The sequence below is a fragment of the Furipterus horrens genome, unplaced genomic scaffold (genome assembly GCF_987537825.1).
Source record: "Furipterus horrens unplaced genomic scaffold, mFurHor1.1.pri manual_scaffold_11, whole genome shotgun sequence".
In the NCBI taxonomy this organism is placed as follows: Eukaryota; Metazoa; Chordata; class Mammalia; order Chiroptera; family Furipteridae; genus Furipterus; species Furipterus horrens.
Window position 1 is genome coordinate 57227768 of NW_028327181.1, and position 243335 is coordinate 57471102.

The 243335-nt window shown below is 40.9% G+C and overlaps 2 protein-coding genes, 1 long non-coding RNA gene and 2 pseudogenes across 4 annotated transcripts; 3 read left to right on the top strand and 2 right to left on the bottom strand.

Annotated features, from left to right (window-relative positions):
• Positions 1-16357: 16357 nt before the first annotated feature.
• Positions 16358-17596, top strand: LOC149997812 (uncharacterized). The gene is made up of 2 exons (XR_016507254.1): positions 16358-16532; positions 17377-17596. It is a non-coding gene; the product is annotated as an uncharacterized LOC149997812 (long non-coding RNA).
• Positions 17597-42070: 24474 nt separating this feature from the next.
• On the bottom strand, positions 42071-42328 carry LOC149997813 (cytochrome c oxidase subunit 6B1 pseudogene; annotated as a pseudogene).
• A 10831-nt stretch (positions 42329-53159) lies between these two features.
• Positions 53160-157149, top strand: UBE2G1 (ubiquitin conjugating enzyme E2 G1). Its single transcript, XM_090291526.1, has 6 exons — positions 53160-53569; positions 125790-125892; positions 137273-137370; positions 144205-144383; positions 148688-148810; positions 154120-157149. The coding sequence occupies exons 1-5, from the start codon at positions 53524-53526 to the stop codon at positions 148772-148774; spliced, it is 513 nt and encodes a 170-aa protein (XP_090147652.1). The 5' UTR covers positions 53160-53523; the 3' UTR covers positions 148775-148810; positions 154120-157149.
• On the bottom strand, positions 149569-150119 carry LOC149997815 (COMM domain-containing protein 2 pseudogene; annotated as a pseudogene).
• Positions 157150-161781: 4632 nt separating the features above from the next.
• On the top strand, positions 161782-236517 carry ANKFY1 (ankyrin repeat and FYVE domain containing 1). 2 transcript variants are annotated; one of them, XM_090291021.1, is made up of 25 exons: positions 161782-161815; positions 177155-177347; positions 183118-183236; positions 195853-195988; positions 199331-199454; positions 200699-200848; positions 202115-202280; positions 207921-208125; positions 209522-209590; positions 209804-210003; positions 218250-218347; positions 219289-219517; positions 220603-220701; positions 220962-221115; positions 221871-222039; positions 223016-223134; positions 223799-223955; positions 224983-225183; positions 226928-227104; positions 230051-230198; positions 230628-230718; positions 231019-231143; positions 232983-233129; positions 234487-234577; positions 235437-236517. In XM_090291021.1, the coding sequence occupies exons 1-25, from the start codon at positions 161806-161808 to the stop codon at positions 235567-235569; spliced, it is 3510 nt and encodes a 1169-aa protein (XP_090147147.1). In that variant the 5' UTR covers positions 161782-161805; the 3' UTR covers positions 235570-236517. The 2 variants fall into 2 exon arrangements, with proteins under 2 accessions (XP_090147147.1, XP_090147148.1); XM_090291022.1 differs by lacking the exons at positions 161782-161815; positions 177155-177347; positions 183118-183236; positions 195853-195988 and adding an exon at positions 196014-196080.
• Positions 236518-243335: the final 6818 nt, after the last annotated feature.

Genomic DNA, 243335 nt, shown 5'->3' on the forward strand with positions numbered 1-243335 from the left:
TCTGATAGGGACAGAGGCGGAAACTTCACTGCCTTCCGTGACCTAGCCTTCCAGGTCTGCATTCTATTGTATTCTCTTTGTCCTGGGCCACCCAAAGGCACAAACACCAGGCAGTGAAGCTCACGGGAGATCACCCTGCAGGCTGGCTACCACGGCCTTCAGTCTGAGGCTTGTCATCTCACACATGAGAAGGAAGGAGATTTCTCCTGAAATGTGTTCATGTGTACTTATCAGGAAGGAAAATCCTTCCTAGGAATTCCCCAGCTGACTTTCCCTCAGGACCTACTGGCCAGGTTTGAGGCTCATGTCTGTGCCCCAGCTGCCATAGAAGCTGGGAAGGTGGGCACCGTGGGAGGCTGCCCCTGTCAGTGAGGAAGAAGGGGAAGGAAAGCGGCCCCTTGGTGAGCCTGCATCTTCCATAGATTGCTAACCACGTCAGCCCGTAAGATGTCTGAGACCATGGCCCGCCCTACAAAGGTGAGTGAACAGCCACATTCCCAGAATAGAGGGTATAATTTGACCCTTTATGTTTGGGGGTTTAAGCAAGTTCCTGGTGTGGGTTACTAAGGAAGAAAGGAAAAATTGAGGTTCTGGATGGATCTAGAAGGCCTCAGATGCCAGAAACTGTCCTAACCCAGGACTCTGAAGGTGGGGGCACCCTAGCTAGTGAGAAAAGTGCAGGAAAGAGAAATGCCCAACACTGAGAGCTGCAGGCTTGGGCTCTCCAGGCGGGGACGGGGGGCAGGGGTGGAAGGTAGCTGAGCTGAGCACGTTTTCAAAAAGACCTAACATCGTTCCCTGAAATAATTTACCAGCGCGTCCTGGGGACCGGTTGGGACTCGGCTTCAATAGCGCCACCATGTGTCCACATGAAGTAACAGCTCAGTCATGAACTGTTCCAGGCATGGTGTAGCCCTCCAAGTTCCTGGATAATTCAGGGTGGTCTCAAGATCCTGGATTCGTTGCTAATGAGACAAGTGCAAGCATAAGTGATTAACTGGGAAAATAAGAGTTGTGACCTGTATACCACGCTGTGAAACCAACCATACAGGGTGGGGCAAAAGTAGGTTTACAGGTGTTTGTATAGAAAATACAATAATTAATAAACAATAATACAAGAATAAACTCTGTGTTTTGTTTACTCACAACTGTAAACCTACTTTTGCCCCACCCTGTATTTATAGAGTATAAACACAGGACAGAAATGTGAAAGGATATATCCCTAAGGGTTTACAGTAGTAATTATCTGAGGATCACAGAATTATAGGTAATTTTTTCTGTTCTTTTACTTTTTCTTTAATTGCCAATAATAATAATAGCAAATACTAACATAGCACTTATCATGTGCTAAAGAAATTGAGGCACAAAAAAGGCTAAATAGCCCTGGCTGGTGTGGCTCAACGGATTGAGTGCCCGCCTGCAAACCAAAGAGTCACCTGTTCAATTCCCAGTCAGGGCACATGCCTGGGTTGTGGGCTAGGTCCCTGGTTGGGGATGTGCTAGAGACAACCAGATGATGCTTTGCCGCCCACACATCGATGTTTCTCTTCCTCTCTTTCTCCCTCCCTTCCCCTCTCTCTGAAAATAAATAAAATATTTTTTAAAGAAAGAGAAAGCAGGCAGAGGTGGATGTAAAATTTTGGAGGAAAAGAATGTTCTAACTCCCCCGCTGCCTGGCTCTCCCAGCTCCCTGAGCTTTCAACGCCCATCCCCTCATCTTCATGAAGCTGCCTTCTGCTGGTATCTCCCAACTCTATTCAGAGTTCACCTCCCCCAGGAAGCCTGCGTGCCTGCTGAGTGCTCCTTATCATGATGTTTACTGCTCATAATTCACATTTTCGGTCTTCCTCATTGGTCAGCGAGCCCCGTAAGGGAAAAGTGGTGTGTGAGCCCTTCCTGCCTCCCCCAGCACCCAGCCCCGCCTTGACCAGACCGAGAAGACAGAATGGACCTTGCTTCTCAGGCCACCAGCCATGCCAACCTGGGAGTAATAGTGGCTCTCGACTTCAGCAAAGGTTTTTCTGTCACTCTAGCCTTTATCAGAAGAATAGTGAGAACTCTATCCATGGGAAAATATGGCCCCACATGCTGCTTTTGGCACCATGCAGAGGGAGTCTTACGTGTACACGGAATGCTCTCCCAATTATATGGCACCTAGGTGCTCTCTGCCCACAGGGGCAGGTCTTTCTGGGGTTTCTGGTGTCTCCCAGGGACCCAGGGAAACCATCCTGGGGCCCTGCATGCAGCACCCCACACCCCACCCTTTGGCATGGATGGAGTCTGAGGAGCAGGGCACCACCTGAAGGAGACCCGAGCTGCACAGAGCCTCGCTTTGCCCTCAGCGTGGGCAGGTTTGCTCCAACCCAGCCTGAGGCCCTCTCACTCTTTAGGGCAAATTATTTTCCAAGGGACAAGCTAGATCCTTATACAAGTAGGCAAAGATGTCTTCCTCGTGTTCCTAGCGTAACTGAAAGCCACAGGTGGGCACAGCTTGTGTCATCACTCCCAGTGAACGGATTTGGAAACCCAGGAGACACGAGACTCAGGTTCTAGTCCCAGCTCTGTCTCCAGGGTCCCATGCTATAGCTGTAACCCCAGGCCACCAGAGAGAAGAGGGAGTCCCACCAAGCTGCTGGAGAGATGAGGCCCTCGCAGCTGCCCAAGAGAGCAGACCGTGGAGAAGGGGAAGGAGTCGTCTTTCCAACAAATGAGGCTGGAATAACTGGACAGCCACATGCAGAATCGTGAAGAGGGACCCTTACCTCACAGCACATACCAAAATTAAAGGTTTACATTTAAGAACTAAGAGGATAAAATTCTTAAAATAAGCCTAGTGGAGGGTCCACTCCCACAGCTGGTGACATGGTGCTGGCTGTTGGCGGGAGCTAGCGAGGGGCCTCCACCCCTCTACACGTGGCCTTTCTGCAGAGCTGATGGAGGGCCCTCATGGCACAGCAACTCGCTCCCTGTGGAGTGAGCAATCCTAGAGACCACGACAAAAGCTGCAAAGCCTTTTATGACCTCGCCTTGTAGATCACTCGCCAACACCGCCAGCAGGTGCTATTGGTCACACAGCCTAGCCTGGGTTCACTGCTGGAGGGGACTGCGCGCAGGCATGCCTACTGGGAGGCAAGCCCCTCGGGGGGCCATCCTGGAGACTTCAATGGTGACTAATTTCCAGATTGTCCCCAAGGGGACCACCAGGACCCATCCCGTCCTTCATCACACCCTCCCATCCCCCCACCACCCTAGAACTCATCCTCTTACCCTACTCTCTACTCCCCTAATCTGACCCAATTTCCTGTCCCCATCCCCCTACCAGGCCCACCGGCTACCAGCACCAAATTCCCCTCCACTCTTAAATTCTCCTTTTTACAATCCCTTTACACCTTTTAGCCCCAGATGAACCTGACCATCACTTGATGACATGGTTTCCCCTGCAAGCTTTCAGCAGGATGTTGCTTGCTTTGTTTCCCCTTTCCCCTCATTTCTCAGAACCCTGGAGTTGATGGATATCCTTTTGTGCTCCTCATTGCCACTTCAAAACCATTTCCTCCCTGTCCTTCCAAACCCCAGTTCCTAGGGAGCTCTAGGCACCAGCCCCAGCCATGCGTGGACCCTCTTTGCCTGTCTTCAGTGGGCCCCACGGGTGTCCCTTTATTCACCCAAGACCCTGACGCAGGACTCGGTCTCTTTCCAACCTGGTTCCTCCACTTCTCCCAGAAGAGTCTCTTTCTCAATCTCAGCCATCAGTCCTGTGTAGTCAGCACCAGCATCAGCACCGCCTTTGAAATCGTGACTAAAAGCATCCCCACAACTCCTCACTCTGCTCCCCTGTCTGGAACTCCCTCAAGAAACTTGCTCTTCAATCCTGGGGACCCTGGTCCCCTGAGCCGACCTGGCCATCCCTGGCCATCACTCCCCATGCTGCCACTTCCCTCCTCAGCAGCTCCCACCTCCAGAGCTTCACCACCATCACCCTTAATGCCTCCAATCCTTCTTCCTCCATGGACTGGCCTGCCAAAGCCCCAGCCCTGGCCTCACCCTGCATTTCACGCCTGCACCCTCACAGCTAGATGTCACTGGAAAAAAACAACAGAACATGTACCATGCCAAAGAACTTGTTTTATTTATTTATTTTATAGCAGAAAAAGATAGAGCAGATTTATTAAGTGATAGTACACTCCACAGAACATGGGCACGGGCCAACTTCAAGCAGAGATTGACTGGTACTTGTTTTAAATTCACCCCACAGACCTCCAATGGCCTCCAATGGCAGCACCCAGAAAGCCTCCATTACCCCTAGGATGTTCCCTTTCCCGCCCTCCAAAATAACTACATCACATCACTTCCTCAAGTTCCCCACACTCTGTGCCCTTCACTCTCCATGAATTCCCTCGATCCTTATAATGGGGTGTGGGGACAGGGAGAAGCAGCCAATGAAACAGGAATCCCTCATCTTCCCACTGCCCAGTCAGGACCCTTCTTCCTGGAGCTTCCCTGGAGGAAGAGGCCTGGCGAACCCACCTCCCGTCTGGGTGTCCCCAGCGTTCCTCTTCTGGGTGACTCTGTTTCCTGTAGTTATCTGCTCCCGCAATCTGCCCCTTCTACGAGATTCTCCCTGAAGCAGAAAATCATCGCCTACCTTTTTGTAAAAGTTCTCCTAATCGCCGCTCTGATCACCAGGCTTTTCTCTGCTCCCCTTCCCAGCATTACTTCAAAAGCACTGCCTCCTCACTCGCCTGGAATTCTCCCCCTGCCCCACCCCCACTGTCCCTCAGGTTCATCCTTGCCTCTCAGTGGACACTGCTCAGGGTCAGCAGATCAAAGTCCCCAAATGGTCTCCTTAGACCCAGAACAAATGGTCGCTTCTGTCTTTCTGCTCTTGGCCTCTCAGCAGTGGGGGACCCAGCGGACCCCACTCTCTTTGATCAATTTTCCTTACAGCCTCTGTGACCTGTGTGCTTTTCTGGTTGCCCTCCTGCTTCATCAGCTCCCCTTGGCTTTTATGGCTGGATTTTCCTCCTCTGCTGCCTACTCTAAGCAGATTCTAGAGCTCAGCCCTCATCCACTATCCCCCCCATCCCCCGTGTGTGTGTGTGTGTGTGTGTGTGTGTGTGTGTCTGTCTCAGCCAGTGCCATGGGGCTAAGGGTCATGTCTATGACTCCCAAATATGAATATCTGTATCCTCAGCCTTATCTCTCCCGTGAGCCTCAGATGCACATTTCCAATTATCTGCTGGACATCTCCACCTGAATGTCCAAAAGGTATGGTGCACTCACCATGTACAAAACAATTCTTGGCTCCTCCTCCCGAACCCCCTCCCTCAGTCTCCTCACACCTGTTAAAGCACCATCACCCACCCAGACTCCCAAGTAAAAACCAAATGAGTCTTTTCCTTCTTTTACCCCCACATTCAGTCCTTCAGTAAATCCTGCCAACTCTGCCTCTATAACGCATTTTTGAATCCATACTTTTCTCCCCATCTCCATCACCACTGGCCCAGTCCAAGCCGCCGTCATCACTCACCTGGACGGCTTGCAGTGGGATGGTGACTGGCCCCACCACCGTCTCCATCAGCCCACAAGCCACACAGCAGCCAAGTGATCTTTGTAAAATGCACGGCAAATAAAGTCACTCCCTTATGAAAGCACTCGAGGGCAGGGAAGTGGGGGGAAGGCAGAAACTCTCCAAAGGATTAAACTCGTCATCGGCAGCCGTCCGTCTCAAGAGACGATGGTGTAGCTTCTTAAGAGTTTATCTGCACCGCCAAGAATGGCTGTGCAGTCCGACTCGGGAGTGACACGGTATCTGTCTCCTCCCGTGTTGAATCGACATCTTGCGATGACGCTGGAGTGTCCTCTCCAGTGAAGCTGAAGCTACAGAGCCTGGGCAGGGTGATATGGAGGGTCTGCTGTTGCCCATGCAGCAGACCCCCCCTCTCTTCGCAGCTGAAGGGTCCAAGGGAAAGACGGAGTCGATACAGCTTGGGTTCAGGTGCGCCGCAGGAGTTGCCGGTGTTGACTACAACATCAAACCGCCTTAGGGACTCCGGCTCCGGATTTTCTGTCGGGGTTTACTCCCTTAGCCTTTCCCCTGAAGAGGTATGCCGCAAGGCAGAGGAGGTTTTTTGGAGTCAGAGTTTTCCTTCTCTGATGTACCCTGACTGGAAGATCGAACCAGCGACACTTAGCTCGCAGGCCGACGTTCAATCCACTGAGCTAAACCAGCCAGGGCAAAAAAGGATTAAACTACACACAGAGTAAAAGCAAAGCCCTTCAGGCCAGATCTTACCCTGCTATCTTGGCCCCACATCTCTTATTACCCTCCCCCTTGCTCACCCTGTCTCAGTTCCTCAAACACAGGGCTCATCCCCATTTCAGGGACACAAACAGTCCTCTGCCTGGAATGCTGTTCCTTGAGATTTTTACACAATGGGTTTATTCTTATTCATATTGCAGCTTAAATGTCACCTCCTCCAAGAAGCCCTCCCTGACCACTCAGTTTAAAGAAGTCACCCAATCACTCTCTGTCTCAGCTCTACAGTTTAGTGTTCTGCATAGCTCTTATCAGCTGTCTGATAGTTTACTTGTTTTATTTATTTGTTGTTTTTCTATTACAGTTGTCCCACTTTTTTCCCCATTGCTTCCCCCCACCCTGCCCACCTCTTCTCCCACAGTCAATCCCCACCCCATTGTCCATGTCCATGGGTCATTTATACATGTTTCTTGACTAGACCCCTCCCCTTCTTAACCCCTTTTTCTCCCTCCCTCCCCCTCCCCCTTGTCACTGTTAGTCTGCTCCTTGTTTGCTAGTTTTCTTGTTTGTTTTTCTTCTTCTCCCCAACTGTATATCTCAGTAGTTGCTGTATCACCAGTGCCATGGTCCCTGGCCTTCAGGCTGTGTTCATCCACATTTTAATAAAGAAAAGAATGAATTTCTGTGTGACTCTGGACAAGTCAATGCTATTCCAAACCTTCTTTAGGAAATGAAGTTCTGTGACTGGATAAACTCTGATTCTTAGCATCAGTTAGCCTTTAAGATGAGTCAGTTATGATGACTAGTGACCACAAGGTGGCACTAAAGACTAAGACAAGAATCTTCCCTAGGCCGTCGTTCCAGGGCAGGGCCCAAGCGTCTACATCAGCGGTTCTCAACCTGTGGGTCGCGACCCCTTTGGGGGGTCCGACGACACTTTCACAAGGGTCTCCTAAGACCATCGGAAAACACATATATAATTATATATTGTTTTTGTAATTAATCACTATGCTTTAATTATGTTCAATTTGCAACAATGAAAATATATCCTGCATATCAGATATTTACATTACGATTCATAACAGGAGCAAAATTACAGTTATGAAGTAGCAACGAAAATAATTTTGTGGTTGGGGGTCACCACAACATGAGGAACTGTATTAAAGGGTCGCGGCATTAGGAAGTTTTGAGAACCACTGGTCTAAATGGTGAGCTCACCGCTAACAGGATCTCCAAGGACACTTGGAGTCAGCACATGCCTAAGAGCGACCCTGAAATTGGGGTGTTTCCAGTGACTCCACCTGTCAGGCAGAGGACCCAGGGCTAGACTCTGGGTTGTCTCTGGGCCTCAGCCTTCCCATCTGTCCTTCAGGTATAGACAGATTCATTGTCCAGGTTCTGCTAGTTCAGACCCTTCCTCTGTGGCAGAATCGTGGTAGGACAAAGATGAGAAAGAAGAAACAGGTCCTCCTTTCTTTTCTCTTCTGCTTTCAGGGCCCCTTTCTTTGGGGTAAGGACATGTCCCTCTCTATGCTCCTAGGGTCCAAGCATTCAACAAGAAGTTGCCTCTGACAGGGTGTAGCATAATTGTTATACCTGTGATGAGGCAGAAACCATCACATTTCACAAAATCCCTGTTGTGAGGGTTGAGGAGGTCCTGGGGGAACAGGAGACATTTATTTTTCTGAACAAGCAAATGTTAAAGCCATTATTAGCTCAGGGTTCAACAAAAATAGGCCACCAGCCGTTACCAGCATGGCTCAGTTGGTTGGATGCCATCCCACAAGGCAAAAGGTCACTGGTTCGATTCCTGGTCAGGGTGCATGCCTGGGTCGTGGGCCCAGTCCCTGGTTGGGGCATGCAAGAGGCAACCATTCAATGTTTCTCATGTTTCTCTCCCTCTCTTTCTCCTTCCCTTCCCCCTTCTCTAAAAAAATAGACTGCCAGCCAAGCTTGCCAGGAAGCCGGAATTTGCAGACCCCATTGTAGAGGAAACTCTGACAAGCCCAGTGGGGTCCCAGGCACCTATTTCATAGATGAGCCACAGGGAGAAGCACTGATCTGTTCAATGTCTTCACTTTCTTCGTTCAGATACAACACACACACAGTATGCTCAACAACTGCTGTGTGTGAGTTAAGGGAGAGATTAGTTTGCGTTCTGAGGAGGGAGAGAGAGAGAGTAGGAGACATGGGGAAATTCCCTGGGGCTTCGGGGTTGCCCAAATCTTCAGTAAGAATGAGTTTTACTGCACACACACCAAAGTGGTCAAAAAGGTGAAAGTGAGCAGGCTATACCTCTTACCAGAACCCTCATGCTCTTTCTGATTTCACCCAGCCCCCAGAGAGAAGGGGGCCCCTTCTTTGTCAAATACCCAAGGGCAAGCAGGGGAGGGGTTCCCTTCCCACATAGGAGCCACAGCCCAGGCTGGCAGGCCTCTTCTGGGGAGCAGACCCCAAATCAAAAGGCAGAACAAAATAAAGATGAATTTATATACATACAGATATATGTGTGTGTGTGTATATATATATATATATATATCGTCGTCGTCGTCGGCAGCCGTCCGTCTCGAGAGACGATGGCGTAGCTTCTTGAGAGTCTATCTGCACCGCCGAGAATGGCTGTGCAGTCCGACTCGGGAGTGACAATCCCTGCCACACTTGTTACAGGTGAAGGCAGATGGCCGTTGTTGCTGCTGTTGACGCTGCTTCCGCCTCGATCTTTTCTGGGCCGCCTCCTCGTTGCGCGCAGCCTCCGCACGTGACGTACCTTGCCTGACCGCGAGCCTCCAGGCTAGGCGGTCGTCTGCTTGAACTTCCCATGTGTTGAGATTGATGGAGCATTGTGTCATGTCCTTTTTGCAGATGTCTTTGAACCGCAGTTTTGGGCGCCCTGTCATCCTCTTGCCTTCTGCTAGCTCGCCGTAGAGGAGGTCTTTGGGGATACGGCCTGCATCCATTCTTTTGACATGGCCGAGCCACCTGAGGCGTCTCTCGCTAAGAACTGCATGCAAACTGCTCATATTGGCTCGCTTCAGCACCTCGGTGTTGGGAACCTTATCCTGCCAGGCGACATGCAGGACGCGTCGCAGGCACCTCATGTGGAAGCTGTTGAGTTTCCTTTCGTGCCTTGCGTAGGTGGTCCACGTCTCGCTGCCATAGAGGAGAGTGCTGAGTACGCAGGCTTGGTAGATGCGCAGTCTGGTTTTCTCAGTGAGGCTGGAATTGTTCCACGCTCGCCGGTTCAGTCTGGCCATAACTGTGGCTGCCCTGGCGATTCTCCGGTTGACCTCCAAGTCGACTGACAGAGAGCTCGAGATGGTGGACCCGAGGTAAGTGAAGTCGTTGACAACCTCCAGGGTGTACCCGTCGATGGTGATGCATGGGGGAGTCCCCGTGCCTTGAGCCATAACATTCGTCTTCGTCAGGCTGATGGCTAGTCCGAACTCCTTGCATGCGTGGGAAAGGCAAGTGACTAGCTGCTGGAGTCCCTCTTCGGAGTGTGATGTCAAAGCTGCGTCGTCGGCGAAGAGCATCTTATGGATGAGCACCTCTTTGACTTTGTTCTTGGCTCGCAGACGGGCCAGGTTGTAGAGCTTGCCATCGGATCTGGTGTGAATGAAGACACCCTCGCTGCAGTCCTTAAAGGCGTATTGGAGGAGCATGAAGAAGAAGATTCCGAACAGCGTAGGCGCGAGGACGCAGCCCTGCTTTACTCCGCTGCTGACTGGGAAGGCCTCAGAGGTTGTGCCGTTGTAGGACACCGTGCTGTGCATGTTGTCGTGAAAGGACATGACCACAGCAAGCAGATGTGGTGGACAGCCAATCTTCCGTAGCAAGCTGAAGAGACCGCTTCGACTGACCAGATCAAACGCCTTCGTAAGGTCGATAAAGGCGAGGTAGAGTGGTTTATGCTGCTCGTGACACTCTGTAGCTTCTGTAGCTATATATATATATACACACAAGCATATATATATATATCAGCTTTATTGAGATATAATTTATATACCATACAATTCACCCACTCAAATTGTACAAGTCAGTGGTTTTCAGTATATTCAGAGTTGTGCAGCTCTTACTACAATCAACTTGAAAGCATTTCATCTCCACAGAAAGAATTCCTATACCCATTAGCAGTCACTCTCTACTGTCCCCAAACTTCTCCTTTCTTCCTCCTATCCCCCACCACACCCTGGCTCTGGCAACCATCAATCTGTTTTCTGTCTCTATGGATTTGCCTCTTCTGGACATTTCATATACATGGAATCATTTTGTGCCTGGCTTCTTTCACTTAGCACGTTTTCAGGGGACATCCATATTGCAGCATGTGTCAGTACTTCATCCCTTTTTATGGCTGAAAAATATTTCATTGCATGAATACATTACAATTTCTTTATCCATTCATCAGTTGATGGACATTTGGGTTGTTGTCCCCTTTTGGCTATGATGAATAATGCTGCTATGACATTCATGTATGAGTTTTTGTGTGAACCTGTGTCCTCAATTTTTGGGTATATTCCTAGAAGTAGAATTGCTGGGTCACATGGTAATTGCATATTTAACCATTTGAGGAACTGCCAGACTGTTCTTCAAAGCGGCTGCACCATTTTGCTTTCCCACCTACAATGTGTGAGGGCTCCCATTTCTCCACACCCTTGCAAACATCTGTTATCTGTCTTTGATTCTAGCAACTCTAGAGGGTGTGAAGTGGTATCTCTTTGAGGTTTTGATTGGCATTTTCTTCATGACTAATGATGTTGAACACCTTTATATGTGGTAATTGGCCTTTTGTCTATCTTCTTCAGAGTACTGTCTCTTCAAATCTTTTTGTCATTTTAAAATTAGGTTATTATCTTTTTTATTGCTGAGTTGTAAGAGTGCTTTATATATTATAGATACAAATTCCCTATCAGCAACATGATTTGCAAAAATTTCCTCCCTTTCTCCCATGGGTTGTCTTTTCATTTTCTTGATATTTGCTTTATATATTTTAAGGATATTATTAGATGTTTGAGAATTGTTTTATCTTAGCAGGTTGTTCCTATAATCATGATGTAGACACTTGTTTTTTCCTTATAAATAGCTTTGGTTTTAAATCCTATTTTGTTTGATATCTGTATAGATACACCCGCTTTCTTTTGGTTGGTATTTTCTATCCATTTACTTTCAACCTTCCATATCCTTGTTTTAGGTGTTTCTTTTGTAAACAGCATGACTCTGGACTCTTTTTCAAATTCAGTCTGACAGCCAATCTGGCCAAATTGGTGCATTTACAGATATCTCAGCTCAGGCTAATCAGCGGTGCCTGCAATCTGCCAGAAGGGAGGGAAAGGAACTGGCATTTACCAATCATGGGTTTTGTGCCAGCCCCGTGCTGTGTGTGTCCCACAAGTGGCCTTGCTCAGTGCTCACACTGTGAAGTAAATACCACTACTCCCATTTTGCAGAGAAAGGGACCAAGGCTCTGCACAGTTAAGTCACTCGAAACCATACAGCTAATTAAGTGGCGGAAGCAGGGCCCTAGCTGGCTCCAGACAACATCCTCATTGCCTATAGAGGCATCCTGGAACCCTCCCGGAGTGACAGAAAACCCACTAGTCCTTGAAGGTCTTGTGATAGGAAGAAAAAGGGTTTCCAGGCAAAGGGAACAGTCTGTCACAACTGGGTCCCAAGGTGCATTAAGGTCCAGGGGGTGGCCTTTGGTGTCTAGTTTCTTTCACTCAGCATGTTTTCAAGGGTCATTCCTTTGTAGCATGTGTCAGTACTGTTCCACTTAACCCAGCTCACACACAGGCGTGGAAATGCCTGTTCCCCACACTCATTCCCATCCTCCAACATCCCCACTGCATTCCTCCTGCCCATGACATGCCCAGTGGGGTCAGGCTGAGAGCCCACCCCCACAGGATTCTGGGGAACAAGGTGCTTCTGCTCTGGCAGTGCGTGGGGAAATGTTTGAGAACTTCTGGTGGTGGTGGTGGTGGTGACGATAAGGGGAGGTGTCGTAGCATTTGCCAATTGCCGTGGTATAAACACCCCCACCATGGCCAAACTATCGACATCACTAAACACACAGAGCTAGGAAGACATGCATCCAATCAGCTCTCACAAGCCTAGAGGAGCCAACTCCAGCCCTCTACCCTGCCTCCTCCCTCCTGGAGAAGTCTGCCACGTGGAGGGCAGGTACCGCTACAGGAGGCCATGCCTTCCCAATGGGGTACGAACACTTTGTGCCTCTCCCACCCCGCCTCTTCCAGTAAGGTTTGGCAGTCTCCACCCTTCAGGTAGGGGTCCAGAGATACAGCCTGTCAGAGCTGGAGAAGCTGAGGCCAAAAGAGAGAGCTTGCCCAGTGAGTTGCTGGAGACAACAGATGCACCTGTGAGCGTCCATGTGCACCTCTAGTGCACGCAGAACGCTGTGTTCCTGACCATGCCTGTGTGCACCTGTGGGTGCTGTGTGTGCATGAGCACACCTGTGTGTTTTGAGGCTGTTCCTGAGGTTGCACCAGAACATGGACCTGCAAATGGTAACTTTTTAAAAATTCGATGCTTTTAAAAAGTACCTATGTACCAATTTTGCCCACATTGGTGACAGGTTATTCACTATGAATGGTTTCTCTCTGCCTTAGTTCTTCTGAACCCCTTCCCAGCCTCTGTCCCCACAGGCATGGGAACTTCATCCAGCCTAGGTGCCACATATGGCTCAACACAAACCCAAAAACCAGCACCTGCAGGCTGGGCTGGGCCAGGTGAAGGTCCATGGAATACAGTCAAATCCTTAGATGAGTGGGAATTGTGGTCAAGGAGGGTAGTGGATGGGAGGAAGCCAGGGGCTGGGGAGAGGCTGTCAGCAGGAGGCGGGAAGGTGGGGGAAGAGCAGAAGTGGCAGAGCCAAGGGCTCAGGAACCAGATGCTCAAAACCAAGAGCCGTTCACCTCTCGGCCTGCATGTGCCCTTGGCCCCACTGCACAGAGGCATGTAGGAGGCATTGGATGGACACGTGTCTAAATGAACCCAGGGACCAATGCCCTCCAGCTACCAGCTGACTCCATCACTCAAATCAAATGGCATTTTGTTGGCTCCAAATATCTTTGCTGGTAGGCAGAGCTCTGGGGAGAAGCTTGATTCCAGCTGGCCAGGGAGAGACTGAGTTCCCAGAAAAGGAACTGGGGCCACTATGCCTTCTGAGGCCCTAAATGCAGCCCAACCTCTCCACTCACCTGTCCCCAGGACTCCCTGCCTGCTCTCCCTTCTCTACTCCTCTCTCCCCCCATCTCCCTGCCCAGCTCACTAATCTATCACGGGGCTGAGCAAAGTCCTCCCAGAGAATTTTTTGCAGCTAGGTATCCGTGTGTGCCTGGGTGTCCGTGTGCACCTACATTGCTTGCATAACCCTGTGTGTGCCTGTCCATGCCTATGCACACTCATGTGTGTCTGTATGTGTACGAACACATCTGTGGTACTTAGACAGGCAGCTACATACATATCATGTGTGTCTAGACTTTAAACCCTCTTTTCTTGGGGTTATTTTGCCAGTAGTCCATATATCACCTACAGTGAATGTTAAAATGACAGTCACTTACAACTGAAAAGTCCCTTAGACGTCATCCATTTCAACCCTTCCCAGTGCTTCTCCATGGGCCACTCCTAGTATTCAGGCAAGGATAGCTCTTCTCTGCTGGGACCAACTCCCGACCCACTGCATGACTTTAGTATCCCTGGCCCCCAAACACTAGTCAGCACAAAACACTGGTGGTGCCCCATGTCACTGTGACAACTAGATGTGCCCTCACTCGTTTCCAGCCTCTCATGGAGGTGGGACGGGTAGTAGGGTCCCAGGTGCAGATACTGCAGGTGTCCCGCCAGTGGCTGCGTTTTCTCCACAGGATCTCTGGAAAGGGTCAGGCCCCTATTCTTGAACTCCCAGGGACTGTTTGCTGCCCACCTCCTGCAGCCACTTAACCATCCACAGGAGTGTGACCTGAGAGAAAGCTCCGCCTCACGAGTCCTAGTCCCCTCCTTGGGGGCCAGCCAGGTGTGGCCCCTCTCACCAGGCTGGGCCTCACGGTGCTGCTTGGGGGCCAGGCGGGAGGCAGGATCTGCTTTGTGATGGGCGGGTGTGTCTGGTGGGCTAGTGGGGCTCCTGGAGATTCAAGGGGCTCACCTCAGAAGAAAAGGAGCCCTTTTGACCAGCAAGAAAGCCACAGAAGCAAAGTAGAATGCTGAGCCCGACCAGGTGGCCATGCTCAGGCTGAAGCTTCTGGCACACACGTGTGCAGAGACCGAAAGGACTCCCTGCTGCAGGAGGGCCGGGGGGGGGGGCGGGGGGGGGAGGGGGGGTAGCTGAGAACGGAAACGAAAGGAAAATTGCTCCCCACTTAGGCCGAGGGGGCCCTGCAGCAGCTGCTGTGCTGTGTAGCATGGCTGATGAGGGCAGGTGAGGCTGGGGTGCCCAAGAATTGGTGATGCGTGCTGCCCCTGGTTTTAACGGACCCATGGGCTCCGTTCCCCTGGGCATGTTGCTGGGTGATAGGGCACACTATCTGTAGCTTGGTAGAAACTGCCCAAATGCTTCCCCAGGTGGTTTTCCCAGCATCCACTTCTCACTGCGCTGCATCAGGGATCCGGTCGCTCCCATCCTCCAGGTGCCTTTTACAGACGAGACCCGGAGGGCTGAGCCTGCCTGGACTGGGACCTCACTGTGCCAACTGTCCCATGCCTCACCTGGGGCAGAACTTTCTTGCCTGATGTAATTCACTGACCCTTCAGTAATTAGCATTTCTAATTTTTTAAAAAACAAACAACCTTGAATAGTTTTTAGTAAACCTTACTGAGATGAAGACCTGCTCTGGAAGTCAGACCTATGCACACAACCAGCCTTCCATCTGGCAAACAGGCTAATGATGCTTACCCAGATTTTTAAAATCAAGTTTGCCAGTAATTATTTCATATTTTTCATTTTAAATGTTTCTACCCAGAGGGGATCTTTTCATTATATTTTTCTAAAGTAGCTCCCTTTGCAACAGATTGAAAATAACAAAATTTCAAGTTGTGGTCAGGTGAGCACGTCCTCCCATGATGTCTCTGCTCACCAGCTTTAACACCACCAGCCTTTTCCACAGAGAAACTAAGAAAAGAAACTCCTGTTATCAAAGCAGAAATGCTGTGGGAGAGACTATCTGTTTTCACATCACTTCGTTTGTTTTTAACTTTTCAGAAAGGTTCCCTAAGGTTCCTTTAAGAGCCTTCTCAAAGCCTTGGCTGCCCAAAGCCACCCCCACCCGCCCCTGGCGGCTCCGGCTCTCGGAAAAAGGAGGAGAAAACAACTCAAGTGTTGAGCAGCCTCTGCCAACTGCAGGTGAGAACTTGAGGTAAAGGATCCGAAAGGATCCTGTGAGTCAAGAGGAAAATAAAGTTTGATTTACATAAGTCTCGTTTTGACCAGGTTTTCCCCAACGTCTTCCCACCACCCCCGCCCCCCTCCCCTCCCCTCCCCTCCCCTCCCGGTCCTAACGCACGTTGGCGCCTGCTCCCAGTCCCCTCCGCACCAAGTCCGACCCGCCACCCATCAGACACCCGCTGAGAGCACAGACGAGTCACCGGGATTGGACCACGACCTAGCAGGGAGTGTCAGGAACTATACACCGCGCACGCGTCCACGCCCACTGGGGTCTTCCAAGCCCGGCGGGAACCCCAATTCCGGCCCGAGCTCTGGGCCCGCCGCCCGGGTCCGCGGTCCCAGCCTGCACGTCCAGGTCTCTAGCCCGGGATCGCCTGGAAGTCTGCCCAGAGGGTCCACCGTCCGCACCCCCCCGCCTCCGCGGCCACCCAGAGCACCAGAAGGGTCCCAGGGCCTGCGGAAGGGCCCCACGAGCCTTCTCTCTCCCACCTGCTTTTTTAGTTACTCTAATCGGCTGCTGGGACAGAGAGCTATGCAAATGGCCGGGGCTGGTCTTGTTATTTCTAACAGGCGCTTGGTTTCAAAATTACTTGAAGTATTGTAGCTCCAACTCCTGTCTGCTCGGCGCGGGGAAGCGAAGGGGGGGTCGGGGGGGGGGGGTCCCCGCTCCGAGGCGGGGTGAGCTGCCAGCTGCGCGCGGCGTGCGAAGAGCTTGCACGTTGGAGTCCGCCAGGCAGGGGCTGGCGTTCCTCCTCTGCCCTAGAGTCTTCCTTAGGCAAGACGCTGCACTCCTCTGAGCCTCAGTTTTCTCACCCGTGAAACGGGAGTGGTGACCCCCCTCAGGGTGTTGTCAGGCAACCATCTGCCCTGAAAGTGGAGGTAAAGCCCCTGGAGCTCCCTTGAGAGTGGCGATTGTGCGTGAGAGTGGGGGTGTGTGGGGGGTGCTGTCTCCACCGCTGTGGGAGGACGGGCAGGATCGCCAGATTTAGCAAATTAAGAATACCCACTTAAATTTGAATTTCAGATATGCAACTACTGTTTTTTTTAGAATGTATGTCCCGTGCAATACTTGAGATAAACTTATACAGTGCTAAAAACATCATTTATTATTTGAAATTGAAATTGATATGACAGCCCTACCAGAGACTAAGGTGCTTATTATGGGTTCTTTTGCCACCTGAGAGACGCCTTCACTGGGGACTGGGGACTCTGGAGGAGACAGGGTGACAGTTGGAGGAAGAAACATGGGTCAAAGGAGGAGGATCTTGAACACAGAGGCCTGGAGTGGGCACCAGCTTGACCACCTCTGCTCTCAGGCCACACTCTAGAAACTGGGATGGGGGCTGGGCTCCGTGGGCCTAGCGTCCTCTGCTCCACCACCTCCAGATAACCTGCTCTCCCGCCAGCTCTGCTGCTCTGGCCACCAGGCCAACACTCCCCACCCCACTCTTCCCTGAGCCATGGGGACAGGAGGAGGCTTCATGGAAGGAGCTAGACCAAGGTGGTAAATCAGGAGTAGAGTTAGCTCTGTGCTAATTACATCCCAGGGAACCAGCTGTGTCATTGCAGAAAGCCAGGAGGAGGACACGCCCAGGGGTGGTTTAACCTGCTGTGGCCACACTGGCTGGATTAGCTGTCTCAGTTGGACACGGACCACTCCATTCCTATTGCCACTGGGAGGACATTCACCCAACAAGCATTTCCTCCTTTGTCTACCCCACAGGTGACCTCCAGTTCACTCGTCTTACACCGAACGTCCCCTATCATCTGTCTGCCACTCTCCTTCCTCCTCTTCTCTGAGTCAGTCCTGCACCGAGTCTCAGGGTCCACACCCCACTGCTGGCTCGGACTCCTCCATGCCCACCAAACTGCTGCAGCCTCCTCCCCACTCCCTGTCTAGCCCAGCTCTGGTTCCAATAAAAGCAGGTCTCATCTTGCCATTCCCCTGCTGCGCATCGGTCTGTTTTGTATCAGAGGCCAAGTCCCAGCCCTCAGGGACCGAAAAGCAGGACAAACCAGGGTGCCTGAATAAAACATGCCTCTTCCAGTAACACAGGAGAAACTGTTACTCATCTTAGGTAAGGGGGCGGGGACACAGATCTTGGGAGGACTGAGGGCCCAGGCCTCCCTGCCTCCTCTCACCTACTGGAGTGGGGAGTAGGGGAGCACCAAGGCCCAGCCTGGGGCAGTGGCAAGTTACAGACTGCCCTCTGGGTTTCTATCTTAGATGCTCAGCCTCATTTATAATATAAGAAAGGTAAATTAAAACTACGAGATAGCATTTTTCACCTATCAGGTTGGCAAAACAAAGAAAAAAACAAAAGTGAACTTACACAGTTAAAGGTGCCTGAAAACAGGCACCAGCACACACTGTTGGTGGGCAAGTTAACTGGTAAAACCCCTTTGGAGGGCAAACTGGTAAAATCTATCAAAAACATTAAATATATGAACTCTTTGTCCCAGTAATTTCACTCTGAGAAATTTACCCTGTGGGTATACAGTTGCCCCAAGACATGTATAATATTCACCAGAATATTCACTGAACTTTTGTTTTCATAGTTAAAGTTTGGAACCTAAATTGGAGACTAGTTAAATTACGCTCCAGCCATACAATGAACTATTATGCACTATCAGAAAGAAGGAGGCAGCTAGGTACTAAAATTAAGTGATCTTAACTAAGATTTATTATATGCAAAAGCAAAATGCAGAACAGCGAGTACAGCATATGAAGTTTATGATTTTAAAAAGTGTAAAAGTTTCATACAGGTAGAATATCTCTGTAAGGGAAAATAAGAAAAGTCAACAACAGCATCTTGGAGGGGCTGTGGGAGACCAAGAAAAGCAGTGGGAGGGGTACAGACTTTTTGTGCCTTTTGAATTTTGTAAAATATTAAAAAATCAAAATATTATGAAATATATTTCATATATATAATGTATGAATGTGTATAAAATAATTTAAAAAGTAGGTAACTTTTTACCACAGTGCTCCATGAGAAAAGGTGATGAGCATATTAAAAAGTGCAGGGCCCTGACCCAGGCCCTGCCCCCAACCCAGACCTTGGTTTTCCACCTATACAATGGTGATTTGCAACCAGACGACTATTCCTGTACTATTCCTAAATTGTACAGCTAACCAGCCAAATAAGCATTGGTGTAGCGAGTGGCCATAAGATGACATTTGGTAGCCTGGGGAAGGGGGCAGTATAAAATGACATCGATGAAACCAGGAGGCAGTGCCCCTCACGTGAAGGGGAAGGGTCTCACTCCACCTGAGCAGATGACCGGGGCAAGGCTGCAATTGCCTGGACTGGTGGAGTCTTCCGGGCCTTTGCCAGCTCCTGCAGATGTCTGTTCCCTGGGGCTTGGCAGCTTCTCCCCTCCCATCACCTGTCTGCCCACCTGCCTCTGCCCACTGAGGCCCTTGGCTGGCCCAGGGGAGGAACTAAAGATAGCAGTGGAACAGTTTCTGTGGGGCAGAGGGAAGAGCATCTCTCCTCTTTGAGGGCCTGGCCTCCCTCTGACTCCCCTCCTACTGGAGCGGGCTCTGACCAGTTTACCTATCTGCTGAACCCTCCTGCCCACCTCTCTGGGCCCATGCAAAGGATGAAGCTTTCACACCAATGTAGAGCTTGACCCACCCAGCTCCCTTCCCAACCAGGCCTCCTCCCCTGACAGAGGATGTCTGTGCGGGAGGCAGGGAGACCTGAGAAGCCTGCTACACTGAGCCTCCGTGGGAGGTGAGAGGCAGCAACCCGAGCCCTCAGAGCACACTCAGTGGAAGCCACCTGCCTCCACAGGCTCCTGCCAGGGTCAGTACTGGGCTGCTCTCTTACGATGGGAACCAAAGGGAATATACATGGGAATTGCAGGACTTGAAGCTGGACATGTTTCCTGCCCCTCATTCTCTCTCCTTTTCCCTCTGAATTTTGGAACCAGAGGACCAGCATTTCTGTCCTAGATCAGCCCTGGCTCCCTGACAAAGTCCCTCTTCTTCTTGGGGCCTTGTTGCAGGAAGACAGATCTCTGGGTAGGGGCATTCTCATGCCCCACCACCCAGGTGACATCCCATGACTCAGGAGACGATGAGCAACTCTCATCTCCGCCTTCAGCTTTAGGCTGTCGAGGCCACTGAGTCGTGGAATCCTGGGTAAAACAGGTTCTGTTGTGTACTCCGTCTGCTTCCTTGTTAATGAAGTCTTGATATGGAGCTGGCTTTGAAGATTAGAGTGTCTGCCTTGCTTCCCTGATAGGTGCTAGACATATCAATGATACCATCACTTGTAAAATTCTCCTATTGTTGGCTGTAAAGCTCATACCCCTGTTCTATTTTTAGTAACTTTTGAAACCCTAATAAAAGGAGGATGAGGCTTCTCGCTCTCCGCTGATGGTCTGAGCGAGCCACAGCCCTCCGTTCGTTACTGGCCAATCATCCTGCCTGCCGGATTTATTTCAGCGTCCGAAACCACAACCAACGCAACATCTGGCGCTCGAGCACGGACCAGAAGGTAAAAACCGGGACGGGTAGGACCGAAAAGGAAATCGCACGGGTCTAAGCAAACTTTTCGGAAAAACGCTTCGGAGTAATGGGGAACAATCCTTCAGTTAAGGAAGAATATATTAGGCTTTTAAAGTCTTTACTTAGAAGTTCAGGTGTACAAATAAAAGAGAGTGCCTTAACAGATTTATTCTTGCAGGTCAAGAAACACTGTTATTGGTTTACTCCAGAGAGAAGAAATCAGTTAAGTTTAAGGGTGTGGAAACTAGTTGGTAAAGCTCTTAGAAGAGCTCATCAAGCTGGTCCGAAACACAGGCCGCTTTTAACCAGGTGTCGAAGGCCTTACAGCCATTTCAATCAGACTTTGAGCCACTTGGCAAGGAGGAGCAATTGCCTTCTCGAATTTATAATCAGCCCGAAATGGCTCAAAAGAAAAGTAAGGAGGCGGTGGCGGGAGGAGGTTCCCACTGCGGGCGGGGGCTCGAATACCCGAGGGGCCGGCGGCGGCAGCGGCAACGACTCTGGACACAAGTCGGGCCCTTCCTGTGGAGCAGGGGGTTCCCCCTCCGCGCCCCTCACAGCGCCGGCAGTTCCACCCCCTGGGCCGCGGTTCTGCGCAACGCCTCCTCTCGGCCTGCGCCTAGCAGCAGACTTAAAACTGGTGCGGACCAGGGTTATCTAACAAACAAAAGATTTATTTTCGGTTGTTACAGCAACTGGTAAAAGGAACTAGATGCCAGATTAAAGAAAGGCATCTTGCTAATTTAATATATTACTCAAATACTTAATATCCAAAAATTCATGTTTCTCAATTCTAAAAACTGAATTTTTGTCAGTCTATATTAATATTATATACTTTTTATTATCACTTTAAAGTCAAATATTGTTTCATAATATATATTCCTTAGTTGACAAGGTTTCCAAAATTTAAAAGTTAAAAAACTTCCTTGCAACCTTGAGGTATTTCAAAGGGCCCTTGAAATATCTCAGGAATTTATTATTTTCTTCTTACCCAAAAGAAGAAAACTAAACCAATCAGGCTTAATACATTTTAAAATACTTGGAAAGCTTTGTCAAATAAGAAAATCTTACAAAAGAACTAAAAAACAATTGGCTTTTAAAAATGCTAATAAGAATTGTAAAAGGGCGTTGGCTCCTGTGAAACAAAAGGGTGGAACGGTTGAAGATTATATCAGAGCATGTAGAGAAATTGGATCTCAGACTTATGGTATTAATTTGTTAGCCTCGGTTATGAAAGAAAACTCTCAGAATTCTAAAATTAGGTGTTTTAATTGTGGTAAAATTGGGCATACTAGAAAAGATTGCAGGAAAGGAAAAGGAGAAAAGGGGGTAGAAAAATCCTCCCAGCCTCCGAGACTGTGCCGAAGGTGTTACAAAGGAAGGCACTGGACCAATGAATGCCATTCCAAAAAGAATAAACAGGGCAATCCTTTGCCGCCCCTCCCTTCAGCAGGGTCGGGAAACTGGCAGCAGGGCCCAGCTCGGGGCCCATCAAACAGTACGAGCCTAACTACTCAGTTTCCTGTCAGCTCGGGGCAAACCCATCAGCTGATGAATTAAAACCTAAATCTAAATTATTTATCTAAATCGTATTCAGCAACTAAGTAATCTTAAGTTAATCATTATCCACAGTGCTCATTCTCCTACTGGGGTGTTATGTCAAGACGAAAACATTATTGAATGGCTATTCTTACCGCACAAATCAACCAAAAGACTAGAGACTTATCTCAGTAAAATTGTTCAAATTATAATTCGTGGCAGATTACGTTTTAGACAACTTTGTGGTCAAGATCCTGATGAAATCATTGTTCCTTTTACCAATAAAGAAATTGCTAATCATTGGATATTATGTGAAGAATGGCAAAATGCCTTTTCTGACTTTCTAGGTAAAATTCATAATTCATATCCTTCCTCCAAAAGGTTTCAGTTTTTAAAGCGGACTCAGTGGATACTTCCCAAATGTGTTGTCTCACAACCTTTATCTGAGGCAGAGACATATTTTACTGATGCTAATAAATTTGGTGTTGCTGGTTATAGTAACCTGAAAAATAACAAAACTATTCAAAGCCCTTATACTTCTGTACAAAAGGCAGAGTTATTCGCTATTGTTATGCTTCTAACTGATGTCCTTTCAGTTCCTTTAAACATCATTACAGATTCACAGTATGCTGCCCATACTGTTCAAGCCCTGGAAACTGTAACCATACCTCAGAATGGTTCTGAACTTAATACTCTTTTCTTACAGTTGCAGTTCCTCCTTCGAACTCGCCATATTTAATTTACATAACCCATATTCGCTCCCATACAGGTTTGCCAGGACCCTTAACTGAAGGCAACAATTATATAGACACTCTAGTTGGTTCTGTTATCAAAGCTCAAGCTGAACATCAGCTCCATCATGATAATGCTCGGTCACTTAGACACCGGCATAACATTACCTGGCGTCAAGCACGTCAAATTATTAGGGACTGTTCTACATGTCAACTTAATAACCAACCTTCCTTACCAATAGGTGTTAATCCTAAAGGCTTGCTACCTAATCAAATCTGGCAAATGGATGTTACTATTGTACCTAGTTTTGGAAAGCTTAAATTTGTTCATCATTCTATTGATACTTGCTCTAAATTTTCATGGGCTACAGCAATGTCTTCTGAACGTGCAGGATGTGTTATTACACACCTCCTCGAAGCTTTTGCTGTTCTTGGAAAGCCAGAAACTATTAAAACAGATAATGCTCCAGCTTATCTCTCTAAAAAAATGTCAGGAATTTTTTTCTCAACATGATGTTAAACATGTTACTGGTATTCCATATAACAGCACTGGACAAGCTCTCATTGAACGTCATAATCGAACATTAAAAGAGCTTCTTGAAAAACAAAAAGGGGGATATAGTATGGACTCCCCTAAGAAAAGATTAATGAATGCAGTATTTACTCTAAATTTTTTGCAAATTGGTGATGATTCTCTCGTTCCAGCTCAAAGGCATTGGGCAATGAAAACTGTTTCACCAATAAATCAACCTGTTTATTATTATGATGTTTTAACCTCCAATTGGCTCCCAGCAACTGTTATTCGATGGGGCCGAGGTTATGCTTATATTTCCACAGGCACTCAGAATATTTGGATTCCTGACAAACGCCTTAAGCTGCATCATGTCCTCCCAGAAGAGGGGACGAGAGGACAGCGGCGAGGAGGATTGAAGGAACCTGCCAACTTAAAATCGAATTAAACATTTAGTAAATGAAGGAAAAGCCTTAGTCCGAGCTAATCATAGCCCACTTACAGCTGAGGCCTTGTTTTTGGCAATGCTTGCCATTTTATCTATTCAGGCCCCTGGAGCTAATGCTGAAAATTATACTTACTGGGCTTATATTGCTAATCCACCTTTAATGAGAGGGGTCTCGTGGTGGGACCCTACTGTTCCTATATATCATAATGAAACAGGTTGGCTTCCCGGTCCTTTTGATATATGTGGTCCTTTAAAGCCTGATGAGGAAGGAACAATGGTTCCATATTATGTTACAGGAGTTTCTGGTCCACCTATTTGTTTTGGTGCCGGTTATCACTGCTTTAATATTGGTCTCCAAAAGTGGCTCACAGTAGAAGGAAATACCACCGGGTTATATAATAAGCTGTTAATAATGCTCTCTGCTTATACTCCTACTGGTTATATTCCAAATCATTGTGAATTTTGTTCTCCATCGAATGAGCCACTCTGTAAAATGCCAACGTTTCTCTCAGTAACTGATTGGGTCCATTGGACTCAGTGCAGGGGAGAACAAGTACGAGTTATTGTTAATACTTCCTATGGAAGCGTCATTACTTGGAGTCCGTATGGCTCCGCTCGTACGGCAGATCCTAAGCAAAATATACAATGGACCAATAACATTACTTGGATGATCGGTACTGCCAGAGATTCCATTGTTTGGCAAGAAAGTGGTTTTTCACCACCATTACCCTATATGAAAGGCTTTTATTCTCAACCTCATTTGTGGAAATTAAGTGCAGCTTTTGAACCTCTTAATGTCTGGACGGGACGGCTATATCAGGCCAATGGTTTTCATAACCTTACTTTTGTGCAAAATGTTACCAGATATTTTCAGGCTTGTGTTAAACTTCCCTATTTACTACTCAAAGGGAAAGTTACCTGGGTTCCTGAGACCGGCGAAATCTCTTGTTTTAATTGTACTCTGCATACCTGTATTAATCATACTATGAGTTTGTCTCCCAAGGAAAGTCTCTACCTCCTGAGAGCCCGAACTGGAGTCTGGATGCCTGTTCAGCTTGGCCGTGCATGGCAAGACAGCCCTGCCTCTGGACTCCTTCATAAGGTGGCTGAACGACTGCTTCGCCGGAGCAAGCGCTTTATTGGCCTCCTTATTGCAGTCATCATGGGACTAATTGCTGTCACCGCTACCGCTGCGACTGCTGGTGTTGCTCTTCATCAGTCTGTGCAGACTGCGGATTTTGTAAGGACTTGGCATCAGAATTCTGAACAATTATGGACTGCTCAACGCCAAATTGATGCTGAAATGCAGTCTGAGTTAGCTGATTTAAACCAAGCAGTTGTTTTAGTAGGTGATCAACTACAAAGTGTTAAAAGACAGTTATTGTTAAAATGTGATTGGAACCAATCTTCTTATTGTATTACTCCTGTTCCTTATAATGAAACTGAATTCCCTTGGGAACGGGTTCGTAAGCATTTGCTAAATCATGATAATCTAACCCAGCATATTACTACCTTACAAACTAAAATTCATACTACTTTTGAGAAACATTTAGAACAATTATCTGGTCAAAGTATTTTTGAAGATGTTATGAGTGGAATTGATAAAATGGATCCTGTTCCCTATATTAATGGGTTCATTGGAACTCATGTTGGAACAATTTCTTTATTCCTTATTTTCATTTTAGTTATTGTTATTGTGTTTTTGCGCTATAAGAAAAGACAGAAAGTTAAGTCTGCTATCTCCTCAGTCATGCTCCATAAGACGTCTGTAAAACAAAAAGGGGGAGATGTTGCAGGAAGACAGATCTCTGGGTAGGGGCATTCTCATGCCCCACCACCCAGGTGACATCCCATGACTCAGGAGACGATGAGCAACTCTCATCTCCGCCTTCAGCTTTAGGCTGTCGAGGCCACTGAGTCGTGGAATCCTGGGTAAAACAGGTTCTGTTGTGTACTCCGTCTGCTTCCTTGTTAATGAAGTCTTGATATGGAGCTGGCTTTGAAGATTAGAGTGTCTGCCTTGCTTCCCTGATAGGTGCTAGACATATCAATGATACCATCACTTGTAAAATTCTCCTATTGTTGGCTGTAAAGCTCATACCCCTGTTCTATTTTTAGTAACTTTTGAAACCCTAATAAAAGGAGGATGAGGCTTCTCGCTCTCCGCTGATGGTCTGAGCGAGCCACAGCCCTCCGTTCGTTACTGGCCAATCATCCTGCCTGCCGGATTTATTTCAGCGTCCGAAACCACAACCAACGCAACAGGGCCTCATAGTCCACCTGCAAGAAAATGGGCTTCGGCCCAGAAAGCTGCAGGTTGCCAGGTGCCCCCAGGTGGTTCCCATGCAGGTGGTCGGTGGACGGGCTTAAAGAAGCTGCCCTCCTGTACATTGCAGAGAGGGTTTGTCTTCCACTCCTCCTGTGTGTTCCCTCAGAAGCCAAGGGTCGTGACTGGGCAAGCGGGAGGCTAGCACTACTGGAAACGAGGCAGACGATCCTCTCTGTGGGCCTTGACTCTGAAAGCTGCTGCTATCATTTAGCTTCTACCTGAAGCCTGAGAAAGAAGCCAATGAAAGAAGGAGAGCAGAGCTGAGCAGAGAGAGATGGAGACCTGCCAAGGGCTGGGACATCATCTGAACCCTGATTTAGTTACAGAAGCTAGCCCAACTCTTAGAGTCAGGGCACTCAATACATCCTTATGCAGTAGGGTTAAGTATTGGGTGATTCTGGTTATTTGCAATCAAAGAATCCTAATGAATACACAATTCTATTTGCATTTCTCATAAAAGGAAGATGATGGAGATTAAGACAGTAAGGAGAATTGCATGCCTTCAACAAAGTACTTAACCTTTCTTCATCTGTAAAATGGGCATGATAATCCCTACTGCAAAGAATTGTTGTCAGGAATAAATGAGATGACCCAAGAAATAAAGAGTGCACAATAAATACTTGCTATGATGAATAAACATTGTCCAATACCTCACACCATATACCAAAGTTAATTCCAAAAGGATCACAGGCAAAAAATGGAAAGAGCTAAAACTACATAACTTCTAAAGTAAAACATAGAAAAATATCAATGACTTTTGGTTTGGCCAAGATTTCTTAAGTATGATATTAAAAATACTAACTATAAAAGAAAAATAGATAAATTGGACTTTTTGTCAAAATAAAAACTTTGCTCTTCCAAAGACACTGTTACAAAAGTGAAAAGGTGAGAAAGTATTCGCAAAACATATGTTCAACAGAGGAGTCATAACCAGAACATATGAAGAACTTCTATAATTCAATAAGAAGACAAACAAAAGACCTATGGATAGCAAGTAAACCTTTGAAAAATATATTCAACATTATTAGTCATTAGGAAAATGCAAAGGAAAATTCCACTGATATACAACTAGAATGGCTACAAATTTTAAAAACTGACCACACTCCCGTGTCTGGGTGGCTCGGTTGGTTTGAGCATCATCCTGTGCACCAAGGGGTGCGGGTTCAATCCCCAGTCAGGGCACCTACCTCGGTTGTGGGTTTGATTCCTGGCTAGGGCATGTATAGGAGGCAACCAATCAATGCCACCACCACCCTGCCTGGCAGTCTTCCTTCCTCTCTAAAATCAGTAAACATATCCTCGGATGAATATTTAAAAAGAAAAAGACTGACCATACCAAGTGTTGATAAGGCTGTGGAACAACTGGAACTTTCATACACTGCTGGTGGGAATGTGAAATGGCAAACACTTTGAAAAGCAGTCTGGCAATTTCTTTAAAAAGTTAAACACCTACTGCTGTACAACCCAGCCATTCTCTCCTTGGGTACTTACCCCAGGAAAATGAAAAAAAGACTTTACACAAATGTTCATAGAGCTTTACTGGTAATAACTCAAAACTGGAAACAACCCAAATTTTCATCAACAGATGACCAAATAAACAAACTGCGGTATATCCATACAGTGGAATGTTACTTAGCAATTAAAAAGAACAAACTATTCATTCACACAAACATGGATGAATCTCAAAATAAATATGCTGGTTGAAAGAAGACCAATCAGAGTACACTCTGTTTATTTCACTTATGTAAAATTCTAGAAAGTAACAGAAAGGGAATCAGTGGTTGTCTGGGGCCAGAGTGGAGGGAAAGAGTATGAAAGGGCTCAAAGAAACTTTTAGGTGTGATGCACATGTTCATTATCTTCACTGAGGTGATGGTTTCATGGGTGTTTACATACGTCAAAAAATAAAATTATACACTTAAAATATGTACAGTTTATTGCATGTCAATTATACTGTAAATTTGTGAAGGTGAAAATAAACACGTGTTCGTTACATCTAGGTGCAACGAGGCACTACAGGTACACACAGAAATCAACGGGCAGTATTTTGGATGGGAAGTAACTCCGGTCACAGCCTAGGTTCAGGCTGGCCTGGCAGAGGGTGGCAGGGTTATTCTTTGGGTGTTCCAGAGGGGACAGTCTCTGAGGCAGAAGCCTGCCATTTTCCAAAATTGTGTAGTTTTTGTATCTTATATTATTTTAGTTTGTAAACTAACCCTATAGAAATAAGATAACTGAAACTAACAGTGGGAATGATAGGAGAACTTAGGTGTTCAAGTTTAACTTTAATTATAGGTTTAGGTGATTAAAGCTGTAACTTGATAGGCTTAAAGTGGCTGCTTTTGAATAAAGACTCCTTTCCTTTATCAGCAAACCTTTGCCTCTGGAATTTTGTCTAGAGGGTGGCGGTGGGCATTGGGACCCCAATTGCTGTTTGGTAACAGCTTCATCCCAGAAAGAAAGCACCATAGCTGTCAGGCAAGGCTGGTTCGCACTGCAGAAGAGCCTGGGAAGTCAGCCATGTAAGCTGCAAAGGTAAGTCAAACTCTTTGTCCTGTGACAGTGTAAACATCACAGCTCTTGCATCAGGATAGAAACTGGGAAATAAAAAAAAAAACCAGAGTGATATAACTCTTGATGGAAGTCCCTAATACCACATATGAAGGGGTCTTGGAACAAACTCAAACCTAAATCTGATCAAATCTCAAGATCAGCTACCACTTCACAGAAAATAGAGGAGGAAACAGGAGAAGATGTGAAATAGACTGTGATGATGCAATCAGTAAAATCCAGGTCTCAGGAAACTACAGGGTGGGGCAAACGTAGGTTTCCAGTCGTGAGTACGTGAAACACCGAGTCTATTCTTGTATTATTATTTATTAATTATTGTGTGATTTTCTAAAATGAACAACTGTAAACCTACTTCTGCCTCACCCTGTATATAGGAACAAATGACCAGGTTTCTTCAGCAAATAAATTGCAAGGAAAGACAAAAAGGGATGGAAGGGAACCTATTGATGAAAAAAAAAGACAAGAAACACATAACCAATCAAAAGGTATGGACCTGCCCTGGTAGGGTAGTTCAGTTGGTTAGAGCCTTGTCCTGACACGCCAAGATTGCAGGTTTCATCTCCAGTCAGAGCACATACAAGAATGAACCAGTGAATGCATAGGTAAGTGGAACAACAAATTGATCTTTCTCTCTCTCTCGCCCTTCCTCTCTCTCTAAAATAAATAAATAACAAAACAAAAAGAGAAAAAAAAGAAAAAGAAAAGAAAGGAAAAGAAACATGGACCTTGTTTAGATCATAATTCAAACAAACTGTAAATTAGTAAGTAGTTTACAGTTTTAAGTGGTAATAATAATAAACCAAATAGTAATAATAACGATGATGAGACAGTTGGGGATATTTGAAGACTGACTGAATATTTGGTGATTAAATAATTGTTCACTTTTTAGATGGCATTATGATATTAGGCTATGCTTATAAGAAGAATTTCTGCCCTGGCCACTGTGGCTCAGTTGGGTGGAGTGTTGTCCCTTACACCAAAAGGATGGGGGTTCGATTCCTGGTCAGGGCACATACCTATAAGCAGGTTGAACCCCTAGTTGGGGCGCATATGGGAGGCAACTATCAATGTTTCTCTCCCAAATTCATGTTTCTCTCTTTTATCCCTCCTCTCTCTCTCAAATCAATAACATTTAAAACAATTTTTAAAATATTTCTTATTCTAAGTGCTTCAGGAGCTGTGGACTTCAGCACAGATATGTCCAAGTCCAAGAACATACCATGTCCACCCAGTCCCAAAAATGGCACAAAAACCACCTCAAGAAAGCCTGGTTACAAAGATACAAATCTTGTGAACTTGGCTTTGTCAAGGTGCACAACAAAAAGGCCTGAAGAACACACAGACCAACAATTCCAAGGCCATGAGCGTGTGTGCTGAGGCTATAAAGGCCCTTGTATAACCCGAGGAGGTCAAGCCCAAGATCCCAAAGGGCAGCAGCCACAAGCTCAATTAACTTGCCTACATCACTCACCCCAAGCTTGGGAAACATGCTCGTGCCCACATCTTCAAGGGTCTCAAGCTCTGCCAGCCAAAGTCCAGCTTCAAGCTCCCAAATGTGCCCAGGCCCCGCCAAAGTCTCCAGGGTAGAGGCCTCTGCTGACATGAGGACAGAAGGACTGGTGTGACCCCTGTGCTGCTGTCTGCATGGGGCTGGTGTCTTCCTGTGTTACTTGTACAAATAAAACTGAGTCAAGATCTGTCTATAAAAAAAAAAGAGAGAGAGAGTGAGCCCTGACTGGTGTGGCTCAGTGGATTGGGTATTTTTCTGCAAATCAAAATGTCGCTGCTTTGATTCCCAGTCAGGGCATACAGCCAGGTCCTTGATTGGGGGTGCATGAGAGGTAACCCATTGATGCTGCACATCAATGTTTCTCCTCCTTTCTTTCTCCCTCCCTCCCCCTCCCTCTGTAAATAAATAAATAAATAAACTTAAAACATAGTCCTTATGCTTTCAAAGTATTGAATACTATGAGTGAAATAATATATCTGGGTTTCACTTTAAAATAATTTGGGGTAGAGTCGGGAGAGGTACTAGCTGTATGTATAGATGAAATAATTAATATTGGCCATGAGTTGATGATCATTGTCAGACTGGTGATGGGTACAGAGGAGTCCATTATTCTATTTTTTCTATTTTTGTATATATTTGAGATTTTCCATAGTAAGAGGCAATAAACCAACACACAATGAACTTCATGCCAGGTTGTAACCAATCCTCCCCTCGACTCTGTTTCTGCCTAAAAGAATCAAAACTAAGTGAAAGAAATAATAAAACGTGCACTAAGTTTGCCCCACAGTCCCCTTTCCCTCCCACAAGGTACATAATGAGTGAATAAAAACTCTTCTGAGTTTACCACCAGGCTAAATTATTTTATGGGGCAAGAGAGAGGCAGCTTCTGCTAATGAATACCAGTTGGATTTCCAAGGGCCTTTGTTAATACTTGGCAGTGTGCCCCTGTCTCAGTTTGGATTCTCCCAGAAGAGACCTTGAGACAAAGATTCGAATGCAGAGGTTTATTTGGCAGGTGACCCCAGGAACACCTGTAGACAAGTGGGGATGGGAAGCAAGGAAGTGAGGAAAACCAGTGAAAAGCATTGTCAGGCAGGTTTACCTCTGTGGGCAGCGGACTCAATTTTTCAGGGACCTCTGGGGGCCAGCAGAGAACATGTCCCTCAGAATTTTGATAACCTACGGTAAATACCAACTCCCATCAGCCACCAAATGAGAACCGCGGGGGCCTCACGGGCACGTTAGTTCTCCTGCACCCATGGTCTGCCCTACTGGCGGCACCGACTCCAGCCAGAGACAGCTCCCCTGACTGAGGTGCAGGGGTTGCTGCTGGCAGTGCCCCACCTTGGTAAGCCCAGCGGTCCCTTAGGAAGAATTACTGTGTTTTGATTATATCATGATATCAACATACATATTGCCAACTAATAAGGTAACCAGGGGCAGTTACGCTTTTTTCTTTGGGGGAGGACGATGTGGTGTTTTAATACGCTGAGTGTCTGTGGGACTTTGTCAGAGATAAATGGGCGTGAACTCACTCTTGTGTGATTCAACATGCTCTGTCCAGAGTAACACCCTGTGCTGGGGACACCACCACTCCAGGAGAGCCCTGCGGAAGAACTGAAGCACAAGTTCCATCTCAGTCCGAGTCTTTAAGGCCTTGGCTCAAATGCCTTTGGTTTCCTTTGGGAATGATCATCTCCTAAGTGCAAGGTTTCTGTCTGCAGGGAAGGTAGGAATTAGATCCTGAATGCCCCAAGATTGCCTTCCGCCTCCAACCTTTTCTCATTTGCACACACCTGCTGAATAAATGTGGGAGAAATAAGTGAAGGAATGAATAAACAATGATTGTCTGAAAGAGTGAATAAGTGAGTTTTTAACTATGCCAGGAATATTACAAGCTTCTCATCTATCAGCCTCTTCTGGTCCCCTTGTGGTAAACAATTAAAAAAAAAAATAGACCCTGTTGTTTAGAAGTGTTAAGTTCAGCAGCTACAACCCTCTTAATGGATTCGAACCATTAAGAAACCAACTCGGAGGCTCTTCCTAATCATCAAATTTATGTGTTTCCTTTATTTGTGGGTGTGTGTGTGCACATGTAACACTGTAAAGAATGGGCAAAGTCCTTGGGATTCCAGAGAAGGTGGGGGTGGGGTATTAGAGACAGTCAGCGTAGAAAGTAAGATGCAAGAAGTAAAAGCAAGAAGGGAAGTTCTCAGCGTCTGCGGAGTGCCAAGTGTTGTGCTGAGCCTTTACCTGTGTTTTCTCCTTTAATCTTCATAGTGATCCTGTGAGGTGGTACCCCCTTTTATTACACGAGAAAGCTGAGCTGGCAGGTAGGGCGTCTAGGGCGTTAACATTGCGGAGCCAGCCTTTGGTGTCAGCACTGCCACTGGGGACAGGGAGACAAGCAAACAGGTGACTTGAGCACAAGCACTGCTGCTCACCAGCCAGCGCTCCACAATCATTACAAACCCAGAAACCTGATCACCCCAAGGGGACTGCCTCTGCCAGGGGGACAAAGAGGCTTTGGTCACCACCACAGCAGCCAGGAAGAGTAGCGGCACTTCCTAGGCGTCTGCAGCCTCCCAGGGTCTGGGATGATTTTCTTAGTTCAAACAACTGTGAACTTACCTGCTCACTCCAGTGTCTACAGCCCATCTATGGACCTGGAAAAGTGGGACCAGGGAGTCCCAGGCTGGGGTGTGCCATTTCCACCGTATGGTCACTTTAGTCACCCTCAGCCCGGTCAGGGTGGGCACCCAAGCCCCTTATGAGCCATTGGCTCAATCATCTGCTTACAGAGGCTGTCTCTTACGGAGAGGCTGTGTTTTCCTGCCCTTGTCGCCCACAGCATACCGGGACTGTGGGCACCAAGACCAGCTTACAAGCCACATGTGCTGCCTGGAGTGGGTTCTGATCATGAAAAAGCGGTAGAGAGGGAGCAAGTACCAGGCAATTTGTCAAAGAAAGCGTTGGTCAAGAATTCATATTGGGAGATTTACTGAGGGAAGAACATTTTTCTCATTCACTCATTCATTCACTTCATTCTTTCATTTATTCATATAAGTAATATCTAAATAGTGAGAACCATGCAATGTTTCAGGCTTTGGGGATACATGAAAAAGGTGATATGATGTCCCTGGGCTCATAGAGCTTTTGTTCTTGATAGTGGTTAACTTCCAAAATGATCTTTAGTTACAAACAACAGCACTTCTAATGCATTTAGGCAGGAGAGGACGTTATTGAACATTATTGGGAATCTAAAGAAGGCCTGGGGTGGCCAAGAAGTCAGGCCAGGAGGCTCTAGAGATCCGCACTAGACAGACTATCCACCAGCCACATGAGCACTTGACACATGGCTAGTCTGAATTGAGATGTTCTTTAAGTGTTAAATACAGATTGAATTCCAAAGGCTTAATATAAATTAAGAAAATAAATGATCTCATGAATACTTTTTTGTATTGATTACATGTTAAAATGGCGGGAGCGGGGGTGCCTCCATGACACCTGGTGGATCTCTTTGCACTTGAAGAATGTGTTTGTCACGCACAGGCCGTGGTGACACGAAAGCTCAAGCAGTCGCTGACCATTCTCATTGATCTTTCCTCTCCCAAAGTTTCCAAGGCAGGTGGGCCAGGCCATGTGGTCGGCTCCTACTCTTGCGTTGAAGTCTCCAAGGAGATAGAGAGCGTTACTTCTGGGGATCTTGGATAACGCTTCGTCCAGTGCATGGTAGAACTGTTCTTTCTCTTCGGTGGTGGCGCAGAGGGTTGGGGCATACGCGCTAAGAATGCTGACTGGGCCGAAAGTTGTTGACAATCGGAGGGTAAGTAATCTCTCTGTGCCTCCTGTGGGTGGCTCTATGGAGTTAACAAGCGTGTTCTTCACAGCGAACCCAACACCGTGCTGTCTTGGTTGGTCCGGAGACTTCCCTTGCCAGTAGAAGGTGTAGTTGGTTTCTCTGATAGTTCCGTTGTCGGCCAACCGGGTCTCCTGTAGAGCCGCAATGTCGATGTTTAGTCGTGCCAGTTCCCTATCGATGACAGTGGTTTTCCTGGCACCATTGATCCACGGAAGGTCTGCAGTAAGTCCGGGGCACATGGTCCTGATGTTCCAGCTAGCGAGGCGAAGAGCCGGAGGCTTCTTTCTTGTTGTTTGCTTGGAATTAACTGGTGCGTGTGTTTTGTGGCCCACTTTTCGAGAGGCGCCTCTCTGATCCCCACGCACCCAGTGGGGCAGGCGAGCCATGGCGAGACGGTAGCTGTCCAGTGAGGTGCGATGACCTCTCCCACCGTCAGAGGAGACCCCTGGCGCTCGTTTCCTTCGCCAATCGGATGAGCTTATAACCGGCATCACCAGAAGAACGGATATTGGCAGCACCCTCCTCACTCGCAGCTACCACAGTGCAGACTGCGACACGGATCATGCCCTCGTGGTAAGCAAGGTGCGCATAATGCCGAAGAGGTTGCACCACTCCAAGATGAAGGGTCGCCCACGCATCAACACCAGTTGTGCCAGCAACCCAGTTAAGACCCAGCAATTCATCAACAAGATGGAAGATGCACTCGGCGAGGGAGTGGCGGCAGATGACTTTATCGAATCCAATTGGCCACGTCTCCGCGACGCCATATACAACTCCGCCATTATTGCTTACGGGAAGAAAGAGCGGAAGAACGCTGACTGGTACGAGGCTCACTGGGAAGAAATGGAACCCGTGATCGAGGCTAAGAGGAAGGCCCTACTGGCTTACAAGGTCACGCCCACTCCCAGTACACTTCAAGCTCTACGGGCTGCCAGGAACAAAGTCCAGAAGACCGCCCGCCACTGTGCCAACACCTATTGGCTAAACCTGTGCAGAAGCATTCAGGAAGCCGCCGATATAGGCAATGCACGAGGAATGTATGAGGGTATCAAGAAGGCAACAGGCCCAATCCCCTCCAAGATCGCCCCCCTTAAGTCCAAGACAGGTGAGGTCATCACTGACCAGGAACAGCAAATGCGGCGGTGGACCGAGCACTACCTCAAGCTGTACGCAACGAAGAACACCGTAACAGACACTGCTCTTAACGCCATCCCAGACCTACCAGTCATGGAGGAGCTAGACACCCCACCTACTGCGGCAGAGCTCGGCAAAGCCATTGACCGCCTTGCTTGCGGGAAAGCACCAGGAAGCGACGGAATCCCTCCAGAAATCCTAAAGAGCGGGAAACCAGTCCTGCTACAGCCGCTCCACCATCTACTCTGTCTCTGCTGGAAGGAGGGTTACATCCCCCAGGATATGAGAGACGCCAACATTATCACCATGTACAAGAACAAAGGAGACCGCAGCGACTGCAACAACTACCGGGGCATCTCTCTCCTCAGCGTCGTCGGCAAAGTATTCGCCCGGGTCGCTCTTGCCCGCCTGCAGACCCTTGCTTCCCGCGTCTACCCAGAGTCCCAGTGTGGCTTCAGAGCTGGCCGATCAACAGTGGACATGATCTTCTCCCTACGCCAACTGCAGGAGAAGTGTCACAAGCAGCATAAACCACTCTACCTCGCCTTTATCGACCTCACGAAGGCGTTTGATCTGGTCAGTCGAAGCAGACTCTTCAGCTTGCTACGGAAGGTTGGCTGTCCACCACATCTGCTTGCTGTGGTCATGTCCTTTCACGACAACATGCACAGCACGGTGTCCTACAACGGCGCAACCTCTGAGGCCTTCCCAGTCAGCAGCGGAGTAAAGCAGGGCTGCGTCCTCGCGCCTACGCTGTTCGGAATCTTCTTCTCCATGCTCCTCCAATACGCCTTTAAGGACTGCAGCGAGGGGGTCTCCATTCACACCAGATCCGATGGCAAGCTCTACAACCTGGCCCGTCTACGAGCCAAGACCAAAGTCAAAGAGGTGCTCATCCGTGAGATGCTCTTCGCCGACGACGCAGCTTTGACATCACACTCCGAAGAGGGACTCCAGCAGCTAGTCACTTGCCTTTCCCACGCATGCAAGGAGTTCGGACTAGCCATCAGCCTGACGAAGACGAATGTTATGGCTCAAGGCACGGGGACTCCCCCATGCATCACCATCGACGGATACACCCTGGAGGTTGTCAACGACTTCACTTACCTCGGGTCCACCATCTCGAGCTCTCTGTCAGTCGACTTGGAGGTCAACCGGAGAATCGCCAGGGCAGCCACAGTTATGGCCAGACTGAACCGGCGAGCGTGGAACAATTCCAGCCTCACTGAGAAAACCAGACTGCGCATCTACCAAGCCTGCGTACTCAGCACTCTCCTCTATGGCAGCGAGACGTGGACCACCTACGCAAGGCACGAAAGGAAACTCAACAACTTCCACATGAGGTGCCTGCGACGCGTCCTGCATGTCACCTGGCAGGATAAGGTTCCCAACACCGAGGTGCTGAAGCGAGCCAATATGAGCAGTTTGCATGCAGTTCTTAGCGAGAGACGCCTCAGGTGGCTCGGCCATGTCAAAAGAATGGATGCAGGCCGTATCCCCAAAGACCTCCTCTACGGCGAGCTAGCAGAAGGCAAGAGGATGACAGGGCGCCCAAAACTGCGGTTCAAAGACATCTGCAAAAAGGACATGACACAATGCTCCATCAATCTCAACACATGGGAAGTTCAAGCAGACGACCGCCTAGCCTGGAGGCTCGCGGTCAGGCAAGGTACGTCACGTGCGGAGGCTGCGCGCAACGAGGAGGCTGTCCAGAAAAGATCGAGGCGGAAGCAGCGTCAACAGCAGCAACAACGGCCATCTGCCTTCACCTGTAACAAGTGTGGCAGGGATTGTCACTCCCGAGTTGGACTGCACAGCCATTCTCGGCGGTGCAGATAGACTCTCAAGAAGCTACGCCATCGTCTCTCGAGACGGACGGCTGCCGACGACGACATGTTAAAATAATATTTGGGCTATATTAGGAGTTAAAGAAATTATATTATTAAAATGATCTCACCTTTTAAATTTTTTAAAAATTACTTATATGGCTTACTTTAGATTTCTACTAGGGAGCACTGCTCTTGAACTTGAAATGATAGGTCAATTACATAGGGGATGGGGAGAAAGAGAGATCAATAAGCAGAGCATGGACAATTTTTAGGGCAGTGAAACTACCCTGTATGATACTATAGTGGTTGATACATGTCATTATACATTTGTCCAAACCCATAGAATGCACAACACCAAGAGTAAACCCTAATGTAAACTATGAAAAAAATTAAAATAAAATATATGCCAATTACACAGCTAGGATGCTCGCAGGAGGAGGCGGGACTCCACCTCCACTAGATGCCTGCACGGAGCTCATCAGCAGTTTCTGAGCCTCCTCACTGCTGCTAGGACCTCTGCCCCTGGTGCGTCTGAGAGCCCTGCACCCTTGTCATGGCGCTGTACCCTGGACACAGGTTCGACAGGGTGCATCTGAGTGGCAGCCAGGTCACAGTTTTGGGTCCTGACTGCAAAGGAGGTTGGTCAGGCAAGTCCTGGGATATACTTTTGGTAGGTGGAAAATAACCAAAATAAAAGAAATGGGATCAAAAGATGCTGATGTCTACACATATAACCAACCTTACTGCGTTCCCCAGTCGCCATTCTGGAACATCTGCATGCAGCATGTGGATGACCGGGGTGTGAAGGGTCTAAGCATGGGGTATGCACACACATTTAAAGAACCTTGTCTGAGCTTCCACAGCAGCCTGGAAGAATGGTGCTGATGAAACAGATTTGCCTGATTTAGAGTACAGTGGCTTTTTTATTTTTGTTTTTATTTACTGATTTGAGACAGAGAGAGAGAGAGAGAGAGAGAGAGAGAGAGAGAGAGAAAGGGGAAGACAGAAACATCAATTTGTCGTTCAACACTTATTTATGCATCATTGGCTGCTGCCTTTTTTTTTTTTTTTTTTGTCCTCACCCAAGGATATTTTTTTCATTGCTTTTTAGAGAAATGAAGGGGTTGGGGGGGGAAGAGAGGAAAACATCGATGTGGGAGGGAAACACTGATTGGTTGCCTTCTTGTATGCACCCTGACAAGGGATTACACCCGCAACCTGGATATGTGCCCTGCTCAGGAATTGACCCTGTGACCTTTTGTTCTATGGGAAGACACTCCAACTGAACCATACTGGCCAGGGATCATTGGTTGCTTCTTGTATGTGCCCTGACTGGGGATCGAACCTGCAACCTTGGTGTATCAGGACAACTGAGCTACCGGCTGGGGCTGTAGTTGTTCTTTTAATAACAGGAGTTTCTGATCATCATTTCAACTCTCTCACTAGTATCCTCAGCTGTCTTGCCCAGTTGTGCTTGTGTTATACAGTACCAGTCCTTAATCATGCCAAGTCCCCATCTTCTCAGTGTCTATATCTGGGCACGTGAACACTGCTGGAAAAGCAAATCACACATCTGAACAGATTGATAGCATTATGAATTTGTTCCAACACGAACTGGAATGAATGGTTGCATGGCCACCTGTCCTTGTTTCCCTCATCAACTCTCTGCTGTTCTCTACAGTGGCTATTTCTTAACCCTGCCCACCACCTTATTTCCATGGTCAGCAAATAGCCTTGCTTTCCATTTCAGGGAGCACACAGAAGAGAACTCTCTCAGCCTCCTGCCCTCACACATGCAAACTCACCTGCATCCACATGAGTTCTTTCCTGCTTCCCTCTAGTTACAAAGGAAGACGTATTTCCCCTCCTGCTTAAAGCCTACTTCTCCACCTGTGCTCTGGGGCACACCTCTTACCCTTCTTGGGGACCCTGCTCAATTCATCACCCCCTTGTTCTCCTGAACCTTTACCATCTTTCTTTCCACTAACTCCTTATTGTCAGCATTCCAGATTATTTTCAACTCCTTCATCTTAAAAGACATAACACACCCCAAATCAACAAAAACTCCTCTTTGTCCCCACCTTTTAGCCACTGCCGTCTACCTTTCATCTTCTTGATAGTCATACATCTTGAAAAAGCCACGTACATCAGTCATTCCACACTCTAGTCTGCCTTCTACCTCTGCACTCCTATTATCAGCATTTTCCCTACAGTCAACAACTTCCTTGTTGCTCAGGCTGGCAGGTGAAGGGAGCGGGGCTCAGAGATGGGACAGATAAGGACTTCCTGGAGTCCTAAGCACCCGGGACAGGTGAGGAGGGGTCAGGTTTTCAGGGAACTAGATCTTAGCAGGCTCTGAATCTCGTATTCACTGTTTCTGGCCCCACTGTGCTTTGTGAAAAGAGCAGGAAATGAGAACTGAGGCCTGGGTTCTAGCTTTGGATTTTTCTCTGCCTGCTTGGGAACTTGGGCAGGCCCCTACCCCTCTCTGATGGGACCAGCAGGGTTATTGCGAGGAGCCCAGCAAGCATTCTGGAACCTGCAGGAAGCTTGGAACTTGGCAAACATTTCCTCTGAGGGACCCAAAGGCCTTACACTCAGAACCTTCTGAAGGAACGCAGGTCCCATCCCATGGCAGAACGAAGGCACCAAGCGACAAAGAAGCTATTTATCACTTGGGAGGAACTGCAGGCATCTAGGCATGCATTGTTACTACTGCACCACCATGAGCCAGAAAGGACCAGATCTGTTGCTCAAACCTGTGAGAGCAGCTGGGCGAGGAGGGTGCAAGGTGGGACCACCAATCAACTTAAAAACAAGTTTCTGTCTTGAGAGTGATGCATACGTATGCCTCCCTTAAGCTGTTGCCCTGCCTTTTTTCTCTTTCTACTCAAACTTCTTGAAAGAGGAGAGACTCCTTCTTCAAACTCTACAAGGACTTCCCACTTCAAATAGAATGAAATCCACTCCATACCTTGGCCTAGGAAGCCTCCCTATAACGTCACAGCCTGGTACTCTCTCCTCATTCCTTCGGCCCTAGCCCTACAAGCCTAGTTCATGCACTAACATCACCAGCCTTGGGGCCTTTTCATTTGTGGTTCCCAAGGCCTGAATCACTCTTCCCTGGGCCATCACATGGCTGCGTCCTTCTCACCATTCAAGTCTCAAATGTCACCGCCACAGAGAACCTTCCCTGACTACCTTTTCAGTTAAGGTAACCTCTCCAATCAGCCTTTCCTGAGAGCTTGTTTTATTTTCTTCACAGTGTGTCTCGGTTTGTGCGATTACCTTTTTAATTTGTTGACTGGTCTACTGGGTGACTGTCAGTTCCTTGTGTCCTCCTCTGCTCCAGTTGTTCAAATATTGTCCACGTTTCTTCCACTTGAAACATTGTTTTTCTTTTTTGCCCTATTGTGTGGGCGAGCCCCACCGGCATAGCTGAATAAAAAGGGTGATAGTGGGCACACCTGTCCTCTTCCTGTTCCTGTGGGAAACGCTTTCCAGGTTTCACCATTTAGCCTTACAGTGACATTTTTTTGTAATAGTTCTTATTTAACAGGCTGGGACATTCTCTACTTCTAGTTTACTATTGTGACAGAACCCCTGGGCTGCTCCGATTGAAACAGAACCCACAGGCTGCTTAGTTAGGGGCCCGATTGCCCGCCGCCAGAATCACAACTCTGAATACCAGAGTTTGGTGAAAAGGAAAAGAATTGTTTATTTACACAAAGCCCTGCCTCCCCCTCCCAGACCTGCCCAATCTTAGGAAGGTCAGAAACACCGTTTCCCTACTTCCCAGGCACAGTTCAGCTTTACCAGCAGCTGCCAATCACTCAGTTCTGATTGGGGAGGTCCTTTCTGTGCTGTGGCGCCCTCCAGCTCTCAATGCAGGACCGCCTTGATTCTCAGCCTCCTTGGAAACTGCCTTCTTCCTGCAAACCGCATGGATCTCTCCTCTCCTTCTCAAAACTGCATGATGAGAGTTTCTTCTTTAAGCAGCCTGGAGACCCCTTCTCCTCCAAGCCACCTGGAGGGAGCCCACAAGAGCCAGAGCCAGCCTCTTAAAGCAGCCTGGAGACCCCTGCTCCTCCAAGCCACATGGAGGGAGCCCACGAGAGCCAGGGCCAGAGAGCCAGTGTGAGAGAGCCAGCCCCAGAGCCCCAGAGAGCCAGAGAGAGAGAGCCAGCTAGCCAAAATGTCTGCAGCTCCTTCTCTATCCCTGACTGTGTCCTCCTCTGATGCAGTGGGTGTTGCAAGCAGCTCTGACCATTCACAGAACCCTACGTAGGCTCTGTAGGCTCCTTCCGCATCATCCCACAGTACAAGATCCCTCCCATCTTTCCGAGCCTTGGAAGTAAAGCGGATCTTTTTGCAACAATGTTTCCAGCCACTAGCTCCAGGCATGCAAGGGCATCCTGAAAGCTGCTTCCTTTTCCCTATCTCCCAGCCGCAAACTCTGGGGTTTGTTTTTGGACTCTCCTGTTTCTGTAACACTATCACTTACAAAAAGTGGATGCTAAATTCTATATTCTTTTTCTGTACCTACATGCCTCTCTCATTTCTCCCTTAATCTATTAATGTGGCAAATTATGTTGATTTCCTAGTAATAAACCAACCTTATATTGCTGGATACATCCAACTTGAACATGATATACTATTTTTTCAATATTGCTGTATTCAATTCACTACTTCTTTTTCCTTTAAGATTTTTGCATCTAGGTTCGTAATTTATACTGACCTTCAACTTTCATTTTCTCACACTGCCCTTATCAGGTCTTGATATCAAGATTATGCTAATTTTATAAAATGTATCCTCTGTCCCTCACTCTACAACAGTTTTTCTAAAACTAGAATCATATGATCTTTGAAATTTGCTTAAAAATATCAATAAAACCATCTGGGCCTGTAGTTCTTTGTAGCAAGACATTCAAGTACCAATTCCATTTATTTAATGGTAATGAAATTAATTAGGCTTTCTGTTACTTCTTGATTCACTTTTTTTAGCAGCTCACATTCACTGATGCTTACTATGTGCCAGGCACTAAATATTAGTTCATCTAATCTTCACAATATTCCTGATGACGTGTGCATTGTTGTTACTCCGTCTACACATACACACAAGCCCCAGGAATTTCTCTCCATGTGGTAGGAGCTGTGTGATCCCACTCTCACTACTTGACTCGCTTTTGGTAAATTATATTTTTCGATCAAGTTATCCATGTCATTTAAGTTTTCAAATTTTGGACACAGAATTATTCATAATCTTATTATCTTTTTTATTCATGTGGTTTTGCCTCTTTTCATCCTTAATTTTATTTTACTTAATTTTTTCACTTTTCCAAGAAGTATTTATTATTAGTTAAGCCGTGATTCAGGATTCCAGGGTGGGAGGAGCCCAGGTCCCGCTTCACTTCCCTGGGAGAAGGGTGGAGGCAGTTCAGATTTCCCCAGGAAATGTGCTTTCTGCCCGGCAGTTGTCCCAGGCTGACACCCAGGATAGGGGGCAGAGGGACTTGTACACATGCTGATACCGTTCGCACAGAGGCTTTGCTCCCTTTAACAGTCACTGCCTTCTCACAGGGGTAGTAGTCCAGGTAGTTCTGTCTGCAGTTCCTGGTCTGGTTCTGGTTGGGGAAACAGCCATCAAAAGTGGTAGTCTGGTAGTTCTTGGTTTGGTCTTGGTGTCTTCTGCCATGTTGCTGATGCCTAAAGACACCCCTGAAGCAGCTCACAGCTCAATGTGTCCCTCAGCAAAGACAGCCTCTGTCTGACTGTAAGGGCAATTAAGACACTTTTCATCCTTAATTTGATTTGTGCTTTCTCTCTTCTTGAACAAGTTTCCCAGAGTTTTGTCAACTTTATTAGTCTCCTCTTTTTAAAAAAATTTAATCTTTATTGTATTTTTCCAATACCATTTAGTACTCTTCTACCCTCCTCCCCCAATCACCACACTGTTGTCCATGTCCATGAGTCCTTTTTCCTAAATCCCCCCCCAACTAGCTGTCATCTGCTCTCCATCTATGATTCTGTCCCTACTTCCCTTGTTAGTTTAGTCTGTTCATTAGATTCCACGTATGAGCGAAATCATATGGTATTTTTCTTTCTCTGACTGGCTTATTTCACTTAGCATCATTTTCTCCAGGTCCATCCATACTGTTGCAAAGGGTAAAACTTTCTCCTTTTTTATGGCCAAGTAGTATTCCAGTGTGTAAATGTCCCATAATTGTTTTACCAACTCATGTACTGATGGGTTGCTTTCATGTCTTTATGACTGTAAATAATGCTGCAATGAACACAGGGGTGCTTATATTGTATTAGTGTTTTCGGTTCCTTCAGATGTATTCCCAGAAGTGGGATCACTGGACCAAAAGGCAGATCTATTTTTAATTTTTTGAGGTATCTCCATACTGCTTTCCACAGGGCTATACCAGCCTGCATTCTCACCAGCAGTGCAAAAGGATTTCCCCTTTCTCTACATCCTCACCAGCACTTATTGTTTGTTAATTTGATGACAGCCATTTTGACAGGTGTGAGATAATATCTCATTGTGGTTTTAATTTGCATTTGTCTGATGATTAGTGACGTTGAGCATCTTTTCATATGTCTACTGGCCATCTGTATGCCCTCTTTGGAGAAGTGTCTATTCAGGTCTTTTGCCCATTTTTAAATTGGGTTGTTTGTTTTATTTGTGTCTTAAGTTTTGTAAGTTCTTTATAAATTTTAGATATTAACCCCTTATCAGATGTATCAGCAAATATATTCTCCCATTCTGTGGGTTGTCTTTTTATTTTGTTGATGATTTCCATTGTTGTGCAAAGACTTCTTAGTTTGATGTAATCCCATTTGTTTATTTTTTCTTTTGTTTCCTTTGCCTGGGGAGATATATCCAATAAAATATTGCTACAAGTAATGTCCAAGATTTTGCTGCCTATGTTTTCTTCTGTGATTTTTATGGTTTCGGGTCTAACATTTAATTAAGTCGTTGATCCACTTTGAATTTATTCTGTGTGTGGTGTAAGAAGGTGGTCTATTTATTAGACTTCTTAAAGTACCATTTTTTGGATTTATTATTCCTCTCTACTGGTTTCTGTTTATTGTTTATATTTTTTTGTTTTGGATTCTTGTTTTTAATTTCTCATTTCTTTGCGTATACAGTCAGACCTTGGTGCTCATCGGCTTCAGAACTTGTCAAACCCTGTACTTGTCACATTTTTACAAGCATTCATGCACAAGATTTTGTGTGAACACATATTTTAAATTATATTTGGTATAACCCTAGAAATAGAATTGTTGACTAACACAGTAATTCTATGTTTAACTTTTTGAGAAACTGCCAGACTGGTTTCCACAGCGGCTGCACCATTTTACACGTCACCAGCCAGGGATGAGGGTTCCAATTTCCTTATACCCTCCCAATTACTGTTTATAATGAATGCTTAACTCATTAAGTTTTCAGTCTTTCTTACTTTTGTAATATAAACACTTAAAGTTATACATTTTCTTTTGGGTTTTGTACTTTTAATCTCAGGAAATTAGTAAAATTAATCATCTAAGAGAAGCTGATTCTGTGGCTTCAAGAACACCTGGCACACCACTCAGTACTACCCTCTTCCAGGCACACAGACCCAAATTTAATAAACACAGGTCTAGATTGATCTTGAAAGATTATCCTATTATTAATTTAATAGGACTGACTCATTGACTCAAGAGATGTTGCATGCCTACTGCATAGCTCATTCTATTAAATTCTGAGAACAGAGAGGCAGAATAGAGTCACAAAGCTTAACAATTCAAAAGAAAAAAATGCAACACTGCATGATAAATATTAGGATAGGAGATGTAATACATGCTGGAAATAGGAAACACAGGAGTAAGAATTTTACTTTTGAGACCGAGGAAAGTTTTCTGGAGAAAATTGCTTCCTTTAAGGACCTGAAAGATGAATTAGTAGGAGTTTGCTCAGTACATAGTAGGAAAAAAAGTGTTCTGGGCCATTGGAACAGCAAATGGAAAGACCCAAAGGTGTAAAAAAAAACATACAAAACCATGACCTTTTGGAGGAAGGAAAAAAGTATGTCAAGAGACTCTCAGAAAAAGGCAAAGGAGGAGAGAGTCAGGATGAAGCTGGAAAGTTCCTGGAGACTAGACTATGAAAGGCAATTAACCATATTGGGGAGCTTGGACTCCATCTTAAAAACAGTTGGGAGGCCATGGAAGAGGTTTTCTTTCTTTAAATATTTTTGTTTATTGATTGATTTGAGAGATAGACAGAGAGAGAAGAAGAGAGATCTGTTGTTCCACTTCTTTATGAATTCACTGGTTGTTACATGTGCCCTGACAGGGGATTGAACCTGTAACCTTTTTGTATCGGAATACTCTCTAACCAACTGATCTACCTGGCCAGGGCAATGGAAGAGTTTTAAAGTAGGAGTGGGACAATAGCAGATTTTCATTTTGAAAGTTTCGCTCTGCCTCAGAAAATAGATGAGGGGAGAGAGGGTCATGACCAGTGGCCAGGAGTGCCCATGGGAATGGAAACTAGGAAACATTTAAATCTTGGTGATCAATTCAATGTAGGGGTGAGAAAGGAGAACCACCAAGGCTGACTCTCCTGTTTCTGACTTAAGTGACTGGGTACCATTGGTTGTGACAGAGCGGGTCTGGGGAGAAGATAATGGGTTCCAGTCACAGTAGTTTATGGTGCTTATGGGGATACTTCTCCACCTCCTGCACTTCTCTGAGGCAAAATACTCAGTTCCCTTAGCCCTTTCAAAGAGAAGGCTGTCTTCTCTCACATCCTATGGATCTCAGAGCTGGCAGGCTTAGCATCTTCTCCTCCTTCCCCATTGCTGCTTTGCAACCTTTTTTCACCCTCTTTCTTCCACTAACCCTTGCTCTTTTGAGGCCAATGCCATCTGGTTGTACCACTTATTATCCCCTTCATTGCTATTATCTGTGGACCCATTCACCAGACTTTGGCTTCTGGTTCATAGTCTTTCTTTTCATCTCACTCCTGCCCTCATCCTGGGGGATTTAACTGCCTTATCAAGTACTCCTCCCTGTCACCTCCTGATTGCCTCCCCTCCCCTCTACACCAGCCAGCCTCTCCCATGTTCACACGAGATTACCTCACCACCCATGACCATACCACAACTGAATTCTGGATGTCAAGCCACCCACCCAGACCACCATTTCCTATCCTTCCAGCTCACTTCCTTTAGTGTCTACACCACACAATTCTTTAATCTCATCAAGACCTCATTATTCATATCATTTTGTCACTCTTCATCAGCTCTGTCCTGTTCTTTTTCTTTTCTTCTCTACTCAGCTTAGAAAAGAGTTCATTACTATATCACTCTCTTCAGACACTGTCAACAAACTTGCCTGTGTCCACCTTTCTCTCCTTTACTTGCCTGGCTAACACCCAACCCTAAACGTGTCTACTATCAGCCTTCTGATATCAGCCTTCTGTCAGACATCCTAGCTGGCATAGTGTGGCAATAATAGTGTTTAAAAAAAAAGAAAGAAAGAAAGAAAGAAAGAAAAGAGAGAGAAAAAAAGAGAAAGAATAAAAATTTGGACATATGTTATGTATGTAGAAAATCAAAATAATCTATAGAAAAATGAAAAATGAGTTTAGTCAGGTTGTTGGTTAACATACAAAAGTAAATTGTTTTCAATAATGTTATTAATATATTAGGAAAATGTAGACTTTCTAAGCTTATCTCTATATGCATGTAAATAAAAACAACCCATTGTATCACCTCAAAACTCACTGTGAGACAGTGAGTTAAAAAAACAAAACACCCTACAGATTACCAAAGCATGTTATCATGATACTTTAGAATAGCAGACACCCTGGCTGGTGTGGCTCAGTGGATTGAGCACCGGCCTGTGAACCAAAGGGTCACCGGTACAATTCCCAGTCAGGATGTATGCCTGGGTTGCGGGCCATGTTCTCAGTTGGGGGCATGTGAGAGGCAACCACAAATTGATGTTTCTCTCCCCCTCTTTCTCCCTTCCCCTCTCTCTAGAAATAAACAAACTCTTAAAAAACAAAAAGCAAAACCAGACAAAGGCCCTGGGCATTGTCCCACAAAGTGAGAGGTGACTGGTTTTATTCCCAATCAGGGCACATGCTGGGTCCCTGGTCAGAATGAATATGAGAGGCAAACATTTCTCTCTCACACTGATGTTCCTCTCCCTCTCTCTCTTCCTCCCTTTCTCTTTCTCTAAAAATAAACCAACAAAGTCTTTAAAAAATATGGGGGGAAAAGTGGTACAACTGTAATAGAAAAACAATTAAGAAAAAAAAAAGGAAAAGTATCTTTAAAAAATACCAGACCAAGCCTGCATGGTGTGGCTCAGTGGAATGAACACTGGCCTGTGAACTGTAAGGTCACTGGTTCAATTCCCAATTCAGGGCATGTGCTTGGGTTGCAGGCCAGGTCCCAGCTGAGAGTGTGAGTGATATATCTCTTGCACATTGATGTTTCTCTCTCTTTCCTTTTCCCTCTCTTCCTCTCTTAAAATGAAAGGGAAAAAATATATACCAGACCAAGCAAGAAAATTCTAAGAATATCCAAGAAGAATCCAAAAAAAAAAAAAAAAAAAGAAGGAGAAGAAGAGGGGGAAGAAGAAAAACAGGTCATATACAATAGAATAAGAATCAGCAACACTGAATGCTAGAAGACAATGGATCAAAAGTTTTGTATTTTTAAAGAAAAATCATTTGGTTTTAATCACACATTTGTATACCCAGCTAAACAGGCATTAAATTATAGATGCTTAAAATTCTGGTATTTTTGGATATATAAGAACTTAGGAAATATGCCTCATATATACTCACCAGTGATGTGATAATATGCTCCAGAAAAAGAAGGTAGTAAATAAAAAAGAATTACACTTGAGATCCAGGATGCAGTAGACAGCCCAGGAGAGCAGCCAGGAGAAATCCTAGGAAGGCTTCTATAGAGCAGGTGAGGCCCAGAGCAAACTGTTCAGGTTAGAAACATAACAGAGAGGCTTTCAGAAGGAAGACGTCCAAGAAAAAGAACTTGGGAGACTTCCAGCCAAGATGGAGGCTTAGACAGACACATTGCATCTCCCTCCACAACTAAGAAGGAATACAACTGCCTCAAAACTAGAAACAACCAGAAGGTCCAGAAAATCTAGCTACATGGAAGTCCAACAAACAAAGATATAAAGAAGAAATACTCATCCAGACAGGTAGGAGGGGCGGAGCCGGGACGGAGATGACGCAGTGTGCTGGTGGCAGCAGCGGCGGCAGCAGCAGCAGACTGGCGAAAAATGCAGTCACACGTCTTAAAAAGTAGGGAGGGACACCTGGGGAGCACTCCCAGCATCAGACCAGACCACACAGCTCACAGTCCCAGAGCCAGGGAAAATAAAACCTCATTGCTTCTGACTGTGCAAACTAGTGGGGGTTGGGGCAGAGAAAGAAGCTGCCAGACTCTCAGCAGAGTCAACTGTTTAAAGGGTCCCCACGGTCCTAGAATGTCCGCAGACCCACCCACTCTGGGAACAAAAGCCAGGGCAAGAGCTAGAGAGGCGCCAGTCCCATACGGAGGTGGGAGAAGTGCCTGGAAAATGGGCGAGTGCTAAGCAAGCAGCATTATTCCCTCTTAGACCCCTCCCCCATACACAGCGCCACAACGTGGTGAAATGGGTCACCCTGTACTGACGAATACCTAAGGCTCTGCCCTTAAATGTAACATGTGCAACAGCTCTACCTAAGACAGGCAAACAAACACAGGAGCCTGTCAAGATGAGCAGACAGAGACGTATGGCTCAAAAGGGTGAATGGATCAAGGTTCCAGTGGGAGAACTAAGTGACGAGGAGATAGCCAACTTAACAGATGAGGAGAGAGCCAACCTAACAGATGCAGAGTTCAAAACACTGGTGATAAAGATGCTCACAGGCTTGACAGATATGCTTAAGTACAGCAAACGCATAAGAGAAGAAGTGAAGGTTATGCTAAATGAAACAAAGGAAAATCCACACAAAACCAATGGTGAAGGGAAGGCAACTGGGGTTCAAACCAATGATTTGGAACATAAGGAATAAAAAAAACAGTCAACCAGTACAGAATGAGGAAACAAGATTTGAAAAAACCGAGGAGAGGCTTAGGAACCTCTGGGAGAACTTTAAACATACCAACATTCAAATCATAAGGGTGCCAGAAGAAGAGGAGGAGCAAGAAATTGAAAGCTTAAATGAAAAATAATGAAGGAAAACTCCCCGAATTTGGTGAGGAAAATAGACATACAAGTCCAGGAAGCACAGAGAGTCCCAAATAAGCTAGACCGAAGGAGGACCACACCAAGACACACCATAATTAAAATGCCAAGGGTGAAAGATAAAGAGAGAATCTTAAAAGCAGCAAGAGAAAAGCAGAGAGGTACCTACAAAAGGGGTGCCTATAAGACTATCAGCTGATTTCTCAAAAGAAACTTTGCAGGCAAGAAGGGACTGGCAAGAAGTATCCAATGTGATGAAAAGCAAGGACCTACAATCCAGATTACTCTATCCAGCAAAGCTATCATTTAGAATGGAAGGGCAGAGCAAGTGCTTCCCAGACAAGGTAAAGCTAAAGGAGTTCATCATCACCAAGCCATTATTACATGTAATGTCAAAGGGACTTACTTAAGAAAAAGGTCAAAACTATGAACATTAAAATGACAACGAACTCACAACTATCAACAACTAAATCTAAAAAATAAAAACAAAATCTAACTAAGCAAACCAGAATAGGAACAGAATCATAGGTATGGAGATGATTTGGAGGGTTATCAGCTGGGAGGGGGAAGGGGGAGAAATGAGGAAATGGTGCAGGCATTAAGAAGCATAACTGACTGGTACAAAATAGACAGAGGGAAGTTAAGAATAATATAGGAAAGGGTGAAGCTAAAGAACTTATATGCACAACCCATGGACATGAACTAAGGGGGTTGGGATTGCTGGAGGGAAGGGGGATACTGAGTGGAGGGCAGCAAAGGGAAAAAAATTGGGACTACTGTAACAACATAACCAATAAAATACAGTATTCTCTCACTTATTATGGGTATTACATTCTAGACACAACCCCCCGCGACAGGTGAAAATCCGCGAAGTAGGAACTTTACATTTATTTGAGTATTTATATATATTTTAAGGCTTTATAAACCCTTCCCACACACTTATAAACCATTCCCAGTCCCTTATTAACCCTTCCCACTCCCTTATTAACCTTTTCCACACTTTTATAAAAACTATTTATGTTCTTAAACATATTCTACACTCTTAAACCTATGTAATTTTAACAACATACGTATACAATACCGGAAAATCCCGCGATATAGCTAAAAATCCTCGATTAAAAAAAAAAAAAACTTGACAGAATACAACAGCAGTCAGGTGGGACAGGGACAAGAATAATATTAATTATAGTCATGATACTGCAAGAAAAACAAGTGTAATAATTAGAAACTCTAGGCCCCCAAAAATATCTATGTAAGAAATAAATATAATTATAATCCATTACGGTATTTGGCTCTCTTATTCAACATTTTTACTGACTGATTTATTTTCAATATTTTATTTTTAATATTTTATTTATTTTTAGAGAGAGGGGAAGAGAGGGAGAAAAGAGGGAGAGAAACATCAATGTGTCGTTGCCTCTTGAATGCCCCCAGCTGGGGACCTGGCCTGCAACCCAGGCATGTGCCCTGACTGGGAATCTAACCAGTGACCCTTTTGTTCGCAAGCCAGCACTCAATCCACTGAGCCACACCAACTAGGTAATTCAACATTTTTGAAGTCACAATATTGTAAACACTATTTATTGATAATAATATTTAATGTAGGAGAATAAAGGATGAAAGGTAGCATAAGAGAGTTAAATTCTTATCAGTTACAGCAAGAATAAATTCATAAGGTCTAAAATGGATAAATCAAGAAAAAGCATTATGTATATCATTTGAAATAATGGAGGTAACTACCAGAAGAAACTGCTAAGAGTTCAAAGGGGTTGCATCTGGCAAGCAGAATTTAGAAATGGGGAAGGGTGTGACAAATTATGTTTGTTTTCTTGTATAAGCCTTAAGATACATTATGAACTATGTATTTATTACTTTGATAAAATTTGAAATTTTTAGAAGAAAGATTTTTGGCCAGAAAGGAGGAGTGTTGTTGGAAATAGATTCTCTTACGTTAGAGCTGAGGGAATTTGAGCCCTGTGAGGGCTAAGATTTGTTATAGGGGATTGAGCAAGCCATGTTGCAACTAGCAGCATTTTGGATAACTTGCCTAAAGAAATTTCAGAGAAAGGGATGGATTCCCCAAGCCTACAGTTATTTGTGATTTGTTTTCTTATTCTAAATAAAGTAATTTTTGAACCTTATTTAAAAAAAAATTGTTTTCCCCTAAAATGAGTTCTTCACAGCACGGTCCTGTGTGGCTCAGTTGGTTGGAGCATTGTTCAGCAATGCAAAAAGTGGCTGGATTTGATTCCTGGTCAGGGCACATGCCTAAGTTGTGGGTCCAGTCCCTGGTTGGGGTGCGTTTGAGAGGTAACCAATGGATGTTTCTCTCATATGGATGTTTTTCTCCCTCTTTCTCCTTCCTTTCTCCTCCCTATATAAATAAATAAATACAAATAAAAATAAATGAGTCCTTCAAATCTGGTGAACGTTAGGCCTCACAAAACCTGCGTTAGTCGCTGGGGTTTGTGGTCCCCAAAGGAGTTCCAATTCATTCAGCATGTTTATTTGTTTCTTTTAAGTCTTGTTCTAGAGAGAGGACAGTTTTCTTTTCTTTCCCCCCAATGATTTCTATCATAAGAATTGTACTGGAATCTGCTCCTTCTTTGGCTGTTTACCTTACTTGGAACCCAGTGACTTTAAGCCCTTGGTAGGTAGGAACAGAGCTGTATTTCTGTTTTTCTATTGTACATAATAAATACAGGTTTTATATATATTTGTTGAAGGACTTGATAAATCTCAGTGCCATGAGGTATTACTCTTATTCTGCTCCATCTCTTTATTGAGGCTGTTATATGCAAAGTAGAAGGTTGAGGGAGTGAGCAGGTAGAGTGGAGTAAATTGCTTTTTCCAAACCCTAGATCTCACACTTTGATTTTACATAGTAGATGTGTTATAGTAGAACGAGTAGCAGATAGGAAATAAAGGCAGGACCCTCACCATTGCTATCAACCAAGAACTTAATAGAGGAGGCTAGAAACAGAGGGAGACATGTCTCATTCGCTAACTCAGCAGTCCTGGCCCTGGTCTGATAATATTGCCAAGGTGTTCCAACATCTCAAAAAAAAAAAAAAAAAAAAGAAGTTAGCCAGGGAGGAGGAAAGTCTTTGAAATTCTACATATTCTTTCCACTACCTGGGAAGGAAAGCCTTTGAAACTGTGCTTTCATCCGAAGGCCAGAAAGGTGCAAGAGGGTCGGTCCATGGTGCCCAAAGGGAAGAGACCCATAAAACGACTTTGGGCCTACCTCTGGTCACTATCTGTTTTACAGGGAGTCCCTACTGCTTACAGAAAGAGCCCATAAATAGCTTTCGGTAACTGCCCCAACTTTAATTAACTGCCTCCTGTCATGTATCTGTTTTACAACAAGATGAACAAATGGAGTCTGGAGCAAGAATAAGGATTCGGGCTAATAGAACTCCATACATACCTAAGTTTGGGTAGTCATGTCACGTGGAGAAAAGCTGGCTCCACCGTATCGGTCAATCAATATGTAACTTCTTCACCCCCATCCCACCAACTATGTAAGTCTTCAGAACAAAGGACTTGCGCTCTGGCTATGGAGCTTCTGGCCACACTAGGGCGAGTTTGCCACCCGGCCTTGAGCCACCCTTGCTTTTGCTCTCCCATTCACTAATAAACTTTGCTTGCATGCTAATAGATTTGCTGATCTGTAATTCTTTACACGTGTAAGAACCAGGTCTTTCCCATTGACAGTTGCCTTTCTGAATGACATTTTGAATCCTGTATATCAGATTTTGCTAATCTCAACTCCCCTTACTCATAGATTATTATTAATGATGTTTAAAATTTTCGCACTACGAGATGCAGGACATTTTGCTTATTTCAAGAATCTTTTTGTGCATTCTTTCTGAAAAGTGAATTATCAACATGTATTAAGTATATTTGGGAGGGGGGGGTCTGCTAAAAATGAGGCACACCAGTACTAAATTCGGCTTTAACAATGACTAATTCGCACACTACATGCGGAGTTAGATAGATGCTGGACACATCAACCATTTCTTTTGGCCCCTTAGCTCCAATACCACCTGCTTTACCCCGGAGGTGGTGTCTTGACCCTCCGCGACCTCTTTGTCATGGCGTCTGCGGGGCGTCTACAGCCTGAGGCCTTGGCATTCAGCCTGAGTCGACCTTCTCAAGATGGCCGCGACTCGGGAAAACACGCTTAGGGGGCGGGACCCCGTCGCCAGAGGCGGGGCACGGAGGCAAAGGGGTCGGGCTTGCGGGCTGGCCGATTCCGAAGTAGGCAGCCTCAGCGCGCCTGCGCGGAGCGGCCCTTCGCGCAGTGAGGCTGTAGCAGGGGAAGGCATCAGTGGGGCCGACAGGCGGGCTGAAGGAGGGAAGCAGGCGACCGAAGTCCCAGTGCGCGCCGCGGCGGCCCGGGTACCCTCCCCTTCCGGGCGTGAGGCGCTGTAAGGAGAGCTGAACGAAGCGGACTCGCACCGGCAGCGAGGCGCCGCTACCGCCGCCCCAGTCCGGCCTCCCTCGGCCTCGGCGCTCCCGTCGTGGGGGCCCGATTTCCTCAGCACATCCAGCTCTAGCAGCCTCCAGAGCCTGTCCCCGGCCCTTTGAAAGCCCCGGCGCCAGCCCGGGCCCTTGGCGGGGAGGATGACGGAGCTGCAGTCGGCACTGCTACTGCGAAGACAGCTGGCAGGTGAGCGAGCGGGCGGGCTGCGGGGCGGCGGGGTGCCGGGCCGCGATCCTGGCGAGCCGCTGCGGCTTACCTCCTCTCTTCCCGGACCCGCGGCCGGACGGCTGATGGGGAGCGGCAGCCGCCGGCCAGGCCGGTTAAGGGCTTGCGAGGGTGGGGAGCCCCAGGCGCCGGTCCCGGCCGGGCCCAGCACTACTTCCCTGGCTTTCGGAGGGTATTGGGGGCGGGGACGCGCCCCAGCCTCTGCGCTGGGACGGGGCCTGGCGCCCAGTAGAAAGGAGGGGAAGCTGCCCCCTCCCCCACTGCTGGGTGGGACGTTGCGGGGGAGGGGCTGTGGATCCCTAGCCAGGATCGACCCTCCCAGGAGGGGCGGGTCCCGGTCTCAGGTGCTGCGGAGGCCGCTAGACCCCTCGGGGACCGAAAGGAGAGTCTGGGCCCGCCTCGCTGCGTGTCCCCCGGCTCGGCTGTCTGAGCCGGTGGTGGGCAGCGGGTGGCACGAGTAGGCGAAGAAACTGGTCCCTGGTCGGATAGGTGAGGCGCGCAAAACTTCTGCCGGGCTAGCGCCGGGTCCGCGGAGTTGTGGCGGACAACAAAGCGCCTCCGTGGCCTCGTCACTGGCGCGCGGGGGTCCGAGAACCTGGCGGGGTGTGGGACGGCGCCTCGCCTGCCTCTGCCTGGCACGGGCTCCGGCTGCGCCGCCCGGCTGGGGGAGGGTAGGAGCGGGCCGAGCGGAGAGCCGCTGGCTGGCCGGCTCGGGGCTTTGTGCTTGGAGCGATTCCGGCCGCTGCGCAGGCCTGCAGAGCCCCGGGACTGCGGCCTGCGGGCTCCAGCTTGGGGCGGAGGCCGGGTCTGCCTCCCCCGAGGTGCCTGGGTCCCCCCTCCCCCATTGTCCCGGCCTCCGGCCGTTTGCGGCTTCCAGGTTGACTTTTTAGGGGGTTGGCTGCTACTCTGCTAGGACTGGGCGAGCGGAGCATGCGCGCTGGAGAAGTACGTGTGTGAGTGTAAGGGGGGAGGCGGGTTGGTGGCTTCACAATGCCGCCCCACGTGCTGCCCGATTTAAAGAGAAATGAACCGGCAGTTACCCCTGCTGTCCAGTGCCCAGCGTGTGTCCTTTCCAGTTTGGGCGGATTTTCACCTCCCCGCGGTACAGCCAGCAACCCTTAGCAGTCGGCAGAAGCCAAAGGCTGGGATGAAGAAATCTGTTCTTGGATTAGATTTGCTGAAAATTTGAGGTGTTCGTTAAATCACCTTTATGGCCTCTTAGGAAAAGGTTGTCAGGGGCTGTTACAGATTGTATAATTAGGTTTATTATTAGACCATGAGCAAGCAGGTTTGGACAAGTATGCAAGTTCTAGATGCTCAGGGGGAGTGACTTGAAGTGAATGGTAAAGTTCTAGCAGTACATATGTCCATCACGAAAAATGGGTTGGGAAAATAGGGACAGACTACTTACCTTACCGCATCTTCGATTTTCAAATGCCGTGCTCTTCTGTGTAATTTTAAAATTTGTTTTGGACGAAAGAATTAAGGTGATTGTTTCCCTAAGAAATCTTTAATGAAAGTAAGTTTTTATTATATAGTGAACTATTAAACTATGAAAATACTAAATTATTAAAGTAGTACTCTTACATAATGAGAAAGATACATTTAAAAAGGTGTAAGAATTTACGCAGTTACTAAGTGTATCTAATAACTTAGTAGCAACATTACAAATCTATTTCCTTCCCATTTATAAACTAGCTGTAGATTTTGATAGCCACTTGGTTCAGGTTTGCACCTTTTTTTGACAGAATTAATCCCGTATATTGATAAGACATTTCCCAAAGATCTTTACTAATAGGTGACACTTGGATAAGGCACACTAGACTATGCTTTAAGATCAGAGAAGAGGATGATTTCGTTTGTAATTTTTCAAGTCTCATTATAAAGTTACTTAGCTGCTTTTCCTGCCGCCTTCTTGATCAAAAACAATGGGCTGTTCTTAATTTCTTAAATTTTTGAGGGATTTTAATGAACATGCCCAAAATGTACAAAGGCAGTACATTAAATGAAATGTTAAAAATATCACGTTTATTGGAAAGACTTGATAACTACATACTAAAATGCCCTGTTGTATTTTAGTCTTACATTGAGCTTTGTGGTTCTTCAAATATCATTTAAAAACAGGAAAGAATAGTAATCTATAATCTCTTGAAATCTCTAAGAATGCACTTTGGAAGGCTTTATAGTAAGTACTTAAAAATCTTGAAATGTATTGAATTCAGTAGACACACAAACCTGTAAGCTGTTCCAGTTGCTAGAATTTCAGACACTTACAGCAGTGGCCAACACAGTTACATTTATTAAGCCCCTAGTCTACTAGTCCTTAAGGATTTTATTTCATTACTTGAGGGGAGAATTTATTGTTTGTTTTGTAGGTAACTGAAATGAAGAAACAGGTTACTTTCAAAGTTGAGTAGAATGATTCCTTGGGTTGCAGAGTTTCTTACCTCAGCTCTACTGACTGACCTTTCGGGTGGATGGTTGTGTGGTCCTGGGTTGTGCATTATAGGATGTTTAGCAGCATTCTAGGCCTCTCTCCACCAGATGCCGGTAGTACGTCCCTTCAGTTGTGACAGCCAAAAATGTCTCTGTTGCCACATGTCCCCTGAGGGACAAAATCATCCCAGGTTGAAAAATCACTGGTTTAAGGTGTTTTAGTTAAGACCATGTGGATATCGTAAAAGAAGTAAGAACACCTGACAGATTCCTGAAATCAGATAGGTTGTGTATTTCTTTGTGGATATTATTATTAGACTAGGACTTTCCTTTGTGAATTCAGCAGCGGCAGTTTAACTTTTGCAGTGCATTATGCTAAACACTGAGAAACCCCACAGCACAAGAGATAATTTTAAATATTTTTATTTTTTAGAAGGTTATTATAAGCACTAGATAAATAAGAGTACAAGTAGGGATAGTCTTTCCACCCCGACCTCAAGTGCTTTTCTTGGAAGCAACCATCATTGATAATTTCTGGTGTTGCCTTTTCAGAGAGATTCTTTTATATGTGTTTATATGGGCTAATGTTTACTGAGCACTAACTGGTACCAGGTGCTGAGTGCTTTACATTTATTATCTTCTTTAATCTTTCCAATAAGGAATAGAGGCTTAGAGAGGTTAAGCAACTTGTTCAAGGTTACACAGGTAATAAGTGGTGCTGCTAGATTCATATTCAGGACCTTCTTATTTGAGAGACTTTGTTTTTATTTGGTTATATTGCCTCCCAGGGAGCAATAATTAACACAGTCGTGAAATAGTTTCTTTTAATTTAAATGTTCAAAGTTAATTTATTCAATATGGGTAGGTAATTTACTACCAATATGATTGAGAAAAGTCTCATCTTAATAAAATTTAATGCATTAAAATAATATGCGTTAAAATATAAATGATATTCTTAAGGTAATCATAAAATGACATTTTAGCTACTGTCAGTTTAAGACCAGCATTCTGCAGAATCAAGGAAAGTATCTTTGAATTTAATGTCATAGACTGAAAGTAGCACTAAACTTTTTAGTGCTGGCAGTTAACTCTGAGAAGAAATATTGGGACTGATTCTCTACTGTACTACTCTCAACTGTACTAAATTTTACTGTAAGAGGAAGCTTTTTTTTTTTTTTTTTTTTTTTAAAAGCTTACTTGAACCCTGGCTGGAGCCCTGGCTGAAGCGGCTCAGTGGATTGAGCATCAGCTTGTGAATCAAAGGTTGCTGGTTTGATTCCCAGTCAGGGCACATGCCTGGGTTGTGGGCCAGGTCCCCAGTTGGGGGCACGTGAAAGGCAACCACACATTGATGTTTCTCTTCCTCTTTTTCTCCTTCCCTTCCCCTCTCTAAAAATAAATAAAATCTTAAAAAATTATATATATATATTTTTAAAAAGATTACTTGAGGTTTTTCTTTTTCTTTTCTTTTTTTATCATTGATAACATAGTTTTTCAGGAGTTCTTACAGGTGCTTGTCATCCCAGAACTAAGAAGAATCTCTATGCAATAACAGTGAAATAATTGAGCTTCTTTTACTGTAGAAATTTTGATTACATATTTTAAAATCTGGAAAATTCCCAAATTTTTGCCTCCTTGGCTACCCATGTAAGTAGGTTGTGACGAGCGAGTTATGCGTGTTTCTCAGACATAGTGTACAATAAAATCACTTGGGAGTTTGTTAAAAATACAGATTCCTGTCCTCATCCCCACAATCTGCATGTCTTGATTGAGCTCAAGAAAACTTAATTTTTATAGTAGCTCTTTGGGTGACTATGAAGTATGTGCTCTGAGCTACATTGCAGTAAGTGCCCCCTCCTCCCATCAGGACCGTCTACAGGTAGCCCAGTTCCTGGTGTTTGTGAGGTGCTGTGTTTCATTAGCAGTCCTGCTGTTCATAGGATATTGAAAGAATGCTCTTAAAAGGAGGAGTTAGGAAGATTTAATATTTCTTATTGGCCTTTTAGAATATGTTAGAACCCAGACATACAGTTCCTTTAACAATCTTAAACAAGCAGAAATAGAGTAGTTGATTATTGACAGGGACATAATTTATTAATAGGGACACCCTAGTGGTAGAAGATTCTGGGTGATGACCTACATATTAATAATCTTAACATTAATAATTGTTGACCCACATTTAGAATTGGAAGAAAAGTCTAAAAATAAATATACATTGCATCAAGCTACTAATTGCTTAACAGAGTTTGGGAATTTTTATATCCAGAAATCATTACACTATTATAGAAAGAATGCAGCTGTTACATATTGTACTGAATATGCTGTCAGAAAAAAAGCATAAATGAAACATCGTGATTGAGGGAGAGGTGTAGGATGATTTACAATCCCTGTAGTGGAGGGAGTATCAAGGAATTATGCATCTGATATGTTACGGACTCTAAAATAGTCTTATTTTGCAGTATACACATATTAAATCATTATGTTGTACACCTTAAATATACACAATATTATATGTCAATTATGTCTCAATAAAGCTGAAAAAAAGTCTTAATTTTTTAATGAATAAGTGATTTTTCTTTAACATTAGAGAGTAGATGATTTTTAAGTTACAATTTTTGTTATTCAGTGGATTTTTGATAATGAAATTTAGTTTTTATAAGTGATAGTTTAATTTTCTATAAATTACTTAAGACTGAAAATAGTTTCTGCATAGCTTGTTATAGTGGATGACCTTACTTTCTGAAATACTGAATATATTAAAGTGTTGAAGTAAATGCTATAATTGGTAGGTTTTAGTATGTTAATATAATCTACTCTGTTTACTATAAAGTAGTACCAAAGTATATAGTTTATATAAGTTAATACACTCTGCATATAATTGTAAAATTAGATGCCTTGATTATTAGAGTGATATCTATTGTGGAAACTGAAAATGCATTCTCTACCACTATATTATTGTTGCTTGACACTTCGTTTCAGGTGAATAGTGTTTGTTTGCCTTAAGATGAGTTTCAGTCCTTGGATTATTTGGTCTTGGGTACTTCAGTGCAAGCTTTTTAAGTTTTGGGGGGGTACACTAATTTATGGTAAACTGGTGTGCATTTGTTCTTGCTCTAAGCAAGTAAAATACTTTGCATTCTTTGGTTTTAGTGGGCTCAGTTCAGTTTGAGATACAGCTGAATCAAGACATCAGTTCTCTTAAGAGTTGTTTTTTTATTTATTGATTGATTGTAGAGAGAGAGAGAGAGGAGAGGAAGTGGGGGGAGAAACATTGATTTGTTATCCCACTTATTTATGCATTCATTTGGTTGATTCTTGTATGTACCCTGATCGGAGATCGAACCCACAACCTTGGTGTATTGGGATGTAGCTCCAACCAACTGAGCTACCCAGTGAGGGCCTTAGATTATATCATTTAAAAAAATCTTTGCATTTATCAATGTAGAGAAAACAATAATTAGAATTACTTGGCAGGCAGAAATCTAAAGTTGACAGATTTAAAACAAATAGGTATTTTCTGAAAGGCAACTAACCTTGTTGAAGATTTTTAAGTATGTAATCTGATCACAGCTTTCAAGGGATGGCATTAATTTTTATGTATGTATGTATTTATAGTCTTGACAGTATTACAGATGTTTCCCATTTCCCCTTTTGTCCCCCTCCACCCAGCCCCTGCCTCTCCTCAGCTTTCACCACTAATTTAAAATTTTTATATTTTATTTATTTATTTTAGAGAGAGGGGAAGAGAGGGAGAGGAACATTGATGTAAGAGAGAAACATCAGTTTGGTTACCTCTTGTACATGCCCCGACCAGGGACTGAACCTGCAGCCCAGGCGTGTGCCCCAATTGGAATCAAACTGGCGACCTTTTGGTTTGGGGGATGATGCCCAGCCAACTTGAGCCACACAGGTTGGGGCCACTGGTGTGCAATTAAAAAAAATTTATAAGAGACTAAGCCTGCTAACCTCATGGATATATAAACTTATTAAAAAGAGGGAGGAGGATTATTGAGTGCCTTTTCGCATGCACTTCATGATCCTAGGTCTTTACATATGTAGTCACATTCAGTTCTCACATCAACTCTTTGAAGTAAATATTGACACCTTTTTGAAATAAAGAGATTGATGTTTATATTCTATTTGGTAATTTCCCCAAGGTAACCCTGTTGGAGCTGGTCAATAGAAATAGGTCTGTCTGCTGAGGAAACCTGAACCCTTTCTTTATCAGTGAGTTATTTCTTTAACACTTTGTGGGTTCTTCGATTCCTTGGAGAATCTATAGTAAGAGAGCTAAAGACTTTCCTGAGAAAAGTGGACACATAATTTGTGGTATAATTTCAGAGAATTTCCTAATCTCTTTGAGTGAAGCTCATTTATGCATATGTAATGCTGTCTCTTACATCATTCATTCAGCAAATTTGATGCCTCCTTTGTGTGTTATAGGGATTCCGAAAAGAACAAGTTACTGTTTTTGTATTCCAGGAATTTGTAGTCTTCAGAAAATCTTTTAGGAGGGCAGCTTTAAAATATTAGCTAAAGTCTGGGAAAGCTTGCTTCTACCCATCTGGTTCATGGAGGGCTTTGAGGAGTTGGTGGCATTTGTGCTTGACTTTAAAAGGATATGTAAATTTTGATCACATAGAAGTAGGAAAGTATTTAAGGCCAAGGGAAAAGAGCAAAGTACGCAAGAGAGAAGGCTTGTGCTGAAAGCAATTCAGTGTGGTTAGAGTATATGATAAACTGAACTAGTGGGAAAATAATATTTGGAAAGGCCGGTATATGTGGAAGACCTTAAAAATGTTGAAGTATAGAATTCTATTTCAGGAGAGGGAAGTGGTGTGATCAAAGTGCATTTGACTGGCGCTCCTCAAATTCTCTGTGGTAAAAGACTAGTTTTTAAAATTTTTCTAATTCATTATGTAGTGATACTTTGAAAAACAATAAAAATGAATTGTTATAAAAATTCAATAAAAAGACAAATTTGAACCCATACTTTGTAATATTAGGTTCACTATTTAAAATGACTTGCAGATTGCTGTGTGAGTGTCTAATGCTTACTCTAGCTTGCTGTGTCAGGAACCAGTAACAGTTCGGTGGATTGGCACCAATTCACGGAGCACACTTTGAGTAGAACTGCTTTGGACAGGGTGTGGAATGTGACATTTTGATGACATTCTCTCCATGAGGACAGAGATTTTTGTTTTTGCCTATTGACTGACATATCACAGATGCTTAGAAGGGTGACTGCAATATAGCAGGCAATCAGTAAGTATTTATTGAATGGATCAGAACTATCAAACTTTTTTTACTAAGGATTTAAGCATATATGAACTAAATCTTTAAGGTAGAAAGTAAAACAATTAGAACGTTCATTCAGTAAACATTTAATTCCTTCTGTTGCCAGGCCCTAGGGATACAAAGATTGATCATACATACCTGTCTTCCCCTTCTAGTGGGGAAGGTAGATTTTTATAAACAAATATTGGTTAATAATGAAAATATAGATAACTTTGCCACAGTAGTATAGACATTCTTGCCTCTTTTTCATTTCTATCCCCCACTCCTCCATTTACTGTGTAAAGTATGGCTTTGACCAGTGACAATTGGAACACCTACATTGTCTCAGCAAAGTCAAAGCAGTTTACTATGACTGTCGTTTTTCTAACTCTTTATAACTTACAGGTCACCACAAAAATTAAAATTCCCCACCCCTTTTCTAGCCTTTTTTCCCCCTATGCCTTCAAAATTTCTCTTAAGGTCCTCTACCTTAGCTACCTTAAACTTCCTACCTAGGTGGCTGACCACATTTTCCAGAAGAGGAAATTGAGTTTGGCTTATTCACAACAGCAGAACCAAGACAGCTAGGTTTCATTAATCTCTGAGCCTTTCTTTAACAGTTTTTAAATTAGGTCTACACAGAGAATAGAAAAATGTGTTGATCCGATTGTCCCTTTCCTGCTTGGGTCATAGGGTGTCTGTGAGGTCATATGTTCCGTTGATTTTCTTTTGAGGTTGAGTCAAATGTATTTAAAATAAAATGTCAGGTGGCCTAAATCAAGATATTCTGGAGGAAAGGAACAAACGTATGTTTTAAAATAAGTTCTGTAATTATAAGTGAACATGTTTATTACGGATTTGGAAAAGATAAAACATACATATGCTATAACATCAGTCATCCCTTTGCAACCTCTGTTAACATTTTATTATTTTTATTCATTGCATTTGTTTGTTTTTTGTTTTGTCTTTTTTGCCTTTTTAGTAAACTGAAATTCTGAAAGGAAGAACCTTTAGTTTGTTAAGGATGTTAGTGAAAATCATTAAGTTTTTTCACATATTTGGTTCTCATAAAGCCACCTAACACCAGATCAAGAAGTTACTTCTCCAAATTTATTTAGCAAGAAATGGCAGAAATAGATTTCAAACCCATGTCACTTTATTACCAAAACTGCTTTTTATATATCAGCACACTGTTAGTTAAACACTGAGAACCCTGTGACTTTTGGAAGGGGAACTCCTGTTGCTCATGACCTCACCTGATATTTTGAGTTTGTCTGTTTCTCATCTATGCTATAGGATTCTAAAACTAAAACATCTATTTCAAGGCTTATGTAAAGAGAGGTGTTACTCTGAGATCTTCCTTAATAATCTTTTACCCTAGGTAAGGAGAGGATAATATTTATCTTTCTGTCTTTAACAGTGCATAGGTTGGTTTCTATCGTCATCATTAGAGGTCTAGGATTTCAGGCTATGCTACCTTTTTTTTTTTTTAACTGCTGTGAATGTCTGTGGTGTGGTCGTTCCCCAGGGAAATACTGTATTTTCAGTGTCTTCTCTGGTGGATTTTACATCTCCCCGTTAGGATTATATCCTTTGCTGCTGCTTCTACTCTTAATATTTGCCTGGTGGAAATAGAACAAAACTGTTGTTATCCAGCTTGTTTTATATTTAACTCCTGCAGGTGTGGCAGTCGCTTGGGTGAAGGTACTGTGCTTCCTGCTGCCCTCTCAGGGTCTAAGGCCTATGGCATCGCTGTAGGGGAAACAACAGCACTGTGACAGGCTTTAAAAAACAAACAAACACTTAATTTTAGAACAGGTTTAGATTTACAGGAAATTATAAAGATAGAATAGAGTTCCTATATACCCTGCACGTCTTACCTTAGTTAGTATGGTACATTTATCATATTTAATGGACCAGTATTAATGCATTATTATTAACTAAAGTCCATACTTTATTCAGATTTTCATAGTTTTTATGTGATGTCCATTTTCTGTTTTTCTGTTCCAGGCCTATACAGGATACCCCATTGCATTTACGTTGTCATGTCTTCTTAGTCTCTCTCCTCTGTTATAGAGAGTTTCAGTTTCCTTCATTTTTGTGTCTTTTACTGTTTTAAGGGATACTGGTAAGGTATTTGTAGAATGTCCCTCAAATTGGGTTTGTCTAATGTTTTTCTCATCATTAGAGTGGGTTTATGGGTTTTCAGAAAGGATACCACAGAGGTAAAGTACCCTTATCACATATTGGTGGTACATGATAACCACAGGATCACACTGGTGACATCAACCTTGTTCACTGCTTAAGGCAGCGTTGGTCAGGCTTTTCCATTGTAAAATTACTATTTTTCCTTTTACTGAGTCCAGCCCACATTCATATGGGAAAGAGGGACTAGGCCCTTCTTCCTGGAGGGGAGAGTATCTATTTATTTTATTTGGAATTCTTTTGTAAGGAAGATTTGTCACTTCTCCCTCATTTATTTGTTAAGTCAATCATCTGTGGACTTGCATATTTTATTTTATACTCTGGGTTAAAATTTGTATTAGGGTTCTTCAGAGAAATAGAACCAATAGGACGGATAGAGATACATATGTATGCCAGTCATGTTGTTAATTTGGACTGGCAAGTCCACAATCTACGGGGTGCCCAGCATCCTAGAGACCTAGGGCAGAATTGATGTTGCAGTACAACTCTGAAGGCAGTCAGCTGGCAGAATTTCCTCCTCAGGAGAGGCCAGTCTTTTTTTTTTTTTTTTTTTAAATTAAGGCCTCAGTGGATTGTATGAGGTCCACCCACATTATAGAGGGTAGTCTGTATTCAATACTGATTTAAATTGAAGACACATCTAGAGAACACCTCCACAGAAACACCTGGGATAATGGTTGACCAAATATCTGGGTCCTGTGGCCTAGCCAAGTTGACACACAAAATGAACCACATATTCATTTTGTTCCTAAATTGTTCCAGCTTTGGTCATTGAGATTTCTTTCAGAGATTGGTTCCTATGTCTTTTTGACACCTTCTTATTGTCTGATGACTACAGGATGTTTCAGACCTATCTGTATTTCCTCAATCCCAGCCCTAGAATGAGCTGGTTCTTTAAGAATGGTATTCAGAAACCAAGGTCTGGGCATTGGAAGTGCTCATTGCTGCTGGAGTGTCCTTATTTTATAAGGCAGAGGTTGGCAGTGTGTGTTTATACTAACCCAGGTGTATACATACATACAATGTTTCTGTATATCCATCTGTATATATATTAAGCTACACATAGGTTCATACTGATGTTTCTGATTCCAGTAAAGTACCAGGGTGTTTATTCTAGCATTTTCTTCTTCTTTTCTGTAACTTCCCTCTTAGACAGTGAGAAACTCATTTATTGAAAAGCAGTTTTAGATTTGTTAATCCATGCCCTTGTGGAAAACAAACTTAGAGCTAGCATACTGTGTTTAATGTACAATTCTTTTTGTCCTTCTCAGCTTACAGCCAAAACATTAATTTTCAACATTACTTAGGTCAGCTCCTTTCCCCCATAACTCTTTTAGTGAAGTTATGTCATATGTTTGTAATACACGTGGATTCATACGTCTTTGTTCTCTCCTCATTGATTATTAAATTTTATTTTGCATACATCCATGTTCATTCTTTGAAATATACATGTCTGTGGGTTTTGACAAAGGCATAAAGTCATGTATCCACCACTGCAGGACCATACAGAATATTTACAACACCCTAAAGTTTCCTTTGTGTGTCCCCTTCATACTCTTACCACTTCCCCCTCCACCAGTCCCTGGTAACTTCTGATCTACTCTCTGGCCCTATAGTTGGGCCTTTTCCAAATATCATATGTAGCTTTTAGGGTGTGGCTTCTTTCACTTAGTGCAAAATGGATTTAAAATTCAACTATATTGCTGCATGAATCAGTAGTCTGTTCCTTTTTATCACTGAATAATATTTCATTTAATACTTTCTACTGTATACATTCCGTTGTACCACAGATTTCTTATCCATTTCTGTATTGAAGGATAACATAGTTACCTTGCTTCCCTCCAGTTGGTTATGGATAAAGCTGCTGTAAACATTTTGTGTACAGGTTGTGTGAACCTAAGTTTTCAGTTCACATGGATAGGTACTCACAAGTACAAATGCTCGTTACATGGTAAGACTGTTTAACTTGATATGAAGCTGTAAATTCTAAAGTGGCTATATCATTTTATTGGAAACACAGTACCATCTTAATGCATTTTTCTTCATTTTCATTTTTCACTTAATATAGTGTAGAAATTTTCATGTATTGGTATATAGTGACTTATTTTGTTCTTTTCAAATGCCTGCACAGTATTCCACTGTATTGCTAAAACAAAATTAAGGCAATTCTCTAAATTGTAAAAATATTGCATATTCATGACAAAAATATAAATTCTACAAAAAGAATACACAGTGAAAAGTAAATCCCATCCACCACCACCCTTTTCCATCCTCCAGAAGGAATTCGTAATTCATGCTTATACGATTCAATATAATTTATATGGTACCTCTTAATTCATGAGTTTATCTTCTCAGTATAAAAGATGAAGAATTTAATAATACTAGTTCCCTTTTAATATTTTTATTATATATTGTAACTGTTCTAACGGTTGTCTTCATTACTATTAGTTACACGATTTTTCAACCTGACATAGGAGTCCCTGCTAGGAAAGGGAAAGAAATTAGCGCTCTTACCCTTTAGTGATTCCCATCCACCTACAATTTTTTAAAAGATTTTATTTATTTACTTTTAGAGAGAGGGAGAAGGAGGGAGAAAGAGGGAGAGAAACATCAGTGTGCAAGAAATAGATCAATTGGTTGCCTCTCACAGGCCTCCAACCAGGGATCTGGCGTGCATGTGCCCTGACTGGGAATTGTACCTGCGATCTTTTGGTTTGCAGGCTGGCATTCAATGCAATGAGCCACACCAGCCAGGGCTACAAAAAAAAATGTTAACATTTATCTTCTCTTTTGTAATTGAAATAAGTTGTCGGTGTTTTCCTAGTCTCAAGAAAGGAAAACCAGCAAACAGCATTTATATGATTATATTAAGATAGTCATCATAACACCAAAAAATGATCTTATAACTAAAGAGAAGCTGTAATTCTCACCATTGAAACTTTGCCTGTTGAAGAATTGTCTTTAAGCATCAAAATCTTACTTCCTTCTACCTTCACTTAGTTCATACTTATTTCTGACACATACTCAACTGTCACTTCTCTCTTGCCCTGTGTTGTCTTCTAGTATTTCTTAATTTTTATAAAGTGTGTGGGTGGTAAATTTTGAGTCTCTGCATATTGTAAAAATGCCTTTATTTTTGTCCTCAGATTTGATTGTTTAGTTTTCTGGGCATTGAATTCTGGGTTGAAAATATTTTCCTGTGGAACTTTGATATCATTGTTCCATTGTTACATTCTTCCATTGTCCAGAATTCCTCAATGAGAAGACAGTGGTGAAGAATAATGTCAGTATAATTTTTGTTTGTGTGTAGGTACTTTTTTGAAGTTCTAAAGGATTTTCTGTATACTTGGAGTTCTAAATTTTTACCCTTGTGTGTCTTAAGTATAACTTTTTTTCATTCATTGTTTTAGATTTTCTTAATGAGCTCTTTTAGACTGAAGGCTTAGGTCTGTTTTGAGCCCAGAAATTTCCCATTTTTTAATTTTTCTGTCATCTACATTCTTCTACATTGTCTTTGTAACTTTTACTAGTCAGGTGCTTGAACTCTTTAATTTTGTTTCTTTGCCTTTTAATTTTCCTATCGTCTATTTTCTGTTTTTTTGTTACTATATTGTAGAGATTTCTTTCCCCTTTTTTTCCATATTAGTAACTTGGTCTTCAACCATGCGTGTTTTGTTGTTTAGACTGGCCATTCAGCCTTTCTTTATAGCAATTTTATTTCTAATTTCCAAGAACTTAGTCTCTCCTTTTTGCCCCATAGAAGTCTATTTTTAATAACATATTTACTGAGGTTTAATTTGCATATTCTAAAATCTTTTTAAGTATACAGTTCAGTACATTTAGAGTTGTGCAACCATCAGTACAATGTAATTTTAGGACATTTCTATCACTTCAGAAAGAACTCTTGTGCCCAATAGTAGTCACTTCCCTTTCTCAGCCCCCATATCCAGGCAACTGCTAATCTACTTTTTGTTCTTACGAACTTGTCTTTCTGGACATTTCATATAAATGAGATAATACAGCATGTGTTATTTTGTGTATGGCTTCTTTCACTTAGCATAGTGTTTTTAAGGTTGATCTCTGTTGTAGCATATTAAATCTGTTGTTCCAACATCATTTGTTGAAAACACTATCCTTTTCCTATTGAATTACCTTGGAAGTTGTGTTGGAAATCTGTTGACCAACCTATTGTGTATTGCGTAGGTCACTTTGAAGACTATTCTATTTCTTTGATCTGTATGCCCACCCCTATGTCAATATTATAGCTTCTTGAATATTGCTGTATAGTAAGTCTTGAAATCATGTAGTATACACCTTCTGACAGCCAGATGTTTGAAAAGGCAAGGACATTTGGGGAAACTAAAAGCAGGTTCAGAATGGTGGGGGGGGGGGGCGGGTACTTGCATGAGTCAGTGAAGACTATTAAACCATTTTAAATATCCATTGGGATAGTCTTCTCTTTAGTCATAAGACTTCATTAAGGTTCTCGAGAATGTCTGCTTTACCCTAGGTTTACTCTCAACTGACCACATAGAATATACTGTATATATAATATGTCCTTGGCCAGACAATACAGTCTGATATTTGCTGCTACCATATTCAGTTCTGCCTAGATTAAACTGTATTTTTGAAGATTGATTAAAGTCTCTGCAGTCCTTTTCTCTGGGGGGCTTGGATGGATATTATAGTCTATAATCCCTTGAAATTATATATAAAATTATATGTGCATTTGTAGAGGGAGGGGAAGATCTGTCCCTTTAGATTCTCATAGGATTTTAAAAAAATAAACTTTTATTACATTGTTAAAATATTTCCAATTTTTTCCCCTTTTCTCCCCTCTGCCCAGTACCCCTCTTTCCCCAGCAATCCCACCCCTCTTAGTTCATGTCTATGGGTCGTGCATACAAGTTCTCTGGCTTCACCCTTTCCTATATTATTCTTTTTAAAAATAATTTAATTAATTTTTTATAACAATAAAAAATAACAATCCCCCCCCTCAGACTTAAGACCCTTTATAATCTTATAAAGGACAATGGGCAAATGTTTCGTGCTCCTCTAGCTGCTTCAAGCTGGGCATGGTCGTTGTCCTACCTACCCTTGGGTCCAGAAATTCCTAATAAGAGTTGGGGTGTGGAGGGGAGGGTGGCCTTCCCACATGGGGAAGGATCGTGCAGACTACAGGTCAGTTGATTGTCCCGGACAACAGCATGCTTAGTTTAACAGGCTGGCATCCTTGTTGTATTCTGGGGGCAACAGATTTGGCAACAGGGTTAAAAGGCATCATTCAATCCATAACCACTAGATGACAAAAGGCAGGTATTAATTTTTCAATGTCCCACATTAGGGGAAAAAAGGGCTTCTTTGGAGGAAGGTGTGCAAGGCACGTCACACCTGTCCAAAACCCTTCTGCCCACTTTACTTAGTTTGAACTGAGGGGAATATTTTAGGTTTCCCCCTTCTCAGACCTTTGGGCTCTTTCTGTCCAAGCCATTGGGATAGAAAAGAGAAACCAGTTTTAAAGTGAAGCCCACAGACCACCTCATACTTCGCCAACCCAGCCACTTAGTTCAGCCAAACCGTTGAGTCTCAGGAGGCAGCGATGCAGACAGGATTAAGTGAGGCCTATATGTACAGACAATCACTCAGGTAATGAGATCATAGGCTTATGCCCTATGAAAACAGAAAACACATGTTAATTTATGCAACATAACCCACTAGATTCTCAGGATTTTAAAACCACCTGCCTGCTGATCTCTTTACTCCCCTTGTCCTGCAACAGATTGTCATTATCTTGGGTACCCTAAAATGCAACTTCAGACTGTAGGGAGCTGCACACCTGCCCTATATAGAACTGTCTTTACAGAGTTGTGCTTTGGGTGATATATTGCCGTCTCCATCTGTGGAGGTATGGTATCAGTAGCAGCCCTGTGAAATTCATTTTGGGTGTTGTGAAGATGTTATAGTGTCCATTTTAAGGGGACCCTCAGGAGTAAATTTATTCTTGTTAGCAATGCTAATAATTCTTTTATCAGGAAGTAATTTTTTCAACTTTAGTGTCACTTAGTTGTGTGACTATCTGATCATATTTCCGTATCAGCTGCTAGAAATCTTGAATACATTGACCCAGTCATTCATTAAAATTAAACATTAGAACTGAAAGTCTAGGCTGTTAACCTTGTTAATGTAGAGGTCTCCTACAGGCATTTTTTTTAAAAGTACCTAGAAAGAACTAATTTTTAAAATTTTAATTTTATTAATTATTATTTTTAAAGATTTTATTTATTTTTAGAAAGAAGGGAAGGGAAGGAGGAAGAGAGAGAAACATTGATTGATCACCTCTTCCATGCACCGTGTCCGGGGACTGAACCTGCAGCCCAGGCATATGCTCTGACTAAGAATTGAACCTGTGACTCAGCTTTGCAGGACAACGCCCAATCAAGTCATACTGGCCAGGTCTAATTTTTTTTTTAAATTGATTTTTAGAGAGAGAGAGAGAGAGAGAGAGAGAGATACATCGATTTGTTGTTCCACTTATTTATGTATTCATTGGTTGATTCTTGTATGTGCCCTGACCAGGGATCAAACCCACAACCTTGGTCTCTTGGGATGATGCTCCAATCAACTGAGCTATGTGTCCAGGGCTCCTGTAAGCATTTTTATATTATCAATATCTCTGGTTCCATTTAATGTCTCTATCTTGTTTCTTTTTTTCTCATCAATTCTAATTTATATTTGTATTTCAGTATCTCTGTAAAGCACTTTATACTTGGGGGCAAGATAGGATATTTAAAAACAGACACTTTGTCTTTAGGAATTTCCCCTTTGGAAAATATTTCTCTCCTGTTATGTGTTTCTTTTCCTATGTAACACATACTTTTTATTTGGGAACATTCCTTTCTCTTTCCCATCTCATCCTTTAAGGTAAAGGACCAATTCAAATGTTTTTGCTGCTTATATGACTTCTCTGACACCCTATTCCTTGCAAAATAGTGTTCAAGGTTGTTGGCATTGAGAATGTCTAGAGTAGGGCCTAGTATATTTTTAGTGAATTTTTACCCACTCTACTTAGTATTTTCTTTATTGTTAAAGCGTTTAACATTTTGTACTTAGCTACATGTTTGCCCTTGCCCCTTTGATATTAACTGGTCAGTCTATTAATATCCTGTTTCTTAATCCTCATTTCCTTCTTTCTCTTCTTCGTCACTCATGCATAATACTTTGTAGTGATTCTGTTAAGACACTTGACAGAATGGTTCATGGTACCCATATAGAAGACTATGCTTGTGTAGTGAACCATTATAACCAGAGTGGTGCTTGATTGGTTCATGCTAACTAGAATGGATATTCTGCTGGTTGTATCAGGGTTCCTGAACTTGATTGATTCAATTCCAAGAAATAATTACTTGGATTAAGACACTATTGTATATTCTAAGTTTGTAGAAATCACAGGACTTTAATAACTATTAAATTAGTTGATAAAATCAGGATTTAGAAAGTTTTACATAGTTGGACAGAAAATTTGCTAAAATAGTTAATAGTATTTGTCTTTAAAAACAAAAAACAAAACTTTTCCAGCATGAAGTCAAGGAGAAGACCTAGCTTAGCCATAGGTAGCTTGTGAGAAAAAGACCTGTATTGATCAGCTTTTGTGTTAGTCACAGTGGACTAGGTTATGCTGTGGTTAAACACACACACAGCCCTACAATCTCAGTCGCTCAGGTTAGCAGCAGTCTGTGCTCATTTAGGTTACAGTCTCATACTTTGCCAGAGAGAGGCAGTTTCTGAAGGCTTTGTTTAAATGCTCCGGCCAGAAGGGAATGGAGGTGCGCTGCTGCTTATAGGTCATGGGTCAGATCTAGTCACATGGTGCTTTCCAACCACAAGGGGGCCATGAAATGCCTTATTTGTGTGCAAGGGGGGAAAACCAGAACTATCTGACAACATTACTAATGATTACTACATTATATGGCTAGCACATGACATAGTACTTACTTGTCAGATAGTAGGTACTCAGTAAATATATCTTCAGTGGGTGGCACTGTTCAGGTACCTGCTAAATTTATGTTAGAAGAACTGAGCAGTCTTTATTCTTGATTTTCTACACTTGTATTTTCTTCTTTTTTTTTTAAAGGCTTAAACTGGCATCTTTTTTTTAATTTGTTTTTTTGTAGAGAGAGGGGAAAGGAGAAAGAGAAGGAGAGAAACATCACTGTGTGGTTGCCTCTCACTTGTGCCCCCAACTGGGGACCTGACGTGCAACCTAGTCATGTGCCCCGACTGGGAATCAAACCAGCGACACTTGGCTCGCAGGCTGACGTGCAATCCACTGAGCCACAGCAGCCAGGGCTTGTATTTTTTTCTTTATCAGTACCTTTTTGTCTGGCATCTTTATTCTTTTTCTCTGTTCCTCCTTTCTTGACTTCTGTTGAAAATGTAAGTTGTATAGATGAGACTGCAGTATCTTACCTACTTTGAAGGACCATAAAAATATTTTTAGTTTTTTGGCTACCTAATTGATATAGCTATCTAATCAGTGTAGTTAGGAATATTTCGATTTAAGTCTGGATACATGCTCATACTTATTGTTGACTAGTACTAATATTTTTAATTTTTTTAATCCTCACCCAAGATGATTATTTTTTAATTGATTTTAGAGAGAAAGGGAAACATCGATGTGACAGAAACATTGATCAGTTGTCTCCCCCATGGGCCCTGATGAGGATTAAGCCATCACCTAAGTGTGGGCCCTGACCAGGGAATTGAACCCACACTTTTTGGTGGGTTCAATTGGGATGATGCTCCGATCAGCTGAACCATCCGGCCAGGGCGACTAGCGTTAATATTTGATGTCTGTTGGAGAATGAAATACATATAAAGCCTTCTCTCAGTAGGTAGAAAATGTAACTACAATGCGAATTCAGATTGGTCTTTACAGTAGTGGCAGTAAATGATATTTTTGTATTTTATTTATTTTTAAAGATTTTATTTATTTATTTTTAGAGAGGGGGAGGGTGGGAGAAAGAGAGGGAGAGAAACATGGATGTGTGGTTGCCTCGACTCCAACTGAGGATTCAGCCCGCATCCTAGGCATGTGCCCTGACTGGGAATTGAACCAGGGACCGACCCTTTGGTTCACAGGCTGGTGCTTAATCCACAAAGCCACACCAGCCAGGGCAATATTTTTGTATTTTAAAGGTAGTCATTTTCATAAAGAGAATAAGTTGTAAATTGTATAGCAATTCTGAATGCTATATTGCTGAAATATCAATAGCAGATATTAGCATTCTATTAGTAATCCTAATGTAAAACTGCTTTGAAGAGTGCAGTCTTAAATTATTTAACACTTTGTAATCAAATTATGGGAAATCTGTTTTGTAATTTTGAATAGAACCATAGGTTCATAATTTATTTTTTAAATTTGTATTGATTTTTAGAGAGAGGTAGGGGCGAGAGAGAGAAACATTGATTTGTTGTTGCACTTATTTATGCATTCATTGGTTGATAACTTGTATGTGCCCTAACCAGGGAAAGAACCCACACCCTTGGTGTGTAGGGATGATGCTCTAACCTACTGAGCTACCCAGCCAGGACCATAGGTGGTTTTCTTAAATAAGGCTTGTGTCCCTCCCGCCCCCACCCCCTTCTCAATTTGAGTTCTGGAATCTGTTCTATTTTTACTTATGGATCCTCATACCAAAGCTGTCTCTGATTTCATGCTCTGAACATCAACAAGAGGTCTTCTTTTGTAAGATGAGAATTGTGTAAAGGGGACTGTTAGAAGAGTAAAACTAGTCTTAGTAAGGTGGTAAACATTGAGTGAGGTGTTTTTCTTTTTTTAATTTTGTTGATTTTTTTTTAGAAAGAGAGGAAGGGGGAGAGAGAAAACATCCCTTTTTGTTGTTTCATTTATGCATTCTTTGGTTCATTCTTGTATGTGCCTGACCGGGAGTTGAACCTGCAACTTGTGCATATCAGGATGATGTTCTTCTAATCAGCTGTGTGCTACCTGGCCAGGGCCAAGTGAGGTGTTTTTCAACGAAAAGTAATCCTATACCAAATGTCTCTTGGAACTATGACCAAAGATAATTCAATAATGAATTCAGTGGCTGGCTTTATGCCTGGTAAGTACTTGATAGAAGTAATTTTTTGTATTATTTTTGAATAATATATGTTTAATTTTTTTAACTCTTTAAGGAATCAATGAAAGTAATATATGGAATATTTACAAATTGTTGGAAATAAGCCTGGCCTGTTGAATTAAAAGCAAGCCTTGCAAATCTATATTTATCTTCATTTTAAATATGAAATGAAAATGAAACACTTTAAAATTCAAATTGAGCAACATTTATGCTTTTCAAGACATTAGACTCTACTTTAGGTTTGAGTTGAAAATATTTGATTGTTGGAAGATTACTTTTGCTAAACATTGTAGAGAAGACCTAATGACACCTTTTTTTCCCCTCAAAAAAAGTAATGAACGTTATGTTTGTTTTGCAGCTGGGCTTATATTTCGGGCTGCCCACCTGGTGCTGTCATTCTACTTGTTCTTTCTGGGTCTCTGGCCTAAAATGACATCATACGAGAATTTACTTATGAAGAGCTTTATTTTGCAAAACTGATTTAAAATTTTCAGATAATTGATGTTTTCAGGTTGAAGTTATATCTTTTATTTCTTGGGCCCATAAATGTATTTAATAAAGCAAAACTTGTTTCCATTTTGAATTGTAGGAGATTTCTAAAGACAGGTAAAATACTCAGTATTTTCCCACACCTTAACTTCCATCACTTTCACTTTTAAAATTCTGATTTATCTGTATATTCATAATATATTTTTTGAAATTGGTGTGCTCAATCCTTTTATCTAAGGTTAAAAAAAAAAGTTATACCATTTCCCCCCCCCCTGAGTTTTGCCTGTTCTCTGTTCCTACTTTTGTCTCCTAAATGGGTGGTAAGGTAGACTTCTTAGACGTGGGCCGGTAGCCATACAGGACGTTGTCTGTTTGCTGGATAGATAGTTGGGTATACTTCATATATATGCTAGAGTAATTAGGAGAAAAAAGGTATATAGGAGATTTTTGGAGAATGGGCCAGAGTATGATAACATATTTATTACTTTTTCCTACTAAAAGGAACCAGGGCTCCATAGAGAAATGGCCTGTTCATCTGGGACTGGAAATGTTCAGAGCACCTTGTCATACCGGAAAGCAAGAAAGCTATCGAAGATCACTGGGCAGGGTTCCCATTGGACAGATTGCTCACTGGGACAACTTGGGTAGATAAAAAGAGTAATAATTATGGGTTACAACACATCAACTATGTTAAAATTTATGACTTCATAATACTAAACAACAACAGCAATACTGTAACAAAACATCTTAGTGGTCATCTTTGGAAGATGCTGTGAAACTTATTTATTCTGATGGCAAGGGGAAAGAATCAGTCATTTCCAAGATTGTCCTTGATAACCAAATAATTGATAAAGAGATGTTTTTCTCTTTAGTAGTATTCCACATAATAAATGAAGAAACAAAGAATTAAAATATCACCATTATGCAACCTATAATGAAATAGATCTAGGCAGTCAATGATCATTAGCAACTCCTGAAGCTAATAAGTGGAAAGACTGACAGCACCTGAACCCACAGATCATAAAAAGGACAAACCATACATGTGCCTCTTGATGTGATGCGGTGGCACCACCTATGAAATTTTCTTGCAAAAAACCTCAAATCTGAATCTTATCAAGTCTCTAGCAATTTGTAGCAAATACAAAGGTATAGAAGAACATGTTCAAAGACACCACTGGTGGATACAATCAGTAAAATCTAGAGGGAAATTCTACAGGACAAGTGTGTTGGTTTCTTCAACAAATAAGTCACAAGAAAAAGCTCAGGAAACCTATAAATTGAAAAAGACATATTAACCAAATACAATGTGGGGATTTTGTGTGGATGGATCCTGATTTCTAACCAACCAATTGTAAAAATAATCGTGTGGAGCAAATGTGGAGCAAAAGGGAAAAATTGAGCACTGCCTATCTGATACTAACAATTTTTCATTTTTCTTAGGATGTGACAATATTGTGGTTATGTTTTAGAACTTATACTAAAATATTGACAGATGAAAGTATGACATCTGGAATTTGCTTTAAACTAGGTTGAAGGGTTATGGTTGAGGATATATAGATAAAACAAGATGGGCCATGTGGATAATTGACCGTGAATGATGGGTACATGGTAGATCATGTTACCATTCTACTTCTCTGCTGAAAATTTGGTAAGTTTTTAAAAAGATCACATATGTTGATATTTTGGTTTTATCTGACTTGTATAAAATTTCATTTTTATGTATGAGGTAAATGAGTTTTCTCAATTGTTAATTTTTTCTTGAGCTAAGACCACTAGAACTTTCTGGTGATGATATTTATAATTTGAATTATCTGTGAAACTTAAATTCATGCCTCATTTTTCCAAATGTAGGTTACTCTTAATTTGTCACCAGTTCATGCTTGTCTAATGGTATGCATTTTACCAGAGTGTACCCAAAGCAGCAGTATAAAACATGCTGTAAGCATCCTGGAACTAATAAGTTTACCTGAAAGTTCATGAAAAACCATGAATAGTGAATTAAACATAGATATATAGTATAGAGTTAAAAATGAACATTTTACCTTCATCTTCAAGAAAAGTTAGATTTGAAAAAAATTTATATTGGGATATTTATGTTTCTCTGTAGTTACTAGAGTTTTTTTTTTTATTTCATCAGTGTCCTAGTTTGTTCATGTGCCTTGTGGTTGGGCTAAGATTTTTTTTTTTAAAATACTGGAATTAAAATAATGAGACCCATTCCTTTTAATTTGACACTTACTTCGGTACTAGGGCAAGCAGTATTGAAAACTTTTTTTCATATTACTGATTGGGCTTCTAGGTTGTAGATTCTTTGAGGTATAAACTGTATGTTGTTGCATGCTCAGGGTTAATAGCAAGAACTATACTCTTTATTGCTTGTTTTCTTGTTTTACTATTTCTCATATTACCATGCTTTACTATTGAGGATACCTTTGGTTCTGCCTTCAGTAAATGAAGGCTTTACTGCTGTTGTAAAAACCTGCTGGAGTACCAGCGTATTTGTTTTCCTCAATTTTTTCTTTTGGCTAATAGTCATTACTATTTTTTCCAGAGACATCCCCAGAGTTTTAGTCTCCTAAGTCTGTATCTGTTGCAACTGAAGAGAAATTTACCAGTAATATATTTTTCTCCCTTCTGGAAAAAAAAATGTTTGAAGAAGAGTAGTGAAATCTTTCACCCTCTTACATAAGAAAAGAGGAGTTGGAATCGTTTTAGTTTTACAGCTTTTAAGCAATAGGATCATGTAAAAATGATCTTACAAAGCACTTTCAGTATAAAGTGCTGACACCAAGTTTAATTCTACAGTCTTAAATATTTGAGTGCCTACTTTCTAAGCATAGTAGTGCTTAGGTACTTTAAAGAACAGAACATAAACATCTTGCTGGCACGGAGTTTATATATTTAGTGTGGGAAGACAGATAATAAGCTGGATAATTAAGTTTAAAATGTGCTGTGTTAGTGTGATAATGCCCAGAGAGAAAATAAAGTAGAGAATGGGAATAAAAAGTTGGGTGGAGCCTTGATATCTCGGGGGGAAAAGTGTTCCAGGCACAAAGGCTCTGAGGTGGGAGGAGGGGCCCTAGTTTTAGTGAAACAGCCAGGTGTGGGGGGTGGACTGTGTCTTTATAGTGAAGGACTTTGGCTTTGACTTTGAGTGAGACAAGCCATTAAAAGTTTTCCAGCATAGGAGTGACGTGATCTGATTTACATTTAACAGGATCACTCTTGGCTATGATGCTTAAGCATATAGACTGCAGGGAGACAAGGCAGGAATAGATAGAGTGGTTCCATGACTTTAACAATAAGTCAGATGAAATATTGGCTTGGACAAGGATGGTGGCAGCAAAAATGATAAATGGTTGAATTCTTGGATGTATTTTTAGAGTTGTCAGGGTTTACTGACAGATCAGAGTTTTTGGGTAGTGGTGTGTGTTAGAATGCATCTAGGATGCCTTCAAGGTTTTTGGCTTGGGTAACTGAAAGGATGAAGTTGGCATTAACTGAGATGGAAGAGAGCGCGGGACATGGAGGAGAAATGACCGGGTGTTTTGAATGTACTAATTTTGAATTGCCTATTAGACATTGAAGTAGAGAAGTCATATGGGCCACTTTTAACCAGGTATTCAGAGACATATTCGTAAACTGGGAGATTGTTATTTTATAGATTGTATGTAAATCATGAGGCTGAATAGAATCAGTAAGAGAAGAGAATTGAGGACGAAGTGTTGGGGGCATACCAGCATTAAGGAATCAGAGGAATTACCAGAAACTAGGGAAGGAGTATAAAGTGGAGTGTCAGGAAGCTAAGTGGAAAACCAGAATACAGTAGCCTGTGAAGAAAGTTTCAAGGAGGAAGGGAGATCAGCTGTGTCAAATAAGAAGTCAGGTAATGTAAGGACTGGTTAATGTCCCCTAGAGGTGAATGGTGACTTGAAAAGGACAGTTTCAGGACAGTGGTGGGAGCAAAAACCAGATTGGTATGAGCATGAGAGACTGGGAGGAGAGGAATTGGAGACAGGGACTGCAGATGACTCCTGAAAGTTGTGCTGTAAGCCCTGGCTGGGTCGTTCAGTTGGTTGTAACGCCCTCCTGAGGCACCAGGGTTGCGGGTTTGATCCTTGGTCAGGGCACGTACAAGAATCAACTAATGAATGCATAAGTAGGTGGGACAGCAAACTGATGTTTCTCTTTCTCTCGCTGTTCCCCCAAAATCAATATATAAAAATTTAAAAATGTGCTATAAGACAGGGGAACCTAGAAATAGGATGGTAGCTGGAGCAAGTGTGAGTTTCATGTTCTTATAAAGGTTGGAGAAATGCTAGCATGTTTGTAGGTGGGACTGAATTCAGTAGAGAGGAAAGAATTGATGACACAGGAGAGGGGAGGAATTTCTGCAGCCATGTCTTTGAGTGAGGGAAATGAGATGAGATCTGATTACTGCCCAGTTTGGAAGCCTTCGCTAGGGGCATGGGCAGCTCATCCAAAGTAACAGGAGAAAAGCTGGAGTAATAAGTATAAGGTCAGAGATTCAGGGAAGAGGATGGATCAGTGTAGAGTGGAAAATTTTTACTTCATAGGATTTTTGTGAGTATTAAATAGGTTAATATTGTACTATACAGGGATGATTATAGAACATAGTTAAGTGCTCAGTAATTATTGACTACTATTATCATCACTTGTAGAGGTAACTAAATGATTTGGTATATGAAATCGTTAAGGTTGTAATATTTATGTATAAAGTAACAGTGATATTTACATGAGCAGTTTCCTTTGTGTGTAATACTCTGGAAATACTGGCTTTTCACATGAGTCAGATAGATGACAGCCTGGGGATCCGATACAAAGGTGGGGCAGTTAATGTAGGAAGGTTAGAGGGAGAGGTGGAGCCTGGAGAGACTTGGGAAATTACTCAAACTCTCATTGGTTTTAGGTATATTTGTATTTTGAAAATGAAGTGGAAATATTTAAGATCTGTAAGTACATCAGTATCATTTTAGGGTGATGTGTGGGGGCTGAAAAGTGAAAACGAGAGATACAGAAAAGTCTTATCAGGGAGCACAGAGCTTCTGCTAGAGACAGGTTTCTCTAAGAGTCAGAGTTCGGTGGAACAGAATTCTAGGTTTCTGACTGGCTTTTGGGTAAGGAAGTGGTAAGACTAAGGCAGCTAGATTTGGTAAGACAGGACCTAAGATGTGAAAACCTTTAGGAGGCTTTTAAGCTATCTGGGAAAGTTGGAAACTAGAGAGAGGATGGTTAAAGAGGAGTTGATTTGATTCAAATGCTAGTAATTAAAAAGAATTTAAAATTCACTTTTTGTCCTGGCTGGTGTGGCTCAGTTGGCTGGGTGTTGGCCTGCCACCTTCGATTCCCTGTCAGGGCACATGCCTAGGTTGTGGGTTTGGTCCCCAGTCGTGTCGCATATGGAAGGCAACCAAACAATGTTTCTCTCCCTCTCTTTCTCTCTCTTTTCCCCTCTCAGAAAAATAAATAAATAAAATAATAATAATAAAATAAAACTTTAAAATTTTTTTGAAATACCTTTGGACTGAAGTTATTTTCACAAAAGTATGCTTTCCAGCATCCCTCAATTGGTAACTGAATGTTCAGCATTTGAAAACAATATTTGGAGATATAAAATAAATGTTTAGACACAGATCCTGTCTATAAAAGCATATCAAACTAAGGGCAGTAATATAACAAAGATAAAAATTAGATGCCGTAGATTGTCATAAGAGGGGGAGACTACCTTTAGTAAAAAAAGCTTCATGGAGGAAGTAGTGTTGAGGGATGGCCCTTGAAAATGGAAGATAGAAATGTTGGTGAGGATATTTTGGGTAACAGCATTATTAGGTAGGAAGAAATGTATCTGTACATGGTATAAATAGTTCAGTTTAAAATTAAATTCAAATAAAATTCTCAGCAACCCCCTCCAACCCCTAATGAATCCTTTGGAAGTTTGTGGGTGAAGTGGGTGGGAAAAGGAAAAGAGGGAGAGGGTAAAGCAAAAATAAGCAATGGTAAGCCCTGGCCGATACGCCAAGGGTGCGGGTTCGATCCCCAGTCAGGGCACACACAAGAATCAACCAATGATGCATAAATAAGTGGAACAACAAATCAGTGTTCTCTTTCCCTCCCTCACTCCCTTCTTCCTTTTCTCTCTTTCAAATCAATCAATATGGTAATCAACCATATAGAGAGATTACTCTTTTTTATTATGATAGAGAATATGCTTGAAAAGCATAGGAATACAGAAATGAGGGGGGAAAAATCTATAAATACAGGTAAAAACACTGAATATTTTACTATGGTATTAGTTTTTTAAATTAAAATTAATTTTATTAGAAATTGCAACAAGACAGGCGAAGTCAGATTTTCTTGTAACAAAATTTCTTAAAAATAAATGAGCACGAGGACCCAAAAGAAAAATGGCTAAGGACATGAACAGTCTATTTAGGGAAAATTACAGATGGCTTTGGAGAATATTCAAGATGCTAGAGTTCACTCATAGAAGCACAAATTAAAGCTACACTGAGATACTCTTTTTTATTTAAAGGCAAGCCTATCTTAACAGTGAATGTAGCTAGCTGTCAATCCTCAAGTCCTACCCACACACTCAGTTTCTAGCCCCCCTTTTAGTTCTCTACTCTTAAATATGGAAAATCAGGTTTTCTCAGGTGAGGAAAAGAAAGCTTCCTTGCTCTGACCAGTGTGGCTTAGTTGGTTGGGTGGTGTCCCACCAAGCTAAAAGTCATTGGTTGATTCCTAATCAGGGTACATGCCTGGGTTGCAGGTTCAGTCCCTGGAAGGGCTGTGCTTAAGAGGATCAACTGATCAGTGTTTCTCACATCGATGTTTCTTTCTTCCTCCCTTTCCTTTTCTCTAAAAATAAACAAACTTAAAAACAAAACAAAAGAAAGCTTCCTTATGTGAAAGAAATGAATAGAGATAGAAAACACTTAAAATAGAAAAAAAATTAAGATAATAACGAAGATTATATTTGTAAACATAAATAGAATTCTATTAAAAAAAAAAAGAAAGGAGCTCTTAGAAGATACTCGTGAAGAAATCTTCCAGAAGTACAACAAACAGGAGACTAAAAGAGGAGCAACTAGTGTGTGAATATACCTGATTAGAAAGTTTTAAAAGCTTTAAAGGTGGGGTGCCTTAGGAAAAGCTTTAAAGGTGGGGTGCCTTAGGAGTTAAGTGCAAATTTTCTCAATCATGTCAGTTATTCAATGGAATTTAAAAGGAAGTGTGAAAAATAAAGTTTAATAATGCCAAATTGCCATGTATATTGTATCAGTTGACATTCTGTGTGCTGCTTCTTGGCTTATATCTCTGCTGGTTAAAATTGAGAATCAGTTTCTGGTTTATTTGCATTTTGAAATAGGTTAAGTAGTTTATGAATATTTTGGACATTTGCATTTACTCCTTTGTGCAGATATTGGATTTAATTTCATGGATTCGTCAGCACTCTTTACTTATTTAGGGTTTAACTCTGTCATACATGCAGATGTTTTCCCCTCAGGTTTGTCTTTTGGGTCCTACCTCCTTCCCCTTAAACCTTTCAAAAACTAAAAGGTTTCGAGGTTTTGTATATGATTTTGTATGTGACTTATCCTAAACCAAGATTATAAAAAAATGTTCCCACCATATCCTCCACATTTTCTTTCTGTGCTATTGTGGCTTTGTTTTATACACTTAAAATTTCCATCCATTTGGACTTTTTTTTATTGTGAGGAATTAGGTAGAGATTGATTTTGTTTTCTCTACTGAACTAGTTGTCCTAACACAATTTTAACTAATCCATTCCCCCATCCTTATTTGAAATGCTATCAAATTCATTATATACCAAATTTCTGTGTGTATTTTGGTTCATTTCTGTTCTCTAGATCTCCAAGTCTATTCTTAGGCCAGATTATACTATGTTGATTACTGTAATTTTAGAAAGCTTTTTTATTTATATGTCTTATATAAATCAATTATATTTATCAGTTAGGAGCAAATAGATTTTTAAAAAGCAATTCTCAAGGGCTTACAACAAACAGCTGCCTTTCCTCTGGCTCACTTGGGAAGTCCAATACCAATTTTGAGATTTTGATTAAAAAAAAAAAAAGTTACTGCTTTTTTGTCTGGAAGCTTTTGGGATTTGGTGTTTTGAAATTTTATTTTGCTGTGTGTTAGTGTGAGTCTTTCCTCCTTTAGTGTCTTAGGCATTTTGAAGGCCCTATTGTAAGTTTGAGTGCAGTTCTGGGCAGTTGTATGTATGTATGATTGTGTGTATGTGTGTGTAGCCATCCCCTTTTCTAGTTTCTGTGTTATCTTTTTTCTGGAAGTTATGTTAATGGGACATTAGATTTAATGTGGGAGGCTTAAAGTGAGCAATAGGAGATGAAATCAGACAGCTAATGGGGGAGTGCCAGGTCCTCTTGGGCCATGGGAGCCATTCTGAGGACTTTGAGCTCCCACTCTAAATGCAGTGGAGAGCCAAAGAGGGTTTTCAGCAGAGGAGAGACATGATCTGACTCTTACTTTAATAGGATCACTCTTTGACTTACATGCACGACATGAACTAAGGGGAGTGGGATTGCTGTATGGAAGGGGGGGTACTGGGTGGAGGGGAGCAAAGGAAAAAAAATTGGGTCTACTGTAACAGCATAATCAATAAAATATACTTCAAAAAATCACTCTTTGAACTGAAACTCTCAGCCTTACTGAATAAGAAGAGATGGGTTTATTTGAAGATGTATTGAAAATGCACTTTTTAATCACTAGAAAAATTTGTCCCCCAGTACTTAAATTCAGATGGTACAATAGATGCACTTTTAAAATCAAACTTAAAACATTTTTCTTTGTGTGTGTATTTTAAGATTTCATTTATTTATTTTTAGAGAGAGCGGAAGGGAGGGAGAAAGAGAGGGAGAGGAACATCAATGTGTGGCTGCCTCTCTCTCACACGCCTCCAACTGGGGACCTGGCCCACAACCCAGGCATGTGCCCTGACTGGGAATTGAACTGCGACCCTTTGGTTTGCAGTCCGGCACTCAGTCCACTGAGCCACACCAGCCAGGGCTTGTGTGTGTTTTGAGTAAGTTTTAATGCAGTGTTTTATTTTTTAATAGCTTGTCTTAATTTTTTTATATATAAGGAAGTTGTCAATTTGTTTAATTGGTTGCTTAGTTCTAGTTTATTTGGTTTGTTAGCTTTTCCTAGCTATACAATAAATAATATTCATATCCCCTCTTTAAATACATTTTAAGCCTGAGTACATTGCTTGATTGTGCTAAAATAGTGTTACATATTTATTTTTGTTACTATTAATGGTGTTACATACTTTCATTTTTCTTTTTCTTCCAAGGAACATCAGTTTTATGATTGTTCATCTTCATTTCCTGTCTTCCATTGTAGTTTTCATGGCAGGCATCCTTGTTTTGTCCTATCAGACTTTAATGGGACAACATGTAGTTTTCACCTTACTGGCTTAATGTATTATCTATGTATGTAAACTCTTTAGTAAGTATACACCGTCTAATGTAGTTTATGTGGTATGCCTTTCTTTAAAAAGTTCATACTATAGCCACCTCGGTTTTATTGGAATTTTCTTTCCTTTTAAGATCTTTAATGTCAGCATTTTATGAAATATTTTTAACAATAAAAATGAACGCCTTTTCTCCTTTGACTTAATATGATGTTAGCCCAAAGGATTGAGCCTCTCTTGAATTTGTGGAAGAATGACACCTTTTAAATTTATTGTGGTGTTATATTCAGTGATATTTTATTTTAGAAAAGTCCTATAGCGTAGAGGTTGAATGCCTCATCTCTGGAGCCTCATTGTGTTGGGTTCAAACCCCAGCCTCTGTTATCTGTCTTCTCTAGGTCTGCTTCCTCAGCTGTAAAATGGAGATAATAAGTAGTTCTTAGCTCTTAGGCAAGGAGTGCTAATAAGTCATTAGGAACTAGCACTAATGTGATGTACAGGTGGTTCAAATACTTGACCCTTCTTTAGCTATGGCCCTTCCCTCTTGTGATCTTGCCACTAAAAGGGTAATATGTGGCACAAAAAGAGGGCCTTAAGGACTGGGCTCCAGCATAGCCTAGCTCTGGCATCCTCTGATGGCTTGGTGAACTATTCTGTACCTGCTGTTTAAGATTTGGACCCTCCAGCTCATCAGGTTATTTTAAGAGTAAATGAGGTGAAGTTATGTACCTTGCTTATCTAGACCAGTGTCTGAAATATAGTAAATATTACATAATAGTGTTTGCTACTATTTTTAGAATTTTTTTCAGGCGTATTCTCTGGCTGTCTGTGTACAATTGGCCTCATGAAATGTAGGAAACTTTCTTTTCTGGATAGAGTTTAATAAAGTTTTTAATAAAGGAATTACCTTTTTAAATTACCTATGAATTACCTTTTGAATTTATGCAAAAATGCCTGCGATTGTTTGGAGGTTATGAAAAGGTGTTTGTTTTCTACTCTACTTGATTCCATTTGATAATATGCATTTTCCTGGAGAACCATCTCTTTTATCTGCATTTTAAAATTCAGTAGCTTAAAATTTCCTGAAAGCTTACTTCATTCTGTCTTAAATTTTGTTTTTCTTTGTATCATCTTATTTCTTCTTTCTTAGTCCTAATTTTATGTAATTGTTTTTTGTTTGTTTAGTCTAGCTAATGGTTTATGTTTGATTTTTTTTCTCTTCAAAATTCGGCTCCTAAGTTTTAGAATTAAATGCATTAGCTTCTGTTTTCTAATTGCATAACTTAGGAACTTCTTAAATATCTTTATTCTGATTCTTAAAATTGATTCTGTTTTCTAACCTTAATTTGAATGCTTAATAAGTTTAATTTTAATTCTTCATCCAGGCTGTGGATATTCCATTGATTGTAGTTTTATTTGTGTACTAAAGGCTTTAAAATAAGTCGTCGTCGGCAGCCGTCCGTCTCGAGAGACGATGGTGTAGCTTCTTAAGAGTCTATCTGCACCGCCGAGAATGGCTGTGCAGTCCGACTGGGGAGTGACACGGTATCTGTCTCCTCCCGTGTTGAATCGACATCTTGCGATGACGCTGGAGTGTCCTCTCCAGTGAAGCTGAAGCTACAGAGCCTGGGCAGGGTGATATGGAGGGTCTGCTGTTGCCCATGCAGCAGACCCCCCCTCTCTTCGCAGCTGAAGGATCCAAGGGAAAGACGGAGTCAATACAGCTTGGCTTCAGGTGCGCCGCAGGAGTTGCCGGTGTTGACTACAACGTCAAACCGCCTTAGGGACTCCGGCTCCGGATTTTCTGTCGGGGTTTACTCCCTTAGCCTTTCCCCTGAAGAGGTATGCCGCAAGGCAGCGGAGGTTTTTTGGAGTCAGAGTTTTCCTTCTCTGATGTGCCCTGACTGGAAGATCGAACCAGCGACACTTAGCTCGCAGGCCGACGCTCAATCCACTGAGCCAAACCAGCCAGGGTAAAATAAGTAGCTTTATAGTTATTTACTAGATAATTATTAATTTTGATTTTCATATTTGAATGGAGTAGTTTAGGGAGAGATAGTAAGTAAATGGCCAGGTCTCTTCCCACAAGGGGAGTCGTTTGCTTCATTGTCAGATTGTGGTCTTTACTAGTTTTACTTTCATAAATTTTGAAGTTTTACTGTGAAAATTGATGTTCATAAAGATTTTATCTCATTCCTTCATATATTCAGCCATTTAATCATCTGTTCTGTTTGATCTTTCGGCACTGAAATGGTGGTTACTTTTATTTCTGTCCAGTTTTCGTTTCAAATACATATTGTAGGTTTTGGTGTATATAGGTTTTACAAACATTATATCTTATTTATAGGTTGTAATCTTGGTCATTATAAAAAGTGAACCCCACCCTTTTTCTTTCTTTCTTTTTTTTTTTTTTTTGGTGCCACCCTGAGCATTTACTTCGAATCCATCTTGTTTTATAAGAGTGTTTATATTTACCTGGTATACTTTTGTCTGACATTTAGGTTTGTCTCATGTAGGCCCCATCTAGTTGGATAAAGGTTAGTCTTTTCGGACCCAGTCTGAGCTGTTTTTAACCATTTATGTTAATGTTGTATGTTTTGTTGTGCTTCTGCAATACTTTTTTTTTTTTTTTTTGCTTGGTTTCCTCCCCCCCCACCCCCCCGCCTTTAAACCACTTGGCTTAATTTCTTTATTTGTTCTTTTTTCTCTCATTTTGGAAGTTATATACTGTATTTCATTATGTCTAAGGTATCATTGATAGTAAGGTCCCTCATTATTTTGACAGCACTAATGTAGTTAAGTGCTGTCAAAGAAACTATGACATACCATCAATTGTAATATGCATGCTGATTTCAGATGACTAAAATATGAAAAAATCTATCTTAGAAGAGATGAGATATGGTAGTTTATTTATAGGTCTGTGATTATTATAAAGCTGTAGCTTTAAAATATTTAAATCTCTTATGTTTACCAAATTGATTTTTCTATTTGAGGAGTAGTTGAATGCTGTATTCTCAGGGTTCTTGTGTGTTTACAAATGTCTTTCAGTGGCTTTCACGAGTGAAATGTTATTTTGGCTGGCTATAGAATTTTTAGCTACATTACCTTTTCCTTAATACTTAGTAGACATTATTCCATTACCTTTTGGCATCTAGAGTTACTCTAGAGAGAGGTCTGCGGTGAGCCTGACTTTTTTTTTTTTCCCTTGGTAGGTGACCTACTTCTGCCTGGGTATTGGTAGAATTCTTTCTTTATCCTTGCAGTTCAGTAACTTTATCAGGATATATCTTGGTCTTGGTGTGATTCTATGTTACATTTTCCTATTACATGGTAAGCCATTTTAATTGCGATTTTTAATTACGATTTTTAATATGCTTTCATTTTTATTCTTTCCTCAAGGAATATCAGTTTTATGATTGTACATCCTCATTTCCTCCTTTCATTTTATTTTCTAAATGCTTCTTCCTTTGTTCTTTTCTCCTGTGCTCTGTGTAATTTTCTATAGATTATTTTTCATTTCCTAAATTTGTTTTTATCTGTCAGGTCTACTACTTCCTTTATACAGTGTAGTTTTCATTTTGCCAGTGGCTTCAGTACTTCATTCAATTGTATTTATTTATGTCTGCGAGCTGCTCTTTCAACTTGTATCTTTTATTTCCCTCTTTTTAAAAAAAGCCTTTACTTCTTGTTGTCAAAACCACATTGTTTTTGAGAAGGTGGGTAAAACCAAATGCAGAGCAGCTAATACCAAAATTTATTCTCCAAGAATGCAAAACAAGTGATAAATGAAATTCTTTTATTAAGTCATGCTGTTATTAAGGGCATGAAATATGGAAAAGCCATTATTCATTTGCAGAGGAAAAGACATTTCTTTTTCAGTTGAATAAGCTTCTTTTGTACACAGTACAAATCTGTTTTTTACCTGTGTGCTTTTTGTATGAGGTAGAAATATTCAAGGACTTTTCTCCTGTTAAGTATTAAAATCTAATGAACATTTTTTTTCATTCACTGAGTTGTAATGTAGACTAGAAAAAATTTCATTGAAATAATGACAGACAGAGGCTCTGTCACTCATGTATTTCACGATAAAATACCTGCTATGGGCCCTGGCTGGTGTGGCTCAGTGGATTGAGGGCTTGCAAATCCAGAAGTTGCCAGTTTGATTCCCAGCCAGGGCATATGCCTGGGTTGTGGCCCAGATCCCCAGTTGGGGGCATGTGAGCAGCAATGGATCAATGTATCTCTCACACATTGATGTTTCTCTCCTTTTCTCTTCCTTCCCTTCTCTCTAAAAATAAATAAATAAAATCTTAAACAAAAAAACAAAAAAAACACCTATGTGAATTCACTTGAATTCCAGTTTGCTCTTAATATTCTGAAGAAATGACTATGATCAACAGTGTGCCTTCTTGATCTTCACTCAGGGTTGAAGGAAATAGTGACAGTTGTGAATGTGTGCCGGGTGTGGTTACTGAGAATGAGACTTCCATTGTCATTTATAAAAAGAAGTAAAAACACTGCTACACTTTGAAAGTATCTTAGCTATTTAGGGAATAGTTTCTCCTATGTTGTTTTTTAAAATGATGGCTGAGATATAAGCATTCTCTATATTACAGTTGATATTAACAAAGTTTATTTTTCAGTAGATTTGCACATTCAGTATTGAACAGTATGTCAGTACCATATTCAGTATTATGAATAACCTGAATTTACTACTCCAGAGTCTCATTCATAGCTTATCCTTACAATTTAAATTACCAGAATTTCTTAAGGGTTTCAAACTATTTTGCTTGACTGCCAATTGTTTGGCATCTTCCTAAGTTGATAATGTATTTTTAGGCTGTTCTATTAATTCAACAGATACTTACCGAGGGCCTACTACATGCCAGGGACTTGAACAGGTGTTGGGGCTAAATCAGTAAACAAACAAAATCCATGACCTTTTAGGGCATGCATTCTAGTGGAGGTGGGAGAGAGAATCAAAATTAATAGAAAGTAGTAGAGTGCTAGAGGAAGTAAAACAGGAATAAAATAAAGAGTAAGAGTAATAAAAACGTAGTAAAGGTTAAGGGTATAAAATATGGAGTTTGTAAGAGTGTGGGGGTTATAATTGCTAGCAGAGTGACATTTGAATAGTTGAGAGACCCTGAGGTAGGAACAGACATGAATATTGGAGAAAGATGAAGGGGGAACAGTTAGTTGAAGCCAAATGAACGAGGCACAAGTGGAAGGTTGAAAAAATATGCTAGTTAATTCTGATGGAACTTTTGGGCCATCATACAGGCCATTACTCTGAGTGAGAACTGAAGTCATTGGAGTAGTGACATAATCCTAATTCACATTTTTACATGATCACTCTGGCTGCTGGATTGAGAATAGACACAATAAGAGAGATTTTACATAATACTCCAGCACACACATTTAAGTAAACATAAATGAAAGCACCAACACTGTCTCTATATTATTTTTCTTTTTTTTTTTTTGAAAAAGAAATGCTGTTTGTATCCTACTAGATCCATTCCATGACTGCATGACTTACCCTTGAAAAACACTGCTGAATGAAACACAGCCTCTGCCTTAGTGGGAAGGAAGTGAAACGCAGGGTGTTGTATATTAAAGGAAAATGATCAAAGTGTAATATTAAAAGGAATAAAAACTGAAAATCAGTATTACACACTTACCTTAAAAATTCAAATAATCAAATATCAGTTATACAGAAGGTCTAATAATGATTAGCCCCACTCCCCAAAGGCAGCTACTTAAAAATCCTTTTGGTTCAAATTTCGTGGGGCTTAACCCCATGTTTCTAAATAATATGCTTACAGCATTTATTTTTTGTTTCATCAACTTTAGACATTCTCTGTTGACTTCTTGCTGTGACAGATGTTTTCAGTCCCACTTGTCACTGCTGACCTTCCTTGCATGACAGTTAATGAGCTGGCGCCTCTGGGGTTCTGCCCAGATTAGCCTTCCTCCTTGGCCACAGTCCCCTGTGTGAGTATTCTGCTCTTCCGCTCCCTCCACTCTGCTTCATCAGTTCACATTCTCCCATCTGTTTCTCCACCTTGCAGAACTTTGAACGATCTGCCTAGTCTTCTAATATTTGAAATTAAAGTTATTTTAAAATTTCTTTAGAAAATTTAATTAAGTTATTAGGAAGGAGAGGAAATAAACACGTGTGCTCATATTGGCACCTTGAACTGGAAGATAGATCAGAGGTTTAGGCCAAAGTTTTTTTGTTGTTTTTTTTTTTTTTTAATTCGTATAATGTGTTTATTTTTAAGAGTTAGATATTTTTACAATATTTTATCTTTAAACACATTGTAAATATTTCCCATGTTATTAAATACTTTTTCAAAGTTTTAAAGTTAGCTATATAGCAGTCTTTTAAAATATGCTGGTATCATATTTCCCAAATTTTGACTTTTTAGGTTTTTTGAATTATAAATAATTATAAATTATTTAAATTATAGTTTATGTTTCTGTGGATTTTTCTTATGAAAAATATTTACATGTAACCTTTGATTATTTCTCTTAGGATGAATATCTAGAAGTGGTCATTGCTGAAATCAAAGAAGATAAACATTTTTGTGGTTCTTTTTTTCCCCTTAAGTTTTATTGAGATGTAATTGATATATAGCACCATATAAGTTAAAGATGTACAGCATAAAAACCTGACTTAACATATACTGCAAAATGATTATTACAGTAAGATTTGTTAACGTCCATCAAAAAAACAAAAAGGGAACAAAAAATATTTTTCCTCTTGTGGTAAGAACTTTTAGGATCTATTCTCTGGGTACCTTTTAGGTATGCATATGGCAGTGTTACCTAGGGCCATCATCTTATAGCTTACCTCCCCAATACTTAACTAAATTTGTACCTTTTTGAGGTTCCTAATAAATATGACCAATTGCCTCTAAAATGTACGAGTTTATATTTCTGCTATCATTGTAGTAAAATGCCACTTATTACCATGTTCTTAATACTGTCAGGGACTTCTAAAAATGTTTGATTCTTTTAGGTAAAAAAGAATATAATTTTATTTTTAAAATTCCTAAGAAAGTTGAATACTTCTTGACAGTTTTGAATTGTGTGTATGTGAGCTGGTTGTTTTAAAGGTTCCTAGTAGCAGTTGTTCGTTTGCCTTTTAATTTTTTAATGGCTGTTTTGACAGATGGAAAATTTTTTTTATTAATCCAATTAATTAGACTTTCTTTAGTTTTCTTTCTTTCCTTCAACACTTAAGATGTTTCCTATTCCTAAGATCAGATAAGACTATTAAAAAATTTGAAGATAGCTTGGAAATAGGTGGTGGGGGAAAAACTTTTTGACCACAGTTGCTTTTTAGAAACAATTTGCCAGTGGCTTTGTTGAGAAAATCCATCAGGATAATTTAGATTTTGGATTGTTGCTGCCTCTAAATATGATCAATTGCTTTGTACAATAGAGGTAGTAAATTATCAGACACTTCTATGAAAACACTTCATAATGTGTAAAGCTTTTAGATAAATGAGCTGTTAGTGCTAGTAACTCATTGCTCTGGGTGATGTGGCTAAACTAGTTTTTCCACTCAAAAGGCATGACACTTAAGCTTTCTTTTAGTGAGTCATGGGATGTCACCAGGGAATGTGTCACTATTTGGTATAATTCCATTAGGAACTTCTATTAGTGATAGTTTATTCCTTTTGGGGGGAAAATTAACTTATTTAATTTTAGGCTAATAGAATGTTATTGACATAAGCTATTTATAAGTAGTAACATATTATAAAAATGTTTTTAGAAACACTTCTCTAAAGAGCCTAAATGGCAGTGGACCAGGCATCATGAAAGAAAAATGTTATATGGGGAAAAGAGAAATTGGTTTATGGATTGATTACAAAAGATAAATCAATATTATGTTGAAGGAATCCCTGTTTTCTGTGGTTGTTGAAATCCTTAACGTTTATAAAGATGTTTTTTGACTTTTCAATGTATTAAATCTTTATAGAAGTGAATTTCTATTTCTGAGAAGTTGATTAATTGGAGAGAGATAGAGAGAGAGAAACCTGAGTCTCATTTCACCTGAACATGATTACTTAGGATTTTTGTGTGCTTTTCTTCTCCAACCTTTTTTGTTTGTTTGTTTATGCATTTGTTTACATATTTTATAATCATATGTATGTTACTCTACTTGGTAATATAAACATTTTTTATTTTACTAGACTGTTGTCTTCATTGTCATTTTAAAAAATATTTATTGTTGAAAGAGAGAATGAGGGGAGGAGGGAGAGAGAGGCATCGATTTGTTGATTCACTTTATTTATGCATTCACTGGGGGATCCTTGTACATACCCTGACTAGGGATCGAACCTGCAGCCTCGGTGTATCAGGATGATGCTTTAACCAGCTGAGAGCTACTTGCCCAGGGCTTCTTTGTCATTTTTAATGCTACACAAGAGTCCATCAAGTGGCAGTCATGTAAGTTCTCATTTAGACTTGTGAGAAAGTTTCAAATTACAACTTTTTGTGTAGGTGTTTAGGTTTGCTTTATAAATTTGAGTAAATATATAAATAATTTCATAGGTTTTTTTTTTTTTTTTCCCTAATGAGTTCTTGGTACCTCAAGCAGATAAATTGTTTTAGAGCAGGAGGCGCTAGGCATTGATGTAGAGAAATGAAACTGGAAACAAAGAAGCGATTATGACAGCATCTTTTTTGTATCACCGTCTCTCTCTGGTAGTCAGGGTGCAAGGCGTGAATTCAGACCAAAATCTTAGGCTTTACTGTATCTTTTGCTAATTCTCTTGATACTTATTATGTCCATGAAACCACCCAGTACAAGAAAGAGCTTTTTAGGTATGCATAAAGTGCTAATATGCTTTTTAAAAAAGTTGAATAAGTCAGTATTTTGAAGAGCATAAAATAATTGCAGCTGTAGATTTACTTTAAAATTAATTTGTGCAAAATATTTCTAGTTTTTTTTTTTTAAGATCAAGACTAGCAGAGGGGATGTAAATTACTGCATAGGGAATGTAGTTAATACTACTGTAATAACTACATATGGTGCCAGGTGGGCACTTGAATTATAAGGAGGCTCACTTTGTAAATTACGTAGTTGTCCAACCACTATGCTATACACCTGAAACTAATATAAAATAATATTGATTGCCTACTGTAATTTAAAAATAAAATTAAAAGAAAAAGATTAGTTTATCTTCATGTTCTGGATCTCAGCTGGGGGAAACAGACTTTCGTTATTTTTCTAGTCCAGGCTTGAGTTCCCATTCTGTAAAAATGATGGCTTGCAATTGGTGGGTTTTACTATTCCTTCCTAATCTAGAAAGTTTGTAAGGTAATCCATTTGAAGTTTTTTCTTAATTTGTGTCTTTAACAATGAGATTGAGGGTATTGGCTTACTTAGCCTCACACACACTAAAGTGAGCCTTTAATATAGAAGAAACTCTTAATCTAGGAGAAGTGCTACAGAAAACAACGGAGAAAAGGCTCCCACATACGAAGAGACGGGCAGATTTGTTTTTAAATGTCAGTTATATTAAGGTAGGCATAACGAATGTCTTACCATGTGTTTGTTTGGCTGAGTACTATATTGGGAAATTCTGAGTCCCGTGATTGTTTATTAATGATGCCTTAGTTGGGTGCGGGCAACATCAAAGGTTTGAGTGTGATTAAAAGCAATGGTACCCTCAATCTATACTTCAGGATGTGTCATCCAAGGAGGTAGGAAGATGTTTGGCTTCCATGTGACAATAAACTAATTTGCATATTGGACATTTATTTATTTTTTTGCTGTGATAAAATGCATATAAAATAACCATTCTAATCATTTTTAAGTGTAAGCTCAGTGGCATTAAGTACATTTGCATTGTTTTGCAGCCATCACCACTGTCTATTTCTAGATTTTGATCACTTCGAACTGAAATGCGTTGAACAATTAGTCCCCATTCCCCCTTCCCCAGCCCCTGGTAACCACCATTCTACTTTCTGTGTCTCTGACTTATGACTCTAGGTACCTCTTATCAGAATGATACATTATTTGTCTTTTTTGTGTCTGGATTATTTCACTTACCGTAATCTTTTCAAGGTTTATTCATATTGTAGTATGCATCAGAATTTCTTTTTTGAGGCTGAGTAATACTCCCATTATATGTATATACTATATGTTGTTTACCCATTCATCTGTCCGTGAATACTTGGGTTGTTTCCTTGTTGTTTGTCTATTGTGAATGAATAATGTTGCTATGAACATGGGTGTACAAATATCTGTTTGGAGTCCCTACTTTAAACTTTTTGGGGTATATGGCCAAGAGTAGAATTGCTGGATCATATATGGTTATTACATTCTTAATTTTTAAAGAAATTGCTATATTGTTTTTGACAGCAGCTGCATTATTTAACATTCCCACGAGTAATGCTCCAATTTCTCTACATCCTTGCCAACACTTAATTAGCTTTGTTTTATTTTTAATTAAAAAATAATAATCATTTAGAATGGTGATTAGAATATAGGTGTGAAGTGATGTCTCATATGTGTGTAAAGTGGTAGCTCATAGTTTTGATTTGCCTTTTCCTAATGCTTAGTGACACTAAGCATCTTTTCATGTTTGGCTCTCTGTATATCTTTGAAAAAATGTCTATTCAAATCCTTTGCCAAATTTTGAACAAAATTTTTTTTCTTAAGTTGTATGAGTTTTGTATATTCTGGATATTAGTCCTGTAACAGATCTGTGATTTGCAATTTTTCCCAATCTGTGGGTTGCCTTTGATGCATGAGTTTTTAATTTTGATGAATTTTATCTATTTTGATGTTGCCTGTGTTTTGGTACCATATCCAAGAAATCATTCCAGATCTAATATTATGAATTTTCCCTTATGTTTTCTTCTAAGAATTTTACAGTTTTATATCTTAAATGTAGGTCTTTGATCCATTTTTATTAATAAATATATATTTTTTAATCCTCACCTCGGGACATTTTTGCATTGCTTTTTAGAGAGGGAGTGCGGAAGGGAAGGGGGGGCTGGGGAGAGAGAGAAAAATGAGAAAGAAACATCCATGTGAGAGAGAAACACTGATGGGCTATATGCTCCCTGACTGGGGATCGAACCTGTGACCTTTTGGTTGATGGGATGACACTCCAACCAACTGAGCCACACCAACCAGGGCTCTTTGATCCATTTTTATTTATTTTTGCCTGTGATATAAGGTAAGAGTCCAACTTCTTTTTTTTTTTTCATGTGGATATCCAGTTTTCTCAGTTGTATTTGTTGAAAAGACTGTCCTTTCCCCAGTGAATGGTCTTCTCACTCTTGGTGAAAATATTTTTACCGTGTATGCAAAGGTTTATTTCTGGGCTTTTAGTCTATTCTATTGGTTTATATGTCTGTTTTTGTGCCAGCACTACAGTGTTCTGTGCCCCTGGCTGGTTTGGCTCAGTGGATTGAGCGTCGGCCTGCGAGCTAAGTGTCGCTGGTTCGATCTTCCAGTCAGGGCACATCAGAGAAGGAAAACTCTGACTCCAAAAAACCTCCACTGCCTTGCGGCATACCTCTTCAGGGGAAAGGCTAAGGGAGTAAACCCCGACAGAAAATCCGGAGCCGGAGTCCCTAAGGCGGTTTGACGTTGTAGTCAACACCGGCAACTCCTGCGGCGCACCTGAAGCCAAGCTGTATTGACTCCGTCTTTCCCTTGGACCCTTCAGCTGCGAAGAGAGGGGGGGTCTGCTGCATGGGCAACAGCAGACCCTCCATATCACCCTGCCCAGGCTCTGTAGCTTCAGCGTCATCGCATGATGTCGATTCAACACGGGAGGAGACAGATACCGTGTCACTCCGGAGTTGGACTGCACAGCCATTCTCGGCGGTGCAGATAGACTCTTAAGAAGCTACACCATCGTCTCTCGAGACGGACGGCTGCCGACGACAGTGTTCTGATTATTGTGGCTTTGTGGTAAGTTTTGAAATCAAAATGAGTTCTCCAACTTTGTCCTCTCTTTTTTTTTTGTCCATGATTGTTTTGGCCATTCGAGTCCCTTGAGATTCTATATGAATATTAGGATGGGTTTTTCTTTTTCTTCAGAAAGCATTTGTGATTTTGGTAGGGATCTTATTGAATCTGTAGATTGCTTTGGGTGGGTTTTTTGTATGTTTAAAGAAAAGATTCAGTTGTTTAAAGGTCTGGCCTCTCTCTTTAAAATGTTTTTACTCCTTTTTTCCCCAGAGTTCGTCTTTTTTTACTCTTACACTCTTCTCACACATACAGAATAGTTTGTGTATTTGTGTGTGTGATATATGTAGTATAAAACATGTAGTTTAATGAATTGTTATTCAAGTAAGGTGTAACCCCACTACCCAGGTGAAGAAATAGTTGTGTGAAGTTTTAAAACCATTGAAGTAGAACATGGATAATCAAGTGGTTCTGTCAACTGAAGTCAGAAAACAGAACCGTGTTACTCAGGATGCACTATGAAGAACACTATATTGGTTATGTGTTTATTAGCAAGGGGTGATTAGATCCCTGGGGATACAGAAGGGCAGGATTTCCAAGAGCATGGTGGTGTAGCTAGAGTAGGGAACTTTGAGTGCCTAAGTTTGAAAACACTTTGCTCTAGAGACCAGTTAAGTTAGTTAAGATTCTAAATTGGTAGTCTGTTTGACCCAGGATTAAGAGGAAATGGGATTAAGAGTAACAAAGCAGTTGTTACTCTATTGAAGCTGAGTCATAATGTAATAAGAATTGGAGCTATTTTGAAACCCAGAGTAAGTTGATCTGGTTGTCCCGAATCACTGCTGTCAAACTCTTGACATAATTACAGTCAAGCGTGATTGTGCATCCAGTTGATTCACCTAGATTTAAATGTCATTTTGGTGAACTATAATGGTAGGTACTTAATAAATATTTTGTAAGTCAACAAATGTTATATAAAATATATGTTTAAGTGTATCTTATTTAAAAGTATAGGGTTTATACTTAGGGTTCATATATTGCAGCAGTCAGGTGAGTTTTTGTATATCCCTCTCAAATAAATGCCTTTTCTTAAGCATCTTATAATATAGTTGAGTTATAAGAATAAACATAAATTAATTATATAGCCAGAATGTGGTAAGTTCAGTAATATAAAGTACCAGGGAGCACAGATGAGGGACTTAATTTGCAATCCTGATTTGGGAAGGTTTTTAGGAGGCTCTGAAATTTGAACCAGCCCTTTGTAGGCTTTCAACAAATGAAGGTAAGGGGCTGTTTGGAATATTAATTGCTGCTTAAGGATAGAGGGTTGGCATAAGTAAAAAGGGTAGGATGTGGTTGAGAAGTGCAGTTCAGTGGTTGTCAGCATGAGTGCCACTGTGTGTGTTTAGGGGTGGGAAGGATATATAGTCAGAAATAGAGAGGAAAAAAGTTTATTTTGAAGTCAGATTATGGAGGACAGAGAGTACTCTATTACTGACCAAAATTATGTCTTAGAACAGATTAATCTGGTGGCCATTTGTAGGCTGGGTTGTTGGGGAAGACACTTAAGTAGGGGCATCAGTTAGTAGGCTAGTTGGATGTAAGGGGTGAGGAAGAGGGAGCCATGGGTAATGATGGATGGTCTTAGGATTGGGTGACTGAAGGAAATAAATGAGATAAAGTCAAGTGGAAAAACAGGTTTAGGAGGGAGGATGAGTTTAAGTTGATCACCTGGATTCTGAAGCTTATGAGAGGTGAATTTGGAGGTAATCCCCTAATAATTTGAAACCTTAGTGTGTGCAGGTGCCTAGAGAGGATGGTTGAGTGAACAGAAAAGGGCAAGTGGTGGGATGTTCTTAGAAGGTGATGTTTGGAGGGCAGATGGACGAAGATGAACCATGGTATTCAGAGAGGGAGAAGAAAATTGGGAATGAAAGAGGTGAGAATCACCAAAGCCCGAGAGAGGAAAGTCTGAAGGGAAAGGGGGAAGCATGATTCATAAGCTCAGTTTGTACGGATTCTGAATCTCGGTGATTCAGGGAGTAGAAGATGAGAAAGGATTGATTGGAGCTTGATTTTAGAGGGAGGATTCGTCAGAGAAGTTTGGTTATGTACTATTAAGAGAGTAGAGAATTTTTTCATGGTAAAATATAATTAACAAAATGTAGTATTTAAATTACTTTGTAGTATATGGTTTAGTGGCATTGAGTACATTCACATTGTTATGCAGCCATCACCATTATCCAGAAAGGTGTTTGAGTAGGGAAAATGGTGAGATAAAGTATTGCTTAAATATATTTTGGTTTAATGAGTTGTTGAACTATAACTTTTTCCCTGTTTTCAGGGCAGCCTTGCTTTGAGAAATCACCCAGAGACCACTGTGGGATCAGGCAATGGGTTTATTGAGGGAAAAGGTGGGGAGGGGCGGGGAGAGGGGAGAGACAGCTCCGGGACCAACTCAAGGGCCTGTAGGAGCAAGGGGAAGGGGGAGCAAGGGAACGGGAAACAGGGACTGGGGAACGGGGATTCCCAGTCCTCCCATGGGCCCGTAGGAGTCCCACCTGCACTTCTGCAGGCACCTTTTTTATACTTGTCAACCACACATTTCGGTGAGGGTGAGTTTATCAACATATTCAGTGGGTTATTTGCATCTCATTGCTCCTCCCCTGCTCCCCACCAGGTTAGTTAACACTTAGGGCTAGGTCCATTACCATTTCCCCTGGGGATGGGTTCAGTCTATCAGCATATCCTTTGAGAACTGCTAAATCCAGGGCCAGGTTGATTAGCATATACCAGAAGTCCAGGTGTGCATTCTAGCTGCCTCCTTGTTCTGACACCTGTCTTATTCAAAAAGTGGTTTATGGTGGCTTATGGGGATTCTTTGGAATACCTAAATGTCTACATGCACTCCCACTTGAAGGTTTTGTAAACTATTCCCCCAACATGCTATATCCCTATCCTCTCTTTTATTCTGCTTTATTTTTCTTTAAAGGTATCGCTGCTTGACATAGTCTATCTGTATTTGTTTGTATATATTTCCCCACCAGAATGAGAAGATCCTTAAGACTGTTTTGTCTCAAGAGCAAAGATAACAAGGAACTATTTTGTTCATTGCTATATCCTCAGTGCCTAGCACATACTTACATTTTTTTATGAATGAATAAAACCACTTGATATTAATCAGAAGTGAGAGCAAAAGGAAAACAGTGAATATAGACATCAAGTATTTGTAGAATTAGGTTATACTTAAAATATACACCAAATAATTCTGTGTACTTTGCTGGTGTAAAATGATGCTTAAGTTTTCTGGCAGCCAAAGTATAGAGACAGATTTGAATAGTTACATAATTCATGATATAATTACGATTCAAATAAACCACCCACTCTGAAGAAGCCTAAATGTTACTGAGATTAGAATATTATTTCTCCTGAATACCTTCTCTCTTAAGAAAGGTATCGTTTGAATATAATAAATAACATCCTCAAAAGCATCATTATAGTAAATATGGAAGACAGTCTTCATTATGGGTAGAAAAGTTGGGATAGTTTTGTTATATTTGAAGATTAAACCTAGATTAATGATGTTGAGAATGGCAGTGCTAAAAGTAGGTGGATACTAGAGACATTTTGGAAGGAAGAAATGTCATAGATAGGTGAATAGATGGACTTTTACATTGAATGGACTGCCAATAAATGAAAGGAATGGTCAAAGATAAGTGTTGGGCCTGTATGATGGATTCAGAAAATGGGGAAATTGAGACTCGGCCAGGTAGCTCAGTTGGCTCGAGTGTTGTCCTGATACGCCAGTGCTGCAGGTTTGATTCCCGGTCAATACAAGAATCAACCAATGAATGCATAAATAAAGGGAACAACAAATTGACAACTCTATATATAGGATGAAAATAAACTCAATGCCCCTCCAGCCATGGAAATAGCTTTATTTTCTAATTATAAAAATAACATATGCTTTTTAACAAAGTGCCCCTCCATTTTTGAAAGATAATAATGAAAAACAATATTTTTAAAAATCAGCAATTTAAGTATTGTATTTTCTTTCATTAAAAACAATGTAAAAATAAAGATTTTATTTATTTTTAGAGAGAGGGGAAGGGAGAGAGAAAGAGAGAGAAACATCCATCAGTTGCCTCTCTCTTCGCCCCATACTGGGGACCTGGCCCACAACTCAGGCATGTGCCCTGACTAGAAATCTAACCTGCGATCTTTTGGTTTGTAGGGCAGCACTCAATCCACTGAGCCACACCAGCCAGGGCTAAGTATTGTATTTTTAAAGTACCCCAACAAAGGCTTCAGCTTAACATCTCAAGTTTTTTCTACACAAAAGCAGTGTTAGCCATTTTAAAAAATCTTACTAAATGAAGTATAAGATGGCTTTCATTTCCCAAAAAGTCTATTTTCATGGAGATTATAAATTTGCTTTCCAGTATTACTTTTGTTATTAGTATAGTTTGCTGCAATTGAATGGGGGAAAATATTTTATTAATGCTATGTAGTTTATGCATTCTTGCACTGTTTTTAAACCTCTGAAACAGTTCAGGGCTTGCTTTGCAATGCAACTTTTCTACCGAATCCTGCTTTCCTCTCTTTTTCACCTTCATAGCTTTGAAGATACTAAATGGCCTGTTGTTATCAGTGGCAGCATCCATGCTGCTTATGGTTATAAGTCTGTTGTACAAAGTATTTCTCTACAGAAAAACGCCATACTATGATGAAGTCATCCATGTTACCTTCATTTTAACTTCTTTTGCGTAGAAAGTCTTATGTATGGTAGGGAGGGGGTGCGGGTCATAGTCAAGCTCTTTTCTTTCTTTCCTTTTTATTTATTTTTTACTTTTTTATTTATTGATTTGAGAGAGAAAAAAAAGAGAGAAACATCAATTTGTTGTTCCACTTATTGATGCATTCATTGGTTGATTCTCATATGAGGTACCTGAGCTGGGATTGAAACCCCGCAACCTTGGCGTATCAGGACAATGGCTCTAACTGAGCTACCTGGCTGTGTCTGGTTCTCTTCTCTTTAATAAGCCTTATCACTTCCAACTTTTTGTTTGGATGTATGTGCTTTTCTAGGCCTCTTAGTTAGGCTTACCTGTATTTTCACAGGGCATTCTGTTTTTCTTATAAGCCGTATTTGTTTAATGTGGAAATCACTATAATGTCCAACATGCCTTTTAATAAAAGCTATATTCCATATATACCATTTCTGATCAGACAGTAGGATTTTCTCCTTTGGCTAATGAAAAAAGAACACAAAATAAATAGTAATTAGAATTAAAGAAACATAATCCATGAGTACCATTTTAAGGAAAAGTTTGAGAGAGTTTAAGGCGTAGTGGGGAGATAACGCCAGACAATGAATTAGTAGCAGTATGTAACTGCTGTTTCCACATAATCACACCTGTTATTTTTCTCTCTGGAAGAAATCTTGGATTGGAACTGGCATGACCTGCTCCTTAGATTATTTTTCCTTCCTATGCAAGAGGGGGTTTGGGCCTACATAGAGGAAATAGTAGAAGAACCAGGAATCAACTCTGTATTTTGATATGCATTTGTGAGTTAGAACATCTTACAATAGTCTCCCTTTTATGTGGGGGATACATTCTAAGATCCTCAGTGGATGCCCAAAACCATGGATAGTACCAAACCCAATGTACACTATATATTTTTTCTATACATGCATACATACATACCTTTTTCCCTTAAGTCACGTTACAGCTTCTCTGGCATATCCTAATTGCCAGCATTACTACATACTCTTGTGCGTTGGGACCATTATTAAGTAAAATAAGGGTAACTTGAACACAGGCAGTGCGATACCAGGACAATCCATCTGATAACCAAGACTGCTAGCTACTAATTGACTAGCAGGTGGGGAGTATATATAGCATGGATACCCTGGACCAAGGGGTGATTTATGTCCTGGACTTGATAGAGTGGGACGGCACAAGATTTTACCATGTTACTCAGAACTGTGTACAATTTAAAACTTACCAGTTGTTTAGTTCTGGAATTTTTCATTTATTTTCTGACTGTGGTTGGCTACAGGTAACTGAAATTATGTGAAGTGAATCCGTGGATAAGGGAGAGACTGTTGTATATTTGTATTATTCATTCCAGTTTTTACTTTTTGCATTGCCTTTTTAAAAAAAATTATTGTTATGTGAATCCATACACTAAAAGTCAATTAACACTTGGTCATATGCTAGTAATTTTTTTCCTGTGGTTTACATTTTTATGTAGACAAAGCTGTCACTCAGAATTTCATGACTTTTGAGTTTTGTGTCTTGCTTAATACAGCCATATAATAATAAATAAATTATTTTGGTAAATGTTATGTTATGTATAAATGTATAATGTGAAAATAACTTTTGGGTTTATTCCCCTCTCCCCGAATGGACAATTCTATAAATTCCCAAAGCACTTGTTTTTGTCCAGTATGTTCCATTGATCTGTTTATTCTGGTACTTATCCCACTTTTTAAAAATTACTGTTGTTAAAGTTGTAAGGCTTTTTGTTTCATTTTGAGTCTATTATAACCCTGATATCAAAACCTAATAGCATAGAAACACTTTAGACCAATCCCCTTACAGATGCCAACATTCTCAGTAAAATTTTAGCAAGTTGAAACCAGCAGTATGGTAAATGACCAATGGGATTCTATTTAGGATTGCTGAGACAATGTATTCATATTACTGCTAGTACTCTATATTAATACATTATAGAAGAAACAAAATCATGATTGTGGATCAATAATAACGTACACAAATGTTGAAATGGCATTTGAAAAAATTCAGCTTCCATTCATGTTTGATTTTTAAAAACAAACGAAACAACAAACAACTTAGAACCCTAGGAAAAGAATTAAAGTGCTTTAATGTATAAATAATGGTGGTTGGGAATCAAAGTAATTATATGTATATTTAAATACATATAAGTAACAAAAGTATGTACATCACTACTTTTTTTTCATGTATTTTGATAATGTTCTAGCCAATGCAGGAAAACAGGACAAAAAGTAAAACACTAGTAATGGAAAAAAGAAGCCAAATGATATGTTACCAAGTGATGATCTACTTTAAAAAATCCAGTGAGTCAACTGAAAGATAGAAATAAGAGCTAAGATAGATATCTGAGTGTTTATTTTAATTAAAATTTTTTAAAAATTTATTGATGTGAGGGGGGGGGAGAGAAAGAGAAACAGAGAAACATGAACTTGTTCCTTTTATTGATGCACTCATTTGTTGCCCTTTGTATGTGCCCTGACCAAGGATCCAAACCTTAACCCTGGTGCATGGAGACAGTGCTCTAACTAACTGAACTGCCCGGCCAGGGGAGAATTTAAAATTTGATAACTTTATTTAATATGAAATAAGAAAAAGATGAAAATCTTTAAAAAACCAGGTAAATGTCAAGAACAACATGTCATTTCATTGTAATTAGCACATAAAATGAAGTTCACCTCTCTAATAAAGTAGCAATAAATTATATTTTTGCCTACAGATTATAATGCAAGGTATTATTTATAGCTGTAGTGAACTTAAAACAAGTGTTAAATGGGGAATTTAATAGTTAAAATTTAGCGCTGTGCCTAACAAAATATTTTAGACTCTGGGATGATCTTAAGTCTCTATAAACAATTTAAAAAATATTTGCCTACCTGTTCTTTATTTATGAGGAAAACTTATGAAAGAATTTTCTGCCTAGAGTGCAAGTGAGAACAGGATGGATATAACTGTCTTGACTTCTGGAATGTTTTCATTGATAATTAAAAGTTAAATCTGACTAAGCTGGTCATTAAGATTGATAACTAAGCATAGCTTTTTAAAAAAAATAATTACATTTTATGAATGAGTTGAGGAGACAAGAGGTTTAGAATACTGCATGCTAGTAGTCTCAGATTTGTATAATGTAATCACTGGCTACTGACTTAAGTAAGTGATTGAAGTTTGGATGCTGTAAATATCAGGTTCAATGTCCCCACATCCCATATAGTTCTGTAACTTTGAGTTTAGAGTTTTATCAAGGAAATGGGAGAGGGAGTAGGAGAGACAACAATGGGAAAGGGGATATTACATGCTTTTAATTAATATGTTATCCTAACCTTCTTTTAATGGCACATGTTACTGCATCTCATTTCTTGTGAAGTTGTTTTCTTCCCCCATCCTTTTAAAGCCCAGTGGAATGCAGTTAAACCAAACTAATAGTTATAGCATAGGAAATATTTTCTGTTGGTTGTGGATCTAGCTTCTAGATTACTTTAAGAACTACTTATTCCCATCTAAATGGTTGGTGGCCATCTACCTGTAACTTCAGTGCTTCCTTTTTTATTTTCTGGTGTTAAATTCATTTTTTTCATATATTGCTTTAGGGATCTGCTCTTCCCCTCAATTGGTGATAATCTAGTGTTTGACTGTCTATAAAACATTTTATCTGGGCTTTATGTAAAATTTGTCTTCTGTCCCTATCATACCCATAGATGCATTGAAAAGCTGGTAGGGAATTTAAAATATGTGTGTATGCACATATAATGAATTCTTATTTATGAATATTTTTTAAAAGACTCAAAACACCAATAAATTCTTGTTTCTGTCTCTTTACCTAAAATAAGCTTTTCCAATTTTGAAAACAAGTAGAAAATTTGGAGAATTTCACATAAATACAGAAATTGGAGGGAATTTAATTTTTAATAATTGGGATTCTTTCTTTTGAGACGCTTTATAGCCAGTTTAGAAATTTATGTATGTGTACAACAAATGAAAGAATGGGACTATCAGTTTGGGTTATTTTAGTTTCTTGGTTGATTTTAAGGTGAGTTAAGCACTTCATAAAGAAACCAAAGCCAAGATGCAGCACTGTAGTGGAAAGAGGCAGTGCATTTAGAGTTCAGTGACCTGTTTAAAAGTCTGAGATCTGCTCATTGCTAGCTTTCAAATCTTTGGTAAAAATTATAGTTTATTTAATATAATTTCCTGGAACCAACTGGGTTATCATATTTCGGATAGGTGGATGGGAGCCAGATTTATATCTTTATGTTTGCATAAATTATAAAGCGGTTGTGATAGTTATTGAGTGTTTATAATGTGGCCAGTACTAGGTCAAACTACATGCACGAATGGTTCCTCAAAAAGACCTTAGGAAATATACAGTTATCTTCATTTTACAGATGAGGAACCTGACTGTGGCCAATTAATTAGTCAGTAGTTGAAATAAAAGCTATGATCATGAAAAGAAACCAGTCAAGAATATTTTAATCTGGACTTGAGGGAATGAGGCTTTACTAAGCATGACAAAACCAAAGAGCCATCAAGAAAGAATATTGTCCCCCCCCACAACTTATATTATTTGATCTTCTGTTTAGCAAAAAAAAAATGAAAATTTAAAAAGATAAAAATCAACATTTTAAAACAAAAATGGCAGCTATAAATAGTAATTTTAAAAAGCTCACCCCCCTCAAAAAAAGCTGAATTACTTAATGTAAACAGGGCAAAAAATATAAAGAGGTAATTCATATAAGAAATATAAATTGTCAGTGGTTAATGGCAAAAGGATAATACCAAGGCTGAGGAGAAATAAGTACCTACAGTGTTTCTGAGAATATAAATTGAAATAAACTTTTCATGGATGATATGCATGTTCCTTTGATACACAATTCAACTTATAGGAGTTTAGATTTAGGATATACTTCTACAAATGTACAAGGAAAGTACAAAGATGTTTTATGGAAGTATTTATAACTGAAAAAAGTAGGGGGAGGAAACAAGTTACTAACAGTCATACAATATTTAAGTGACTTTATAAAGCATAAAATGATACAATCTCATTTTCTGTACTGTATGGTGGTATACTCAAAATCTAAAAGAATATACAGCAAATTGTTAACAGTGGTTATTTTGGGGATGAGGAGGTCTTGTGACTGTTTACATTTTATCTTCCTGTTATTTTATAATAAATGGCTTTTTCATAATTAAAAATAAAAAAGAAAGTTAAATACCATACCACTTAGTAATAGCCATCACCTACATTTGGTAAACATCATTCCAGATATTGTTAATACAAATATTCATGTAGACAAAATGGAGTTATAATATGAATACCATTTATAAGTTTTAGATTAATGGTTGCATTTGATTGTGGAAAAAATAAGGTACTGTTGAGAATATGATAGAACTACAGATTTCTAAAACAGTCCTAAAGTTGAGAGAAGAAAATTATAAAAATTTCTAAATAGTTTGAGTTTATTATCAGAACGCTTTGACTTACTGATAGCCAGGATGATCAAATAATACATATACTTCTTCTTCCCTCTCTTTCCTTCTCCTGATTGTGTGTTTGTGTGTTCGTTTTTGGTAGTCCTATTTTTACATTGTCCGATTTATAATATATTTTTAAAAGCTTATAACCATCCATGGTTGTTTAGTTTTAGTTACGTATTTCATTTAGGTCAGTAAGTACACTGGTCTATTCACTTTGGTTTTTCTGTTACAGAATTCTTTTTTGATCAATTTCCCTGCAGTTATTTCAAGAAGTGCCACTAATGTATGGAGTCCTTAAGTTCATAATACTTCTGAATGCTTATTGCCATCCTATTTTGACCTCTTTAGGTTTCACACTCTTCATCTTGAATGTTGTGGAGAAATCTGAGGCCAACCTGATTATACCCTCTCACTGATGACTTGACTTTTTCTTCTTCTTCTTTTTTTTTTTTTTTTATGGCTAGGTGCCCATGTATAATTTATCTTTAAAGCTCAGCACCTCTTACTTGACAGATGTTTTGGTATTGTTTATTCTGTACCAGTTTTTTCCCTGGGTTGTGGAGTATATTTTTGACCTGCTTGCTTGCTTGCTTGCTTGCTTGTTTGTTTATTTATTTATTTATTTATTTATTTATTTATTTATTTCAGAACAGCTTTATGTATTTATGATATTTTAATATTCTAATCTCTTCAGGAATACCAGTTGAACTTCTGTAAATCTCCTTTATTTTTTACCTTTACTCTATATATGTACTTGTTTATCCTTTCATTTAAGGTATGATTTCTTTAAAAAGAGATTATCTTTCTTGTAATTTACTTGAGACCTTTTTTGAAGTCTTCCTGAGGTTTTATATGTATTATTAGATGGCTGAAGTGAACTTGAAATGAATTGGAATAGGAATTCAAAGAACTTATTAAGCTAAGAGAAATTTCATTTTGAGGCTGTATATGCAGTTGATAATAACGTGATGGTAAGGATATAAATGTTGTAAACTTCACTTTGAGGTTTCTGAAACTATGGGTGTAGATGAATACAAACAAAAGCAAAGCAAAATCCATGTATTGATATATGAAGTGTAGAGTAACTTAACCTGATTATTATGCAAAAGCAAATGGATAAGGATGTAGCAACTGTTAGATAGTAAATAAAAGGAAACTGGTGTTTTGAAAAATATATATACACTTTGGTTTAATTTGAACAATATTTAAGAAAGAATGAAATAAAGTGGTTAATGATTCTCACCCTCAGTTAGTGGCAGTAAGAATAGACTTCCCCATTCATCCACTGTGGGGGTGATCATACCATGGTATCCCTGCTGAGAACCACATGTATTCCCTGTGTAACTTGGTTGAAGGTCAAAGGAAAATTGAGAACCACTGCTATAAAGTATTAGAGGAGGGTACGTTGGCTAGATGCCAAATGGGGATGTAAACTTAAAATATGACTCTTCGAATGCAGTAAAACAGTACTCTAATTTGAAAACCACAGGAATTGAACTAGAATTAGTTTAGACAGAAAGAAAATTTGATTCAAACAATTGATGGAGGGGAGGCAAAAGTGGTACCAGGTGTTAATAAACTAGAATTCTGTTAGGATCTCTCTTGTTGCTTACTTTTGCTTATTTAACTCCATTTTTAGTTTGATTTTTCTCATACTGGCTTTCTCCTTGAGATTTGAACTATGGCTGTTGGTAGCTCTCAGACCTTTTAAAACATAGCTTCCCCATGGATTGGGATTCTCTTTCTTCTATAATTCCAATTTGAAAAATTTTGCACATCTCATTCTCCTGGCTTGCATTCAGGTATTCATTCACTCATTCTTATGGCCAAGGATCTGGAGGCCCTGTTTGGCAGCTCCTCCTAGAAACAAATATTTGGGTATGATGTTTGGGGTGGGTAGTATTTCCCAAAAGAAGGATTTAAGGTATGGCTTGTTCTTGAAATTCTAAAGAACACTATATTCTTTTCCTTTTATAGCCTGTAGTCTAATGAACAATTTTAAAGTAAGAAAATGGAAAGCTAACATTTACGTACTCTTAAGATGGGGAATCTTTTGCATATACAATAACTCTTGTCTGTCTTGCAAAAACAACCATAGGTTTTTACCATATTTTACTGATCAGGAAAATGAGACCAAAGACAGAGAGAGAGAGAGAGACACACACACACACACACACGCACGCACACATGCGCTTGTTTGAGATTAAGATGTAAGGGCAGAGAGAGTGTTGGCATTCAAATCCACATCTGACTGACAGTAATACTACGCTCTGTGCCCAAAACTATGTCCTAAATTTTCTATTGTGAATTGAAATTCAGAATTCCCTCCAAAATTGTCTATCCAATTTATTTCTAAAAAATAGATGAGGTCACCAAATAGGTTAAAGTATATATAAAACTATAGTGTCAAGGCATAACAATTTCTGTACTGTGAGGAATCCCTGCTATAACAAATCTTGGCAGAGATGTATGATGATGCTCCTGTATTTAATTTAACCATAAGCAACAACTTATTTAGAACTAATGTTGAAGAACCCTTATGTAGTTTTTGAAGAGGGTATAAGCAAGGTGAAATATTGCAGGCAGCAGACCTTTCTTAAGTGTTATTTTAGGAGTGTGGTCCAGATTTGCCAAGCAAATCTTTTCTGGAGCATATTTGCAAAATTTTTGTAAGATTGGATCTCTGACCTGTTTTGTTTGCTCTGTATTCTCTGTTTTTGAAGCATGGCATAAGAAACTCATCTGGGTTGAAAATGCTTTAGACTAGGAAATCAGCTATGCCCATGACATAAGGTAAAAAAGAAAAATCTAGACTTCCAGTCAGAATGACTCACCACCTCGCACAGCCACATCAAAATTACAACTGTCACTCAGAACTATCAGAAATTGAGTTGAATGGAAGTCAAACGACTATGGAATTAAAGAAACCACATCCATCCAGACTGGTAGGAGGGGCGCAGACGCAGAACAGACTGGTCCTACATCCACGTGTGATGGGTAAATCTGGAGGGGCTATCTTGGGAGTGAGGAGCCCCGGCCCCACATCAGGCCTCCTCAGCCCAGGGTTCCAGTGCCATGAGGATAAGTTCCCATAACTTCTAACTGCAAAAACCACCAGGGATTGTGTCGATGGAAGAAACTTCTGGAGTCCTAAGCAGTTCACCTTAAAGGACCCCCACACAGACTTACTCAGAACACTCCCTCTGAGCTCCAGCACTGGGTTAGAAGCTTGAAAGGCACCAGTGGCATACAGGGAGGAACTGAAGTGTCTGGCATCAAGGCAAGAGCTGGGGGACAGCTTCCTCCCAGACAGAAAGGCAGGCAGAGGCCATTTTCCCTTTTCTGAGCCCTCCCCTTACAGAGCCACAGAGTCCACAGGCGGGTGCCATTTCTGAGACTTCATCAACCTCACTAACACTGTTTGCTCCGCCCAGAGATCCCAAGACTCCATCCCACCGAATTTATGGGCTCACCTAAACTGTTATCCCTGACTTTTTCATATGAATGGCTGGCCTTGGCTCATGCTTCACAACTTCCTAAGTCCTATCAAACAAGTAATAGCCAGCCGCAGTAAGCCCCAACTCTTGCTAAGTTGCCCCAAGCCTGGCAGTAGCAGCAGCCAGCCTAGATTTACAGCTTGGCTTTGCCTACAAGTAGCAACCATCTCAGATTGCTTTATAGCTTGAGCAGGGTGGCCCCAGGCAAGAACATAGGTGGGACTGACCTTGGCCCATACTATCTGGGAAACCCCAGAGCCTGCACACACAGTGAACAGCTACAGACCATGTCAGAGCACCACCATCCTGCCCCTGCATCGCTGGTCCTCCATGGAGGGCGGTGGTTGCTGATCAGTGCTCATAGCCATTCCTTATAGCTGACTGGCCTGGGCAAATCCCTCCCATTGACCTTTCAATAGCAGTCAAGGCTAAACTACAAGAGGAGGGTGGACTCTGTTCACAAGAAGGGTACATCTTGGGTACCCAGCTTGAGTGATGGGGAGGCTATGCTATGGGACCCTACAGAATAGCTAGTATGTTAGGCCATGCTACCAAGACAGGGAGTCATAGCAGTTGTACCTGATACATATAAACAAACACAAGGAGGCTACCAAAATAAGGAGACAAAGAAATATGGCCCAAATGAAAGAACAGAGCAAAACTCCAGGAAAAGAACTAAACAACATGGAGATAAGCAATCTATCAGATGCAGAGTTAAAAACACTGGTTATAAAGATGCTCAAGGAACTTAGTGAGGACCTCAACAGCATAAAAAAGATCCAGTCAGAAACGAAGGGTACACTAATTGAAATAAAGAATAATTTACAGAGCAATAACAGTAGAGTGGATGAAGCGGAGGACCAAATCAATGATTTGGAACATAAGGAAGCAAAAAATAACCAATCAGAATAGCAAGAAGAAAAAAGGATCTAAAACCATGAGGATAGTGTAGCAGCCTCTGGGACAACCTCAAGATGTCCAGCGTTCGCATCATAGAGGTGCCAGAAGGAGAAGAGAAAGAGCAAGAAATTGGTCATCTGTTTGAAAAAATAATGAAAGAAAACTTCCCTAATTTGGTGAAGGAAATAAACGTGCAAGTCAGGGAAGCACAGAGAGTCCCAAATAAAATGGATGCAAAGAGGCCCACTCCAAGACACATCAAAACTGAAATGTCAAAGGTTAAAGATAAAGAATCTTGAAAGCAGCAAGAGAAAAGAAGTTAGTTACCTCCAGGGGAATTCCCATAAGACTGTCCACTGATTCTCAAAAGAAACTTTGCAGGCTAGGAGAGGTCAGTAAAAAATACTTGAAGTCATGAAAAGCAGGGACCGACAGCCAAGATTGCTCTACTCAGCAAAGCTATCATTTAGAATTGAAGGCCAGATAAAGAGCTTATCAGACAAGAAAAAACTAAAGGAGTTCATCATCACCAAACCATTATTATATGAAATGTTAAAGGGACTTATTTAAGAAAAAGATCAAAACTATGAACAATAAATTGGCAGTAAATATATATCTATCAACCATTGAATCTAAAAAACAATTTAAGCAAACAAGAAGAAAGACAGAATTATGGCTATGGAGAGCAATTTGATGGTTTCCAGATGGGAGGGAGGTTTGGTTGAATGGGCAAAGAGGTGAGGGGATTAAGAGGTACAGTATTCGTGCACTTACCGCGGGTATTATGTTCTAGACCCCCCTCCCCCCACGAAATAGGAACCTTACATTTATTCTACACTCTTAAACCTATGTAGCTTTTAACAACATACGTATACAGTACCGCAAAATCCTGCGGTATAGCGAAAAATCCGCGATAAATAATTAAATATAATATTTTTTAAACTCCCGCGATACAGTGAGGCCGCGATAAGTGAACCACAATATAGAGGGACTACTGTATAAATAGGAGTTATGAAATAGCCATCGAGATGTGAAATGCAGTAAGAAATGGAGTAGCCAAAGAACTTATATGCATGACCCATGGACATAAATAATGATGTGGGGATGGCCTGAGGGAGGAGGGCGTGCTGGGTGGAAGGGGGCAAACTGGGAAAAATTAGGACAACTGTAATAGCATAATCAATAAAATATAATTTTTAAAATTTCTCATTTTAAGCAAATTTTTAAAAGTTTATAAGAAATATGTAAAGATATATTAAGTTGATTCTTAAAATCTCTAGAGGAGCTCTGGTCGGGTACCTCAGTTGGTTAAGGTGTCATTCCCATACATCAGGGTTGTGGGTTCAATCCCCGGTCAGGGCACATAAAAGAATCAACTGATGAATACATAAATCAGTGAAACAACAAATTGTCCCCCACTCCCCAATTCCTCTTTCTCTCTAAATTTTTTTTTTAAGTTAAAATACAAAATCCATAGAGGAAATACAAATAAATTTCAGTTATTTACTGATACATTACTTTTTTCAAGGTTAATTAATGAATGAAAGCTTTCAGGAAGGGAATATTTTCCTAGTTAATTCGATGACTGGGTTTGTGGTGGTTTTTATGTTTCAAAGTAATAGGCAATTTATTTCTCTAATAATAAGGTCAAAATTATTTTTGACATATCTCAGTACTTAGGAGTAATTAGATAGTGTCTGGCTAAAAGATTCTATTTGTGATTTCAAAACTTCAAAATGAAGCCTGTCACTTTATAGAAATGCACTTTATAGCCAGCTGTGTGTTATATAAATAAATTTGACAGGAATGCATATTCCCTGGAGCAGGAGACTGCAGCCATCCACATACAAAGGAAAATCAGAACAAGGCTGGTCTTGGCAAAGTATATTTACAGTGTTAACGTAGCTTATTTCCTTAAGTATAAAATCATTATATGTTGTTATTCTGAGACCTTGTATTTTTAGTGAGGCTCAGTGAATGTTTTATTTTCACATTATTGACAAAATATTATAGGACATTATTTTAGACTGCATTAAATTGCTTTTTTTAGACTGATTGATGTAATGAATTTCCGTGCACTCAGGCGCAATAGTTATTAGGTTACAACCCATCTTATTTTATCTGTCTCTACCCCTTTCCTTGATGATTTTGAAGCACATATTGAACATCACTATAATTTGTAAATATTTCAGCATCTCTAAATATTTCTGTATCTCTTAAAATGTGGCTATAAACCACATTACCACACTTTAAAAATAATTTAATATTATTAATATTATCTTAATACTAGTCAGTCTTCAAATTTTCACTTGCATCATAAATTTTTTAAAGTTTGAATTTGGTCCTCTTTTTGTTCCCCTTGCAGTGTATGTATTGAAGATTCTAGGCCTTGCCCTTTAGAATTTCTCGCAGTGTAGATTTTGCTAATTCTGTTCCAGAGTTGTTCTTAAACACGTTTTTCTTTCTGTATTTTCTGCAAATTGGTAATTGTGTCTAGGGGCTTGAATAGGTTCAGATTTTTGAGTCAAGTAGGATCTCTTTATAGATCTTGGTTTCCTTAATGGGAGTTATAATGTCTAGTTGTCTTTCTTTTTAAAATGTCTAGATCAAAGAAAGGGTAGTTACTATTTGATTACTTGGTAATATAATTTGTATAATAAAGGGAGAATAAATTTTTTTTAATACGCTTTATTGATTATGCTGTTACAGTTCTCCCAATTTCTTTTCCCTTTGTTCTCCTCCACCTAGTAACCCCCTCCCTCCAGTTGCCCCTCCCCTTAGTCTATGCCCATTGGTTGTACATGTAGTTCTTCTCAGTATCTTCCTGTCTACTCCATTCCCTCTTACTATGCTTCTTAATTCCTGTACCATCTCCCTCCCTTTCCCCTCTTGCCCCTCCCCGCTGACCTCCCCCCATAGTGTTCCCCATACCTATAATTCCTTTCCCACTCTCATTGCCTACTTAATTTGCCTTTGTTTCAATTCCCTAGCTTCTGTTGTTGGTTGTTGTGATACAGTTTTCATTTTAATGTTCATAGTTTTGATCCTCTTTCTCCTAGACAAGTCCCTTTAACATTTCATATAACAGTGGTTTGGATCTGATGAAATCCTTCAGTTTTACTTTGTCCTGGAAGCACTTTCTCTGCCCTTCTATTCTGAATGACAGCTTCGCTGGATAGAGTAACTGTGGTTGTAGGTTTTTGATTTTCATTACTTTGACTATTTCTTGCCAATCCCTTCTTGCCTGCAGAGTCTCTTTTGAGGAATCAGCTGATAGTCTAATTGGGACCCCTTTGTATATAATTCTCTTCTTTTTTCTTGCTGCTTTTAAGATTCTCTTTCTTTAATTTTTGACATTTTGATTATAATGTGTCTTGGTGTGGTTCTCCCTGGGTCCAGTTTCTTTGGAACTCTGTGCTTCCTGGAAGTTCTGCTTCATTATTTTTTCACATAATTTTTCAATTTTTAGTTCTTCTTCACCTTTTGGCAACCCTGTGATTCGGATGTTGGCTCGCTTATAGCTGTCCCATAGGTTTCTGAGCCTCTCCTCATTTTCCTCACTTCTCGTTTCCTCTTTCTGCACTGGCTGACTGTTTGTTCCTTCCCTTTGTTCTGATTTGTTGATTTGATCCCTGGTTTTCTTTCCCTCACCACTAGTTTCATATGTGTTGTTATTCATTTCAGCAGGACTAGCCTTCATTCCTTCCCTGTCTTGTTTAAGATCTGCTGTTAGGTCTGTAAGCATTTTTATAACCAAAGTTCTGAACTGAGCCTCAGAAAGATTTCCTATCTGCTGCTTCGTTAGATTAGATATTTGCCGTCTGGTCAGCTGCGTCACCAGGATCTTTATCATGATCTGTGCCATCCTGACCGTTTTGTGTTTACCTTTGCTTCCTGGGCAGGGCTGTCACACCTTCTACGCTATAGGGGGTGGAGCCCCGTGCACTCGTCACAAGTGGGTGACCCTTTCACCATGCTGTAGCGTTTTATATGGGGGCAGGGGTCCAAGATGGATTCTTGCCGTTTACTCTCCACTGAGAGACCGAGAGCCTCCTCCTCCATCCCCACCCCCTCTGGGCCTCACAGTCCAAGGCAATGGGGGTCTACCTTCCCAGGCGCTGGAATCACAAGCTGATGGGTCTGGTCTGCAGCTGAGGGTGCTCCCCAGGCACTTCTTGCCTCCCCTTAAATACAGGTGTCTGCACTTACTGCTATCCTGCTGCTGTCGCCACTTCTGCCGCTGCCAGCACAGCTTGACCTCTCTGCCCTGGCTTTGCCCCTCCTACACGTCCGAATGAGCACCACTTCTTTATAACTTCATACGTTGGCTTTCCATTTATTTTCTGGAACTTCTGGTTATTTCTGGTTTTGCGTTCTTAGTTGTGGAGGGAAACAGAGCGTATCAGTCTAGGCCTCCATGTTGGCTGGAAGTCTCCTGTGTGTGTAAGAATAAATTTTGATTCTACCACTTTTTTTATTGGTTTCCAAAATAACAAATTGGTTTAGTAGCATCCCAGAATGGCCACTAGTTAGTTTGTCATTTTTTATATCACCGTTTCTAAACTAATAAATATTTCAATCCTTTGTGGTTATTAACTATTGATACTCAACTTATCCCCACATTTGGCCAGTGGGCCTCTTCAGGTTAGCTTGAGTTCTTTTAATAAGACCTTGGTGTTATTTGATGACTTTGTTTTTATCTGGTGTGTATGTAATAAGCTTAGGGCATTTTCTGTCCCAGACCTGGAACCAGCCATTTCTGTGAAGAGCCCTGGTCCCTTTGAGGTTTAATCATATTTGGACAACATGCTCTGGGCACTAGGAATGCTCATTGCTACAGGTTGGTCATTTCTTTCTGTACTTTTTTAGTGGACAGACTTTATAATTTTTAAAGCTGTGTCATGAATATGTACTGATATTTCCAGTTCAAATTCAGGACTATAGAGGTTTTACTTGTCATATGTTCTCCTTACTCTCTTTTAGTCTTATTGTTGAATAATGACTCTATCATAGCAAGTCTGCTCATGCATTATTTTTCATTACTTATACCTATCCAACTCATTATTCTCGAGGACATTTCCTTGTCCTTGGTTTCCTTTTTATTCATGGTTTGTAGACCACTCTGGCCCACAGTGATTTCTAGATTCACAGCATGCATACATAATTCATTTAACAGTCATGTGGCACTCCATGATTTACTCAGCTTTTCTTAAATTCTCACTTGAGGACATGCTTATAGATTTGAGAAGGGGAGACAGACACATTGATCGGTTGCCTCATGTACTCTCCCTGACTAGGGATTGAACCCGCAACCTTTGGTGTACTGTACAGGACAACGCTCCAACTGACTTAGCCATCCAGCTAGGGTGCCTGAGTTTTAAAAATTGAAGTGTAACATACACATAAAAAAGTAGATAAATATTATGTACAGCATGCCATGAACATCACCCATGCCTCCTTCGAGATACTACTCTTATTCCCCCTTCCAAAAAAAAAAAAGATTTTGAATAATGTTGATTAGTTTTGCCTGCTTTAGAACTTTAGTTTTGTTTTATTATTCATTATTTGTGGGAAAGAGTTTTTTCTAGCTCTTTTCAACTCTTAATTCTGTCCAGGTAGCATTCACAAAAGATGTTATTTTCATCTTTGTCAGATGCAAAACTTTTCTGCAATACCTTAGGAAATATAAGTACAAACCCAAGAATGGACACATCTTGGTTTATTTTATTTTATTTTTATTTCTTTATCCTCACCCGAGATCTTTTTTTTTCATTGCTTTTAGAGAGAGGAACGGGGGGTGAGGTGGGGGTGGGGCACTGGGGGAGAGAGAAAAACATTGGTCAGTTGCTTTGTACATGTGCCAATCAGAAATCAAACCTGGGACCTTTTGGTCTAAGGACTATGCTCCAACCAATTGAGCCACACTGGCCAGTGATGTCAATCTTATGACTTAGGTATCAGCAAAGTTCTGATTACCCCAAATCTCTATCTTTAACTCAGATTTCTTTTTAAAGAAATTTACATTTGTATTTATGTCCCGTGGGCATTTAAAGCTAAACCTATCATTATTTCTTCCCCTCACATCTCAAAGCACATTTTATATTTCCCATTGCAGAGAATGAACGGACTCATACCCAGTTGCTCATATAGAACCTTGTTTGTCATTTAAAAAATTGAATTGAAATTCAGATAACATACAATTAGCCATTTTACTTCTTTTTCAAAAAAAATTTTTATTGAATTTATTGGGATGACTGGTTATTAAAATTGTTTAGATTTCAGGGGTACAATTCTATAATACATCATCTGTGTGTTATGTATTCATCACCCCAAGTCAAGTCTCCCTCCTTCCCATTTACCCCTCTTTTACCCTCTTGTACCTCCCCCACCCCCTTTCCCTTTGGTAATCACCATACTGTTGTCTGCTGCTTAATCCCTTCACTTTTTTTCAGCAGCCACCCAGTCCCCCAGGCTCCCTTTCCTCTCCTGTGACAGCTGTTTGTCTGTTTTCTGTTGTTTATGATTCTGTTTCTATTTTGTTCATTAGATTCCACATAGAGGTGAAATCATGTGGTACCTGTCTCTCTCTGACTGGTCTGTTTCACTTAGCATAGTATTCTCCAGGTCTATTCATACCATTGCAAAAGGCAATATTTCCTTCTCCTTTTTTCTTCTTTTTAATGACTGAGTAGTATTTCATTGTATAAAGGTGTCACAGCTTTTTTATTTACTCATCCACCAGTGAGCACCTGGGCTGCTTCCAAGTCTTGGCCGTTGTAAGTGATGCTGCAGTGAACATAAGGTTGCATGTATTCTTTTAAATTAGTGTTTTGGATGTGATTTTTTTTTATGTCTTAAAAATTTGGGGGGAGATAAAGTGCTTTATTAAATAACTATTTTAAAGTGGTCCTGCATATCTTCCCAACTCCTTTGCTCTTAAGAAATTTAATTAAACCAGGCCTTCAGAATTAACTCCCTGATTCTCTTCCCAGCAACTTGGCTTATTAATGTTCTTGTGTGCTTGTCACTCATATATAGCGTCTGGAATATGGGTTTGAAGGGACCATAGTTTCAAAAGTATTCTAGTATAATTTACACAGAAGCATATACCATTTTACAATTTTAAATATATTTTTATTGATTACTAGAATTTTTTTAACATGAAAGAACCAATAGATATTTGGTAGGAGATATCTTTCCAACATCTTATTTACTTAATTACTCTTATAATAAGTAAAAGATAAGTTTTTATAATGATAGATATGGCCTTTTAAGATTTTGATCATTTAAATAGAGATAAAGTAGTAATAATCAAACTTGATCTGATGATAAAAATGGCATTTTTCCTTTACTTTAAAACATTCTGGTATATCTTGGGTTCCATGAGGTAAGAAGAATTTCCAGAGAATTTATGCAGAGTTAATCACTTACACTTAGATAATTAGACAAGCTCGACATAAGATATTCAGTGTGAGAGTATTTTTGTGTTCATTTCATGAATTACACACTTTAAGAAAGTAGAAATACTGTTTCTCTAATATTTATAGCTATTATTAGCTACTGAGTACCAAATTCTTTGCTGCTAAATGCTTTATGTACATGACCCTGGAAGACAGATATCATTTTCATTTTACAGGAAAAGAAAATAAGCTTCAGAAAGTTACTACCTTGCTCAAGTTCACTTGGATGAGTCTTGAACTTAGCTCCATCTGACTCAAGACCTTGGTCTTCATCATCTGATTTTCATGACTTTCTCCAAAGATTAAAGGCAAACCAATCAACAATGAACCTTGAGCACCACTCAGCATCTCTCTGTGGACTCTTCTGATTTTTTTTCTATTGTTTTTACTTCAATAGTATCTGCTGTAATTTAGAAATTTCTATCTATTTAAAGACATAGCTAAAGATTATAAAATGTACTTTGTCCACATGTATACTACATGAGAGAGAAAGGTGCCATTCCAATACAATCAGTCAGTGGTAGTGCTGGGCATTAAATTTTTTGAAATTCTGCTTATCTCTTCATATGCAGAATTGATGCATTCTTTCATGAGGCCACTTTTAATATTTGAATCTAAGATAAGTGATGTAGTGAAATGATATAATTTTCTTTCATTACCCTCAGTCTTTGATTTAAGAATTACAGCCTTGCTTTGAAAAGCAGGCCTTTTTCAGTGACTCATTAAAATAATCATGAACTTTATTCCACTTATTTTTGTAGTAGTACTTGTGTCCTTCACCCTCTTTTAAGAACATCACATAAAAGGTTAATGATGCTAATATTAACAAGCATGTAAATTGTATGATAATCCTAAATAATTTATATAAGTTAATAAACTAATGGTCACTATAGAGAAATATAAATCAATAAAGTCTGCAGAAGATTGGAATTCCAAAAAGCAAAACTTTTCCTACATTTTACAAATGAAAAATCAAGGGGCAGGGAAGGTGGGGAAAGTATTGCTCCCATTTCTAATATGTAAGAACCGTTATTTATCTAAGAAAATGTTGGGTTATTTCTTCCCTTATGGTCAGTTTTACTAAAAGTTTGTCCCTTTGGTATGTGGAATCCATAAAAAGGCCTGAAGCTATTTTCAGGTTAGTTAAGTGTCAAAAAACTTAGAGCAGCCTTGCTGAGTGCTTCATTATCTGCCATTGCAGGGTGAGAGCCACACTGTGTAACTCATTGATGCAGGGTCTTGACCTTCACAAAGTCTGTATTGGCATCTCAGTTATTATTAAAAAGTCTCCAGAGTCATCACCTTCACCATTGGCAATTTGTTCTTGGCAAAAGAAATCTCAGCTTCCAACAGCTTTCTGAAGCTGGTTAAACAGGTCCCATACACCCTTATTTATTACACACAGAGAGTATATATGGATATGGAATAAGGTCTCCTTAACTCAAGTTATATGAGTGCAGTATATCCTTCTTTTAATTTTATTCCATTTTGCTATTCATTCAATTATGACACCAGCTTGATATATCAGCTACATTACTGGATATTGACTAGGGTACAACTGCAGAATACAAAACTGATAAGAGAAATGTAAGTTTTCATTAAAGGGCAGAAAGTGAATCATTTCCAATGGTTAACAGCAGAAATGCTTAGATTCTTTACTTAGCTCTCTTTATTGAATTTTCCTCCTAATGTGAGATTTAATTTAAAATATAAAGGAATATTATTGCCGGAAAGGTTTACAGAAATTGCTTGCAAAATACCTTTTTAGTTTCCAATATGCACTTCTCAGGGTGTCACAAAAATTTAAAAATAAGGAAAAGCACAATGAACACTACAAGTACAAGCAAAGAGATATCTGTTTCCATGGGGGGAGCAGGGCAAAATTAGGTCATTTTGAATCATCCAAAGGACTGTTGAACTCATTTATTAATGCAGTTGGATAACATTTAGGTATGTGATTAGTCATTGAAAGTATTTATGCCATACCATTCAACTCACTTTACCAGCATTTCTGTTAAATTACTTGAAATGTCTTTGAGGTATAAATTTTTTTACACAAGAATGGTGTACATGCAGGTGGGGCAAAAGTAGGTTTATAGTTGGGAGTACACAAAACACAACTTATTCTTGTATTATTATTTATTAATTATTGTATTATTTTCCATATGAATAACTGTAAATATACTTATGCCCCACCCTGTGTACACAATAATACCAAGGCAACCTTGGTTCCTCAAGCAAAACAAAATTTTAATGTTCCATCTAAGAACATCTAAATCTTAAAGCCCTAAAAAGTTGGACTTAAAAAGTAGCAGAAGGTAAAACTTACGTTAGTGTGAAAAGCTCCTTATTATTCTCTGTGGGAATTGAGCCTAGGAAGGCCAGGATAATCTGACTTTTGGCAACCAGAAACAGTTTTCACAAATGTCAAAAAAAAAAACCCAACAAAAACAACTTAATCTGTAACAAACTCAGGTGTGTATTGAGACAAGTAGCTGTTTTTAAGTGTGCATTTTGGTGGTATTTAGTGTATTCACAATGTGCAACCACCATCTCTTCTTAGTTTCAAAACTTTTTCATCCTATTAAACACATACCAGACTTCTGGCCAAGATGGAGGCCTAGACTGACTGACACGTGCATCTCCCTCCACAACTAAGAAGGAATACAACCACCGTAAAACCAGAAATAACCAGAAGTTCCAGAAAATAAAGCTACATCAAAGTCCAACTTGTGAAGTTATAAAGAAGTGGACAGCGGTAAGCACAGATGCCCATATTTAAGGGGAAGTGAGAAGCGCCAGGGGAGCACCTCCAGCTGTAGTCCAGACGCGTCAACTCGTGATTCCAACGCTGAGGAAGGCAGACCCCCATTGCCTCGGACTGTGAGGCCCAGAGGGCGTGGGGACGAAGGAGGAGGCTCCCGGTCTCTCAGTGGAGAGTGAACGGCAGGAATCCATCTTGGACCCCCAACCCCCACACAAAGCACCACAGCGTGGTGAGAAGGGTCTCCTGGTTGTGATGAGTGCACAGGGCTCTGCCCCCTATAGCGTAGGAGGTATGACAGCCCCGCCCAAGAAGGGAAGGTAAACAAACCTTTCAGGATGGCAGGGATAATGTTAGAGATCCCAATCACGCAGCTGACCAGACAGCAAATACATGAGTTAACGGATGAACAGATAGATAATCTTTCTGAGGCTCAGTTCAGAGCTATAGTTATAAGACAGCTTACAGAACTAACAGCAGGACTTAATCAAGACGGAAAGAATGAAGGCTAGTCCTGCTGAAATGAACAAAAACACATGTGAGACAAGTGGTGAGGGAAGGAAAACCAAGGATCAAATCAACAAATTGGAACGTAGGGAAGGAACAAACAGTCAACCAGTGCAGAAAGAGGGAACAAAAAGTGAGGGAAATGAGGAGAAGCTCAGAAACCTCTGGGACAACTATAAGAGAGCGAATATCCAAATTATAGGGTTGCCTGAAGGTTAAGAAGAATTAGAAATTGAAAAATTATGTGAAAAAATAATGAGGCAGAACTTCACTAACTTGGGGAAGGAAATAGACTTACAGGTCCAGGAAGCACAGAGAGTTCCAAAGAAACTGGACCCAGGGAGAACCACACCAAGACACATTATAATCAAAATGTCAAAAATTAAAGATAAAGAGAATCTTAAAAGCAGCAAGAGAGAAGAGAATTATGTACAAAGGGGTCCCAATTAGACTATCAGCTGATTCCTCAAAAGAGACTCTGCAGGCAAGAAGGGACTGGCAAGAAATAGTCAAAGTAATGAAAATCAAGAACCTACAACCACGATTACTCTATCCAGCGAAGCTGTCATTCAGAATTGAAGGGCAGAGAAAGTGCTTCCGGACAAAGTAAAACTGAACGAGTTCATCAGATCCAAACCACTATTACACGAAGTGTTAAAAGGACTTGTTTAAGAGAAGGAGTATCAAGACTATGAACACTAAAATGAAAACTGTATTACAACAACCAACAACAGAAGCTAGGGAATCGAAACAAAGGCAAGCTAAGTAGGCAACGAGATTGGAAAAAGAATCATAGGTATGGGGGACATATTAGGGGGAGGTCAGCCGGGAGGCGGAAGGGGGAAAGGGAGGGAGATGATGCAGGAATTAAGCATAGTAGGAGGGAGTGGAGTAGACAGGAAGATGTTGAAAAGAACTATATGCACAACCAATGGGCATGGACTAAGGGGGGGGCAACCGGAAGTGGGGATCACTGGGTGGAGGGGAGAAGAGTGAAAAGAAATTGGGACAACTGTAACAGCATAATCAATAAAACATTAAAAAAAAAAAAAGATACCTGTTAAGTACTCACATTCCGTTACCCGCTCTCCCATCCATTGGTAGCCTCCGTTCAGCTTTCTGCCTTTGTGCGTTTGCCTTTTCTGGCTATATCAGACTCACGCACTATGTGACTTTAGTGTGTCTGGTCACTTTCACTTACCCTGTTGTTTCTGAGGTTTGTATAAGTTGTGATATATATCAGAATTTCCTTCTTGTGGCTGATATCATTTCATTGTATGTATATACCATAATTTGTTTATGAATTCATTTAATGGACATTTGGGTTGTTTCCACCTTTTTACAATTATGAGTCATACTGCTCCCTAAAGATTTGTGTGCAACTTCCTATGTGGACAGTTGTTTTCATTTCTCTTGGGTATATACTTAAGGGTGGGACTGCTAGGTTATAGTGGAACTCTGTGTTTAATTTTTTGAAGAATTGTGTGTGATTTTAACCTCCATATCACCAGACTTGTTTGATTATTCTATCTCCTAAATATCCCTGTTTTTCACCATTATTCCCACTATGTACCTTAAACTAAAGTGAGGGAATACTGCACACTTTCCAAGATTACTAACTTCTTTTTTGTTTTCTTTGTCATCACCATGGCCTTATTCTGTGTCATCTTAAACACACCTCTAAGTTGGTTTTTGAACTTGTAAATCTTACAAGGTTACCTCATTGTTTTAAAAACAAAACAAAACACAAACCCAGAGGCTTATCATATTAGCCTTCTGGATAAAGTCTAGACGTACATGGCTTACAAAGGCTCTTTCTATTCAGCCCTTCTGTCGAGTTTCAACTTAATACCCCTCACTTTGTTCTAGCCGGATACTCATGTCCATATTTCAAGTTTTTGTATATGTTCCTCTAACTCTAGCACCTCCCCCCACCCAAATCCTTTGTCTTGTTTCAGATGTCTCCTCTTTTTAGAAGCCCTTTCTGTCTCTTCATGATCATAAGGTGCCCTTCTTTTCTGCCCCTCCAAACTCCTGTACTAATTTTGGAATGTTTACTTCACATTGTGGAAATTCAGAAGCTGATAGTTAAGGGCCAGGTGACATAGTGCAGACTCGACTCAAAATATAATTAATAGGAATTCAGAAGTCAAAGAAGATTATTTGGTAAATTACATAGGGAAGGCCTCATGGAGGATGGTGTTACTTGAACTGGACTTTGAAGGAGACATTCGTAAAGGTATGGTAAGGATCTGCAGCTATAGGTAAATTAAACCTGTTGATTATCCATGCGTGTAGACCTTTGTGGACTCATGCTAGGAACAAAAACCATGACAAAAGTGAGATGTTGGGCATTCTTCAACATGCCTTATGTGTTACAGTATTCCCTCACTTATCACGGGTATTACATTCTAGACCCCCCGCGATAGGTGAAAATCTGCTAAGTAGGAACCTTACATTTATTTTTGTATTTATATATATTTTAAGGCTTTATAAACCCTTCCCACACACTTATAAACCATTCCCAGTCCCTTATTAACCTTTCCCACTCCCTTATTAACCTTTTCCACACTTTTATAAACACTACTTATGTTCTTAAGCATATTTTACACTCTTAAACCTACGTAACTTTAACAACATATGCAGTACTGCAAAATTCCACGATAAATAATTAAATTAATATTTTTAAAAATCCCGCGATACAGTGAGGCCGCGATAAGTGAACTGCGATATAGAGAGGGACTACTGTACTTAACATGAAACAAGCAGTGGACACAATTACTCCTATGGAAGAAGAGCATAGAAAGAATGTACAAACGATTTTAAGAACTTATGATGTATTGGAAAAAGTGAGAAGTGATGATACACTTTATGGAAATATCCTAGGGTAATTTTTGAGCATGTATGCTATTGATAATTTCAGAGTTTACCCACCTGCATTTATAAAACACCCCTAAACTTCTTATGGAAAATTCAACAACTAGGTGATTTCTAGTTAAATTATAGAATCTTCCACAAGACTCTTGTATACAGTGTTGGAGAAATGCACTGTGTTTATTTGGATAAAGATTGGAAATGAGATAACTCTGTTTGGAAAATAACTGCCTGTTTTGCAGTTGTCTGTGCTCTACCCTGTCCCTTAATTGACAGTAAAAGTGGGACTGTCAGCTCTTCCTGTAGTTAGCAATTGGTGTTTGTATACGTACACAACATAAGATTAAAATGTAATTCCTATGTTTGAATTTTCAGTATCTTCTTATGTCTTATAATAGCTATTTAAAAGTAAAACTGCATTTCTTATTTTATGAAATACAGTACTGACTTAAAGCTATTTATAAAAGTGTACTTTGCCTGTTAGGAAAAAATATTAGACTTATAAAAAATCTCCCCTTAAAATTTGAGAAAAGAAGCCATTCATGTTTAAATAGAAATAAACTCACTTGGGCTTTCTCTATGTTTCACTGGCATTTTGGGGTATTAAATTTTAGTTGAAATAATACCACCTCTGATTCTTCAAAAAAAATTAATATCTTTCTCAGTTACCAACACACTTTTTGTTCAGTGTTTTATAGCACTTTCAGTTGTAGTATACTTACTTTTATCATTAGACTAAGCTCCTTGAAGAGCATGGCAAGAATTATGAGAATTACAAACCTGTTCCGACTCCCAGCAGGTTCTTCCTGAGCTGTTCTCCTCTTGCGTGGGCTTTGTTTCTACTTCCAATTTCAGCCAGTCAGTGCTCCATGTCTGAGCTTCCTAGTTATTGATATATATTCATACTTACATACTATCATGGTTGTGGTGATAACTTCACAGGTGTATACATATATCAATATTAAATTATATAATTTAAGTATGTGTAGTTCACTGAATGCACATTATACCTCATTAAAGCTGTTAAAAAAATTCCTTACATGATGCCCACCATCAGTAAGTCATTATTACAGTAAGCCTTGTGTCTCCAGCAACTATTAGACTTTGCACTCCTCATTTGCTCTTCTAAGGTCCACTCTTGGCCTGTGTCTCCCAACCTCACTAGTCCTTTGCCTCTGTTCTTGTCCCCAGCCTCCATCATCCTCCATTTATGCCAGAGCCACTCTCTTTGGAAGAGAAAAATCTTATGATTATAGGCTCCAGGTATTATTCTTAAGCTGCTCCTGAGTGTTGGAAGTTGTGGCTGGCAGAGGGGTCAACACACACAGGCAGGACACATGGAGCCTCTCTGTTCTCTCTGTGCTCAGAGTCTGATGGGCCACACATGAACATCAACTGTAGGTGTGTATCCCCAAGATTATGGAGGAGTTGTCATATAGATATACAGATAATAGTATAAATGAAGGTTGGTTAAGCTCAGGAAATTCCAGTGAAAAGGTGGTAGGCACTCTTGGTATTTCTGAAAGTGCACCCAAAAGATCACAGCATAAGAATTGCTTGAAGTACTGGTTTAATTTCCCTCTGAAACAGTTTCTTAGGGATGGCCCTGGATATCTGCATTTTAACAAGCTGTCTACAGCACTGAAGAGCTACTTAGAATGGTGGTAAGAACCTAGCTGGAAACCAGGGAAGAAGGGGTAGAAAGAAGTAAGAGGGCAGTAAAAGCTGATCTGGGCAGTTTGCTTTACCCATTGCTTCCTTGTGTTAAAAGAGCTGGAAATGCTTTGGTCATCAGGTAGCGTTTTCCTAATGGATCCATGTATATCCACGTAATAGTTTAGAATTAATGAGGTGTATATTCAAGTTTTGTAATTTATCTGTTAGGTGGAAATTATGTGCCTTAATTTTAAAGTTTTAATTAAATTTTTCTTTCTCCACAGAACTCAACAAAAATCCAGTGGAAGGCTTTTCAGCAGGTTTAATAGATGACAATGATCTGTACCGATGGGAAGTCCTTATTATTGGTCCTCCAGACACACTTTAGTAAGTACAGTGGAGCTCTTTTAATTAATTAAAATGTGAACTATTTTGGCAAACTGAAAAACTTTTTTTTAAAAACAGGTGAAATGGCTTTGTTTAATATGATTTGTATCGAATGATCATGTCTAGGGTTTTTATGTCCTGCTTGAAACCCTAATGTCTAAAACCTGTTGCTTTCTTGAATATATAATATTTTCAGAAATTCAGATATTCTCAAAACCTGGGATAAATTTATTCTAGAAAAACCATCTATAATGTGAAGTTATATGTAAATAATATTTTTTTTTTTGAACTTGTATCCCAGAAATTGAATTGGTTTGTCAGGATGGGGAAGAAGAAAACTCTTTATTGAAATGTTTCTCCATCCCTTCCCTTGTGCTTTCCTGCCTTGCCTCCAAAGGGAACATTATGATTTTAAAGAGAATGCTTTATCATTTGTAACATTTTGTCATTTTAATTAAAGCATACTATTAATCTGGGAGATTTCATACAGAGCATAGTGTACATATCAGTGTCTTAAGCAGGCTGGAAAGAACTTTCAGGATCATTAGTTTTTAGTGGTTCTCTAATTGGGTCCCCACAGAATATTGGTTAGAACCAAGATGTTCTCACCCTAAAATGAACTCAAGATCATCTTTTCCCAATTTTTAAAAGTGATTGTTTCACTTAGTCATTTTTAGTTAATCACTATTAACTGATGTAAAGACAGGCAACAGAATGTAGTGGTATCAAAGAGCGATAGAAAAAGAGATGGAAGTTCTTAAATATTTCATGTAATACATTTCTAGTCTTGTTTTCTGCTCCAAGTGTTTACAGACTAACTTAAACTTAGTAATATTTACTGTTCTATAAGAGGGATCATGACTACCTTGTATCTGATTGGTACAAGTTCCATATTTTTTGTAGAAGTTGAGGTATCGAAAAAAAATGCAGTGGCCTTCTCAAAGCCATACAGCCAACAGACAGTAGGGACAGATCTAGATCTGAGTTTCTTGGAGACTACACTTCCTCACTCAACGGTGGTTCTTAATGGTATTAAGCAGGCGAGCATTTGGATGCATCAGACTTATGTTTTCCTGATCGTCGGGTGGTTTCATGTTAGGTGTTCTAATATGGTAACTCCTTTTCACCCCATAAAATATATGATGGAAAGAAAATGCAGAGCTACTTCTGAACCAGAGTAGACTGGTATATGATATACAGAGTTGAGCTGTAGTGTGGATTTTTGGGTTTTCTATACAGTAGTCTTGAAAAAAAAATTTTGTCAAACGTATTGCGAATCAAAAATTTTGTTGCTGTATTTCCCAATGGTATGTTTGCATTGTAATTGTTGCAAACTAAAATAACTCAAGTTAAAATAACCACTGTGTTAGTTTGGTAGATAACAGTTATTGAAAACCATTCTAGAAGTATTTCCCCACAGCCTTAATATTATTTGAAAGCTGATTTTTTAAACTAAATTTTGTACACAAAACCATACATATAACCTGGTTTATGAGCCTGATAAAGTTCAGGTCTATTTTTTAGGTTCTTTAATCAAAATGCATTGCATGAAGGTGTATTGCATTGATATAACTGTGTTACTCTTACTGTTGATAGGAGAAAATGAAAGAAATTTTTCTAAACTGACATTGTTTTCATAGAAGATTGGTTAGGCATCTAGGCTTAAGCTTCATCTCTAAGTACCTCACAGAATTCTTTCCCTTTTTCCTGCAGTGGTGGCAAGTATCTCTAAATATTATTAGCTGGTCCATATATTTTGCGTACCTTCGGTTTCACCAAAGATAACCACTTTTTAATACTCATTTTACTAATTAACAGACCATTATTTCCACCAATAAAAACCTGTTTCTGGCCTTCAGTATACATTTAAAAAGTGCTGGCCGTTAGGTATGAGATGTGGGTAGCAGAAGCATTTGCGGCAGCTCCTTTGGAGTGTGGATCTACTGATGAACAGTTGACAGCTGCTTGCGCACCGACCTTTCCTGATGAAAGAGAGCACTGACAGCACCTGTGCTGTAGTTTAACCTCATTGCCATTGGTATTTTGAACATCCTATGAGTAGTGAAGCCTTAATGCAGTTGACAGACATTATAATTAATGGTCATCCACAATTACCTGGATCTGATTTCTTTTAATTAATGATCTTTTCTAATTCATGTGCTGGAAGTTATAAAATTGTTTTTAAAGCCCTCAAAAAAGAGGCTTAAGATTTACCGCCTAAGATTTATTGAGTTTAGGCTCTCCCTTTTGGCAGTATCCTACTTAGAATGGTTGCGAAAGGAAGCATAACACCAGCATTTACGCTACTCATTCATTTAGTTCTTACATATTTTTTGAGCTCTCTTATCCTAGATGCTGGGAGCATGTAATAGTCACTGCTTTCAGAGAGGTAGTATTTGAGAAGACAAAACAGATCATTGCATAGTCACTTAGTACCCTTTGGTGATAGCTATGATGGATAGAGCCTGAGGTATTATGAGGAGTTATTGGGAACATGGCAGGTTTTGAATGTATCAGGGAACTTTTTCCAGAGGAAAAGATGTCTGAAATGGAATCGAAGAGTTAGTAACTGTGGTAGCTATTAGGCGTTTTGGCTACAAGCAATGAAATCTGATTTTAACTGCCTTAGAATACTTTAAATAATTTGTTGTCCTGACACAAAATGGTTAATAGCAGCTTTGAGAATTTCAGAATATCACCCAAAGAAAGAAGAGAGGTAATTTCTTCAGCAGACTCTGCTTCTTGTCTCATTTGTCAGAATTGAGTGACTTGCTCATTCCTTACCCTGTAACTGGCAAGGTGAATGAGATTGCCACATCTGGTTTAGATTAGTTATTCTGGGATGGAAGAGATTTGGGGCTGTCAACAGCAAGGTAAGAATTAATTTAGACAGATATTCTGGCACTGACAGTGAGTGGTGGGGGTAAGTGGAAGGGCAACTAGGGGTTAAGCATTTCATAGGGAGAGTGCACACAGGGCCTGGAGAAAGGGCTGGGACACAAGGGTACGGCATCTAAGCAAAGTGGGTCTAAAGGGGTGGAAGAAATGAGGTTGGGTAGGGAGTTGAGGGCTAGTTGACATGTACAAAACATGTTAAAAGTTTGAGTTTATCTTTTGTCCTAAAGACAAAGCATCGCCATTGAGAAATTTTACATCAGGAGTTATCAGTTAAATTTATATTTTAGGATGTGCGTTGAATTACTAAGTATTGTAATTTTGGGATTATGGATCTTATTTCCCTCAGTTTACTTGTACTTTATTTCTGCCACAAAAATGTGTTTTAATAACTTTATTTTTTAAAATGTCTATAACATAAAAAGTGGACTGGGGGTTTGGGGGCTGCCCATGGCTGCTTGAAGTAGGGAGGTCACCAGCCTTTGCTTAGGGAATAGAGAGAGGCTGGACCCTGAGAAAGGCGGAGGAAGTTAGCTAGGAAGGTGTAAGGAGAGGAAGGGTTTTGTAGAAATAAGCTTCCTAAAATGCTACTAAGAATCAAGTATCAAAAGTCAAATATTTAGTAGTGTTTGTTGATTTAACAGTAAGGAAATTACTGGTGTTCTTGCAGTTATTTCAGTGGACTGAAGAGGGTAGGGGCCAGGCAGTTGTTTGAGGAGTGCTTTTGGGAGTGAATACATAAAACTTAAAATCAGTAACTGCCTAGGAAGAGAAAGAGAGGCTGATAATGGGGGTGGGGGTGGGAGTGAATACAGGACTGAAAGTAAATTGATGTGGGCTTAGATGGTACCCAGGCCTAAGTGATTAATTCACCACTTAATAATTAGATAATTTATGTAATAATAAAAGAATTAACTCTGTACTAAACTTCTTTAAAAGCTGCTGTGATATTTCATGGTGGCATTAGCTTTCATTTAGTCACTAGAGGGCAGTCCACATTCTTCACAATTTATGTAATCAGCTGGTATATTTAAGCATTACTTTATTTGAGACTGATAAGTTACCATGAGTGTTAATTTTATCATTATATTTATCTTTACACAGTGTTGAAATTTAAAAAATTTTTATTGTTGACACTATTGTAGATGTCCCCATTTGCCTCCCCTTGCCCCCTCCTCCCAACCCCTGCTCCACCTCAGTATTGAGTTTTTATTACTTCTCTGTTCATCTTTCTAGTGCTGCTAAGAATCGATTCTTGAGACTTTCTATGAAAGACATTCTAAAACAAGTGTGATATACCTGCTGTGTTCAGACTATTGATTATCAAGTAGTGTGTATAGCCACCCGTGTTTACAGAAATAAAAAATTCAGGTAGGAGTTAGCAGTAGGTTTTTAAAGAAAGTCTCGAAGACCCAGATAGCACTGAGTGATCATGTTTATAAATTTGTATTAGTGAATGATGAATGTACAACTTCTTTTATCTCTTACTCTTTTATCACTAATGGCTAGTCTGTTGAAGTTTGTATGCTGTTTTGTTTCTTACCACTGGCAATGGTGTAAAAAATTTGGAGAATCGTAAGACTATATGTATTTTGTAGTATTGCTTTACCTTGAGAGGATATAGAAAATGAAGAGTTGGCTAATGAAATTTTCTCATTAAAGAAATTGTTTTATAGTTTTGTTTAAGACTTAGAAGGATGAGCCATATATTCTGTAATGAAGGGAATGAACCTTGTGTACATATTGCTTAGGAATTGATCAATCACTGGCAGTGCCATGTCATTTATCATTTAGTGCTTAAGAACATGGACTTTGGGGACTATCTTTGTGTAGCTCCCTGACTACTATTTTTATCAGTTGTGTGACTTTGAACAATTACTTAAACTTTGTCTTAGCATTTTCATTTCTAGGTTAAAAACCCTGTGCCTAGGAAGTGTTTGGAATATTCAATGTTCTGTTGCTTATAATAGCAAAAAAAAGTTGGGAGCAATCAAATGTCTTATGATTGTAATGGATAAATTGTGGAATGTGGTAGGTAAAATGAACAAGAGACAGGAATATATATAAAAGAACAATGTTGAGCAAAATTTCAGGTGGCAGCATAGTTCTGTCACTTAAATGAAGTAAATATGGCAGAATGATAGGATTTGAAAAAGCAGAATGGTTCGATCTCTGATCCTTATAAGATTTTTATAATTTAATTAAGAAACAGTAAGGGCAGCCTCATGGAAGAAACTTGAACTGGGCCTATGTTTCTCAGCCTTTTCATATGGGAAACTCCTGGTTGCATACTTTTTTTTAACATCATGCTAGTAATTGTACTATTAGTATCTGTGATGGCTGGTTTGGCTCAGTGGATTGAGCGTCGGCCTGCGAGCTAAGTGTCGCTGGTTCGATCTTCCAGTCAGGGCACATCAGAGAAGGAAAACTCTGACTCCAAAAAACCTCCGCTGCCTTGCGGCATACCTCTTCAGGGGAAAGGCTAAGGGAGTAAACCCCGACAGAAAATCCGGAGCCGGAGTCCCTAAGGCGGTTTGACGTTGCAGTCAACACCGGCAACTCCTGCGGCGCACCTGAAGCCAAGCTGTATTGACTCCGTCTTTCCCTTGGACCCTTCAGCTGCGAAGAGAGGGGGGGTCTGCTGCATGGGCAACAGCAGACCCTCCATATCACCCTGCCCAGGCTCTGTAGCTTCAGCTTCACTGGAGAGGACACTCCAGCGTCATCGCAAGATGTCGATTCAACACGGGAGGAGACAGATACCGTGTCACTCCCGAGTCGGACTGCACAGCCATTCTCGGCGGTGCAGATGGACTCTTAAGAAGCTACACATACATCGTCTCTCGAGACGGACGGCTGCCGACGACGACGACGAGTATCTGTGATGAAGAGAATATATAATGGAACAGAAGATATTTTTAATTCATTGATGCTTTTAAATAAACTTCCAGTTTGCTCATCACAGTAGCATCTTTGTATATTTGAAAAACAGTGAACATGTGGCATGTTAATATTTAGTCTGCAGTGTTTGTACCCTGTGGGTCTTTTGAGTTCCTCTAGTTTGCTAATTTAGTTGTTCACTAGAAGTTGGCACCCATGACTTGGGACCACTGACCAAGACTTTTTTTTTAAGAACAGTATTTCCACAGGTAAAGGAGTCCACCTATAGGAGAAAAACTAAGGAATAGCATAGTTGGTTCAGAATGGGTGAGGGCATTGCAGACAGAGTAAGAATTATATGTTTTAAATGGTTTAGGATAATCTATTAATTAAATTTGATTGACATTTTAAAGATTGAAAATAATATGAGACTAGGTGATTTTTTTTATGATAGGGGTTCCAATCAGCTAATATAAAGAAAGATCTTAGGAGGATATAATCAATCAAAATTTAAGGAAAGCTAACTGAATATTGAGAAATGGCCTCACCAGTGGAATAAAGTACTTGGGTTTGTGGTAGCTGTTTTGATGTTCTTTTACATTAAGTTTTGGCTGTTTTCTATTTTGGGCTTTCAAACTTTTTTTTTTTTTTTTTTAAGATTTTATTTATTTTTAGAGACGGGAAGGGAGGAAGAAAGAGAGGGAGAGAAACATGGATGTGTGAGAGCTACATTGACTGGTTGTCTCTCACATGTCCCGAACTAGGGACCCAGCCCACAACCCAGGCCTGTACCCTGACTGGGAATTGCACTGGCAACCTTTCGTTTGCAAGACGATGCTCAACCCAATGAGCCCCACCAGTCAGGGCATTCAAGGTTACTTTTTATACTTGAGTCCAAGTGTTCAGGACTATTTGGTATTAATGATCTACCTCTCTTTTATTAACCCTCTCTCCAATTTTGCTTTTTATGATCAGAAAAAGGTAATAAAAATTAATACTTGCTGTGGTTAAAAAGTGTAGCTATACTGAAATATACAAAGCAGAAAATAAAAGACCTCATAATCCTGTGCTCGAGAGTTAACCATTGTTATGTATTGGTGTTATGCTTTAGACATATTTCTATTTGTTTGTAAACATACCCCCACATTTTCTTCTTTTAAAGACAAATGGGTTTATCGAATAGATTTTAAAAAATTTTAACAATAAATTGCTCATATCATTTGTGCTTATTACTGATATTTTCCTTGATATTTTCCTCTGCCACTAGAATAAGTGCATGAAAACCAGTGCTCTTTAATGTCTTGTTCAGTTATATCCTTTTACATAGGACAGTGCCTCACACAAGAAGATAATCAATGTATGTATATTCATTGAATGAAAATCATTTAATGAATTGAGAATTCTGTTTCTCACTGATCTGAAACAAACATAATCATATTGCCCTGCTCTGATGGTATATACATTGAACATTAAAAGAATCTGATACTTGAATTGCTGTTGCAGTAAATTTGTCAATGTGATAGAGGGACAGAGTGGCTTGTTAAACTTGGATAATCAACTAAAATCTTTCTCAAGAGGTAACATTTAAGTTGAGTTCTGAATGATCAGGGAAGACAGATATTTCAAACAGAAGATGCAGCCAGTACCAAGGACACAAGGCAGGACTGTGGCCATTTTTTGCCTCATAAGGTTGACTTCATCTCATTGGTTTTCATCGTTAACATATATGACTCATTGTGTTATTTTAATAATTCTTCAAGCACATTTCCTAAGTAAATTGCAGTGCTTTGGAAGTGCACTGATAAACAGTAGTCACTTGTTGCATATGGCTATTAAAATTAAATGAAACTTAAAATTCAGTTCCTCAGTTTCACTAGCCATAGTTCGAGTAGCTGATGGATACCATAGTGGTCCACAGAAATATAGAACATCTCCAGTGTGTAGGAAGTTCTGTTGCACAGCACTACTTTGGAAAGTCACTAGAATATAAACTCCTTGAGAGACTTTATACTTTGTTCATTGCTATACTCTTAGTGTATGACACATAATAAAGCTGAATAAATATTTGTTAAATGATGAGATAAGTAAATGGATGGATGAATGTAAAGTCAGCACATCTGTTCCCAAATGAAATGTGTATAAACTCTTGAGATGAGAAAGAGCTTGTTGTGGTGCATTTTTTTTTTTTTTGTCTGATGTCTAATAATTTTTGTTCTGGAATGTAAAGCTCTTTTTAATTAAAGTATAGTTGACATACAATATTATATTAGTTTCAGGTTATAATATAGTGAGATATATTTATACACCTTAAAAAGTGATCAGCACAGAAGTCCACTATCCATCTGTCACCATACAAAGTTCTGGTGATATTATTGACTGTATTCCCTATGTTGTACTTCAGATCCCCATGACTTATAAATTTGTATTTCTTCATCCCCTTCACCTTTTTTGCCCTTACTCCCATTTCCCAACCCTCTAGCAGCTATCAGTTTCTCTTTATTTAATTTCTGTTTGCTTTGTGCATTTGTTAATTGTTTTTAGGTTCCACACATAAGGGAACTGATACAGTATTTGTCTTTCTCTGATTGATTTCACTTAGCACAGTACCCTCTAGATCTATCCATGTTGTTGTAAGTGGCAAGGTTTCGTCCTTTTTCATGAATGAGTAATATTCCTGTGTGTGCATGTATATCTCCACTTCTTTATCCATTCATCTATTGAGGAACACCTAGGTTGCTTCCATATGTTGGTTATTATAAAGAACACTGCAGTGAACATAGGGGAGCATATATGTTTTTGAATTACTGTTTTGGTTTCTTCAGTTACACACCAGAAGTGGAGTTGCTGGGTCCTTCTTTGTCTCTTGCTTTAGTCTTTGTTTTAAAGTCTATTTTGTTTGATATAACTATTGCTATCCCAGCTCTTTGGGGTTGTTTTTTTTGTGTTTTTTTTTTTTGTTTTTTCTATTTTTATGAAATAACTTTTCATCCCTTTAATTTCAGTCTCTGTGTTTCTTTTAATCTAGAGTCTCATGTAGGCAGCAAATATAAGGGTCTTGCTTTTTAATTTTTTTTATCCATTCAGTCATTTTTCCAATGGAACACTAAGTCAGTTTACATTTTAAGTAATTATTGATTAATATGTACTTATGCCCATTTAAATTATTTTTATACTAGATTTATAAGTGATTGGTCTACTGTCTTTACTATCTGTTTGCCTTTACAAGTGAGATGTTTTTTTTTCATATTTTTTCTTATTTCTAGTTTTGGCCTTTCCTTTTCCATTTAAAGAATTTCCTTTAACATTTCTTGTAGTGCTGGTTTAGTAGTGGTGATGAACTCCTTTAACTTTTGCTTATCTGAAAAAACCTTGATCTCCTTCTATTCTGAATGATAACCTTGCTGTGTAGAGTATTCTTGGTTATAGGCTTTTTCCCTTTTATCGTGTCACATGTATTGAGCCACTCCCTTCTGGCCTGTAAAGTTTCTGTTGAAAGTCAGCTGGTAGTCTTAAGGGCAGTGTCTTGTATGTAACTGGCTGTTTTTTTTTTCTTGCTGCTTTTAATATTCTCTCTTTAACTTAAAACAATTTAATTGTAATGTGTCTTGGTGTGGATCTCTTTGGTTTCATCTTGTTTGGGATTCCTGGACTTGGATGTCTGTTTCTCTTGCCAGGTTAGGGAAGTTTTTAGCCTTTATTTTTTCAAATAGGTTTCTGTCCCTTTCTCTCTCTCTCTCTCTCCTCCTTCTGAGACTCCTATGATTTGAATGTTAGTACTCTTGATGTTGTCCTAAAGGTACCTATGTTATCCTCATTCTTTTTAATTTCTGGTTTTGTTTTGTTTTTTTAATCTTTCAGTTGGGTGATTTCTGCTATCCTGTCTTCCTAATTGTTGATCCATTGTTCTTTGTCATCTGATCTGCTGTTGATACCCTCCAGTGTAGTTTTCTTTTCACTTGTTATATTCTTCAGGTACAATAAGCCCTTTTTTATAATTTTTACCTCTACCTCAGTTTCACTTAGTTATTTTTCTGGAGTTTGTGCCTTGTGTGCATGTGGTTTTTTGTTTGTTTTGGTTTGTGACACATTCTTTTCTCTCCTCATTTTGCCTATTTGTTTCAGTGAATTAGGTAGGTCTTAATAAGGCCACTTAGTAAATAAGTATCCTTAATTAGTTGTCCTGTGGGGCCCAGTGGTGGAAACCCCCTTGTCACCAGAGTCAGGTGCTCTAGAGATGTTCCCTGGGTGAACTAGTGTGGCCTCCTGTAGTGGCTGGGCCACAACTTTTATGGACACACTGGCAGGTGAGGCTGGTCTCTGGCCTGCTGGCTTTGAGACCTGGGCCACAACTGTTGAGGGCTCACTGGTGTGCAGGTCAGGCCTTCCTTCAGTGTGGCTGGCTATGAGGCCCAGCCTTGCTGTTGCAGACATACGGCTGTGTGCTGGTGCCGACTGAGGCTGTCCACTGGGCGTGGCAAGGCAAGAGGGGTGCTAGCCTGGGTGGGGCCAATAGTGTTGCAAGGTTAATGGAGAGTGTTAGAAATGGCACCTGCCGGCACTTCTGACTGAGGAGAAAGTTCAATAGATCCTTGTTCCTCCAGCACACACCCTAAAATTAGTCAATGTATCATCCTCACGTATGACCTAGATGCTTTTCAAACTGCTGCCTCTATGCCAGGACTCAGGAAAAGTGCAACCTGGGTGTCCTGCAGCCCTTTGGCTCTCCCAGACCTAAGCTCCGCTGATTTTCAAAGTCAAATGTTGCGAGAGTTCCTCTTCTGGTACAGGTCCCAGGGTAGGGCTTGGATCCTTGCTCTTTGGGGACAACATCCATGGTTTTGTGATATCCCTCCCACTTGTGAGTCACTGCATGGGATGTGGGAGGAAGGGTAGGTCCTGACTAGACTTATTCTCTACCCCTTCTACCCTGAAAGTTTCAGTGTGGCTTTTTCTTTATATCCCTAGTTGTAGAAAATCTGTTCTGCTAGTCTTCAGGTCATTCTCAGAGATAGCTGTTATATATGTAGTTATAGTTTTGTTGTCAGTGAAAGGCTGTGAGCTCAGGATCTTCATATTCCACCATCTTGAACTCGAGGCCAGGAAGCCTTGCTCTTGAATGTCAATTTCACTTCTCCATGAAATGTCATTTCTTGTGGTTGAGTGCACTTGCCCTTGCCAAAAAAAAAAAAGTGAGCTTGTTGTGTTTGGGAAACAGAAGAAGACTGGCTGGAACAGAAAGGAGAATGATGATTTCAGATCAACATAGCGATTTGGCAACTTGATCACTAAGTCAGTGTTAAACCTTGTAAATTTTGTTTTAAGTGCAGAGGGAAGTGATAGAAAGGTTTGTAGCACAGCGATAATGTGAACTGATTTGGATATCTTTTTTGAGCTATTTCATTTTACTAGCTTTTTGAGAGTTTAATAAGGTGGTGTAGGTATGACAGTTTTTTAACCTGAGTATTTGAGTAAGTAAATTGTCTGCTTGAAATCCATATTATTCATTTATACTGTTAGCACTAGCTTCATTGTCTTTGTTTGTTTTATTATTGTCTACTTATAAGCAGGAACTTATAGGCAAGAAATTGTTTTTGTTTTTTTCCAGTGAAGGTGGTGTTTTTAAGGCTCATCTCACTTTCCCAAAAGATTATCCCCTCCGGCCTCCTAAAATGAAATTCATTACAGAAATCTGGCACCCAAATGGTAAGTTTATCTAGTTTTACTTTTACACATACAAATGTGATAACCTATCACTGAAGTTTTCAAGGTCATTAAGAAAGCTATAGTTCTCAATGAAATTACTTTTGAGTTTTTGTACTAAGTTCATTGTATTTATTATGTGCATGGCCATGCATTAGATTCTTTTAAGTGAGAAGGAGTAACAGAGATCATGTGGAAAAAAAGATTTTTATTTATTTACTTAGTTTTTAGCTCTTTGAGTCTCATGATGTGGCTTATGATGTTCCAAACTAGAGGCAAGTTTGGTGGGTGAAATGCTATTCAGCATTAATAAAGCTCTTATAATTGAGGACATAATCTTTTCTTAAAATTAACTATTTTTAGAGAGAGGGGAAGGGAGGGATAAAGAGAGGGAGAGAAACATCATTGTGCAAGAGAAACATCTATCAGCTGCCTCGTGCAGGCCCCCAACCGAGGCATGTGCCCTGACCAGTAATTGAACCAGTGATCTTTCAGTGTGCAGGCTGGCGCTTCATCCACTGAGCCACACCAGGCAGGGCGAGGACATGATTTCAAAAGCATTAGGTGACTCATTGGCTATTACAAAAGAGCACAGAAGTAATTAAATCTGGATTGTTTCATTATATATTTTTCATCTTAGCTCCTAGACCTTTTTATCTATATTCTTATCTATAAAAAAGGGAATATCCTACCTTCCTTATAAGATGACTGAGAGCATCAAATGAGGTACAATACTATATGTTTTAAACTTTGGAAAGCATCCAATACTACTGTTCATGAAATAGAGACATTGACTTTTTACCCAAGGACGTGCTACCATTTAAAATCTTACTTTGTGAGCCAAAGGTTAGGCTAGATAAGCCATGTTTATTATATACAGTCTCCTTGAACTTCTGGCCTTGTTTTGTATGAGCTTGCAAGGATTTATTTTCTAAGTATTTTGACTATCCGTATTTTGTAATCAGCTGTCTTTATTTTTATTTTTTAAAGATTTTATTTATTTATTTGTTTATTTATTTATATATTTTTAGAGAGGGGAAGTGTGGGAGAAAGGGAGAGAAACATTGATTGGTTCCCCCTTGAATGATCCCCTTCAGGGGACCAAACCCACAACCCAGGCATGTGCCCTAACTGAGAATTGAACCCATGACCTTTTGCTTTGCGAGACAACACCTAACCAACTGAGCCATACCAGTCTGGGCTTAGCTGTCTTTTTTATACTCCTACACTAATCTGCATTTTGTTTCTCATAGTCGGGTTCTTTCGGTTGCAAGGTAGAAAACCTTTATTAGTTTAAACAACAATCAGAGAGTAATGGATTATTGAATAAGTTAAGGCATTATTGCCTGGATAGGGAGTATATATTGAAAAACAGATGGGTCTTCAAAGGGGGAAAAAATTGGAACTTACTGTAACAACATAATCAATAAAATATACTTTAAAAAAAACAGGTGGGTCTTGTGAGAGACTAGAACTGGCAAATGAAAAACTATTGGGAACCGAGGGAACCCACCATATTTCATTGCATCTAAGACAGCAGTGCCTACAGTTATTTTTGTTAGGAAGAAAGAAAAGCATCTCTCTAATAATTTAAGAAAGAATGAAGAAAAATATCTTCTAACAATTTATTTGTGGGAGAATTCGTGTACAGTAGTCTTCTTACATGAAGTATGGGTGCACTAATTAAAGACATTCACCTCTTCTTTCTTTGAAATTTATTCCTTGCCTTTTGGCAGTTTCTCCTGCTTCACTTGAATTATTTGATGTGTAATAGGCAATCTCTTTACACTTATTTTAAAAGAAGATGTGACAAAGCTTCTGACTGTTGCTACACCAGACTAGCTGTATAACTCTGGACAAAGCCTCTTTGAGACTTAGATTCACTTTGAGAATTAAATGACAGCACGTTTGTGTGCGATCTCTGGCACTTCTTTTCTGTTCAGAGGATGGCAGTTGCTCAGGTAGTTTAAGGGGGCAACTGATGAAACGGGTGTTATTTTTTTTCTTTTGTTCTGTTTTTTTGTTTTGGGTTTTTGGTTGAAGAGACCTTTTTGTTTTGTAGGCCATTAAGGAGAAGGCATGAGAGAGTAAAATAATTAAGATGATTTGAGAGAGGGGATACTTTGTGAAGAAAAGGTAACTGAGGAGGTGATGGTGCAATGATGGCAAGTGCAGGAAGAGTTAGATTAGGAAAAGAGCGAAAATTCATTTTGAAATAAGAATGAGAGGATAAGTGAGCATTTGAGTATCTGCTAGGCACTGGAGATACAATAATGATTAATCAGTTATGGTCTCTTTCTGTAAGAACAGTATGGTTTATATAAGGCAAAGTTGGACATGTAAACTTAATGGTCAAATTGAGAGAGTACAGTGATGTAGTTACAAGATATTGGTAGCATAAAAGAGGAAGTTAGAGAATATGATTCTTAAACAGAAATTTGAATATGTAAATGCCTACCTTGAACTTTGTCCTTTAGGCTGTGGAAACTTCATTAAATTAATGAGTTTTAAAGCTTTATTGTAGATTTATCATGACTGTATTTTCTTCTAGAAAGATTATACTCAGAGGAAAGATTGGAAGGGGAAGGCTGACTGATAGCAGGAGGTAGATGAGGATTTTTTTTTAATGGTTCCAGTAAGGGACAATGAAAGTTTGAACTAAGAGTAGTGGCAGAAAGGAAAACTTAGTATTCTTACTTGTCGACTACCAAATGTGGGTGGTAATGGAGGGGTAAGAATTTGGAATAGATGGATTATTTACAAAATAATAATCAAAATCACAGTAAAGTAACACATACCTACTGCAATGAGTATAATGAAAAAAAAAACATAATAAACAAGTGTTGGTGAGAACACAGAGAAATTACAACTTTCATACACTACTGGCAAGAATATGAAATGGTGCAGCCACTTTGGAAAACCTTCTGACTGTTCCTCCAAAGGTTAAATTTAGTTACTTTATAATCCAGCAATTTCATTCCTAGATAATCAAGAAACTTGAAAACACATGTCCACAAAATACTTATATGTGAATGTTCATAGCACCATTAGTCATAACCAGAAAGTAGAAGCAACCCAAATGTTTATCAGTTGATGAGCAGAAAAACAAAATGTAATATCCATATAATGGTATGAGATACTGATACATTGCTACAATATGGATGAACCTTGGGAACATGTTAAGTGAACAAAGCCAGTCACAAAAGATCACATGGTGTATAATTCTATTTATGTGAAATGTTTAGTATAGGCAAGTTCATAGAGATAGAAAAGTATATTAGTGGTTGCCTAGGGCTTGGGGGAAGGTTGAGGGGCATGGGGAGGGATTGCTAATGTGTATAGGATTTCTTTCTGGGATGATAGGTTCTAAAATTGATTATGGTGATGGTCGTACAACTCTGTAAACATACCAGCAACCATTAAATCGTGCACTTCAAATATGTGAATTATATCTCAATAAGGCTGTTGTAAAAATTACTATAAGGTAAAGATTAGCTTTGTGTAGCTTAAATACATTCAATTTTTGACTTAAGATACACTTCCCATATATCCAGTTAGATAATGAGATACACTAGTCCAAGGCTCAGCAGTGAGCTCAGGGCCTTGGGAGTTATTGGAATCAAGATAACAGGTAATGTATAGCACAATGTTATGTGTTAATTACATTCAGTAAAGTGGGGGGTGGAGGGATGAGTAACTTTGTGATAGAACAAATGAGTTAATTTACCCGGGGAGGAGATGATGAATATGGGAGGTAAGGATAACATCAAAAGTCAGACCAAGGAAAAGGAGCCCTAGAAAATAAGTAAGAATAGCTCACAAACCAAGGAAAAGAAGTGTGTCACAGAAACTAAGGGAGGAAAATGTGTCCCGGAAGGCATCCTCAACAGTGGCGGTTATTTTGGCCCAGAAGGGTTGACTTTAGAAGCACTCAGGAGAATATGTTCTCAGACTACTTTGTGAGAATAGTCATAGCATCCTGATAGGGGGCAGAAACCAGTTTCCAATAAAATAGAGTACCCAAGTACTGAATAAGTAGAGAAGATGAGAGTAAATTGACTTTCATTAATTCTAGATGCACAGCCTTAAGAAATAGATTACTTGAAGGGTTTGTATGGTTCAGGTAGGTTAGTTTTAAGGTGGAAGAAGAGATGTTTTTTCTCTTCCGTAATTGAAACCCAGGTTGTTAGCCAGCTATTTATGGGGAAATGGATTTAGGAATTTTCTTCACACCAAGTGGCAAAGTGAATTAAAATGCTAAATGGAGTAAAAAGTTTCAAGTGATTAAAAAAAATAGTAGTGAATATCAATTATTTGCTTAGTGTTGGGGATAAGAATTATCTAATTTCCAAAGCAGTAAACATCGAAAGACTAAAAAGAGGGGTGTAAAGAGAAATGGCGACTAAATGCAATATAGAATTCTTGGGTGAGATAATAAAGCCAGCAATAAAGAACATTACTGAGGCATTGAAATGAAAGGAAAATGTATAGGCAAAAATTAAATGGGAAAAATTAAGAAGCAGTTTGTAAAGTAAAAACTAAACACTGAGTACATAAATGGGTAAAGGATAAGAACAGACGTTTCACAAAAGAGTAAACATATATGGTTTTTTAAATTCTAACATATTTTTATTCTTTCCTTTTGATGACTTCCCTTTTTTTACTTTTTTTGCCTTTCAGTAATTATTTTTAAGTTTTATTTTTCAATTACAGTTTACATGCAATATTAATTTGTATTACTTTCAGGTATATAGCGCATATAGTTTCCCTATACAGAAAATATTCACTCCCAAAGGTAATTAAACTAGAAAAGTAATTAAACTAGAATTAAATTTCTATGAAATTTAAAAGTTATCAATAAAGAAAAATCTTAATTCTGAGTGAAGAGGCAATGGAAACTGTCAGCTCATGTAGAGTTGATGCCAGTATATATTTTTAAATGTAATTTGTCAACAGGTATTAAACCTAAAAACCTCTCATTCTAAAAAATTAAATTATGTTTAAAATGAAATGGCACATGGTAAAAATTTGAAGACACTAGAATATGATGATAATTTCTAAAAGAAAATAATCTTAAATTGATTCTGATAAAATTCTGTACAAACATTTAATATCATGTTTTCAAATAAAATGACTTGGACACAATCCTTATTATATAATAAGTAAGGAATGCATCCTAATACTGTATAAACATTTTATGTTGAACTTTATAATGCTGTTACAAGTTTTCTTGTTGTTCTTGCCTCTTTATCTACTTTACTCATTCCATTTTAGTTAGTAGATTTTACTAGGAGGTAGGGGTGGGTTGGGAAGAGGACCCTTCATTATATAAAAGCCAATTTATAAGACAATGAAGGCACAGGCTTTGTATGTCACATGCACTCCTGTATCCTCTTACGTTTGGTAGGTGCCTTGCACACAGTATGCATTCAAGAAGTACTTGTCATAGAGCAAGGGATACATATAAACTTTGATTATGGTTACCCAGAGTTTATAATATCAGGGGAAGTGTTTAAGTTATGAGATTAAAAATAAACTTGAGGTAGGAAATTAGGATTTAAATACACATAAATATTGTCATTGGTTATTTATGGGATTTGGAAATTTGGTTGGAAATTTTTTTACACAAGTTTTTAAAATTTTTTCTGTCTTTCATACTATTTCCAGTTCTAGTATTTCCACAGGACGTATACTTTCTTTTGCAGTGGAGAAAATTTCATGATAAAAGATTAGTGAACCGTGAGTGGTGTGGCTCAGTTGGTTGGGCATTGTCCCTCAAAGTGAAGGGTCGCCAATTTGATTCTCAGGGCACATGCCTGGGTTGTGGGTTTGGTCCCCGATCAGGGGTGCACACGATAGGCGAGATCAGTGTTTCTCTCCCTCTTTTTCTCCATCCCTCCCCCTCTCTCTAAAAATAAATAAATAAAATCCTTAAAAAAAAAGATTTGTGAAGTATTGATAGTTTCACTAATACATGAGTTAAATGTGTTAGTAGATTAGAACCTCACCTTTAAAAAACTTTTTTTTGGGGGGGTGGGGGGACCAACAATTAATTTGTGGCTTGGATTTTAAAATAGCTTTATAGGAAACTATATTTATGTTGAATTTTCACTGGCAATATGGCATGTTTCTTTGGTGAATCTGAGTATACTACCTTCCCCCAAATATAATATTTGATTTAAAAGGTGCATTATGGTGGTACTTCTCATTTTTTTCTTAGATAAGTCTTTGGCCCTTTGTCACCCATATTAATTAGTAAGTTAGTGGGGATACTAGGAAATCATTACATAGAAACTCATTTCTGGTGTCTGGACCATATACTTTCTACAAATAAAGAATAGATTCAGTAGTTGCTGTTTATTCATATCATTGTTCAGTAAGTCCTCACTTAAGGTCATCACTAGGTTCTGCACCTTTAAGCTAAATGACAGATAATGAATCCAGTTCTCCCATGGGCTGGCTAATTGATTACAATAAGATATAAGTTCATTCGGCATTTCATCTATGTTATAAAGAAATGACATTGAACAAAACCTTATCGCTGTATTTACTACATGTAAATGCTAGGCAACATCTACATGCCAGGTATTTTGAAGTTTTGCACAAATGAAAAAGATAGCTTATATTCCTATTGAATTAGTCAGATGAATCCTAGTTGATAAAATCTATGGTCTTCCTAGAAGGTTAACAGGTTCCATTTTGGAAATTAATTTCTGTTTATATTCATTGTTTTATTACAGATACTATGGAATCGGGACCACATCTATAGTAGATATCTTAGGTATGACAAATTATTTCAACTATTTTAAACAGAACTGTTTTTCTCTAATTTTGCAGTTGATAAAAATGGTGATGTATGCATTTCTATTCTTCATGAGCCTGGTGAAGATAAATATGGCTATGAAAAACCAGAGGAGCGCTGGCTCCCCATTCACACCGTGGAAACCATCATGATTAGTGTTATTTCTATGCTGGCAGACCCTAATGGAGACTCACCTGCTAATGTTGATGCTGCGGTAAGATGGTCACATGCACATATCCCCTCCCTTTTAAACTCAGCTAGAACTGTAGTATCTTTATATGTCAATATGTGTATGCGTCTGTGTCTAAATATCTATTTATATCCATTTTTATTTTTCTTCTGAATCTGTTACAGATGCAACTAGGTGTCACTCCTAAGTAATTGAACATGCATCATTTAGAATAAGGACACCATCTTACATGTCATACCTAAGAAGATTTAATATCAAGTCCATATTATTATTCCCAAGTTTTTATTTTTTAAATGTTCAAATCTATAAAAAAGTTGCATTAATTAAATGAAAATGCCTGTGGAGATTTTCTTTTTCTTTTTTTTTTGCGCTGCACTGTTTGAGAATACTTTGCAGATATTCTAACTCTTCGTACTTGAATATATCAGCATGTATCTTCTAAGAACATATACACATAATACAAGCCTATCATTGATACAGTACTATTATTATTGAATATACATATACAGCCCGTACTCAAATTTCTCCAATATTGTTCTTTATTTTGGCCTTTTTGGTTATTATTAAAAATTCAGCCCTGGCTGGTGTGGCTCATTGGACTGAGCACCAGCCTGCGAACCAAAGGTTGGCCGATTTGATCCCCAGTCAGGGCACACGCCTGGGTTGCAGGCCAGGTCCCCAGCTGGGGGCACACAAGAGGCAACCACACATTAATGTTTCTTACCCCCTTCCTTCCTCCCTTCCCCTCTATCCGAAAACAAATAAATAAAATCTTAAAAATCCAGAATCTCAGAATCCACCTTATATTTTATACTAACATTATATTTTATTAGTCTTCTTCTATTGTCTTTGTTCATTAGCTGTCTGTCCTTTGAAGAACCTTTTATTCTCATTCTTACTCTTAGAACTTTTGTTAGTGTATATGAAAGCAAGGAGATTAAATTCACCTTTTTTTCTTGGGTTACTTCAAATCTATATAAAAAGGTGGATGAGATCTTATATGTAGAAAAACACTACATAGATAACCCCTTTGTCTATGACTTTGAGGTTTTACATTTAGTAATCAAATTGAAGTAAAAACTGGTAGAACACTATTCTAATTTTCTCTTTAGTCAAGTATGAGTTCAAAAAATACAAGGCAGTGAAAACTGATTTTAAAAAATCCTATAAAATCATTTTGAGAGAAGTAGTTACTATTTCATTTTCAACTATCAGCTTTTTAAGATAAGATCAGAAACTGACAAGTTAAGTTTCAGTCTTCGGGAAGGAGAAATTAAGAACAAATACTTGGCAGTATGAATAAGGAAAAATTATTAATTCTTCAAAACAGCTGAGTCTTGAAACAACAGAACCTACTGAAAAAGTAGTCATTCTCTTGGTGCTAAACATTTCATAAGGGTAGAAGTAGGCCTTAATATAAAGTAGAAATATGCAAACTTGACTTCACAGACTGTGCAAAATCTATCCCATTTTTTTTTTCTTGAAACCCACTACTGCTTTTACTGATTTAACAAGTTAGTTGTCTCATATTTAAACCATAGCTTTTTTGTAAACAGTTGTGTTTACCTTTTTTACTTGCTTTTGTTCTCTTGCATTGCATACCTTTTATCATATTTCCATATAGTTTTGGTTTGTTTTTCTAACCTCTTAATCAGTGATACCTATTTCAGGAAACTCATTTTTCTGGCGATCTCTCTCCTGGATCCCTCCATTTTTGGCTTCAAATTAGATTGATTCAGTCTGTTGCTTGGCTGCTTTCCGTGAATTTTCCTTTCTCCCCTTGCTGTCCTTCTGTATAGAACCATTTTGTTTCTTGGATCCAGCCCCCCACCCCCACCCCCAACCTTTTTGGTTGACTTCTTTCTTTCACTATTCTTCATCCAGAGTAATGTTTTAGAAAGGGTATCTGGGAATTAAGTCCTTACATGTCTGAAAGTGTTTTTATCCTGACTTTATAGTTTGTTTACTGAATCCTAGGGGAAAAAATAAAATTTCTACAGAATTTATCTTTAGTATTTATTGTTACTGATGAGAAAGCTGATGCTAGGTTGATTCTTCTATATTTGTAGGTAACCTCTCCTTCTTTCCTCCTCCCTCTCTTCCCTCCCTTCCCTCCTTCCCGTCTCTCCCTCTCCCACCCTTTAGGTCCTTTTCTGGATTTTTGGTCTTCTGAATTTTCACTTTATTGTGTAAAATTTTTCCATTTCTGTAGATGATGTACAGTAGTCCCTCTCTATATCGTGGTGCACTTATCGCGGCCTCACTGTATCGCGGGATTTTAAAAAATATTATATTTAATTATTTATCGTGGATTTTTGCTATATCATGGGATTTTGCGGTACCGTATACATGTGTTAAAGTTACATAGGTTTAAGGGTGTAGAATATGTTTAAGAACATAAGTAGTGTTTATAAAAGTGGAAAAGGTTAATAAGGGACTGGGAACTGTTTATAAGTGTGTGGGAAGGGTTTATAAAGCCTTAAAATATATATAAATACTAAAATAAATGTAAGGCTCCTAGTTCATGGATTTTCACCTATCGCAGGGGCATCTAGAATGTAATACCCGCAATAAGTGAGCAATCACTGTATACTTTGACGACTTCAGCTGTGGGAAATTTACCTTTTTAATTATTTTGAGAATTTTTTCACATTTGGCATTCTGTACTTTCTTGAACGTGTAGCTATAACCCAAATTGACTCATGGTATCTTTTCCATCTAAAATAGTGCTGATTTAGAATTTTCTGTTGAATCTTCATTTTCAATTTTAAATGCTTGGTCTTCATTAATTTCTTTTATTACTCTTTGAAGAGTTTAATAGTGTTCTTGGGGATTCTAATTAGAGATTCTTAAAAGTTAAATTCTGAAGTCTCTTTCCCTGAGGTCAGTTTTTCTTTTGTATTTTGAAGACTACTTCATAACTCTCTAGGAATTCTATACAACTTGCCATTCATGGTTAAGAAATGAGGGTCTAGGAAAGCAAATTGCAATTGTGTGTGTGTGTGTGCACGCACACACGTGCGCATAATTTGTTTCACTTGAGTGTGGGTAGCAGGCCAGACATTAAGAGAAGGGGTGTCATTTAAATGCCAAATGAAGTAATTACTTTGAGTACCAAAATACTAGCAGCTCTAATTCTAGTACTTTTCAATGTATTTATATAAAATCCTTATGGCATCATTATTATTTTCGGAAGGTATTATAATTTTGGAGAGAAATGGGAGTGAAATACAGACTTTCTATTTCTTTATTTTCAACCCCACTTCTCACTAATTCTCAGGTTTACCATCTTCAAACTTTAACTTCTTTAGAGTTCTTTTTTAACAGCTTCTTTCCCTCCTTTGCTCTGATTCCATTGAGTTTTTTCTAAGGCTGTTACTTTTTCTTTTCTGCTGCATATTTTGTTACTCTTCTATCGTCTGGTCTTCCAGCAAAAATTTCCCCATTACTACATAACTTAATACCGTTAGAAAAAATTCCCATAAGAGCATTTTAATAGGGTCTCAGGGGAGCAAAGAGATAACATATGTTTTTTGTCCTATTGAATTCATAGGTTCCCCATTTATATAAAATACAGATGATAATATAACCTATCTGGTTATGGCATAGTGAATTCAACAAATTATAGATATATATATTAGCTAGTTCCTGCTTTGGAACGGTCATCTACCAATCTGTCCTTTACTGGGCAAGTTATCCTTGCCTAGTCTCGTCTCAACCATCAGAGAAGGTCAGTTACATTATGCAGTCTCTCTAAACCCCTTGCTCCCCATCTGCCATTGACTCAAGTCCTTTTTACATCTTCCCCACATTATTGTAATAGCTTAGCTTTCTATCTGATCTCCCTGCTCTCGGTCTTAGTCCTCTCTCCATCCCCCTAACACACACATTTCAACATATAGAGGTTTAGTGTTCAATACATATCCTCTCAATTTGATGTTCTCCACCAATCTACACTATATAGGAGGCACTTTTATGTCTTTTTTATTTTCTGGTTGCTTCATCAGGGAGATTTGGTAAATCCTTGAGATAGACTGAGTATCTTATTTGTAAGTTCTACCTTTCTTTTCAGTATAATATAAAACTGTTAATGCTCTTTATGATTTTTTTCCCTTTTTTAAGAGAATTTTTGCCTATAAAAGTGATTTGCTTGGAGGATTTCTCCTCTTTTATCCCAGCAGAGTACCTTGGAAAAATATTTTTTGACTACTTTTCTACCTTATCAGCTTAACATATTGCCAAAGCATTATATTCAAAAGTAAAATTAACATTTGAAATTTTAAAAAGAGTTTGCATAAAACCAGTTGATATCACTTGTGTACCTACAGAAAGAATGGAGGGAAGACAGAAATGGGGAATTCAAAAGGAAAGTTGCCCGCTGTGTAAGAAAAAGCCAAGAGACTGCTTTTGAGTGACATTTATTCAACAGCTGTAATTTCTCTTATTTCAGGGTAAGTTCATTTTAAAAATCATATTATTCGCTTGTCTCTATTAATGTCATACATATTTTGGGAAATTACGTGACTTAGTTATTTGAATTGCTCTTTTCCATTGGTTTCATTTTTTAGTGGTAGTATCCAATAGTTTGCTGTTTTTCAGCAGAAGCACTGTAACTTACTTGCTTTTACTTTTAGTAGAGCCAGCTGTTTTTAACTAGATACACCAAACTAGTTAGAATGGTAGCAGTCTATTTCTTTTCAGAAACTAGAGATGGTAAAATTTCCAACAATAAAGTACTTATTTCAACAGTTTCTTCCATTTTTCCTTTTGTTCTGCTCTGGACCACTGTTGAACACTGAAGTTTCTTTTTTTTTCTCTCTCTCTTTTCTGAATAGTAACAGTATTATACTGTGAATTTTATTTTTACCTTTTGGTCAATAAGGAGGAAAATAACAGTTAAGCAGTCAAAAGAAGTACTAAAAGAATGATAGTCATTCATATGTACAGATAATAGGAACAGTAGAGATTCATTTCCAGTTGATTCAATCCTATTTACACATTTAAAGTATAAAATACATGTTAATTTGCCAAGAGGGTGACCACATTTAGCACCGGGAAAGGTCTTTATTAGTCTTTGAACGTGACATCACATCTTGTCATAGAAAAACACCTTTCATAGAGTCAATGTGTAGTTATCACCATCAATTAATTTTTTAAAAATATCATTATTTCACAAACACTTCAAAGGGATTTAATCTTAAAACTGGGATTACTTGATATTGTGCACAGCTCTCCTGCAGTGGTTTGTTTTCATCTCCTCCAATGCTTGTTCCAGTTGCTGAACCAAATGGAGCAGGGTGGCTGGGTCTGTCTGCAGAACTTTGGTGGTGTGATCTCCGTTCTGATGAAGGTGTAGCTTTATAGTCACTGGAGGTTTTATCTGTTGCCTGAGGCTTCTGCTTACAAGCTGCATGTCTAGTTGCCATTCAGGTTTGTGGTAACTGCAAAGGTCTGGTGCCAATTCACTCAGAATAGTTCCGATCTCCTTTCAATTATCCAGGTAGAGCTGAAGCAACAATTTATTTGTTCAGTTCATGAGCTTTGAGCTTTCAGTGAGGAAGTATGTTAATCCTTCCATACTAGCTGGACAGTGTCACTACTCACATTGAGTTTTCTGGCAGCGCCATCATAGATCTTGGGGCTTGAACCTCGCCTCAGGAACTGCACCACAATCTGCCCAAACTTGGCAACCATCGAGCCCTCCACTTGCGGCTGGAAGGCCAGGTGCTCCTTACGCTCCTCGGACAGGTCCAGCAGCATCTTTGCTGGGGGGCCAATTTCACCCTTAGTGCAGACCCCTGGAAGTTCTTACATCTGTCTTCTCATACTATGTATTATGTATGGTAAAGGATGACTTAAATTTTTTACCCCAATTTTTAAAAAAAAAATTATATTTTGTAATATAATGGCAAGACCATTAAACATCTACCTTTCTTGTTTTAATTGGTCTTAAGTTTAGCAAGGAAACAAAGATAGAAGGCACCCATCTGATTTAGAAGAGGACATGATATAGGTGAATTCAACTAATGTGTGACATTTAAGTTTGGTTTCTTTCTTCTTTTTAGGAAAAAAAAAATTTGTAGAAGGTAGCATCTAAAGAATCACAATTCATGGTACATTCCTGTACCCTGCTACCTATTACCTTTTACATCCCCTAGTATTGCTCCCCCTTTACTCCGTCCTTTCCTTACATTCCCAGTTCTGTGTTTATCATTGCTTTTCTTCATTATTTTATCAAGTTTGTATTCCGAAATGTTGTATTACATGATTTGAATTATATGTGGAATTATATATATATAACATATGCATTTTTGTGACTTATTTTTTATCCTTATATTATTGAAATTGGTCTGCATTATGTATAGCTATATTTCATCTATTTTCACTGTTATGTGGTATTTTCTTAGATAAATTACCTCTATATTCTTATTGCAGTTATTTTCCAATTTAGGGTGCTTTTTATTTATTTTTCTTTGTTTTGTTGTTTTTGCTATCATAGAAAATATGTCTATTCCTGTTTCTTGCTGCACATATCAATACTACAATATAAGAGTTTCTCTAGGGTATATTCCTAGGGGTAGAATTTTTAAGGGTATATGCACGTCACTTTGACTAAATAATGCCAAAATGTTGCATCTATTTATACTCCTCTTGACAAGGATAAGAATTCCACTTGCTCCATATCCTCTCCAATATCTGTGTTATTATCTGACTTATGCAAAATTTCAGATTTGGAATGTGTAAAATAATAAATCATTATGACTTAGTGTGGTTACCCTAATTACCAGTGCAGTTGTACTTTTTTCTGTTAGGTTATTGATCTGTATTGTTGTCAGTTCACTTTCTTTATATAGTATCTTTGGATGAACAGAGGTTCTTAATTTCAATGCAGCTGAATTTATTACTTTCCTGTGTGGATTTTACTTTTTGTGTCTTAGTTTCTTCCCTGCCATCAGAATGCTACTATTATATATTGTTTTCTAAAAGTTTTGTACTTTTGCCTTTCATATATGTGTTGAATCCACTGAAATTGATTGGTCTATGGTGTAAGGTACGAGATCAACTTTACCCTCCCATCCCCCCAGTGTACACAACTGTTGACTACATCATTTCTAATATACAGTGTTGTTTATGTTATACAGTTACATTTCCATGTATGTATTCTGTTTCTGATCTGTGTTTCATCAGTTGGCTTGTCTATCCCTGAACTAGTATCACTCTGTCCTAATTTTTATGATTCAATGTACCAGATGCAAAAGGTGCAAATCAGAAGTAATGCTAAGGTCCGTACACCACTCATTCTGTTCTCATGTTTGATGTCTCTAATTTCTGAAAAGACTCAGATCTACTTTTAGATCTCTTTATAATAACCTAAAATGCTGAAAATTAACTTCTTTCTGTTACCACCAGATATAACTAACCTTGTAGTCTTCAAATTACTTCTGCTTTTCATCTTGTTTATATCTGTCCTTTTTATTTTTGCTAATAATTTTGTTCTTATTTTAGTATCAGCGTCTGATACTTCTCTCATATCGAGTCAGTAGTCCATTTCTTTTCCCTTTTTTGACTCTTGCTTTCCACCACCATAGATTAAGTTCTGCTACTAGACTTTGCCTTAGTCTGCTAGTATTGAGCTTCCTCTGTGCTTGCCTGCACTGCATCCTGGATATTTGTCCTTGATACAGCTGCCATGTTAGTCTTCACAAAGCTCAGCTCATTGCGTTTGTTGGTTTATAAGTGACAGTATCTTAGGACCAACAGACACACTCAGGGCTTGTTTTTCTTACCCATGCCATTTTCCAGTCAGATAAGGGCTCAGCCACAACAAAGAATTGACAAGAAACAAAATACCATATTGAAGCTTGAATTTATGTATGATTTTACCTTATATTAATAGTATGTTATAAATTTAGGAAATAACCAAGAATTTTACTATTGAGGGCTTTTCTCTGTTGAGAATGCATTTTATTTAAAGGGAGAAAATAGATTTTTCTATTCCTGCTGAAAGAAGCTAATGCTGTTTAAAGCTGGTTCCTTACTGTTAAAAGGTTGGATTGCCTGATTTTAGGTAGTTAATAACTTTCATCAGTCACTTCTCTGGAGTATTTTTCTTTAAAAACCTTAACACAGAAAGTTTTTGATGGATTCTTTTTGTGGCCCTGAAATATCATAGGGGAATAATTACTCAATGCCCAGGCTCTGTACCCAGTTCTCTTTGAGCCTTGAGAGATTAATTGGCCAGGGATTAATTTGAGTACGTTATAGTCTTTGGAAAAACATTCAAATAACAGTACCTAAAATATATAATACCTATTGTATAACAATGTCTTTTGAATTTCAGTATGTGTCATATGTCTTTAGATTTTCTAATAAGCAGTGTGTCCACATATGTGTATCTATATGCGAATAGTAAAACCTGATTCTGGTGAAGGTGATACATTTCCTATTTGGTGCATTCATTGCTTTGCTAGAAACCATTTACATTGATTGATAAACCCCTTTGGGAAGAAATGTAGCTAGTAGTTCTACTGCTCAGGAGCTAGGCACATGTGGGGCCACAGGTAGGCCCACAGCTCTCTTTCCACTACAGCTGAGCTTTGGTTTGGTTGATTTCGGGGGATTCTAAAATTGATAACTTCATTCAGGGCTTTAGAAGACATACTGAACTTCTAACATGTATATATGAGTAAATATTTCCATAATTCTAAGTATATTTGATGTCTTTGTTAAGAGTTTAAAACTATATCTCTTGAATTCCCAGTCATCTTCTATTCAACTTTTTTGTCCTAACAAAGTGCTTGGTATACAGTACAGGTTTCTGAATTTCTGGGACATTTGATTCGATGTAATTTTAGTAGGGGCTCTCCCGCTTGTCCCCTTCCCTTGTTCCTCCTACATATTCAAAGCACACATTAATATAATAAAGACTTTCAGAGTCCACACAGTAAATGACGCTAGTGTTTTTCTAACTTTTTGAGCAGGAAGCTCTGCCACTTATTAGCTGTGTGACCTTGTCTCACTTGTCTCTGTAAAATAGGACAGAATTCCTTCCTGTGGTGATTATGAGAATTACATGACACAGGTTTGTAAAGCACTTCACACACTGCTTGGGCCATAATAAGCACTCGATAAGATGGTAGTTGTTTTTATTTAGATGTAGTTATTGACTTCTGTAGGTTAATAGAGGACATGAGACCAGCAGATATAAAAGAATAGAAAACTTATTGGTATATAGGGGTCAGTTGTGGGAGGCTTCATGGAGAAAACGTGTTCGGACTGAACTTGGAGAATTGAATAAGATTTATCAAGTTTGGAAGTGTGGCAGTCTTAAATTGTTTCTCTTAATAGCCTTAAATATTTGTAAATTTCCAAATCACTTGACTTTTGGTAGTTCTTCTGTTTTTGACTCTAGATATATAAGTTGAAATACATTTGGATTATTGAAAAATTTAAATTAAGGCTGTACAATAGAACTTTTACACTGATGGAAATATTCCTGCAGTGTCCAGTATGGTAGTGTCTCTAGCACTCTTGAAATGTGGCTAGTATGATTAAGGAACTAAATTTTAAATTTTATTTACTATTATTTAAATTTAAAGTGAAATGGTCAGATGTGGCTACCATATTAAACAAGCACAAAAGTGATCTTAAAATGATAAAAAGAATTTGTTTTTAAAGAAGTAGCATATGAATAAAAATTTATAATCAATTCTTTTGTGATTTATAAATTTATCTTATAATGCTGTTTGTTTTGTTGCAGGTCTCCAACTGAGAAACATGGCACTGTTTTTCCTGCACTCTACCCACCTATTGCTGGACTTCTGTTGTAACAAGTTGGCAAACACTGGCTGGAACTGGGCTGCAATAAAACATGCCAGTATCAATGCTGACAAGAGCCTAACAAGTGCCAACTTACAGATGATTACGCATTTTGAATTCTAATGAACTGTTTTAACCTTCAGGAAGAATTGTAAAGACCTGTACATAGCACAACATGATCCGGATAATATATATACTGTTCATGTACATCCACAAATACACCTTGTACCAAATAATGCTTTCTTGTAGTAGAATAAGAATCGTGTACATTCTAAAAGATTTTAGCAAGCTTTCTTCCCCTACTCATTGTTTCTTATGTTTTAAAAATCTTTAAAGCATGTCAGATGAAAAGCAATTAGGATTAAAAGTTTCCATTTAATATCCTTTAAACCATTGAGGCTTCATTAAACGCTTCATTTACTAAACTTTTGTACCTTCTTTGTTTTGACACAGTCCCCTTTGTGTTTATCTCTTCTATTTGCCAGAAAGTTTTCAAATCATTTAGTTCAAATACTGAAATACTTAATAAGCAGCTACTTGATTTTTAATGATGACTTTGGAGGCGTGGTCATCACTAGGTGCTCTGTCTTTTTTGTATTCAAGTTGTACCCATCACTTGGATTGGATGTAGCAATAACATATTTTGGCTGTTGAGAGCGCTTGAACTGTCATTAATTCCAAAGAACTAAAAAGAGTTGGTTCTGAATTCACTTATTGAGTCTACAGCCATACCACCCTGAACGCGCCCCACGCCCAAGCTCATCTGAATTCACTATTGAAATTTACCCCAAATTATACAAAATTCTGATTTGGTTTTAATTTTGCCCTCCAGTTACCTAATGTTAAGGTTAGTTGAATAAAGCATGCACAGCTACAGGCTTTGTACTTAACTTCTGGGTTTGCTATTCAAAATGCTATTTTGCCTCATACCCTTCTCCTTAGCCCTTCATATTTCTTTCCCTCTATTCTTCTATACTGCAGATTTTTCTCACTTATTGTACAAAGAAATTGCGATGTATATTTTCATGTAATTTGATTTTGGAATTCTGTCACCTTATGTAGTGAGTTCTTCCAAAATATAATTTTTTTCCAATAATTGTCAAGTTGTTGGCTTTTATTGTATTGAATGAAGGTTATAATACTGAATATCAGAGAAGTTCAGTTTAGAAAAATCTCAGGTTGATTCCTTATGCAAAAAAACTTTTAATACTTGAAAATCACATGGCCATGGCAGTATATGTATTTGTCTCTATCTAGATTCTTATGTGAATCTCAAAGCATTACGGAGGTGCACTTGGATTTTATTAATGTTCAAGCATAAATATATTTCATAATTTTTCTAAAACAACTTCAGAAAATGGTAAAATAAACGTGCAGTGTTAAAGGCAGGTCCAGATTCTTCTCTGTTTAGTGTGAGGTTGGGATTGGGAAGTAGTCCTGGCATATAAGGGACAGAAGTTGAGACAGTACCGGATGGAACATGGTGTTTAATTGTGAGAATCCGTGAGAATTGGTGCATCTCTGCTCTGGGTAGTTTGGAGAAATACTATGACAGAAGAGTGAAAGGATTCCTGCAAGTAGCCTAGTCCTCTATAAACTGTTCATGTCCTTTTTTTAAAGCAGAAATGAAATGGTTAAGGATATAGTCACCATAGTGATTTTTCTAAATTCCAGGCTGTTCTTCACTCTGAAGCATTATAAAAAACCTCTTTAAGTGTGTAATAACTGAATGTGACAATGTTTAACTTACTCATTGAGACCTAATTTTCCTCAAGAACTTTCTGACTTTTTTTCCCCCAAAGACTTAAGAAATTGTTTTCATAAAGTTCCAGTACTGTGTACCATCCTGGGACTTTGAATGCAATTTCTTTACTCTCCAATCAGTAATTGTTCACATGATGGTGGTTGTGACAAAATGGAGTCTGAATTTTGCTCTCCTGTTGCTAAAATTCTGTGAGCTATCTGTTGAGTTAAAACCTGGCAGTGTGACTTTTCGGGGAGTAGCAAATGACCTAGTAACTCAGGGACAACTATTCTTGAACTTTAAGTGCCACTTTAATGCAGTTACTTTGATATAACCATGTGTGTTTAGGGCTTAGATCTACGGGAGAAGAAGGGAGAGCCAGGAATGAGTGCAACTCCCTTCACATTCCTTTCCACCTCGTGCCCTGAACATACTACATACGGAAACATGGGCCTTCTTGATGGTTGTTTTGACTTCTTTTCCTCTGTCAGAGGGGCCATCCGTGCCTTTCCAAGAGTTCATCTGACAGTGTGAATTTAAATGCCTCTATATTATTAAACACACTCTGGTGACACTGATCCAGGTGGCTGTTGTCCCAACAGTGCCTCACCATTAGTGTGAGGTGAGTCCTTTCTGCTTTAAGAAAAGGACTTTTCTCCCTAATCTTGTGCCAACTATTGACATCTGCATAGTCTTATGGATTATAGAACTGTTGGCTGCTTCCTAAATTTATTCCAAGTTCTTGTGAAGGCTCATAGCTTTCAGTCTGTGCTCATAATGGGACGGGTGATCTCGGTGGCTTCTGGCCTCTTTGTGAGTTTAAAATCCATATGAGATTGGTACCTGTCGCTATAAGGTAATAATTTTGTGAGGTTATTCCACTGGCTCTGTGATCACTTGGGTGTCATATTTTTTTAATGGCTTTCATTCTTGGTTGTGAAATTTAATATGCTCATTCACCCTCTACAAACCTGCCCGTTTGGGGTTGTGGTGCCTGTGTGATCTTGCCCATCCGGTCTCCAGTTGGTGGAATTACCTTTTTTGTACTGCCACTTCTCAGCATCTTTGAAATTTGACATGATGTTGCTTCATTCCAGTTTTTAGATCTGTAATTTGTTGATTGTACTTAACTATGTGAGTTGTGTTGTGATGTTTACTGTATTGTAAAGCACCTCGATCATGTGATGGGGGCTCTATAAATCAATAAATGATGACTTAGAGGCTGTACTATGAGCTATTTTGGTTTTAGGATGCAGGTCTCAAAAGCAAGTTATGGGATTCTGTCTGTATAAACAGCACATAATACCAAAAGGTCCACAGGGGAACCTTGATAATTTTAAAAACTTCACTTAAAGAAGGAACTAGAAGGTGGGAAGTTAACTTGACTTCCAACCTGATACAATGGTCTTAAATTTTCTAGTACAGGGCCAAGCACCCTTCTTTACTCAGAGTTTTCTGTGATGCTGATTTAGAATGTAAGCAAAATGAGGACACCTTAAAACATTATTGGAAATTTTGTCTTTGGCCTAAATTGGCTCTACCATAAAGGTAAGCAAAGGGTGAAGAACCTAGACTTGTGAACTAAAAAGAGACCACAAGTACTTCTCAATCACCACCTTCAAGCCGATGGGCACACTTCGCCAAAATACCTGTCCAAGACCACTTAGTAAGTTAGTGGCAAAAGAGGCAAGACTAGGTATTTTTCCATTAAAAAAAAAAAGGATGTAAGTATCCAGCTACTCACCCTGCATTCTTAACGTGTAGTTCATATGGATATACAGTGTTAGGTATTGAAAGCTCGTTTGTCTTAATAGAAGTCGCCAATGGCTCTTAAGGCCTCTTTCTTACAAACTCTGAGAAAAGAACATGGAGCTGAGTTAAAAACAAGAAAATCCTTGAAAGCCATTGGGGAAGACTGGGAGTCGTTTTCAGAGTTTTAATTTCCCTGGGAAATATATTGAAATAAAACTTACAGGAGGATGTGGGTGATATTCCTGAACTTCTATCCGTTTTATGCATAACTCAAGGTACATAGCAAAACCGTCTTTTTTTTTTTTTTTTTTTTTTTTTTTTTTTTGCATGCTGCTTCAAGTGCAGTTGAGGTTTTAAGTGTGCCACTGTGTACAAGGGACTAACTAGGCATTGAGGAAGGACCAGTTGATTTTCTCCCTCCCACTCATTGAGATAGGGCTGTTAACCACCTTATTAAATTAAAAAATTTTCATTTTCTGGGGGACTGCAACAGTTCGCAGAGCAAGTTAATTCCAGGATCAGGTATTTTTGGGGTGCTCACTTTCAGATGGGCGTAATCTCCCACTGTAGGATTAGGCTCTGGAGCTTGTTGAGTCAGCACATGACACTGAGCTGTGGTGAAAAAGAGGAAAGAATTTTGAATCCTCGTCACAAGTGGAATAAACTGAACGAGAAGTAAAAAATTCACAAGCAGCCAGACACACCTTAAGACATAGGAGCTGCATAGAAAGCCATAGGAAAGATACTTTACTTTTTCCCCTTTCCAGCAGTGTCTACTAGGAATAGGTATAATATAATAGCACTTGTGACATCTCATTTATCCCTAAAGAGCACCAGTTCCTCTTTATTGAGCTACTTAGTGGAGGCTTGTGATAGGTTTCATAAAGGATCTATCTAGCCTAATTCTTACATGGATCCTTTAAAGTAATAGTTTCTCATGAAGAAACAGGTTCAGAAAAATTTGTCAAGATTGTAGAGCAAGCAAATTTCACAGCCAGCATTCAGTTCCACGACCTTCCTCACATACTGGGTGCCATTACCCCTTACCTCAGGAACATCTTTTCCAAGGTCACATAGAGAGTGGTTGTGTTGAAGCTGGTACTTGAAACCAATTCATCGGACTACCAGTCAAATAATTCCCTCCCTTCTCCTCCTACCATGTTAGGGCACGGCCTTCCCAGAAAGTGTTCCCTTGTGCTCTTAAGGCAGTCAGCATTTATACTTTCTACACTTCGTCTCCTGCCCCAGACAACTCCACATTGCTGCTCTTAATCTGATAGCAAAACCTGAGTTAGGTCTAAAATGAACCATGTTTTCTAGTGCTCAGGTTTTTCAAGGTGACTATATTGCAGGTCATACCTAATGCTGTAGCTCCATCCAAGCCTGTTGGATGTTGCAGTTCACTTGAGTACTACAGGTGCTTGATTTTAAAAGCTTTGTTAGGAGGTCTACAGAGGATTCAAGCCCGTAAGAGCCCACTCAGAAGACAAGGGCCCAGAGATAGGATTATATTAAAGGCATTTCTAAAAGGATTGCTTTCACCTCTGAAAGAGGACTTTTAAAGGTAGGTTTTGATGAGGAGGTACTCAAGCCCTTGAATTGATTAAATCTCTTCAAGTGAGTTCTCTCTTGACTCTGGGTATCTAGTCCAAGCAAACTAAAAGGGCACAAATTTATTTATTTCTACATGTGTGCTCCCCCTATGGGAGAGGGTTTTCATCAAATTATCAAAGGGGGTCATGGCCCTCCAAATAAAGAACCATGGATTCTAGTCCAACTCCCTCTTGACAGACGGAATCTGAGATGGCAGTATAAACTTGCAGGGATTTGTCCATGATCAACACAGCAAATCAGCTGCAGAGTCACACTTGAACCCAGCTCTCCAGACTCCTAGTGTAGGTCACAGTGGTAACAACTCATCATCAAACATTCTAAACAGCTGCTGTTTGCCAGGCGCTAGCAAGGCTGGTGTTAGTGAGGCAGAGGTAAGTAAGTTATATGCTGTAAAACCAAGCATCAGTTACGACAGCACTTCCCAACCACTTTTATGTTATTTTTATGTCATGACCCAAAAATATTTGTAGGGCACTGTTAAGATAACCAGATGAGGCTGCTTGTGGCCAGAGGAGACTGGCTTGCCTGACCACCCTGATGACCCCAAGGGCTCACCATTTGGCACACTCAACCCAAGCTTGACAGATGGAAGATTTGAGCTAGGACACCTCCATTGAGCCTGGCGAGTACAGTATTCCCCTCCCCTCCTTAGTCTTAAATGCTGCTTGCTCAGTGCAGCTCCTCTGTGTACCTCCCTACCTGTAGCTCCTGGACATCTTTAGTCTTCCACCACTACTGGAACATCATTTCCCTGAGCATGCACCCTTGTTCTTATATATTTCAATACCCTCTTCCATCTCCCGGGTGTCCGTCAACCAGAATTACTCTTCCCCCAAATTTTAACCCATGACCCCGTTTCCATGTTCTAAACTCCAAATTCCTTCTCCACTGCACCTCACTACCCATTAATACTTAATCTTGGCAGCACCTAAAACTTCAACTTCGAATCCTCTTTCTTGTTCTGACACTCTCATCCTGTTCTCAGATCCGTCCGTCAAACTATCATCTCTCCCTTGGCTCTTCTCCAAGGCCACCACTTTCCCTGCAGTCCTTACCTGTTGATGCTACTAGGAATGGATACATGCAGCATTCTTTTGAAAGATTTTATTTCTTTGTCTTTAGAGAGAAGGAAAGGGAAGGAGAAAGACAGGGAGAGAAACACTGATATGTGAGAGAAACATTGATTGGTTGCCTCTTGCATGGTCCCCAGTGGGGTACAGGGCCTGCAAACCAGGCCCCATGAACAGCCACGGCCATCAGGGCCATGCAGCATTTTTGTAATTCTCCTTTGAGTAAAAATCTTTTTTGAAAGGTCTCATACTCTTTAGTTCTTTTCCTCATTAGGGTATTTTTTCTTTTTTCTTTTTCTTCTTTTTTTGCTCTTAGTCATCCACACATTCACTAAAGATTAGCACCTGGTTTATGATCTTTCCCTACCTCTAAATTCCAATATCTAATTTCCCTAGCTTCTCATGTCCACTTCACCTACTATATTACATGGCCCTGTGCTGGACTTGATCATTTCCTAGTGCTATTTAACTTAGGAACTGCAGTTTGCCACCCTGACCACAGGGCTCTCACCACCTTGTTCACACTGCACTTGTCTTCAATATTACGGAAACCTGCAGTTTCATGGCTCCCTACATCAGCCTTCACACAGCCTGTACCTGAGTTGTATTCTCACAGCATTCTCAATTTTTTTGGGATTAACTCCCAGGCCCTGGGAAAATGCTATAATCTGTATTTTCCACTTCTGCAGCCAGGTGGCTTAGTTTTGTTAGAAAAAATACATATAGGAGACACTTGAAACCAGGCCTTCCAAACTGAGTCCTCTCCCAAATTTGCTTCACTCTCTTCTGGTCCCTTTCCTTGCCTGCAGACTTCAACCTTAAAGTTAGTGTCATCAAGCGTTCTCCACAATATCTCTCCCCCCGCCCCACATCTATTTGCATGCATGTTTTTGTTTCCTGTGTTTTAGAACATCAGTGGCCTGCCTCTAAAGTGAATGAATGAATCCCTTCTCCAGAATTCCTTCTGCATATGCTTGCAGGGCATCCCACGTCCCCAGGGACCTATAGAGTAGTCTTTAGCCTTTTCCTCTCCTTTGGCTTTTTTCTTTTAGCCTCTCACATCATTACAAACAAACCTAAAGACAAGTAATAACAAAAATTTTAAAAATCCCCTCGCTAGACCCTCTCAAAGTCAAGTTTTTCCAGAGTAGTCTACGCTCTTTGGGTCTTTTTCAGTGCCCTCCCTAGGGAGTGTAATAGGATAGCGCCGGGTCAGTGCCTGATCAGTCCCGCGTTTTGCAGGCACGACTAGGTGAAAAGAGACAAGCTCTCGGTTTTTCCAGTGTCCGGCTACCCTTCTCCGCTTCCATTCACCGTTTTTCCATAGCCTTGGCTCCTCCCCTTGCCTGGCCTCCCATGACTCTCGCGAGACCTGAGACCTCGGTTACGCACCACCCCAGTTGAGCAGCGCACTTCTCGCGAGGCTGCAGGCAGGGCCGGGCCCGACATGGCGGAAGGTAGGGTTTTCGTGGGGCCGCGCGGGAAGGCGCGGAGCTCTTGTGGGGATGCTAGCTGGGCAAAGGAGCCCTGAGAGGGAACGGCCGGACGTGGTCGCTTGGGACACAGCGGGTGTCGCGAGCCTTCCTCTTCAGTCTGTACCCGGCGCCTCGGGCAGGGGTCTTGAAAGCTATTTCTATGGCAACGCCCCTCCGGCTTTCCGGGGCCCCAAGGGACCCTGGCCGGCTGCGGAACCAGCTTGGGAGATCCCATGCCGGAACTGCGTGCAGCCGCGAGGATGCCGAGGGCGTCCGGGTAGGCTGCTTTGATTGCCCGCGGTGCTGGGACGGCGAGGGAAGTAACCCTTTTTCTTAGGAAATCGAAACTGCTGTCTTGGCACGTCCTGCATCCGGAAGGGGTACACCCCTCGCCTGCGGAAGAACTCGGGACTCTACTCGGGGTGAGGGGTTGGGAAGAGCCAGGGCTGCACCTGGCCAACGCGCCAAAGGGCACGCGCGACTCCCCAGCAGCCCCGGGGATCCGCGCCGGCTGGGATTCTTCTCCACAGATGTGGGCGGGAGGAGGGGGTTTGCTTGGTAAGGGAGTTGACCAAAGTCGCACACTGCTCGTAAGCAGTGTTATGTGACTTAGACCGCTGCTCGTTGACCTCTCAGCCTAGTCCTGAGTCTCTTCTCTGGTGCCGTCTTTATGACACTGCAGGTAAAGGCAGTTTGGCCTCTCAGGCTCTCCGTCCCTCAACGTAACACTCTTAGAATCCTTCATCGTGAAAGCCTTATTGTACAGAAATGGGGAGTTACCTGTCTGGGACCCTACGGTGACACCATGAGACCTGGTCACTGTGCTTCTCCTATTCGTTTCATTATTGGAAGAAAGTACTCCTTTTTGACTTATTTATTGAGTCACTGCAAGGTGTTGGTCACGACCTGTTATATTGGTTTTTCGTTTGTTTTGGTCACGTTGGTTTTGAGTTAAGCCTTATTTGAACGCAACTTTGCTGGGATCTTACCTTTGGGCGGCACGCGACAGTTTGCAGGCTTTTCTCATTTGGATAAGACTTCAGAACCACATTGTTGAAGGAGGCCTGGCATGTGTGCTATTTGCACTTTATAGGTAAAGGAATAGAAATAGCTGGGACGGGACCCAGTTTTTGTCTTTGCTCTTTTTACCTCGTTAGACCCCGCCCCCTTCCACCTCCCCCGCCGGAGTGTGAAACATCAGACGAATAGCGTTTGAAAGCAGAGGAGGAGTAAAAGCAGAAAGAAAGCAAAGGCATGCAATGAAGGTAGTTTTCTGGTCAATCACAGTGTTGTGTAACATTGTTTAACACGGCCAGCCAGATGGAGCTTCTTGCTCAGAGCGGTGTGCTGGGGTAGAAAAGTTTCAGGAAGGCCTTATGCGAGGTAATGGGTAGCCTAGCACTTTTACACTGGGAAGAGAAGAGGAGGTTCTGAGTGTTTTGGGACCACATTACCCAGGATGAAATTGTGGAGGGCAGCTGGTTTTTCATTCAGCAGCTTTACTGAGCACGTGCTATGCTTCGGAGTCAGGTTCCAGCCCTGAGGAACTCATATAGGGTGAGTATGCTGATGGTTATCATCCCACAGGTGCCTGCAGATGTGTGTTCAGGTGACATCTAGCCAAGAACCACGCATCTTAACACATTATTTCAGGCTCAAATTGGCAAGGGAGGATAGATAGGTAAGGAACGTCATGAGGTTCTGACTTCACAGTTTTCTTTTACCTTTTTTGTGTAATAATTTCCTGGCTTCTGATTTAAGCTCTTTGGAAACAATGTTGCAAACTGCATAGCAAGAATTGAGGGGAATTTTAGTTTAGTTAGCACCTTAAACTGAAGGTGCTTATTATGCCAAGGAAGGCAAGATTAGCTAGAAAATGTTTTGCAGGGGTGTTACTTGCTTAATGCTCCTGTACTTTCATCAGAATTGATCAGAACTGGCCATACTTGTTCTGAGATACTCATTTAAATAGAAAAACAAAACAAAAATGTGTCATCATTGGGTTATCTGCAAGCACAATCTCAGAACTTACCTGGTAATGATTTTTTGTTTGGTGCCATGAGTCCGCGAGCATGTGGAAATAGCTCTTAGGAATAGTAAACAGAACCTGGAGAGCCTGAGTATATAGTACATAATTTCTTCATGTGCCTTGCTTAGAAACCAACCTACTTCCTTCCATTATCCACGGGTATTGGTTTGATCATATATAATTAGCTAAAGTCTGTCTTAAAAGTTTCCATTTCCACTCTACATCTATGCGGCTGTCCTATAATCCATGCTTTCTTCATCACTCAAAAAGTTCTCCTACGTGGTCTTCCTGCTTTTACTTTTTCTCCTTAATTTTGCTTCCCTACAGCCCGTTCCCTTTGGAACATAAATCAGACCATGTCTATCCCACTCTTTCCAATAAACCTACCCCTTCACCTCCCGTCCCCACTCCCATGGCTCTCCATGATCTTAAAATATATTCGAAAGCCTTACAATGACCTTCAAGTCCCAGCAGAGTCTGGCTCCTGGTTAACACTGTTGCCTTATTTCCAACTTAACATCCATGGTGCTTTTGCCACAGCCTCTTCCTTGCTGTTTGCTGTACATTCCAACATGCTTCTACCTCTGCTTCTTTGTCTTGCAGTTCCCTTTGACCTGGAGCAGTCTTTCTCAGTTTCTCCACATACCTAACTTTTATTCAGGTGTCTGTTCAGTTCTTACCTCTTTAGAAATCATTCCTAATTTTTTAAAAAAATTCCCTTTCTGGAATATAAACCCCATGAGTGTAGAGACTTTTCTATTTTGTTCACTGCTGTATCTTCAACTTATAATCCTGCCTGTTGTTGAAGGAATGAATGAATTTATTGAGCATCTTTTACCAGACATCGAGAAATGTTTGTCTGGATATCCTTAGTGTCTTGTCTAGTAAGCTGGCTGGTTCAGCTTTTAATGTGCTCTGAATAACATCAGTCTGCTGGGAGCTACCTAACCTACTTTTCATCCAGCCCATTTCAGTTTTAGCAGTTAAAGTGTAATGCTTAAGATTAAGAGCTCAGTCTGTGCAGTTGGGCATGGGTTTGAATCCTGGTTTTACTAACCTGTGGTCAGAGGCAAGCCAGTAAATTGCTCTCGGTCTCAGTTTTTTCAACTTTAAGGGAGGGATTGTCTCTTTCAAAGATAACTATGAGGATCAAGAGAAATAGTACACAAAGAAGCTTTTTGCACAGCTTTTAGACATTTTGACCATGGCATGCAATCTTTCTCCTATTTTCTTAAACCACACTCCCCCTTTCCTTCCTCTGTAGAATTAAAGTGAAAACTGGAAAAATGTAAATCATTTATTAAACAGAAAATTGATCATGGACTTTTATTAACATCCTCGAATTTAGTTAAGAAAACATTTTTGACAACAATTCAAGTAATAAGGTGAATGAAGACTTCCTATATTGTGGATAATCACTGGCTAATACAGTAGCCACTAGCCACAAATTTAATTAAAAATAAATAAAACTAAAAATTCAGGACTTCTCTCTGGTAGAAAGCTGCCCCTCCAGCTCTCTCCCTGATTCTGGACAACTCAGTTTTTCCCTGGTACCCTTTGAGCTGCTGGCCCAACTCTGGAGCTCAGAGTGAGTCAGTCTTAAGAGTGGGCCCTTTAAGAGGAATTGCCTGGTAGTCCAGAAGCCCTCTGTCTCACTGAGCCATAACCCCCGCTGGTTTTTACAGCCAGAAGTTAAGGGGACTTCTCTTCCTGGCACTGAAACCCTCATCTAGGGGGCCTGCTGTGGCGCTGGGACCCTGTGCTCCTCAGGGAGGACCTCTGCAGCCCGGCTCTCCCTGCCGATTTTTAACTGCCATGTGTGAGTGTGGGAGCAGTCCATTCTGTGTCACCACCCCTCTTTCCAGTCTTGATGTGGCTTCTTTATATCCTTAGTTGTAGGACTTGCATCAACCAGATTTCAGGTGGTTCTGAATGATGGTTGTTCCGTAGTTGAGTTGTAATTTTGTTGTGGCTGTGGGAGGTTTCAAGTACCATGTTTATCTATGCTAGCTAACATCTTCACCAGAAACCCAAAAGAGTTTTTGTTTTTTTTATAAAGCAAACTTGGTTTAAATAATGGGTTTTGGGCTTTGTCACAGCATTCAAGATATGAACTGCTAGATTTTTAAACGGTGCAAAGTCAAAATATGAAATATCCCTTGGCACCATCTTATTTTTAGTAATATCCAAACTGTGTGTGTGTGTATGTATGTATGTGTGAAGTGGGGGGTTGCAGACTGGCAGGTGTATCTATGACACTGACTATACCTTTGCATTCTCCTCCAGATTGTATTGCTATCTTTTCTTTCCTCTTCCTTTTTTTCATTAGGGTATGTGATCTTGAGTTCTTAAAAGTAAATACATTTACTTATTTCTTATTCTTCATTAAACAGTTTTCTTATATTTAGCCCTCTTGTTTAATGAATATTCAGTAACCCCAGTGAAAGAAAAATTCCACTTGTATTATGAAAGGTTTAAAAAAGTAGTAGTGGTAGTAATTCACCAGTGAGGCGCTTATCCATTCTGATGCCAACAAGGAAGGTTCCATATTCTAGGAAGGTGATACTTTAAGGAAATATTGTTATGCAGAAGACCCTAATATATACCTGAAACAGAAGTTATTCTTCTAGTTCTCAAAATAGGATTCTATCACAGCTTTTATAATCATTTTTCTTTTATCTAATGAGCATAGTTAGGGCAGAGTAGGGATAGTCATTTAGTCATTAAAGAATTATACAAACAACACTAATTCTCTGCAAAAATCAAGGCTAGAATGTAAGAACTGTAGAAGTCTAGAGAAAGGCAATAACAGGGTTTGTTAATCTAAAAAGACTTAATACAGTATGGATTAAAATTGGATAGGCGGAGAGGAGTAGAAGTATTTGATGTTCTGACATTGGAGCAGATATTAGGCAGCATAGTACAGTGGGATGAACATGGACTTTGGCTTAAGGTCTTAAATCGTAAGTCATCTCCTGCTAATTGTGAATTTGAAGCCATCCGCTTAACCTGAGTGAATTCTGTTAGTTTAGGACTGTACTACTTTGAATATGTTGGTTAGAACTTGAGATAATGAAGAATTAACTGCTATAAGAGACACTGAAAGTATTAATTCCTCTTTCTGTTTATTGCACAACATTACAAGAAACTACTCTTTATAAAACTGTTATTGACTGGGAGAGGGGGGAGGTGGGCAGGGCAGGGGGAGCAACAAGGGGAAGATGGGACCACTGTCATAGAACAACAAAAAAAATGGAAGAAAACCCCCTGTTGTTGACACTAATCCAGCAAGAAGCTGCTAGGGCTTTAAAATATTTTACTCCACATAATTTTTTTGTTTGTAAGGGTAAATATAGTAATTTCCTGTGGCTGCTGTAACAAATTTCCACAAACTGGGTGGTTTAAAGCAACAGAAAAGTATTCTCTCATGATTCTGGAGGCCAGAAGCCTAGGTATCACTGGAGCCTCACTCTCCCTTGAGCAGCGATTCTGTTTCCTACTGCTTCTGGCTTCCCTGGCTGTTGGTATTCCTTGGCTTGCGGCCGGACCACTCCACTCTTCAAGGCCAGCGTCTTGAAATCTCTCTGTGTTCTGTCTTTGTATGGCCTTTTCCTCTATGTCAGATTTCCCTCTGCTTCCTCTTATAAGGATACATGTAATTGCATTTAGAGCTTATCCATGTAATCCAGCATAACTTCCTATCTCAGAGTCCTTAATATAACCACACCTACAGATACCCTTGCCCCATATATTTTTTTTTGTGCCACATAAGGCAATATTCAATGTTTCAGGGATTATGGATATAATGGGGGGGGGCATTTTTCAGCCTACTATAGTAGGCAATGTCATGTAATTTGACTTATTTCTAAAATTCTTCTATTTGTGTGCGGTTTCTGTATGCCCAAAGACCATGCAATGCAGTTCAAAGTATTGCCTATGAAATACAAAGATAAATAAGACATTTCCCGTTATCAAGGAAGTTCATAGAGCCCTGGTCAGGTGGCTTAGTTGGTTGGAGCACTGGCCTATACACTGAAAGGTTGCAGGTTCGATCCCCAGGGCACATACCTAGGTTGTGGGTCTAATCTTCAGTTGGGTCACGTGTGGGAGGCAACTGATCGCTATTTCTCTCTCACATCAGTGTTTCGTTCTCTCTCTGTTTCTTCCTCTCTAAAATTAATAAATATATCCTTGAGTAAGGATTAAAAAAAAAAAAAAGTTCTTAGAGGAACCAGAATGCTGCAGTAGCAAACTTGTACTTTTGTGGACAGCGGGGAACCGGCTGAAGCTGTTTGGTTAGTTGAGCTGTGTTTTGGGATGATTAATCTTAATATGTGTAGAATAGAATGGAGAGGGGAAAGATGAGAAGGGTGACTGGTAACATGTATGTGAAGATGCTAAGGCTTCGGGGAAATGTCGCTGTGGTGGTGTTCGGTGTTCAGAAAGTAAGAGGAAGATGTCAAGGTGCGTCCCACCCAGAGGGAGTAGGTTGTTAGCTACTGATGCATAACTGTTAAGCAATATAATTCTCCTATTTTAACTTGTCAGTTGACAAATGTTTACAGTAGTGTAACCACCACCACAATCATGATATGGGGCATTTCTATAATGTTAAAAAATTTCCTTCTACTTCTTTGTAGTCAGTTCCACTCCCCTGGCCTCAGGGAACCACTGATTTGCTCTATATCACTATAATTTGCTTTCTCTATGATTTTATGTGGGATTATACAGTATGTAGTCTTTTGTGTTGGCTTCTTTCTCTTAGCATATTGATTTTGATGTAGTATGTTGCATGTAGTCTCTTTTTGTGGCTCATTACAGCCATGAGCCGCTTATTGAGGATATGTTCTAAGAAATGCATTATTAGGTGATTTCGTCATTGTGTGAATGTCATGGAGTGCACTTACACAAACCTAGGTCCTTTAGCCTACTACGCAACGAGGCTGTATGGTCTAGCTATTGCTCTTAGGCTACAAACCTGTATAGCATGTTACTGTACTGGATACTGTAGACAATTGTACTGTAACACAGTAGGACGTATTTGTATATTTAATAACATCTAAACATAGAAAAGCTCTGTAAAAATACAATATGAAAGATACAAGGGGGGTGACCCCAGAAAAACCCTGAGTTTATCTTTGGAGGGCGGGCCCCTAGTAGTACAGGCTTTTCCTCCACTAGGTCAGTGTGAGAGGCTGTGTTTGGCTTCAGTGATTTTTTTTTTTAAATACTTTTAATACATTTGCTCATTTCATGATGGGTGATTTAGGAGTGCACCTGCCCACACTATGCTGAGTGTTCAGCAGTTTTTAACCAAAGCCCCCAAAATAGCATGACCCTCATGCCTCACCCTCCCTGTTCACCCAGTCTTGCCCCAAGTGACTTTTTTTGTTTGTTTCTCGGATGAAAAAAGTCCTCAAAGGGAAACATTTTGCCAGTGTAGAAGAGGTGAGACAAAAAATGACAGAAGCACTAAAAGGCATCAAAATGGACGAGTTAAAAAAATTTCTGAGCAGTGGAAAAAAGTCTCGATAGGTGTATTGCATCAAATAGGACTTTGAAGGTGACTGAAGTTTAAACATGTAAGAATAAATACACCATTTTTTACAAATTCCAGTTTTTTGGGGGGGTCCCCCTTGTGAAGTGTGTATACGTGCAGGAGCAAGTATTAGGGAGGCTGGGGGAGGGCTGTGGAGGGAGGCGCCATTGGAGAAAGAGTACATGTTGGGAGGAGGGATGGAAGAAGTGAGAGAGAAGAAATGAAGAGAAGGGGAAAGAAAGGACAAGCAGATCTCAAGAGACCCTTAGAGATAAGGCTTGAGAGGAGAGATATTAAAAGAGAGGGGAAGAAAGGCAGGGAGGAGAGGCAGAGAGAGAGGAGAAAGAGAAAAACAGGACATGGAGGGAAAGGAAGTGAGTTTGAGTTCACGAGTGTGCGTGGGCTGTATACATGTATGTATGTAGGGACGGGCGGGGGCGGGCTCCAGGGCTCCCCTCCTCCCCTGCCCGTTCTTCTCCCTCTCTTGTCAACTCTTGGTTTCAGCTACAGGTGGGCACAGAGCAGGTGGAACGTGCTTAGCCTTCTCATTGATTTTTTTTTTTCAAAAGCATTTAAGAATGTTTAATGAACTTCAAGCTACCAGGACACAGGTCCCACCAACACTCTTATCTTCTCCTGTATGTGCCCATCTGGGGATTGAACCCCAACCTAAGTATATGTCCTGACTAGGGATCAAACCCACAACCCTGGTTTGGTGTTTGGGACAATGCTCTAACTAACTTAGCCACCCAGCCAGGGCGGGTTCACTTTTTTCCTTATGGGTCCTTGATTGTTCCAGTCCCATTATCCTTTTATCATTCAAGTACTTTGTCACTGTTGTCAGACCATTTGTGGATTTGTAGGTCTGTTTATGAATTCTGTTCTATTGCTCTGAATGTCTTTGTTTTGTTTTAAAGATTTTATTTATTTTTAGGGAGAGGGGAAGGAAGGGAAAAAGAGAGAGACATCCATATGTGGTTGCCTCTTGCACCCCCAAACTGTGGACCTGGCCCACAACCCAAGCATGTGCTCTGGCTGGGAATTGAACCAGTGACTCTTTGGTTCACAGGCCAGCGCTCAATTCACTGAGCCACACCAGCCAGGGCTAAATGTCTGTCTTGGTGCCAATATGGTATTGTCCTGATTGCTGTAGCTTTACAACAGGTATTGAAATCAAGTCACATAAGGTACTACACATTTCTTACCCCCCCCAAATTGTTTTGGCTATTCTAGGTGCTTTGCATTTTCATATACATTTTAGAATCCTCATGTTAAGTTCTACCAAAAAAATCTGCTGAAATTTTTATTTTATTTGAATTGTAGATAATTTGGAGAGAATTGACATCTTAACAATATTGAGCCTTTGAATCCATGAGCATAGTGTAACCCTCCATTTGTAATCATCCCTCAGTATCCACAGGAGATTAATTCCAGGGCCCCTGTGGTACCCAAATCCACAGATGCTCAAGTCCTGTATGTAAAATGGCAAGCATAGTGTTTGCACATAACCTATATTCTCATACAGGCCATGTCAGGGTATGCCTGCCTCCATAGCACTTCATTTGCGTGGATTCAGTATAGTGTTTGGCACGTGGTAAATTCAAGTTTTGCTTTTTAGAACTTTCTGGGATTGTTTTTCCTTGAATATTTTTTGATCCATGGTTAGTTGAATGCATGGATGCAAAACCCAAGGATATGGAGGACCAACTATATTTAGGTTGTCTTCAATTTGTCAGCCATATTTTATACTTCCAGTGTGCAGGTCTTGCATATTTTTTATTAAACTTATCCCTAGGTATTTTCATATACTTGCTATATTAATGTAAGTGGATTATCACAGCCTATACATGGATAACCTAGAGCTTTCAAATTTGAATAACAATTAAAATGGAAACAAGAAGAGTTTGCTTTTGGACTGAGTTTATAGTACCAGTAGGTTATCCTATTGAAAGAGGTTTGGCTCCATCTACATAGAGGTGAAGTATGGATATGCTTGAGACCTCCAAGAAAGGAAGTTTAGAAGAAATTCAATTCTTGGTCTGAACCTTGAGAGTGGGTAGTCAGAGTAGACTATATGAAAGTTATTTGTAAGAAAGACAGGAGAAACAGTACACAGTTAGGGAGCCAAAAACAAAAGAATTTCAAGAATGAGCTGAATAAGAGTCTGACATTGCAGAGCAGTTGAGGACCTTGAAGGATAAGGAAAGGTTATTGCAGTGGGTGATGTTATCATTGTGACAAGACCCTTTTAGTAGAGTGGAAGCCAAGTTTCAAAAGACTAGGGAGATAAGAAAGAAAGCAGTGAGTATAAAGGACTTCATTCCGAAATTGGTGGAGAAGGAAAAGAGCATGATAGACAATCAAGAGTGTTACCATGTGGGAAAGTTTATTTGGGGTAGGGTTACTGTGAGCATGTTTGTAGGGTAAGGAGATGAGCCTGGAGAGGAGGATGCTTTGAAGATGCAAAGGCTCTATTTAGTGGCACAGGGTTTGGTAAGGGCAAGTAAGAGGATATAGAATTGTGGGCATTTGGGACAGATTAACTACTTCTCTTTGCATTTGGCTCTTATATCATTTTGGTATACTAATTCTTTGAAAAATCACCTATGGTAAACTATGGCCTATTGGCTAAATCTGATCTGAGGCTTGTTTTTGTACAGCACTTGAGCTAAGAATATTGTGTGTGTGTGTGTGTGTGTGTGTGTGTGTGTTTATTTTTAAGGTTTTATTTATTTTTTAGATAGAAGTGAAGGGAGGGGAAAGAGAGGGAGAGAAACACTGACTTGAGAGAGAAACAGGATCAATTACTGTACTTCTTGTATATGCCCTAACTGGGGTGGGGACCTGACCGAACTGGCAACCCAGGCATGTGCCCTGACCCAGGAATCAACCTGCGACATTCTGCTTTGCGGACCAGGAATCAACCTGCGACATTCTGCTTTGCGGGCCAATGCCCAACCAACTGAGCCACACTGGGCAGGGCATATTTTAAATGGCTGATGAAAAATCAAAGGAAGACTATATTATGGTATGTGAAAATTGTATGAAATTCAATTTTCAGTGTTTATAAGTGAAATTTGTGTGTTGGGGAACAGCCATGCTGATTCATTTATTGCTTTTCATTACAATGGCAGGGTTAAGAAGTTGGTACAGAGACTGAGGCACAAAGAACCTAAAATATTTACTATCTGCTTCACAGAAAAATCTTGCCAACTCCTGACCTAGAAGGATCATTGTGGGCTTCTTTTCTGACTGTCCCATGACTTACTGATTATTATTATTCTCCCCCCCACCCCCCCCACCAAGCATCTTCGGTTAAGTCAAGACTAACGACCTATCAGCTCATCAAAGTGTCTGACCTCAGACTGCATTGGTGAAGGGCAGATGGGTATTACTTTGGAAAGAAACATGACAAAATTATCATACAAACTGCTGACATTCTTCGCTGTTACTTAGCATAGCTCTTTTGGTGAAGTGAAAGGTTCTATTTAAATTTTCAGGCTTATTTTTCAAAAGCAAAATTGGAGGGAGAGAAAGAAGAAACCATAGCTGAAAACTAGCCACTTTGTAAAGAAGTAATAATAGTACATTTTTAAACCAGACACTCTTCTAAATGATTTAACCTACCTTAACTCAATTACTCCTCAGCAACCACTATGAAATACTATTATTCCCATTTTCCACATGAAAATACAGAAGCCCAGAGAGGAGTAAGAAGTTTACCCAAGGTCACACGGCTAGTAAATGGACAACATGGGATTCCAGCCCAGTCAAGTGAGGCTCCAGGGTATGTGCTCTTAAAGACAAATTTGTGTTGCCTTTCTTAGAATGATAACCACTTGGAAGGCAGATACTCTTCTAAGGTCATTTTATGTATTAGCATGTTTGATGTTTACAATGCACTTCCCTAAGGTGTTACAACTAGAAAGTGGTGGGACCACTGATCCTAGTCAGGCTAGTGCCAGAGCCTGTACCCGTCAGCCTGCACTGTGCTGTAGCTTTTTTCTTCATTATGGCTCAGAATGGTAATTTTACTCTTTTCCTGTTAAGAATTCTATACTTAAAGGACACATTGATTGCTGTCTGCAGGGAGACAATATTCCCCACAGGATAACATCTCAGCGATGTGAACCTTTTCTGTTATACTATGAAATGTGGCAATCACAATGCCACTAACGTGTGCACTTGTGATCTGTTTCCCCCTACAAAAGATGCTGGCTAGAGGGCATCTCTGATTTCATGAATAAGAGCCCTACGTTATCCTAAAGCCCTTCTTTTTATCTTACCTCACCTCTGATCATAATCTTTGTAGTTTATGTCTTTTGTGAGTGTCCAGGCTGCAGCTGGAAATTTATGCCAGGAATTCTGGAGCAAGACTTAGTTATATGGCTATTGCTGTAGATTTTGGAATTATATGTGTACAACTGAAATCCAAAGAAATTTACAGGGACTGCCTGAGAAGATGATTGAAACAAAACCTTTACGATTCCATTTTAAGGATTAGATAAAGCAACCAGAACCTCTCTACTCTTGAAGGCAGATGTTCTCATAATTCCCCAATGTAATCCCCCAGGTTCTTTATGACTATGAATTTTATTTTTGGTCCTCTTGTTTGTGAGTTTGTTATAGACGGTATTGTACAAAGAAGAAAAATCTACTCACTCATTTTTTAATGCAGCAGCCACACAGTACACGTGCTCACTCAGCAGCATCTACTGCCCTCTTTGACTGGTACAGTGAAGTTGTCATTGTTCACTTATGCGCATACCAGTCCACTCTCCCTGGCTGCCAAGTTACATTGATGTCACGCAAACCGTTCTCATTATATTAAAAATGACTTGACTTTATTATAAATATGTAAATAATTGTAATAATATTATACAATATAGTTTCACAGCCTACTTTTTTCTGTTAATATTCTCTGAATATGTATATTTAGTATTATATATTTATTTCTTTGAAAGCATTAATAGTTACATAATAATTTCAAACGCATGTATTACTTAGTTTATTTAACCATTCCTATGTTTTTGAACCAGTTTTTGATTGTTACCATGTTTGTAAAGAATTAGCTATTGGGCAACAGATGCAGGAGGGATGCAGTTTAGGAGAGGAAAGGAATCCTGTTTTATAAAACTGGATTTTACCTGTTCCACTAAAGTGATCAAATACTTAATGAGCCTCTGTGTCAGGCCCTGTGATAGATTTTGAGATGCAGATATAAATCCTTTCACACTGAGAACAGATATGATGGATGAAGGTCTGAATTCAAGTCATAGTAGAGGTGGGAATACAGAAGACAGGAAGGATTCCCAGATATGTTTAAGTGGGAAAGTCAGTTTTTGAGTTGGGGAGGGCCAGGGCCATGTGAGGTAGTGGGAGACATCTAAGATTATTCCCATATTTCATCTTCAGGTAACTAGGCTAGATGGTGGTGTCATTTATAAGTATAGATAGGGACCACACAAGGGGAGAGCAAATTTGCTTGAAGTTTTGTTTGTGCATAGTGAACTAGAGATGCCAGTGGGCCACCAGGGAGAAATGTCTGTTGAACAGATGGATAGATGAATGTAAGAAGAGAGATCTGAGCTAGAGAGATGTATGTGTCATTAGCCCCTAGATTATGGTCTCAACCACAGACCCAATACCTGGGGGAACTGCCTTGAGAGAACATACATTTGAGAAGAGGGCCAAGGATAGAACCCTGGAGAATGTCAGTTGTCAAGGGTTGGCAGAGATGTAGGGAACCATGTGACAGACAGCCAGAAAGGGAGAGAGGGTGTGGCATGTGATTGCTGAAAGACTAGAAGAAAAGAAGGAGGGACAGCAGTATCAGATGGAGAACTACTAGCAAGTGTCTATTGGATTTGGCACTTAGAAGGTCATTGGTGAGAGAAGTTTTAAGGGAGTGGTGGGAACAGAAGGAGGGAATGACTGGGGAATAGTGAGTGAGGAAATGGTGTGTGGTACCTAGAGATGGAAGGCAGACGTTGTCAGATATGGTGTGGAAGGAGGGTTTTGAGTGTTTGTTTAGACTTAATCAAGTTTATGTGCTGATGAGAGGGACCCAGTTGAAAGAGACTGAAGTTGCTGGAGAAGGGATGATCGATGATAAAGCAAAGGACCAGAGGAGAGTGATGGGTTTGGAGCATAGGTGGAGGGATTAAACTTGGGCCTGACGGAGATAACTTTCTCTGAAAAGGCCCACGTGGAGTAGGTGGAAGTAGTTGCTGGTACAGTGGAAGTTGTTGGCAGCAGCTCAGTTTTCTCCAGACGTTGGCTCAGAATGAGGCCAGCTGGTTGGGAGAGGAGACTGGGTTAAGGCCCAGGGAATGTCCAGAGTGGCACTGTGGTTCCATAGTTAGACCTTGACTTACGAAAGTACTAATTTGCATGGTTACATGATTCCCTGACAAGACTCTAGAGCCCAGGTAAAGGAGATGTTTGTTTAAAAAAATTTTTTTAAATTTATTTTAGAGAGAGGGGAAGTGAGGGAGAAAGGGAGAGAAACATCAACGTGTGGTTGCCTTTCTCATGCCCCCAACTAGGGATCTGACCCACAACCCAGGCATGTGCCCTGACTGGGAATCGAACTGGCAATAAATTTCTTTATTATAGGTTCTTACAGCTTTGTTCTTTCCTTCTAGTACTTATTAGAGTTGTAGATTTGCATTTGATTGTTACAATTTTGTTATTTTATAAAAGTTTTTTTTCCCCAGTAACTAAAAGCTTTTAAGAAAGATATTCTGGTTTTCCTTACCATTGTGCAGTGACTGGCACCTACCTGATAGGCACTTGGTAAACATCTCTTGAATTTAATGAATCAAATATAGTGGTTCTCAACCATTTTAGTCTGCTCAGCACACCTGTGGAATATGACTTGTTGCCATCTGAACCGTTGTTGACTGCCCTGATCCTCTCCTGAAGGAGGGCAGGTGTTGGAGAGTGTGGAGTAGTAGGTAGAAATCACAGGTCCCGGAATGAGAATACCTGGGCTTCTCCTAACCCCACCTCTCGCCTGCTTTGGGGCTTCATGCAAATACTGAATCTCAGTGTCCTCACATGTAAAATGTGGCTAGGAATAGGACCTACCTTATGTGGTTGGCCTGAAGCTTACATGAGAGAATTCACAGAAAGCTTTTAGAACAGCGTGTGACATGTGAAGGTTACATACTACTACTACAAGTGGTTTAGAAAAGCCTCCTAGGCACCCTGGCCGGCGTGGCTCAGTGGATTGGAGCACCGTCCTGTAAACCAGGAGGTCGTGGGTTTGATTCCTGGTTAGGTGCATGCCTAGGTTGTGGGTTTGGTTCCCTGTCAGGGTTGGGGTGCTTACAAGAGGCAACCAATCGATGTTTTCCTTTCTCCCTCCCTCCCTTCCCCTCTCTCTAAAATCAAAGGGCATGTCCTTGGGTAAGAATAAAAGGAAAAGGCCTCCTAGGTGATTTCCTTAAAACTTCTAGCTTCATGGTAAAGGATTTATAGGGCAAATGTGTGTTCATTGTCATACTGAATATTGATTTTTGGGGGAAACTGAGAAATCCCTGGACCATAATGAGCTTTTTGGCCCCGTGACCCAGTGGCACATTGAAACAAAACCGTGTTTCGTCCTATAGGAGTATCACGAAGAAGTAGTAGGAACATCATGTGACTAGTCATTTTGGTAGCCATCCTGTCTGTGGAATGAGGGATTAGTGAGCGCTGTCTGCTTTATACCTGCCGTGGTAAACTTGATTCTTTGTTTCCCTTGCAGAGGAGGTCGCCAAGTTGGAGAAGCACTTGATGCTTCTCCGACAAGAATATGTCAAGCTGCAGAAGAAATTGGCAGAGACAGAGAAGAAATGCACTCTTTTGGCCGCGCAAGCAAGCAAGGATAACAGCAACGAGTCCTTCATCAGCCGCCTGCTGACAATCGTGGCCGACCTTTATGAGCAGGAGCAGTATAGGTGAGCTCCTGGACACACCAGTTTGGGGAATCCAGCCCTTTACCTTTATTCGCAGGCCACATTGCAACTTCTGCTCTCTTATTGACTTTCTTCCCAAGTTTATTTCTCTCTCTCTAATGGGGATCTTAGCAACACTTTCGTTTCTAAATATAAGTTCCTTGAGGCAGCATTTGTCTGTTTCCTGCTTATCTTGGGCACAGAGCAAGAAAGTCATGGTGATAGTATATCTAAACAGGAATTCGCTTACATGTCCAGGGATTCAGAGGGGAGAGGCCACTTTCTCTTGGGATGGTCAAGGGAGGAGCCTTGGAGCTAGTGGGCCGTATAGCATCATGGTTGCAAGTGCACTCTGGAACCACATAGCCTGTGTTAGGAGCTTGGCTAGCCATTTACTTTGTATGTTACCTGGAGTTATGTGACATGCCTCAGGTTCCTAATCTGCAAAATGGGAATATAATATTACTCTCTACTTTAGGGTTGTTGTGAGGATTAATAAATACATGTCTTAAGCACTTAGAACAGTGTTTGGCACATAGTAAGTACTCAGTTGTTAAGTGTTGTAATTAAGTGAATTTTGAGGTAAATGTTAAAGGCTAGGTAGGATTTAATAAAAAAGACAATGATATTACTAGTAGAAGGAGTGGCTAAAATAGGCTCAAACATGGGAATATGCAGAGGTTTTAGAATGTAGTGAAGGGGCCTTTCCAGAGTACAGGTCCATGTAGGGAGATGGGGAGGGGAGGGTGGATTGCAGTGGGGTGCTAAGGTGAGGAATTTGGACTTGATCCTCTAGAAAGTGTTGGAACAGTCCTACAACAGTTGAGTTGTAGGACTCGTGATCAAAGTGTTTTAGAAAGATTTACATGGTAACATACGTAGATGAAATTATAGAGAAGAGAGCTGGGGAGCAGCTGTAATGTCGTTGTAAACAGCTCAGACCAGATGTGGTGAAGGACTGAGTTGGGATGATGCCAGTGGTGTGGACAAGAAACACAGGTGAGAATGTGCATAGAAAGAAAGATTTGGCAACTAGCAAGTGGATGAGTGGACTAGATAAGACTTAGTAAAATTTCAAAGTAGCTTGTGACGTTTAAAATAGATCAAAATCCACTTCAGGTTAAGATAGAAGCAAACTTGGCTTGCCTTCTTGCACACCAAAGCAAAAATTATAACTAAACTATAGAACAATTATCACCCAGGATCATCAGAATATTGAATGATATGGAAGTCCAATAACCAGGGAGTTAAAGAAGTCACATTCTTACAGACGGGTAGTGGGGACAGAGACACGGAGACATGGAATGGGCGGTCCCACACCCATACGGGGTGGATAAAAATCCAGACGGATACCTCGGGAACAAGGGATCCAGGCCTCACACCAGACCACCCAGTAGCCCAGGGTTTCAGTGCCAGGAAGATAAGTCCCCATAACTCATGACTGTAAAAAACCAGTGGTGGTTGGGGCAGTGGAAGAAACTGCGAGAGTCTCAGAAATTTCCTCTTAAAGAGCCCACAGTGGATTTGGGACTTAGGCAGGTACACTCCCTCTGGACTCCAGCACTGGGGCAGCAGCTAGGATATAGGGAAAAATTGAAGTGTCTGGCATCAGGGCAAGTGCTGGGGGACAGCTTAACCCCAAACTCCAGAGGCCAGGCAGCAGCATCACCTCCTTTCTGAGCCATCCCTGCACACAGAGCCACAGAGTGGTGACACCATATAGGAGACTCCATCAACCTGGTTCACACAGGTTGCCTCGCCCTGGCGATTACCTAAGGCTCCACCCCATCCAACTTACCAGTGCACTTTTCTACAGTAGGCCTTGCTAAGATGGAGTCAAAGCATCTCTATTTAATACATAGAAACAAACAAGGAGGCTACCAAAATGAGGAGACAAGGAAATATGGCCCAAATGAAAGAACAGAACAAAACTCCAGAAAAAGAACTAAACAAAATGGAGATAAGCAATCTATCAGACGCAGAGTTCCAAACACTGGTTATTAGGATGCTTAAGGAACTCATTGGGTACTTCAACAGCATAAAAACGATCAGGCAGAAATGGAGGTTACACTAAGTGAAATAAAGAAAAATTTATAGGGAGCCAATAGTGGAGGGGATGAAGCCACGAATCAAATCAGTGATTTGGAATGTAAGGGGAAAAAACAAAAACAACATTCAATCAGAATAGCAAGAAGAAAAAAGAATCCCAAAAAAACAGGATAGGCTAAGGAGCCTCTGGAACAACTTCAAACATACCAACATCTGAATCATAGGGGTGCTGGAAGGAGAAGAGAAAGAGCAAGAAATTGAAAACTTATCTGAAAAAATAATGAAAGGAAACGTCCTAATTCGGTGAAGGAAAAACAGTCCCAAATAAGATGGACACAAAGAGGATCACCAAGACACATTATAATTAAATTGCCAAAGGTTAAAGATAAAAAGAATCTTGAAAGCAGCAAGAGAGAAGTTAGTTACCTGCTGGGGAGTTCCCATAAGAATGTCAGATGATTTCTAAAAAAGAAACTTTGCAGGCAAGAAGGGACTGGCAAGAAGTATTCAAAGTCATGAAAAGCAGGGACCTACGACCTAGATTACTCTATCCAGCAAAGCTATCATTTAGAATGGAAGGGCAGATAAAGTGCTTCTCAGACAAGGTAAAGCTAAAGGAGTTCATCACCACCAAGCCATTATTATATGAAATGTTAAAGGAACTTATTTAAGAAAAAGAAGATCAAAACTATGAACAATAAAATGACAACAAACTCACAACTATCAACAACTAAATCTAAAAAACAAAAATAAACTAAGTATACACCTAGAACAGGAACAGAGTCATAGATATGCTGGACATTTGGAGCATTATCAGTTGGGCGGGAAGGGGAGAAGGGGAAAAGGTGCAGGAATTAAGAAGTACAAATTGGTAGGTACAGAATAGACAGGGGGATGTTAAGAACAGTATAGGAAATGGAGTAGCCAAAGAACTTACATGCATGACCTGTGGACATGAACTAAGGAGGTGCGGAGGATTGCTGGAGTGGAATGGGGTTACCAGGTGGAGGGAGGCAAAGGGGGAAAAGTGGGACAGCTATAATAGTATAATCAATCAAATGTATTTTTTAAAATAATAGATCAAAATCCAGAACTACTGATCTACTATATTAATCATTTCTAAAAGAAGGAAAAAATTTAATACAAAAAAATATATATATTACACACTGGATAAATTGAATGCATTTAGCCACTTATAAAATATAGTTCATTGCCTTCTTTTATTTTTCTCTTTTTCCTACAGACAAATAAAAACTTCATTTGTATCCACCCAGGTGGGGAAGCCTGACATATTTCTATTACAAACACATTTCTCCCACTCTCCAGGGTCTTCCCCATTAGAATCACCGTTACTTTTTCAAATACTTATCAATCAATTGCATTCATTATACTGTAGTCTTCCTAGGATATAATGGGTATGAGACTGGGCAGATTCCCATTCTGGCCTCCTTTTACCTAGTAGCTATCTATGTATAGTATGATCTCATGGTTCCAGTGGGTCTCTCTTCACGGTCCTTTATCTAAAGAAGGTTGAATACCGGTGTTATCTACAATTGAATATGAGGTGGGGAACAGAGCCTTCAGAGAGGACTGGGATGGAGTAACTGAAATTGGAAAATAGTTTCTGAAGCAGGTACTCTTTTATTAATATAGAAAAAAATGCTTTTCCCCATAAACATGCATCTTTTTAAAAAAACATTTTTATTTTATTATTTTTTTAAATTTTTATTTATTTATTTTCAGAGAGCAGAGAAGGGAAGGAGAAAAAGAGGGAGAGAAACATCAATGTGTGGTTGCCTCTTGAGCACCCACAACTGGGGACCTGGCCCTCAACCCAGGCATGATACCCTGACTGGGAATTGAACCAATGACCCTTTGGTTTGCAAGCCAGCACTCAGTCCACTGAGCCATACCATCCAGGGCTAAACATGCATTTTATTGAAGAATTTAAATCTTATTTTTCTGTGCATCAGTTAAAATTTTTAAATTTAGTAATGTGTAAAGAAATTGGTATATTTGTTTTTACTTAAGTTCAAGAGAAGGCTTTAGTCCCATAAGATAGTTAAAAATGATGGTTTATGTAGATATTTATTACATATATTCTTTTAGCAACTAAGGTTATAATTTTTCCTGTTAACAGTATTTGATCAGGAAACTCTAGCAAGAAGCTCCTTATTCTTCCTCTCTAGTAACATCCTAGTATCCATATTTTAAAAGGAAATGCTCTTTAATTGCTTACAATGAAATGAAAATAACTACTAGCCTCTTAATTGTTTCTACAGAGTCCTCATAGACTTGTCCAATTTTCCATTTTTGAATATTTAAAAAAATATATTAGAAATTGTCAGTGAAATCCTTATCTTTATTTCCCTTTGGCATGTTAGTCTACAAAAGAGAAAAAATTTTGACCTAACATGAATAGTAGTAGGAATTTTATAGAAACATTGATTTTTACAAATTGTGGCTAAAAGCCAGATTTGTGGTTGAAATAATGAACAGTGAATATTCACTTAAGATATTAGAACTCAGTACTTGATAAATAAATTTAGAGTTTAAAAATAATTTGTGCATTGTAAATAGCTTTCTGTTTTTATTAAATTTTTAAAACTACCATAGGATATGATTTGAGACAATTTTATGTTCTGTTTGAAGTAGAATATTAATTTCATTTTCATTTTTATTGATTAATAATATTCTACTGTGTCAACTTAGTTTGTAATTATTTCAAATAATAAGTATCCTATAACTTTTCTGATCTAACATAATTAGTTGCAGCTTGGTCTTTAATAGAACTAGAATTGTTGATATGCTTACGTAATTACAAAGTGTATCCTAGACAGTGCTTTTGTGGGGTAAAATGTGTCTCTATCAAGCACTACATAGAAACAATGTTCTTGTTGGGTCTCCTTTTAAGTGGATTGGTTAATTCATGTAATAGTTTCTTTTTTTTTTTCATGTTATAGTTTTTGTGTATTTAGTTTCTAAAGGCTTTCCAACCTAAGTTATTTTAAAGGGGGTTTTGAAAATTTAAAAAAAGCATAAATATAAGTAGGATGATGATAATTAATGACTTTGGTTTGCTGCCAACATAGCCATATGGCACATACTGTGTCAGCTCAGTAGGTCATTCTTAGGTTTTTGTTAACTGCCTCGATGATTTTCTCCTTTAGCATTTGACACTTCAGAGTTAAACATAAAGAACTAATTGGAAAACTCTTCATATAATTGTGTATCACAAATATGGAAACATGTTTGAAAAAAAGATTTCTCTCACCTCAATCTTTATAAATGGTTGAGTAAAAGATGGCCACGAATAGTTCTGAATGTTTCTTGTGAGAGCAGGAGCCTAGATATTGGGCTTCATATACCTGACTGCGTTATCAAAGCTGATTTGTTGATAGGTTTTCTGTTTTACCTGCTTGAGCATTAGCATAGCGGCACTGTAGTCTCAGCTGTCACCACAGGCTTTGCACTTCCTGTCTTTTTGTCCCCCTGATGATGTGTCCTGACTTATTCTGCATAAAACCTTTTCTACTTTTCATATGAATATTAATCATCCCATTTAACAGTGCTAGCATAGAAAATTAATGTGCTCTGCTTCTTTGTCTTTTGCCGATGCATGTTGATCAATCAATACTTATATTGTTATTTGCTGTGAATTGTAGCTATACCTACTTATGATGACATTTTTCTTTTTATATTTGTGTATGTGTTTCTTAATCAGTGATCTGAAGATAAAGGTTGGAGATAGGCATATCAATGCTCACAAGTTTGTCCTGGCAGCCCGCAGTGACAGCTGGAGTCTGGCCAATTTGTCTTCCACCCAGGAGCTGGACCTGTCAGGTGAGCCTCTGACTGGTTGGGGACTCAAACCTGCCAGCACAGGAAATCTTGGCAGGAAGCTAAGGTGTGTCATTTTGAAATATTTGTGGTTTAATGAAAGTAGAATATTTTTCTTATGTATCAGTGGTGACCATGAACTAGTTAATATTTGAGTATCTACAGTATTTTTTTTTTATTTTTATTTCTCACCCAAGGATATGTTTATTGATTTTGGAGAGAAAGAAAGAGAGAGAAAGAGAAACCTTGATGTGAAAGAGAAACCTTGATTGGTTGCCTTCCATACCCGCCCCATCTGGGGGTCAGACCCACAGCCTTTTGGTGCGTGGGACGGTGCTCCAACGCACCTAGCCGCCTTGCTGGTGCTACAGTATTTTTATAACTTATAAAATTTAAGTCTGTCCGGAAACTTTTTATATAATAGCACGCTGTTAATATGGGAACATTTGTAGAAAAAACACCTTTAATTTCAAGAAAAAGTCCTGTTGTTCAGTTGCTTAAAATGTAATCATAGCTGCCAAAGTACTTTTTCTGGTCTATAAGAACTGAATTCAGAATAGTTACTCCAAAGAATAGGAATGTTCTTTACTTAAAATCAAAGGATGAGCTTCATTCTTCAGAATTTGAATAGGTGGGCTGAGCTGTTTAAAGTTAGCACTTCATTGTTTTATTTTACATTATGTTGTGTAGAATTTGGGTCAATATGGTGGTGAGTAGACTTAAAAACATCATTTTCAAAAGCTGACTTTAAAAATGCATTTTAGATAGTATTTGTCAAACTGCCGGGTTTTTTTAAAGCAAATTTTAGCCCTGGCCGATGTAGCTGAGCTTGGTTGGAGCGTTGCCCCGTACATCAAAAGGCTGCGGGTTCGATTACTGGTCAGGGCACACGCCTGAGTTGTGTGTTCAGTTCCTGGTCAGGGTGCATATAGGGAGGCATCCAATTGATGTTTCTCTCACATCAATGTCTCTCTCTTTCTCCCCCCGTTGTCCTCCTCCTTTCTCTCTAAAATCAATAAACATGTCCTTGGGTGAGGATTAAATAAAATAAAAATAAAAATTTGAAAAGCAAATTTTAAATTAAATTCTTCTGTTACTAGTCATGAGAATTATAACATGGTAAGGAGAATACCTTGGCATTAAGTTCTGAGTTGCTTGCAGAAGTGATTGGCTCTTTGGAAATTCTGAATTATCTTTGTCCACTATTCAGAAGGTACTGTTTTCCATTTGCAGTACTAGGAACACTGAGATGATTATAATACAGTCCTTGCCATAGAGAGCTTGTACTCTGTTAGAGGAAATGGGCTAATAATAAATCATTTCAGGCCAGGGCTATATATATGATAATATAATTGCTTTATGTCTGATGTCCAGCGACACAAACTCGGGCTGATAGGGAAGGTATCAGAGGTAACTAACACTTGAGCAGTGTTGCAGAGGTTAAGTAGGCAATTATCTCAAGGATATAGGGGAGCAGATGCCTAACACTTCTCTCCTGTGAGTGAACCAGTTCACTGTATGGTCATTTCTAGGGTTTAACCGGAAGTCCCTAATTCAGAGTTGTAAACCCAGATATACATACGTGCATGCACATGTGCATATGCATTCATGTCCATAACTAAAACATCTACTTGGGAAGCAATCTTTACTGAAGTGGCACCAGTCTACATGATTGAAACCTCTGAGCAGAGCTTTTTAATTTTAAGTCTTTTGAAGCCATATGTCTTTGATCCCATAATGCAACTATGGATAACATTAAAACCCATTAGATCATAAGGTCTTCTAATGCATGATAGGATCTTGATTACATGAACCAGATAGTTTACAAAGATTAGAAGAGATGATAAAATAAGAAAATACCCAGCTTTGTTAGAAAAAAGTTTAGAATAAGTTAGCATCTTTTGATATCTGCATCATCAAAAATTGGTGATCCAAATAGTTGAGGGGATCTTGAAATTGGTACTCTTAGACAGCGCCAGTCACATTATAAATGGGCATGACAGTTTTAGAAAGCAGTTAGGGTATAAAATAACCTTTTTTTTTAACCTCATCATTTGACCTCTGTCAGATGGATTCTATCAAAAAGTAATTCAGACAGCATGGTTTTACGTGTAATTGTGAAATACTGAGTGCAACCCTAATGAATAAGAATGGGAAAAATGAAATATTGACTGCTCCCTCAAACAAATAAAATTGCGTAAGAACACAAAAAATACATGACTGTATAAAAGGTCTAATTTAAACATTAAATTAAAATTTTCATTTTTACTTTTTTATTATTGCATAACATTTAAGAACAACTTTAACTCAGTGACTATCTGACCACAGGTTGCATTACTGTGAATCAGAAGATTTCCTAGAGTTTAGGAAAGTATAACTTTAATGCCTTTAAATGTGCCTCAACTCCTGTTGGAAATGAGAAGCACGGTTTGATCCCTGCTGCAAGGTTTGCTTTCAGGAGTGATTCTCTGCAGAGGAAAGTTTTTTGTGGTTTTGGTAGATCAGGCACCTACTAAGATAGCTAATAGTAGAACGATGGCATCTTAGCTTTTCTTTATAACATTTATCTTTGAAATACTATGTATCATGGAGGAGGATCCCAAGGAGGTAGAAGCATATGTGACCATGTTTAATTGTGTTTTGCCCAGCAGTCCTGGTGAATTGCCTGGGTGGGTGTGGGTGTGGCTGCCTAAATCTGGGGTTGCAGCAGCTGAACTTGCCTAGAAGCCTGTGTGTTACATGGTACCCAGAAGCATGAACTGCTGGCATGGCTGGCCAGCAGTTTGAGGTAGATTGGAAATAGATTCTTGCAAACAAGTGTATAAATAGTATAAAAGCTGTGTTTTAAATGATTGAACTTTTTCCACACTAACTGAGGTGATACAATCATTTTATGAATTTATTGGTGTTTTGTTTCTCAGAATTATTCCATTCATGTCACAAATGTTGAGTGGCAGGCACTTTTCAAGATGCTAGGGATACAGCAGTAAACAAAATTAAATTCCTATTTGCATGGAACTTATATTCTTAGATTGATTTTTTTAAGCATTATATTGATAATTCTTAAAATTCAAAACAAGCACAATTTTAATTCTATTAATTATTAAAGAATTTTAGCACATGTTTAAAACATATTTGGATATATGAAAGTTTTCTTAAATCATACCTTGCCCCAAAATGTAAAATGTTTTATGCCTGCTACAATGTACTGACAAAGGAACAAACACTTCTGTAGGATTCTTGCCAGAAATGCATAACCTCAGTCTAATTAAGAGAAAGTATCAGACAAACTCAAATTGAGGAATATTCCTACAATAACTGGCTAGTGTTGCCCAAAGGTCATGAAAGACTTAGGAACGTTACAGATTGGAGGAGAGTAGGGAGCCATGACAACTAAATGCAATGTGGAATCTTCACTTGGATTCTGTACCATAAAAAAAGGACATTATTGGGAAAATTGGCAACATTTATAAAGGTCTGTAATTTGTTAATAGAATATATGGGTCCTAATGACCTGATTTTGATAATTTTACTGTGGTTATGAGATGTTGGTATTAGGGGAAGATGGGTAAAGGGTATATGGGAACTCGCTACAACTTTTCTATAAGTCTGAGATTATTTCAAAATATAAAGAAAAAGATACACATTTATTTCATATGGATTATTTTAAGTATGAAGATGTAAGTTTATAAATATACTAATTGCTCATCTGGGAAGAGAGAGAATAATATAGCTGTCAGCTCAACACAGTGTAACAAATGTTAAGGCCAGGAGAGTCCTGTATTTACTTCTTGGTAAGGTAAAACAGCTTGCTTCAGGCAAAATGATTTGTTTATAGTCTCTCTATAGCACTTAAGCAATAGCAGCTAACACCATGAGAGGTTCCAATTTATTGGAATGGCTATTGTGAAGCTAGAGTTTCTTGCATACTTTCTCCAGCAAAGATCTTATGCTTCCTTGGCATAAGAGTTTATGGTGAGTCATGCAGTTTCCGGGAATGTGTCCTGTGTCCATGCCCAGTAACGGAAAGCATTCTCCTTCCCTCTTTCTCAGTCTGGTCAGGAAAGCTGTGCACTAAAGCACCGCCTGGGAGGCTGCGTTGTGCAGTGGCAATCGCACAGGTTCCCAGTTCTGCTGAGGCACCCTCAGGTGCTACAGCAGACTCACAGGGGATGCACACGATATTGGAAGTTTTCAAGAGAAACAGCAAAAGTCAACATCTGTTGGATACTGTGTGAACTACTAGCTCAAGGCTGTGCAGTTTCAGTATTCGGTCATGCTATATCCTTTCGTAATTTTAAAATATGTCCATATATTATTTGATATTCCTCCCTTCAAAGGTGGGTCCTAATTTCCCTCCTCTGAAGTATAGCCTGACTAAGCTCTGATGACTAGATGCGGTAGAAGTGACAACATGTTACTTCAGAGGTAGTTTTCATAGACGGCATCGTGAGGTCTTCTTTGCTCGGCCTTGGGTTACTCGCTTAGGGAAAGGTTAGCAGCTGTGTCATGAGGACACTCAAAGCAGTCTTGTGGCCTGTGGCTGGCGGCTGAGTCCCCTCCTGAGATTTTCTCAGAGCTCCAAAAATCTGTTTTATCTGACACTATATCCCCTTACTCAATCCTAATGTTGCATTTGTGTTTTTCTCCCTAATCTTTGATTACGATAAGTTTGTCTGAATGTTGGTTTGAAATGCTGGTTTCCCTTGTTATCTGAAAGCAGAGATTTCCTGTGACACCTTCAGTAAGCTGAGATGCTTCAAAGGGAAGGAGCAGTTACTGTTGATTTGTATGGAAAAATTTCTTAGCATTCCCAGACCCAGAAATAACCTACTGAAGTATACCAATTATCACCTAAAGCCTATTAACACTAATAAAGAAAGTAGGACCTGGGAGGGGTGTGCACTGCCTCTGTGACAGCTTGCTGTGAAACCGGTGCTATTTCCACCTTTACCTTTTTTTCCCCGGTTAGTGAAAACAAGTGCTACTGTAGGGCTTTCTAAAAGCGAAGTGGCATAACAAGAACTATGGGAAAGCGAAGTAGTCTGTTTCAATAATGCAAACTCTCTGTGGTGGCGTGCTGAGTGCTCTTCGCGCACTAACTCTGTCATGGCAGGCAGCGCTCTGAGCTAAGTACTACCATTTATTCCCACGTTGTAGCTGGGGAGCCGTGACGCACAGCAGCGTCAGGTAACTCACCCGAGGCCACGTGCTGAGTGTCACAGCCGGCTCCGAACCCAGTCTGTCTGCTTGCAGTACCCATGCCGTTAACAATGCTGTGTGCTGCTCTCACTTGTGGTTTCTTTTTTTCCCAACTTCGTTCAGGTACAAAAGAAGTGAAATAAACTGCCTGCCGTAAAAGTGTACAGTTTATCTCCCTACATGTTTCCTCATGGCTCTTTTTAACCTGTCCCTTTTGCCGTCAGTATCCCCAGGTAACCTCTCATCTGCTCTCACTCATTGTAGGTTAGTTTGCACTTTCTAGACTTCTGTAAAAATGGAACCATAGAGCACATAGTGTCTTTTTCTGCTTCATTACTCGGCCTGAAGGTTCTGAGATTCGTCCAAAATCGCAGTATGTTGTTGTGGTTTCGGTTGTTTGCTCCTTAGTGTTGCTGAGTAGTACTCCACATACTAATACCCCACAGCTGGTTTTGCGTTTACCTGGTGGTGGACATCGATATTCTTTCCAGTTTTTAGCTATTACAAATAAAATTACTATGCTCGATTGTGACTATGTCTTTGTGAAGGCATGTTTTTATTTTTTTTGAGTAAATATTTAGGAGTGACTGCTTAATGTTAAGAAACCGTGAAGCTTTTCTAGAATGCACGTGCCACCTCCCACTCCCGTCAGCCATGTGTGAGAGTTCAGTGCCTCCACGCCTTCGAGGGCACTTGGTGTGGTCGGGTTGCTTTTTGTTCATAATTTTAGCCTTTCTAATGGATGTGGAGTGATTCCGGTTTTATTTTACATTCCTTTGATGACAAAAACTGTTGAACATTGTTTAACGTGTTATTGACTATTTGCATATCTTCTTTTGTGAATTGTCTGTTCACATCATTTGCCATTTTAAAATTGCATTTTCTTAATTTTGAGTTTTTGAGTTTTGTATGTAATCTGCATACAAGTTGTTTGTCTGAAGCGAGCATTCTTGCCTTGTTCCTCGTCTCAAGGAAACAGTGAGATCTTTAATCGTTATATGTAAATATTAGTTGTAGCTGATTCACAGATATGCTTTATCAGCCTGAGTATTCCTAGTTTTTTGAAACATATGAATTGGTTTTGAATTTTGTCAAACACTTTGTTTTATATATATTGGAATGATTGTATTAGTATTGTCCTTTATGCTGTTAATATAGTGAATTACATTAATTTTTTAAATATTAAATTAACCTTGCATTCCTAGGAAAAACCCCATGTAGTCATTATATTACCCTTTATATATATTTTGTTGGATCCTATTTCCTAATACATTGTTCAAGTTTTACGTGGCTCAGTGGATTGAGTGCCAGCCTGTGAACCAAGGGGTTGCTGGTTCGATTCCCAGTCAGGACACATGCCTGGGTTGCGGGCCAGGTCCCCATTTACGGGGTGCACAAGAGGCAACCACACATTGATGTTTCTCTCCCTCCCTTCTTTCCCCTCTCTCTAAAAATAAATAAATAAAATCTTTAAAAACAATTTTCTTTTAACGTCGGTAATCATGAGGGATACTGGTGTGTAATACTCCTTTTTTGTAACGTCTTGGTCAAATTTTGCTATTAGGGTTATATAGGCTTCATACAGTGAGGTCCGCCATGATCCTTCATTCTCCATTTCCTGACAAAGCTTTGTAAGGTTGGTGTATTTGTTTCTGTCTAGAATGTTTGGTAGAATTCATTGCTGAAATCCTCTGAATCTGGAGTTCTCATTTGGGGTGACTCTTGCTCTCTCTTTTTTCTGATCAATTTAGTTAGAAGTTTGTCAGTTTTATTGATCTTTTCAAAGAATCAACTTTTGGCTTTGTTAATGTTTTCTTTTCTGTTTTCTGTATTATTGATTTCTGCCTTTTACTTAGTTTGGATTTACTTTCCTTTCTTTTTCTGGCTTCTTAAAGTGAAACCTTAGATAATTAAGGTAGTCTTTTCTAATATAAGGATTTTAAAGCTCTCTAGTTTTTCTCTAAGCACTGTTCTACCTACATCTTACAAATTTTGATATGTTGCATTTTCATTGTTATTTAGTTCACAGGATATATTTCAATTTTCATTGTGGTTTCTTTGACCCATGAATTATTTAGAAGTATGTTGCTTAATTTCCATATATTTGAGGTTTTTCTAGATATTTTGTTGTTACTGATTAATTCTGTTATTGTCAGAGAACACATTTTATATGATTTTGATCCTTTTAAACTTATTGAGACTTGTTTTATGGCTCAGCATATGATTTATCTTGGTGAATATATATATATGTACACTTAGAGTGTATTCTGAAGTTGTTGGGTGTGGTGTTCTTTAAGTGTCATTTAGGTCAGATGTTTGACAATATTGTTCAGACTTTGTATATATTTTCTTTTTATGTCCAGTTCTGTCAGTTTCTTCTTTTAAAGTATATTTTATTGATTCTGCTATTACAGTTGTCCCAATTTTTCGTCCTTTGCCCACCTCTGCCTGGTACCCCCCTTCCCTCCAGCAATCCCCTCACCCTTAGTTCAAGTCCATGGGTTATGCATGTAAGTTCTTTGGCTTCACCCTTTTCTATATTATTCTTTTATTTCACTGTGTGGTTGCCTTTCACTCGCGCCCCCAACTGGGGACCTGATGTGCAACCTAGTTCTGTGCCCTGACTGGGAATCGAACCAGCGACACTTGACTCGCAGGCTGACGCTCAATCCACTGAGCCACAGCAGCCAGGGATTCTATATTATTCTTAATGTCCCCCTGTCTATTTTGTACCAACCGATTATGCTTCTTAACCCCTGCACCATTTTCCGCCCATCATCCCCACTCCTGATTCTCCTTATTCCTCCTCCCAGCTGTTAACCCTCCAGATGATCTCCATATCTATGATTTTGTTCCTGTTCTAGGTGTATACTTAGTTTGTTTTTGTTTTTGTTTTTTAGATTCAGTTGTTGATAGTTTTGAGTTTGTTGTCATTTTATTAATAGTTTTGATATTCTTTTTCTTAAATAAATCTCTTTAACATTTCATATAATGCTTGGTGACGATGAACTCCTTTAGCTTTACCTTGTCTGGGAAGCACTTTATCTGCCCTTCCATTCTAAATGCTAGCTCTGCTGGATAGAGTAATCTTGGTTGTAGCTTTTCATCACTTTGAGTACTTCTTGCCAGTCCCTTCTTGCCTGCAAAGTTTCTTTTGGGAAATCAGCTCATAGTCTTATGGGAACTCTTTTGTAGGTAACTCTCTGCCTTCCTCTTGCTGCTTTTAAGATTCTCTCTTTATCTTTAACCTTTGGCATTTTAATTATGATATGTCTTGGTGTGGTCCTTTTTGGGTCTAGCTTGTTGGGGACTCTCTGTGCTTCCTGGACTTGTATGTCTATTTCCTTCACCAAATTAGGAACTTTTCTTTCATTATTTTTTTCAAATAACTTTTATTTCTTGCTCTTCCTCTTCTCCTTCTGGCACCCCTATGATTTGGTGTTGGCACTTTTGGAGATGTCTCAGAATCTTCTTATTCTCTCCTCATTTTTTTGAGTTCTTGTTTCTTCATTCTGTACTGTTTAAATGTTTATCTCTTCCTTATGTTCCAAATTGTGGATTTGAGTCCTGGCTTCCTTCCCTTCACTGTTGGTTTCCTGTGGGTTTTTCTTTTTTATATCAAATGATTTTAGATTATTATATCCTGGACATTGGGATTATGTTGTGTGGACTCTGGGTCCTGGATAATCCTTTGGAAAATGTTGAATCTCTTTAGGTTCAGACTGCAAATTCTGTTTTTACCTTCTGTGGGTAGTGGTTCAAATACAACTTTAGTTCTTAAAACTGGGTTTAGGACTACTCAATGCATGGGTAGCTAGAGGTGAACCTGAATCCTCTTCTATAAGTTCCCTTATAGAATTAGGAGATCTGCTTCTCTGGCTTCTCTTCCTGTTTCACCTGGCCAGACGGGTGGAGTTTTAGGCATCCCCCTGGTCATAGCCACAGAGAGAAAAAGTCTGGAACCTCATCCACTACAATAGCTTCTTTAAGCTTTGCCTCTTCTACAATCGAGCTGCTTCTTGGTTACTTTTAAGAACCCTCAGGTAGGGCCCTGGCTGGGGTGGCATGGTAGATTGAGTGCCAGCCTCTGAATCAAAAGGTTGCTGGGTCGATTCTCCACTAGGGCACATGCCTGGGTTGCAGACCAGATCATGCAAAAGGCAACTAATTGATGTTTCCCTTGCACATTGATGTTTCTCTCCCTCTCTTTTCCCTCCCTTCCCCTCTCTCTAAAAGTAAAAAATAAATAAAATCTTAAAAAAAAAAAAATCCTCAGGTAGGTGATTTTTTGTACTCAGTCTAGAGTTTTATAACGGTTAAAATAGGATGGGTTGTTACACTTCTGTAATAGGACTAGAGCCTCTATCCTTTTCTTTCTTTTCGTCATGCATTATTTAGAACTGTGGTTTGGGGGTTATTTTTATTTCCAAGAAATTATATTTAAGGGTGCATCCTTAAGTTGAGTAAAGAGGACGTTTTAGTGATAAAAGGTGCAATCTATCATGATTTTTTAATTTACGAGTCAGAAATTTTTATGTAAAGTAGGTGAAAAAAATAGTTGGAAACTCAAAGACAATTTAATTAAATTAGTCACAGGAGATTCAAAAGACCTTCCTCAGCTTTTGACAGATTAAACAGGATATAAGTAACAATTTCCTCAATATGCTTCATTTACTAGTTAATTAAATACAGATAAGTTTATTCCCATACTTTTCAAATGTCTTGTAAAACATTTGCTTAAAATCAGATTAAAACAACAACAACAAAAAACCTGTCAGCCACATAAGACAATCTCAGTTTCCCCAAAACGGAGTGTATCTGCATCTTGGACTACAGTGAAGTCAGAAGTGTGGGTGTTACTTTCCTTCTCATCCTCGCAGTCAGTGCTTAACCAGCACATGTGCCGGGCCTTCTGAGGGGCACCGCTGCTCGCAGCACATACACATGCCGGGCACGGAGACCAGCTGGCTTCGCTGCTCAGACTGCTCCTTTTAGAGGCGCCTCCTGGTTTGTGGGGTCATCTGACTTTCACAGCCATCTGCTTAAGTATTCAATGCATTGGAAGGAGAGTGTATGATGTGCCTAAATGCTCACAGTTGGCAGCATACACCTTCCCTCTAGTTCAGTGTTTCTGGCCCACCTTACACCACTGGCTGATTAGCCTGAACCTTAAAACAGATTTATTCTCAGTATATTTTGAAGAGTAAGGGAAGAGTCAAGGCAGGAGTGGGGAAGCTTGGAGATCACTTGAATCTTATCTTATTTGAAATTTTGGGGGACTTCCAGGAAATCCCTACTTGTGTTAGTTTTGAAAAAATTATTTAGGCTTTGGTTTATCAGTTGTAGAAATCAAGTTTATTGGTTTAGACAATTTGAGGGAGGGTTATTAAAGGAAACCAGACAGATTTTAAAACAGAGTTAAAGAAACTACCAACAGAGAAGATGTTTGAATGTGGTGATGTTGGGGGTTCTGACATTAGGAATAAGCTATCTTTCCAAGATAAGGCTGTATGCGAGGGGTAATCTACACAGTTTTGGTGTTGGGTGACTGGACAAATCACATGACGTACATATTTCTTCTTTTTATTGAAGACCCCTGAGGTATTAAACCCAATTTATAAAGCTAGCTTTGACATTCATCCTACTTCCAAGATTTACTCTGTATACCTTAAACAGATTATTTGAAGTGTTTCTTCAACCTTATTGTTTAAATAAATCTAGTTAGAATCTTGTCTGATTTAAAAATGTTTCTTTCAGAACATTTAAAAAGTGCTATTACTTCATTACCAGGTAAGAGAGAAAAGAAAAAATAAGCTTTAACATAATCGCTATTAGCATTTTGGTGTATTTTCTTTCACTGTTTCTTTTTAATGCCTTTTGTTTTTCCTTTAATATCTGGCTGTTTTATCTCCCACTAAAGTTGGAAGAAAAGGAGTTAGTAAGAGCTAATCAGTTGTTGCTAATTACTACTAAGTTAGTAAGATGATACTGGTCCATGTTGCGCCTTTCCTACGTAATCAAGATTTGCCTATAGTTTCTTAAACCATAGCAAGTCATCAGTAACACGTGGAGGGCTTGCTGAAACACAGATGCTGGGCCCCACCTCCAGAGACCTGGGGTGGCCCTGAGAACAAGAATTTCTAACCCGTTCCCAAATGATGCTGATTCTGCTAGCCCAGGACAGAACTGGTGGTGCAGACCATGGTTGTAAGTGATCCTGTAACCATCACTGTTAATTAAGAGTTGCCTCTAGTTGAAATCATAGTTCTGATATTTTATACTATGATTTTCATCCTGAGCATTTCCCCAAGTTGCTGTACAGTCTTTAACTTAAAAAGTATATATATTTGTTAAATAAAAATCTGGGGAAAATAAACTAAAAGAAAAATTAATTGTGAATTCCACCAGGGTTCATATTTTAGTGTATATCCAAGACATGAATAGACAGTCAGTCTATCTAAGGCCATACCACATTGAATGTCCTTGATTCTGGAATTCTAAACAGGGTCAGACCTGGTTGGTGCTTGGTTGGGGCAAAACTGTATGTGTGTGGGGGGTGTGTATGTGTGTCTTCATACACACTCATACACACATATATATATACACAAAAATATAAATATACTTAACAAAAATGATATTATATAATACATGTATTTTAGCCTACTTTTTAAACCTATGTACTTAAATATCTTTATATGCTGAATATAGATCTAAATTTTAATTGATGAAATATTTCCAGTGTGTGAATATATTGTAATTTATTTAATTTGTTCTCTGTTGTTGGACTCTTTAAAAAGATTTTTGTTCCAGTTTTTTAATTATTAAAAACAATACTGTGTTGACTATCTTGGTACATATATTTCTTTATATTTGTTCAGTTATTTTCTTAGGCTAATAATCAACATATATAGTTGCTATGTAAAAAGTTATGAACATTTTAAGACTTTGCTAGTTTGGGAAACCAAAAATGTATTCTAGTTTATATTTGTATTTGGTTATTGGTAAGATTTATTGGCCATTTTTATTTATCTCTGTTAATTACCTGTTTATATCTATTGCCTATTTTCCATTGCATATTCATTATTTTATTTTTTGTAAGATCTATTTATTAGAATTTAAACACTTTGTCATACATATAAAATATTTTCCTACAGGTTTTTTTTTATTTTTTTTATAACTTTCATCTTTAATAGGTTCATTTCCCCCACCTACCACCTCTTGTAAAACTTTAATACTTTTTCGGCGTCGGATGCTGCCCAGAATGCTTAATCACCATTTTTAAATTGCTGTGTGATATTTCTTTGAGTTGGATGTACCAAAATATATTTTATTAGCCTCAAATTTTAGGGGTCCTCAAGAAGGCTTCAGTGTCGTCGGTGCTTTGTTTTCAGTTTCTCTACTTTCTTTCTTTAACCAGATGCTAATCCTGAGGTGACAATGACAATGCTTCGCTGGATCTATACCGATGACTTGGAGTTCAGAGAAGACGATGTGTTCCTGACTGAGTTGATGAAACTAGCTAATCGGTTTCAGCTCCAGCTCCTTAGGGAGAGGCAAGTCACAGCAGATATAGTCAAGCACCTCAGATGGTGATGGCTGAGCTTTAATTATGCCAAGCTCTGGGAAAACAGCCTCTCCTGCTAATGTAAATAACTTTTGCAAGGTGTTCTTTTAAAGGCTTGTAGGGGGGAGAGAATTTTTTCTCCCTTGTTCTGTGTTATCTTGTAAGTTAAATTTTGCTAAAGCTTTTAGGTTTTCTTTGTTTTCCCCACTGGTTTATTATCTGAGATTACATAATTTTGTGACTTCATGCACTTGATATGAAATAATATAATCCGGTGTCCAAACTCTCTACATTCCCTTCTATACCTTTTCCTTTGACATTTTATTTTACTGTCTGATCTGTCTACTTGAATGAAGTCCATGGTCATATTCTGTTTGTTGGAAACACATTAATGCCTAAATTAACACATGAGAGTACGGCTCAATAAATTTCTGAGATCTTACTTCATTTGTTACTGCTGTTTAGGTTCCCAAAGACATAGCCTGCCATGTTTTTTATATCGCATTTTTACGTTGCTCTCCCAAATTGGCCTTTTAGAACAATAGAGAACAAAAACGTTCACCAAATGTCAGGCACCCTGTAGTTTCTGTTGGAGATGTGGCTTTTGGCAGTCATCCTGGTTGATGGAGTGTCTTTTTCTGTCATTTTGTGATCTTTTGTATTCTCCTGGGTGTGTGAAGAAATGGCTTTGCTCCTGAGGGGTGAAGGGGTAGTTTCAGCCATTAAGAGGCACTCCAGCCTTTGCTGTGTTGCCTTTAGAGAGCTGAGAGAGACCGGGCTTGCTGTAGCTGCTTGCTGTGTTTCACTGCGGGCTGATGGCTCCCGTGGGCGGCCCGATGTCTCCCGTGGGGCGGCACATGATGCCCCACAGGAGTCAGTACACAAGTTACGCCAGACTGTCTACGATTGATGTGGGCTTGAATGCATTTCAATACCTAAATCCGATAACTAAGATAAAACCCAAACAGGTCTAAGATTTGTAAGCACATGTAGCATTAGGTTAGTAAAACTAACTTTACTATCAGGCCTTGCAGTTAACTCTTTCGTTTGTGCAAGTTTTTGAACTATCTGAGAGTGAAATGAGAATGATTTTAATTAGATTGAATGTGATTTATATCTTCTTATTTTTTCCAGATTTCCTGAGCTTTCTTCCATTGACCTTGTCAAACTTACTTATAAATTAAATTGCTTTGTTAAAAATACCGTAGGGTTGGAGTAGTTTAGATAATTGCAACCTGTGTAGTGGGTTCTTTAATTACAATGCTTGTTGTTTATTGACTGATTAGGCCTCATAACTATCAGCATTACTGGGCTCAGTTTTGTATTGTTGGGTATGGGCATTAAGTTGCTGTCTTGTCAGGGTTCTGTGAAGAGCTTGAATGGAAAATACCCAGGAGTGGATTAAAATGTTATCTTTTAAAGATCGCAGAGTGCCCCCTGCTGTCTTGCAGGAGAAATTACACATTTGAGAGAGTAAGCGAAAGGGCTCTGACAAATGTGTGCAGTTAAATATGAAGCGGATGTTGCTCATTTTTGTAAGGTAGAGATCCTGGTGGTTTGGGAATGCTATCACCAATTTGATGAAAAAGAAGTTGTTTTTGTGTTATCAGGAAAATATTATTTAAAAACTAGAATTAATAGTGTGTGCTGAAAATTGACCATTAAAATTAAAATTTTTTCCGGTTTATAAAATACATGTTCAGTGTATGGTATTTGGAAAACATACAGTGGTATAAAGAAGAAAACTAATGCTTTAAAAGTGTTCTGGGACTTCCAATCAAGATGGTGGCATAGGTAGACATGCTTTGCTTCCTTGCGCAAACATAGAAAGAATTACAACCAGATCTCAAAACTGATAACACCCAGAACTGTCAGAAAATCAAGCTGTATGGAAATTCGACAATCAAGAATTTAAAGAAGACCTTCTCCTCCTTTCTTCCTCCATCTCCCACTCCCATGGTCTTTCTCTGCTTCTGTTAACTAAACCTCACCTGCTAAAATAGGGAAGTATCTGCTAGCCAATCAGTTATTCTTATTTATAATAGTATGAAGCCCATTCATATTAGTTCTTAAATTATGCAACTTCATGAGAAGGGCCTGAAACTCATGAGCAGACCTATTATGTACCTTACACTGTACAAAGTTTATATGGTTGTATCTTGAAAAACACAGAGAGATCCTCTAAGCTTCTGATATGGAGCATTGTTCTTACTTTACAGAGGGGGAGGCAGGGCACAGAGGGCTTGTGTGATTTGGCCTCTAAATTTCAGTCGATCTCAACTAAGTCCTTTCTAATCTCATAGTGCATTTTGCTCCCGTTACTACATTCTGTCCTTGTGGTCAGAAAAGGGGTTTGTGGGGGCTGTGGAAGCAATGGTGGGGTGTCGGGGAATACCCCTACCACTATATTAGGTCTCTCTGCTCTCCTTGGAAGTGAACCTGATTTGGAGGGAAATATACAGCCAAGGGAGGTAGAAGGATTGTGCCACCAGCCTGCTTCCTCCTTGCCCCCAGGCTCCGTCCCGGGGAGGCTCGCTGAGGTTCCCAGGGTCCTGGGTAGTGGAAGACCGAGTCTTTCCAGCGCTGCATCTTCTAGGCTAGGGTTTGTGCCTGTTTTGTGCTGCCAGAGGCCTGCTTGCCTGTGTGCAGCCCTCTCTTCTCTGATGTGGTTGTTCTCTTATTAGTGCTTATTGTTGTTACTGTAGTTGCCAGGTTTTATGGGACATCCATTGTAGCCAGCTTTTCATTGTCTCGGTGTGCTATGGTTTATACTCAGTTGTTTTTACACATGATAAATTTTTTAAAGTAGGCTTTTAAAAAAGTTTTATTGAGTTATAATTCACATAACAAATAATTCACCATTTGGGAGGACTTTTAAGGGCCTATCAATATTTGGAGGCCAGAGCCTAATGTCTGAAGCTATTGCTGAGCCACACAGTACATAATAGGGCTGTGCTGGGGAGGCTGCAGTTGGGTCCCGTGTGTGTAAGTAGCGAAGGTGTGAATTTGCCAGCTGCGTTTGACTTTACAGTGGTCTGTGTATATGATCTGTGCATTTCATGTGATTACTTCTAAGGCAGTTGGGGGATTATGCCTAACATGTATTGGCAGGTTATTTATTCTGACCAGAATGAAGAGTGTAATTCCATAATGAATTTACAGTACTTTCACAATATGGTAGCTCAGCTATAACTTATTCATAACTACTCCGCTTAGTCTTAAACGTCAGTGTTATTGACATAGCCACCGTACATAGAATATCACCTTGGTTTGTTAATTTATGAATATATGTGTCCTGATAATACTGTTCATTTTTCATACTCTTTTGCAGATGTGAGAAGGGTGTTATGTCTCTGGTGAATGTCAGGAACTGTATTCGTTTCTATCAGACTGCGGAGGAACTAAATGCCAGCACCCTGATGAACTACTGTGCAGAAATTATTGCAAGTCATTGGGTGAGTGCGAGTGAGGGTGTGAACGAAGCACCTCACTGGGCGTCAGAAGAACTGGGTGTGGGACCGGGATCCATGGCAGGTTACCTTTCTGGAACCTGTTTCCTCTTATTACAACATTGAAAGCTAAGTAGTTGCACTATATGGTCTATGAGATTCTTTTTTTTGGCTTAAAGAATCTTGTAGTTCTGATGTTAGAGTAGAAGGCAAGTAGTACAGGTGAAAAAAAGAGACTTGGAACTAAGGTGCACCTGCCTTCACCCTCCATCTACAGAAGGTGTGGCTGTGAGCTGTGGGAACGGGTCCTGCGGTGGGCCAGCAGGTGCTGCAGTGGGGCCAGCAGGTGCTGCAGTGGGGCCAGCAGGTGCGCAGTGGGGGCAGCAGGTGCTGCAGTGGGGCCAGCAGGTGCGCGGTGGGGGCAGCAGGTGCGCGGTGGGGCCAGCAGGTGCGCAGTGGGGCCACAGGCCTGCAGTGCTTGGCATTTCCATTCCAGGGGCTTCCCCTGTGCTTTCTCTAGCCTGTGGAGAGCCCTCTTAAATGTACGTGTTCCCTTCTTTGGTAGCTTTCATTATAAAGAACAGTTCCTGTATTTTTTCGTTTTGTTGTCTGTTTTGCATTTTTAAAAAGTCACGGCTAGTGCTGTGTTTTATAACCTAATTTCTGCAAATTATTTGATATTCAACAACATTGTGAACAGAAGTGTCTAAAAGAACTGGGTTTTAAAGAATTGAAGCAGAGATGGTAAATTTTCTGCTAAAATAGGAATAAGTTCAGAGATCTATAATAGTAGAGATTAGTTGTGTCTCAACAGAGTGAATTGTTTGTGGAGGTTCCAATTAATTCTGAAATTGCCATCTTTGTAAGGGTGAGGGGAAAGGACTCTGCTCTCTATGGAAGGCTCCTCGGGCTGTGTCCTTGCTGGGTGTCAGTGCTGCCGGTGCTTTACGGCCTCACCAGGGGGCACAGTGGTGCTGTGGTGAAGAGCACAGGCTTGGGAGGCTCAGCCATTTACCACTGTGTGAATCGGGCCAGTCATTTGGCACCTTTATGCTTTACTCACTTCAGCTGTAAAATGGAAACGATAATAGTACCTAGCGAATAGTGTTTTTGCGAGGATTCAATGAGCTGGGAAATATAAAGCCCTTTAAAGTAGTGCCAGACAGTTCTAAGGGCTCCTCAGTGAATGTCAGGTGCTGTTACTGATATGTTCGGTCTGTTCTGCTTTTCACTATCTTCTTAATCCTCAGGATGACTTACGGAAGGAGGACTTCAGCAGCATGAGTGCTCAGCTGTTATACAAAATGATCAAATCCAAGACTGAGTACCCACTACACAAAGCCATCAAAGTGGAGAGAGAAGACGTGGTCTTTCTTTATCTAATTGAAATGGACTCACAGGTAATGTGTCTTCTTTTTCGTTTTTCATGCCTTTTCCCCAAACTTTACTTCGCTTTTTTTTCTCTAGAATGCTCTTCACTTCCTCTGAGCTGTTACTGGCAGTTTTTAGGGCAGTATTTCTGTTAAGTCATTTGCTCAGGGCAATCGAGCCTTTTCTGTCAACGCCTCAGGATTCTTCCAGCCTCTGCCCATTGCCCAACTGCAGAGCCACTTCCACATTTCTTAGTCGTTGTTACAGCAGAATCCAAATTCTGGAGACCAAAATTTGTTCTGGTTTCCTTTTGCTGCTGTAAGAAATTACAATAAAAATAAATGGCTTAAAACAACACAAATTTATTATCTTACAGTTTTGCAGTTTGGACGTCCAGTACAAGCTGTCAGCAGGCTGTGTTCCCTTCTGGAGGCCCTAGGGGAGAAGCCATTTCCTGCTCATTTGGGTTGTTGGCAGAATTCAGTTCCTGTGGCTAAAGGGCCTGTGTCCCGATTGTCTTGCTGGCCACAGACTGAGGGCTCGTCTCAGCTTCTAGAGTCTGTCACGTTCATTAGCTCATGGCCCCCTTCCTCCATCTAAACAGCCAGCAATGGTGGATCAAGTTCTTCTGTGTCCCATCTTTCTGACCCATTCTCTTGCTTCTCTTTTTCACTCTAAGGGCTCATGTGATCAGATAGATTGGACCCTGCTGGATGACCCAGCGCACTCTTCCCCATCTCAGGGTCCTTAACTGTAATCACATCTGCAAAGTGTCTTTTATCCTTGTACGGTGACACATTCTCAACCTCTGGGGATTAGGGCGTGGATGTCTCTGGGGCTATTATTCTGCCTGCCACACTGCCTTAGAAGAAATGCAGTTGCTTTTGATAGATGAGGGTGTAGCATGTTTTATCCTGGGTGTCCAGTGTTGGGGGGAGACATTAAATGGCTAGAGAAAATTAAATAGTTCAGCCACAGGCTTCCATGAAGCATCAGCTGTCCCTGCCCGGCTCTCCGGCCCTCTGGCCCTTGTGTTCCTGGTGCACCATCAGCACCTCCCTGTTGGTGTTTGTGTTGTCTTCTGTGCACCTACCTTCTGAGTCCCTGTTAGTTCTGGGCTCCCTGAAAGGCATGTGCCCTGAGGAGAAGCTTTTGAATTCAGTTGGATTTGGGGAGTAAGCTAAATTTTGACATTTGCATAAGAGATGTTAAAATTTAAGAATCAAGGTGGGGGAGATTAAAATCAGCTATATTCTCTACTGGCTGGGTGCTAATTTACAAATTTATCTGTGCAGCTCCCTGGGAAGCTGAATGAATTGGATCATAACGGAGATCTTGCTTTAGACCTGGCTCTTTCACGACGGCTAGAGAGCATTGCCACCACGCTGGTTAGTCACAAAGCTGATGTGGACATGGTAGACAAGAATGGCTGGAGCTTGTTACATAAAGGAATCCAAAGAGGTAGGAAGAAGTATATTTTACATTTTTCTCTGCAGGCAGTTTTACTTACATCCAAGTCATTTTTGAAGACTTTCTGACCTGTTCCACAGTTCCTGAAGGCTTCTTGAGTCTACACTCACAGGGGCTACATGATGTAGAATTTGTGATCAGTGGGTCAGGGAGGGACTGGAGAACTGTTGCCTGTGCCTTGTTGGTGAGGCTTTTCCTGGTGTCAGCAGGACCCCCCAGAAGAAAGGCTGGAAAGATGGTTCTTTCAGACAAAGGACTTATTACTTGTAAGCAGTTGATTTGCTTTTCCATGTCTTTCTTCAGGAATGGTGCTAGGAACACTTTATTTTTATTGATTCTGTGAGAGGGAAAGTATCTAAACCACTGTGGTTTAACATATTCTTGGATTCAGAGTTGTAACTTTTATAGACTACTCTTCTGTCATCTCAAAAGTGATAAAAAATTTCATTCTATTTTAGAAAAGTTATATTTTATAGCTATAAGCAAAAATTATAAATTGTAGCTGTATTTCGAGTACATAGTCATTAGTAGCAGGAAGAATATGGAGGTAATAGAATTAAGATCAAAACATTTTAATCTTAATGGATTTACTTTTTAAGGGAAAAGTATGTCTTGTCTGACTGTTGTTTTGTTTTTCCCATGACCTTATTAATTCTTAAGCCCCAAATGGATCCTGCCTGACTCCACTGTTGTCATTTTTGACAGAGTGGGAGGCTATATCGAGGTAGCATTCCAGTATGGAATGAAAACTTTGAAAAATACCAAAGCCTTGATTTTGCAGAGGGATAGATGACGTGATTGAAGTACTTGGCCACTTTTTTGTTCACATGTGGACATCAACGACAGAATATACTGGTTCCCCCACATCTGAATCAGGTGTATTTACCCTTTCAATTATGCATTATTGCACTATTGTCTGCTACATTTTGCCATTCACAAGTTGCTTCTAGAGGGTAGAATGTAGTTACTTCAAATACGGTTCTGTTGTAGCTGTGGCTTTACCCTTTTTGGGCAAAGGTTTTTAATAATATAAATATCCCTCTAAGCCATGTGTTAGAGTGTTAAGCTTGCTGGCTTATGGAAAGGAAAAATTTGTTCATCATTGGAAAGGAAATCCTTAGAGTACATCAGTGTCAAGAGCAGATGGATTTTTCCCAAGCACCACTCTGCATCGTGCAAAGCCGTTGGGTGCTTAGCACTGGGTGGGTGTTCAGTGGGGAGAATTACCACCACGCAGGGAATTAGTCTTTCCCATACTGTTTAGTGTCTGAGATGTTTATTTTGGAAACAAATAGACATGTTACTAAAAACAACAACCTCAGAATTATGTTTCTTTCCTCTTTGGGAGTTAAATTCTTATGTGTGATGAAAAACATCTTTGATGAGTTATTAAATATTTTGGCGATTGCTTAGTTACAAGAATTGCCAAGAATTGGTGATGCATTCTTAATGCTTATTTTCAGACGATTTAATCTTCCACTCTGAATTTATCAGTTGCCTGCAAGTCTGGATTACAGAGTGGGTATGATAAACGTGTTGGTTGCTAACTTTGGAGAGTGTGGCGTGGTTGGATGTACCAGGGTTTGAATTCTGGCTCTCCCACGTACTCTGGCTTTGGACAAGTCACGTAACCTCTTGGGTCTCCCTTTTATTATCTGTAAAGTGGGAATCATTTCTATTTACTACTTGAGAGCATGAGAGGCAGTGTTAGCAGCACACCTCACACAGTGACTGCATGTGGTGGGGTCAGCCCATGGTTCCCACCTCAGGCCTGTGTTGGAGTGTTGCAACCAGCTCCAGTTCCCGTGGGGGTTTGTTTCCCTTTTCCTTCCTCAACCTGAGCTGCTCGTCTTACTTTAAGTTCATTATAATAGGAATCAAGATCTAAGAATGTTTCTGGACACACATTAGAATCTATAAACAAAATGGTCAGTGATCACTCTAATAACCAAGCATACAGTCAGTTTGTGTGGAGAATGAAATAGGCAGCCAGTGTCTGTGGGTATGTACGTCCACAGTCTCCTGATTAGCTGGGTCTGGGCAAGAAGCTGAATCCTTGTTTTAAAAAAAAATCTAGTTCTTCTTGTGCTGATTTCCTATAACAGCCAACATCAATCAGTGTGTCTCTTAAATAATTGTTTGTAGATTTGCAAATTATGCCACCAGCAGGAGCAGCACAGAACACAGTTCGTATTGATTAAGTTATGACAGTTATTAGCTGTTCCAAAACTTCTATTAGGAAGCTGTGTTGAAAGAAAAAATTGTATGTGGGTTTTTTTAATGTAAACTATATTGTTAGGAATATATTTATGTGGACAATTCATTATAATAATGCCTCACTTACCTGACAGTGCCGTCAATGAAGTGACAAACTAACTGAAACTTTTAAGCACCAGTTTTTATTTTAACTGGTTTTGGTGGAAATCTTTCTAAAATGCATTAGAAGTTATCATATTGACAGAACTTTACAAACAGTGCTTTTGGTGATTTCTGTTCCCTCCCTTTGTTCTAATCTTTTGTTGTCAGTTTGCTTTTTTCTTTAGGTTTTGTACCTGTGGGCTGACTGACTTTTAATGTAGAACATTATGAATTTTCAATTTCTAATATTTTCTCAATAACTTTTTGTGTGGGGTCCATAGGTGTAAGTACATATATATGTTTAAGTAAAAAACAAAACCAACAACAAAACACTTTAGTTCTTATTAGATTTAATTTAAAAGCTAAAATTCTTTTAAGAGGGTTAAAATATAGAAAATTTTTATTATACCTTTCACCTGAATCCAAGTATTGAAAGTTTTCCCTGCACCCTTATTTCTGTGTTAAGTACTACCCAGTTTATCTTCTGTATGTGTAATGTATGACGAGTTTTTCACTAGTCTATATTTTGTTACTACTATCTTTTTATCTCTTAATATGGAATGTATGCCAACCTTAAAGGTAATGGAACCACATTCCATCTCTTCCCCAGTATCTTATATATTGTATTATTTATTTTTATTAAAGCTTTTTGTCCTAATCACTAAATTTTTTTCCCACTTTCAGAATGTAAGTAGCTATCTCTAGGATATTTTGTTCTGTTGCCAATGTATTGCTTTATGTATGCTCTCCTGGTCTGAATCTCTGTGGGGTTTGTTCACACTACATTAGAGCCCTGCTGAGAACTCCAAAGTGTGAAGGATACCCACATACGGAGAGCAAAGGCCCGACTCCGCCCAGCCCCCTGGTGTGCAGGGTACCCGTTGCTTTCAGAGCCCTGCCTTGTTGTGAAGAAGTCTCAGCTTTGGTCCTTGCACACGATGTGGGTAAAGATTGTGTCTCTCCCCTATCGCCCCCCTAAGAATAAATGGGCGGAAGAGAGAAAATATTTCAAAATGGGTTAGAGAAGTCTTAATTTACCTCAAGTCATAATTGATTGGAATTAGAACCAGTATATTAAAGTGGAACTTAATAGCCTTGACCAGTCAATTAATTTTCTTCCCAGTCGTTTCCCTGGTGCCTGCTTTGTGTTAGACGGTGGTGAATACACAAGTAAATCAGATGCAGACTGATCAGCACCTGTGGGGCCTGGGTGGCCCAGCCACCTCAGTGCTGAGCTCACCTTCTGCACCAAGATGGTCCCTCGGATGAGAGTACAAAGCACGTGGGGAGTGTTAAAAACCAGGTGATTTTAAAATTCCATGTTCACTGAAGACTAGATGAAACCCATATATTCAATGAAAATGAGCACAGGTATAGATAACAGACTTGGGACTGTGACACTCCTTAGATCCAAAGCCTCATTGTAGATGTTCAGACTGCATAAGTATAGTTGAAGAAGATAAGACGATATTGCAAGATATAAAAGAAAACCTTTCCCTAGGGACTTGAAGAGAAAACCATGATCTGGAAATTGTGACTCAGAGGAGTGTGTCTACAACATGAACAGGATTAGCAACAGATGAAAGTGTCCTGCTGCAAAGACAAAACAGATCAGCTCTGGAAAGAACACCATTACTTATAACTGATGTACTGAGTAGGTTCCAGAGCACCTTTAACAACCTGCCATTCATCCCAGGACCTCCAGCAGATTTAGGAAGTGCAGTCAACGATCATGGGACCAGCAGGTCAACCTGGAAGGTGGTTCTGCATGTTGGGGATCTCCCAGCTAAAGAAGGATGTGATTTACGAGACGTTAACTCTGTGTAAACCTTGGTGAAATGGGGACAAAATCTACAGCAAGTACCTCTCAATCCCAGATGAGCTCTTGAGGTGACTTAGAGATGTACTCTGGCACCCCCTCCCCCCAAAGTTAGACGTGTAGGCTGTCTAGGGGAGGGTGAGTGCAGTTTGAAAGACTTACCAGCTGTGAGTGGATTGGGCTCCCTGGAGGCCACTGAAGGAAACAGTTGCTTCCACCCAGCTGGAAGGCCTCAGAGCATGCATTGTGCATTTATAACTGGATGATTTCTCTGTTAATACTTTATTATCTTATGATGCATTGTTATTTTTGCCTTATTTTCTTAAGAAATATTAATTTTATGTAGAGTGATTTATGCATATTTAAAATTATAAATGGAACTAAATCTAAGGAAGATTGAACTTTAAGTAATTTTACAATAAACTTAATTGCTTTATCCCTGTCATCTTCCAGGTTACCTTCACAAGATACTTTTAACTGGTTTTCCACAAATATTTATAATACTAAATTGCCACTTGTCAGATAGCTTGGTTCTGAATTTAACTGTGTATTCACAGAACTGATCTACAGTCAGCTTTTCTTTGCTGGTGTATGATACAGTATTCTCAGAGTTGTATATCTTTAGTATCTTTATGTAAACTTACTTCTTGGCCTTTTGTCAAGATGTCAAGGTAGTTCTTTTCCCTCATACAGACCACTAAACAGGCAGAAGTGGTAGTCTGAGCTGTTGAAATTACTGGATTTTATGTAAGTAATTCAGTTTCAATTTGGCATTTGATAGGCCTGGTTAGCCTCTTCTGCTAGAAGAAGTTTTAAGAGTTAGAAGTTTTGTTTTTTACATTCAGTTAATTTACCATGTGACCTTTTTACGTGACTGGTAACATGTACAGATCCTTAGTTCAGATATTCAGTTGTAAACTTGGTGTTAAGACTGTTATGTTTGCATCTAATGAGACTGAGAAAATGCAAAGCATCTGTGTAATCATAATGAACAAATCAGACGTGTCTTCCTTGGAAGAGGAACCTGTAGGCAAGCGCAGCAGGCTGCAGGCAGGTGGGGCTCAGGGTTAGACTGCGGCGAGGGAATGAGAGGGAGGTACATTCTGTTGATGAGAAATCCTGGAACCCTTTGTGAGAGCTGGTGATCAGGAGAGGCTTTTGAAGGACAGGAGCCTGGTATACTTGAATAGTGAAGTTATACTGAGGTGAGGGGCAGGACAGATAACAGGTAAATCAGAAACTGAATGAGGCCTTTTGAATTCAAGTATGTAATTCCGAGATCTCAATGCTGAACTCCCATCTATAGGTGTCGCAAGAAGTTCCGCTTCAGGTACACCCACTTGTTCTCTTTGTCTGTAGTTACTGACTTGTGCCTGTTTGAGGCAACATTAGCCAGAATAGCTTGTCCTGGGTATTGTCATACGTGACCATTTGTTCTGTTACTTCTTTTCCAGGAGATGTCTTCGCTTCCACTTTCCTCATTAAGAATGGGGCCCGAGTCAGTGCTGCCACCTTGGGTGCCCAGGAGACACCATTGCACCTGGTGGCATTGTACAGTCCCAGGAAGCACTCAGCAGATGTGATGTCTGCAATGGCACAGATCGCAGAGGCCCTCCTGCAGGCCGGCGCCAACCCTAACATGCAGGACAGCAAGGGCAGGTAAGTTGGGCAGCAAACAGACTTAGCACCGTTCCTGGAGCGTTATTTTGTGGTGTCATGTAACTGGCAGACGGGGACTTCATGATTTTTAGTTTGGCATTATTTAATCTGATTTTTATTGAAGTCACAAACATTGATTTGTTACGCAAATGAGTGACAGGACTATGGCCAGAGGCATTTGGGAAAACCATTCCCATCCTGAGTAACTGAGGTCCTTGCATTTTTTAAGCAATTCCTGTCATCTGCAGAGTGGTCATCTAGTTCAGCTCCACCAACAGAACCTTCTTAGAGTCGTTTGGATAAATTGAAGAAGCGGAGCACACCATCTCAAGGCAGCCTGTGTTATTTCTGTGAGGTCTCATTGTTGGGAAATTCTCTGAATGCAGCCCAGTTCTACCTTCTTGTAAACGCTCCCACTGCAGACGACTCCACCTGCACAGCTTGCCATGTCTTGCACAGCGTAGTCCTTTGTGTATTTGACAGTAGCAGTCGTGTATTTCTGCCCCTTCCCAGGGATACTCATTTGAGGAGTCCTTGTGGCTTAGAATCTAAGAAAGGGCAGCCTGTCTTTGGGACAGCAGTGTGGGAGTCCGTGAGGGGGAGTGAGGCCACCTGAACCACCAACATGTTGGACTCTCTTTTCACCATAGCAGCTCTGTATTTTATACCTTTGAAACCCCTTCCAAAAAATAAAAAGAGTTTGGTGAAGTCAGAATAGGAAAACAGATTTATGTGATGGGCAAAATACTTAAATAAGGTGGATCTCCATGAACTGTCAATATCATGTGATAGTTATTTTATTACCCCAAAATAATTGCATTCTTTTTTTTTTTTTTCTGTTGATTCTTCATTTTTTCCCCCAACTGCAGTAAACTGGCAATTGTGGCTCTGGGATAGATGGCAGCCTGGGGTCCCTGTCACGTGAGGGCTGAATAAAACAATGAAGCATAGTTAACTGCCACTTTAATCAGTTCCTACCTATTGCCAGTCTGAATGTGTTTGAGTATAACAGAGAATTACGGGAAGAAAAAATTTCTTTTCAGAATTGTGGAGGACAGGTAGAAAACATGCATACCTATGGTAGACACTACTGTTTTACAAACATCCAATTAAATACTCACTCGGTAAGGGTCAGCATTTAATTGGAGAGAATTTATATCTCTTCCTTTTATTGATTCTTATCCTTTTGGCTACTGAATAAATGGTAACATATAAGCAAACCCATTTTCATTCTTTGATACTTGGTCATTGTTTTGGAAAACTCTTTCCCAGGGTAGAGAAGACACTGTTGCAGAAACGTGGACTTCATTGTGGATGTTGATTCTGCCCGGGAGTCTAGTCTCCCACTCTGAGTAGCTGGGCCTGTTCTGACTGCTGCCTCTTCTTCATCCCGCAGGACCCCCTTACACTTGTCCATCATGGCCAGGAATGAATACGTGTTCAATCAGTTGCTGCAGTGTAAACAGTACGTAGGGAGACCTGGAGAAATGAAAAAGCAGTTGTGAGGGTGGGATTGTGAGTGAAAAATAATTTTTAAATGTCTTTTAGTGTTACAGATTTTAATAAGTAAAAGTAAACTTAAAAAAACGATCATTTAAAAAGTATAAAGAGAAAGAATGAGGCTGTCAGTAGAGTGTCTGAGAAAGTGTTTGCTATTCACATTGCCTCCTTATTTCAGATTAGACTTAGAACTGAAAGACCAGGAGGGCAGCACAGCTCTGTGGCTTGCAGTGCAGTACATCACTGTGTCATCCGACCAGTCGGTAAACCCCTTCGAAGACCTCCCTGTGGTCAATGGGACTTCGTTTGATGAGAACAGCTTTGCAGCCAGACTCATTCAGCGTGGCAGCAACACCAACGCCCCTGACGTGGTAACAGGTAAAACGCGGGTCTGTGAAAGCGGACCATGTGTCAGTGTTTTACCCAGAATTTAGGAACTGAACGACATATTATTATGAGAAGTATTTTGTACTTAATTTTAACTAGAGTGAAAGTCCAAGTTATTTTTATTTTAATCTTGTGATTCAAAAAATATAGCCAGACTTTGTGAGTTATGTCTGTTAAGCTGAAACACTTCCAGTTATTTAGTGCAGTGAGTTTCACATATTTTGACTCAGAACTCCTTTATCCTCTTAAAAATTATACTCCACCCTGGCCAGTGGGGCTCAGTTGGTTGGAGTGTTGTCCTGTGACTGAAAAGTTGTGGGTTCGATTCCCAGACAGGGCACATACCTAGGTTGTGGGTTCAATCCCTGATCCAGGCACATATGGGAGGCAGCCAGTCGATGCTTCTCTCTCTCATGGATGTTTCTTTTGCTCCCTTCCTCTCTCTCTCTGAAATCTGGAATAATGTCCTTGGGTGAGGATTTAAAAACAGAAATTATATTCCAAAGAGCTTTTGTTTTGGTGGGTTATATTTTCAGTGATATTGTATTAGAAATTAAAACTGAAAACATTATTAAAGATGTATTAATAATAACAGGCCACCCCTCTGCCTGTGGACAAAGCCAAGGAAGCGTTGTTAAAGTCCCCCTCCTGCAGTCGTCAGGTCTAACTCCGAGTCCCCCAAAAAGCTGGAACAGCTGCACAAGTTCTTTATCAGCAGTTGGAGCTTTGAAACAACCAGGAGAGTCTGAGGAGCGGGGAACGCTCACAGGCTGCAGTGCTGAGAGGTCCATACACCACACGCTTCAGAGGCTTTGGGTTTGTCGCGTAGGCCACAGTGGAGGCGGCGGGTGCAGCCGGGAATGCAGGGCTCACGAGGTGGTGGGAGAGCGTGGAACCTGAGAGGGCTGTCTCAAGAGAAGATTCTCAGAGACCTGGTGCCTACTTCACTGTGAAAAAGATTTTTGTCGGTGTTATTAAAGAAGACACTGAAGAGCATCCCATGAGAGATTATTTTGAACAGTATGGGGAAACTGAAGAGACTGAAATCATGACTGACTGAGGCAGTGGCAAAAGGAGAAGCTTCGCGTTTGTAACCTTTGATGACCACGACTGTAGACAGGATTGTCATTCAGAAAAATACCATACTGTAAACGTCCACAACTGTGAAGGAAGGGAAGCCCTATCTAAGCAAGAGATGGCTAGTGCTTCATCCCTCCAAAGAGGTAGGAGTGGTTCTGGAAACTTCGAGGGTGGTCATAGAGGTGGTCTCGGAGGGAGTGACAACTTTACTCATGGAGGAAACTTCAGCGGTCAAGGTGGATTTGATGGTAGCTGTGGTGGTGGTGGATATGGTGGCAGTGGGGATGGCTGTCATGGATTTGGTAATAATAGTAATGAAAGCAGTTTTGGAGGTGGAGGAAGCTGCAGTGATTTTGGCAGTTAAAACAATCCATCTTCAAATTTTGGATCCATGAACGGAGGAAACTTTGGAAGCAAAAGCTCCGGCCCCTCTGGTGGTGGAGGCCAATACTCTGCCAAACCACGAAACGCAGGTGGTTGTGGCAGTGGCAGAGGTTTCAGTTGCTGCTGGAAACAAAGCTTAGCAGGAGAGGAGAGCCAGAGAAGGGCAGGGAAGCTACAGGTTACCACAGATTTGTGACTCAGCCATGCACAGGGGCGGCAGGGCCTACCTGCTACAAAGAAGACCTGTTTCAGACAATAGTCAGGTGAATGGGCACAAAACTTGAGGACTGTATTTATGACTAATCGTAATATGTAACAGTGACTTTAACTGGTGTGCTGCAAGAATTTTTAAAATATGCACTACCTGGCTATTTCACCAGGGGCACTGACCTCTTTCCCTTAGATTGTCAAATTAAAAAAAATGACAACAGCCAACACAAAAGTGGCCACCTGGTGTGAATGAATCAAAATTATACCTGTACCTACCTATATTTTTTGGCATGCCGCGGAATTTTAGTAATTGGTTTATGTGTGCCATGAAGTGAAAGTTGAAAATAGCTGGTATAACAGGTTACTTTAGTTTCTGTTCTGTGGAAAGTGTAAAGCATTCCGGCAAAGGGTTTTAATGTAGATTTTGTTTTGTACCCATGCTGTTGATTGGTAAGTGTAATAATCTGATCAGAACACTGAACACATGTGTTTTTTAAAAATAATAAGAGCAAACCATTATATGTTAACTTTTTTATGAAGAATAACTTTCAAAATAAAATTTTGTTGGTAGAGTGACTGTTTCTTGTATCTGCATCTGTATTCAACTTTTGAGATAATGTTGTTTTGGTTAAAGTACAGTATATGAAGAAAATACACCCTCACACAGTTACGTAGCTGGAAAATAGAGGCGTATTTTAAGAGTCTTTTCAGATAATTGTGGAAATATTTCTTTGATACTGCAGCAAGCAATTTCATCAAGTAATATTTTTTTTTAAGGTTAGTTGCAGTGTGGAATCTAAAACAATATCAATGAACTTTTTATATTTTGTTGTATTAAAATCATGGCCCATTTGTGGTGTGAATGGATTTTTTTCTCTGTGCATGATTTTGTAACATACCTTAGTTATTTGGAAAATATTGGTTTACTGTTATGCAGACCTTTCAAATGTTCATTTTACTTTAGAGTCATGTTTATTAATATCACCACCGATCTCATCAGAAGTCTTTCCGTATTGAGAAGCTGTCAAACACAGTTGTCAATAAAAGTTTTCTAAAATTTCACTTTTCGCTTGCGAGGTCAAATTTTACCATTCAGTACAAATTGTTCACTTTGTTCATTTTCAAGAAAACGTGTGCCAGATACTCATGTTTGAATACCGTCGTTTGTCAGTCAGTAAAATGCTGCCCCACAAAAAAAGCTGCTAGTTCCGATTGCAGCTCACCTGGTGCTCTCCCCTGAGACGGCTGTTGTACTTGTTACACAGCAAGGGTGGCTTTATGCATGTTTCTTATTTTGTCACACAGAGTTTTGAAGATGTGTACTCAGTGTTCAGATTTAATAAAGCTAGTAATTTTTATTGCTTTGTAAAGGACAGCCTCGAGTGAAAGTGGCTTTGTTTGACGGGGTGCATGCTGGCGAAGATTCCAGTGACTACAACTACATTTTGGGGCCCCTATCTTGATTCACGTCAAGGCTCCCCACTTTGTCCACCAGTGCTTCTGCACCATCAGTGTGAAGTCAGCACACTGGGCAAAAGTAAATAACATTGAGTATTGTTATTATGAAAATAGTTTGAGCTCTCTTGGCCTTAGTGCCATCTTCTTAGAAACCGCCACGCCATGAGAGCCAAGTGGAGGAAGAAGTGAATGCGCATGCCGAAGCGCAAAAGAGGAAAACTGAGGCAGAGGTCCGAGTAAACTGCCTGCTTACACACCTGTGGAAGCCACAGGAGCAGAAATAAGGGAAGCCAGAGGCAGGGACACTGGTACAAGTTGTTGGACTGCATGCCTGCTGTCTAGAACTTCTCAATGGATCTAGAACATATGTTGCCATCTGATTGCCTACCTTTTCAGAGACCCACCTTGCTCTTAACAAGTCCCTTTTTGTCCTTTGCCCTTGACCTGTAATATTCTGGACTGGTTCTGTTCTCATTTAAGGCTGAAGGTATATAATAAATAATCTCTTCTTGGTTGAAGAAAAAAAAAAGTTTGACCTCATGGACACACTGAAAGATTCTTAGTCAGGAACCCCCAGGAGTCTATAGGCCACACTTTGAGAATCACTCTTTTAATGTGAATATTTTCTCAATCTGACTATATAAAACATGGGAAAATTTAAGGAGAGGGATTCTGTATAAAGTATGGGTAAGTGCCACTGATGAGGGAAATTGGCCAAAAAACAAAGAAAAGGATGGATATTAAGCAACCCTTACTCTAAAAGAAGTTAATAATTAACTTTAAATGAAGGTCAGATGAAATCATCCCTGTAGATGACATAGAAGCTAAATGCATTGATAGAAAGCTGTAGAACAGGTAGTATAGACAAACTCTTTTAGACTAAAGACCTTCTGGAAATGAAATTTTACTAAGTTGCTTTTTTTAAAAGTTATATTTTATAGCTTACACTGTTACAGTTGTCCTGATTTTTCCCTCTTTACCCCCCTCCATGCAGCACCCCCCACTCCCTCAGAAAATCCCCCACCATTGTTCATGTCAATGGGTCATGTGTGTAAGTTCTTTACTCCATTTCCTATCCTGTACTTTACATCCCCATGACTGTTCTGTAACTACCTGTTTGTACTTCTTAATCCCCTCACCTCTTCACCATTCCCCCACACCCCCCTCCCATCTGGCAATGATCAAAATCCTCTCTATATCTATGATTCTGTCTCTGTTCTTGTTTGCTTAGTATGTTTCTTAGATCCAATTGTTGATTGTATTTTTTGCCATTTTATTGTTCATGGTTTTGATCTTTTTATTAAATAAGTTCCTTTAACATTTTATATAATAATGGTTTGGTGATGGTGAACTCCTTTAGTTTTTTTCTTGTCTGGGAAGCTCTTTATCTGCCCTTCAATTCTAAATGATAGCTTTGCTGAGTAGAGCAATCTTGGCTGTAAGTCCCTGCTTTTCATGACTTTGAGTATGATTTGCCAATCCCTTCTTTCCTACAAAGTTTCTTTTGAGAAATCAGCTGACATCTTCTGGTAACTCCCCTGTGAGTAACTAACTTCTCTTGCTGCTTTTAAGATTTTCTCTTTATCTTTAACCTTTGGCATTTTAATTATGATATGTATTGGAGTGGGCTTCTTTGCATCCATCTTGTTGGGCAAACAGATTTCCAATTTCTTGCTCTTTCTGTTCTCTTTCTGGCACCCCCATAATGCAAGTGTTGAACTTCTTGAAGTTGTCCCCATTTTTTTGGATTCTTTTTTCTTGTTGTCCTGCCTGCTTGTTTTTTGCTTCCTTATGTTCCATATCATTGATTTTATGCTTGGCTTCATCCACTCTAATGTTATTTCCCTGTAAATTGTTCTTTATTTAAATTAGTGTATCCTTCGTTTCTGACTGGATCTTTTTTATGCTGCTGAGGCCCTCACTATGTTCCTTGAGCATCCTTATAACCAGTGTTTTGAACTCTACATCTGATAGATTGCTTATCTCCATTTCGTTTAGTTTTTTTTTCTGGAACTTTGATCTGTTCTTTCATTTGGACTGTGTCTCTTTGTCTCCTTGTTTGGGTAGCCTCCTTGTGTTTGTTTCTATGTATTAGGGAGAGCTGCTTGACTCTGAGTCTTGGTAGTGTGGCCTAATGTAGTAGGTGTCCTGTAGGGTCCAGTGGCACAGCCTCCCTATCACCCAAGCTGGGTACTTGAGGTGCACCCTTCTTGTGGGCTGAGTATATACCCTCCCCTTGTAGCTGAGCCTTGGTTGCAGTTGGCAGATCAAAGGGAGGGATTTACCCAGGCCAGTCAGCTGCAAGGACTGGCTGTGACTGCTGAGCACCAACCTCCACCCTCCATGGAGGATCAGCTGTGCAGGGACAAGGTGGTGGAACTCTGACATGGTCTGTAGCTGTCCACTGGGTGCGCTGGCCCTGGGGTTTCCCGGGTGGTGCAGGCCAACTTCAGCCCCAGCCTGTGTTTTGCCCAGGACCAACCTACCTGAGCTATAAAGTAATCAGAGTTGGCTGCTGCTTATGCTGGGCTGGGAGATTCCCAGGTGAAGCCAAGCGGTGAATCTAGGCTGGCTGCTGCTAGGGCCAGGCCTTGGGGCTCATTGAGGCCAGATATTGCTTGTTTGAGAGGATTTAGGAACTTGCGAAGCAGGAGCCAAAACCAGCCATTCATATGGAAAAGAAGCTTGGGTGGGCCCATAAGTTGGGTGGAGAGGAGTCTCCAGGGATCTCTAAGGTGGGTCAACCAGTGTCAGCCAGGTTGATGGAGTCTCAGATATGGCACCAGGTTGTCGGCTCTGTGCCTCTGTGGCAGGAGGGTTTACAAAAAGGGACAATGGCCTCTGCTTACCTTGTTGCAAACACTTCAATTTCTCCCTGTGTACAACTGGTGCCTTTCAAGCTGCTACCCTGGTGCTAGAGCTCAGAGGTGAGTCTGTTAATGGGTTCTTCTGGAGGAACTGCTTGGGGCTCCAGTAGTTTCTTCCACTGACTCAGTCCCTGCTGGTTTTTGCAGCCAGAAGTTGTGGGAACTCATCTTCCTGGCACTGGAACCCTGGGCTGGGGGCCTGGTGTGAGGCTGGGACTCCTCACTCCTGAGATATTCCCCCCGAATTTTTATCCACCACACATGGTGTGAGACCAACCCGTTCTGTGTCTGCGCCCCTCCTACCAGGCTGGATGGATGCGATTTAATTCTGCAGGTGTCAGATTTCCATTCAGCTCAATTTCTGGCTGTTCTGAGTGATGGTTGTTCTATATTTTAGTTGTAATTTTGATGTGGCTGTGTGTAGACAGGGGGAGCCCTGTCTGCCTACACCACCATCCTGACTGGAAGTCTCCAAATGGATTTTAATTTATAAATATATTTTGTTTGTTGTCATGATTTTACTGATGTCTAATTTAATCATACTTATAAGAATATGACCTGTAAGATTGGTTCTTTGATATTTAGGATTGACTGTTAGACTCTATAGATTCACTTTTATAAAAGTTTGGCATGCATTTGAAAAGCATGTGCGTTCTTTATTGTAGAGTGCAGCATCCTCCGTTTGTGTCCGTTAACTCAGGCCTGTTCATTGTGCTGTTCGAATCTTGCTCATTCACTTACTGTTAGATGGCTCTGTCTGCCAAGTTCTGGGAGGTGTGTTAAAAATTTTCACTGTGATGATGGGTTTCTTAATTTTTCTTGCTAGTTCTGTCAGTTTTACTTTTATACTGACTTTATTTTTATATACTTGTATTTTTAAAATATGAAGGATTTTTTTTTTTAATTGATTTTTAGAAAGAGAGGAAGGGAAGGGGGAGAGAGAAGCATCCATTGGTTGCCTCCCACATGCTCCCAGACCAGGAATCAAACCGCATCCTTTTGGTGTGTGAATGATGCTTCACCTCCCCTAACTGAGCCACCTGGCCAGGGCTATATGCTTTGTTTTAATACACATTCAGAATTATTATTTTTTTCCTTATTCCGTTTTTTATTACATATGTAATAGCCTCAGACCACTGTTTTTCACATTGTAATCATGTTTTAGTAGTCACAGGTTATCTTTGTTCTATAGGGAGGTATGGGTAACTGCTTTTCAAAAGCTTGCCTTATGCTGCTTTGCTTTTACAAAAGACCTGCATTAGTGCCTGTTTTTGTTAACAGAAAGAAATATAAAGAGGATTTTCACTTTTACAAAAAGGGCATGAAGCAAAAATAGCGTTCAGCATCTGTTTGCAGCAAGGCAGCACGCACCCCATGCAGCAAGCATGACACTGCTGTTACTGCATGTTAGGGTTTTAGTTCAGGTTTTATGTGTCATTTGGTATGATTTGGTAGATTACTTTGGGGGTTCAGTAATTTAAAAATTTTTTCCTTGTAAATTAATGGTAATTGTTTTTCACTTTATGCCATTTCAGCTTATAAAAGATTTTATAGGAAATGAGTACTTTTGGATAGTGGGGGAAACATTGGTTTGGGCTAAACTATTTCAAGACAGAAAGAAGAAAAAAATTTTTTTATTTAGAAAAGAGTGATAATGTTAAAAATAGTATTCCTAATCCAAGAATAAACATATAAGGCTCTAGGAGTAAAACTGAAGTATTTAAGGGACATTCTGGTAGAACTTGAGCTCACAATGTCTTCAAACAGACATTTAACACAGAGTTTCTCAGGCATGGACAGCTTATCCAGTCCCCCACCCCCAGGGACATGTGGCATCACCTGTAATCCCTTTTGATTGTTACCGCAGGTTGGGAGTGGGATGCTGCTAAATATTGTGTGGTGTGTACAACCAACTCCTCACAGCAAGGAGTTCTTTGTCCCAAGATGTCCCCAAGCACTGCTGTTGAGAAACCGCATTCTGACTGAGCCCTGGGGCTAGTGCAGACCCAGGGAAGAGTGGATGTCTCCTGGCTTCCAGACCAAACCTTGCTCCACCCGGGCTCATCCTAGCCTCTCTGACCACCTACGGAGAGTGCCTGTGTGGGCTTCAGTGGGACCTTCTTCATGCGTGGGCTTGTTGGTGGTGAAAGGTGGTGGGGAAGGGGAGGGTGAGTGCCGTGTGGAACTGGGCCTGCTTTTTATGCAAATGGAAGAATGAACACGCCCATTTTCTCCTAGGAAATTGCTTACTACAGCGGGCAGCTGAAGCAGGAAATGAGGCAGCAGCTCTGTTCCTGGCAACCAGTGGCGCCCATGTCAACCACAGAAACAAGTGGGTAAGTGTGACAGGGTAGCCGGAGGGAGAAGTGGCCGTGGCAGCAATGTAGGGAAAAATGGAATGGACTCTCTTTGCCAATCTTTGTCAGAGTAATAGATATACATGATTAAAAACCCAGAGTGAAACAGATGCTTTTATCCTCAAATACTGGTTGATTGATTCATTTGGCATCCATTTCCTAAGCCTTTGTGATATATCATGTCCTAAACTATACATACATACATACACACATGTACGTGTGTGTGTGTGTGTGTATTTCTGTGAATATTCTGTCACTGGAGAGAAACATGAAACTGGTAATAGTGGTTTCTGTAGGGGAGGATAATTGGGTGGTGGGGGCAAGGAGTGAGAGGACACTTCTTTTCACGGAATATTCTTAAAGCTTGTGAATATTGAATCAAATACCTATAACACCAACTTAAAGCATTTTAATTTTAAAAAGTCAGGGGAGGTGGTCTTGGTCAGAGTTTACAACGAGGTTCATAAGAGTAGGTCCGAGAAGCAGGGTGTGGGTGTGCCGGGGGGTGCGGTTCAGGAGGAGTGAGGCCACAGGGAAGACACTGATTGTCTCTGGGACTGTGATGTGAGGCTCTTCCATTGTCCAGTGTTTATTTTAGTGAGACTTGGAAGTCCTCTGTTGTTCTTTAATAACAGTCATTTATTATTTCTATAATTACAAAAACAAAGTGAAGGTTGGTTAAGAAGGTCATTGGAAATGCAAATGGTGAGGAACCAGGACGTTTGGAGGGTGCTTGGGAAGACATGGGAGAAATGAGGGAGGAGACCAGGAGGAGTGGCACAGAAGTCATGGAGGTCGTCTGGTGACAGGACCAGCCCAGTGCTCTGTCTGGCACTGGAGAGCTGAGTTTCAGCACTTAGGCTGTGAAGGGAACTCCCAGCCTGAAAGTACTTTGATCTGGGTCATTTGTCTCTGTTCAGGGAGAGACTCCGTTGCACACAGCCTGTCGGCACGGCCTGGCCAACCTCACTGCGGAGCTCCTGCAGCAAGGCGCCAACCCAAACCTGCAGACGGAGGAGGCTCTGCCTTTGCCAAAGGAGGCTGCATCCCTGACCAGCGCAGTGGGCAGCGTCTCTCTGCAGACGCCACTGCACATGGCGATTGCCTATAATCATCCAGACGTGGTCTCTGTCATCCTGGAGCAAAAAGGTGGGTAGTTGGGAATTACTGCCTATGACATTGACATCTGAACAGTGGTTTGGAATAGTTAATTAGAGTTGAAGTTTCTTTCGTTGGTGAGTTTTTCAAGTCAAACTAGATAAGCGTATATTCTGGCTCCCAACTACAGTACACTTTCAGGGTGGGGCCTGCCCATTTTACCCACTGGGTTAAGGTGTTAGAACCTTTTACTGCTTCCCTCTTAACTTGGGGGTATTTTCCCAGGCACGTCCGTGTGGGTCCAGCAAAGCTTTGCTTTGGCATAAGCTCTGTGTTTTGAGAACTCTGCTGTGGTGGGTCTTCCATGAGCCATCAGTCCTCTCACCTTAGCCACCCTGGCAGGTGCACCATGAGATTGGAGCCATAAAGAGGGGCCAAGGGAGGCCCCTGCAATGGGGGAGGCCTGCTTCCCTCACAGAGTCAGCCTCCGTGGTTCTCTCCTATCCTGAAATTTGTTTTACTCTCACCTGCATCCTGGTAAAGGCCAGCACTTTTTAGCTCTGCTATGGAAGGAAAGTGGGCTTTTAGGTAGAGTGTGCCTTTTTCTGGGTCCCCACAAGAATTGTAAAATGTAGGGATTATGTATTAGGAAAACATCACCAGGGCATTATTTGATCCTCTTTTCCACAATCAGATAATTAACGTGTGTTTCCACGGTGGAGTCTGATTTCCTTTTATGAAGATTCAATATTTTAAGCTTTAAAAATTTTATTTACCCCATTAGCTTTGCTCCAAAACACTAGATTTCTGGGCTTCCACAAGAAGATTTATCAGTTTGTATTTCAGCTAGTCAGTTTGAAACTGAGCTCTTATATTCTCTTGGATACTTTAATTTTTTATTTGATTTATTTTAGAGAGAGAGAAAGGGCGAGAGAGAAACATTGGTTTGTTGCTCCACTTAATTATACATTTATCAGTTGATTCCTGTCTTTGCCCTAACTGGGGATCGAACCTGCAACCCTGGCATATAGGGGTGCTTTAACCAACTGTGCTATCCAGACAGGGCTCTCTAGGATACTTTAAACATGATCCATGGGGTGGTGAAATCAAGTTTTCTTTTCCTTTAAAAAATTTAGCTAATGCTCTTCATGCCACCAACAACTTGCAAATTATTCCGGACTTCAGCCTCAAGGATTCCCGAGACCAGACTGTGCTGGGCCTGGCATTATGGACAGGTAAGGTGGTGCCAGAGGCTGCTGATATCTGCAGATGTATGCCAGAAGGGGGCGAGGTGGAGAGAGGGATGGAGGGAGGTGTGGAGGGCTTGGAGCTAATCATTTGACTATAAAATAACCTTTCTGTTTGGGTTAAGCCTGAAATATCCAGTGGAAAACTGCTGGCTTTGAGAAGTAGAGGGGAAGTGTTTGCTGTAGTAAGATGCTGAACAAGTGGGAAGAGCTGGGCATGCACTAATCAGGGCTCGTTTATTTCCCAGGCATGCACACGATTGCAGCCCAGCTGCTGGGCTCCGGGGCATGCATCAACGACACCATGTCGGACGGGCAGACGTTGCTGCACATGGCCATGCAGCGGCAGGATAGCAAGAGCGCACTGTTTCTCCTGGAGCACCAGGCGGATATAAATGTCAGGTAGGCTCAAACATCCACAACACCAGGTCACGTTTACGTGAAATGGTACGAAGGCATAGCCTTGCTTGGAGAACATATTTTTGTCCTTGTTAAATAAAGGAAGGGAACAGTGACTAAAAAGTAGAAATGCAGTGCTACCACTGAATATAATCACACACTCGTGGGATGAAGAATGAGAACTGTACTTTGCTCGTGTTTGAAACTTTCAAAACCAGTGCATGGTATTGCACAATCTCATTAAAAAGGACAATCTAAGATCAGTTGTTTGAGTAAGAATTCCAGTTATAATAACATTCCAACAAATGAGCTATCAAAAAGGCTTGAGGGGGGGAAATAGTCAAAGTTAAACTTTTATTGTTTCGTGTTTTCAAAGGAATTTAATTTTATCTCCAACGTCAAGTGATCTTGAATGACGACTGAGTGGGTGAATGAAGTGTTTTTGTCAAATGGATAGTTGGGGTAGCATTTTATTAAGATGCTGTTAAAAGCAACTATATGCCTTTAAGATTTCAATACCCTGAGATGTTGGTCAGTTACTTTTTCTGTGACATAGGATGGTATGTATGGGTATATTTTTAAAAGGTCTGGGACAGGTGCTGGTGACAGGTTATATTTTTCTGAAAGAATATTAATGAATGCCAGTGAATTATGTTTAAGGGACACACTGGATTCAGGCCTCTGGAATGCCCCATGGGGCACCGTTTGTCAGTTGGCTTTAGCTACAAATGTTGGTTTTGGTGTGCACGTCCTCGCAGGACTCAGGACGGGGAGACAGCCCTTCAGCTGGCCATCAGAAACCAGCTTCCGCTTGTGGTGGATGCCATATGCACCCGAGGAGCTGACATGTCTGTACCTGATGAGAAGGGGAACCCTCCGCTGTGGCTCGCACTGGCAAATAATCTGGAGGACATTGCATCCACTCTGGTGAGAAAAACTCAACTTGACCTCTGTTTACACATGGGGACATTTTGTGTCAGTGGTGGATTGGGTACCTCCATAGCAACCACAAGGAGCAAGAGATCGGCCAAGTAAACAAACCAAGTCAAGGACGAGCAGTAGAAAGTCATGTTAAAGAAACTTGCAGTTCAGTAGTCTTGGCCCCCGTCCTTTCTTTAGGTTCTGTCTGTCAAGAAAGCTACCAAGAAGCACTGGCCAGGTAGCTCAGTTGGTTAGAGCTTCGTCCCGATTCACCAAGATTGAGGGGGTTCAATCCCAGGTCAGGGCACACACAAGGAGCAGCCAATGAATGCATAAATAAGTGCAACAACAAATTAATACTTCTCTCCCTCTCCCCCTTCCCCGCTCTCTGTCCAATCAATAAATAAAAAAATTAAAAACAAAAAACAAAAAAACTACCAAGAAGCAAGAGAGCTGAGGCATTTCCTCGGGAGTCTTCTCCTGAGGTGGGATAGTTGATGTGGGCTACCCTGGCTGTCACCAGAGTGACACATTCCCAAATCTCAAAGCAGAGCTTATTTAGCTTTTGAAGGGCCTGAAATGTGACAGTAAGGCATTTTGCACCTGGGGGTTTACCCAGTTATTGATTTTACCTGATAATTACAGGTATGTGTTACTGGGGGCTTATGAGTATCCGTATGCACACACTTGTGTGTGTTTTCTGTTCCTTCTAGAACACAAGTCTAGAGGGCATTAATTAAACACATCTCTTATATTTCCCAAACACACCTTATTTCAAGTGCTAGTGCACACTTGCACAGAGCAGACTTTAATCAGTGTTTTTAAAACTTATGAATGATACAGATTAACATAAGTACCAGTTAATTATCAACTGTCTTTTGCCTGAAAAATGACTCTCTCAGTGATGTGCATAGAGCGCAGAGATGGTAATAAAAGTGTTGGCCGTGGTAGGCAGGTTTGTGAGCAGCATGTTTTTCTGCAGGTCAGACATGGCTGTGATGCCACAAGCTGGGGACCAGGACCTAGCGGATGTCTTCAGACACTCCTGCATAGAGCCATTGATGAAAACAATGAGTCCATCGCCTGCTTTCTTATTCGCAGGTCTGAGAAGCCTAAGTATCTTTTCAAATCTTATTTATTCAGCTTATTGCAAACTGTAGTGCTACAGTTTGCAGCCTTCACTTAACTGTCCTAATTAAGGCTGTCAGAGGGTCACTGTTCTGTCAAGTCAGCCAAGAGACTTGACTCACTTGTGAAGAGAGGGGCTTATGTGCCTAGATCAAAGAATCTAAAAGCTAAGTCAGCTTCCTGCTTTGGGATCTGTATAGGCTCCTGTAGTCAAATCAGACGGGTTTACACAGTGAAGGCAGGGTGCTGTGGGGGAGGAGACCACATGGCCTCTGCAGGACCCCACCAAGATTCATGAGCCGTGACAGGCTCCATGGCCTCTCAGAGGATGGGCTGTGTGGGAGGCAGGGTTACTCGGGAAGCCTGTAGAGCTGTGGTTCACAAACTTGAAATGCACGCAGATCTCCTGGGGAGGGTTCTGACGTCCAGGTTGTCCCTAACACCAAATGCAGAAGAATCTGGGGAGCGGGACCAGACACTAGCATTTGAGGCCAAGCACCAAGGACAACAATCCCTGGTGGCGGCAGCTTTTTTGTTGGATTGGATGAGGCTGCGGCTGTATGTTTATCTGCACACCTTTGGGCTAGGAGGGAGCTTGGCCCTCAAAGCCACCCTTTCATTTCCCCCTTCTCTTCAGTGGCTGCGATGTGAACAGTCCCAGACGACCCGGTGCTAATGGAGAAGGAGAGGAAGAGGCCAGAGACGGTCAGACCCCCTTGCATTTGGCAGCCTCCTGGGGACTGGAAGAGACAGTACAATGTCTTCTGGAGTTTGGTGCCAATGTAAATGCACAGGTATGGAGAGTTTCTCTTTTCAAGGGAGAGTCAGGGTAACTCTAGAATTAGGGAAAATTTCATCTTGTGGCAAAGAGACCTTGCACATTCTCCGGTCCTCGGCCTTTACTTTACCACGAATGAGGCTGAGCTACAGGCAGATGAAGTGACTGTCTCATGTGTCATACAGCCTGCCTGCTAATTTTAGTGATTTCATGTGAAGACTTTTGTTCTTTATGCCTCAGTCTTTCTACAGTGTGAGAAACATTTGTGGGGTTTTTTGTTTGTTTTGTTTTGTTTTTTGGAACATTTGTTGAATCCACTTTTCTTTGTGGCCTATCCCAGTTAGTTGCAGATTTCCATTGAGAGTTTGTTCTAGTCCCAAGCTAGCATACACACAGTCCCCAACTTAGGACCTAGGGTTTTTCAACTTTGTGATGGTATGAAAGTGATATGCATAATGTAGTAAATTACATGAGATAGTGTTACTTTTTTTTTGCCCAGTTGGAAGCTAATCTAAGTGTTCTGAGCACTGTTAAGGTAGGTTAGGCTAAGCTGTGGTGTTCTTTAGGTTGGGTATATTAAATGCATTTTTCACTTAAAAGATTTTTCCACTTATGATAGGTTTGTTGGAATTGTAGCTCCTTATAAGTTGAGGAACATCTGTACAGTGTTTAGGAAAATGTTCCAGTAGCTCAGTTGAGCATCCGTGAGTTATGTTCCTTGATGCTTTGCAGTGTTCTAGCCTAGAAGATGTATGTACGCTGCTCTGTGGCCAGATAAGGAGGGTTATGGCTCAGAGGTGAGGTGGACTGCAATGCAGATCTTCTAAACAAACACGTCTGAGCCCGTGGGTCACTGGGGCAGGGGGTGATGGGGAGTGGCTTTCAGTCATCTGTTTGGCCCCTTTAAAAGCTGATCTCAAACACAGGGTGGTAGTGCTGATTCTCAGAACCAAATTTGATTTAAAACTTATATACCCATTTATATTTTCCTTGAATTTTATCTTTTGTTTGGACATTGAAATCTGTGCCTTGTCCCCCCATAGGATGCAGAAGGAAGAACACCTGTCCATGTAGCCATTAGCAACCAACATAGTGTCATCATTCAGTTGTTGATTTCTCACCCTGACATCCACTTGAATGTACGAGACAGACAAGGGCTGACCCCGTTTGCCTGTGCCATGACTTACAAGAACAACAAGGCAGCCGAGGCCATCCTAAAACGGGAGTCTGGGGCTGCAGAGCAGGTAAGGGACCGACATACAGCCTTCTCCAAGCATGGCAGAACCTGTTATGTGGAGACTAAACATATGTCTCCAATTATATAGATCTCTTAAAGACGTGTGTTTTGAATTACACTCCCCTTTCTTAAGATTTGGCCATTTATATGTCCTGTCAGTACTAGATGAGATTGGACTGTTCTGCTCTGTATGTCAGCCACCTCATGATGTAACGTACAGAAGAAGCTGGAGGTGGCTGGACCTAGAACTAGGAATTCTGTCACATGTACGGCTGAGGACGTTCTTTGCTTTTTGCTTGGTTGTTTAATTGCCTGAGTGATGAATCTCTTTAAAAGATTGAACTTGAACTTGAGCTTTTGGTGTGATAATGGGGCAACTTTCTGAGTATTTTAAAAGAATTAAGTTGTTGTCATTCAGCTTAGCAGGCTCAATTGTCCTGTTCTTTCTGGATGTTGAACTGTTGACCTAAAACAACGGATTGGGTGGGAAATGACCGTAGCAACTGATCTGAGGCGGGAGTTGGGATGGGTTTATTAAGTCAGTCGTACCGACCCTAGAACCTCCACTTAGCACTTCAGGGTACCACCAGAATTTTGAATACCATTTGTGAAGGTAAGTGGAACTTGGGACCTGGGCAAAATGAAATCTAACATAGTGGGACTATTGCTTGATGTTTCAGACTCTTGCATATTGCGTTTCTTCAGCATTTGTGTGTGACCGAATTATGTAGGCGTCAACCTCACCATTGCACAGATGTGTAAAATGTCCATGAATGGACAGTCGTCTCACATTTCCTCTCAGTTTAGTATGAAACTGGTACTGGTGATCAAAGTCCTTTGCAGATGCATTGCTATGACACGTGTAAAAATGGGTGTGTGAGCAAATGTGGTGTGTGTGAAGCGTGTTGGCATCTCCCTCACTTCTCACTGAGCTCTCATGCTGATAGGACAGCTCTTACCACCGCAATATTCTCTGTAGTTTGGTTTGAGTGAGCTATTGTCTGCTTTATATCAGTGAAGCAAAGTCTGAGATACTCTGTTGGCTGCCTCCCCCAATATGTACTAATATCCTGTAGTTCTAGCAAGAGGAAACTTTCTGAAAGTTTCTGAAGATTTGTTTGACTGCTTGGGGTTAGACTGGCATTGTAGCTGTCATGTTAGGATACTTGGTGTTGGGTGCTTTTTTCTTTTAAAGATTTTATTTACTTTTAGAGAGAGGGGAAGGGGAGAGAGAAACATCGATGTGCGAGACAAACATCAGTTGGTTGCCTCCCACAACCCAGGCTTGTGCCCTTAGTCAAAAATCAAACCAGCAGCCTTTTGGTTTGTGGAACAATTCCCAACCCACTGAGTCACACCAGTCAGGGCGCTGGGTGCCTGTTTTAGCCAAAGCAGGAGACTCCGAGACTAACCTCCACCTTTGCCTTTACTCAATTGTCCCAATGTTGGGGTGCCTTCCTTTCCCTGTACTTCAGGTTGTCTCTTTCTCGGCTTTCCAAGCCTAGCTCCCGCTGCAGGAGGCAGCCAGCACAGCCTGGGTCCTTTCCCTGACCACGAGGATGTGACCCTGCACACATGGCCATGTGCACAAATATGTAGAATGGGTCTGTTTGGTGGCTGGATGGCTTCCTGGAACCGAGGGAGGGACTGCACTGTGACCTCACCAGCAGCCAGTGCAGCTTGCAGGTGCTCCCGGGGGCGGCCTTGCGTGGGGAAACCACTGATGTTTTGGTTCCTGCTTCCTGCTTCAGGTGGACAACAAGGGCCGGAATTTTCTTCACGTGGCAGTACAGAACTCTGATATTGAAAGTGTCCTGTTCCTGATCAGTGTCCAGGCTAATGTGAATTCCAGAGTCCAGGATGCTTCCAAGTTGACCCCTTTGCACCTTGCTGTCCAAGCAGGCTCAGAGATTATCGTTCGCAATTTGGTAAGTGTCACTGAAACATTATTGCATGGAACATGTAGACAAAGCCATGTGGTAGGCTGTGTGCACAATCTCTCATCACAGGTGTTTTTCTAGTTACTGTGAAAGGCCAGTGCGAATTTGGGAATAAGCCGTTCCACTCAGTTTTCATTCATGTTCTCACAAGTGGCAAGATTTCATTCTGTTTTAATGGCTGAATAGAATTCCATTGTGTGTGTGTATGCACAGTGTGTGTCTACACACTGTATATAAGCACACTGAATATACACATACACACCATGTCTTCTTCACGAATTCCTCCATTAATGGACACTTCGGTTGTTTCCATATCTTGGTTATTATAAATAATGGTGCAGTGAACATAGGGGTGCATTTATTTTTTTAAATTAGTGTGTTTGTTTTCTTTAGATAAATACCCAGAAGTGGAATTGCTGGATCATATGGTAGTTCTACTTTTTAATTTTCTGAGGACCCTCCATGCTGTTTTCCACGGTGGCTGCTCCAGTCTGCATTCCCACCGGCAGTGCACACGGGCTCCCTTTTCACGCACTCGGCAGTGCTGTCGTTCCTTGTCTTTTTGAAAACAGCCATCCCGATAGGTGTGAGATGATACCTTATTACAGTTTTGATTTGAAATTTCCCGATGGTGATGATGTTGAGCTCTTTCCATGTATCTGTTGACCATCTGTATGTCCTCTTTGGGAAAAGGTCTGTTCAGATCTTCTGCCCAGTTTTTAATCCAATTTTTTAATTATTTTTTATTTTTTTGCTCTCAGTTATGAGTTCTTTACATATTTTGGACATTGACCCTTATCAGGTACATGGTTTGCAAATGTTTTTTCCCATTCAGTAGGTTGCTTTTTCATTTTGTTGATCCTTTGCTGTTCTGAAGCTTTTTTGTGGTGCTGCTCCTTTATTTTTGCTTTTGTTGCCTTTGCTTTTTGGAGTCGGACCCAAAATAATCATTGCTCGAACTGATGTCAAGGAGTTTACTGCCTCTTAATTTGTAAAACCACCCTGAGAGGTATAGGAAATTTTTTACATTTTACAAAGGAGAAAATTTAAGCTCAGAATTTTTCTCCCCAAGATTAATAGCTAATCAGTAGTGTGGCTGGGATTTTAGCCTTTTCTGTCTGACTCCAAAGTCTGCCTTTTCCAGTACAGTATAATGCCACCCAGGTAGGAGAAGAGTCTGAGCAGAGATCTGCAGAGATGTGTTTAAGTAGAAGAGTTCCATTGAAATTTGGGTCGAGAGTAGGAGATGCGGTTGGAGGAGCAGACAGAGACCGGATTGTGGAGTGTCGTATTCCAAATCAAGAACTGAGCAGCCTTTATTGTTACAAGTGTTTGAGCTGAGAGTGTGGTCCAGAGCCAAGACCAGGTCTCCACGTCACCTGGCTGGACCCTAAGAGCTGGCAGTTGCTGGTGCTTCCCCATCAGCCCCAGGTGCATGCTCAGAACTGACCGAGGCACTTGACCAGCATTTGGTGCCCTGCCATTTTTGTTTTTGAAAAATACTTTTTAAGAAAACCTTGATGACTTGCAGTGTGTTAGAGCTGAGAAAGCATTTGTCTTGGGGGTGGGATGCAAGGGCGTGGGGGCAGGGCCACCAGTGAAGAGGCCTGGGGGAGGCAGCGGCAGTGGGAAGTGGACTGGGGGGTGACTGAGGAGGTGGACTGGACGGATGCCAGGGTAGACTGGGTGTTGGGCTGGCAGCCACGGAGGCAGAGGTGGGTCTCACAGTGGGATCAGGGCACGTGTTCATCAGCCTGCCTGTGACACCGAGAGCTTAGGGAGGTTTGAGGATTCTTCCAACACCACCGTGCAGTCTTTCCTCTATGAACTGGTACAGCTTAATGTTAGAACCTGTTTGCATTGAAATAACGCCTTTACCCAAACCTCTTCCCCTCCCCCAGTTAAGCAACCTTGGGGATAGCTCTGACCCCTAGCACCTGTGACCATGAATACCCCTCTTTGCCTTGTCCTGTCTGGACTCATGAGTGACTGGGTGCCCAGAGGGCTGGGGAGGCTGGGGAGGCTGGGACTTGGAAGTCAGGTTCAGAAGCAGAGCAGCTAAGCAGGGCCTCAAGTTTCCCCGAGGCAGAGTGCCTGCTCCCGCAGACAGGACCAGAGGGGGCCTCAGCCCTGGCGGGAGGCAGACAGGGCTCTAACTGCAAACTACATGTTCTTTTCTGTTAACAGCAACTGTCTGAAACTTTGTCAGAAAGTGGGTGATGAATGAATTTCAAATACTAAGTGAATAAATATTACTGTATTTAAAGATCCTTCCTGTCTTTGATTTTATATTTTTTGTGTTTTCTGTCTTTTAAAAAATATAAAAATAGTACATGCTTATTCTGAAACACTTAAAGCACATAAGGATATAAAGCAGGAAGTATCTTCCTTTCGCCCTCAACTCTCCTCTGAGTTCACTGTGTATGCTTTCAGACACCTTCAAAGTTTGTATGTTTGTGTGTGAATGTATGTACATTTCTCTGTCTCTCTCCAGATGAATGCTGTCTCCTGATTTGCCTTTCCATGTAAAACCATACATTTTTATCATCTTAATAGCTACCTATTCTTTTGTTTGTATATATTATAATTTTCATAACTAAATTTTTTGCAATCTGGTTTTACTTTTACAAGCAGTGGACTTCCTTAATAGTGCAGTGAACATTACTACAGTCTTGTGTGAGTGTATATACTGAAGTCTTAGAGGTAGAATTTCTGTGTCCTCAGGAATGGCTTTTTAAAGTTTTGATAATTGTCGGTTTGCCCTTGGGACAGGTTTTGCTGGCTTTTGCCAGGAGTGTGTGTGAGGCCTTTATGCTCCAAGCCTTGCTAGTGAGCAGACTTTGTGGATGTCAGAAGACAGGCAGGCTTGGCCCCCTTAAGTAGGTCCTTGGTTGGTTGTGGTAAAGAGGCTGCTCATGTAATCAACTTCAACAGCTTCTTGCAGGAGCCAAAGTGAATGAATTAACCAAGCACCGGCAGACCGCCCTCCATCTCGCTGCCCAGCAGGACTTACCCACCATCTGCTCGGTCCTCTTGGAGAATGGAGTGGACTTTGCTGCTGTGGATGAGAACGGAAATAACGGTAATTCCCAGTCATTCTCCTTTGTCCAGGGCTGAGTGCCTTCAGCACTTCTTGCATGCTCGGGGTGGAGGTACACCGCACCCTTGGGTGTGCTCCTCCTCAGGGGGTTGGCTTTCATCAAAGCAGGGCATTGACAGGGAAGGCTCTGACCCAGGCCTCCAACATGCCACTGACCAGGCCCTGGGCGGTCTCTCAATCTGAATGGTGACCCTAGAAGCCAAAAGTGGCTTCTTGTGAAACCATTAAACTCATCTTTGGATAACTGCGGAAGCAGAAAGTTTTATAAGGTTGCATTTATGACTCATTCTTGAGGGGACAGCAGCTGCTCTGGCTGAGTCTCTTTTAGAGCAAGGTTTGTGAGGGTGAGGAGCAGCCAAGGTTTTCTGCATGTGCTTCTGGGCTTGCACAGTAAGACGATTTATTCTCTAGCTCTTCATCTCGCTGTCATGCACGGTCGGCTCAACAACATCCGGGTTCTCCTGACAGAGTGCACCGTGGACGCCGAAGCCTTTAACCTAAGGTGAGCGTGTGTGGTCCAGAGCAGAGAGGCCAGTGCTCCGCGTCACTTGGCCCGCCCCTCAGAGCTGGCAGTCCCTGGAGCCTCACATGAGCCCCAGGTGCACACTGTATAACGAGGGCACTTGACCAGCTTTTGGTAGGCTGGAATTTTTCTTTTTAAAAAACACTTCTTAGAAAAACTTCTATGACCTATTATGTATCTTTTGATTTATCCAGCATCACAGAGTTCAGAATATTCCATTTCTTTTGTGGATGATGGCTGTGGCAGGTATATACCTAACTTTTCATCTTGTTTCATCAGAGGCCAGTCGCCACTGCACATTTTGGGACAATATGGCAAAGAGAATGCAGCAGCCATCTTTGAGCTCTTCTTAGAGTGCATGCCTGAGTATCCTCTAGATAAACCAGATGCAGAAGGAAACACGGGTATGTAATAAGCTGTTTGTGTGTCCTGTCTCACTTGTACTCCTTGCTTCCTGAAAATGAGCGCAGGCACACATGTCGCTACTGAAGAATACTCTGCCCCAGTGCCTTTCAGCTGGGCTCCGCAAGCATCCATCACAGATCTCTGCCATGGAATTTGGCAGGGTCTCATTTTAGGCACAAGCACATAGGCTGTGTATCTAGTGCTCCAAAGCCGCACACATGTCCAAATGGGCCTGCCCACCTGTTTTTTACTGTCATCTACCTCCTATCCAGGCAGGCAATGAGGGCCCTACCAAGGCTCCCAAATCCCCAGAGAAAAATAAAATAGAACCACTTCACAGCTGGCTTCAGGATGGGGAAGTGGGCTACAGCGCTTTGAAAAAGTAACAAGTTATATGCAGAAAAGAGCTGGCGTCTTATTGAGAGGGGTTAAATAATAGGCCTCTCCTGGTGTTGCTCTAGCTACCAGCAATCACTATGTTAACTTGCATAGCTTTCATAGCTTTTTAAATATACTTTTATATTCATTTTCTGTTGAGTACTCACCGTGTTCCCATTTTTCAAGTAAGGAAACAAAAATGAAACCCAAATCTCTTTCTTCCCAGCCCTGGGCTCTCTGAGCACTCTGCTTAGAGCACAGTGTTCCCATTCATTTGCTCTCGTGGCCTCTGGCAGAAATGCAGTCACCCAGGGGTGTCCTGCACCTTAGCACGGGACTGAATATTTTGTCATCAGTTCTTGGCCTTGGGAAGAGTTCTTGGTCTTTGATACACAAACGTGGTTTTAAGTGGGCGGTGCTGAGCCTGCCCTGGGGGGGAGCCGCTGGTCCAGCACCGACCGGGTGAGCACCGTTTTCCAGGAGCAGGCGAACGGCCAGGCAGGTGCTGCTGGCTTATGTAGACAGCCCAGTTACAGGTGCCTGGCTCCGTCATATGCTAGCGGGTGATTCTGGGTCAGTTTTGCCCGTTTCTTCATTTGAAATAATAACCCTTATCTTACTGGATTATTCAGAGAATTAAATGAAAGAATTTAACCCTTTGAGTGCCGGCGTTGCTGTGAGCGATGCTGACAAATTTTCCCAGAAGTGGCAGCATTGCTCCCAGTGACTCTTTTTTCAATGGCTATAAATGTAAATAACAATGGAATTATTCATATTTTATGTTTTGTTCTCTTTTTTGTACCTCAGGTTATATATTGATATAACTTTTTCTCATGTTGATCCAAATTTTGAATTACACATGGCACTCAAAGGGTTAAATAAAGTGTCTGGTAAAGGTAAGTAAAGGGAAGCTGCTGTTAGCTGTAATTGTTGGTAAAAAGGGCCAACAGGGTGGCCTGGCCAGAGCCTGGGTTCCCATTGGGCCTGCAATTGCAGAGAAGGAAGGCTCCATGGGTTGGAAGAGCTTTCTGGAACTTGTACCCCACACTGACTTCTTCCTGCCTGTGTACACACCTCACAGGTCTTCAGATTTAGTTACATTGTGTCTGAAGAGCTTTGTCCTCCTGGTTTGATGCCCTCAGAGGGCGGCTGAGACAGCCCTGTGTCCGAACCCCCCCTACTCCTCTCAGAGCCCAGGTCTGAATGGGCAAGAGCGTGTCTCTGGAGCTGGAGCTGGAGCTGCTCTGGAGTCCCCCGGCTCATGGCCGGGTCCTTGACTGGAAGATGCTGCAGATCTCCTGGGAAGGTCTCACTAGAGCCACAGGGCCCCTGTGTGTCAAGGGGACTGTCTACCATGTCCTCCCAGGAGGTCGTCCTGGCCCCGGCTGTCCTCTGCCAGCCCTTTGGCAGTGCCAGGCTGGGCACGAGTGGGAAGTAGCCCTTCTGTGGTTGTTTTCCAGTGCTGCTCCTGGCGTACATGAAGGGGAACGCCAACTTGTGCCGTGCCATCGTGCGATCCGGGGCTCGCCTCGGGGTGAACAATAACCAAGGAGTCAACATTTTCAACTACCAGGTCGCCACCAAGCAACTTCTGTTTAGACTGTTAGGTGAGTGGCCTCCTCTCTGCTCTTTCGCTGCAGGCACACTTCCATGTTTGTTATCTGGGAGTGCTGGTGATCTTTAAATCTCATAATGACTTGCTCCACATAGGACTGTTTCTGGGAATGCCGTGAAGGGCCTTGGAGCAGTGGTGGGTCACTGTCGGCAGTGTCTTGGCGTGCTCGCTCTGGGGCCTGTCGGTGTCGCACTTCCCCTGGTGCTCCCAGAAATCCATAAGCTCCAGGCAGGTCGCCCTTCCCTCGGGTCCTGGCTGCTTATCTGCACACCCTTCTTCCTCAGCAGATTCAGATTCTCTGCCTCCTGCAGAGCAGAAAACAGATCGTTGTTTTCTGTTTCCTCTGTGAAGAGGAGCGCTTCACTCCTGATGATTCCACGTTTGCACGTCTTTCCTCATCCCCACTGAGGCGGCGGAAAGACTCGGAATGCCCACGTGTCACTGTGCTGCCATTGCCCACAGTGGGCACAGGACGGGTTATTAGCCCCGTGGTACGGGCAGGGACATGAGCTCAGAAATACTCAGTAGCTGTGTGGTTTTGATGGAGGTGACTTACCCGATCACAGAGCTGATTGGTAGAGCCAATGCTAGGCCCAGCGTCTCTGTGATACCTGGTCTCCTGTTTGCGTGCAGTCGGTCGGCCTTTTAAGTGCTTGGAATAGGAGCCCAGTACAGGCAGGAGTGCAGTGCGTGCTTGGTGGTGAGTGGTTCTCGGGCTGCCTCCTCCCTGAGCTCGGTCTGCGTCTGTGTAGAGCGCACTCAGAACAGTGCCCGGCCTCGCGTTAGCGTCCAGTGAATACTGTGATTGTGACTTATCTACACCGGTAATTCCCAGCCCAGCTGCTCCACAGCTTCCACAGGCTCAAAACTGAACTTACCTGCTCTGGTTCTTTCTTTTACGTCTTTTCTCTGCTGGTCATGCCACCAGACTCAGCCCCTCCATCTAGAAACCCGGCAGTCAGCTTTGTCTCCTTCCTGCCCCTGCCCCCTCTCCCATCCCACGGTGCTAGTCACTCACCAGATCCTACAGGTTCCGTGTGCTCAGCTTCTCTCACCCTGCCCGTCTCTCTGACTGTTGGTTCTGCTTTCTCCTCTGTGTGCCTCACGCTCCGCAGACACTGGGCTGCCGTGTCCTCCTCACCCCGCCTGCCTGGCAAACGCTGCCGCTCCGCACCCTCCCTGTGAAGCTTTCCCTGACCCAGTTCGAGTGTGTTGCTCCCCCTCCCTCACATCAGTGTGCAGCGTGTTGCTTCATTTGCTGGTCTGTGTGCCTGCTCCGGCTTAAGCTCCGAGTGCAGCCTGGCAGTCCCTGTCTGACGGGAGCCCGTCTTCTCCTGCCTGTGTTACAGACATGCTGTCCAAGGAGCCTCCGTGGTGTGACGGCTCCAACTGCTACGAGTGCACTGCCAAGTTTGGGGTCACAACTCGCAAGCATCACTGGTAAGAACCCCCAGGATCACTTGTCAGAGGAGTGAGGGGACTTCTGCTGGTGTCATTGCTTCTACCTTTTTCCATGATGAGCCATGAACTTGCCAGGGCCCTGCACTCTCCTGGGCAAAACATGACCAGTGAAGAAATGACAGGACTGTACACACCTGCAGTCCTACGGGAGGGCAGGGGGTATTCACACCGGTGGCCTTCCTGCTGGCTGCTGGGGCTCCTGGTCCGAGGTAGCCCGTCAGGCCTGTGCCATCTCTCCCAGGCTTCCTGCCTGCTGCAGAGCGGAGCCGGGTCACTGCCGTCCTAGAACTTGTGCCACCCAGCTGGCGCGCAGGCTGCTCTCCCACGGACTGAGGGGCGGCCCTGGCCGGTGTGGGTCAGTGGGCTGGGCATCCTCCCGTGAACTGAGAGGTGGCAGGTCTCATTCCTGGTCAGGGCATGTACCTGGGTTGCAGGTTCAGTCCCCGGTCAGGTTTGGTCCTGCTCAGGGCACCTGTGAGAGGCCGCCAGGCGATGTGTCTCACATCGTTCTTTCTCTCCCTCCCTCCCGCCCCTCCCCTCTCTCTAAAATCAGTGGGCATTTCCTAGGGTGAGCATTTTTAAAAAAGGACAAGGATGGGACAGAGGAGCTCTTCCCGGAGCACGAGGCAGGTCTTTGGCTATTGCTGAGTGTCTCTTGATCTGTAAAGGAAGAGCCTTCTTCAGAATCACTGGAACTGAATTATTGGCTAGTTTTTCTTCCGTGGATGAAAGGTCAGACATACATTGATGCGATTTGGCTGGCAGCGTGGCCATCCCTGCACTGGGGCGCAGCCTGCTCTTCAGGGCCCCTCTCACAGTCCTTTCTTTGCTTCCACAGCCGTCACTGCGGACGTCTTCTTTGCCATAAATGTTCCACCAAGGAGATCCCCATTATAAAGTTTGATCTGAACAAGCCTGTGCGAGTCTGCAACATTTGCTTTGACGTACTAACTTTGGGTGGGGTCTCCTAGTGAGCCCCGAGCAGGGACCAGGCCACCTCCCAGTCACCTCCCCAGCAGCTGCTCTGCTCACCAGCCTGACCCCCCTGGAGCAGGAGCTGGCCGTCGTCTTCCTTCGGCAGTGGCCAGAACGGACAATTAAGGACCATGCTGTGCTGGAGCCCGTTTCAGATGACTGTATGAATGTCAGTGTGTCAGCCTGTGATTGAGGTCAATAGGTGTCTCGCTAATTGGACCAGACCCTTAGCCTAAGTGGTAAATGTGATAGGAATTAGACCCCATTCTGCTAGCAACATACAAGAACACTTCAGAAACCATTTTCCCCTCCAGCAGCCTAGTGTCCATCGGAGAGTGTTCATGAGGTCTTCCTGCCAGGGCGGACTTCCTAGGCAGAGCCTAGCAATAGGAAGCTGGTGTCTGGCTGCTCCAGGAGAGCCAGCTTGACTCGAGGGTAAGTGGCTTTAGACTCTTCTGCACAGTGTTTTCGTAAAGATTATAGGATCCTCTTTCCCTGAAGGCTTTTTTATTTTTTTTAAAGCTAAGCTGTATTTATAGTGAGCTACCCATTTAAAAAAGATGAAATCTTTCTAAACAGGGTTCAAAGATGAGAGCTGAAAAACCGTGGCCTTAACAACTGAAAGCTTTACTAGTATTCATGCTACTCGGGTGTCATTAGTGCAGCTGGGCAGCCTGACACCTCCTAGCAGCCGTCCCCTTCTCTCGTCCCGCCGCGTCCTGTCTGTGGAGCCTCAGTCACTCTGCCACCAGCGAGTGGTGGAGGAATTGCACTTTGATTGTGCTGCACTTTTTATATAGCTTCATTATGGGTGATTCCAGTTTGAAAATCCATATTCAAAAAATACATCCATGCATCCGTGATTCTAATGATCAGCTTTGCCTGGGTCTTAGCTCACAGTTTTAAAGGAGAGATTCCTGCAGTGTCACTTGGAGCAAGAGAGTCACACAAGCCAGAGGAGAGAAGGGGACTCTGCAGCCAGAAGGTCCCTCCTCCTTGACATAAAGGCTTCTTGCTGAACCCTTCCCTCATTATGCTGTGCGAGCTGTGGGTCCCGGGTCCCAGGCCCCAGGTCTGTGTGGCGTGCCCTGCCCCATCAGCGCCAACAGCGGAAGGCCCTGGCCAGACGTGACCTGGTTTGGGGAGGCTCAGGTGCGGGTGCCGAATGGGGCCCTGGAGCTTGTTGGACCTCAGTCGCTGCTAGTACATGTATTGACCCTGAGGTGTTACACTTCACATTTCAAAAGAAACTTTTACCACTGCTTTAAAACGAAACAAAACTCTGAGATGAACAAAATGTGTTATACAGTTATACTCAGAGATTAAGAATCTCAATCATGCATACTGATTTTTCAGATATTTAACAACCACTACATTTTCTTTTCTTTTTTTTTTTGCATTAATGAAGTATGGGTATATATGTAAAAGGGACTAAATATTTTTTGCAACAGCCTGCTTTTTTTTTGTTTTTGGAAAGTGGTATGTCCTCTTATGTTGCTGTAGATTTATACATTCTATTGCCTAAATATGTGTGTAAAATGAGCTGATAAACCAGAGTGCTACATTTTTTTAATGTCTGTGATTTATAAGATATATATGCTTTCTATGTTAATATGAGCTTGTGCACAATGTTTAAAAGAAAAATTAGAAGAGTTGGGGAACTAAAAGTCTGTGACATTTCATACGGAATTCTTTTTAGAAAAACAACTAGTCTTGGCAAGCATTTGACCATGTGTGGCATGTGGGTGGTCTCCACTTCCTGTTTCCTGAAGAGGGCCACAGGGAAGGCGGGCTTGGCTTGAGTCTTTAATTGTAAAGTAAGATGGTTATGCTGATGATATGGAGTGAGGGGGTTGGTACTTTATACTTGTTCTTTTACTGTTCATGGTGGAGAGAGGAAATGAATTCAATAAGGGATGAGGCCGATTGTCCTGCCCCTGCCCCGTCATACCAATTTCAAAAACAGTCTTGCCTCTAATTCACTTACAATCATGTTTAAACCAGATGGAGCCACACTTCTGTTCTTCACAGAGTCTAGGGATAGCTCTGGTGCCGTGCAGCAGGGGAACAATTTGTGAGCTCTGTGTTGGCATTTTTGTGGACCTAGGAGAAGCACCTTTCCACAGCCTTAGGAAGCGTCCCTGAGCCTGCTCATGCGTCCTGGGCTGCGCTCCACAGGTTTCTTGAGTGGGGGCTGCCCCGGAGGGCCCCTCCCATGCACTGCCCTGGCTGGGACTTCACGCTCTCAGTCCCCTTTGTGCTCTCCAAGATGACAAGACTTGACTACGGAACTCTAGCTGTTCTTGCTAAATTTTAATTCATAGCTTAAACACTAGAAGCAAAAACTCAGTTTATTCATTCAGAAAGTTGCCAATTGTGAAGAAGTAGAACAGGAAGAATGAACTTGACTGAAATATGATTTTCTGTATCAATCAACATTATTATGCTGAATTAGCTTTTTAAATGCCTCTTGTGTGTTCTTAACATATTTTTTTTTAAGACGAAGGTACAAACTGTGTGCTATACATAAATCCAGTCGCCAAACTAAATTGCTGTGAGCCTCTAACACAGAGATTTCCCACAAACTTAAGTGCCTACACGTAGGACTTTAATTTTCAGTTAGCTTTGTAGTGCTGTCTCACTGCTTGATGTGCTAGAACATGTGTTCCATTTGGAATGTGTTGCCTGTGCACTGTCAACCCCAGTGACCAGTTTAGTGGAGGCTGCGTTAGATTGCTCAGTTCACTGGCCATATTCTCTCCAAGGGTGGGGTCCCTGTGACTGTTAGTCCTCTACCTCAGAGCCCGGAGTCATTTCTGACCGCCCGTTCAGCTTCCTCACCCTTCTTCCTGAATGCGGTCCCTGCATGGAGCTCAGCGTGCCTGTGGGATCACCTCCCAATTCATGTCCCCCCCGAACGGTTTCGTGCTGATCTTGTCTGTAGGCATGCCTTGGAGGGGAAGTCAGGGGGGCGAGGGGCCTTGATCTCCATCCCGGTTTCTTATTCTGGAGAAAAAGAAACTATGGAACTATGTAATGCTTAGACATGCAAGGCAGAGTAACCCCCCAGGTGACAGCCTGAGCAAGTAGATATGACTCTTCCAGGGACAGACCCACCTGGAGGCTGAGACTGAGGAGGAGCTCCTGAAACAAGCTTCCTTCCAGGACCTGGGATTGCCTCCCTTAGGACAAGCCCAGCCCCTCCTAATTAGTGAAGAGCTGATGGTTTGACAAGATACTAATAACTAAACGCTCACTAAATCCCCAGACGTTATCATAAATGCCTTAAAGACTTTGTTAATCATTGCCTCTACGGTTCCTTTTCTGTGTGGCATAGATAATATGTTAACCTGTTACAACAGACCACATTGGTTTTCTGTAGCTAGGAAGTCTCGAGTTGGCAGACTGCTTGACTTAATGACTGTTCTCCTTTGGCAGATGTATAGAGTTGGCAGTTACCAAGGCAATGGGCAGTAACTGGGCAGAAAGTGCAGGAACACATTTGGGTTGATAACATTGGCTTTCAAGCCATTTGGGGTGGTGCTCAGTGTGGGACGATGGCCTCGTACAGGACCATGGCGCTTATCAGCATTGTTTCTTTGGGGTCCGTGTAATGGAATGTATTTTTCAAATATTGATTACTTGCATTTTCTGTAACAATTCCTTATAATAAAATGAGGTAAAATTGTGCATTTAAGATGGAAACTTTAATAAGACATTTGTAGTTAATGTTTAATGCAGAAGTACCAATAAGCATTAAAAACAAATTTTAAAACTCCTGACATGTGAATAAATTCCTTTAGCAGCTACTCTCCAGGAAAGTTTGAATTTCTAGCACTTTTCAGAAACACATTGTTGACAGCAGTCAAAAAGTATCGTATTTTTCGTACTATAAGACGCACCTGACCATAAGATGCACTTTGGTTTAGAGGAGGAAAACAAGAAAAAAAATATTCTGAACCAAATGGTTTACCAAAATATTTAATAAAATCTAACAATAATATTTCAACCATGTAAAGTGAACAGCAGTCAGTGGTATTAAGGACCATCATCACTGTCATTAACAAAGGAGGAGAGACTTTAAGGTTCAAGTACTCTTCTAGTTTTCTGGGAACCCCAAGAACTCATCATCGCTAGTGTCAGAATTTATGAGGCTCAGTTGCTCACAATCACGGATATCACTTTCTTCGCTATCTTCATACTGACCAGATGCCCTGAGATTCAGCAGTAAAGTGGGACATTTAAGTGTCCCCAGGGGTTTCGTGCAGGCCCCTCACTTCCTCTTCTAACAGCTGTCACCACCGTTGACAAGTCAGGTAATACACATCATGGTCTGTGACACAATATTTGCTCCATAAGATGCACAGACATTTCCCCTCACTTCTGGGGAAAAAAGTGCGTCTTTGGGAGCGAAAAATACGCTATTTTAGGCCTACTAATCAGCTGCCTGGATTTACTGTGCTCCCAACCCAGGCTTCAGCCGTGATCACAGCCTCAGTCTCTGTCACTGGACCCCACTGATGCGTGTGCCGGAGGACCCTTCACATTTCCTCTCCAGCAAAGGACCCACCCATGACAAGGATTTTGCTGGTCTTGATCAGAAGGGAGGACTGGCACTGGGCTGCATAGAACACTAAGGAAGGTCTAGGGGCTTGCAAACTAAGATCTAGTGACCCTTAAGCCCCTGTGCAAATTATACACATCTAGCTCATCTGGCCCTCACATTTTTTTGAACTAAAAATGTATTCATTTGTTTTCCATTTTGCTTGCCCCCAGTTCAGACCAGCTGTGGTGATACATCTCATTCTCTGGTGGCTTTCCTCATAGTTAATAGGAACTATTCGGTGCTCCCAAGTAACCCTAATAGTCATCCTTGAGGTGAACACTGGTCATATTACGTCGTCATATGTGAATACATACAGGAGCCAGGCATACATCAACTTTCACACGTTTTGCCCACCCAGGGAAGACACTGCATTTTAGTTCTGCTTTGTCGTTGATGCTGTTTGTCTGTGGATCTATGCAGTGGATTATGACCATGGTCCTCTTTAGCTCACAGGGTTGCCTTGAGGAAGGTAATCAGTAATATGTCCTTCCTTTCATGTGAGGACAGATTCTGGTGTGCACACCAAGAGCTCCCTCCAGTGAGGGCTGATAGGAGCAATGGCTACTGCCTACTTGCAGGAATTGGGGGACTCTGGCAGTAGGAAATGCTCTCGAGGGTGGGGGTTCAACCCAGGGTAATCCTCCTCCGAGGGGCACTGCAGATTTCTGAACAGACATGGGTCCAGCCTATCCATGGGAGCCTATCTGTCAGATCACAGCTTGTCCTGGAGCTAAGCAAGGGATAGGGTTGTCATACAGTGACTAAGCTGTGACCAAAAAATCCCAGGCTCTTTGCTCTTAATTCTGTGTTTATAGGAAAGTCGTGTCTCAGAATTCAAAGGCAGTTTTCCTTCAGCACATTGGAGGGCAACCGCCCAGCCTTTGCTTGAACCCCGCTCAGGGCTGTGGCCGAGGGAGCAGCGTGGGTAAAAAATCAGCTGTCCTGCGACAACTGCTGTAGCCATTCAAAGGTGGGGGGCAGTGGCTGATTTATGCCCCTTTTCTGGACCATAAAATGAGACCCTCAAAGCTGGCAGGGATGTTAAAGCTCCCTGCCCAGCATGTATGAGTTTTCTTCTCCATTCCCCTCTACCAGCAAGTCTTAGTTGCCAGAGCTGAACTTGCTGTGGCTTTCATCAGAGGGCTGCCTTCCTCCACATCTGCCCAGGGCCACCTCTACTGGAGAGAGAAAGAGGAAGCATTTCTCCAGGCACCACTCACTCCCCATGGCTAAGCCCTTCGGACCACTGAAATGACAGCCTGCTCTTGCTGAGTCCCTTGAAGATTCCCCCACTGCCCCTACTGGAGGAGGCTCTTTAATGTAAGTGGTTGGCATCAAAGAGGAAAATCCTCCTGAGCAAGGAAGCAAGCAGTCTTCCTGCAGTGTGGGTCCAGGGGCCTGCATCCTGCAGACGAGGCAGCTTCTAGTGCCTCCCAAGCCCACAGTTGCTGGGAGGACTAAGGGTGCCTGTTCTTGCTTCCTTTTCAGTTTGGTTTTGGAAGGGTCTGAACATCTCTGGACCTGCCTCCCACTCTCCCTGCATGTCTACCAGACTGGAAGCTCCTTGAGGTCAGGGGCCTCACTTTCCACCATGGCACACAGGGGCTTGGTAAATATTCGCTGAGTGAGTAAGGATGACCAGAGCAGTGGCAGTGAACAGCTCCCAGTTAGCCTGGAGCTGCGGGCTGTTTCTGCTGACCAGGGATGCCTCAGGCAGTGACTGAGCTTAAGGGCTGCATGAAACAGAACAAGGTCCTAATGTGAGCCCTCCTTTCTCTTTGCTCCTGCTCCAGGGAGGGCAGAGACATACCAAACTGTGGCGGGAAAATGGCACTGAGCCCTGGCTGGTGTGGCTCTATGGGTTGAGCGCCAGCCTGCGAACCAAAGGGTCGCAAGCTCAATTCCCAGGCAGGGCACATGCCTCGGTTGTGGGGTGTGTCCCCGGTTGCGGGCGCGTGAGGGACAAGCACACATTGATGTTTCTCTCCCTCCGCCCCCCTCTCTCTAAAAGTAAAGTCTTTAAAAAATAAATCCAGCTGGTGGGCCAGTGGTTAATGAAGGCTCCCAAGAGGTGCTGATTGGGCTGAGTTTTGGAAAGAGAAGAGTGGACAGATTGAGCAGAGGAAGAGCTGTCACTTCAGGTAGACGGGACAGTGTGAATAAAGGGGTAATGCAGTGAGGCGGAGGCTGGAGGGGATGGTGGACGGGGGGGGCGGTGGGAGAGAGGCTGAGAGGAGACAGGCCATACACAGGAGAGCCTTGTCTGCCACCCTACTGAAGAGTCAACCCCTGACCCTTAGGTACCATGAGCCGCAGAAGAGGTGTAAGCGGGGAACTGCCATGGTCATCAAGAAGGACGACTCAGCAGTGTGGAGGGAGGACTGGAGGCAGGGAGTGCAGTCAGGCTCCTGCAGTAATCCAGTGGGGATGGCAGCCCAGATCAGAGGGGGACTGGGACTAGGACTGGGAGGGAGGGAGCTGAGGCGGTGGTGAGGCCCAGACTTGCAGATTGGTTGGGGGGGATGGGGGGGGGGCGGACAGGAGAGGAAGGAATTGTGGCCAATAGGTTTGCCAGGATTCTTACCCAGTGTGGCTGGGGGTAGATGGCGCCAGTGGAACCATCGCCACGGGGAACTCAAAGAATCATGAGGGAGAAGATGGAGGCTGAAGGCCAGAATTGTGGAGTTGAGGTGCCTGCAGAAGCGCTCAGGAAAGACGCCTGGACTAGACTCGGTAGCTGAGGCAGGAGTGAGAAGAGCTGGTGGGAAGGGGTTCATGCACGAGAAGCAGCTTTCAGGAGATGTGGCCACAGGACCTGCCAATACAGAACTTAGGCTGCAGAGCGGAGAAGGGCAGCAGCCGGGTTAGTGGGGGCTGAGGAGCAAGGATGGGAGATTTTTTCCAAAACTTATCTGTGACAGGAATAGGTAGGTGCTATGGGAGAATGTGGTGTGACTGAGGGAGTGTATTGTTTATGATGTGGGGGAAGTGAGTCAGGAGGCAGGCGGAGGTCGAAGGCACAGGGAGGGCCGGTGAGGAAGATCTGGGGTGGCGAAAGGAGTCGAGAGCAGCGTCCGGCATCAGGGACAGCTGTGGCCACAGGGCAGAGAACCATGACGTGGCCATGGAGCGGAGGCAGCCTCCATTTTCTGATCA

What these genes read in the sequence shown, in the direction of transcription:
- UBE2G1 (XM_090291526.1), top strand. Translation starts at nt 53,524, where the DNA reads ATGACGGAGCTGCAGTCGGCACTGCTACTGCGAAGACAGCTGGCAG. An exon ending in ACTGCGAAGACAGCTGGCAG is followed by an intron (nt 53,570 to 125,789) that starts GTGAGCGAGCGG and finishes CTTTCTCCACAG; the next exon opens with AACTCAACAAAAATCCAGTG. An exon ending in AGAAATCTGGCACCCAAATG is followed by an intron (nt 137,371 to 144,204) that starts GTAAGTTTATCT and finishes CTAATTTTGCAG; the next exon opens with TTGATAAAAATGGTGATGTA.
- ANKFY1 (XM_090291021.1), top strand. An exon ending in CCAGGAGCTGGACCTGTCAG is followed by an intron (nt 183,237 to 195,852) that starts GTGAGCCTCTGA and finishes TTCTTTAACCAG; the next exon opens with ATGCTAATCCTGAGGTGACA. An exon ending in GCCGAAGCCTTTAACCTAAG is followed by an intron (nt 230,719 to 231,018) that starts GTGAGCGTGTGT and finishes TTGTTTCATCAG; the next exon opens with AGGCCAGTCGCCACTGCACA.